The following is a 279,535-nucleotide window of genomic DNA, read 5'->3' as shown; positions in this document are numbered from 1 at the left end:
TTCTGCTTGATCTGACGGGAATTTTTTTTCATTTGAAATTGCCGTCAAACGGTGAAAAAAAAAAATGGGAGAAGGGAAGAGTGGTATGGAGGAGGGAAAGAGTGGTATCCCTTCCTGCTGCAGCTTCGATTGGGGCTCCCTTGGTCCAATTTTCGTCCATGGCATGGACGCAGCTCAGTTACATGTTTGGCAGCAACGCATCCAATCAGGCCAAAATAAGAACAAGACGAAGTTTTTGATCACGTTGACATTAAATTTGGCATTAAAAATGCACGGTCGCTTCCTTTGTCCAGGTCTGCTGAGCACTAGAATTCTATTCCTGGCCGCAGTGGCTGCTTTTCTGATGGAGGCGAAAAGCAAAAAACGCTCGTGTGTACAAGATTTCGGCGCACGTTAAAGATCCCCGGATGGGCGAAATTAATCCGGAGCACTCCACTACCGCGTGCCGCATCACCTGCGTTGCGTCGGCGCATTAAACCCTACAATCAGTCAATCAATCAATCAATCAATCAATCAATCAATCAATCAATCAATCAATCAATCAATCAATCAATCAATCAATCAATCAATCAATCAATCAATCAATCAATCAATCAATCAATCAATCAATCAATCAATCAATCAATCCCTTGCCCAAGTGCTCTCGCACCCTTTGCTAAGTCTGATTGAAAGAACCATCGAGCCATGGTCGTGGTGTCAGGGAATGAATCCAGGTCACTTCGCCTACCTTTCTAGCAGATATGCAAGAATAACAGGCTGTTTCATATGCATTCGTGGGAAGCTTTTAGAAGGCCCGAAGAAAGGGATACGATGTCACTTGGAAACAGAGAGGAAGAGCAGAAATGGTGGGACCACCTTTGTGCCTTTGAAAGGGTAAGAGAGTGCCACGAAAAGAAGTGCTCCCCCAACCTGCACGCTAGCACCGATCTTAAAAAAATTGGGCCCATCTCCCCACGAGGGGGACTCGAGTAAATGCGTCGCATAGGGGGTGGGTGTATTGCGTTAACGTTTAGTGTTTGGGGAGATGGTGGTAGTGAATGCGTTGTATCAGCAGCTTCTTGACGTAGTTTGAATGAGTCAAGGATATAAGGCGCGTTTGTAGCCTCCCATTTTGTGTCGGCTTTGTGGCGCAGTGGGTAGAGCACCATGTACATTGCGTTCCGCCCGCAGGGTCGAGGGATCGAAACCAGGCGCCGGATAGTATTTTTTTATATAGTGTAGGGGGAGGGGTGCGGACTACGACTACGGACGTCAACGCGGGTGACATCGTGAGTTACTGAAATGCTCTGCATTTAAAAAATGTGCGCCAATCCACCCAGTGAAGGTGGTTGGAAAGCGAAGCTGTAGACGACACCTACAACAGGTACCCGTGCGACGTCACTTGAATTCACACACGTGGCTCTACAAAGAGTGAAATCAGAGATAAGTGAAATGCACTTAACCCTACCCTTCATTACTTCAAAGGGATATTCTTTGCTAAAGTTAAATCAATGCATAATACAGGAATGGTTGTTGGTTGAGTTGTATTGGTAAAGCACATAAGTGGAAACTCTTTTTTTAATAAAATTAAAGCAAGATCAAACCTGATGTTAGACGATCTCACTTCTCCGTCTTTGCCGCCGACGACGCAGGTGACGAGATCAGCGGCAGAGACAGGGGAGAAGTGAGATGCCGTGCATTGGTATGAGTTTTCCTTAATTTTGACTGATTCTTAGCGCACGCACAATGCGCGCACAAGGCCGCTACTCGCGCCGTGGGTAGAGCGCACAGCGGCGCGAGAGGTCGCGTGACGCTATCCCGTGGAATTCAGCGAGAACGAAGGGGGTAAACGCGCAGATGTGCTCACTGAGTGCACCGTCTCCCCCGTCTCAGCGTGGGCTCGTAGCTCAGTCGGTAAGACAACAGGCTCTCGCTCCGTTTCTCCATTCGTTCCAGGTTCGATTCCTGGCGGTGCTAGTCACATCTTTTATTTGCGGGAGTTTCCCGTTGACAGCGAACTTAAAAACCGCATGCAACGTGACACAGCAAAAGAGTGGCGCCTTTGTTTGGAGCTATTCCACCCCTTCTTCACTGCTACACCCTGTCCTAAACCACCAGCGTGATCTTTAACAAGTAGAGTTTGTTAAATGTAAAGGACTTTTGGGTAGCCCTATCTGACGCGCAGTCAGCGTCGTACGCAGGGTGAACGACTGTGAGTCTTTCATGGAGCCCTGATAATGTGCTACCACCTGATTTTGTGTATTGCTTCCGATAAAGCCCATTATCAAAGATTTTGCTTGTTTCACCAGTCGACCACTACTGTGTGCACAAATGAATTAAGCAGCTCAGTGATGTTTCCTCTTAATTTTCGCACCTAACAAATGTATAACGGTGCGGAATCAATGCGAAAGAATGCACGTATTGCGAGTTTAAATTTGTGATCTCCTCAAACCGTTTCAATGATCAAAGAAAATGCCTGAGATTTGTAATTTCCCTTCAAAGTTTCCTGGCTGCGAGATTGGGCTGTCACTGTTTACTTAACGTGCATGTGTTTCAAGTGAGATGTCAACGTTGGAATTTTTAGTCCCGCTATGCAGGTTATCAAAGTTGCGGGTGTGTGTGACTACACAAAGTGTGCGACTGTCTGGAATCGACAACTGGCTACTCCTAGTACGGTCGAAGCCAGGAACTTGGCTAGGAGACGTTGATTACGTAAGTCTGACATTGCATTTGGTCGAGGACCTGTTCCTGTCAGCCCAACGTCTTGCGAATGACAATCCGCGCGTTAAGAACGTGCTACCTCCCGCAGTGTTCGGTATATTTTGATGTCCTGGTGTGAACTAATGAAGGTAAATGTAGCCGCCGTCCTGGGCAATTTGCACTCCGCGTGTATTAGCACATCTATTATCTCTGGATTGTGGAAATCACCCAATGGGATGCTCGAAACGGAAGCGCTGTCGATTATGTTTTCACGGTTTTGCAACGTCGGGTTGAAGTTTGAAAACGTAATGGGCAGACAACCGATTTTGAATTTCCCGCGTATTCCTTATGAGCTTTGTTAGCATGCCCAATGCAATGTCATGTTTAGACAGCTGAAAGCTGTGTTTGCTCATTGCGCACTTCTTTATCTTTAGTGCAGACAAAAATTTAATACGTTTATCTTGACCCGCTCAGAATACTACAGAGTAAGCATATGAAGAAACGTGTGGTCTTAAGTGCCTTTTTTAGAATCTTTAAGCCATTGTTTATGAGAATATAAATTGATCTTCGCAATCCTAAACTATAACAAATGTTAATTTGCTTCCAAGAAATCGAAATATTTTTCTTTGTGCTGCTGAGCAAGTTACCTAAGGCTTAGACACTTGCGTATGTGCGAGGGAAAAAATATAACGCGAAATTAATTTGCATAAAGCTGGTATTCCTGAATCACACGAACTTCACGTTATGGGGTTTTAAGAATGGTGTTCAGTTTGGGTGACGTCAGAAGCCAAGTTATGGAGATGTGCATATCTGTGGCATAGCCGTGGCGGTTTCGGAAACGTAGTTCCAATTCGTGGTGGTATTAGCAGTTATGTAAATGCGGATAGTACCAAGTGTTGCATGATTAAAAGAATGTGCAGTATTTTGATGAGACTACTTATCTATATGTGGTTTCAAGGCATCGCTCCTAATGCAGTGTCTCACTACTGGATAAAATGAAAAGGATTAGATATAGGCCTGTGATGCCCTTAGTAGATGTGGCAGACAACTACACACTGATTCACGCGAGAAAAGTTTGAGAAGACGACAAACATCGAAGCAGGCACAATAAATGTGTGTGGCAAAAATTATTCAATTCTTAGTTCGAGAAGTGCGCTTTTCTACACGGCGTCTGTTTCGGCGGGAACAATATGCTTTACCCTCTATTCAGGTGCTCAGCTGTACAGCTTGCCATAATATGGAACGGTGATCTCAAACGTCTGTGAATGCCTTGAGAGTGGCATCGATTGCAGAACGCTCAGTTTCCATTGCGGAAAAGTATTAATATTACAATTTTCACAGGAGTAAAAAGAAACAGTTTTCGGAAACTCACAATTACTGTCCTAAGAGGTCACGCCACTGCTGATAAAACTCGACACACACATTGACGCACTCTTTGGTGAGACAGACATGCCCCGTTAAACACTTCAGAGATTACGTCGTTTCCAAACTCTCACTAGTTACCTTAAAGCCCTACGGAGCTTCCAAAGAATGAGATTTGACCGTTACTGCATGTGTTAACGCTCACGCTCACTCTCCAGGTTTTTGTGGAGTTGTCGGTGGCGTAATCTGTTTTCTATCTGCTCAACAGGACGGCATTGTTGACGCGCGCTGCACAATTGATTTCATGTACATCAGCGTATTTACTGCAGATTACAGCAAAAACTTGCGTTATGATGTTTCGAGAGATACACTGTAAGATCTTGACTTGTGCAGTGCGACCCGCTAGGCCCGCTTCGCTCACTGTAGTAACATCGTTAATCAGCACTGCACAAAATCACCACAAACGAGACAAGTGCAGCAAAAGTTATAAGACCGTTTATGGCAGTATGTTTCCATTTCACTAAACCACTGTACCACTGCGAGCGACTTGCCTTGGTCTTGTTGGGGTGCTACAAAAGTGATGTGCCAAACCATTTATGTACCCACAGAAGCCTCCTGCACGCACTGTAATGATGAACTTTGTTTCAGTGTGCGGAAATGTCCACGCACGTGAATAAAAACACTCATTTGATGTTTCTCGGGCTTATTTTTTTTTTCCTTGCTTTGACGCACTGGCAAAACCTGCGTGTGTATGAAAACGGAAATGGGGATTAAAACGAGGGGACGTTCGCTGCTGGGCTAATTGGTGAATTTTACGAAATGATTTCTATTTACACGAAACGGGTATAGCCGAAAATTTGAGGAACACATCAAGGGGTTTGAAACAAAAATTTGGCTCTTCTTTCGCTTAAATGTGTACTTGAAGAAAAACTTTTGTGTAAAGGTTACGACGTGGTTGCCATGCGCAGTTTAAAATAATCTCAAACTGCAAAGACTGAGATGAAGAAAATGACCATTTAAACTAACATTTTAATGCCGCAATATGATGATGATCATCATTATCATCGTCACTATCGTCATATAACATACCTTTCACTTCGTATCGCACCCACATTTCAGAGCCCCCCTGTTATGAAAAAGGGGTGGCTCAGCACCCTCGCCTTTCATGATTAGACACTTGTTATGTCTCCAAAATTAAAAAAAGAAAGTGGCTGGAGATACTTAAACCGTGAAGCTCAAATCGATTGTGTCATTTTGCCTGAGCTCACGTCTCGTCTGCCAAGCCTCTCTAATTGCTGTTTCTGTAATGGGGAGTAAATGATTTTCTTTTGACAATTTTTTTTTACAGTGTCCTCTTTAGTAGGGCATCTCGAGTGACAGGCAGAGGATACGGTTGCTCCTCAGTTAAAAAAAAAACAAGTATTATCCCTATTACAGTGTTATAGAACACTGCAGCCTTATTTATTAAAGCGAAGCTTCAGTTTCCTCCCTGATGCCGTTGGATGCGCCCTGCAGGAAAGCCAACTTTCTTCGATGATGATAATGAATGATGGCGGGGGAAGTGATGGAAGAAAACGCTTCCCGGGGTCGGAATCGAACGTGGTTCTCTTGCTCTATGAAGCCGGCGTCTATCCGATTGCTTCCTTTCGACATGGTCGCAGCGAACGTCAAGCAGCAGGTATTGATTCGCGCCGCGCACCCCAAACCCAAACGTTAGGCCTACGGAGTGCACATGTACCGTGATTTGCACTACGTATCCTAGAAAAGTGACGCTAACCTCCAGAGTAGCCCATACTCCCAGTTTGGGATTGTCCAACCAAAGAATCCATCACGAGAAAGGTACACGTTCAACCATCGTCGTCGTTAGGCGGAGGGTTGCATGATTTTTACGATCTGTAAGGTGTCAAAAAAAAACGCAGTTTACTTAAACAGCCCTTTATTAAAGATTTTATTGGAAAAGGCCGGTACGAGCTGTGTGGAAAATTATTTATACGCCGAAAGAGAATGCATGCGTGTTTCTGGTTCCAAAGAGGTAATCATCATCGTCACCATATGCCTTCCCAAAAACACAGGACCCTCTTAAAAAAGACCAACACCTCACATGGGACTAAACTAAACACCCACGAAGCACAAACGCTGAGAAGGATACGAACGAACACATTTCCCACACAAATCCGGGTTGACGCTTGAGTTTCCCGGCAGATTTGGTGAAGATCGACTGCTTTAAATGTAACGAAAAAGTCACCGTCTTCCACATTGCATGGAACTGCCCAGTTGTTTGGGAGACTGAGAATACATGTCATTCTTTAGAAGCATGGGAGGCGACCCTGGCCAGAGAGGCCTTGGAAGACCAGCGCAAAATGATCGACAGGGCCGGTTCACAAGCTTCTGGGTTCCTGTAAAGAGGACTCCACCCAAGGTTCTCTCTTGGGTGAGTCCCAAACTCAATAAAGTTTCACTGAACTTAACTGAAAGCACTCCTGAGGCCTCTGTTGTTGAGTAATTATATTTTGGCTTCGTCCGATTCGGAGAGCTACTGCGTGGCCTTGCTGGCTCTGAAGGGCCCCGGCAGGTTGGGGGTGGGCGAGGGCTCGCGGGGGGACAAGAGTTGCATGCGTTTGACCAGGACGTTCGAGGACGAGCCGAGTCTGCGCCCGGTGCTCGAGTTGCACGTAGGCAGAAAAAGCTCGGGATCCTGAAGCACGGCGGCCCCCACGCAGTCGCTCATGAGGTTCACGCTGCTGCAGGCGCGATCCAGGAGCCAGTGCAGCATGGCGATGTAGCCGATGTTGTCGGACGGCAGGCCGATCACCGACAGCAGCAGCGACACGTGCGCCGTGGCTGCGGGGAGAAGGACATCGGCGAGACTTTTTTGGCGGCTAGCTCAGCTCACCGTAGCAACGCCCCGTGTATGAACCAATGGACCGTTTTCCAGAACCGCTCTGCGCATGCGCTACTCTCGCTCCCAGCGACCGATCCGCCATTACTGGGGGGCAAAATGTAAACAAAACGACGCCATATTGGATTAGCCAGTTGCGAACGCCGAGCCAACTCAGTGCTGCTCCGTTTTCTGAGCCCTGAAAGCGGCCCACAGGTAGACGCTACGGCTGCCATCGAAAAATTTCTCTACCACCAAAACCATGCTTGGCGCCTGGGACGGCCTCCTCAATTGCGCAGGGCAGGCGGAAAAAAATGGGGCGTGTTCTTTTATAATCCCCCTCGGGTATAGTTCCCACCTTTCACCGCCGCTAGTTTGTGGCGCTGCGGACCAACCCTCGCCGGTTGACCTACAGCACGAGCGGGGTAGAGCGGCGGCGCGCGCGCATTTGCCACTGCCCTAGCCCTGCCGTGGCTACACGTGATACCTGACCGTGCAAATTTACATGTGCGCCATTAAAATAGGCGACTCCTTCCCCCTTCTGACTTTTCGGTCTAATAGGGTCAAACAGCCTAACATTATCACTCGGAAGCGCCTAATCAAAAAATTGAAAGAAACATTTTAACTCGGGGCACATGAAGAAAAATATGCGAGGCCTTCATATCTTATCAGCGACTGTATTATATGAAAATGGTGAGGCAGGCAATAAACGCGGCATTTTCCGTGACTGAAATATCAGTTCTTATTTTTCCTTTCGGATGATGCCTTGGTTTGCACACGCACAGGGCAGGACCAGTGACGCGAATGATTTCCCGCCGAGGGAGATACGGTTATCGCTTAGCTAAACGTGTTTCTGCTGCTCACGCTCCGGTCTGGCTGAGCGGACCGCTGCCAGCGAGAGCACTGTCAAAAACATACAGCTAAAACTCTTAATCATGCAACTGAAGTGCACAACGAGTCTTCTTTTTGGTGAGATATAGCAGCGAAGGCATTTATTGGTACCGGTGATATTCCGCGGCAGATGCAAAACACGTGCGGCAAGCGTTGTCGGCTCGCTCGGCCAGAGGCGATGCGATAAGAAAAAAGAGGGTTGGGAGGGTAGAGGGTTGGTTCGAAGCGCCCTCACTCTGTCAAGAATCTGCTGTATCGTTTCCTTGTTGGGTGCGCAGGCCGTATGAAAGTGCGCGCTCGCCGCTCCTCCAGTCGCTCCAGTCCGGCCGTGATCCCCCAAGTGTGGTTCGGGCGCCCGCCGAAAGAAGGCCACGCTACTGGAAAAAGGTCTATTGGCGCACAAAATCTCCCGCTTTCTTTTGTCCATGCCATAGAGTTTCTTAGTAAGTATACTAGAGAGGAAACTGCGCCTGGTAAGCCATGTCTTCGTGGGGGTTCATTGGAAGATCCCCCTTTTTGGCTTGGGCTTAGCATGAAAATTGGATTTTTAAGCGGTTTGTGTGATTTGCTTTCTTCACTATAAATTAACACGTTTACGAGCTACAAGGAAGCCGAAATCCTGCCTGTTCTGCGGTAGCCGTGTTCGGTGAAACAGCAGGCAGTACGTGATCGCACCTAACGTTGGTCATTCCGCAGTCGAAGGACGTATGACTGAGCGGGTAATATGCCGCCGCGAAATTTGTAGCCGACGAAAAGAAGAAACGAAACGTATTTCGACGAAGACAAGATACGACAGATACGGGCGCTTGTATGCGTCCTATCTTGTCATCGTCCAGGACTGTTTAACGCCACGTTATCTTTTTTTCTTGTTAAACTAGCGGCCGGTCGGTGCACCTGTTCACCACGAAGGCAAAGTTTTCATAGGCACGCTCAAAAAACTTTCAAAACTCTTCAAGCAACTTGTTATTTGCCATAATGGTAAAATTAATAAAATCAGAGTCTCTAATGAGCCCCCCCCCCCCCCCCCCTAAATATTAGCAATGTTCGTAACTACAACCTTGGCCTTCGGAATCTCACGCACAACCGTTCCGGCAAAAATACGCTTTACTTCCTTTTTCCTTAGTTTAAAACAGCCTGTTTTTATTTTCTACAAACATAATTGCACACTATCCTTCGCGTTTTTGTGACACTTTGTTTAAATTTGCGGTCACTAAAACGTTTCAATTCAAGCTAATGATGAAACTAAGGCGAGCGCGATGTATAATGGCGGTCCACGACGACACAGACGGCCTTGACGTGAGCCGCATAGACGCTAGCGCCAGATCCCTCTCTAGTGTATATTGTAAGAAACTCTATGGTCCGTGCCTCCCCGCGTATCTGATGTTAAGCGAAGCTTCTACGGCTAGTACACGGTATTTTATGGCATCTGCGCGCAAAAAAATTGCGATGCGGGAAAGCCAGCATACAATGACCAACTTATCGTCAAAGCAAACGCACATCACCGCACGCGTCCGAGCAAAAACTCTTCCCTAAAAAGCGAAAGAGTCAACAAAAACGAATGTCGCCGCGCATAGGAGCTGTGCGTCTCCGTGAATGTGTGATGTAGCGCGTGACGTAGTGCGCACCTGATAAGGCTACCAAGCGCGCGGCGTAAGAAATCGGATGTTCCGGTACGAGCGTGCGCGGTCAGAACCAAAGTCGCGCGTCGTTGAAATCATGGTTTGGACCACAAGCTTAAAGGGACTCTGCAACACTTTCGATAAACGCTTTCGCTCTCTCCTTCACGTATGGAAGCACTGCGAAAGCTACAGCTATCACCAGCACGGAGCGGCACTGCGTGATTTGCTCGTCGCGCCAGATACCCCTTCCGTTTCTGCTTTGTTTTTGTGGCTTTATTTTTAAAGTTGCTATCGAAAAGCGTTCACTGTTGCAACTGAAGGAAAATCGGCCAACAGTCGCTACATGACCTAAGGGACGTAATTCGGGCCGTTGAAGAACGTCAGCACCGGGAAAGACAGAAAAATTGTTTAAGCGAGTTTCCAAGTTATCTAATCTGATGGGTATAGAGCAGTAATTTTTGGCTGAGGTACTTTGCGACCCCCAAATCTAAGCACTGGGTGTGTTGGGTGACCACGTTCTGCAAGCATTTAAGATTTCAAAAAAGTTGAAAAAAAGTGTTGCAGGGTCCCTTTAAACGTCTCATCCATTGGACATGAGTTTGGAGTGGATCAGGACCATTTTGGAGTTGATCAGGAACAATTTGGAGTGGATCAGGAACAGCACCATTTTCAATATCGATGGAGTCAAGACACAAGTTTGTGCGTGTATGTATGTAGGGATGATCGCTGTGCGCCAAAAGCTTCGCTTGTCATCCACTTTTGCAGGGCCCGAAGGGCGAGTTCATCTTAAAAGCGCAGCTGTTATACGTCGAGCCTTTTCGTGCGTCTGCTGTAGGTCATGCGTCACGCAGCGGTAGGAGCAGGTTCCCAGACTTTCATCTCCGGCGGTTCAAAGACCCGTCCACAGTGGGCGCAGTGGTCTCGCAGGGGCGGGTTCCTCTCTCTCCCGCAAAGTGAGGGAGCCTCGCGCCGCTGTCCTTTAATTAACTGCCCATTTCTATGCGCCAACCGAACAATAGGTGATCGGTAAAAAATTAGCAGCGGCTTAGCTCTGCTATGCCAGGATATGCGTATCGTGAGCTAAAGTTCAGTTGGTTATTCTTAGCTTTTCTGGTTGTCTAGGATTAGCTTGATTGCCATGCTTACTGCTGCTAAAACAATTTCCAATTCAATCCAATCCAGTCCAGTCACTGCTCCTCGCGCATGCGCAGCACGGCTCTGCAGCAGCAACGCGAAACGGCTATCAAGCGGCTCCGGCGCACCGTCAGACTTGGCTAGTGCTCAACGGAGGCGCGCAGCTGGGCACGCGCCGGCGCCAGTGCGTCTGCCGCGGCTATGACGTCACTCGTCTGGAATGCGCAGACCGGCGCATGCGCAGACCCAATTCTCTACACACCCGTACTCCAATTGGATTGGATTTCCAAACCAATCCAATACAATCCAATTTAATCCAATCCAAATTCAATCAAATCCAATCCAATGCTCCCTGCGCTTGCGCAGCGCGGCCCTTCAAGGTCCACGTGAAACTGCTCAACCTCGGCCTGTGTAGCTTACGTTGCAAAAGCGCAAATTCTCAAGGGTACATTGTCTGCTCCCACGGAGCCCCGCCACTTCCGGTTAGAGAGCCCTCCTGGCCACCCATACACCGCCGGCTTTCACGCGCGTGCGTGCGTGTTGTTTATCTGTTTCCACCGAAAAAAAAAACGCTCATGCATCGCGCATTCAATGAATAACGATTAATCCTACTGGGGGCTTCTCTGAAAGGTACGCACTCTCTGAAAAATAAACAACATGCACACACGCGCCTGAAAGCCGCGGGCGTACGGGAGGGAAGGAGAAATCTCGAACCGGAAGTGGCGGTAGCAGATGACGTATACCCATGAGCCTTTGCGCGTTTTACTGGTCAACTATTTGCGCGGCGACGACGCTACCATTCTTGGGGGAACGCCCATTTACGTTCGAGCAGACAGAAGAAAACCACAGCTCCGCCATTTCAGCTGATTTCACACTGGGTAGCACTGGGTTTAATTTTTTTTAGGAGATCATTGCTTACAACGTGCATCTAGCCCACGAAGCACCAACTATCGGGCCACAAGGCACTACGTGGGAATCTCTCCACTTTGCATTATGGTGATTTTCTTTAAAGTGACCATCAAATTTGTTTAATGTTGTACCTGATAGAAATACACCAAAAGGGATCCTGTGACGTTACTCAAGCAAAGAAACAGGGCCCATACTTCAAAGAACGCCGAGAAAAAAACAGCTCATGTGCAAACGCCTCTGCGTAAAGTAGAACTACTGTGTTGGAATATTTCCTAATGATTTCTCTGCGTGTTTTCGTACAGCTTTGGACCTCAGAAGAACAGTAATGCGAAATTACGCTAATACTGCAACTATTTATTAATTTACAGGCACGATAATAAATTAAGCCATTAGGCACGTAATTTTTTTCTTTCTTTTAAAAAATAATTTTTTTCTTTTTGTCGTACAATTTATGACATCCTGATCTTACAGAAAATATATAAACCTGGTAATACAAGTCTTTACAGATTTATAGACATTTTGACAAGCCGGAATTTCCGTTTCCTTTCCTGCCCTGTCGTCATATGCTGTGTCCACTGAAGCTTCTTGTGTTTCATATTGTCCAACCTCGCGAATACTTAACATTGGTGATGTTAGCGTCACTAAATAAAGGCTTTTAGAGTATGGGCACTCTTTTTTCTCATTGTTATGTGCCGCCAGGATTTTCATTGGTCGGTCGGCACCACGTGCTATTTGTTTACACATGGGCGCAACCATTTTGTTTCTGGGCGCCTCTCCTCTGCTCTCTCTCTCTCCTTCTCTCTCTCTCTCTCTCTCTCTCTCTCTCTCTCTCTCTCTCTCTCTCTCTCTCTCTCTCTCTCTCTCTCTCTCTCTCTCTCTCTCTCTCTCTCTCTCTCTCTCATTTTCTCTCTGCTGAGCGGACGCTAGAGCGGCGGTCACACTCTGCCCGTCACAACCGGAGGTGGTTTTGCCGGGAGAGATGGCAATACTGCAAGCCAGAAACAAAATGGCCCCCAGACGCTTCCGGGTGCACGAAGTGACGGTACTCTTAAGCGTAGCTTATTTAGTGACGCTAGGTGGTGTCTATCGCAAGAGGCACCCTCGAACAACCCCCGCACAGAAAACTAGCAGTTTTAATTTTCTTAGCGATAGAGAATATTATTTGTCGTGTCGTCAAAAGACGACGCCAGGGCCGAAAGGGTTAAAACAGTCAGAATGGCAGGTCAAACAGCGGAAGTTCCGAAAGCACACGTAAACATAGAAGTAACGATGCGTACTGCTGTTGGTACTGCGCGCACTATGCTCGGTTTAGCTGCACTGCACTGCGGGGCTTTGGGGTTGTCTCAGACGACAGTGGCTGATTGACGCAAGCAACGGTATCTTACGTGGCCATATTTGTCGAGCGAGCACCATGTCTCACGAAACGATTATTTTCTCCCTGAACAAAAACAAACCAGGTTTAAATACGGTCAGAAACAAACCAAAGACAAAACGGCTTCCTGCAGCATGGTGGCGCCATCTAGGTTCACTAACGGTAAACAAGGCTTCGGAATCGGCTGCAGAGCGCTCAGTATGTCATTGCAGACCAAAAAAAGATGATTTAGCGGGGAAATCAAAATATCAACTTACATTGATTAATTCCTCAGTGAATTAAACATCGTTTGCATCCGGACAAGCGCGGGGGGCACTATAGAACACGAAATCTTTCTAATAAACCAAACTTGTATTTTGTCTTCATGGCCCCTTTAAATTGTCGTCACGCACCAGCGAATCTCGGATGAATGCCGAGCAGGCTGAGCGAAGTGAACGCGCAGGCGACGAGCAACACGAGCAGGGAGGTGAAGTTCAGGGTGGCGCCCTGAAGCTGGGCGCAGAACAGCGTGGTCACCATGTTGTACAGGGCCGTGCCGTCCCGGTTCATGATGGCGCCCAGGGGAAGCACGAGCCGCACGGTGGCCGGGTCGAGGCCCACCCTCCTCTCGAGCGTCGCCATGGCGACCGAAATGGCCGCGCTGGACCCGGACACCCCGAACGCGATGGACAGCGGGTACAGGAGGTTGAAGAAGAAGTGGCACGCTTGGCGACGAACCTGCGAGCGGTGGACGGGTTTGCGTCAAGCGCCGTAGGTCGGGGAAATTTCTTGCCCCATTTCGCGGTTTAAGCAGCCGCCATTTTCAAGCTGTTACGTAACATTACGTCACTTTTACGCAGGCTGAAGTTGCCAAGGTGTGACGTAATCGTTCCCGCCAACTGTTTATATTACGTCACGCCTTCGTAGCCAATCACAGAGAGGGCGTGTATTGCAAGCAGCATCGTTGTTGAATAGCAAAGACAGGCCTACGTTGTCATGTCCGGTGCATTTAGTCTAGTTTTTTATTGCCGGCCAAGAATTATGCGCTTGCAGTAAAGAGAAATAAGGCAAACGTTTGAGCTGGTGCCCGTAAACGTCATAAAATGTCAGAAAGACGAAGGGACGCACAACCGCTTCGTCAACCGGAAGCACGTGACCGAAATTGGAAGCCAATCAGACAAGACTTCAGGCAAATTACCACTTCCCTTGGAATTTGTGCAGTCGAGAATATGGCCCCAAGTCTGAATCCATACGTGGCGGGCCAAAAAGAATGTTGGCAACCATGGCAGTAAGCCGTGGGGCAAGATACTTTTAACTGCACGAGAGATAAAAAGAGGCACTTAAAAACTTGTCCCTGTCTAACACAACAATAATGTGCCGCCTTTACTATTCCTTCATGCGGTTTTTGAATCGTGCGTTAAAACCGATGTAATTGTTTGGACGCGTGCGGTAGTGTCACGTTTAAACACTAGATGGCGCCACCTTTCAGACTTCAGAAAGCTTAAAGTTAAATTAAAACTAAAACTATTTTCGTCTGTTTATTTATACATTGCTAGCTTGCGGTTAACCGAGTGCATAAAACGCTAGCGTTCATATGAGCAAGAGGACATGCACTTCACAAAAATCGGTTGTCTGTCCCTCTTCAGGAATATTGACACAAAATTTTCGTGTTACGTTTTCTTCGCGGTTATGGGTGCCTAAATCATAGAATGGCACATCAGACGGTCGATCGCCGTGAGTGGGTGAGAGAGATAGAGAGAGAACCTTATTATCTAAACAGCCCTTCTCCGGGCCAGCGTGCCACAGTCTCTTCATTAGAAGGCGGCCGGTAAATAGTTATTTAGAGCCTCGTTTATTTGTGTCAGTCTCGGTTTCGACAAAAGAAACACCGAGGCGGCCGCCATGACAGGAGGGCGCTCGTGACGTCGCCGTTCTTGTCGCACCCCTGCCGGTCTAGAGGCGCGACCAGACCGGCTGCGGTCTCCACCATCTCCACGCGTCCGGGCAGCATGACGCCACTCTCAAAACCGTGATGTGTAGCCCACGCTTGAGCAGCGTGCGCCAACCGCGGTCAGAGCGTTGGCCACGTCACGGGGGCCCTCACGTAGGCAGTTTGGAGCAAGGAGGAGCAGATGGTGTCATGCTGATGCCGATGCCGAAAGTGTATTCGTTCTGAGCTTTCTTGTGTACGCAAAGATTAAAATGGATTTAAAATGTGTTATACTGAACGGCTATTGTTGCGACGTGCTGGGAGATATCTCCATATACAAAGGAAGCACCTCAAAAGAATTACACCATCTTCCCGTAGGGGAGAGAGAGAGAGAGGAAAACTTTATTGAGCAGTTATATGCGTGGGGATGGCTTCTTAGTCCAGAAGTCCAAGCGTTGTCTTCGCACGTACCGCCCTCTCCGTCAGCATGACCTGGTCGGCGAGGTGTGCGCTGGACAGCGCTGTCTCCTAAGGTCCCTTACTGTCTCCCACTGCTCGAGGTTGGGGCTAGGGAAAGGGGGTGGCAAGTCCGGGTTTTGGCTACATTCCCAGACTACGTGGTATAGGGAGCCTGATTTTCCACAGAACTTGCATTCAGGTGGATGCTGATTGTGGAATTGCATATGGAGCCGGACTGGGTGAGGGTACGTGTTTGTTTGAAGTAAGCGAAGTGTCGAGCCTTGTTTTTTACTTAATTGTGGGTGAGGTGGTGGATAGACTCTACGTTCTAGCCGGTAATGCTGGGTAATGTTACGGTAAGTCACAACAGGGGTGGGGTGCAGGTTCTCCTTCCAGGGCCTGGTGGGCGAGTGCGCAGGCCGTCGCGTGGGCGAATTCGTTGCCCGCGAGGGAGGAATGTGCCGGCGCCCAGACTATCGTGACGTGCCGTTTCGGGGGGTTTGTGCTCAGGATGCGGTATGCTGCGGGGGTCACCGATCCAAAAGTAAAACTTCTGCAGGCCTGCTGCGAGTCAGAAATTATCGTTGTTGCCTTGGTCTGGGTTATGGCAAGCGCTATGGCCACTTCTTCTGCTTCTTGAGGGGTAGTTTTGGGGATGGTTGCGCTGGTGAGGCATTTGTCTCTCGATGTTACTACTGCCACCATTGCTCCCTTATGGTTACTGCTTGCTGCGTCGGTGTAAACCGTCCCTTCGTCTTTACCGTAAATTTTCTCTAGAGCTTCGGCCCTGGCCTGTCTTCTGCCTGCATGATGTTCCGGGTGCATATTGCGGGGAATTGGTTTAATGTGTATGTGCTGCCTCATATCTGGCGCAAGAGGTCGGGGTTGTAGCTGTCCTTGAGGCGTCCCTTGAAGTTTTGTCAAGAGCTTTCTGCCTGCAAGTGTGAGTTCGAGTCTTAATTTTTGGCTGGAGAGGTGTCCTTCGATTAATTCTGATGCAGTGTTGTGGATGCCTAATTTGAGTAGTCGAGCAGTCGAAGCGCTCGTGGGGATACCCAGTGCTTGTTTGTAGGCTTTCCGTATAATGACGTTGAGCTGCTCCTCCTCAGTTTTGGTCAGAGTTACGTACGGGGCCACGTAGATAATGCGCGATAGAATGAAGGCCTGGACCAATCTGGTGGTGTCTTCCTCTTTCATCCCTCTTTGTCTGTTCGGCACCCTGCGTAACATCTGGGTGACCTGTTCGGCGGTAGTCTTTAGTTTCTGAATCAGTTCGTTGGAACCTTGAGTAGTATGCGAAGCAGCCATGGGGTCGACTGAAGTTCCCATCAGTTTTCAGTTCGTCGTTTCCGTTGACGTTCAGCTTTGCGTGCCTTCGTTGTATCAGTGGCTTCTTGACGTAGTTTGAATGAGTGAAGGACATAAGGCGCGTTCGTAGCACATGCTCCCGTCTCGGTTTGTAGCGCAGTGGGAAGAGCGCCACGTACCTCCCGTTGTGGCCAGAGAGTCGTGGGATCGAAACCGGGCGCCGCCTAACTATTTCTTTTTATAGTGGACTGCGCTGACGTCAGCTAAACGCTGACGGGGCTGAAGAGGCGCGCATGCGCAGTAGAGTGTGGACGGCGGACAACGATAACGAGGGATTGAGGGACACAGCCCCGAGCATGAGATGCTTCGCATCTAAAACAGACTGTGCTCACTTTAACGGGGACAAGAACACACGGAGACAGAACAAGCGGCTATGCGCTTTAAGAGGCCATAAAGGGGCCATGCGCTCTTGTTGTCTTCATGTGTTCTTGTCCCCGTTAATTTGTGCGCAGTTTGTTTTTTGAGATGCATCATTACCAACTCGCCCAACTTTCGACCATTTTACAAAGGAAGCGTTTTACTTAGTTGTTTCGGCTATGAAATTTCGTGACAGTAATCCTTTAAAGAGGCCACGAAGACCAAATACAACTCGGGTTAGTTAGAAAGAACCGTATCCTTTGGCAACTAAACCTTTCAAATTTCCCGCTTTAGTGACGTGATATGGGCAGCACCTAAGACATAGTTATAGATGTGTTAACCGAATGTTGCAATCCAACTGATACCCCGAACGAAATTAGAGAGCACATTACAATCGCCGAGTCATGCTTCTTGGCGCTGGCTGGCTGCGGAGTCGCCTCGGCATCATCCGTTTTCTTGAATATCTCCAATATTTTTTTGCAGTTTGCGATAACATTTCTCCCGTTGTTATCTGGACAAAGCAGCATTTTTCATGAACGGAACTTGTATTTTGGCTTTGTGGCACCTTTAACTAACCAGGGGGAATGAAATCTCCACACACAGGCGTTCTCGCTTTTCGCTTCCATCAGAAGTGCAACCACCGAGTCCGGTATCGAACCCGCGTCCTTAGGCTCAGCAGCAAAACGCCTTGGCCAACGAGCCTCCGTGGCGGGACTTCTGTCTTTTAACCGGGCTGTAGAGTGGAAACGGACCAGTTCGTGCAGATGCATACCCGAAAACCAAAGAGCGAACTTAGGGACACCGGAACAGAATGACACCAATGCTTGCTATTAACCGAATCCCGTAACAAGAAAATGATCAAGAAATTGAAAAAAAAAAAGTTGATAAAGCGCGTTGTTGTTCCCTTTCTCTTTCCCTGCCAAGGTAGCGCTTTGGGTTTTGAGTGTGCTTCGATCTGCGTTTTACGTTTGGGTGTCACTCGAACGCGGCGATCTAACACGTCATATTTCCCGCCAAAACGTAGTGTATATTGTCGTATAGCGCAAACACATTTTTCGTTTGGGTCAACTTGCGGGATAGTGGGGACACTTGGGGTTACTGGTGTTCTGCCCTTTGTTCATGTCTAAGTTGGCGCTTCTGTTTTCGAGTGGGCTTTTAACCGTCTGTCGAGTTTTCTTGCCGGTCGGATGCGACGATCTTGCATGTTTTTTTTTTTTTTTTTTTTTTTTTTGCGCCAAAACGCGAGTATTTAGTCCCTTATCAAGCGCTTAGAGTGGCTATTGACGTTTTAGCATGGTTGGAAACTATGGGCTGCAACAGAGGCCGAACAGCCTTTAGTAGTTGATCAAAGACTGTGGCAGAACTCAAAGTTAACCACTAGATGTCGCTAGGTGTAACAGAAGGTGCTCCGCCTGCACTGGCTTCGAAACGGAATATAGAACTACTGGGGTTCCAATCAACCTGATTGATTGATTGATTGATTGATTGATTGATTGATTGATTGATTGATTGATTGATTGATTGATTGATTGATTGATTGATTGATTGATTGATTGATTGATTGATACAAACAACACATTGCTTGTTCACATGTGGGTTCAACTTGCGGGAGGGCGGGGGGGAGAGGGGGGTTGGAGCGCGGCAAGCCCACGCACCCGGGTCAAGTAGAGCGCGGGCAGGACCAGGAACGAGTGCACCCCGAGGCCCAGGAACACGGTGAAGGCGTACTGGCCCAGGTGCCAGACGACGGTGGAGAAGTCGCTGAAGCGCATCGTGTCGGTCGCGATGAGGAAGCAGATGCCCACGGGCGAGTACCACAGCGCCAGGTCGGCCATGCGCATGAACTTGTCGCTGAGCACGCGACACAGCCGCAGGACCATGTTGACGCCCTCGTTGGTGACCGCCGTCGTGGCGGCGTCCGTGCCCTCGCCGGGCAGGTACGGGCTTAGCGAGACCCGCGACAACGCGAAGCCGACGAGCAACGCGAAGACCACGAGCCCTGGCATGTTGGCCTGCATCAGGCGCCCCTTGACCGGGTCCTCGTCGCTGGCTGCGGGTTGTGCGCGCGCATCTTAATCTCTGGGTTCTTTCTGCTGCAATTTCATTAATCAGTGGCGCTAGCGCCAATTTAGTAAGGCGAAGCTTTCTACGTCTCACTGATTGGCGCTTCCTACGCCTCACTGATTGGCGCTAGCGCCACTGATGATGTTGATAAAAACAATCATCATCATTACTGGCGCTAGCGCCAATTTATTAAAGCGAAGCTTCCTACAGCTCACTGATAGCGACGGTTCGTGAACAAAACACACTGCAAGAAAGCCAACTTTGCCCCATGGGTTTCAGAAAGCGATGATGATGATTATGATAAGGGAAGGCGCATCAGATGCCTCAAGACAAAAATGCTTCCCATGGTCGGAATAAAACCTGGCTCCCTCGCGTTCAGAAGACGACGTTCTATCAAATCACGAAATTCCGACACGGTCGAAGCAGTTTGGATTTAAAGCGAAGCTTCCTTAATTGGTTTCACTGATAGAGAACACACCGCTGCCAGAACGCTGTGAACCCCTACAACCCCAACGACAGCAAACGAATCCCTCACGAAACAGCTTATCGTTTCAACCATTGTTGTCGCTAGACGAAAAAGTGTTCAATTTTTTTTTTTTTGCGTAGTAGGCAGGATGATCATACTGCGCAGTGCGCATGCGCAGCTCTCTTTCCAGTACATAAAACTAAAGACTTGTTGTTAATGCTAAAAAAGTGAGACGTCTCTTAGGTTGTGTGCGGTGGAAGCAGTCATTTTATTATTGGGCTGCGCTAGCTCTCGTTTCACTCTTTGTAAAGCCACGTGTGTGAATTCAAACGACGTCGCATGGGCAGTTGTTGTGGGTGTCGTTTAAAGGTTTGCTTTCCAAGCACCTTCACAGTGGGGATTGGAGCCAATTTTTTTATAAGGGCGTTGTTTCGCATGCAGAACGCATATACCTGCGTGTAACGGTGAAAGAAAAATTTGGGGACTCTTTTAGACGTTTAGTGTAATTATTCGATAAAAGGTGGTGCCTGTAGGGTGACGGCTTTCACCGCTTTCGAACTAGGTAGAACCGTCCCTTAATAGGATACTGCAAATGAGGGTTTCGGATCCAACACTAGTGGCGTGACCAAACTTGGCCTAAAATTTGAAACTCTCGGGCTATTAGTCGTATACCGTGATGGCCCATAATCTTGGGGGGGGGGGGAGCACCAATATCAATGGTACGAAAAACCTTGCGAAGAACATTATAAATCTAGCGTTATCTGGCGTAACAGTCATGTGGGAGTCCCAAGTAGCTAGACACGTATCGGAACAACAGATGAAATAATGTACAGCCGCCGCTACGAAGCTTCAGGGAATGAATTTCGGCGTTTTAGACGGTTGTAAAAGGAGTAAAAGGCCAAATAAAAATTTGTAAGACCCCGACTCTGGACATAGCATTTTCTTTCGAAGTGCCTAGGTTTTACTTGATTTCAGATGAATCGCCGAACACAACCCTTGCTGCTTTGTGGAGCACTCAGTGATGACATTAGGATGTAACCAAAATTATCTGACTAGATTTAGAGGGAATACCCAAGGTGGACTAAAGTTTTGTGAAGGAAAATTGACATCCACCTAGAATCCAGCCGTATGGCTACAAAGCAAAACTATACGATTTTCTTAGCAACTTCAAAGTTGAAGAAAAGTTCTGTACCAGGGCAAATTCTTATTCAACTGAGAAATTTCTGAGATAGCTGCATAGCTTTCCCTTGTGCGTGCGGTTTCATTTTAGGTGGATGGAAATTTTCCTCCACAGAACTTTATAACATTTTGGGTATTCCCTATAAAATATTTCTGGACCAGGACGAATTCTTATTCAACTGCGAAATTTCTGAGAAAGCTGCATAGCATTCCCTTCTACGTACGGTTTCATTCTAGCTGGATGTAAAGTTTCCGTCACAGAATAAATTAGGCCAATAGTGCGGGTTCACTATTGAATGTGTGGTGGCTGTTATGATCACCGCATGTTACATTCAATATAGCTACGATGTCGCCACAACTTAATCGAGAAAAACTAGAAACGACTTACCTGTTCCCCCTCCTGATCCCGTTGCCGGCCGGTCGAAATCGAATTTCTTGCTAACGTTAGGGACCAAAGGATTGATTGACTGCGTCTGCGAAAGCACATTCCCCAAAAAAGCCTAGTTTAGATATTTACCCCGGGCGTTTTTCGGCGCCCAAGAACGGCGAAGGTGCAAAAAAACTGTGGTTGATTCCTCTGTTATAGGAATCGGTAAGGCACGAAAGTGAAATGTGCAGCAAAATCTGCAGCTGAGCATGATTTGCGGGTCGGCGGCTGTCTTGTGGGTGTGCTTGGTGAGAGACGTCCTGCTGGCGGGTCGCTTCGGCAAAGGTGTACTAGAGTCATTTCCATGACGGATATGACGTCAGTAAAATCTTGGTGTATCCCGGCATAAATCACTTTCGTGTTGAGATATAAAACATCAAAACTAACAACCTTAAGTATAAAGTATACTCTTTCGTAGTAAAGGTTGCTTTCCCGCAAGAAGACACTGTGTGCAGGGGTTCACCCTTTACAGGCCGCTTGCTTCGTTATACTGGCGTCATTTCCGTGACGGATATGGCGTTAAATGTTTGTGTAGCCAGGCATAAGACATATTCGTGTTAAAATAACACAGACACCCAGGCTCATTTAATTTACCTTCAAGGAGAGCGCTAGTTGCGGTGACCACAATAAGGGAAATTGGTCGCTTTTACAACCATCGTGTCGGGTGGCGTCGTTGTCCTATATTGCTAATATCTGAACGTGTCCGTGGTGATGGACTAAGATGCTTGCTTGGCATGCACAACGATCTTCGCTTTATGAACCTCGTGAGCGAAGGTCGCTGTATGGGAGCTGTTGACGAATTTTAGTAGGTCTCCTAATGCAGGTGATTGACGGCCGAATGGCTTAGCACTTTCAAAGCTGCCACCAAATACCAACCTGAAACTATTTGAGTACGGCTTTTTGCGATTACCGCGTCCGTCATCAGTGGCTACTCAGACGAGAGCGAGCCACCAAATGTAATGGAGAAGCACTAGAGACACTGTCTCCTCGCCTTGTGTAAAGCAGGCACCAACTGTCCGACGCCTCTGCAGGATTTAACTGTTGCTCACCGTGTAGATGAAGGCTTCCACAAAGTTGTCCGGTAATATGTTCCTGCAGCGGGAACGGAATTCAAAAATGAATAGTGAGAAGCGTCAGTTCCATACCCCAAATTCTGCCGCCCCCATACGTTTTCTTGCCAACCTGCAAGAGATACCGCAAGAGCTAGGTTTTAGCTGCAGGAAGTCTTAATAAAATAACGCCAGAATTTGGGTGGGAAGAGATGTATTCTGAAAGCACAGGCTCGGAGCAGTTGAGTGAGTGGGAGATGTCTTCATAGCCTGATGGTGATCACACCTTCTTTGTCCAGCGGGAAGGATTGCTCAGACATAATCCATTCAAGAAGCCTTCTTTTCAGGAATGAACTTGTTCGAAATCGATTCTGGTGAAGTGGCCTCGACCCGCACCAAGCTCCAACTGACACTGAAAGGGCATGGCCGCACCTGACGATGTCGAGCATCGCGTCGATGCCCACGACGGCGCTGTGCTTGGGGTAGTAGGGCAGCGGCTTGGCGCCCACCCCGGGCTTGAACAGCAGGGTGAGCAGCATGCCGGTGAGGGTGGCGGCCAGCGTGGTGAGCAAGAAGTATGCGACCGTGCGCAGCGCCAGCCATGCGCTCTTGGCCGGCGGCCGTCCGCCCACTGCGCTGATAATGCTCGTCATGGTCAGCGGAATCACCAGGCACCGCAGCACGCGCGTGAACAGCTCGCCCGGGAAGCGGAGCAGGCTCATCTGCGCGAGGAGTGATTGATTGGTTGATCAGTGATTGCTTGCTTGCTTGATTGATTGTTTGTTTGATTGGTTAATTTATTGATTGATAAGTGATTACTTGAGTGGTTTGTTTGTTGATGCACTGACTGGTTGATTGTTTAGTTGATCGGCTTAGTGATAGATTTGGTTGTTTGCTTGGTTGAGTGATTGGTTGATCTATTGATTGATAGATTAATTGTTGGATCGGTTGATTGATTGAACAGTGATTGCTTGGTGATTGGTTTGTTGAGGCATTGACTGATTGATTGGTTGGTTGAACGGTTGATTGATAGATGCGGATGGTTGCTTGGTTGAATGATTTGTTGATTCATTGATTAATTATTTGATTGAGTGATTGACTGATTGATTGATTGATTGGTTGTTTGGTTGAGTGGTTGGTTGGATGATTTGTTAATTGAGTGATAGGTTGAATGACTGATCTGTTGATTGATTTATTGATTGAGAGTTTAGTTGGTTCATTGAGTGGTCGGCTTGTTGGTTGGTTGATTTGTTGATTAATTGATTGATTGATTGATTGATTGATTGATTGATTGATTGGTTAACTCATTGATTCGTTGGGTGCGTAATTCGTTGATTCGTTGGTTGAGTGATTGATTGGTTGGGTGATTGTATTTTTAGTATAGTGTCAGTCCCGCTGAGGGATTACTGCAGGCGTTGAGCCACATATTGAAACATTACACAGGCCTCGTAAAACACGTCTCAAAACACTGATAACCTTCTGATGGAGGCGAAAAGCAAAAACGCCCGTGTGTTCGAGATTTCGGCGCACGTTAAAGATCCCCAGGTGGTCAAAATTAATCCGGAGCCATCCACTACGGCGCGCCTCATCGCCTACGTTGCGTCGGCGAGTTAAACACCACAATCAAATCAAAACACTGATTTCCTCCCTACAATCCTTATAGGCCTCTGAGCCAGCCCTCTTTTTAATAAAGTTACATAGATATTGACATGCACTTCTTGATGTTTCGATTACTTCCGAGTTGTCGGTGGCGAAAGTGGAGATAGGGTTGGTATGAAAGAATGAGGAGTGGAGGAGAAGCTCGCGAGGGAGGGCGACGAGACCCTCTCGTGTACTTATGATCCACCAATGAATCTAATTTTTTGCCTTGCTCTCATTGAAATCCTGTTTCGGGCTCTGAAACAAGCCTGCAATGTGAACATTTGTTATACATACTTCAACTTTCATCATACAGGGAAGATGCGTCATCCGATGCAGCTGGGCCAACGCATCACTCCAGAGAAGTCATACTTGTAGGCACGCAAGGCGGATCATAGAGGTGTGACGACTGACCTGTCGTTCGGTAAACTTCTCGTGGTTAAAAAGGCCCCCGATGGTGAAGCCAGCCACTATGGAGAGTAAGACCGCCAGGAGCAGGAGGTTCTTCTGTAGTATGTCGTAGAAAGTCGAACGCTTCTCGATCTCCTGCGCCCGGGGCAAGTCTTCGGTCAATCTTCAGGTGTCCTTGTTGAGCGTCGTATGGTCGCCCGCATCAGCGTATTCTTTATACGTAAAAGAGAGCGCGTTGTACGTGCCATGACATGTCCTACGTTCGTCCTTGGCAGGATGTATAACGTACGCAAGGAGAGTACGACGAAGGGGGCAAGTAGGAAGATATTCGCTATAACATGGACGTGTGGAAGTCGGCTTAAAGGGACCCTGCAACACTTTCGATAAGCGCTTTCACTCTTTCCTTCGCGTCTGGAACCACTGCGAAAGCCATAGTTATCGCCAGCACGGAGCAGAACTTCGTGATTTGCTCATCGCACGAGATACGCCTTTTGTTTCTGGTCTGTTTTTGTGGCTTTTTTTTTAAGTTGTTATCGAAGGTCGTTCGTTGCTCCTACTGAAGGAAAACCGGCCAACAGCCGCTACATGTTCGTCGTGGCCGTCGAAGAACGTCACGACCGGGAAAGAGAGAAAAATCTTTTGAGCGAGTTTACAAGTTACCTGATGGGCATAGACAACGCCGCCTGTATTAACATTGCCTGACGCGTCGCGCTCTTTTCAATGGGAAGGGTGGCGCTATGTGGCGCGTGCCGGCGGACATTTCGCCTTACGTCACTGCTCGCGAGTCGCGAACGCTGCACCCACTTCTACGACGTGTGTCTGTCAGCTTGCCTGTTGGGCTTCAAGGGCCGTTTCGCTTACATCTTAGCCGTGACGGGGCGCTAGTTCTGTGGCGCACTGGGGATCTCGTTCACCGTGTCGCTCGCTTCATACTTGCTGCATTTTTCCAAAGATAAAGACGGAGGCGGACTGAAATAGTCTAAGAACATACTGATTGTCGGGTAGACGTATAGCTAACAGAAAAACGATATTTTCGGATGGGGCAGCCATTATTTTACTGATATTTTTCTTTCTGGAGTATTTAGAGAAGAAAGAATTGCGTGCACGTTTTTGTTCAGGCGCTTACTTCTATGATTACTTTCCAATAATATCACGTGCTTGTAAACTTCAGAAAATTATAGGAAACAAAAGGATAAGCAGCTGTGATCCCGCCACGCTGTCCGGGCGCTTCTACAGTATAGTCCTCAATTTTAGAAGTGCGTACCGATGCGGAGTGCGAACAGGGGGGTCAAAACAATACCTAAATGCGGAGGGGATAGAGGGGGGATGCCCCACTCAGAAAATATCAGGGCCTGTGATCCGAGTAGATAAGCGCGCAAAGCCGGCATCAGCCTGCGGCAGCGCAAGGGATTTTGCTTCGTGACAAAGGAAGTTTTATCAGTGACAGACCAAGACAGACAGGCATGGTGAAAAACAAGAAGGCGTAGGAGCGCCGCCTCGGGAACGCTAAACAAACTTTCCACTATTTTGCATAGTTTCCGAGAAGCGGCGCTGGCTGGCGGACACGAAAGCACGCTGGTAGGCTACGGAGCGGGGAAGGGTAGGAGAGAGCAACAGGAGAGTGGCTGTTTGGCCATTTTTCGCTCACGCGTTAGGCACTGTTTATACAGGCGGCGTTGGCATAGAGCAGTATTTTTTGGCTGAGGTACTTTGCGACCACGTAATATAAGTACTGGGTGTGTTGGGTGACTACCTTCTGCAAACATTTAGGATTTCAAAAAAAGTTGAAAAAAGTGTTGGAGGGTCCCTTTAAGCAGCCATGCCTAATCTCACCAAGAAAAACGTATGTAGTTGTTCCGCTCCTGCCTGTACAAAAAAAAAAAAAAAAGGTGGAAGGAAACGAGGACAAAAATTATTCAAGGGAGGGAAGAACAAAACAAATAAGAAAAAAATGCGCAGAAATTTTGAGAATTCTTCACAAATGCGCAAGCTTTCTTACGCAGCTTGTCGTCACTGTGAGTTTCTAATAGCGGGATTTTTACGACTAAAAAAATAACGTCGGATTATTTTATTTTTTTAGTTTCATTTTGTTTCTTTTCGCCAATAAAGTACGCTTGCACTTCGATCAAGTGCCCTAACTTCGCCAGGGATGTTAAGAAGGTAAAGACCAGGGGCGGTATTCTCGTGTCTGTCCGTTTTGAAAACGTCTGTTTTAGTGTTTATTGTTCCGCCAGCGAACCAACAACAAGGCGACGAAAAATCGTCTGCTCCAAATCGTCTGCTCCGAGAAGCCGCGACTCATCAGAGCTCTTCGATATATCCAGTAACCCTGGCGACTCATAGCTTCGTTAGAGTGTACACTACACTCTAGCTCCGTCGTGCTTGCATGGCGTCGCATCCGGGTGTTCGCTCTTAGCCAATCAGGGTTGCTCAAAACGGACTCTTTTGAAACGGACACAAAATGGACAAAACACGAGAATACCGCCCTAGGATCAGGTTAGAGTTCCTGCGAGTAGCTTAGTTGAGGCCGCCCTGTGAAACCGCGCGCGGGCGGGGTTCTCACCTGCTCTGTGATGACGATGGGGGCAGCGGCGGTGGCGGCGCTGCGGGTGCTGCCTTTCCGCGCTTTCCCAGCCGCCTCATCCTTGGACGTCGACAGCAGGCGCCCAGCCGGCGTCTTCAGTGACTTCCAGTACAACGACCTCCTACGGGCTGCCTGCGCCTGTCGTGAGCCCGCGCCGGGACATGCCGTTCCTCTTCGTATATGATGCAGAATTAGAAGCACCCAGTGCTTTCTACTGGTTCGCTTTCACTTACACTAGCGATATTTTTTTCACCAACTGCTAAATAAGAACCACCCTTTGAACTGCGTGACTTTCAACAAGCCGAGTATTACGAGAGCTGTGCACATAAATTATCTTTATATAACAAACTGATAACTTTATTTGCGTTTGTATTGTAAAATTGCAACCATTGGCCGAACGGCATTACATAGGGGAGTGCACTCCCCTCTGTAATGCTGTCCGGCCCTGAGGGTAAATAAATAAATAAATAAATAAATAAATAAATAAATAAATAAATAAATAAATAAATAAATAAATAAATAAATAAATAAATAAATAAATAAATAAATAAATAAATAAATAAATAAATAAATAAATAAATAAATAAATAAATAAATAAATAAATAAATAAATAAATAAATAAATAAATAAATAAATAAATAAATAAATAAATAAATAAATAAATAAATAAATAAATAAATAAATAAATAAATAAATAAATAAATAAATAAATAAATAAATAAATAAATAAATAAATAAATAAATAAATAAATAAATAAATAAATAAATAAATAAATAAATAAATAAATAAATAAATAAATAAATAAATAAATAAATAAATAAATAAATAAATAAATAAATAAATAAATAAATAAATAAATAAATAAATAAATAAATAAATAAATAAATAAATAAATAAATAAATAAATAAATAAATAAATAAATAAATAAATAAATAAATAAATAAATAACAAAGCGATTTAGAGCAGTTAAAGGGAACTTGGTGACTTGGGCAAAGTTCCTGGGGTTCTGGTATGGCGAGTTACAATCAACCCCGACACGGTTGCTAATGTCAGCAGGGAACAACCCAAATAAGTGCCTAGGTGTCCCTTTGCAGCTATACGTATAAGAACAGTAAACATTACAGGCACGAACAAACCAATGGTATTCGCGCAAAATCAGAGGCTTGGAAGGGGCCGTACCTATCAGCCTTTGCTAGGGCAACAGCGTGCAATTTATTTTAACTGCGGAGCTGTTGTCGCTGGCCGTAATGTGTGGGGAGTGACGCGTAACGTGTTAAAAATACGAAAAAATGCAGAGCGCTGGTGAGCGCATGCCTCCTGGAGACCGCCCAGCGCCCTCGGCTCGCGCAGTGGCTTTAGCGCAAAAAAAAAAAAAAAAAAAAACTGGCGAAAAACCCCGAGGAGCGCCTCGCGTTGCCTAGCAACAACACCGCCACAGCTGGCGCAACACCTGCTACACGGATTCTCGACGCGACTTCAGGAACGTTGCGCATGCGTCGTGCACGTACGCGCCGCCGCTGCGCCCCAGTTATCTTCTAGCGCTACCGCGCATGTAATGCTTGGAATGAGGAACACGACGATATCGATGCATATGACGACGGAACATGTAAATAAACAATTTAAAACTTGTACACTGTACAAGTACAAAAACTTGTACTTGTTCAGGGCTTACGCAGAAAGAAATCCTGAATCTTCGCTATGGTTCAAGCCTTGCGCGACTTAGTGCAAGCTTAACCACTTTTCTGTAGCGTGAGCTACACTGGCCGAGGTTGAGCAGTTTAGCGTGGCTCCTGGAGAGCCGTGCTGCGCATGCGCGAGGAGCAGTGACGTCTCACGGCGCACAGATGGCGCGCCGGAGCCGCCGCCTCCACGACTGGATTCGATTGGATTAAATTGAATTGAACTGGATGGGATTGGATTAAATTGAACTGGAAATCATTTTAGCAGCAGTAAGCACGATAATCAGCTAATCCTAGACAAGCAGGAAACCTAAGAATAACCAGCTGAACCTTAGCTCACGGCGTCACGCTACGTATATCCTGGCATAGCCGAGCTAAGCCACTGCTAATTCTTTTTCTTCAGGATCATAATCGCAAGAAGAAAAAAAAATTAGCAGTGGCTTAGCTCGGCTATGCCAGGATATACGTAGCGTGACGCCGTGAGCTAAGGTTCAGCTGGTTATTCTTAGGTTTCCTGCTTGTCTAGGATTAGCTGATTATCGTGCTTACTGGGGTCTGATGCACTAGCAAGAGACCCCCGGTTGTTTTTTCTACATTTCAATAAACGTTGAAAAAAAAATTATTTGTTTGTAAATTGTGGTGTGTATTGCAGTTGCTGTACTGTTCTCGTGCAAGATGCATTGAGGATTTGCGGTTTTTGTGTGGAACTCAACATGGAAGAGCTGCAGCCGCACCAAGCTTAGAATGAATTTGCATGAGACTCAAACTGGTCCCGACGCGAAAATAAGAACAAGTAACAAGAAAGAAAAGTCATCAGGTGACATCAAACAGGACGGCACAGATGAGACTTGCAAATATTAACGAAGGAGTTTTAAGGGGGACTCGTCTTTTAACATTCCCATGCGACTTACTGCTTCATCACCCACGGGATTAAAAATCGTCGTGCACACATACGAAAAGTTTTACAAATACACAGAAATGCGTAAAACAGCCTAGTTTGCTTATTTTACGGATATGTAACTTCTTTACTGAAACAAAAAATAAAATTCTCGTAGGGTGGACCGCTAGCGTCGTCTCATGAAAACTAGATAAACTAAAATGCATTCCTTTTTAATTTTTATTTCAGAAAAGATGTGCTATATTTCTAAAATGAACAAACTAGACCGTTAGTAACATACCCATGGACTAGTAAAACTTTACTTATTAGTACATGATGCTTTTTAAGCCTGTAGGTCATAAACTAGTAAGTGCCATAGGAATGTGATCAGGTGGGTCCACTTTAAGCGTCCTATAGCCCTATAATCATAATCCTTAACGTTCACTGCCGGATAAATACCTCCTCCAACAGAGTACCAACCTCTCCAGTCCTTCGGCGCCTACATTTCTCGTATGGGCCCTGGTTTTCCGTTTTCCTCTTCCCGTCTCACTTCGTTCGCAGGTAGCCGACACCCATTTGTCCGCCTTCCACCATACATGCCAGGCTCAACTGCGCAAGTTTCTCGTAATTTGAGTTCGTAAGTTCGTAAGTTTCGTAAGTTCGTCCCCTATCCCTAAGCGCCGCTCCTATCATCCTCCTTTCCATGGCCCGTTGAGCGACGCTTTATTAGACCGACAACTTTACTACACCTTCTCCCAAGGTCATCCATCGCGTCGGAATGACCTTGAAACCCGGAGGGAAAGTGTGTAAGGTGTGACGCCAAGCCACGTGATTTCCTGCGGAAAGGCGTGGCCCAGCGCCGCTCATCCGGGGCCTCGCCCTAACGGTACTGCGTGAGTAGGCCAGCTTAAACGTCTGCTTTGCCGGCGCCCGGTCGCTCAGTGTCGCCATGGCTGGCGCGCCAGCTGGGCTGTCGTGTATTCGCTGCAACGCAAGCGACAGGCTGAATTCAATCAAAACCAAGCCAAACAGGCCTCTCGCACGTGATCAACAGGTTCAACCCGACCTATTTCTTTTGAGGAGATAAGCTCAGATTTTTGTTTCCGTAATGCTGTGACCCGAACAATCACTGGTTACGTTTCATTATTTCTAGCGGGATTAACGTTTTTCAAATGTAAATGGGCTTGAAATGAAGGAACAAAAGCGTACTTCTTTTGGCCGTCTTATCAAGTGCAAGTAACCAGTGTGCTTGCGCGTTGCCGCAGTCGCCGCAGAAAGATACGATGCAAGCAACGTACACGCTACGTCCTCGCCTCGAACCACAGGCAGATATTTACACGTTTTAACCGCGGAGCTTTTTTGTCCGACTGCTGAAAGTCGGGCGTCACGAAGTGATAGGAGCAGGTGATGATGATGATGATTTCCTGGCTCTCTAGCGGCCTCTATCGATGGGTGTTGAAACCGCTCGCGGCGGCGGGTTTCTCTCCCTCCCTCCTTCTAGGAGAGGGAAGGAGGGAGGCAGCCTCGCGCTGCTGACGTTTAGCTGCCGACTTTGCGTGAACCATAGAATTAGAGAGGCGACGTGGCTGCTGTTCTTGGGCGAGCGCCCGTCGACGTTCGAGCAGGCACAAGAGATCCACAGCTTCGCTGTTTCAGATGATTTCCCGCTGCGTGGCACTGGGTTCAATTCGTTTTATTAACATTTTAATATTTTAAATTTACCGCGTAGCGTAGCGCTCGCCATCTGTTGGAAGTTTCTGCAACAACACGCCTCCTGTAGGAGCCCATGTCATTTGTTATAAAACTGTGATTGACCGGTATCCTTCACACCTACCAGGTAATACTCCCCATGAGGAAGTAATCGTTTGATCCCACTATCTTGCTTCAATTTGTATCGGGATAGTTGTAATAATACATGAGTGCAAGCAGTTTTCCATAACCACACGCCTCCAGTAGGAGTCCATGTGTTGACAGTACGCCGGAGTTACTAATTCTGTACAGCTCCGCAGTGAATTATTTATGACAACAAAAAAAAAAAATGCTGCGTATCTCCTCCTTTCGTTGCAATGTCGACGCAAGACGACCGTCGACTGGCGCCTCTGGCAAGTAAATGCATCTATTCTCTTTCCCACTCACCTATCGTGCTGTTCCTGCCCCGGCTCGTTCCTTCCAAGATAACACGCTACAGGTTTGCTCAAGTCAATTTAAATTTACCGCGCTCCACTGCTCCAAGTCGGGTGCCTCGATGCCAGCGCTGCCGTACGGCGGATACGCGCGTGAATCGAGGCACCCTACTACAACATTTATAGAACCACGTTGCCCTACTCCGCGAGTGTTCCAAGCGGAACGCGAAACCTATCTACTGGAACCCTCCGCTGCTGTTGCCATTTGATTTTTTTTTTAATTCCGCCAGGTAGCGCGCGCAACAGCAGACGAGTGTTTTTGCAGTTGATGTAGTATTTTATTGCCATCGCAAAAAGCCGGCATCCCTAAATTTTTTATTAAAGCAACACTGCAAATATCACTCATGTGTTGATTTTCGGCGTTATATTTGCGTAATGTGTTGTTCATGTTCAACAATGTTGACAAGTATGAACATTAACACCGGACTTAGACGTTTGGATATGGCTGTGAATATATAAGACTATTGCGCAGCACCTTTTCAACTTTGGCCGGCTGGCTGAATCGAGCGACAGACAGACAGACGTACAGGCATACAGACCAGAATGTCCCCGTTCATGGAGCCCAAGAAAGACTACCGTCTTTAAAAATACCTCAACACGTGTTACACCCATCAGTGGAGTTATTATAGTGACCCACCCGGGCATCACCAGATGCCCGGGTGGGTCACTAGTGTAAAATATGTTTACCACATTAGTTTACACTAGTGGTAGTGTTACTACCACTAGTGCAAAATATGTTTGAGGATACCAGCCACCGAAGTCTGTCTGGTTCTCCTACGATTATAATCGCTTCACTTACTGGACAATTCCCGTTTTAGGCAAGGGCTCAATTGATTGGTAAATCAAATAACTAATCATTAATTGATCGATAACTATTTTTATTCATCATTACATAAATGAACGATTAAAAATATGTGCGATTGATTGATTGATTGATTGATTGATTGATTGATTGGTCGTTTGATTACTAGATAGATAGATAGATTTATTTATTTATTTATTTATTTATTTATTGATTGATTGATTGATTGATTGATTGATTGATTGATTGATTGATTGATTGATTGATTGATTGATTGATTGATTGATTGATTGATTGATTGATTGATTGATTGATTGATTGATTGATTGATTGATTGAAAAGGCAAGCTTGCACACACACCGCAAGCTTGTCCGTCGTCTTGGCGGTCGGGTCCAAGGACGCAACGGACGCATTTCTTCCAGGCCTTCTGAAGGGCCCGTCGTTTACCTGCAAGTGTTAAACCCATGACACTGAATGTAGCAGCCGGCCGCACTCATAGACAGCTCCCTCGTGCAAAATAAAATTATCTATCAAAGATCAGGGTGCAACTTTTCAATGCTGTTCGTTCGTTTAGCACGGTTCGTAATCGTCCGATGGAGTTCGTTTTAATTTTCGAAACAGGATAAGCTTGCCTCCACCCAACACCAGACACGCTGTGGAGCTATGGGGGGCAGCTCTGAGCACCTCCCGCTCTGGGGTTCAGAGGGACTTGAATCTTCGAGCCTGGAGAGGAGCGGAGGAGACCCTGGACGGAGGGGCCCGTTCGTAGCCAAATCTCAGCCACTCATTCCCCAATAAATGCTTCTCTCGGTCTCCCTCTCCAACCAGACAAGATAGTTGCCAACCGCGAAGCAATCACACGTTCGAATTGTTCTGGTTGCCATTTAAAGTGCCAAACGTGATTGGAGAAATCATCTGTTTCACATTTCTTTGGATAACACCAGTCGTACTTATGAGATTGCGGGTTACACTAGATATTCACACATGCATTTACCACGAGAGATAAAAATACAAACTTGCATAATCCAAGGAAACCAATCACCCCAACAAATCTGGACTAAGAAGTTGTGAGCTTTCGTGATATAATTGTCGGTAAACGGCATAGCTGGGAATGTATGTGCCCGTGAGTGTTGCAATGTAGACCTGGCATCGCCTCTTTCCAAGTGATTGATGAGGCGGGTTAAAGGCCGCTGTTCAACCGACTATTTTCTTTGCTTCCTCCGAGTCAAGGAAGTGCCTCAACTTATTCCCCGGCTTAACGGGAACACAGAGCACCGTGACAGCGGCTAACGGCGTCTGCTGTTTTAAGTCTGTTTCTTTCTTGTATATCTCTGTGCCATCAGTGTATGCTATGCGACCCCGAGTTCCATCGTACGAGCTCACAACTGGTTATGGTTACTTTAAACCTGCTGGGCCTTTGTTCCTGCGAACTTAAAAAAAAAAAAAAAAAAAAAAAACAGGCGTAACCCTCGCGTAGTCCGAGTAGACAGGTACCCCTTTAGGGATAACTCTGGGTATTGTCGCTTCACAAATAGAGGAATTAAATTTTGGCTCTGCTATCTTGGGGAGAAACATCAGCCCTAGATGCGGCCCACTTAAGCAAAAAAAAAAAAACGCCACTGCGTCTAAAACAGTTTAAGAGCCGTATCTGCAACGCCTAAGGGATCCGAAGTAAGCTTATTATCGCGGCCATCCCCTAAAACCCACTTCATTCGTGGGTAGGATAAAACACCGAAGCTCTGCGAGTACGGGCCGAGACAAAATATCTATTTACCTTGAATTCTTTGGTTCGTTTCGTAGCTCTTTCCATTATTCTTCCCGCAGTAGTAGTGGAACCGATCAGAAATGCTTGTTCTTCCCTCTCTTGATGATGATGATGATGATGGTCTCGATGGCTCGTACCCGCAAAAGGGGATTGGCCAGAGATAGGCCAAGGGGATAGGCCAGAGCTAAATTACTGATTGTACTTCGATTGGACTTTACTTTACTCGCGATCTGGGCTCGCGTGAGGGTGGCGTGGCGTTGTGAAGCACTCGGCTTACCGGCGTGTGGCGAAGCCCGCTGCGGAGAAGCTTCGGGAACACTCACGGTCTTCTGCACGGTCTGGCGGGCGTGCGCGCTCGCCAAGGGGTACAATGGGAGGAGTGACGCGGTGTACGTGGACGCTTCCAAACGCCGCGACAGGGAAGACACCTACGCCGTGGTGGCGATACGAGCCGCCACGGGAGAAGTACTGAGTGCGGGCAGCGTGCGAGCCAAGACCGCCAGACAGGCGGAGGAGGCGGCCATAGCGCTGGCCCTGCTTCACCCCGACACGCGAACGGTGTTCAGCGACTCGAAGTCGGCCATCGCCAATCTCGCCAGGGGTATGGTCTGCAAGACAACGATGCGAGTCCTCTCCGGCATCGGGGAAGGCGCGCGCAAGAACGCAACGACGACCGTGCGCTGGTTTCCGGCCCACATGGGTCGGGAGCTGCGAGGCGGCTACAGGAACGTCAACGAGGCAGCCGACGCTGCGGCCCGTGATCTCGCCGCGTGCCGGGCGGCGCCAGCGACGGACGCCGACGTCGACGAGGAGCCAAGCAACGACGAGGACGACAACGGCGCAGAGCCCCTGACCACATACGGTGCTACGCTGTGTTGGTATATATATAGGACAGAGAGGCAGGCCTATCCTCCGCCCCACCCGGGGCTCGCGAGGAGAGAGGCCGTGCTTCTACGACAACTGCAAACCGGGACGGTGCTTACGTCGGCGCTCGCGCGCCACGTGCGCCCGGACAAGTACGAGGACGAGGTGTGCAGCGTGTGTGCGCGTGTGAACGCAGACTTGGCCCACTTGATGTGGGGATGTGCGGACCACGACTCAAGTGCGGGGAGGCCGATCCTCCCACCGGACATTGCGGACTCAGTGCGCTCTTCGGGGCGAGAAGAGCAGCTAAGGGCCATCCAGCGGCTCGAGGCTGCACTGGACAGGCAAAGGCGAATGGGGAACCCGCACTCCCCTCGGCCTCCTCCTGCGGGAGCGAGGGCTAGGGGCGACAGCGGCGGCACTCCAAGTAGCCCGCGCCGACCAGACGCAGACCTCGGGGTCGGCCCGACGCCGCGGTGAGCGGTGAAGACTACGGGACGGTGAAGCCCTGCGTGGCCTGATCCGTCCCCGACTGCCGGTACCTCAATAAAGTCCTTTCTCGCTCTCTCTCTCTCGGTTGGACTTTACAAGATTAATTTATTCCCGGAGGAAGAAGGTCGTGAAACCTAAGTTCACTATTAATAAAACCATTATAATGATAAAACCAACTCAAGCCATCTGTAGCAGAAAGAGACAGCAGAAAGAAAGAGTTTCTCAAGGCAGCCTAAGATGACAAGTGTGAGAGAGAAAGTTTTGTGGATATCTTGTGTTTTGAAAGGGTGAGGGGGGACCCTTCTGCGTTTGCGCCGTTTAGGATGAAAAAGTATTTATGAGAGCTCTTTCAATAAAATTTTGTTGCACGTCCAGTGACACATGTCCATGTACCTAGTCTGTCCTGCTGTGTATGGTGTTTTTTTACTAGTTTTCCTGACCATCGTGAACCAATTAACAAGCCCGGACTTGCACTTTACACAAAGATAAGCTTGTAAACAATTTCGTATACCTTTGTAATTGTATTTTCAATTCATTCACAAATTGATTGCTGCAATATTTCATGGGGTAGCACATACACCATTCACGTTACTTCAGTCCAGACAATTCAAAATCAAGCAGTAAGAATTACCCCATCTAGCCCATTTCACACTAACGCTACGCCATTACTTCGCGAAAGTGACATATTAACGGTTACAGAACTTCTTTGATATTACCCTGGTATTTAAATGTATGGGATAACAAACAATCAACTACCACACTTTACTCCGATTCTTATTAACAGCAATGTCACGGGGTGTATGCTAAACAATAATTTTCTCTTACCACAAGCTCGCACTAGCTACTGCAAGCAGACCATTCATTTTTCTGGGATTTCTTTTTACGATGGTTTATCCCTCGACCTTAAAAGATCCCGTTCCCTGAATGAAATTAAAATGACGCTAAAGGATCATATCATGTCAACTAGCCCGCCCATTTCTCTATTCCTAATTGTTTATTGTTCGCTGGGAGTCGCTTTCTGTAATTACTTGTTTTTGCATTGCAAGTCCGTTTTTCTTGATTGTCGATTGTTTTCTGTGAGATTAAAGCGTACACTAAAGTTTTATTTCACAGTAATTGAAATTTAGGGAAGTTATATTTCTCTGCTATGTTTATTAAAACTACTCCCACTTTTACATGGTACACAAGGTCCCGTTGTAGTCAGTGACTATGGGACCTTTTTCCGTATACCTTGGAGATGTTATGCATATTTCGCAACAAATGAACTTTTCCCGAATTTCTGAATTTCTAAAGAAATTCGCGCAAAGAAAATTTCTCCAGGGGGAGCAATAACACAAGCACCGAACGTGGAATAAATTACGCTATTTATTCAGCAGTGATCATGATCGCAGGAAAATGTAGGTCACTATTGCTCTATGTACACGTGCGTTAGCTATCCGTACTGAGTCAACACAACTTGCTGCCTCTTATGGAAACAATTTACGACGAAGGGTGGGGACAAAAGGGTTTATAGGGTAACGTGGCGCACAAGAAAACAGAGGGCTCGGCGTCATTTTCTCGTAGCTAACTGTCGGCAGGTTTATCCTCTGATAAGACGACATTGTGGCGAGGAGACAGAACTCGCGTTATCTAAGAGCCACAAAAACACGCAACACCGTCAAACAGACATCACCCATCCTGCGCTGCAGGTTTTTTTGTTTGTGACGCGTCGTAAGCGGACCTTCGTATTAAACGAACCTCCCTTCTTTAATAACCAACAGTACCTTGAAAATTCACAACAGATATAACTTTAGGGGGAGGGAGAGAGGAGGGAAAGATCTTGAAATGTGCTAAGCTGTTCACTTTTTACAATATACAGTTCTACTTCAAGTCGGTCACATACTGTTGAGGGTGGTTTCGGGCCCAGTCCATGTCTAATTAGGCAGGGTGGCGTCAACGATTTAGACACCCTGCATTTAGACGATTTAGACACCCTATGTAAACGATTTAGCCACCAAATATATAAGTTTCGGTGTAACTTTCGACGACAGGAGTCTTAAACTTCTAGAAAAGATGAGGCAAACAGGTTTGCGACCGCTTCAGAAGCGCACTGAAGCTGCAGGCATTGATGTACGTAGAATTTTATTTCTGGGAGACGGGTCTGATTGGCTTGGATTGGATTGGATTGGATGTTATGTGCCGTACAGGACAGACAAGCTGCTCCAGTGCACCTTTCTACATTTCCCATCCATGCACACTGTGGGCGCATAAACATGTCCAAGTTGAGCGGAAAAAAGTAAGAAGCACAGCGTCCACAAATATCAGAAATAGATTCAACGCAACAAATCGAAACTTTGAGTTGCACCGAACGTACTCTACATAACGTTTCGATTGTCTCGGCCATGTTTGTTTTTCTTGAGGAAAATGTAAAAATGACTGATAGTTGTAGACAAAGCAGACCTCAAAGCCCAGTAAGCTTGGTGTGTCGCTTGTGACAGCAAAATAGTTATAGATAGTCGTGATTTGACGGTAGGCAGATTTAGTGATCTCCTTCATTCCACCGTCTCCTTTGCCTGCGTGCGCCACTCATCTCAGGCCTTGACTTCGGGAAGGGAGCTTCGGCGGGTTGGGCCCCCTAAAACCATGCCATAATACTGGAACGAGGAAAGACGAACAAAGTTCATGATAATTTGGCCAAATGCCAAACTAAACGCTATCGTGAGGCGGGCTCTGAGATTAACCGATCGTGCGGAGCAGCCTCGAAGGAGTTGCGCCAACTTGATGACAACGGTACAAAGACCCGAGGCGATCGGCTGCTGTTTCGACTGTGCTCCGCCTGCGGATATTGCGAGCCTGTTTCCCTAAACGAAGCCAAGCCAAGCATGCTAGCGTGTCTGGTACCGGCAGCCACGTTAGGTGACATTCGACAAGTCATTTTTTTGGCACGAGTCACAAAGGGCCAGCGTTATGACTCTGCTCGACTTGGCTTGTCTTGTGACGGTTTTTTGGTGGAACTCCTGGGAGGACGGTGCGGGGGCAGCAAGGGCAGACGTCGTCTACATGGACGTGATGACGGTGTCCTTGGAGCCTCGGCCGTCCGAAGTGAGCGGCTTCTGGAGATCCTTCAGGCTCAGCCGCTCGACGACACAGGCACCCACCGCGTCGCCTAAAACGTTGATAGCCGTGCGAAATCGGTCGCTGAAAAGAGACGGGGACAAAAATAAGGCGTTCGGCGTCAATGACAAGTTTCCGGTTTTGATAAAGAATTGTCTGAGAAGTCTAATGAAACTGAGATTACATCTTTGGGGTAACGGAACCATCGTGGGCAAGTTGACATTCCGTATATGCCCCACAGAAGTACTTTTTCGTAGGCAGAACACCGGGGCCGAAAATTCAACGCGTTCATTCACAGCCGCATTTGAAGCTGCCTTTGAGCAATCCTATTGGACCACTGGAAACTGAAAGTGAACGCAACGTTCAAGAAATCTCCTTCCTACCAATCTTTTATACGAGAGCAGGCAGCACAAATTGCATTGTGGTCCATAGTTTAGTCTTTAAATTATGCTTGACAGAGCTCATTGCCGAGTAATTTGTAAGTGCCAACAAATTCGCGCGGTCTGTCGAACTGGCATGACGATTTTATATCTTGTTCGTTCTGCACAGCACGTAACACAACCATGGGCATACACGGATTGCCGAAGTACATATCGCCTTGATTAGAGGATGCGTAGATGTTCAAGGTCGTTCGCAGCTCAATCACTCACTCCCTGCATTTACCTCAGGCAAAGGTAGCCGCGACCCAATAAACTTCTATTTAAGTAGGACGCAGGAGGTGCAGTCCATGTCAAAATTTTGTAGGCCACGCCAAGGGTTTCTGGGATACAAAAAAAATTCAAAGCAAAACCATAACGCTTACATGTGACCAAATTATTTTATGGTAGTAAGAAAGAAAGGCGTTTTTTGCTCTATCTTTTCGGCATAAAACGCGTCAGCCTCGCTTGTACTTTGAATTTTTCGTGGCCTATGCACTTTTGGCATGGCCTGGAAAATTTTGATAAAGACTGTACTTCCGAGTAAAAGCGTTTTCTCGCCATGCCCCTGAAAACACGAGCGCTCAGGCCTACCAACGAGTAAGAGTGTAATTTTAATCACATTTACCGTAAAGTAGAAAGCCTGATTTTTTATTAATACGCAAGAAAATATTGCTACATTAGGCGATAACATGTCAAAGCTGTTTGGAACACTCGGGCTGCATCATAATCATCATCATCAGCAGCATCCTACTCAGGTCCACTGCAGGACAAAGGCCTGTCCTATTGACCTCCAACCACTCCTGTGCTGCGCTGCTAGAGCCCACAGTTTACCCATGAATTTCATTATTTCATCCCTCCATCGGATTGATATCCTTCCCCTTCTTCTAGACACTTCTCTTGGTACCCCTCTGTTAGCCTAATTGTCCACCGGGTGTGTCGGTTCGTCTCACTACATGACCAGGCCAAGCCAATTTCGTTTTCTTTATTTGAATTATGATACATTCTACTCTACTTTCCTATCCCTGAGTGTTACTCCTAACATTATTCGTTCCATGGCCCGTTGAGCCGACATAAGTTTGCTTTCTAGCTGTTTAGTAACGGGCCAAGTTTCAGCTCCGTATGTCATAACCGGCAGTATGCACTCGTTGTATATTTTTCTTTTGAGTGACAGCGGTAGCTTACTTTTCATTATTTGGAAGTGCTTGCCGAGTACATATACCTATTCTGCACCGGATTTCTCTATCGTGGTTGGGGTCGGCACTAACCATCTGTCCGAAGTAGTTATAGTCTTTTACTTCCAGTGTTTCGTTCACTAAGCTGAAGAGGACGTTTTTGGATGCTTATTCCCCGTTACTTCAGATTTATTCGTATTCATTTTTATCCCCACGGCCGTGCTTTCTGATTGTTGTTCCTCAAGCATTGTTTGCAGGTGTCGTGCAGTCTCACCCAGCAAAACTATGTCGTCCGCAAACCTGAAATGGCTCACGTATTCCTCGTTTATCCTTAATCTTGCGTTTTCCCAGTCAAGCTTTCTAAATACCTCCTCCACACATGCTGTGACTAGTATTGGCGAGATGGTATATCCCTGTTTTACTCCCCTTCGGATCGGAGTTTTGTCGCTTTGCTTTTTGGAGGGTTATTCTGCCCGTGCATTCCTTATATGCCTTCTAGAAGTCTTATGTCGGTCTTCTCTATTCCATGGTCTTTTATTGCTTCTATCACGGCTGCGGTGAGTACGGAATCAAAGGGTTTCTCGTAGTCTATAAATGCCATGTAAAGGGGTTTAGTGTATTCTGGGGATTTTTGTATCACTATTCGAGCTGCTTTGATGCAAAATGAATCAATAAAATGAGAAATTGAGGATATGCACACTGCAGACTTTTTTCCCGTCTGTGCTCAAGTACCGCAGGCTTTCGGAGGATAAATTCATACTAATACTACGGATACACTAACAGTGTGGCTGTAAAGGGTGTCTGCTTACAGGAACCAGTCGACAACAATGATGAGCGCAATGTCGTCAGCGGGGAGTCCGACCGCGTTGAGGACCATCACCATGGTAACCAGGCCGGCTTGGGGGATTCCGGCGGCCCCGATGCTGGCCGCCGTGGCCGTGACACTGCGAGGAACCGCACATTTGTGAGTGGTACGGCGCTCTGGCATTGCAGCGATGGTGAAGATATAGGTTGTATTCACGGGCGAAGAACGCATGCAGGCAACCACGTCAGTGCGCCATCACTGGTTACGTTGCGCTCCGCGGGGTGGCGGTACTTGTCCGTGCTAAGCACATGATGTGTGTTGGATGTGTCTAGCCAACCGAACGCAAACTAATACCTCGACTCCAATGTGAGTGCGATTAATAGCGTCTCTGTTGACACCACCGTTGAGAATCGGGTTGAAACGTAGGAGACGACGCACGCCGACGTTGTTCTTTCTGCAGCGTGCGGGCGTCATGTCCGCGGTCGGTTTCTAGTGTCGCCAAGCGAAGAAATCGACCATTGATCTTTTCAGTGAATACCATCTATAGCTCCAGCTCACACTGGTTGTAGCATCGATAATGCTGATTATGTGACTATTACAACAAAAGGTCGATATGGCTCAAACTGTTAGAGGGAGGTCATAAGCTTCCTTTACATGGCTGCGACAGAGGCGCATCGCAGCGAGCTATCGCAACGGCGATGTCTGCTGGCACTCTGACTTCGCTGGGCCTTAATTCCTAACGAATTCTGCGTTTGCATGACGTGGACGCAGCAGAAAATGGGTTGGCTGCATTTCTGTGGCAGCCAGGTAACCGCTGTTATTGGGGAAGACCTCGCATAAAGACGCTAGCACTAATGTAGGTGGTGTAAAAAGGCGGAACACATGAGCATTTGCATCATCACGTCATATGGGGATAGTGCTCCCCAGCAAAATTGACTTGTACGTGGGTCGGAGCTCCTGTTAATCTCGTTACGTGATTCACTATAAAATTAGTTCATACTTGTTGACCTTCCGGTAGTGGTGGCTTGGTGGACAGAGCATTCGGCTTGCGAGATTTTGTAGTAACGTTTTTTTCATTAACCCGTGGTTCAAAACGTTCAAGCTTTTTTGCAGGCTATTATAAAATTAATCGAGTGACACACTTGCTGTGGGGTCTCATGTACGAAAACTCTTAACTTCTCAGTTTCGCTTTGGTTGTTTCGACAATCATAAAGCCACAAGCTGGACAGATGTGCTAAGATTTACACGTGAAAAGTAGTAGTGCGCTCGATATCACTAAGCCTCGTAGGCGGACGCTTGACATTACAGGATGCCTTCGGCAATGGCAAATAAAGTAATATACGCACATAAAAAAATATCAAACCACACACGTAAATTTATAACTTAACTACCATTCGTAATATCGTATAGAATCGGCCACATCATTTGAAATAAGACAGATTGATTACACTTCATCTAAGTACTCTTTACGACATAATTCAACGCGCCCAATTCTCAGAGGTACCCTTTTACATTTTTCTCCAAGCTCGTGGCTCTGCAAAAATCATGTTTTGAGTCTACTGAACGCTGCAGTAAGCAACAAACGAGCAGCCAGGGGACGCGCCAGCTGGATTGTATTGACTTGTATTGGATTGCATTTTGTTTCTAGCTGCGCAAATTTTTACCGCTCGCGCCCAAGGGCTACACGCTGCAATCTAAGGGGGGGGGGAGGAATCCAGGAAGACTCCCCCTTTACCTTCCTTATTTCACGAATCTGGGCAAAAAAAATTATTATCATCATCAGCGAGCGGACTATCTATCACCTACCGGGTTGTTGTTGTTGTTAAATCTTTCATTCAAAAAGGGAAGGCCGGAGGCCTTGGGCGGGAGTTGGGAGGGGGCTCGTATGAGTTAGTTGCCGCATGCTATTTCTTACCTGATGGCGATGACCTTGCCGGCGTCCAGAGACACCCTGCGTACTTGGGCGATGAAGATAGCGGCTACAGCCTCGTACAGCGCCGTGCCGTCCATGTTGATGGTGGCCCCGATGGGGATGCAGAAGCGGACCACCTTCGGGTCCACCTTCACCTTATCTTCTAGCGCCGATATCGTCACCGGCAGGGTGGCCGAGCTGTTCAAGGCGGGACCAGTGAGAGAGGACGTTCATAATTAAATTGACCATTGGTTGCCCTCTGTTGCTGGTATCGCCCCTCCAAAACTACGCTAAAGGATGACGTCTAACGTAAGCTAAGCTCCTATGACCGAATGCGCATAACTCTGGGCAATTAAACTATTATAATCACGGCAGTGCGATGATGAATACCTCTAACAACTCTTCGCAATGTTTTGATTGCTGCCAACTGGCCCCATTCTCGATTCTTGTGATACTCATTATCTATCAATCGCCAGCCCACAGGACGGATTTCTTAACGAGTTGAGTAGAAAAATTCCTCTAATTAATTCTGTTGTAGGTTGACATCAGTAGCAATTACTTGGTATCCATTTCTTGTTATTTTCTTTGAATTACATCGAATTACCAGAACTTTATCTTGTATTAACACATATGAATTACCGTGCAATTCAATTAAAGTTACTTGAGGTAACCCGGCATTGCCTGAAAATTTTTGGAGCGACTCGCATCCCCACGTTAGCGAGGACGGGAGAGTGGTGACCGTGACGATTGCCTGAATGTGAGTGCGTGCATGTGTGTTGTAAAAATTACGCGGGATGTTAACGTGAAGGCGGAAGCTTAGTTGTTTCTTCTGTAGTTTCATCCACTGTTGAGCTTTCTGTTGAGCTTTTCGACAGCGTCTCTCACAACTCAACGAGTCTCATGGACAGCACGCACCCTGCGAAGCTCGTTCCTCTTACTCGCCATCGCCAGGAACCCCTTGTTTGGCCACGTCCGTACCTCCGCCTCTTAAGGCGGCTGCTATTGCACTTGCGGCAGCAACCTGCCTCCGTCCGGCGCTGCTGTTTACTTTTCTCTGTGCGTGCTCTTCGGCTCACGCCTATTTTTGTACCGTAAATTTTCTGTACTTCACGAAGCGTTTCATGAAACAAATAAGGCTTTCCCCTAAGATAACCGCAACCATGGCACGCACAGCATGCGAGTGCACCCTGAGCGCTCAGCGCGGGGTACATTTTGTAATACACGGACCCAAATATGGTTTATGTATAAAAATATATTGCCACGGTGTGCCGGCAGAGTCTCGAAGAGACCTGTCTGTCTGTCAGCTATTGAAGCCAAGAAGTCTCAGCGTGGCGATCCCCTTAACCATGAAGATGAAGCTTGGCACGGCTTTAGCTCTAATGGATATCAGTGGTGGCCTGCCTTCTTCGTTGAAAAAAGCCGCAGGTTTTCCCGCTGTATCCTCGCCGTGTGACATCCACGGTTAGGTGCTCGGAGACGTTAACGGTCGCGACGCCAGAGATGCGTCCGGTGGCATCGCGCTTCGCGTGTGGGATGCCCCAACGGTGTCACGTGGTAGGCGATGACGTCGAAGGCAAGTTGTTGTGTCGTGGGCGACGGCGAGCGGCCTCGGCGGCGACGGGAGCGAAGGCTCAGCGCGCCGGGCCCACGCACAAGCCCAAGAAGAAAGAGTGCGGCCTGCTCGTACCAAGACCAAAACCCAAAGAGAACGTTTATTGTTCGACAAGACACCTAGACGCATACGCACGTGACCCGTCACGTGCGACCACAGCAACGACATCTAGTTACAATTAACACAACCAAGCGCCCACAGTGAGCGGGCGCTCCACTAGAGGGCGCCACTACACCACATCATCTTCCCGTGCAAAAGAAGTTCGCACACTCTGCGAAATACATACAGCATCTTAAATGCACACTGCACATCATTCTCCCGCGCTTTGAAGAATGTCTGCATCTTCCTTTCACTTGACTCACACAACAGGCTATCAGTCGCTCACGACAGTTCTATAAGTCCCAAAAAAAAAACCCGTCCAAAACACTTTCAATGATGATATACGATTCAACACAGACATGACACGTTCAACATGACGCAAAGCATGAACCGTACGTATACCCCTTACTGCACATATTCGCGAAGCCACTGAGGCTGCTTAGTCTTACGGCGCGGACGCGTAGACGTTGAACTTGCATTATTTGACGATCCAGAAACCCCCTCATTTTCCCTTGTGTTGTCTACATGGCTATTTGGATCTGTTTGTTCACTATTTTCTTCCTGACATTCTAATGGTTCCCGAGGGACAATGGATTCAGACCTTGCACTGGTAGAGACCTCCGACAGATCAGGGTCTGTCTGAACACTGGGGCTTGTCCCTTCTGACAACTGTAGACTAGGGGACTGACTGTCACAAATGTCCAAGTTAGACAAAGAGTACAAAAACTCTTTATGCCTCGACGAGATTTCAACATTGTCAAAGGAATACGGTGCTGAGCCAACCTCGATTCCCTTCGGAACGACTGTGAGTTTTGAAGCGTTCCAGATCTTTCCATCACTGAGCTTAAAGGTGAAAGGTGCAACCTGAGCTTGCACTGTCAACGGCTTACTATACTTCAGAAATCCTTGCTTACGGAATTTTACCTTCACGACATCTCCCACCTTTATGCGGGTCGGCTGCGCACCTTTCCTTCTGTCAAAGTACTGTTTAGCTTTATGCTGCTTCGTGAAGACCTGATTCCGAACATGAGGCAGGAAATTGTCCGATTCTGCTGCCTTTTTACGTATTCTGAAGTTGCTAATATCCACTTTGGAACGAGGCTGACGTAGAATGTGACGGAGCAAGACCGTTGCAAGACTTGAACAGGAGCTTGGAATGAGCCGCGGATGCCGATACGTTGTTTGGAAAAATTCCACAAGTTGACGGAAGCCTTGGACAGCGCATGCTGTTTACTGAAGTGACGCTTGAAATCTTCGACAGTCATCAACGACACGGATGCTCCGGTATCGACTAAGAGTTGCATGGTCACTCCGCTGACTTCGGCTTGAACGACTAAGTCCTTTCTTGGAGGATTGTTGACGCTGACTTCAGCTTGGACGACTAAGTCCTTTCTAGAAGAAGTGCTGACTGTTAAGACGGAAGATCTTGCGGGTGCGTTGATCTCCGTGGATGCTGGATGCTCTACAGGTTCCGGTGTCGAAGCGGATCCCGTAGCTTCCTTCGAAGAAACTCGATGCACTGGTGCCGGCTTACGGCACATCGATGCGAAATGTCCCCACTTATTACAAGAGTTGCAGCGCCGATTTCGGGCTGGACAATTTGGAAATGCTGAATTATGCCATTTATTTCCGCATCGCTCGCATAACTGAAGCTTGCCTGCAAACTTCTTCTGCTGAACTGTACCGCGGAACTCTACAGCTGACTGCGGATGGAAACGTCCATCTTGGAGGCCACCATCTTGCCTTCCCGAACCCGGTGGAATGACGTCACGGCCTCCCCGGCTGGCCAGGCCATCTTGAATTCCTGTGCCGCCATCTTGAGCGCGCCGGCCTCCCCGGCGGCCCATGCCATCTTGATTCTCCACGCCGCCATCTTGAGCGCGGCGGCTTCCCCGACTGTCATCTTCCGCGACGCCACCTTCTCCTCGTCGGCCTACCGCTTGTACTTGATGATGCGAACCGAAGGCTTGGTTCGCCAACGACAACGACTCAAAACTCCGACCAATCTCTTCAGCTTTCTCCAAAGACAACTTTTCGCCATGTGCGAGCAGCTTTTCTCTAACCTGGGGGTTAGACGTTCCATGTATGATTTGATCTCGGACGCGCTCCGCGTACGTCAGCCCGAACTTGCAACGTACGGCTTTCTCCTTTAGAGCGGTCACGTATTCTAAAAAACTTTCCCCCCGAAATTGACGACGGCTTGTGAACTCATGTCGTTCAACAAGCGTATTTGTGGACGCAGCGAAGAGCCGGTCCAACTGCTCCAAAAGTTGGTCGAATTTCGAAATGGCCGGAGCCGAGGATGCGGTCACACTACAGTCGGTCGCGGAGTCGGTCACGATAGGGCTGGTTACATTAGCGTCGGTCACGTTACTGGCGGCGTCCCTCCTTGCTTCGTCCTGCTCCGCCTCAGCAAAATACCTTCGTTGCCCCTCCCTACCCAAAACACTGACGAGCGCCGACGCGCGTCGTCCGTCACTCCAGTCGCTGCCGCCAGCCGCCTCGAGATGGGCCTGAAACAATTTTTTCCAGTTATGCCACGGAATCGGAGGCGGCCCCGGCAATTCGAGGAAAACGGGCAGGTTATCGAAGAGGCCCATGCTGCCAAGCAGGAAGGAGAGAGACGCAGGAGCAGAAGCAGAAGAACGAAGTAGGGCGAGGCCTAAACGACGGTTCGACAAGCGTCAGCACAAAGAACGCTAGGCCTCGCGACGCCAGACGCGCCGGACAGTCACACTCGAGCGAGGTCAAACGCACTCACGTTTTCATTCTGCCGGACCCGTCGACGATGTCGTCGCAGCAGAAGAAAAGCATCCCATCCTCGTCGCCAAAAAGATGTTGTGTCGTGGGCGACGGCGAGCGGCCTCGGCGGCGACGGGAGCGAAGGCTCAGCGCGCCGGGCCCACGCACAAGCCCAAGAAGAAAGAGTGCGGCCTGCTCGTACCAAGACCAAAACCCAAAGAGAACGTTTATTGTTCGACAAGACACCTAGACGCATACGCACGTGACCCGTCACGTGCGACCACAGCAACGACATCTAGTTACAATTAACACAACCAAGCGCCCACAGTGAGCGGGCGCTCCACTAGAGGGCGCCACTACACCACACAAGTGAGGGCCCAGTTCCGGTCGTTGGCTGGAAACGCGAGATAAGCCACCGAAGGCGCCTCCCTTCCAGTGCAGCTCGTGCAATCGTTCCATTTCGGACGAGACCTGGGAGTGTGACCGCAGCCCGCCATGTTGATTTTTGGCCTGGCCCGCAGACGACACTGTAAAGGCGACTGTCGTTGGGCGCTGGCTGCGTGGGAGCGATCGTCCTTGAACCTGGCGATTGTGCAAGTAGCCGTAATAGGGCGCCGTTCGGGGGTCACCACGTGCAACGCGGGGGCTCGCGACAATTTGGCGGGTATACTTTGAGCAGCATTCATTCTCATGTGAGCTTGGTGACGTGCAGAACTTCTACGCCGGAGTGGTTCCGGTATGAGGCTGTTCATTCCGACCAGGGCACCTCCAGTGGGATCCAGAATTACGCCATCGCGGCTTGCGCCGCCAGTCCTCAGGAACCCGTCGAGCCCGCCAGCCATACTAGCTCTGTGCCGACTTTCAAGGCGATGGGTGCTGTTACCCACGGCGTTCTCGAGCGCATGTTCCTGGCGTAACTCCTGCCATGGCGGGTTAGTGCGCCGTAAATGCAGATCCCGTGGGGCTGGATCGGGGTACCGCATATGGTCCAGAGTATGCCTGAACCCCCCTCGCGTAGCGTTGCTTCGCGGTTGTTGGTCGGTGGCCGGCGGCTGATGTGGGTAGCCGCGCCCGAGGTGGGAGCCTTGATCCGAACGGCTCGGTCGAGCAACCTGCATGGCTGGTGGAGCTTTCCTGTTCGAGGCCCGGGTGGGGAAGGAGTGCCGTGGTATCTTTCGACTGGGGCTCACACTGTGCTTCTGACCACAGTCACCACCCAAGGTATACCTGGCACGAGCGAGCGGTACCACAGTCTTGCAGGGTGTCTGCCTGGCGTGTCTCCCGGGGGGGATGACGTTAAAGATTTGTGTCGGAACGAATGAAGTCTAGCTGGGGTGGCCATGTATAGCCGCATCGCCTGCGCGCACTATTTCGAACTTCATCTCCTTCTTCTCGTAATCATCATCATCACCGTATACTGGGTCTGCCTTCCGTGACGGTTGCACCACAGAATACACTCCCTCCTGAGCAACCGTCCCTAAATGGACTCTCAGTCCGAACATTTCGAGAACAGAAGCTTCACGATTTAATAAGTATTGAGAGGCAATGCCCGGAGGGTTGACGGACGACGTTTATTTGGCGAGCGCTACCCTAGCCAGAAGAGAGCAAATCACGCTGATGATGATGGCGCGTAAGGAAAGATGAAGAATGGTGTGGTGGTGGTGGTGATGATGATGATGATGGCTAAACATGAAGGGGTGTTTACCAGTCACAATACTAAAAGTTTGAGTTTTGAAGAGTCATTAAAGATTTCGCACTCACAGTATGCACATATGATAATGGCGATAAGAGCGTGCACATTACTGGTCGGGGAGCATACCCCTCGATGCCCACACAGCATACGACCAAGATGATATCACATTCACACTTGTGTGCGTGTGTTCGTGCGCGTGTACGAGTGCGCACGTGCGCTGACAGTTCTCGGGGATTACGGTCAAGAGTATACAGCTTTCCCGCCAAACGTTTGGACAAATTTAGCACCCAAGGGCAGCAATGCCAGGCACAAACAAAAGCTTCGTTGTTCTCTCACCAGTACGACAGCACGCAAATTCTCCATTTAACCGAAAACCGAAGAGTCGGAGGAGGGCTCTGAGAAAGGGCTGGGCATCGCGCGCCAATAAATTGAGACAGCGCCCCGGAGGAGCATTGGCCGCTGCCGTAGGTCTTGACAGGTGAAGGTACCTATGGGAACGAACTGTGGTACCAGCACACCGCGAGCTAGCAGAACGCGGTCCGTAGGGAGCTGTCCTGGGGGCTAGTCAAGTAGGGACGGGCTAGTCCGCAAAGTTCACCACCGGAGTTCAACAACAGGAAAACAGACGGTGTCCAACTGGTCTTTCGCTTTCGCCTTATTAGAACGTTCTAAGCATCCACCGTAATTTTTCTGTGGCGGGAGTAAACGGGCCGGTTGCTGCCCAGAAGGCACCCAGCGTATGTACCTGGAGGCTGTTCCAAAGGCCGTGGCGATGGGCTGCAGCATGTCGACGAGGAAGCGGAAGGGCGGCTGGCGCATGACCATCCAGTAGAGGAGCGGGAGCACGACGAAGCCGTGCAGCAGCAGTCCCAGCAGCACGGTGAGTGTGTACAGGCCCACCTGGCCGGCCACCACCGAGAAGTCGCGCATCTCGAGAGTCTTGGACATCACCAGGAACATCACGCCGACGGGAGAGAACCTGCGCCGCCGCGAGCACGGGATCAGGAGAAGAGCCTGTAGGGATTGCCTTCTGGCAACGCTCAGAGATGAGATAATTCAGTGCCCTTCCACTATGAGAAGAAGTACGACAAGCGAAGCTGGGCGCAGTGAGAAGAGGGCACGAAACAAGACACGTTTTCTGGTGACCCGAGTGAGGACAGCCGTCAGTCGAAGACAAGGAATCTCGGTCTAGGGATGCCTTTCACTGGGCGAGGCCCATAACCTCAGCGTTTGCTTGACAAATAAAGATTTATTCTCTCTCTCTCTCTCTCTCTCTCTCTCTCTCTCTCTCTCTCTCTCTCTCTCTCTCTCTCTCTATCTATCTATCTATCTATCTATCTATCTATCTATCTATCTATCTATCTATCTATCTATCTATCTGTCTGTCTGTCTGTCTGTCTGTCTGTCTGTTTGTCTGTCTGTCTGTCTGTCTGTCTGTCTCTCTCTCTCACTTGTTTGTAATTTGCGATTGAGCATACTTCCTAGCTAATTAGCAGAATGAAACTGGGAAGAACCACGGTTTATTCTAGCGGACAAACTTGGGGTTGCCCGTTTCTCTACCGTATTAGCCCATGTATGGACAGTGGACGGGAATTCTAAAACGTTTTACAACTTCACTGTGCATTAACTATTTTGACAAGCAAATTCAAGTCGGCGTAATGATAGTTGTCTTAGCGGCCAATTGTCACATACGTCGTTCCCGGACAGTTTGCATAAAACAAGCGTTACAGCCGTTTCCTGCAACCATACTACCTCCGTAGTAGCGCGGCATATGGGGAGAATTTTCGAGCTGTTGAGTCAAGGCCATATTCCTTGGCCTTGATGTCAGTGTTTAACAGGACGGTTGCCTACGCTGGCCGAAAAGCATTGTTCTGTTTGCTAGAGAATTACTAAGTCGTGTTAAACGTCTCTCGCTGCCTACAAAAAGGATCGCTGTTGTAATCGCATTATCACAATACAACGTCCTCGGTCCATTTAGGGTGCTACATTTTTTCGCTTACTTTGAAAAAGCATGTCAACACCTTATTTATTAAATGCGCGAATGTATACCGCATGTCCAGATTCACGGATGTTCGGCTGATACAACCGCTGTAGCCCAATGCCTGCCGGCCAGCCTTACGCACTCCTTATCTCTCTCTCTTTCTCTGTCCCCATTTGTTCTCACCTATCCCCTTTCATTCGCCCTCTCCCCTTCCCCCGGACCTGCGTCAATAAAGCACTCACTCACTCACTCACTCACTCACTCACTCACTCACTCACTCACTCACTCACTCACTCACTCACTCACTCACTCACTCACTCACTCACTCACTCACTCACTCATTCACTCACTCACTCACTCACTTCACTGATGCTCCGACACTTTCCAAGGCTGTCGGCATACGCTTGCGCTACAGCGCTATGCCCCGCACTGTATAGTACTCACCAGACGACCAGCTTGGTGATAATCATCATGGCGTCCGAAAGGGAGGTGAACAGGTCGAGAAGCGGCTTGCCGCTCTCCCCCATCTTGCCGACCGTGGCTCCGAGGGCGATGCAGAACACGATCAGGCCCAGGATGTTGGTGCCGGGGTCTTGCACCGTCGTGTAGTCCCAGTCGCACATGGACGCTGGTAGTGCAGAGATGGAGAGAGATAAACTTCATTTTTTTTTTCCACTGGGAAGGACACGGACACTCTTTGTGAGAGCTCCATGCTATAGATTGAGAGTTCGAAGTTACATGCTATACAATCTCTCTACACGGCTTTGCATGTCATACAGTCCAGCCCGCTTATAACGAACACATCGGGAAACGGAAATCAGTTCGTTATATCCGTTTTTCGCTATATCTGAACGTAAAAATATCTGCACGAGCGGTAACGGGAAACGAAGATTTCTTCTTTGTAGCCGGGATTTCGTTAAACCTGGGTTTGCTATAATTGAGTAATTGAGCTGTACAGTATATGTACAACAGTGCAGGGAGAGCAAACACAATCTCCGCTTTTAAGGAAGCTCTGCTTATAAAGAAGTCAGCTTCTTGTCCCGTAGACTTGTTCACTGTATGTTTTTATAGAGACGCATATAATAATAATTTTTTACAGTTTGTAGTCGATACTACATAGTTTAGGTTTAGCTATTAAAAGTATTATTTTTTCACTCGGTGAGCAGCAAATTTGTCAGATCATGAACTTTCCCCTGAAACCCTTTTATTCTTCAGATGTAACCAAAAAAATGAAACTTACTGTTACTCGCGTTCCCTGGTGGCTTGAGGACGATGGTAGAAAACTGGGAAGAAAGAGGACAAATACCACTTAGAGGGTAAATAGAGGGTAAATAACCTAGTTAATAAATAATACCCCTGCAACACGGGCACTTTCAATCGCCATTGAAGGGAATCGCGATCGAGTTCTCGAGCGGGCTCGACACGCTGGGGCTTCTACACGGCCCGTTTCAATCGCGATCGAGAAGTTGCAGCGGTTGCACTCGTGTACGCCAGATGGCGCTAACAATGTACTTGCGGAATATTGGGCTTCCAGAACCCCTAAGATTGAAGGGTATCAGAGAGGAAGGTAACTTCAAGGCTGTCGAGGGGACGAAAAGAAGATTAGAATGCTGGTGGACGAAAAGCAGAGAGGGGAATATTGCCTAGGACAGTTACCAGCTGTAACAGGGGAAAAAAGTATTTCGGGCGTAATAAGCTTTAGTGCCTGCCCTAAGCAGCGCTAGTATTAAACCAAGAGTGTAAAACCTGGTTATATTAGTCCTTTTTGGTAAGATGGCATGTCATCACCCCGCTTCAAAGGAGAAACCAATAGCAATCATCATCATCATCGGCCATCATCTGGTAACTTCGCGCGGTCGTAGGTAAACGTAATTGTGTAAATGTTACCGCACGCTTATTTGGGTCAAGTTATTTGACACAATTTGTGGCGTTAGTTGAAGTTGTCACCTTCTGTGCCATTACTGAGCGGGGACGAGAGTATCGCCTCTTTCGTTCGATCGCGCTTGGAAGCCTCGATCGCGCTTGAGAAACCAGGATTGAGTTCGACGGGGATCGAGCTCGATCCTGATTGAAACTGCCGTGTAGAAGTGCCCGATCCGGATTGAGCTTGATCCGGATCGACTCAATCGCGATTGAAAGTGCCCGTGTGACAGGTGTATAACAGGGTATAACAGAGATATCAGGGTAATTACACCCTAGAACATATTTATCCTATTCATATTTATCTTTAGCCCCACGGTGAAACTCTCTGAGTGCAGTTCTTCAATCGTTTTTTGGAGTTGTTCTGTAGATTCGCTGAGCAAGACTATGTCGTCTGCAAACCTGAGATGGCTCAACTATTGCCAGTCTATCTGTAAACTGAAGTTTTCCCAGTCAAGCTTCCTGAATACACTCTCCAGACATGCCGTGGACAATTTTGCCGAGATAGTATCTCCATGTCGCACCCCCTTTCGAAACCTACCTTTGTCATACAATTCTGCGTTTTAATTCACTACTACGGTCTTTCCTTATGAACTACACACGGGTAATCAAAACTAGGTTCAGAAATAGGTATTTCTTGTAATAAAGCAAGAAAAGGGCGAGCTCTGGAAACAAGTACGAAGGGTGAAACAAACTCACCTGTGTGACGCAGGCTTCGATGACGTTAGGAGGAAATGCGTTTCTGAAAGAAAAAAGACCGAAAACATGAGCGCAAATGCAGTGGATTAATTTTCGTTCAATAAAAACAGAGGCAGCTTTGGTGTACAAATATTGCGCAATGATCACAATTATTGAGAATAAATTTTAGGGCCGTCTTTGGACACTTGTCCAATGTTATTCGTAACTATCCTTCAAGAAACATTCATCCATGAACTGTATGGCGGTACGCCAACTTTACCGCTAAGTCGAATCGCCTTGAAGTGATTCGTCCGCGAAATTGTTGTGCTGCGTGCAAGGCAAACGATGGGAATTACAGCCCAAAACTAGACAAACGACAAAAAAGGGAGGACACAGGGCTTGTCTGTGCCGTCCCCTTTTGGTCTTCCGTTTAGTTTTCCGTCGCTATCACAATGGATCCGTACCAACCAGCTCAACTCGCCACAGTGTGGCAAACCACCTGGCGGGTTTGTTAGCCCATCTGAAAAATGGCTGTGGCTTAGCTCAGCAAACTTTGGATATACAAAGCAAAAACTTGGCTTAGTCTGGTTGAGTCTTGGTTTAGCTCGGTTAACCTAAGATGTAGCTGTGCTGCCGACGACGGCTCAAAGCCGTTCGGTCTCGTGCAACGCTCACAGGGGGAGGCCCGGCCTCGCTTTCATTCACAGCGAACGCGGCGTTCCTCTTCGCCGGTGTAAGATGAGTCACGTAGCCCGAGAAAACCAAGATGCGCATGCGTGGGAGCCCGCGGGGTTGCTCGGCTCCCGATCAGCTGAGCAGCCGCAATCGCGGCGGCCACCGCCGCTAGCTGAGCAGAACGACTGAAAATGGGGCCTTGTGCGCAGCGCCGAAAGCGTGCCCGGCGAATCACGCGATGCGCTTCGAGGGGTGTGTCTGCGGTCAAAAGGTGAACTTGCGCATCCGCGGAGAAACCACTGGATGAAAGTATTAAAGCTTTGCTTTAAAAGTACGCTTAGGCGAGTTCCCCTTTGTGGGAGAAGACGGGGGGTGCCACTGAAAGGTCACTGAATGACCTGTGACAGGAAAAAAAAAAGTATTTTGTGCCTAAAGTTTTTTGTGCCTGCCCTAAGCAGCGTTAGTATTAAACCAAGAGTATAAAACATAGCTGTATTAGTTCTTTTTGGTAAGATGACACGTCATCACCCCGATACAAAGGGGAAACCAATAGCAATCATCATCGACGTCACTGTGCTCATGGTGCTACCTGACGAGGTCCATGAGTGTGTCGGCGGTGGTGACGAGGCGCGCCTTGGACGCCTTGGAGGCGGCCGTGTCGGTGTCGGTGGCGCCTGGCTGCATGCTGGTGACGAGCACGATGCCCAGCACGATGGCCAGGAAGGTGGTGCTGAAGTAGTAGACGACCGCGCGGAGGCCGATGCGGCCGGAGAGCCGGGCGTCCAGCGACCCGACGGCGGCCACCATGCTCGAGGTGATGAGGGGGAGGATGAGGCCGCGCAGCATCCGCAGGAAGATCTCGCCCGGGAAGTTGATGTACATGATCTGCCGCTTGCTGTACGGCCCTGCGTGGTTCAGGCGCAAGGCAGAGGCGAAAAAAAATGAAAAAATTAGAAATTGGTGTTTTGTAAGTAGACAGACAGGTTCATTGATTGATTGATTGATTGATTGATTGATTGATTGATTGATTGATTGATTGATTGATTGATTGATTGATTGATTGATTGATTGATTGATTGATTGATTGAAGGGCGGACATACGGACGGATGGATGGGCGGATGAAAGAGGGTTAGTGTTCTGACGCCGCAATGTCGCACTAGAAGTTTGCAGTACTCTGGCGCGTGTTTGATGGTTCATGTACTTGACAAACGGAACGAAGGACTAGAAAACACGAAAGACACGGAAAAGGAATGTGTCTATGGCTCTCGTGTTTGTGTGCGTGTCTTTCGTGTTTTCTAGTCCTTCGTTCCGTTTGTCAAGTACATGAACCATCAAACACGCGCCAGAGTACTGCAAACTTCTAGTGCGACATTGCGGCGCCAGAACACTAACCCTCTTTCATCCGCCCCTCCATCCATCCATCCATCCATCCATCCATCCATCCATCCATCCATCCATCCATCCATCCATCCATCCATCCATTCATGAAAGACACAAACACAAGGCTCGTCCGTGTCTTTCCTGCTTTCAAGTCCTTGGTACCTTTCGTTCCCGCTATTCGGTTTATGTTGCGCTACAAACAGCAATGGAGGCGCAACAAGCACCCACCTAGCGGCCTGAGGATGACCCCGAGCGCGATGCCCGCGAGCACTGCGACGATGGTGGCCACGGTGAGCCGGTTGTGACGCAGAAAGGTGACGCATGCGCCGTGCTGCGGCACCCCGCCCGCGGATTCGGTGTCCTCCTCGGCGGCGTCCAGCTCCTTGGAGGAGCCCTGGGGCAGCGCTGGAAGCGTGGGTGGCCGCTGCATGGCCGGAGGGGCAGCGTCCTCTGCCAGGTTGGTCGTTGACGTGGTCGAGCCGTCCGCCGTGCTCCGGTATATTCCCCCGCGGAACGACTGCGCACATGAAAGAGCCCTCGGGTAAACGCGCGTCACGTCCCTCCTAGTGTCCCTGTGCCAGCCGATTTCTAGAAGACTAACGATGAGTGACCTGTTAGGGCCCTGCTGTGTAACTCTAAGCGAGCTTCCCAAAATCTCGACTGACTTTCCTGCGAAATACAAGACTCGATCAGACTATTAGTGAGCTCACGGTCATCAATGTCATCATCATCACTTCATGAACTTAATTTCTCCTTATATATGGTATTCACTGAAAAGTTTAGCTGTCAATTTCTTCGCTTGGCAACACTGGAAACGGCCACGGACATGGCCGAAGCGCCACGGTCATGGCGGGGCTTGTGCCACTGCGCCCGCACGCCGCAGAAAAAATACACCGGCGTGCGTTGTTTGCTCCGTTTCAACTCGATTCTCAACGGTGGTGCCAGCAGAGATGTTATTAATCGCACTCCCATTGGTGTCGAGGCATCACTTTGAGTTCGGTGGGCTAAAGTTTGGAACAGCCAACACGCATCATGTACTAATTAGCACGGACAAGTACCCCCATCCCGCGGATCCCGACGTAACCAATGACGGCGCACTCACATGGTTGCCTGAATGCATGCCTCGCCAGTGAATACAACCTATACATCTGGTGTATCAAGCTAGGCGCCTTTGTGAGGCTGATCTCACCACTACCATTAAATACTCTCTCTCTCTCTCTCTCTCTCTCTCTCTCTCTCTCTCTCTCTCTCTCTCTCTCTCTCTCTCTCTCTCTCTCTCCCTCTCTCTCGCGATTAAAGGGGAACAGAACTTCAACAGCAAGCTCTCAAGGCGGACGATGAAGCCAAGATGGAAGATCGCCTATTCGAGATATGCGGCCATCTCGGCAAGATATGCCGCAAATCACAGGCCATAAAACCTGTTGGCGAAACTTTCAACAAGCAGAGTACATCCGATTTATACAGAACTCGGATGTGTGACAATACTTTGGAAATGTAACAGCATAAACAGCCCCTTGTCAATTACTCGCCTACTATGTGATTTTTCGTGCATTCAATTGCCGATTATATGAAGCTATTTTTCCGACACATTCAAATTCTATGTATTCGGGTTCGTTTGCAATGCGTAGAGCTAAAATGTTTATTAAAAACCGCATTTAATTAGTGATACGGCAGAAAGAGAGGGATATTGTTATGTTTCTGTAAGAAGGAATTAGATGACCAGATGAGATCAATAGGTTCGTAATCCTATTCAATTCAATCATTCATCCGAATATACATTTGTTGTTCGACTACTTATGTAGCCGAACAACGAATGTATGTTCAGAAATGGTGCTGGGAAATTTCTACGGGCAGCTTTTAAGACCCGCGTGAGCGCAAAACTGTCCTCTTTATGGTGTATGACGTCATAGACTGCTTAAGAACCAAATTTGTGAAAGGAGAAACAGGGGGAAAAGCGCGCTTCATTGATTTCTAAGAAAGTAAAAAACTTTTATCTTTGATCAAATGCTCCTTCTGGTGTCGTATACAAAGGATCAGTTAAATGCCACCCTTATTTCGGTTAGTGTTTCTTTCACAGTGATTTGCCAACGAAATTACGTACCTGGGGACGTGCAAGGTCAATCTCAGGTACCCTGCACTTCTACTTTTGGATAGGTACTTTAATATTTTTAATAAGACTGTAAGACTACTTTAATAACACTGTTATTATATTAGATTGACCTTTGCGGCAAATGTATCACTACCACGCAACACTAATCAAAAGTGTTCTCCATTTACAAAATGTTGTCAGAAAAAAAAAAAAAAAAAACGAAGCGTGGGCAGAAAAATGTGAAGGGGAGTGAGACACGTCGGATGATGTCGTCATTCTTTTCAAATGAAAACCACGTGACTCACTTGTGCAGACGTCCTCTCTTGGTTCTGCATGCAGCCATGGGCGTGTACTGCTTATTATATTTGCATATATGTATATACCCAGGCATTAAAAAACTTCCATTTTTGACTTGGTATCTTCGTGATCGCGTTTTGTTTCTTGCTGCCTACAAATAGAACGCTTGGCAGCCTTGTACACTTCAAGGAAAAATTTAACTCAATTTAAGTTGCAGCTTTATCTTACACTGTTACACCTTAGTTACACCTACGGTGCAAGTTACACCTGGGTTCCTTAGTTAGTTACACTTAGTTACACCTGGGGAATGAGGGGCCGAGTGTTGAAGAACCACGCGGTATTTTTTGCCGCCTGGGGTTCTGCCTCATGCGCTCAGATATTGCGCCGACAGATGTTCGCGTGATAAGCCTCCTCTCCACTATATTTACGTCTGCCCTTCCTTGTAACAACAAAAGCGCCGCATATACCAAACTCATCATTATGCAGCCTAACTAACCTGGATGTGTGTAATTTAAAAAAAAATTATAAGCAATTTTATGTAACTTTTACTCTAGCTCATTTGAATTTAACATAAATATGAAGTCATTTCGAGTAATTCGAAGTAAATTCCAGGTAATTCGGAGTACTACAAAGTAAGTCACGAGTAATTTCAAGAAATTATAACTAATGTCAACACGTTGCATTAAAGTCAAAGAATCTTCCAGCAAGGTTTAACTAGGTCATTTATTTGTTTTAGTAACTTATTTACAGTATATTGCGGTCTCACCATGCACCCAGGTGGGAACATGTTGATGCATATTACAGAAATAAAATAAACCAGAAAATAAAAAATATCGGTGCAACTAGGAACTTCGAGAAAATGGTCGAACGTAACCAGCGAAGAAAATAATTCACCTCATAAGAGATCTTATTGCACATGACATCTGGAGGAGGCCATTGAAACCTCGCAAGACAACTGCACGCGTTCAAAATAAATGTTTAAAATATTGAAATTAATTTCTAATAAATTCCAAGTAATTCTGACTGAATTATTAGTGAATTATTTTTTTAACAGCGAAGTTTCTGAGAAAGCTATACAGCTTTCCTTTGCAGCCGTACGTCTGCATTGTGGTGGATGTCAAACTTTCCTTCGTAGAAACTTACTCCACCTTGGGGGTTTCCCCTAAATCTGGTCGATTAATAAATTTTAAGTAAGTCCACATACTTCAAACAACTGCAAAAATAGTTGCTGCGAAATTTTAAGTTTCCTAATTAATTCCTAGCAATTTATAAGTAAACTAAAGTAACTAAGTAACTCCCAAGTAATTTCATTTAGATTTCCCTGAACACAAAGTATTTTTCAGAAATCACAAATATTTCAGCAAATTCCACGCAATGTTTACGAAAGACAACAATTTTAAGAATTCTGACGTTTTGGAAAAACCAGCGAAAAAAACACGAATACACAAGACAAAGAAAGTAAAACACACTTTCTTTGAATTGTGTCTTCGTGTTGTTCTTTTTCGTTGGTTTTTCCAAAATATCAGAATGCGGCAACTGGCCCAGCAAGTACACTTCTTAAGGATTCCCCGCAACCAAAAAAATGTAAGTAATGACAAAAATTTCATGTAAATTTAAATAATTCTGAGTAACTTGGAAAGGATTCCAGATTTAACCGAGTAAATAGTGATACAACGTACTCTTTTTTGTAAACTACAAGTAATTGCAAGTAACCGCGTACAATCATAACAAACTCCAATGACTCGAAGCAATTTCAAGTAATTCCAAGAAGTTACAAGTACTTACAGCTGGTTCCAAGTAACCACAAGTAATTCTGCGAATGTCTCTCTCAAGCCAACCAATTCCTTGCATGTAAAGACAATTGTTGCAAATAAATTCTGCTTGAAACTTTTTTCTATTTTCATTTCCGCCCATCTAAAATAGAGCCTGCGTGGCCTGGTAACGAACCCCCTACGTCCGACGTCGTTGTGTACGCCACCGCTGTGTGTAGAGTTTCGAATGACACTTTTCGGTACATTTCCATACACTTTAGATGACCTAATGACATTTTTTTTGCCACTGTGCACTATACGGCAACTTCGTAGGCACGAGTCATCTGCGAGCACTTTTTAAGGCCGCCAAGGCATTGTCAATATCGCGCCCGGGACAGCAAAAGCGTGCAACGCGACAAACAGCTTGCTGCTTTAACATTTCACCCCGAAACGTCGAGTGCAAAACCAAAGTTTACGTACCTGGAGTAAATATCAGCGCACTCGGCAACTAACCCAGCACGCGTGCGCGCTACGCGTTGAATGGGAGATTCCGCCTCTGCCCTCAAGGGGGCTCGGATTTAACGTTCTCTGTTTATATATCGGCAGTGAACGACGGACTTCCTGTCTTTGTTAGCGGCCCGAAAGGAACCACAGTTCCCACGTGATTCAAGTATCTCGTGTGCGTCAAGTATCTGGCGCCTGTGATTTCGCAAGAAGGGAGTTCCGCAGCCGAGGCCAACACATACCGTTCAGATATGAGATATATAGAAAGCGGCCGAAGCGGAGGGATTATTCGCTCACCTATGTTTTCTAGTTTACGTGATATTCGTCGCTTTACCGCCTTCACAGCTTCTTTTCACGCTGAAAAAAAAGTGAGGTCTGCGCTCTATCGACGCAAGAACGTGATTTCCCCACGGGGCCTAAATAAGGTGCAGCGTCGTCTTTTCATGGAACATAAACTAAAACGGCTTTCTTCGTCATCCAGGCCCTTCCGCAAAACTTGTACTCCAAAATACTTCTTTTTTTGTTTTGTTTTCAGGGTTTCATGACTGTCACGAAGCCTGCTATTTCTTCTGATGTTCTTTGATGTTCAAAACAGCAGTGTTCTTTAAAACACCGAACTATGTGCGTGATTCTTCAGTGACATTAAATCCTGTATCTGAATGACCTAATGGCAGTTTTCCAGTGCCCACATCATTCGTGACTCCCGCTGCGCGAGAAAGACATGTACTGAGCAAGAAACAACAGCAAAGAAGCAATTTTTTTTTGTAAGCTGGTTTGTTTTCCAGGAGATAACGTAAATCGGGGATGCCGGGCTTTTAACGCGAAGCTTTATAGGTCTTACTGATGGTGTGTGCAACACGAAAACGCCGAAGTGAAGAAAAAAAAAATACCTGACGATTATGATAGTCTCTAATGCGAAGTTTGTGCGCAGTGCGAACTGCAGTCTTCTCGGTCAAGGCGCATAGCTCCTGTGGCCCGCTCTACTCTGCCGTTATGTCGCAGCGCGTCGACGAAACCGAGCATGTTTTGTAAAGCGTGTTTGAACCTCCCGCCCAAATGCCACGTGGTTCGGATGAGCCACGCAATGAGGACGACGACGAAGGACCCCAAGGACGGATCAACGTGCAGCACGCAGAACTTGAACGAACCAGACGCTTGCTTTAGTGGATGTCTGGTTTTGCGTTTCCTTTCTCGGGCGCTACTAGACGCCGAGGGTGGTTTTCACACACATGGCCGGCGCTGGCTCGGCAACAGCCCTCCCCCTCGCACTTTCGGAGGAGCGTCTCACGCCGTCCCCCTCACAATTTCACGACACTCTCCTCCACCGTTTTAAATACAGAGCATTTCAGTAACTCACGATGTCACCCGCGTTGACGTCCGTCGTAGTCCGCACCGTCGTTGTCCGCACCCCTCCACACTATATAAAAAAAAATACTATCCGGCGCCTGGTTTCGATCCCTCGACCCTGCGGGGGGAACGCAATGTACATGGTGCTCTACCCACTGCGCCACAAAGCCGACACAGAATGGGAGGCTACGAACGCGCCTTATATCCTTGACTCGTTCAAGCTACGTCAAGAAGCTGCTGATACAACGCATTCGTACCACCAACTCCCCAAACACTAAACGTTAACGCAATACACCCACCCCCTATGCGACGCATTTACTCGAGTCCCCCTCGCGGGGAGATGGGACCGCCAAAAACAACGCGTTGTGGACTGCGCAGTAAAGTGCAGGCACGTGCGAGAACCGCTCGCGCTGTTCGTTCCAGGCAGGGGGCGCGCGAGCACTGCGAAGGCGGGAAATTTGAACTGCTTTGGACAAACCTCCGTTCAATTCATCAAGAGAGAAGTGAGACAGGGAGGCGAAGAGCGTGATGGGTAGTAGCAGTAAGCGGATAACGGTGCCACAGGCCGTTATGGCGAATCACTGCTCTGCATTTACGACAGCTTTCACGTTGAGTGAACCGGCTTTAATTTTTTTCTTTCAGTCTTCTTACATTTCTTCCCATCGTTCACTCGGTTACAACGCCGAGGCCATCGCCGCCTCAAAACCACAGTAGCGGCGGCCAAAGTGCTCCGCACTAAAACGCTTCCCGTGGCCGGAGTCCAACCCGAGTCCCTCGCGTTATGAAGCCGGAGCCTATGCGATGGCTCCATTTCGACGTGGCCGTAGCGGTTTGGAAGACGTGAGTGACGACCAAGGAATCCGTCGCGAGAAAGCGTCCCGTTCAACCATCGCGGTCGTTTGACGGAGGGATGCATGATATTTTGGTGCGTCCTAGTTGCTTACAGAGCACCGCGCGGCAACTCACAACTCGTAACAAGGGCGTGCGTATGTATGTCTGCGTGAATATTTTAACTGCTTTAGGTTTCTGTACGAGTAATCTTGATGCCTAAAAATCGTTTTTAGAGAGAGAGAGAGAGAGAGAGAGAGAGAGAGAGAGAGAGAGAGAGAGAGAGAGAGAGAGAGAGAGAGAGAGAATTTATTGAAAGCTGAAGAGGTCAGCCTAATTAATGGTAGGGCTTGCTACTCCAGATGGGGGTGAATACAGCGAGATGAAAGAGTGAAATAAAGGAAAAAAGGGAAATGGAGCGTGGGAAGCAAGAGCAAAACATCGCAATACTATATATCGGGATCCGATGGCGGTATACACAATGATACGTCATTTGGATAGTGTAGCGGGCATACGAGATATCGAGAACATCTTGTGCGTGCATGCTCCATCTGTTCCAGATGCAAAATCTAAGGGATCGCAAAAGTACGCAGACAATTTTGTGAATCCCGTCGTGACCGTTGGCGTCAACAGAAAACTCCCGCTAACAAATTGAAGAAACTACTGGCACCGCCAGGAATCGAACCTGGAACGAATATAGAAACGGAGCTAGAGCCCGTTGTTTTACCGATCGAGCTACCAGCGCGCGCGGAGAAGGGGGAGACAGACGGTGTACTCACCGAGGAGAGCTGCGGGTTTACCCCCTGCGTTCTCGCTAAATGGCGCGTGGCAGTTTTACTCGGCTGAGTAAATTTCCCTTTGTTCAGTATTTGACGTTTGTGACAGGAAATTTAAACTTAGGACTTCGAAGCCGCGATATTTTCAAAGTGTAAATGAGAAGCGCATTCTACTCTGTGCTGCTGTTGCGCTTAAATATAGGACATCGCCCAACACGCAGAAATGGTATCTAATTTATATCCTTTACCTGAAATTTTTGTCTACGCTGCGAGCTTTTCGTCTCACCCATTAGAAGCTGGAAGATGATTGCAGGAATATCGCTGATCAAGGTTTCGCGATGTACGGCACGTGGCACTTATTTGGCACAAAAACCTCGATGCGATAAACCGAGTATGAAAGCCTTGCCCTCCAGCTTATCCAGGAATGCCATGAAGGCACTCAATAAAGAGTGGTTCGAAGATTACATGTATTCGATCAAAGGAAACTCACTCTAAGCGGCGGAGGAGACTCCGTGAGCCACGCAGGCCACCCAACTTCGCGTCCACACTTCTTCCGTTGTCCTACAATTGTCGCCATGCGTTATCAACAAGTCCATGTAAGCCAATGATGGCATCATCTGATAGCGGTTCTTATATGCTGTATATAACTCATTCGCGCTGCCTAAGAGCTACCTCTTTTTTTATCGGGAAGCAATCGTTATCCACTTTGATGGATTTCGTTGAATGTCCTCGGGATAGATAGCGTAGAAAAGCAAGAGACGGGAAAATAAGTGAGACCTAGAAAAAATGCCCGCCAATCAACCCTGTGAAGGTGATTAGAAAGCGAAGCTGTAAACGACACCCGCAACGATTGCCCCTGCGACGTCCCTCGAATTAACACACGTGGCTCTGCAAAGACGGAAGCCAGAGACAACTGAAGTGTACTTACCCATACTTCAAATGTACTTAACCAGACTTATTACTTCAAATAGACGTTCTTTGCTAGGGTTAAATCAATGCATGATCTATGAACGGTGGTTGGCTCAGTTGTATTGGTAAAGTGCAAGAGCGGAAATTCTTTTTTTATATAAAATAACGAAGCTCAAAACCGCTGTTAGACTATCTAACTTCTCCGTCGCTGCCGCAGCCGACGGGGGCGACGAGGTAGGTGCCAAAGACGGCGGAGCAGTGAGATGTCATGAGTTGGTGTGAGCTTCCCTTAATTTTTACTAACTCCTAGCGCATGCGCGAGGCGCGCGCATGGCCGCTACACGTGCCGTGTGCGGAGCGCACAACGGAACGAGAGGTCGCGTGACGCTATCACGTGGCATTCAGATAGAACGCCGGGTGTTGTCGAGTAATTGATTGATTGTGGGGTTTAACGCGCCGACGCTACGCAGGCGATGAGGCGCGCCGTAGTGGAGGGCTCCGGATTAATTTAGACCACCTGGGGATCTTTAACGTGCGCCGAAATCTCGTACACACGGGCGTTTTTGCTTTTCGCCTCCATCAGAAAAGCGGCCGCCGCGGCCGGGAATCGAACCCGCGACCTCGTGCTCAGCAGCGCAACGCCTTAGCCACTGAGCCACCGCGGCGGGTTGTTGTCGAGTACATCGTCTGTCTCCTTTGACTCCGCGTAAGCTCGTAGCACGATCGGTAAGACAACGGGCTCTCGCTACGTTTCTCTATTCGTTCCAGGTTCGATTCCTGGCGGTGCCAGTAGTCTTTTATTTGTTCGCGGCAGTTTTCTGTTGACGCCAACGGTCGCTACAGCACCCTGCGTGGTAGAGGTAGAAAGCTTCAGTTTAAAAACGCACCCATGCACTCCGTGCTGACGAGTGACTAGCGAAGCTGTGACGCGTGGCCAATGACTTACGTATGACGCGTGACCTAAATTTCGAGGTAACGTGCGGCCGGTGTTTGCCATTGTAGCGCTTGGGATGCTCCGCCCGAACCGCCGCCTCCCCTACCCGCTGTTGTCGCTTGCGCGGAGCTTCACGCAGTAGCTCGCTGCTCACGCGCTCTTCTGCGAGAGAGACTATTTCGCTCACTCCGATGCGCCGTCCCCACTCACCAGTGTCGACAGATCGAGGGAGCAGCCACGTCATCCATAAACCCAGCCAACTCCCTCCCCTCTCTCCTAACTCCTCTCCAACAGCTGTTTTTTTTTTTTTTTCTCGCATGTGCTTGGGTTGAGCTGGAGAAGTTTTCTGCGTACACAGGACCGCCGGAGTTTCCTTTCGCCTATCCGTATAAAGCTTCGCTTTAGGAAGCTGCAGGGAGTACCTAAGCATATCCTTATGACATGGGAAACGTAGCGAAAGCGTGTGAGCGATTGAACTTGAAACGATGGAGACGTGTCCCCTCTCCTATCAGACGATGAGTTTCAAAACCTCAGGTGAAAACGACGCGCCTTAGGCCAGCTTGCGCCATCTAGTGAATGACCCGCGAGGGAGCCCACAACCCTCCCTTTTGTAGAGGCTACTTCGCTGACCACGCTTTGCATTTTCTTTTTAATGCACGTGCTATGGAACGTGTTCCCTGCACGAATGACGATTGAACATGCACGAAGTGTTCCCGCGGCAGGTGCTTTGAGGACGCCTTTTGCGGACGCCAACTGGGTGAATGCTTTCACGTTAATCACCACGTGACGATTGGGAGCAGCAAGGGAGAACAAGCGAGAGTGGGCATGGAGATAGAGAGGAGGAGGAAAATACCAAGGGGGAGGGTTTGGATTTTATTGGGAGGATTCGATCGACAAAGGGCAGGGTATCGAGATCCAGAAAAATCCAATTGCATACCTCAACCAGCCTAAATCTTCATCCCCAGAACGCAGCACCTACATCACCAGGTCGTACCACGAAACTCTCTACCATCGCTGGACTGTTCGCTGTAACTTCACCTTTTGACGCGAAGCCAAGTATTGCAGAAAGATAAGTAATGGGTGAGGCCGTATCTCTTCCCTGATATTCCTCGTTCTTGTTCCATTCATTCGTGAATAATAGGCTTTTTATCAACACGTTTTTCTCCGTTCGCTTCCTCATCTGTAGGCATTTCTATTTTTGGCTTTCTATCCCGGATGTCAGTCGTATCACAGGCCTGAACAGCTAGACAGCAAAATCTCCCGAAAAAACAAGCCATCTCCTTTATTTCGGGGCGAAACACGGTTTTTTTGCGTCATGTTCAAGAAAAGCATCACCTCCCGCTGATGCTTTTCTTGAACGGGAGCTGAAACGGGAGCTGATAGTCAGGAGACGCGGCGTTACTTTAACGAGAAACTGTCGTAAAGTTTCTGAGCGTTCTGAAAAACTGCGACGTACGGTTAGTATCGCAGGAAAAGAGCTGCTTCGCCTTCATACTATACTGGTTAGGAGACACTAGGGAGAATTTGGATTAACTGGGAGGAGAAGCCTTTGAATTAATCCGAACAGAAAAGGCTTCAAGCTGCCGCCTTAGGGCGGCTGCGAGAGTCGCGAGGTAGAAAAAAAATTTGGCCGAAACTTGCTATTGGGAAACTGCAATTTAGTGCATATAATTCATGGATTTTTCTGTAGATTTTGTGCTTATTTTTTAGATCCCCTCGAGCAGCGCTGGCTCACGGCCTCTCGGACTAAGGAGCTCGAAGGCACATGTCAATAGATGTTCAATAGATGTTAATCTTGTAAGGGTGCTGGATTAGATAGAAATTTTGCTGTTTGCTTAGTAATTATTCCCAGTTTTATATGCGTAGCATCCTTGCCTAGTACACCCAGAGCCAGGACCGTGTAACGCCCTGTATTTCCACTAAAATGCACAACCGTCGGAAGTAGCAACTTTATTCGTTGTAATAGCGTAAATGGAGATTATTAGTCGAACAGAAATTTTAAGAAGCAATAAAGTAAGAAGAATAGAAAAAGTAAAAATTTGCACAATAATTATCTGACAAAACAAAAATAGGCCTCTTATGCATCTCTTCCAAAAAACAGAGACTAAGCGAAAAAAGCTCGCAAAATAACGTTCGCATTACGAATAAAAAATAGCGAAAACGGATTAATTCTGCTCTACGTCTTGCATCTGTGGAAAAATACATAATTGGCGAAGTAGAGGCCCTTCAAAGCTATAATGGTATCAAGTTACATTATTAACAAGAAGAAACAAAAAAAAACTTAAAAACAATAAAATAGCCCAACTTCCTTGGGTTCTCATAGCCGAATCTTGCTGTAAAGATCTTACCCTCTAGACAAGCGGCATAAGAATGCGACCCATTAGCAGACAATTCCCCGAATTTCTCCAGATTTTCTTTTTCAAATATTGTGTGAATTTCTATACTTTTTTTTCAAAAAGGAGAGCTAAACCCACTCGCACCAGCAATCATCTATTTTCTTTTTTGAGTATTCACGCTTCATATATTACCGTTCATAATGGGTTTCTTAATTTTGAAATCTAGTTGTCTTAAAATGTATTTTATTTCTGTTTTCAAAATTTGTTTTGCCTGTGCGTGTGTGCGTGCGTGCGCTCGAACGCATTAGCGCAGAAACTGCGACGAGCCTGGCGGCGTTGTGGAAGAAGGATTTTCTCACGAGCGTTCGAGAAAACATATTTATTTTTCGCATTGGCCACGCACTCATCCCCTCTGCGGCTAAATAAAATCGCAAAGCAACAGCACTGGGCGAGCACAGCACAGGTGAATAGCTCGGAACTATATCGGACACGCAAACAAGGCAACCGAACGCAAGGAAAGTTGCTGATAGGCAAAGCGTACCCATTGTGCTCCCTCTTTCGCACAGATATGTTTTCGGCAGCACAAAAGCAGGAGCGACTCATTAGATAAGGCGGAATGGGACCGGTGGAAAAACACGCGGGTGTCATCGCGTAGTCTGCCGTGCGATAAATACGGGTGCCGTATTACTGGCTCACAGCAAGTTCGACCCCGAGCAGATAGCCAGGCGGTAAGAGGGCAATGAAGAGAACATACACGCTTCGATCATTGAAAAGACTGCTTTGCCAAGAAGAAGAAGAAGAAGAATATTGGAGGAGGAGGTAGCCTTTATTGTGGCAGGAAGACTCTACGTCAAGCGGAGGAAGTGGGAGTCGAAGGTGGAGGGTTTGTAACTTGGGACATCTTAAATGCGGACAGTTCGACCCAAAACAGCTTAGCTCCTTGAGAAGGCTGGAGAGGCCGCGTGGGGGGAGAAGAGCAGGCTCACGACTTTAAACTGCTCGCGCTAGACCGCGTTTTAGAGAAAAAATGTGCAATTAAAGCCAGCATGGAGTGTTCCGGTGTACGAGGGTCGATGTAAAAAGAGGTTGTATTTAGAGGACGATCGCGCGCCCTGGCGTGTGCCGTCTCGTTGCCATTACGATGGTTCTCGGAGACTTCCCCCATGTGTGCGGGGAACCACTGGAGTCGGGTTTGCGGTTCTAGTTCTTCGTGGACTTGGCGTTGGCTTAGGATTCGGGCCGCTCTCGGAGATATCCGACCTTTGGCGAAGTTCCTAATCGCTTGTCTGGAGTTGCATAGGACCGTTTTGCACGCCGAGTCCGTGAGGTCGAGGGCCACTGCTATTTCCTCCGCTTCTTCTGCTTGCTAACATGCCACGCTTGCTGATATCTTTGTCGCCTCGTCTGGATCGACGACCGTCACGGCAAATTGGGAACCTTTCTCGTACTCGGCGGCGTCCACAAATCGCGTAGCCAGATCATTGCCGTGGGCGTTCAGGAGAGCCTTGGCTCGGACCTTTCTTCTGCCTCGGTTGTAATCCGGATGAACGTTTCTGGGGATAGGGATCGACTCTAAGTAACTGCCGGATGGTGCCTGGGACGGTGACTTTATGTCCCTGCTGTTTGTGGTATCCGATGCCGAGGGTCTCGAGGACCCTACAACGAGGGTCTCGAGGACGACCTACAACGAAATCACCAAGGCCTTCCGCTTGGCCCGACGGACCTTCCCTCCGCCCAGCGACGAGCTGGACAGGTCACAGGCGGTCGCACTCAGGCAACTGCAGACGCACACGTACCCTCCTAGCCCGGCACACTATCACATAATGTATCCGGAAATTTACACGACCAACACATGTAAAGTCTGCCGCAAAGAGGTAGCCACCTTAACCCACATGCTCTGGAATTGTACCAAAGTTGTGCACGGTGCTAACTCCGGAAACCTCCCGCCGCGGCTGTCCGCTGCCTTGTGCAGCCCCAGCCTTGACGACCTACTCTGGGCAGTCCAGCAGGCCTGTGAGGCGGTGAACCGGCAGGACTTCGACGCTCCCAAACGGGCGAAGAGGACCAGCGGCGACGACCCCAAGCGGGTGACTTAGGCCCGGTCAGCGAAAGCTCTGCAGGCGATCAATAAAGTTTTTACCAACCAATTAGAGGACGCTTGAAGGTTCTGTAGCGCGCGAACTTCGGACAGTGCCACATTAGGTGCTGGAGATCGGCGGGTGTGGGGGAGGCGCTGAAGGGACATTGAGGTGGCAGAGACGAGATGCACCATTTACCGAAGGTCTCTGGCGTGAGGCTAGCATTGGCAAAATATTTGTTTATGAAAATTTCGGTTGATCTTGGGAGCAAGGGCCGAGCGAATAAAAAGCCCGTTGGAGTCGAGGCCTTGAGGCGGCCTTTTTTTTTTTTTGTAACGCGAAAGCTGTATCTCTGGTGGTAACGTCTCAGTAGTTGGAGGAGCCAAGTCGGGAAGCAGCTGAAAACTAGAGGTTATACACTCCCGTGCAGCCGTGTGGGCTGCCTGGTTCCCCGGTGATGACTCCTCGTGTCCAGGTGACCAGTCGATGCGAACATGAATGCCGCTAGATTTCAGGATGGAGATCTGAGGAATAATTTTGTTGGCAATGGTATTGGTCGACGAGGGGCATTTTAGAATCTGTAGGGCTTTGAAAGAGTCCGTCAGGATGCGTATCTGGGAAGGCACGGAGAAGTGATAGCCAACATGAGGTAGTCTATGGCTTGAATGGTCGGCGCGTCAAACTCCACAATCAATCAATCAATCAATCAATCAATCAATCAATCAATCAATCAATCAATCAATCAATCAATCAATCAAGTAATTGCACTGAGCACACCATCGCGGCTGCACCACCGATCTGGCGACGAGGATAGTGCAAGAAAAACAGCACTTGTTAGCATTGTTTTTTTGTTTGTTTTTTCGCTGAAAGCTACGCATTCACCAGCTGAAACAGTCCAGAAAATTGTCTACGCATTCTGAATTTTAAACTCTCAAAAGCACACCAAAGATGTTTATGCAACTAACGTTGTCCCCCCCCCCCCCCCCCCCCCCCCTTTTGGAATCTCTCAAACAAACTAAACAGCGAGTTATGAAATGAACCTCGTGATGTCGAGCAGATTTCCTAACTCCAATTCGCACTGACGCGACGGGCCTGTGGTGACGAAGAGCGCAGAGGCGGCGACGCCTCCTCACAAACAGCCAGCTCAAAATCAACAGCCAACAAATCCCCCGCGTCCTCCTTTACTCTTTTTATCTCACTTCTGAGTCACGTGCACAGAATGTGAGGTGCCATGTGCCTACGTCGCGGAATGGAGAGGGTGCGTTTTCTGACAAATCGCTAGTATTGTTCTGTGGATTTCTGGAGCTGCACATGTCGCGCTCGGAAGGGTTCAAGGATTCGCAGAGATCGACTGCGGCTGGTGCTCCTTGTGTCATATCCGTCGACGCTGCAGGTGCCAGCGGTTTTGCTTGTTTCCGAACGTTGACCCGAATAGAAGGAAGTGGCGCCCCATATCTTTGTTGAGGTCGCGCACGTATACCTCATCTGGGCTCAAGCAGTTAAACCTCGATTCGCGGAGTCCCCGAAGACCCCTTAATCATTTCATTAACCATTAGCACAGGAACTTCTTTAAATATATATATATATATATATATATATATATATATATATATATATATATATATATATATATATATATATATATATATATATATACACAAAGTAGAAGTACGCTCTTCGGAGACTTTATTTCCAACGTTTCGACCTGAGACAGGTCTTCCTCAGGAAGACCTGTCTCAGGAAGACCTGTCCTGAGGAAGACCTGTCTCAGGTCGAAACGTTGGAAATAAAGTCTCCGAAGAGCGTACTTCTACTTTGTGCGTATTCCTGCAGCAACTAAGGACTCCACTTCACGACTATATATATATATATATATATATATATATATAGTAAGGAAATGAGGGGCTCGTTGGGGAAATACAGAAACATAGGTCGGCAGTCTACAACGCCAAAGGAGGCATAGGGGTGTGCTTAGGCTCTATTTTTTTATTACGGTTAATGAAGTTAAGATTTTTTTTTAATATAAGGAAGAAAGAAAGAAAGAAAAACACGCGCCCAGAGTGGGGACCGAACCCACACCTTTCGATTAGATCTCGAATACCTTACCAATTCGAGGCATTCGAGATCTAATCGAAAGGTGTGGGTTCGGTCCCCACTCTGGGCGCGTGTTTTTCTTTCTTTCTTTCTTCCTTATATTTAAAAAAAAATCTTAACTTCATTAACCGTAATAAAAAAATAGAGCCTAAGCACACCCCTATGCCTCCTTTGGCGTTGTAGACTGCCGACCTATGTTTCTGTATATATATATATATATATATATATATATATATATATATATATATATATATATATATATATATATATATATATATATAGAGAGAGAGAGAGAGAGAGAGAGAGAGACTGACTTTATTGCAGCAGGAAGGCGCTAGGTGAAGTGGGGGAAGCGGGAGTAGGAGGTGGGGTGTTTGTGGCTGAGAAAAACATCCCCGGCTATCTCCACTAACGTGAAACTTGAGCAGGGGCGAAGCATGCAGTGTATAAGTGTATTCTTTGCGCCTTGGCGTTTTTTGCCAACGGAAATGAAACCGTTGAGGGGTAGAGGTATACAGCTTTGATGTAAAAGTCTCGTGTCTTTGAAGCACGAAGCTCTCTGGCCCGAGGCGTAAACGAGCGTCCCGGTGTTTTTTTTAGCACGCGTTACGAAACGCTGCAGCGCGAGACGTAAACAAATGTCCTGGGGTTTTTATAGTATGGGTTACGTTCTGACGCGAGGCGTAAACGAGTTTCCCGGTGTTTTAGTACCGTGACTTTATGAACGACGATTACGACGACGACGACGACGACAGGAGACGCCAGCAGTAAGGTATACGCGCATCATCTCCTTGAATCGGAAACTTCGAAAAACAGAGGAAGCATTACGCCTACGAAAAACGTGAGAGTCAATACGAAATTTCTCGTTAATTCATTCATTCATTCATTCTGTATCTCATTCCATAACTCTGTATTCATTCATTCATTCGTTCATTCATTCATTCATTCATTCATTCAGCTGTATTCACTTTTGTTTTACATAATTTTTTCTCTGGTCTGCCGAAGCACCGAATACTTGTTGGTTTTCCAGGCAGTTGGTGTAAACATACACAAAAGAGAATAAGCACACTCAAGTTTGAACATGACAAATACTTTTTGCTCGAATTCGAGAAATTCGCAGGAAGCAGGGTTCTTAAACTCGAGGTTTAACTGCGTGGGCTTTTTTATTAATTGTAGCGATTTTTAAGTTCAACGGATATATACTTATGCCCGCGTGCAAAACGTTGTGACCCGTACCAGTGCGAAGATCGTAACTGAAAGAACAAATAAACCCAAACGAAATGCTTCGTTGAATTGCAGTAAGCATTAACTCCACTGCAGGAGAGCATCAAAACAACGTCAAGTAGGAATTACTCACTGCTTAATCATTGTTTTTCTACGAGTTGACCCAATGCGCGGACGGCGTCCACTTGTTTCCGTTAAGCGGCGGTGCGGTATACATCTTCGCGACGGTTTAATTCGCGAAGGCTCAAGTGACAGGAGGCGTGTATGTTCGCGAATGTTTGTTTCCAACTCCGAAGCTCGGCAAATGTCAAACGGTGCACTTCGGAGGAAAGATTCAAACCTCCAACAGCGCGCCCAAAACATGACTCGAGCTAACTCTCAAAAAACAAAATTTCACGAAAGAAGTTTGATGAAGTGATTCTTCGAGAAAAAGGACAAACCCGAAAGGGTTGAAAAACCGCCCTTACATTTAAAAAAACTCTTTAAAACATTAAAGCGCTTCGATAATCTCGCATTAAATGATAAGAATACTAAGTAGCCATAACGAAGGCATTGTTTAAGTCGTTATCCTGTGATCCGTTCCTCTTTACCTGCTTTATCAGGAGAAAGACTCATGCTTCATCGTGAATGGATAGATAGGCTACGATCCCGCTCCAAATAACATATCCCGGCTACACAGGCTGGCAGTCCGAGTGGAAGGCGGCGCAAATAAATTTCGGTACACTCTCGGAACCAGGACTCTGACCTCGTTATGAGCGCTACTTCGCTTAAAGCGGGAATGAATTGCTATCCATGCACTGCACCTGACAACAATGGAACCCCAGATAAAACGAGAATTTGAATAAAGTGCTTTCGTTATCACAAGGCTTTTACTGTATTCGCGTTTATTACATTCATTTCTTCATGAATAACAAGTAAGAACAGTACTATTTGTTTCTCAAGTTCGAAAGGCGAATGGATCCAACTGCCGTATAGAAGCTCACTTAATATTCTCAGAACTTCCGTGTATCCTCCGTGATCGCGGTTGTACTCAGATATCACCAATCGGGAATACTCTAGGATTTCGAACCAAGTTGCTTGCTATTCGAAATACCGTCACAACAACGAATTCCGCTTGGTGTGCATTAATTCACATGATTTCGAGCTAAATGGCTTGCTATTCGAAATACCGTTAGAAGTGCGAATTCCATTTGTGGTGCATTAATTATAGAATAGCCGTTTTTTAACCTTAAAGACTTTAATGACAGTGTGAAAGTCTTTTATTACAGCATTCCCCGAATCTAAAGACTTTAATCTCAGTGTGAATGTCTTTTATTACAGCATTCCTCGAATTCGAAGCACCAGCGTTTCCTCTGTATGCGTATACCCAATAAATGTGCTACGGAGAGAGCTGTCGTACCGCAAACACAAAAATACTATTGAATTTGAGCATATTCAAAAATTAAGTGGAGTTCGCACAACAACTCGCAGAGAGACAGAATTTTAGTAAGTGGGGCGTAGGGCGCGTGGTATCAGTTGTACAATAAACGAATGACTGGGAGAATAACAATAAACGCCGGAATGAGATAAGAAAGCGCGAGAAAGCAGGTGAAAATAAAAATGGAGATAACAATTCTCAGCACCTGAGACACGAGAGGTTTTGACGCAAGATCGAAACACTGAACTTTCGCAAAAACTAAAACCGGAAGCAGTATATGCACGCTATCAAGCGTTTAATCATTTCTGAATTCACAGCTTCGCTCGGTGAGCAACTTAGGCCGCAGTTTCACACTATAAGGACCGAACACTAACAATTTTAAGCGGCCGCGGCTCATTCGCCTTGCTTTAATTCAAGCCGTATTCTTGCATGGGACGAGAAAAACTTACCCTAAAAAAAAGACGCCGAAAATCTTCGCCCTAACCCCATCTCAAAATTTATGTTAAAAACCATATTCAAAAGAATATAGGTAACTTCTCCGTTGCTTAAGACGAAAGACGTTTCGACTCGAGATCAAAGCCGTGACTTTTGTGAAACAGTAACACGTATGAGTATATGCACGTTATCAAACCGTTCACCATTGAGCAATTCCGGCCGCAGTGCCATGCAAGTTTTCTATAAGGACCATACACTCACAAGTCTAAGGATATCCGGCTTACCCGCGATGCTTCAATCTAAGCCGTATTTCGACGGAGGACGAGGACAACGTATCCTAAAAAAACGCTAAAAATACCTGTCCAAAACTTATCCCAAAAGTTATGATAAAAACCATATTCAGAAGGCTAAAGGTAACTTATTTAGCACTTGAGACGCAAGACGTTTCGAGTCGATACCAAAACCGCGAATTTCGTAAAAGAGTATACAAGTATCCGTGTATGAACGTTACCAAACCGTTCACTATTGAACAATTCGGCAGCGGTGTCAGGCAAGTATACTACGAAGACCAAACACTCACAAGTTTGAGCGTCCCTGGCTCATCCGCCATGCTTCAATCCAAGGCGTACTCCTAAGTTGGACGAAGAGCAGCCACCACGCAGAACGCTTCCGTATCAGGGCCGGAAAGGACACTGAAACCGGGGCCCGACCTGCTACCCACTGTCATCGGCTATCAACTCCGCGTACCGCAGCGCTGGCAACCAAAGTTGGGGGCGCGATTACGCCGGGACGACATGGCGGTGTCCGGGGCCTCACGACCTGTCGCGTTAACCTCGCCGGCTTATCTGCGGTGTCATACACGCGGCGAGAAACCCTCGCTCCGAGAACCTCGTCGTCGCCAGCCGTGTAACTCGCGTGCTCCTGCTCCTATTATGCTATCATGTATCTGCGCGCGTCGCTTTCAGGGACAAGACGGATGAGTGGATGGGCCCCGCCCCTGATTGTCTTCTCTTCGCCGGAACCACCAAGCGCGTTGATTTTTTTTTAAATTTTATTCTGCGCTGTAAACTCTTGACGACGACTGAAATGACACCTACTTACACACAAGGTGCCGATTAGCATACGTATGACTCTTCGCGGTTAGGTCTAAGAACTGAAGACAATAGAGAGCAATAGGTCTAAAAACTGAATGTTGTATTCGTATCTTGTATTCGTCAAAGTACCTTTTGTTTATTTTTTTCATCCGCTACATATTTCGCGGCGGCATATTACCCGCTCAGTAATACGTCCTTCGCCTGCGGTATGAGCAACGTTAAGTGCGATCATGCACTGCCTGTTGTTTCACCGAACACGGCTACCACAGAACAGGGAGGATTTCGGCTTCGTCGTAGCTCGTGGTCGTGTTAATGCATAGTGAAGAAAGCAAATCCCCAAGACCGCTTAAGAATCCAATTGTCATGCCAAGACCAAGCCAAAAAGAGGGGTCTTCCCATCAACCCCCACGACGACATGGATTACCAGGCGCAGTTTCCTCTCTAGTATACTTACTAAGAAACTCTATGCATTCGCCGGTCTGCGCATTCGAGAGGAGTGACGTCATAGCCGCGGCAGACGCACTGGCGCCGGCGCATTTCCAGCTGTGCGCCTCCGTTGCGCAGTAACCAAGTATGACGCTGCGCCGGAGCCGCTTGATAGCCGTTTCGCGTGGCTCCTGGAGAACCGTTCTGCACATGCGCGAGGAGCAGTGACTGGACTAGACTGGACTGGACTGCACTGGACTGGATTGGATTGGATTGGACTGGACTGGACTGGACTGGACTGGACTGGACTGGACTGGACTGGACTGGATTTGATTGGACTGCTGAACCTTTGACCACGCTACGTATATCCTGGCATAATTGATACCGGTATTTCACGGCGTTACTGTGTGAGAACACGCACTCGACGTCTGTGCTGCTGATGGGCATGGCCAGGGCCCAGAGACCAACAGCATTGAAGGCATGACCAACAATGACAGGTTGAATGAACTCTGCCTTTTCCTTGAAACAGTTTTCACCAATCGCATCTGTGAAATATAGCACATGTACCCAGAATGTTTCTCGACTTTTTGACGTGGGCCGCACTACAGTGAACTTGGCGAGCACTACAACAGCGATATGTTCACAAATACGGGAATAAGCCCCCTAAAGAAAAGCGACAAGCGGCTGAAAAAATCTACGAGTGATTCGATGGAAAACGAAGCCCAAATCCGTTTATAATAGACGAAACTGGCAACCCTGATAACCGGCTTTATTTCTGTGACGCAAACCAATGCCGCCATCCGTACAGCCGGATGGATACCGAAGCTTGTCCCACAGCGATGGAGAGGCAGAAAATCCGCCGAACAATGAAGAGGAAGCCTCGTCGGGAAAGCCGCGGTCGCGTCTGCCTGGTAACCGAAGCAGCGGAGGCGGTTTCGGGAGTTTGTGTTGCCCAGAGTACGGAGCCCCGGTATCAGCCCTCTCGTCTTACTGTCGCCAGGAAGGCATCGCTGGGACTTTCCGTAGACCACGTAAAGGGGTACGCCACGCACACATTTATCGCGGAAACTCGCATCCGGCAAAGCTGTATCCGCGTTTCTGGCGTTGTACGCGAACTTCGCTGGCATACGTTTTTGACAAGCGATTGACATGTCCACAATGTTCTTCGGAAGAACGCATTTAAAGCTGTTGGATTTCGGGGAAATCAAATTCATCGTCACCATCACCAGCCTATGTACGCCCACTGCAGGGCAGAGGCCTCTCCTATTAATCTCCAATTACATCGGTCCTGTGCCAACTGTGACCAATTTATCCCCGCAAACTTGATCTCATCTGCCCATCTAACTTTCTGCCGGCCCCTGCCACGCTTGCCTTCTCTAGGAATTCACTCTGTTACCCTTAATGACCAACGTTTATCTTGCCTTCGCATCATGCCCGGCCCACGTCTATTTCTTCTTCTTCATTTCTACTAATATGTCCTTAACACGTGTTTGTTCCCTGATTCACTTCTCTCTCTTCTTGTCCCTTAATGTTATACCTATCATCTTCCGTTCCATTGCTCGCTGAGTCGTCCTCAATTTAAGTTGAACCCTCTTAGTGAGCCTCCAAGTTTCTACCCCGAAGGTGAGTACCGGTAAGATGCAGCTGCCATACACTTTTTTCTTCAGGGACAATGGTAGGCTGCCATGCATTATCTGAGAATGCCTGCCGAATGCACTCCACCCCATTCTTATATTTCTAATTATCTCTGCCTCGTGGTTGGGATACGGGGTCACAACTTGCCCTAAGTAGATATATTTGGTTACTACTTCTACTGCCTCGCCACCTATCTCAAATCAATGTACTGTCCCGAGGTTATTGACCATTCCTATAGTTTTCTGTAGATTAATTTTCAGGCCCACTGTTCTCCTCTGTTTGTCCAGTGCGGTAAGCATGCTTTGCAATTCGTCTTCCGAGTTACTTAGCAAGGCAACGTCATCAGCAAATCTGAGGTTACTGAGGTATTCCCCACTAACCCTTACTCCCACCTGTTCCCAATCCAATGTTATGAATACTTCTTGTAAACATGCTGTGAATAACATTGGAGAGATTGTGTCTCCTTGTCTGACGCCCTTCTTTGTAGGTATTTATAGCCCTAGCCCTTGTGAAGACAGCTAGGAAGCCACTCTCCTAGCGCTGAAGACGCGGCTGTGAAAAAAAAAGAAAATCGGGACAGGCTATCGTATGCAATACAGGCACCCCACGGAAAAGAAACTAGACGTCATGACTGACATGTCACCGATCCAGCGTCTCCTCATAAAAATTCTTCCCAACCAAAATTATTTGATTTAAACTTACACAACGACAGGCGAGAAGCCAGGATCAGATTCCTTCGATTAAAGTACCTGAACCATACAGACACACTATACGCCGACGACGGAATATACGAAAGACTGAGGCAACAATTGTTGGAATGGACAATCCTGGTAACCGTTGTGACTTCATGACCCTACCTCTCACACACGAAACACACTCGATATTGGAGGCTACACGTGGTAATGCAGCAACCCCTTCCAAAAGATCTTCATAAAGAGTCATTGTTTAGTTACACGAGCAATCACTCCTCGCGCTGTCGAAATGGATGCTGCCAAAAATACGAGAGGCCGTTAAACAGGCAACACAATCGCATTGCATGTGCTTGAACACCTGCCGTGGTGAGTTTCTATGCTTCAATCCTGTGCTTTTTTTTCGCTGTTCTGTCGGCGGGCTTTATGTGTAGCGAACTTCCACCCAGCCTAAAGAGGCCATACAGACAAAATACAATTTGGGTTCATTAAAAAGACTCGTACCGACTCTAAGTGCAGGTGGTCAATTATCTTGAACAGGATGCGGAGGCTCCCATCATCTGCCAACGAATCCACCAACTCCACAGCAAATTGTCGCCAAATGTGCTTGTGTAATGGGTGCCTGGTCACACCAATATTGTGAAAAATGAACGATCTCACTTCCTGTCACATAACTGCCAGGCCCCATCATCCCCCACCCAGCTCCCAAGTGACCCATGGGCCACACGAATGGCTGCAAAGGAGGATCTTCGACGCCGAACGCGTACTCTTATCCCTCCGCGTTTGGTTCGTCCCCTCCATCTCAACCTTAAGAGGGTGGAGGAGGTAGTCTTACGAAGGATCCGACTGGCCGTTGCTCTTACTCCTGCCCGCATGAGTGAATGGAAAGGGGACTACCGAGGGCAAGTGAACTGTCCAACTTGCTCTGATGGAACGGCTCCAGCAGACCTTCCCATTTATTATGGATATGCCCTGGAACCAAGGACATTTGAAGGAAATGTCTGATGGCAGCAGGCCCAAATTCGCTCCAAGACACGCATTACCATCGGTGGCTCCACGGTCCTGCCTACCGTTCCTTGCTGGGCTATAGCCGGGAGGCTAACCTAGTTTCCTGGATATAGATCGAACTCGCTTAATGTCTTCTAAGCCTTGAGGCTATTGAATAAACGAAAGCACAGCAACAAAAAGACTGCCTTGCCGTGATAACAGTGATACCAGTTTTATTGGCGACATTCAAGGGAACACATGAATCAGTAACGACTCCCCAGCCACTAACCGGCAACTTTTTATGACGTCACAGAATCTTGTTTGTTCTATTGGCGGTCGCGGACCTCAAACATCGACAAGAAAACTCACTGGGCGATCGCAGGGGGGCCTATGTTGAGTTCTAACGTGCAGTTAACACACTGATAATTATGTTTTGAGTGCTTTCCCATATTACGTAACCGCTGCTCGTGCACGTCACTGTAGCGCGAAATTTGAAAAATTTGCTGTACGTCTCGCGTTTTGAGGGTTAAAGAAATGTCTTTCGTGTCTGGAATGGGAGGTACACTGAAGGCGAGTTCTTTCAAAACAAACACTGTTGTATTTTGTCTTTATGGCTCCTTTAACGCTTCGCCGACTCGCGCCATCGCGCGCGTGTTAACGTTACGACCACGCATAAAACTTCGTGGCTCCAGCGACAGTACTCTTTACGACGTCGCCTGCGCACTGGGCGACGTGAAGCGCTGTCTGTCGAGTACTGTCAAGCCACCCGAAGGACACCGTGCGAAAGACAGCGGGGCGTAGCCTCCAACCGCCGATGGCCACACGTACGTAGGGGCTTTTGAGCTGAGTACAGTGTATTAGCACCGTCGGAGGGGACACGGAAATAAATAAATGGGGTGGACTCTAGACTAGAACTGATTTTTACTAGAAAAACATGCAGGTTACCACACCGGCGCACGCCGATGTGGTAACACAAAGGAGCAGCGCAAAGGAACAGCACAAAAGCTGTTCCTGGGCACGTTAATGAACGATTGATTGATTGATTGATTGATTGATTGATTGATTGATTGATTGATTGATTGATTGATTGATTGATTGATTGATTGTTTGATTGATTGATTGATTGATTGATTGATTGATTGATTGATTTATTATACAGGGATAAATAAATACAGCTATAGGCAAATAATAAAGAAATAAATTAGTCAGTCAGAAAAAATTGCGCCTCCTGGAGATAACTCAGTCCCTGCATATATTCCCACGTTGGAACGTTCTGTTAATTTAGAACTTTTACAAGTCTCACTGTACGCTCAGCAAGAACGTATATTCGCTAATGCATATCATGGTATTCACGTCAAAAAAATATAATGCGCTTAGAAGACTCTCGCAAGCGGGGTGATTTCGCCTCCTATATTGTGGTGTCTTCGCTGTCTGTGGACGCAGCCCGAAGCCCGCGAGGTTTCCTCAAAGAAGTGGTTGACACAATTCGCTTCTTAGAGGCTCGGTTTAGCCTTGAGTACATATTTACTGCTACGCGCGAGTCTATTTCTGATGCCCTGGTTTCTGGGCTTTTTCCCACACCTTTATATCGTGTTCTGTACCTACAGTGTCCGTACCAGGATGTCCTCAATAGAGTGTGTAAAATGTGTGTTCCGCCAGGTGTTAAAACATTTTTCTTTAAATTACACACTGGCACGCTCCCTGTTAAAACTTGGATGGAAGATCGGGGTCTGTTTATAGCTTGGTCGACAGACTGTCGGCTCTGTACTCGACCAGAGACAATTGATCACTGCTTTGTAGACTGCAGAGATGCTGTCTTTTTCTGGGACATACTACAGCGAACGCTCAAAAAAGATGCATGGATATTACGCCTTTCTCTATCCGATTTTTGCCATTCGACTATCCTGGTGAGCCACCTTATGACATGTTCGTGTTAATTGGTTTGTACAGTCTGTGGCGATGCCGCTTATGTGATAGGCATGCTGAGCCACCAAGATCAACTAAGTCTTATTTCCGAGAAACTGTGGCATTTGTACATAGTGTGTATAGTTCGCTTGACCAACCACCTGACTGGTTCCCTCTTTTGAACGCTTGTGTGTGTTTGCCTGAATTTTGATGTATATCTGCTTCTCATAACTTCAGGGTATTCTTTTGTTTGCTTGTATTCCTCGTACTGCAACGTCTGAGCGTATTTTTCCATGTAATAAAGAAAAAAAAATCCACGTTAGTATAGTAGCCAGTATCCCCGCCTGTCACGAGGGAGACCGGGGTTCGATTTCCCGACGGGGAGTTTTTTTTTCTTCTTTTAGTGCTGCAGCGGAGTATTTTTTTTTCTTTTTTTAGTGCTGTAGCGTTTAATAATTGATGGTCTTTACCCGCCGCGGTGGCTCAGTGGCTAAGGCGTTGCGCTGCTGAGCACAAGGTCGCGGGTTCGATTCCCGGCCGCGGCGGCCGCTTTTCAGATGGAGGCGAGAAGCAAAAAAATTGCCCCCACCTCCCCGAAGGGAATCGTGAGGAAGTGCGAATGCATTTCTTGCGCCGAGAGTACACGGCGTAGTAATTCTGACATCGCCTTGAGAGGCGCCCAGCCAGCGAACGGTCTAAACTGGAGCAGAGCGAGCAGGAGACTGTAGCGAGAGAGCGCGCGCGAGCCGACCCACGGAGGTCTGGCGGTTTATCGCTGCGTATAAAGGGGGGTACGCCGCGCTGAGCGCGCCGAGCCAGGTGGCTGAGAGAGAAGGCGGGCGCGCGAGAGAGAGGGGTGCGCGCGCAGCTGCAGCCAGCGAGGAGAAAGGAGGAGCGAGCGAAGGGGGAGGGGGACGCGCGCAGCGGCGCACGGCAGCTGCCGGGAGAGGAGGTGATGCGTGACGTCACGGCGCGGGTGAGGAGAGGGATGCATGCGGCGCACACCGCCGCGCCGCGAGGGAGTGGTGAGGGCGTGGCGTCACGTGGTGAGTGACGTCACTGCGCCGTTGCTACCGACGCTCCTCTCCGCTCTGCGCCGTTGCTAGGGAGAGCAGGGCTGCGGACGCCGCCGCCGCCGGCGGTGGATGGTTTGGGGTCGCTTATAAAGTGCATCGCACTTAAAACGCCCGTGTGTACGAGATTTCGGCGCACGATAAAGATTCCCAGGTGGTCAAAATTAATCCGGAGCCCTCCACTACGGCGCGCCTCATCGCCTGCGTTGCGTCGGCGCGTTAAACCCCACAATCAAAAAATCAAAAAATAATTGATGGTCTTTGCGGTTTTCGTCCTCTTTCTCGCCAAGAAAAGATGAAAAAAAAAACAGAAGAAGAAGAGAAAAACCCATTAATTTTACAAGAACACGCGTTAATATCTGATTCAAAAACCTCACTTCTTTTCTTGGAAAAAAAAAACCACGTTTACAGGGTGTTGACACAGGCGTCGCCTTCTTCGCCAAAACGAAATGCCTCGAACGCTTCTCGTTGATCTGCGCAAAACATGCGTGTTTTCGTACGCTGGAGTGCACTTGCACCTGCGCCAATGGCCAGCCAAGTCCCTTCCTCCCAATACAGCCTCTACTGCTGAGCGATGCTCTCTAAATCTGTCGTTTAGACATCGCCCCGCTCTGTCCAACGCAACATTTACCGCAGGTCAGCGGGACGCGATACATTAGACCAATACAAGGACGCGAAGCGCGTGGCGTGCTTCTTTGAGAACTGGGGTCCTTTTGTTTCACAGTTCACTTCAGAACACATTTGCGCCAACATGGGGGAGCCGAGAACAAAACAAACAGCTCGCATTTCCCCGCCAGCTTTTCGGGGCGATGGGAGCTGGCGGATGTAAGGGACCACCACCCGCCTCACCTTTTTAAATAGCTGATTTCTCTGTTTCTGCCGCCTGTTATTTCGGCGAAAAGGCTCTTCGCCACAACCGCAGTGGTTTTTTCTGAGAATGTACTCAGCGTCCAATAATCCACTTTTTCGACTTTCCGTCCTTCGGATTCCCGGACTAGGGTTCCACTCCCACATTTGAGCTCAATAAAATGTTTTCTCTCTCTCTTTCGAGCAATACCTGTGAACAGTGATTGAATTAGCCGCGTGATACTGACAAGAGATGGTGGCACGACGATGGCCCGGACTAGGACTGTTTAGATAATAACGGTCTCTCTCTCTCTCTCTCTCTCTCTCTCTCTCTCTCTCTCTCTCTCTCTCTCTCTCTCTCTCTCTCATTGCCGCGTGACGACAACGAGGAATGCTACACCATGGTGTCCGCTATAATTGATGAGCTTGAACCAATATTTAAATTTTGTTAAATGTGGTTAAGTCCCAGTATTGTGAAGCCCATAACGTTCATTTGATTGATTGTAGGGTTTAACGCGCCGACGCAACGCAGGCGATGAGGCGCGCCGTAGTGGAGGGCTCCGGATTAATTTTGACCACCTGGGGATCTTTAACGTGCGCCGAAATCTCGTACACACGGGTATTTTTGCTTTTCGCCTCCATCAGAGAAGCGGCCACCGCGGCCGGGAATCGAACCCGCGACCTCGTGCTCAGCAGCGCAACGCCTTAGCCACTGAGCCACCGCGGCGGGTGAAGCCCATAACGTCGTTACTGCTCTGTCCATTCGCTCTTTATGCTTGAGCTCGTTAATAACATTATCACACTGCATATATTCTTCTTTTATCTGAAATCAGCTACTGGTTCGCCGAGTCTACATGAATACCAACGCAAGAAACATCTCAGCTGCAGGTTGTCACATTGCGTTTTTCCTTATATTTAAAATGTTTACTAACCATGTTGCTATAAATATATCGAAGTGAGGTTTAGAGTGCTGGAATAGAATGGTTGCTACGCTGCCGCTAGTAGGCACAGCGTGTACAGATATCTCTTGATGTAGTTACTCGCCTGTAATGTCTTCTTACGTAACTGAGTAGGCTCTCATCAGGTTTTCACGCACTGAAGCTACACCTCTGTTATGAGGTGCGACGTTGTTATGGGCTACGGAGTAATTTGGATTACCTGAGGATCTTTCAAGCTCGCCGCAATAAAAAGGGAAGAAGCGGTACGCCTTACGTTTTGTGTTTCTTACGGCCTGACCGGCTCGTGTATACGCTGTGACTGCGATGGTTTCGAGTCTCACGTTGCAGAACACGGCGCTCCGAACAGCGTGACGATGGTGGACCACCATAAGCGAGGTCGGTGAATTCAACCATGGACCACTCGTTACACGAAACGACCCTGGGACAACAAAAACGCGGACGACCCGAAGGTCTCACGCGTGTCCGCAATGCGTGCAACGCGTCGGATGCATCCGGTCTTCCTCAGGTCGCGCAGGCATAGTTGACGTTTCCGGCAGCCGTCCGAAATATACGTTGTCGATATCTGAGCGATATAGTTATATCAAAGACGGTAATCTTTCTCCACTTTTCTGTAAACGCGGAAAGTTTTTGTCTGTCTGTCTGTCTGTCTGTCTGTCTGTCTGTCTGTCTGTCTGTCTGTCTGTCTGTCTGTCTGTCTGTCTGTCTGTCTGTCTGTCTGTCTGTCTGTCTGTCTGTCTGTCTGTCTGTCTGTCTGTCTGTCTGTCTTATAGAGTGCTTGATCACGAGGTGTATGCACACAAGACCATTTTAAGCTGCGAAATCTAATCGCATGGCTAAAACATGCCCACATTGTTCAGCGCAAAGGAAACTTCGGGTATACTTGAGAAGACATATAGGTACACAACCGACAGTATAGGTTAGGAATATATAAGCTAGCTGGGTTTTTCGATGCAAATAAAAAAACCCAATGCTTTAAAAACTGTGTGGAAGAGAGGCGTGATGAAAGCAAACACAACCAAAACGACACCGGCTCGCACTTTTCCAAGCACAATAGAAACAAAAGTTCGCAACGGATAAGACGCAGGCAGTGCGAAGGCGGGCAGATTGAATTGAATTGAGGAAGCCTCCAGTCCATTTGTATTAGGAGAAGCCAGCAGGGAGGCGAAGCAGACCGTGAGAGGGGTAGGCGAAGAGAGGAGAGCGTGTTACGGGTTTAAACGGCCGAGGGATGTCGTCTTTCGACGTCATTTGCAGCGAAATCAGCAGATACGTAGCCTTTTTTTGGGTGCGGAGTACCTTAGGACCGCACAATGTCCGTCCGCGACCGTGCGCATAGCATTTACAATCGCAAGAAGTCACACAGGCACCTGCAGGATTCGAGCCTATGTCGGGTAGACCAGACAGAGTTAGTGTCAGTCGTCGTGCCCATTGGGCTACGACCGTGAGTTAGTACCCGAGAGTCAAACGGCCTACCCCCTCGCCTGTAACGGTGCGGAGTACCTTAGGACCTCGCAATGTCCGTCCGCGTCCATCCGCGCGCACACCACCGTCAAGCGAAAATCAAGCGAAATTCGATGTGAGCCGTGAGTTGCAGTTTCATTTAGGGAATAATCAAGCTGCAACTCACGGCTCAAATCGAATGACGGTCGGGGCGCAAATTGGATGTCACTTGGGGCGCAACTTGGATGTCATTTCGAGTCCCCCTACTCCGTCCCCTCGCCATCATCCACGGAGTGGAGATGCTGCCATTTTTTTCTCTCTGATTGGCTTCCAAACTTTGTGCTAGAACAATGGCTGTTTGAACTTAAAATCTGAGATTCCAGGAATAAAAAATTTCCCCGCATTTCCCCGAGGGGAAGAATGTGAAAGTGCGAATGCATGAGTTGAATTTGCGCGGTTCGGTAATGTTCGCGAAAGAGAGATCACACACACACACACACAACTACAAAGAAAGAAAGATGCATTTATTCACAGACACCTATTTGTGTTGTCGTTGTACTTGATTGCTAGAGCGGATCTCAGCTTTGAAATTTCGTGTCAGTACTCCTTTAAGCGGGTGCATTAGCCCTTCTCACGCCCGATTCCTGGCCAATCCCCCACGTGGGTATGTGCCATGCACAAACACCTATTTGTGTTGTCGTTGTACTTGATTGCTAGAGCGGATCTCAGCTTTGAAATTTCGTGTCAGTACTCCTTTAAGCGGGTGCATTAGCCCTTCTCACGCCCGATTCCTGGCCAATCCCCCACGTGGGTATGTGCCATGTCAGCGGCCAGGCAGCGCGCGCCCATCTCCCCCCGTTGCCAAGGAAGACGAGGAGATTCCTGGCCAATCCCCCACGTGGGTATGTGCCATGTCGCCCATCTCCCCCCGTTGCCAAGGAAGACGAGGAGCGCGCGCACCCGCAGCTGTTGCTATGTGGACGGACGGCGGTCAACGGAATTTAGGGTCGCTTATAAAGTGCATTCGCACTTAAAAAAGTGGATACAGAAACGTTCGCGCATAAATACACTCGGTGATAAACACTATCGATGGCTCAGGTTCTGGAAACACGGTGTCGTATCAAAAAACACTTTCGACTCTTCGCGAGGCTGTCGTTGTGTAACGATTACGTTATTTTCACCCTGAAGGCCTAACCAGACAAACACCAATTGCGCAGTTTTATACCTAGAAATAATAAAGAGAAAATAACAAAGAAAAAAAATACAGAAGAAAAAACGAAATAAAGAAATAATAATATAAAATTGTGATGCGGTGAACATTAATTATTGCTGTCAACATTGTCTCCCACCACAGAAAAGTCCTGTCGATGGGCTCTGTTATCTTCACGAAACATCGCCTTCGAAGTCGTTTTCCACTGTAAACGGAAATGGAGAACCTATTGACAGATAGCGTACAACCGCTGGTTAACTGCAGAGACGCTGCTTCACCTTTAATTACTAGTACTTCCGCGTGTTAAGGGCATACTAGTAGAAATTAGGAAGAAGAAATGGGCGTGGGCAGGGCATTTAATGCGAAGGCAAGATAACTGTTGGTCATTAAGGGTAACAGAGTGGATCCCTAGAGAAAACAAGCGTGGCAGGGGTCGGCAGAAAGTTAGATGAGCCGATGAGATCAAGAAGTTTGCGGGGATAAATTCGTCACAGTTTGCACAGGACCGGGATAATTGGAGATCCATGGGAGAGGACTCTGCCCTGCAGTGGGCGCAGAGAGAATGACCACGATGATGACGATGATGATGATTATGATTATTATGATGATGATGATGATGATGATGATGATGGTGGTGGTGGTGGTGGTGGTGGTGGTGGTGGTGGTGGTGGTGGTGGTGGTGGTGGTGGTGATGATGATGGTATTATGGTGATGATGATGCCTTACTTCCGTCCTCTTGTGCGGCGATTCATTTTCTAACAACGCCCAAGTAGAGCGTTGCGAGGTGTTGTCGCAAGGCGGAAGATTCGCTTGCAAATAAGGAAGAACACGCGAGGTTTCCGAGCCGCCGGGGAAGTTGCGCCAGTTTTATCTACCGTAGCCGCCGAAGGCCAAACATTGCGCTTTCGCGGCGCAAGCCGCAACGTCAAGTGGCTGTACGCTTCTGCGCCCATTCAGAGCCGTTGGAGGTCCTCCTTGTGCGCAACGCCGTAACCGGCGGGTTTTACCCGGCCCCGTCCCTCCGATCGCTGCACGCTTGCACCCTGTTTTTCAGTGGCGCGTGGCAAGGTACTTCGCGAAGACACACATCGCATACCATCGCGATAAAGGGCGTGTTTACGTGACGCCGCATACCAAGGTTGCCCGTCAATGCTGCTCAGGCATTATTGTGTATTTTAATCTGGTAAGGGTTGATAGCCTGCCTGATGCAAGCTGTTGAGTCTGCTTTTAGTAGTAGTAGTAAGTACTGTTGAATAAGGCGGACTTAGCCTTGCATAGCTGCCGGCAATTGCTCCGCCTAATCGACCCCAATACCATATCAAATCTCTCAAAGTCATAACACATCACTTAGTCCTAAAATAACAGACACGCAATGTCACCACACCTCACTTAGTCCTGTGGACTGCAAGAATCCGAGTAGGAGATGAGACACATCTCTTCGCACAATCCAGTGGTCCCTAGGAAAAATAATGTCCTCCGACGTAGCATGGGGCACTCCTAACTTCTGGAGATCACGAAAAAATTTCGTCCGCTCAGGGTTGGTTTTGGAGCAGTTCATAGTGAAGTGACCAATGTCACCAGTCACACTGCACGAGGGGCACAAAGGGGATGAAACTTTAGTCCACGTACCCCTTGGGATGTTTTAGAAGCGTAGCCCCTTGCTGGGTCTGTTGGCGTCTCCTGTCGTCATCGTCGTAATCGTCGTTCGTCTCATGTAGTCACAGTATTAAAACGCCGGGAAACTCGTTTACGCCTCGCGCTACAACGTAACGCGCACTAAAATTACACTGGGACACTCGCTTACGCCTCGCGCTGGAGCGCTTCGTAACGCGTACTAAAAAAAAAAAAGAACGGGACATTCATTTACGCCTCGCGCTAAAGAGCTTCGTGCTTCAAAGACAAGAGACTTTTATAACAGCAAAGCTCTACCTCCCAACGGTTTCATCTCCGTTGGCAAATACGCCAAAGCGACAAGAATACACTTATACACTGTATGCTTCGCCCCTCCTCAGGTTTCACGTTAGTGGAGATGGCCCGGGATTCTTTTTCTGGGAAATAAGCTGATTGATTGATTGATTGATTGATTGATTGATTGATTGATTGATTGATTGATTGATTGATTGATTGATTGATTGATTGATTGATTGATTGATAAAGACATCGCAACGAAAACTCGACCATCACGCAAATCTGATAACTTGGCCATTTCGTGCGCCTGTAGGAGAGCCTGCTCTGGCCCTACATCCCGAGACTAATTTACTGGCGATCTAGCAGAGTAAAGCCGTGTAAAAATTTTGTGGAAAAAAATGACAGATTTTTCGGGGTTTTGTTTAAAAGGATGCGAAGCATATATTGGACAAATCGACTAGGTCTTCATTCGTTTTGTGTCGTTTTAGATAAAGTGTCTTTGAAGTGCAGAGCACTTTACGCGCTCGCCTTGTCGTCGTAGCTCGCTCGCTGGACCGAAGTAGATCAACAGGACGTTCCGTCGTAGCCGCTGTCGTCGCGGTGTAATCCAGAGGCTTCGATAGCCAAGCGGTTTATATAGTCATAACCGTTTGAACCTCGTGAACCGCTGGCGTTTGTCATACATCTCCCCGTTGTTTAGAGCAAAGGAGACTGCAGGTACATTTCAGGCAAAATATTCGTAATCAACCGACGGCGCCCGCGTTCATTTAGTTAGGAACGCTCGTTGGATTGGTTTTTACCATAGTAAGCGACAAAAGTGGCCGCGCAAGTAAAAATGGAGCGTTCGAAGTGACGCAGAAAGGCTCCAGCCATGTAAGAAAAAAATGTCGCGTTCGAAATGACGCAGAAAGGCTCCAGCCGCGTAAGAAAAAAATGGCGCGTTGGAAATGACGCAGAAAGGCTCCAGCCACGCAAGAAAAAAATGGCGCGTTCGAAATGACGCAGAAAGGCTCCAGCCGCGCAAGAAAAAAAATTACGCGTTCGAAATGACGCAAAACAGCTCCAGCATAAGAAATTAAAGCAAGCACAAAAAGAACAGAACTCCCGCTGGCACAGTTTCAGGCAGGGGACGCGCGAGCACTGCGAAGGCGGGAAATTTGAAATGCAGCAGTGAGCGGATAACCGCGCTGCAGCCCATTATGGCGTATCACTACTCTGCACTTCCGGCAGCTTTCACATTGAGTACATATACCGTGGGCCTGTGGTGTACAGGTGTATGCCCTCTATGGCATGTACTCTATGCCCTACTTCCTGCACGCTTGTGCACGCTTCGTGCACTGCGCGCCCTGACTCAATAGCTCGAACTGCGCTGATGAGCAAATGCAAAGAAGGCCGGCATGCACCAAGAAAAAAAAAAAGCCCGTTTCAAGCCGTTGCAAAGGCATTTCTAGCGTAGTCAGTTAAAGAAAGTATTTCACAGCAATTTCATATTTTACCAATTTTACCATACTCTAGCAATTTTGCCACTCGTCTCGTAAGCGGGAGGTACCAGGTTCGAATCATGTGCTTCCGGATACGAACTGGTTCGTTAATGGGTACAAGCGCCCCATGCACTGGCTCGGCGGGTGATAAAAGGGCTTGGAACGCTCTACCACTGCGGGCTCCTGCTCCTCGTCATAAGGCCGCTGTGTGCTCGCATGTTGCTTGTGTTTTTGTTTATTCGGCTGTTCCTGGGCACGTTAACAAACGATTGATTGATTGATTGATTGATTGATTGATTGATTGATTGATTGATTGATTGATTGATTGATTGATTGATTGATTGATTGATTGATTGATTGATTGATTATACACGAATAAATAAGGAGAGCAATGGGCAAATCATTAATCTATATATCAGTCGTCAGTCAGTCAAAATTCCGCCTCATGCAGATAAATCAATCCCTATATACATACCCAAGTTTAAACGTTCTGTAAATTCAGAGCTTTTATAAGCCTCACTGCACGCTCAGCAAGAACGTATATTCGCTAATGCTTATCTTGGTATGCGCGCCAAAAAATATAGTTTGCGCTCAGAATGCTTCCGCAAGGCTGCCGGTTCGTCCCTCCTCGTTAGTATAGTGGTCAGTATCCCCGCCTGTCACGCGGGAGACCGGGGTTCGATTCCCCGACGGGGAGTGTTTTTTTTTTCTTTCTCTTTTTTTTTTTCTTTTTTTTGCAGCGTGTAAGAATTCATGTTCTCCGCGGTTTTCATCCTCTTGCTCGTAGTATAGCTGTTCCACTTCGGGGACTACTGACTCACGTCAGTGACTTCGCCCTTCCGTTCTGTGCAACTATTGCGAGGTGGTAGATGCGACAATCAGCGCAAACACGAGCAGATTAGGCCACGCGAGCCAGAACCCGGCTGTATATAGGCTAGCCTCCTCTCCATACTGCCGCCCTCCGTGCATCCCGAGCAGCTACTGCGCCCTCCATTGGCACAAGCAGTTGCCGCTCCGCCTAGCATGCGTATTTGCGTGCTATCTCTTGGCTATGTGCCACGCGATGTATTTGATTAAACCTCGTTTTTCTTGGAGATCAGTTACGTCATTTAAGATAGAATCAAGATCGCGGTAACGCACACCCGTGGGCTATTAAGCTTCGCTGCCTGCCATTTCTTGGCTGCTTCCCAAGCACTAGGGGTAGGGGTGGGAAAATAATTCTGCGATCGATAACATAGCCTCACGGTTCTGTGAAACGCATGAATGAGACTAGGTCACGTGGACTAAAGATAGAACCTTGTTTTCAACGGGCTAATGTAACAACAGCTATAGATACCACAGGGGCCATCACACAAAATCTAAAGAGCAAGCAGCACGTGGATTTCAAAGTGAAAGTTTTCTTACTAAAACCGATGGCGTTCCGTCAAAAAAAAAACTAATGCGATTCCCCACGGACCGGTTTGTCGATTGAAAAGCTCCGATAAGATCTCTGAGCACACAGCGCGTGTGTGAAACCGGGCTTTCATTGTGTCAAAAAGGTTACTTGAAAAATTACGCCCACCTCCCCTCGTGGGAACCCTGGTGTGATGCAACGCATCTCATGAGGGGTTCCATTGGCGTTTTCCATCGTATTGATTACGCTTATAGCAGGGATTCTCACTCGAAGGGGAGGTGGCGGCGGGCGACCGTCGACTGAGACCGCCGGAACGCGGCATGCCGCTTTATATTCACAGCGCCCGAAGAAGAGGAGAGCGCGGAGAGAGAGAGTACTGCACATGCGCAGCGCGCACAGCGCCGAGCGCAGCGCCGCCCACCGGCGCCTAGCAATGGAGTGAGAGCGCGCTGCGCCAACCCGCAGCTGTTTGGGAGAGAGTGTTCGCTATCGGAGAGAGGAGAGGAGGGGAGGCGCAGCTGTGCGGACAACGCCGGACAGACGCAGGAAGGACAGAGGGGCGAGCAAGAAATGCCTTGCATCTAAAACCCTGAAGAGGAACGGTTCTACATAAGACAACAGGCGCGCCTATCACGAAGAAGGAGTACGACCGTGTACATTTACATCGTTCGTAGACGCGTTTACTTATTGCGCGAGAAATTGCCGCATGGGTTCATTCTTCGCTTGCGATTTCTGTCGTTGGAGGTTCGACGATCGATTGAACGAACTTTCAGTGAAGGTTAGGCGCACTTTTAAATATCGCGCTACTCTCAAGTTTATTTAGGAATGAATGTTATTTTTTCTGCGATTGCTAACATAAACTGCCGGCTCTCTGGAACGCGAGAATGAGACTAGGTCTAGTGGACTAACCATAGAACCTTGCTTCCAAAACTGTTTATACGGTTGGAACACTTTATTATGGTTAGTTGAACTTACAAAGTTGGCGCTGATCTCACTGTACTGTCTTAATGTTGATGGTTTTTTGAAGTATTCATTATGGTTTACTATGTACATTTTTATGTGTTCTTGTGTATGTGTAAATGTATTACGAGTACATATTTGCATTTCACTTTGTGTTGTGCAAAAAACGGCTCGTTTCGGGCTATTCTGTCTGTCTTGAGGTTTTTTCCATATCTCCCTCTTCAAATGGATGAAAATTAAGGCATTATCATTATCATTAGCGGATAACGTACCAACACCTATATAGATACCGCGAAGGCTATCACACGAAATCAAGCAAACAGCACGGGGCTTTGGTCGGTGATATGAAAACAATTTTCCCGCCGGGAGTTTCACAACGGGAGAACCAAGAAAAAGGTTGCCTATAAAGCAGTAATCCAAAGGCCACCTTGCAACGCGCGCAAACAGCCCGACGATGGTAATCACACGGTTATACTAGCTGACACGAACCTTCTCCTACGTTTACTCTGCCAGGTGCTTTCTTGCACCCGACTGAGCGCGAGAATTCACTTGTCTAAGCGCTAAATAAGAAAAACTTCCTGCGCACATCGTTTAAAGCAGCAGCACGTTCTGCCTTCCTTCGTTTTCTTTTTTTCTGTCGGCGTAAAAAAAAATTACGATGTGCATATTTTCTGTTCCTTTTTGTGCGCGGCTACGGGGAAAAAGCTGCTCATGTAGGAATCCGATGTTTCTTCTGTGCGTTCAAGCCAGTCACGTTCTGCTAATCTGGCGCTTCTTTTATTGCATTTTTTTAGTTAGAAGAAATTTGAGCCCGTTTCCGCTGCTGCAGCCTCACGGCTCGTCTATCGTCTTGTCGAGCCGGCGGCGTTCCTCTAAAACAGTTGGCGAAACTTGCACAAGTCGCGCAAGGCTTGAACCACAGCGAAGCTGGAAAATTTCTTCTATGAAAGCACTGAAGGGCACACCACTGCGCATTGCATTAGGTTTGAAATTATTTATATGTTCTGTCGTCGCTTTTCACTGCGGTAGTAGTAGTCATCGTCATATCCATCTATATCGTCGTCTGTCTCAGGTATGACCGGCAGGCCCGAATAATTTTGTCCGCAGACATTCACATTTCTCCCAAAGTGGAACGCGTCAGCCCACGATAGAACCATGGCGGCAACTGGCTTCGCGAACTGGGCGTCTGTAGCGCCAGCTGTCTTGTGCTCCCCCCTTGAGGTGCAGATGCACGTGAACTGTTGCCTTCTATCAGCTTCTGTCAGTTATGATGGTGATGATGAGGAGGAGGAATAGCCGTGTTTATTCACCGATATTTCGAATAAAAGCAAAAATTCAAGAAATAGAAGAATATCACTGACTAGACCTTTTCTACGACCTAAGGGGTCATCTTCTCGGGGGTATAAATTCAAAAATTAAGGGAGGGGTCAATACATCCGGACCCCCCCTCTGGATCCACCAATGCATGCATGCATGCATGCATGCATGCATGCATACATACATACATACATACATACATACATACATACATACATACATACATACATACATACATACATACATACGTACGTACGTACATACATACGTACGTACGTACGTACGTACGTACGTGCATACATACATACATACATACATACATACATACATACATACATACATACATACATACATACATACATACATACATACATATGGGTGCCGTCATAAGTAATTGGAACAAAGATTTGTGAATATCACAAAATATTTGTCTTACTGGCTCTATGACAGCCATTGCCGGTTTAGATGAAGCTTTTGCTATTATGGAAGACTCTTTTAAACGCACACCAGTGCAGCCAGGCAGTTTCGGGAAGAAAAATATCCTGTAAATTTACGAGACGGTGTTCCAAATGCTTTTGACGGTCCCTGTATGTACTTACGCCCGTATGCAAAGCCCACAGTGGTATGGGAATCACTGCCTTGTATTTAGTGAGCCACGTGCAATATGGACTGTCTCGTAAATCTAAAACAGCTTCTGTATTTGATTGTCTTTGAGTTGTGGCTCAATGATATCGTTGTTCCTTCGACTGACACAAGTGTATCGCGAATGAAGCGGGGTTTTCCCGCTTAGGTATGCAGAACAACCCATCCACTATTGATTACATGCACGCGTTCAACAACTTAGAAGCGTGCCAGCACGTGCGAGCGGATATCGGATTGACAGATAACGAACCGTATTGTTCGATGGAGCCGCTCTTGTAGCAGGGCTGCAATAGAGCTTATCAATGCTGACGTCGGCATCGCCATAGACGTCATCACCGACGCGTTAATTTTAAGGCGCCATATAAACAAAATAGAAATGCTCAATTTGAAAGAACTTACACGGCTCAATTCCAAATACGAAAGTAGCTTTATAAAAAAAACACGGTCAAGAAAGTTTAAAGGGACGGACCACCGATTTTTGTCGCGTACATGTTCCCTAGCTCATATGAAAGCCGGCGTTTTATATAGCCTGGTAACCACAAACAATTTATAAACGAATTGGCGGAAATAATTTTAATTTGGCAGCAAACTTCCTGAAATCGGAAGGGTGGCGGTTCGTCGTGTAGAAACTTTACACTACAATATGTGTCCCGGTCATATGACCTGCAAACTTTCAGCTACTGAAACTGTTGAAACGTTGAATCACTTATTGAAAACCTTTTAACATAAGTATAAGTATAAGTTTAAATTGTATATTTTTAAACATTCTTTTGAAAATTTTTAAGACACGCTGCCCGCCGCCACTGAATTGCTCTCAGTGTGGCTAACTGAACCTCCATGCCCAGAATCAACGGCAGCGGTCAATAAGCAGACCCACTAGTGAAGGAACCTTGACGATTGTGCCTACGTCAGGGGCGTTTCTTCTGACCAAATATTCGCTTTCAGTTTTTGAAACGCCAACGGCAGTTTTAAAAAAAAAACGGTCGCGCCGGGGAGAATCGAACTGCCGACCTCCTCAACGTGAAGCCAGATTCTACCTGTCGCCCATCCCAACAGACGGCGCATTCATGCAAAAAAATAGACTGGTGAATTAAAAAACACATAAAGGAATGAGAAAGCCTGCGATTCCCAGTTTTTTTAGCTGGGGAGAAGTTTTTAAATATCGCTTTTCTTCTCGCATACAGGCAAAAGTATGTTGCCGAGCTACTGTATGTCGTGATTGCCAGCATTATTTTTGGGAGGACACATACGGCTCGTAGATATGAAAATTTCGATTTAAAAAGTTCTAGGGTGTTATCAGCAAAATTGTGTCGCGTTAAGGTGCTTTAAGGGATGCCCTTTCATTTGGGACAGAGAACATATACTCGACAAAAATCGGTTGTCTGTCCCTTTAAACAAATTCGAAATTTCGCGCTACAGAGTAGTAATATGTGCCGGAGGGACGTACTATGAGCCAGCACTAAAACAGTTATCCGTGCGTTGACTGCACGTTAACATTACGTTGAATATTTGGGTACACTGTTCTCGTTTTGGGGACCTAAACGTCGTTACATTGTTTTTATTTTGCAGGCGGTGTCGATTGTGAGTGATTCTAAGGGTTTAACGCGCCGACGCAACGCAGGCGATGAGGCGCGTCGTAGTGGAGGGCTCCGGATTAATTTCGACCACCGAAATCTTGTACACACGGGCGTTTTTTCTTGTCGCCTCCATCAGAAAAGCGGCCGCGCGCGGCCGGGAATCGAAGCCGCGAGTCGCGACCTCGTGCTCAGCAGCGCAACGTCTTAGCCACTGAGCCACCGCGGCGGGTTGTAGGCGGTGTCTTCGTCCTTTGTTCAGTGACCAGTCCCGACCAGACGGGCGTAACGAAGTAGTGTCGAAGCATAAATTAGTTTGTTATATCCGATATTCGTTGTAACCGTAGGGGTAAAAATTGGCATTAAGAAATTGTCAATCTGGCTAGAGCAAAAATTTCACATACAAAAACGCATCATTCGAGGCTTCGAACCCATTATAAACGAGGTAGTCGTTACCTGTGTCTTGTGGCATTTCAAATGAAATAAACCAGAACATGGGAACCTGAAATTAGAACAGAACAATGTCTGTTACACAAACCAGGGCTGCGTTGTTATTTATTTGAAGTTGGCTGTGATTTTCGTAAGGTGGCTTTTCACAGCACTGAGCAGGATGAAATTTTCCAGTGTCCACGCATGAAAGAGAGTTTCCTAGTTCCGCAGTTTTCGGGTGTTTCCAAGTAGCCGAATAGCCTTTCTCAAATATTTCTTCGTTATAGGTGATATCTGGCGCGGCTCTTGCGGTTTCTCTTCTGTTATAAAAATAAGCGTCATTGGTATAAAGCGTGACGAACAAAAATTTGTTTTTATTTTGTTATAACCGATAATTCGCTATATCGGTGTTCGTTATAACTATGTTCAACTGTATTTCACTTTAGCATACAAGAGATACAGTTGAACCTCGTTATAACGCACTCTGATCTAGCGAATTATCGGCTATAGCGAAGTAAATGCAAACTTTGGTTAATCACGCTTTATTTAAATGACACTTATTATTTTATAACGAAACTGAAACCATGAGAGCCACGCGCGATATCGGATATAACGAACAAGTACTTGACCAGGTGGCTGAGGAGCTACTTGGAAAAAAAATTCCGTCGTCCGAAACTGCAGAAGTTTAAAGGCCCTTTTGCCCGTGAACACTGTGAAATACTTAATCCTGCTCAGTGCTGTGAATAGCCACCACACAAAGACGACATCCATCCTCGAAAAAATAGGACTGCAGGCCTGTTTTGTCAAACGAACTTTGTTCTGTTGTAATTTCGCATTTCATGTTCTGGTTGTTTGAGCTTGAAATAAGGGTTATCTTGTTTATAGTGGGTTCGAAGATTAAAATATTTCATCAAGGATTTTTGCGGGGGCCAGATTACCGATTAAGGTTTGAACCTATCTTTATCTTAACTGTTACAACGAATATCGAATATAACGAACTAAATTACTGCCCCTAAACTACTTCGTTAGAACGAAGTTCGGCTGTACTACAAGGTTATCGGAACAAAGTAGTCTTCTCAGAAAACCGAACATATATTTTGTCTTCATGACCCGTTTAAGTAGCGTACTCTCGCACCAGCGAACACGGCCGCGGAAGTTAGAATAAGCTTCCCGGACGGACGAACGGCGATGGCCTGCCGCGCCGCGCCTACTTACGGAAACGACAGCAAACGTGAAATGTGCGGGGAAATACCCTGCGCGTCCCGTTTCCCCGTCGCTTCATATTGAATCCACCTTATATCGCAGTCGCAAGTGTTCCTTCTCGGTTGCTTGTCAGGCACGCAAGCATGCGGTTGCCGAACGTGTCAGACACGACGTCTGAGTGCGGGACGCTTGAACAGGAAAGACAGACCGTTCTCAAAGAGTGAAACTCTTTACACAATTGTTTCGCGTCGTTTCGTTTCGTTTCGTTTCATTTGTTTCCCGGATTGTTTCGTTTCATTGGGTACTGAACTGAACGTCTTGTCGTTTTCGGTGCTCAGCGGCGGACACGGAGAACGAAGTTGGGCCAGGTTTGGTTTTTGTGATTGAGAAATAAGTAGAGAACGTCAGAAGTGAGTTGAGAGGGCCGTAAAATGACGACACTTGTATCGATGGCGGGTGGTTGTCAGCGTTTACATTTTCTTCAATCTGATATCTTTTCAAGCGTTAACACTTGACGTTAGATGTTAGACGTTACGCGTTATTACACGTTACATGCAAGAAGAAGGCACCGTCACACGTAATCCGAGTAGTGACGCAAAACTGTGAATGGCCATTAGTGCTATTGATGCTACTGGTAGTTGAGCGACTTGAGCCGCTATCCAACTTTCGATAGTAGCATCGTTAGTGTAAGCTCAATATAACTACTTGTATACATTCCAGAAGAGTCGCGCGGTATCAGGCAAACGCGTGTTTTGAGCCGCGAGGCAGATAGTCTAAGAAAGGAGGTGATGTAGATGATGTACATGGACGCGGGATCGAATCCCGGCCGCGGCGGCCGCTTTTTTTATGGAGGCGAAAAGCGAAAACGCCCGTGTGTATACGAGATTTCGGCGCACGTTAGAGATCCCCACGTGGTCAAAATTAATCCGGAGCCCTCCACACAAGGCGCGCCTCATCGCCTGCGTTGCGTCGGCGCGTTAAACCCTACAATCAATCAATCAATTATGTACAGCAAACTGTCGTTACAATGAAGTCATCAGGCGAGAAAGCTGGCTTTTTTATAAGCAGTATTTCTTTTTAAAACCATTGATGATTCACTCTTCCAGCGCTGCAGTTAAAACCGCGAAAAACTTCGAATACAGCGATGATTCGCGTAAACCAATTTTTTTGTAGAGAGGCTGCGCTGAACTTTTGGAAGTACCAGTGAAGGGCTTCTAGCGGGAACGCAGTACGAGACGTTGCGTTAACAGCAATGCATCAATAAATATCGGGTCACTGACTCTTTCGCTGTGTCGTTGTAATGACGCAATAACTAAGGCGACACGCTGTGCCGACGCGGAGGAAATAGACTCAGTTTGAAGTCGAGTCGGGGTCATTTGCCGACTATCTCCCCCCGACCCCCGCTAACGCAAGGTTCGCAACAGGCTCGTTAGTAAACACAGGGGAAACGGTACCTTTTAAAGCCGAACTCTCTGAGGCTATTTTCTGGAAATTTCTGCGTCCGCGGTCAGAGTCGCGTCGACAAAGAATTTTGAATCTTGAATGAAAGCCAACTCTCTGGTGAAAGCGTGCTCTGCAGCTGTCGATTAATGTAGGTATCTTTAAAAAATCAGTAAAATCGACCGCTGGGGTGACTGTATCATTACACCGTGTTTCATTAACTTGTGATAATTAGTTAGTTCGCATGAAGTTGTAACCGTTACGGTATTACTATCTGCTGTGAACGCATGGCCATCTGCGGAGGGCATGTGGTCACAGAAAACGGATGTAACTCTTTTTAGCATAAAGTGTCCCGAAGCAAATTCTATGAGAACTAGCTGTTTATTTAGCGTACTTTCATTTAATTTGCATAATTAACTAGTTTACAGAGAAGTAGTAAACACAGTAGAATCTCGATAAACGGAATTGCCGCTTAAACGGAACAGTAGCCTGTAAGTTGGTAGGTTTTGTATTCCGATAACGTAAAAAAAACTCTCGGTAATCGGAACTAAAATTTACGCGTTACTGTGTAAACGGAACCAGAAATGAAACTTTCTTGTAATCAGCTTTTTACGATCCCGGCCGTGTCGTTTTTTGTTTTTTCTTCTTCCTCCATGTTTTTTTTTTTTTTTTAGCATCGTTGGCTTCGTAGGCCTCGTCTCGTTAGTGGTCAGCCGTGCTAGCGCAATGAATGCAACATCGCAGTTCTTGTTCCAGTCATTTGGTCTCGATTCAAGACACCGAGGTTACAGAGCTCAGCTCCTGCCACCTCGTTCGTGCCATCGTGGTGTTATTTGCGCTTAATTACCGCGTTTCCGTCTACTGAACTCGGTGGCTCGTAAGCACTCGCGAAGTTGGGGCCTCTAGCCTCCGCGAAGATACAGCTGCAAGGACTCAAACAAAAATAATTTATGCATTTTGTAGTGCACAGCGACTCATTGTCACCAAATCAACTGTGTGAATGCTGTGCCTAAGCCTCTTGTAGTTTTCTTGCTTTCTGAAAAACAATCAGCTACATTCACCTTCTAGTGCTAAGAGTTCCATGAAATGGTATTAAGAGAGTGTACGCACATAAATTTGCACTTTCACACATCTATTTCAGTAAACGAAACTCCTGTTAAACGGAACTAATTTTTTTCGGTCCCTTAATTGAAGTTCCGTTTATCGAGAGTCTACTATATACTGGAGAATTCGCATCAGCTGTCAATGGGCTTCCACTGGAGGAAGACGGACAGCCCTATCTTTGACCACAAAATAAAACCCCAGTGGAAGTATAGCTCAATCGCAAGTTACAAACAAACGACAAACATGTTTGTTTGTTTGTTTCAAGCGCTCGTTTTGGACTGCGCCCAGCTTCGCCGGTCGTCCTTTTTCACAGACTGGAAGGGTCAGTGAAATTTTATTCGTCGCACGTATACATTCAAAGCAGTGTAACATGCACCAAGTATTCCAAATTTTCATGCCCACAACATGCGGCTGAACAGACATCAGCGCTGTATCACTCTTGCACTTTACTGCTTTCTTTCGCGCTCTTTGGCGTGTTTAATCCAACCTTGTACCCACTTGGTAGGGGATATATTCCTGTTTGTGCTTTCAGAAGTGCCAAGGATTGCGTCTAGCGCGGACGCACTACGAGCCGCTACGTCTGCAGTATGCCGCAAGACGTGCCGGGTCGCTGACTCTTTGGTTGTGTCGCCGTATAGTGACGCAATGACAAGGACGACACGCTGCGCCAACCTCGAGGAAATATACTCAGTTTGAGGTCGAGTCGAGGTCGCGGGCCGACTAATGAGCGTGGGAAAGACAGCTTCCCGCTGACGCAAGCATCGCTGAACGCTCGTTGTTAACACCAAGGAAAGGGCGTTTTTCTTTTTTTCATTTACGGCGGGCAGACTTTGTATTTCTGCAGAGAAGTCTCACTTCAGAGATTACCCATGTGGGCGGCTTACGCCGTCAATTCGTTTTGATTCACCACCCGAAGGATAATTAGTAGTGCTAATGGTAGTGGTGGTGGTAGTAGAAGTAACGGCAGTATTAGGGGTGGTAGTGGTAGCAATAGTAGTGGTAATGGTAGGGGTGGTAGTAGTAGTAATGGTAGTGTTAGGGGTGGTAACAATAGTAGTGCTAATGGTAGTGGTGGTGGTAGTAGCAGTAACGGCAGTATTAGGTGTGGTAGTGATAGTAATGGTAGTAGTAGTATTAGTAGTAGTAGTAGTAGTAGTAGTAGTAGTACTAGTACTAGTAGTTGTAGTAGTAGTTGTAGTAGTAGTAGTAGTAGTGACGGTAGTATTGCGGGTGGTAGGGGTAGTAATGGTAGCAATAGTAGTAACAATTGTAGCTGTGGTGGTAATGGAAAGGGTGATGGTGGTGGTAGCAGTAGTAGTAGCAGTAGTAGTAGAACTTCTAATTTAATTCGAAAAGGAGGGCCCGTGCTCAGGTAAGGGGGGTTTAAGTGATTAGAAAAGAGGGGGAGGAGGATACATTCAGACAAGAAAATATAGACTGCTTTGGAGGGAGTTATTCATGGACACCGTGAAGAGATATTTTTTCATTCATGCTAGTTCAGTCTTGGACGTCTTAGCGAAGGACACAATGCAGATCCGCATTCTCATAGTCCTGCTATAGAGCTTTTGAGTGAACAAATTACTATTTCATGAAGTGCGTACGGATCCAGTACGTGGGGGTTTATGTGGGAACGATATCCATGCTCGTTAGAAGGGGGGGGGGGGGGGGTAGATAAATGGCAAAAGTAGGACTGCTCCAGGTGAGATGGCGGAGGGCTTTACAGTTATGGTGATAGGGGCAACGTGGAAGAACGCCGAGTGCGAATCATCTTCGAAGAGTTTTGGTGTGTAGGCTGCGTTGGTAAATAGTTTATTAAAGAACTTTAAAGTGCAAAGAAGACTGGGCCATTAGCCACATAATCAACAGGTAGAACAAGCGTGAAAAGCTGCACCAAGACTCTACCTAAGAGACCTCAGGTGATTCCTAAAACGACTGTTTGGTTTCTATGGCGCTCCGTGATAATGTTCTAACCACCTAGAGATGTAAGTTTCCGTAAAATTTTGAGGCACGTAAAAAAACACCGTTTTTTTTTCATTTTTTTTTTCAGAAAAATATTCAAAACTGAAAAAAAGACGATTCCGCACACATATCTAAAAAATTACGCATACTTCTTAAGGCGGAAGCCTTAAATGTCTCATGAAGCGCGAAAACTGACCGTAGTTGCTGGAGACTGCACGAATGAAACTAAATTACGGTCGCTGTAAAAGAAAATAAGTAAATACAATATACACTGAAACTTACTTGGGTCCGAATGGAATTTGAATCCGGGTCGCCAAAAGCGGCAGTCAAGTGTGGTGACTACGGCACTAACCCAGTAGCGTGCCGGGATGGAACAAGAATTTTCCGGATGCGTGCCGCTTGACAGATGAACATAACGGTACCGCAAATACGGATGCGGCAGTGAAGAAGACTTCGATAATCGCTGGCTTTCGCCTTCGGATCACTTAAGAGACTTAAGTGCCCGATGAATGTTTGGCGCCTACACTGAAAAGAATATAATTGTTTCATTCTGCATCCCAAAAGCCACAGCAGAGCTTCCGCTCTCATGATCTGCGCACGATTTCACGTCAAATCATTGGTTTCAGAAAACGTTTCGCTCTCTGCAGATTGGTCGCATCACAAAGACTTTCCCCGGAGAAGTTCTGTCTGTTCTTTTCCACATTACTTTGATTGCAAAAGGAACAAAACAAAAACCTGTTTTTTTCGAATGCTTTTTGTGTGTTTTTTTTTTTTCAACCCCTCACGTCTCTACCTCTACGCAGCTTCCCTCCTTTTAAAGGTGAAAAAACCAGCGAAAAGACGGAAGACGTAGAAGAGACGAGACAACACACACGCTGGGTGTGTTGTTTACAACACACACCCAGCGTGTGTGTTGTCTCGTCTCTTCTACGTCTTCCGTCTTTTCGCTGGTTTTTTTCACCTTCAAAATGTACCAACTGGCCCAGCAAGCTGCCCTCCTTTTAGTCATCCAAATATGCACACGTAGCAACAGTTTTAATTCATTCTGACGTATTTAAGCTCGGTTCACCCGCAGACGGAACCCGCGGAAATTTTTTTCACTATCTTTAACAGCTGTAATGATAAATGTTTACTTCAAACAGTAAAACGTTACAAGCTTGCTATTTCTCCGCGCAAGTTGTACGCTATCAGCCGTGGATAAACGCAAACACAAAGCAATTATGCGAGTTGGCTGCGAAATACCAGGTGGCCGGCTAGTTCCATGCATATTACGAACCCTAACCACCCCGACAGACGACCAAGCCCTCCAGTGTTCGCTATACCGAGTATTTCGAAGCAGCGGGAACCGACGAGCAGCTCTGGCGTCGGTTGCACTTAACTTTAGAAAGTCCGCACTGTCGGAGAGGTACATTGTTCGGCGCTCTTTTTCCTTTTCGAAGCAGGACAGCTGCGCGGAATGGCAGCCGTAGCAAAAAAAAAAAGTAAAACAAATAAAACAAAAACAACAATAAAACTAAAACGACAGCCGCTTGTCGCCCATCCATCATAGAAACGTTCACCTCGCATGACCCGGGAGCCGCGCTCTCTCCCAAATGTCTCTGGCCTGCCTGCGACAAAAACCAAACTAAACGCATCCACCGCAATCGGAGCTGTCAAAACTCCACCTTCTAGGAGTGAACTTCTGAGAGGTGTGCCGCCCAGCTGGCGGGCTACTACACCCTGCGCGGAGACTGCGCCGTATTCTTGGCTTTGGTCTGTTTTCCTTTTTTAAAGCGCAGCTTAATACGGCTAGGGTTCTGCGCATTTTTCCTGCGCTTGTGCGAAAATCATTGCGGTAAGGCCAACTTTACAGCGAAGGCTCGGGATAAAACGGCTGTAACTCTTGTTTCATCCAGACTTTCTCAAAAACATTTAAATGACAAATGGTCGCTACGGCCACTCTGTTATTACGACATCTTTCGTTTACTTTTTAATTGCTTAATTCACAGTAAACGTAACAGAGTTCCTGTCTGCTGTCAATGCGTGACCGTCTTCGGAGGGAGCGTGGTTGCAGAACACGACTGTTGCTATTGTTTCGTGAAAACTTTCTCAACAAAACTTATATGACAACGACCCGCTAACACGACTCTACCGTTACACTGAGTTTCATTTACTAACCATTACTAGTTAGCTGAAAGTGTAGTTGTAAACATTACTGAATGCCCGTCTGCTGGTTGAAATTCAGTAACGTTTACAACTTCGCTAATAACGGCAAGAAAATGAAACTCGGAGGAACGATAGAGTCACCCTAGAGCCCAATTGTCCTATAACTGTTTTCGGGAAAGTTTTGATAAAACAGGAGTTTTCCGATGCCGTTTTCAGCCGTTTTCTGATTAGCATTCGCGGTAAAGTTGGCTACGCCGCAAGACGTTTTTGCACACACGCAGGAAAAATGCGCGCAAAACCCAAGCCATAGAATACTCCACTTGAAAAAAAAAGAACTAAAGCGGTTTAACGCGCCGTGGCAACACGTGGGATATATGATGCGCGCCGCAGCTGAGGGCTTCAGATTAATTTTTACCGCCTGGTTATTTTAACGTGCACTGAAATTTCGGCACGCGGGTGTTTTCATTTTTCGTCTCTATCTAAAAAACGGTTGCTCCGGCCTGGATCGAAGCGGCGTCCAAGGGCTCAGCAGCACAACGCCTTAGCCACTAAGCCACCGCGGTAGTTAAAAATCTAGACAGAAATCTAGACAGAATCCTGCGGTGCGAGTATGCCGATCCCGCTTACGCGCAATCCCTATCCTCTCTGCTCGCCGCTTCGGAAACGATCCCTCCGGCCACTCCGTTCCCAGCGAGTAAGTATAGAGGGTGCGAAAACTGAAACCACGCTCGCGCGCCTTGGGAGCAGACGAAAATGTCATCAGAAGACAAACGCTTCCGGCACGAAAACGAGCTTACCGCGCTGCCGCCGACGTATAGGGAGAGGCTGAGTGTGATACGTACTCGTTGATAGGTCGGCTGTCGCAGCAGCAGCAGCAGCAGCACGCGGTCGGCTACGAGTCCATGCCGGCGGTCCCGTTGTCGGAATGCGACGACGCTTCCGTCGAACAAACGCCGCTCGACGGCCCAGAAACAGGAGCTGCGCTGAGCAGCACCTGACGCGCGGGGAAACCGGTCGGTCAGAGCGACGAGGGAGAGCCACGCGTGCGACTACCCTCGCTTCAGGAAGGCCTCCGCCGCGGGACTTGGCTGCACGCCGGCAACGCCGGACGCTGCTGTTTACGCGGCCGCAGCTGCTGGTCACGCACGCTCGTTATCCTAGCGCCGCGCGGTGCGAGCACGGAAGACCTCGCGGTCACCGGGATGGCCGGACTCGGATGACGACCCGCCGCGGTGGCTCAGTGGCTGGACGCGGGTTCGATTCCCGGTAGCGGCGGCGGCTTTTCTAATAAAGGCGAAAGGCGAAAACGCCCGTGTTTTCGAGATTTCGGCGCACGTTTAAGATCCCGAGGTGGTCAAAATTAATCCGGAGCCCTCCACTACGGCGCGCATCATCGCCTGTGTAGCGTCGGCGCGTTAAAACCCACAATCAATGAATCAGTCGGTGGCTCTACGGCGTCGCGTTACTAGGTCCAAGGATGCGGGTTCAATCCCGGCCGTGGCGGGGAAAAGCGAAAACGAGCGTGTGTCGAGATGCCGGCGCACGTTAAAGATGATAAGGGTAGTATTCTGGGCACGTTGGTATACTCTGTAATTATAAAAAAAATTGATCGCTCAACATAGAGGGATGCGGACGGAGTGGGGACGGGCACACACACACACAGCAATGTGTCTCTGTCTTGACTTCGTCCGTGTCCCCCTTTTTTGCGCATTTTTTTTCGTTGGAACTGCACTAACGATCCTTGCGCTGTCGAAATTAATCCAGAGCCCTCCACTACGGCGTGACTCGTAGGCCAGGAGTGGATTCGGCTTGTTAAACCCCCAAAATGGGAAAATTTGACTGGACAGGTGACGATCTGCGGAATGCCTAATTCTGGCTTGTTCCTGGTAAGACGGGCAATGAAGACATGATACAACTGCGTGTAATTTGAAGGAACTAACCTCGGGAACTTACTCGACTCCAAAACACTGAAAGGTCTTTTTCTTTTTTTTTTTCCGAGGAATGTTGCAAATTCCTTAAACCAACCATCAAGGTTCGTTGCTGTCAAGGTTGATGGTCATATCGGAATGCTTGATGTACGGGATAAACACTGAAGTGACACTGGAGGGTGCTGTCAGGGACGCTGCGCCGTGATGGCAAGCTTGACTGCTAAATTGATTATGGAAAGGAATTTTCCGAGTGACTGATGGTAGCAAGCCAAAATTCATTCGATAGCAAAGTGGTTGTAATATTAGAAACATAGCGGTGGCATTGAACGTTTCGAGAAAATTACACAAACTGCCGTTTTGAAAAGGCGTTGCGGAACTTTGCCTATTCCGTATAAGCTACTTTGATTAGCGCTTTTTGTTTTAGGCGAGAAATTGGACAGGCTGTATCGAAATGTACAGGGGTGGATTAAAAGAAATACGAACAACGGAGCGCACAGCCTCCGACGTATGCTGCACCGTCTGGCTGCAAAGTCAATAAACTGCGCGCATGCTCACTTCTTCAAGAGCGTTTGAGAGTGTGGCCCACATTTACGGGAAATGCTTCATCAAGAAGTGACACCGGTCGTTTACTTTGAGGGGCCTTTTCACGCTGCGTCGCCACTGAGCAGGATGACCGTTAAAGGGCATCATGCTAGCTGCAATCAGCCCGCTGCGGGCTTGGCTTCCGAATGTATATATAACAGGATGCTCAGTGGCGACAAAGCATAAGAAGATGCCTCAATATAAGTGACCGACGTCTGTTCTTTACCAAGCATTTCCCTTTACCAAACCAGCGTAGGACTTGTCGGCGCATGAAGTGTTGCGCTGTGAAAGCAACCAGTCTTCCTACCCAGCAAGGTGAAAAATCTCTCCCTTAGGGTAGTTTATAAAATACTCCCTCTTAGGGAGTAAACAAAACTCCGTATACGGAGTGCGCTAGAGGACAAACCATTTCCTCCCTATCCGGCGTATTTCCTCCCTCTCAGGGGAGTACGCTAGAGGACAAACCATTTCCTCCCTATCCGGCGTATTTCCTCCCTCTCAGGGGAGTAAACAAAACTCCGTATACGGAGTGCGCTAGAAGACACACCATTTCCTCCCTATCCGGCGTATTTCCTCCCTCTCAGGGGAGTACGCTAGAGGACAAACCATTTCCTCCCTATCCGGCGTATTTCCTCCCTCTCAGGGGAGTACGCTAGAGGACAAACCATTTCCTCCCTATCCGGCGTATTTCCTCCCTCTCAGGGGAGTAAACAAAACTCCGTATACGGAGTGCGCTAGAAGACACACCATTTCCTCCCTATCCGGCGTATTTCCTCCCTCTCAGGGGAGTACGCTAGAGGACAAACCATTTCCTCCCTATCCGGCGTATTTCCTCCCTCTCAGGGGAGTACGCTAGAGGACAAACCATTTCCTCCCTATCCGGCGTATTTCCTCCCTCTCAGGGGAGTAAACAAAACTCCGTATACGGAGTGCGCTAGAAGACACACCATTTCCTCCCTATCCGGCGTATTTCCTCCCTCTCAGGGGAGTACGCTAGAGGACAAACCATTTCCTCCCTATCCGGCGTATTTCCTCCCTCTCAGGGGAGTACGCTAGAGGACAAACCATTTCCTCCCTATCCGGCGTATTTCCTCCCTCTCAGGGGAGTAAACAAAACTCCGTATACGGAGTGCGCTAGAAGACACACCATTTCCTCCCTATCCGGCGTATTTCCTCCCTCTCAGGGGAGTACGCTAGAGGACAAACCATTTCCTCCCTATCCGGCGTATTTCCTCCCTCTCAGGGGAGTAAACAAAACTCCGTATACGGAGTGCGCTAGAAGACACACCATTTCCTCCCTATCCGGCGTATTTCCTCCCTCTCAGGGGAGTACGCTAGAGGACAAACCATTTCCTCCCTATCCGGCGTATTTCCTCCCTCTCAGGGGAGTACGCTAGAGGACAAACCATTTCCTCCCTATCCGGCGTATTTCCTCCCTCTCAGGGGAGTAAACAAAACTCCGTATACGGAGTGCGCTAGAGGACAAGCCATTTCCTCCCTATCCGGACTATTTCCGTTTAAAGTGCAGGGAAGATGGCACTGCACAAGTTTTCTTGAGACGGGTATACGTCTTGTTGAGTAGTAAACAAAAATGGCCGCAGTATCTGCTCACATCGTTGCAAATGTAGAAAGACGACAGTATTCTGCCGCTCCTGCGACATAAATCCGCTATTCTCTCGCCCGCCCAGCCATCACGCTCTTCCACTCCCGTTTCTCTCCCCCCCACAATAAACACGGAGGAGGCCTGATCGAGTCAATTCAATTTTGCCGCGTTCCACTGCTCGCGCGCCACCTACTGGGATATTTCGTAACTGTTGAACTTCGAACGCTGCCACAAGATCCAGGGTCGCGCGAGCTTTTTTTTTTTTTGTATTTTTGGGTCAAAATATTGTTTCTTATTCGCTATCGCTAATATCAAGCACACATTTGGTTTCAATTAAAATAATACGGGACAGAAGCTTGGAGGTTCATTAAAGGGTTCAATTTAAATTGGAGACGACTCAAAAAGGTAGTTCTGCCGGCTTAAATAATCTTGAAAGAAACACACACAGCGCGCAAAACAACAGGACGAAAGACGGAGGGATGTACAACACAAGCGCTGACTCTCAACTATTTTTTATTAGAAACCGAAAGAATATATACACGCAAGTGTGCACATGCGCAGAGGAACAACATACGATTAACTCGACACATCACACCGTAATGCCCTAAAAGATTAAATAACAAGCGCACATTCCAACTTAAAAGACGCACGTGGCGGGTAATTGACATTTCACGCAAGCATATGCCCAACTATCTTTGCTTCCTTTTCGTGGAGCTTGATGGAAGTCTGGCTGACGCAGTCATCTTGATAGAGGTTAATGTAGAAGGCCTCTACTATTTCCCGAACCTTCTGATTTCTGTGCTCGAATAGCACTTCGGTATCAGCGAAAAGTGGTTCACATCCACGCGTTTCACACTTTTTACAATGTGCGCGCAGATTTGCATACGTGCAGTTTTTCATTGTCCCTGCGTGCTCTCCTAGTCTGATATTCAGGCAACGCCCCGTCTGCCCCACATGCACTCTTTTGCAGGACAGCGGAATGCGGTGCACAACACCTAATTTGCAAGGCACAACGGCTCGCTTGTGATTGACACCGCACGTGTTCTGGCTGATACCAAGTGGATGACTCTTGTTCACCATGGAACAAAGCCTGCCTATTTTGTTCTTTGCCGAGAAGATAACCTCTACACCATATCTTGACCAGACATTTTTCAGCCCGTGTGCCAACTTGTGCGTGTAAGGCATGACGGCTCGTTTTTCCCCCGTTCTTTTTCCTTCTGTACCTCGTTTCTTCCGTGCTTAATCTCTCGGACTAATGTCTGACAGACTGAAATTATAACATGGTTTGGAAATTCTGCTGCCTGAAGGCGGCATACCTGATCACCAAAGCTTTTTTCCGCAGTATGGTGGCATGACTTTTTTAATGCTGATCCGAGGGTAGACATCGCGATGCCTCTTTTTACTATTTTCGAATGCCCAGACGCATAATTAAGAAGCGGTTTAGCCGACCTAAGATTGTACTTCCAGCATGTGTGGTTCTCTGCAAAATTTATGGCTAGATCTAGAAACTGTAAGCTACCTTCTGCGGGAAGCTCTTTGATGAACTTCAGTCCCATACTGTGGTTTTCAAACGCCTTTACGATACCTTCATATTTCATTGATGCTTCATTCCGGTGCACAAAAACCAAATAATCGTGTACGTATCTTGCGACAAGGACCACCATGCCTCCAAGCACCTTTTCCAGGTTAACATCAACTTTCCCTAGAAAAATGTTGCTAAGAGCTGGTGCAACCCTCGAACCAATACAGACGCCTGCATTTTGAAGGAGCACCTTTTGCTCCCATTTGATAAACGTCGATTGCAAATAAAACAACAACAGCTCCAAAAATCCTTCTACGGTCAGACCACAGTCATTTTGGAACCTTAACTCATCGTTGCTGTCTCTTATACATTCTTCTACGCACTTCATTAACTCGTTGTGGAAGGGAGTAGTACAAGTCCACTACATCAACACTGAAAGCTGTGCACCCCTCAAACTTTCCGAGCCGAATTTCTTAATTTAAAGGGGTCTTCAACTCTCAACCTTTCGAGCTGCTTCTGCAAAAACGTAGAAACCACTACCTGCCACGTTCCCCTCTCGGAAACTATAGTTCGAAAAGGTTGCTCCGGTTTGTGTGTCTTTATAGAAAAGAACACATCAAGGCATAGCCTTCCGCCTTTGTTACTAACCTAGACAAGCTATCCAAGTTCAGTTCCTTCAAAAGGCACATAGCCTTCTCCTTAACCCTTTTTTGGCTTTTCTTCCGCTGAGTGAAAATTCTTTGCCAGGGCTTCCGACGCCTTCTCTGCAAACTGGCCATCCGTCAACAGAACAAAAAAGCCTTCCTTGTCTGCAGTCATCAGTTTTAACTTATTTTCCCTTAAAGAATCGACAATGGGATGCAATCGCACACTCCTCCTAGCCTTCTCCTGAAGGTTCCGTAATATCACATCCGCACATTCCGAAACACACCGCGCCCGTTCATCGTCCGTTACAAGTTTTGAAACATTTCTCGCACAGGCTACCTTTTCGCGATGTCTACCCTCGGATCAGCATTAAAAAAGTCATGCCACCATACTGCGGAAAAAAAGCTTTGGTGATCAGGTAAGCCGCCTTCAGGCAGCAGAATTTCCAAACCATGTTATAATTTCAGTGTGTCAGACCTTAGTCCGAGAGATTAAGCACGGAAGAAACGAGGTACAGAAGGAAAAAGAACGGGGGAAAAAACGAGCCGTCATGCCTTATATGCACAAGTTGGCACACGGGCTGAAAAATGTCGGGTCAAGATATGGTGTAGAGGTTATCTTCTCGGCAAAGAACAAAATAGGCAGGCTTTGTTCCATGGTGAACAAGAGTCGTCCACTTGGTATCAGCCAGAACACGTGCGGTGTCAATCACAAGCGAGCCGTTGTGCCTTGCAAATTAGGTGTTGTGCACCGCATTCCGCTGTCCTGCAAAAGAGTGCATGTGGGGCAGACGGGGCGTTGCCTGAATATCAGACTAGGAGAGCACGCAGGGACAATGAAAAACTGCACGTATGCAAATCTGCGCGCACATTGTAAAAAAGTGTGAAACGCGTGGATGTGAACCACTTTTCGCTGATACCGAAGTGCTCTTCGAGCACAGAAATCAGAAGGTTCGGGAAATAGTAGAGGCCTTCTACATTAACCTCTATCAGGATGACTGCGTCAGCCAGACTTCCATCAAGCTCCACGAAAAGGAAGCAAAGATAGTTGGGCATATGCTTGCGTGAAATGTCAATTACCCGCCACGTGCGTCTTTTAAGTTGGAATGTGCGCTTGTTATTTAATCTTTTAGGGCATTACGGAGTGATGTGTCGATTTAATCGTATGTTGTTCCTCTGCGCATGTGCACACTTGCGTGTATATATTCTTTGGGTTTCTAATAAAAACTAGTTGAGAGTCAGCGCTTGTGTTGTACATCCCTCCGTCTTTCGTCCTGTTGTTTTGCGCGCTGTGTGTGTTTCTTTCAAGATGATTTACCAACTCGCCCAACTTTCGGTGTTACTTCGGCTTAAATAAAGTTTATTCAATCCAATCGAATCAGCGTACAATGGAACAATGTAACGGAAGATGATGGGTGTAACGTTGAGGGACAAGAAAAGAGCGGAGTGGGTCAGGGAACAAACGCGTATGAAGGACATACTAGTAGAAATTAAGAAGAAGAAATGGACGTGGGCTGGGCATGTAATGCGGAGGCAAGATAACCGTTGGTCATTAGGGGTAGCAGAGGGGATCCCTTGAGAAGGGAAGCGTGGCAGGGGGTGGCAGAAAGTTAGGAGGGCAGGTGAGATCAAGAAGTCTGAAGGGATAAATTTCTCGCAGTTAGCACAGGACCAGCATAATTGGAGATCTATGGGAGAGGCCTTTGCCCTGCAGTGGGCATAGACATGCTGATGATGATGCTGATGTCGATGATGATGATGGTGATGGTGATGATGAAAAGATTACGGCGAATACCAGTTGTGCAGTCATATTTTGCCGCAAATATGGCTAATGTTTTATTTTTGCTCAACAATGTTGACAGTTAAGTATGAATTATGTGAGAAGATTTATGGTTCGGGAAAGTTTTGTTTATATACACTTCTCGTTGAAGAATTCGTTTAACTTTGCAGGATGGCTGAACCGCGGAACAGACGGACCAAAATTTTCTGGTTTAACTATCCCAAAAAAGACTACCATCTATAAAAGGGCCACTTTTTGTCGGCACAGCACTCGATTGGCAGCGGTGTGGCTCAGTGAATCGCAGAGTCTGGTCTACCAACCTTGTCGTCATTGAGGAGCTCGCAGCGGTCAACTCACGTGGAATGAGCTCATCTATTTATGCAGGCCATTGACACCGACTGAACGCTTCGTGTGCTGGGCATCTTTTCCAAGCAAAACGAAAGCGTTCTACGTCGTACCCCGCTTAAACGTGACCATCACAACCCCCTCCCCCCTTTTCTTTTAATCGGACAAGCTTACACTTTTTCGTGCCCGAAATTTCCAGTTCGCGAAGACTTCGAGCATGTTTTGAGTGTCATCTTTGCGTCTCCCCTCGAAAACCACGGTAAAAGATGTTCTTGAGCCGCGGACATCTTTTGACAAGGCTGGTCCGAGCCCACGTGCGCGTATGCTCCTATTTTTAGCCTGTGAACTTCACATCATCATTGTCGTCGTCGTCACCCTCATATCATAATCGTCATAATCATTATCACCACAGCCATCATAATAATCATCATCCTACCTCGCAAGACAGCCTGCACGGCTGTCCTCGTCAGCTAATCTCTTCCCGGAAGCGTGTGCCCAAACGCTTCGCTGCACAGAGCACCCACGTGATATGTGTAATGCCACTGCGCGCCATATTCTTTTGAGTGCCTGCTAAAACGAGCCCTCCGTTCGGGCTCTGTGGCCTCGATGTAGAATACTGAGTATTGGCGCTGACGGCTTGCGTTCCAGCCTCAGCAAGTCTATTTCAGTTTTTCTTTTTTGTTGCATAATTTTTTTTTAATTTAGTTTCGTTTTCTAAACTAAAACCTATGGATTGTTTTTGTTGATAATGGTGATTTTGTATGTTTTAGGTCGCTTTAGGTTTGGGGCGCAGCCGATGATTACGTTAAATTACCATTATCCATCGCGCGAACAGACATGTCACGTGGGTGCTCTGTGCAGCGAAGCGTCTGGAAATAAGCTCCCCGGAAAAGGTCAAGGAAGCGATTTTACAACAGCAGCATGAGTATGCTCTGGTCTAAAACTCTGCCTGAGAGCCCTCTCTAAAGCTTTCCTCCTGCGCAGTCCGCTGCTGCAGCCTCAACCACCGCATGCAAGTACCTCTACGAAAGCACGGATTCCTGGGAACCGATATCACTCTCCGGGTGGTCCGACACTTCCCGGAACTTGCCGTAGGTGATGCAATGAACAGAGACGGAAGTCTACACGGGTTACGAAGTCGACGGGGAATTTCGATCCTTGCGCAATATTGAGACGCTCTAGAGTCGGGTAAGCGATAAAATATTCCTACAGGCGCCTTGCCAATGGTTCCGTGGTGCCCTTTGCAGCTCGACAGCCCCCATGGATTCCCCTTAGAGGCATCACATGCCTAGCAATATCTGTGTACCAACCTCTGGTCTTGGCCGATCCCCTCCACCGCCCCGTTTCCCGCATTTGTGTTTAGCGCAGTGTTTGTTATACCTCTCGAACCTCCCCGTTTATATACCCGCCGCGGTGGCTCAGTGGCTAAGGCGTTGCGCTGCTGAGCACGAGGTCGCAGGTTCGATTCCCGGCCACGGCGGCCACTTTTCTGATGGAGGCGAAAAACAAAAACGCCCGTCTGTACCAGATTTCGGCGCACGTTAAAGATCCCCGGGTGGTCGAAATTAATCCGGAGCCCTCCACTACGGCGCGCCTCATCGCCTGCGTTGCGTCGGCGCGTTAAACCCTACAATCAATCATCATCCCCGTTTATATCACGGCTGCTTATTTTTGCAGTTTATTGTTGCATTCGAGGCAAATTATACCATGCTCAATTATTCTTCCTCCTCTTAGACCCCCTAAACTTCAAAAATTTATCATTAGTCAGTAAGTGGTTATTGTTACCTCCATAGTGATTATTACCGCTTCTGAACCACGCATGTAAAATTTTATCAAATTTGTAGACTCTTAAAAAAAGCAGTTTCTTTTCCATCTTTATTGTAATTGCGAAAAATAGTTAGGAAGAAAAGAACGCTCAAGCTCGAAGTCATTCAACAACCCACACATTTATTTATGTGGCCTTGAGAAATACCATTCCGATATTACCGCAATGACTAAGTCCCAGCAGTGCTCAAGGGGTGAGTGTCTAAGCAAGGAATTCCCTTCGAAGTTGTAACTCTGTCTGACGCATTGCATCAAAATTTGCAATGACAAAGTCCCAGCAGTGCTCTAGGGGTGAGTGTCTACTCAAGGAATTCCTTTCGAAGTTGTAATTCTGTCTGACGCATTGCGTCAACATTTGATTCGTTTTCGCTGGCTAGGCCCCCATTTTGCTGTGCAGCGGACGAAGCCGTCCTATGCTGTCCTGTCGTTAATGTGAGACCGCGCGTAAAGTTCAGAGCTCACGTACAGCTGGCCACCTTTTAAATAACATCGCGGGAGCGTCGACCAGCGGTATATCTTTGCCCTGTATCACGCTGCAAAGCGGCGAAATGGGCGAGCAGACGCATGCGTAGAATGATCCCAAATTATTTATCGTCTGCGAAGGAACAGCCTAGCAGACGGCGCTCGCAAACGTCGTCTGCTAGGCTGTTCCTTCGCAGACGATGCATACTTTTCGCTCATCAAAGAACGGTGACAGCTACTTCGCCTGCGCCTTTCTCCCCGTATTCTTTTCTTATTACTGAGAAAGCCTCACGTAGCCCCATTCTGCGAAAAAGCGTCGTCATTGTTGCTTCTGTCCGGTCAAGAAAATTGGTGTCACTGTAACGAGTGCTGGATAAAAACCGCAGGTTTGATCCGATGGAATTTGAGCCCGGATTTCAACAGCCGCGGAGTAGTATTCTACCAACTGTGCTGTTTTTTTCTTTAGTGCATGGAGAACTTGCCATAATTACAGACCACAAAAATTACCAGTCGTCCAAAAGATGCACATAACTGCAGCTAAGATAAGGCATCCGTCGAAACTCCGGCAAGCAGACACGCGAGTTCAACAGATGCAGCCACTCTGGTGGGTCACTTTGGCCGCACAAATGCTCCGCACCAACGCAGCCGGCTCCCGGAAATGGACCTCGCTGGGCGAGAGGGTTCCGCATGCCGGTTAGTCAAGCGACACTTCTACAAGCTAAACAATCCCATCACATTAAATAAGTGTAGGGCACTCTATTATATCTCGAAAAGGCAAGAATCACAATGCATAAAGGGGCAATGTCCATGCCATTTTTATCAGTTCTTTGCAAAACAAAAAAAGAAACGTTCTAGCTGACGAAATGGCAGCATCTCCACTCCGTGGATGATGGCGAGGATACTCGAAATGACATCCAAGTTGCGACCCGAGTGACATCCGATTTGCGCCCCGACCGTCATTCGATTTGAGCCGTCAGTTGCACCTTGAATATTCCCTAAATGAAACTGCAACTCACGGCTCAAATCGAATTTCGCTTGATTTTCGCTTGATGGTGGTGTGCGCACGAATGGACGCTGACGGGCATTGTGCGGTCCTAAGGTACTCCGCACCTAAAAAACACACCACAACTCTGCACAAAGCAAAGCAAGATGAATGGTTTCAGTCCGAGAACATAAGCGACAATTGTCGGACCAAGAAATAAACATGCCTTTTTATTTGTTTATTTAATTTTACACACTGCAGCCCAATAGGGCTATCGCAGGAGTGGGTATGTACATGGAGTGAAATAACACTATTCTGCACAGATCAATTCAGACAAAATTGACAACTCAATAGAACTCGCGCATGTTTCCCGAAAATGAGACACAGCAGGTAACAACAAGTACAGGAAAGATTGAATTATACAAAGATTCACGCAACACAATCAATTTAAATTACACAAAAATTTTCTAAAGGCGCAACTATGTTTTCGCTGGGGGTGTTGATGTATGCAGCTTAAAGAAAAACATTTTTTTTTTGCATTTGGCGGAGTACACGTATACGCATGACTTGCTGTAAAACACTGTCCTTATGCTATCCAATGTAAAACCGTTACTGGCTAGAAAGGGTAAACAGATATTGCACGGAAAATCTCGCAGTAAAAAAAGTAAGAAGTGTCAACCACTTTCTTTAAAAAGCCCCGTGGTGGCTAATAACTTCATTGGTGGAGACAAACATAAAAGGTGAATGAAAACTTTTTCGCTGTTGAATAACGTTTAGAAGTGGGTGATGCGTCAGTTTATAGAAGAAAAAACGAGACACAAGTTAGTGTACAAACAAATGCGTTAGCCCAGTACCCCCGACGCTAATGGAAGAAACAAATTATCCCTGGGCATAGGTTCCCATGAGAACCCCGCACAAAAGTCGCCAAAACTTTATGTAGAGCTTGAACTTTAAAACGCGCACAATGAAGTTCCTGCGACACATAAACAAGCTTTGCGGCAAGGATGACTTTACAGACATGCGCAAGCGCAAAAACAGGAGGTTCTCTCGAAAAACAAACTGCGCGCAAATTAACGGGGACAAAAACACATGACGACGGCACAAGCGCAGGTTCCCGCTCCATTCATGCCTGAGAAGCTCGCGTGACTTTTAGGGCGAAGCCCTATCGGAGCTTGGGTGGTCGGCGTCTCACGTCGTCATCGTAACCATCGTCTCATGTAGTAACGGTACTAAAACACCGGGGCGCTCGTTTACACCTCGCGCTAGAACATAACGCGTACTAAAAAAAAAAAAAAACACCGGCACACTCGTCGTTTACGCCTCGCGCTGAAACCCTTCGTAACGCGTACTAAAAAAACCCCGAGACACTCATTTACGCCTCGCGCTAAAGAGCTTCGTGCTTCAAAGGCAAGAGACTTTTACAGCAAAGCTGTATGCCTCTACTCCCCGATGGTTTCATCTCCGTTGGCAAAAACGCCAAGGCGCCAAGAATACACTTACACACTGCATGCTTCGCCCCTCCGCAGGTTTCACGTAAGTGGAGATGGCCCGAGATTTTTTTTTTTTTTTTTTGTAGTGCCAATGACCAATGCGGCCCAGTGTTACGTATTTGGTGCAAAGGCACACCTAGGTATCGAAATGCGGCACTGTCCCAGATAAAGCCAGCAAACATCGAGGGTTTCGTTTCCCATTCACCAAACCAAAGTCTCCCTTTTTAACACGAAAGTGTTTTATTGCGGGATTCACGAACATTTCACTTACGTCATATCCGTCCCGGAAGTGACGCCAGTACAACGAAGCAAGCGGCCTGTAAAAGATGCACCCCTGTACACGGGGTCTTCTTGCGGGGAAGCCAACTTTGGTACTAAAGAGTACCTTACTCTTAGGGTTATTCGTTTTCGGGTTTTATATTTTAACATGAAAGTGTTTTATGCCGGTATACACTAAGATTTTACTGAACTCATATCCGTCACGGTAATGACGCCAGTACACCTTTGCCGAAGCGACCCGCCAGCAGGACGTCGCTCGCCAAGCACACCCACAAGACAGCCGCCTAGTCGCAAATCGTGCTCAGCTGCAGATTTCGCTGCACATTTCACTTTCGTGTTTTACCGATTGCTATGACAGAGGAATCAACCACAGTTTTTCCCCATATTCACAGCCGCTCTCCGCCCGTTACCAGCGTAGAGAGAGAGAGAATCAACTTCACTGAGCTCGAAAATTTGATGGTGCGCCAGCGTAGCACAGAAGTTGTCATTCCTCTCTTGGCGCACATACACACCTGGGGGGATTCGCCAGGAATCTGTAGCTTTGCGAGACTGATGTGCCCGCTTCACAACATTCACATAACTGTGAATTTGAAACCCCGAATATTTAGAATTAGTGCGTTCCGCGTGCCACTTGAACGTGATGGCACGCGAGTAGAACAGGCGCAAGTCATCCGCCCAGAACCGTGATTCTATAGCTCAGCTGCGGCGTATGTCAGTCGGCTTGCTTAACGCAATTCGCGCCGCAATTAAAGCGCGGATACGAAAGCGAGGAAGAAGACGCAAACACGGAGTAGCATCATTCGGGGCGAAGGTGCTGGGTTTTAGCCGCGCAGATCTTTGCTGCGCCGTACACTTACTCATTTCGTAATCTGGCCGTCTCCCATGCCAGCCCCCGGATGGCCATGCCGGGCTTCCCTCAAGAAGATCCCAGCATTTGTGATCACTGCTATCAGTGCATTCTCGCCCACTGCCTCTCCTTCACCGCCTTCTCTTCTTGTTTCATTTCCTTACATGCTTTCCATGTCTTTATTTTCTCTTCTTCTTTACTTTTTCTGGTTTTGAATTCCCGAGCATATAGTTTCTCTCGGTTAGCGCCCCTTTCCTGGCCAATCCCCTTGAGTGGGTATGAGCCATACCTCTGGCATTTGTTTATTTTCTCTTACCCTCCCTCCATACTCCTTTCGTCCATCGTGACCAGTGGTCATCCTTTTTTCTAATAAAGGATCTATCTATCTATCTATCTATCTATCTATCTATCTATCTATCTATCTATCTATCTATCTATCTATCTATCTATCTATCTATCTATCTATCTATCTATCTATCTATCTATCTATCTATCTATCTATCTATCTATCTATCTATCTATCTATCTATCTATCTATCTATCTATCTATCTATCTATCTATCTATCTATCTATCTATCTATCTATCTCTGTCTCCCTATCTCTCTCCGTCTCTTTCATTATCTCTATATATTTCTTTCACTCTCTTTCTCTCTCTCCCTATCCTCTCTCTCTTTCTCTCTCTCTCTATCTCCTTCACTCTCTTTCTCTATCTCTCTCTCCCTATCCTCTCTATCTCTTTCACTCTCTCTATATATCTCCTTCACTCTCTTTCTCTCTCTCTCTCTCTCTCTCTCTCTCTCTCTCTCTCTCTCTCTCTCTCTCTCTCTCTCTCTCTCTCTCTCTCTCTCTCTCTCTCTCTCGCTCTTTCTATTTCTGTCTCCCTTGCACCACCACCACCAGAACAGGCCGTCGAAGTAATTCGCGTCAAAAGACAAGGAAACGAAAGCAAAAAAAAGAGAGAGACGGAACTGCGTTGCAACAGTAAAAAAGAAATACCGCCAGACTTTCGCCTTCTAAGCCCGTAAGAAGACTAAAGTACCCCGATGAACTTCTCACTGCTTTCTTTCTTCTTCGTCGTAACACAGGTAAGCGTGCACATTACGGCAATAAAAAAATAAGATAAAACTTATTTGTCCCCGCATGCGTGTATGCGCACGTGCTTGTCAGCGCGACAGCAGATATACGTGAGCCGAAAGCAAAGGGAAGGGACGTGAACTACTAAGTTCCACGCATAAACTTTTGAGCGCATTGTGGCTGCCACCGTTTTACAATACACACAGTCGGGTTATCTCATCGTCGCAACATATCTCGCTTAACACTGTTTCATAAACTGCACTGTCGTGTGTCCCTTCATAAAGACTTCATCTGTGAACCCACAGCCGTTTTTACACGTTAGAACCATTCATGCAAAGCCAACGCATTAATTCCGTACCCTTGCATTTGCCCAATCATTTTTACCTCGTACCGTAATAGACTGGAATAACCTACCAACGCACATTGTTACTAAACCAAATGCTATAAAATTTACTGATGTTTTGCGCAATAACATCAGCGTATAATATACAGTCATCATCATCACCATCATTACCAGCCTATCTACGCCCACTGCAGGGCAAAGGCCTCTCCCATTAATCTCAAATTATCCAGGTCCTGTGCTAACTGCGACCAATTTATCCCTGCAAAATTCTTGATCTCATCTGCCCATCTAACTCTCTGCCGCCCCCTGCCACACTTTCCTTCTCTAGGGATCCACTCTGTTACTTTTAATGGCCAACGGTTATCTTGGATTACATGCCCTGCCCACGCCCATTTCTTCTTCTTAATCTCTACTAATATGTCCTCCACACGCGTTTGTTCCCTGACCCACTCCGCTCTCTTCTTGTCCCTTCATGTTGCACCTATCATCTTCAATTCCATTGCTCGCTGAGTCGTCCTCAATTTAAGTTGAAACCTCTTGTGAGCCTCTCTAATTGAGTGTTTTAACACTCCGCCTGTTCCGTCGTTTACGTAGTTACCGTGCTGACCGGGGCCCGATTGCGCCTGCGCGCGCGCGCGGAAGGGCGAGGAGGCGCACCTCACCGTGACGAATGCACAAGCATGGCGACGGCCGGCCCGCGGAACAAATCCCCCCTACCGTAACGAAGGCACAAGTGCACGGACGGGTCCCGGTCAACACGGTAACCACGTACAACACGTAACATACGGAGTGTTAAAACTGAGAATGCCGGCCGAATCAACTCCACCTAATTCTTATCCTTCAGGTTATCTCTGCCCCATTCTACAGGGATAATATACAGTACAGAGATAATATACAGTAGACTCGCGATAACTCAAACTCGAAGAGACTCCGGGATTTTGTTTATATTATCAGAAGTTTGAATGATCAGAAGTTCTCAGAAATGCGGCTCAGGGCAACATGCCATCCTGTGTTGTAATGAGACATTCACATATGTTTAACTACACACACACACACACACACACACACACACACACACACACACACACACACACACACACACACACACACACACACACACACACACACACACACACACACACGCACGCACGCACACACGCACACGCACACACGCACACGCACACACACACACACACGCCCACACACACACACGCACACACACACACGCCCCCCCCACACACACAAAGGGAATAAAGGCAACAGGGGGTGAAGAGCTAACGTTACCTTCCGCATCTGCAGCGTATTAGGAATATGATATCATAATATTAGGAATATGATAACAGCCAAATAAAAGGTCATGTAAAGACTAAATATATACACACGTGGGTTATACACAAGGTATTGACATACACACGCCCTCACACACACACACACACATACACACACACGCACACACACACACACACACACACACACACGCACACACACACACACACACACACACACACACACACGAACGCACGCACACGCGCTACTGAAGTAAGTGCTATTCACACTGAAAAAAGAAAACGAATGGATGACTGGTTTGTCTGTGCTTGAGAGTTCAAAACAAAGTTTTTGACGCCAGTTAGGGCAGCCAGTTCATTGCTTTGACACGTGTAAGCAGATAATCGGCTTTCGACTGTTAGTGATATAAGGATGCGTGCAGCTGGAAGTGGCAAATGCAGCAGATATTTTTTCCGCACGGACAGGCAAAAAGTACGAATTGACTGAATTTGCGTAATGAAGAAGTTTGAATTAGGCGGCTTTAAAATGTATCGAAAACACGGCGGGCCAACCAAAAGTTATAAATTTGTTTGAATTAACCGAAATTTTGAATTATCCGAGTTTGAATTATCGTGAGTCTACTGCGTATCATTTCACTGCCTCCTTTTCCTCAGTTCTTGCATTGGTAAATGATGTCTCGATGACGCCGTGCATCTCCGTGTTCTTCGTTTGAATAACTGTTATTATTGCTATTTTGTACTTTTTCTCGTTGCTTACGCTGATGCAACATAATTTATTTTTTGTCATTTTAATTCTTGTTGTGTTATGTTTGCACTTTTTGTGACACGACACGAATGTAACTCCTTACCACATGTAATCCCCTTCCCGGAGGTGTGTTTCCAAACGCTTCGCTACACAGATCACCCACGTGACAGGTCTGTTTGTGTGACGCAGAACGGTAATTAAATGTCATTGGCTGCTCCCCAACCTGAAGCGATCCAAAACATACCAAGTCCCTATTATTAACAAAAAAATGCGTAAATTTGTGTTTAGAAAAAATTTTCTAGAAAAATAAGGTAAGCAACGAAAAAAAAAAAAACTAAGAGATAGGCCTGCTGGGGCTCGAACCCAAGACGGCAGCGCCAGTACTCGGTACTCTACATTGGAGCCACAGAGCGCGAAAGGTAGGGGCATTTTAGCAGGCGCGCAAAAGAATAGCGCGCGCAGTGACATCGCACATGTCACGTGGGTGCTCTGTGCAGTGAAGCGTTTGGAAACAAGCTTCTCCGGAGGGCCTTAAGGAATTTTGAGAAATAAATAAAAGTTTATTTCATTGCACAAATCGCCACTACACGACTGCACAGTCGCAGTCCGCCATCGCAGGTGCACGAACGTACATGGCCTCAATCCGTCACGACCATGATTATAAGTTAAAGGGACCCTGCAACACTTTTTTCAACATTTTTTTGAAATCCTAAATGCTTGCAGAACGCAGTCACCCAGCACACCCAGTACTTAGATTGATGGGTCCTTAGCCAAAAATTGCTGCTCTATGCCCATCAGATGACTTGTAAACTCGCTCAAAAGATTGTTCTCTTTTTTTCGGTCTTGACGTTCTTCGACGGCTCGAATTACGTCACTGAGGCCATGTAGCGGCTGTTGGCCAGTTTTCCTTCGGTTTGCAGCAATGAACGCTTTTCGATAGCAACTTCAAAAAATCCACAAAAAACAAAGCAGAAATGAAACACGTATCTGGTGCGACCAGCAAATCACGCAGTGCCGCTCCGTGCTGGCGATAACTACAGCCTTCGCAGTGGTTCCAGACGAGAAGGACAGAGTGAAACCGCTTATCGAAAGTGTTGCAGGGTCCCTTTAATAATAGGAAGTGTTTCAAAAATTGTTTTGTTGCTTTACTTTTTCAATGCAGTAAACCCGCATCGTGGCTATATTGCTTTATTCAAAATCTCGCTGTATTCGACGCGTTTTATGGCCTCCACTGCAGCGTATGGAAAGCACATAAAACCCGCTTTAAACGAAGTATCGCTTATAATGAAGCCGGTTCGCTTGTCTAAAGGCCTTCGTTATGACGATTGTTTACTCTATTTGTAGATTTAGCACACGAAAAAGACACTGACAGAGAAGAGGACAAGGGCTAACTCACAGACCCAGGTGGCAATCAGGGTCACTAGAAGGGAAGGATTGGAGATTCAACACTGAAAAGGTCCATGTGATGTATAAATTACTTCTATTCCAGAAAAACGTCCTTAAAGGGACACTTAAGTAATTTGTAAACACTGTAAACCAAAACCGAACTTGTAAACCGTAACCGAAACTGGTTTAAACTCCAATCTTGTGCATCGTCCAATCACATCGCAACTTGAATGCGCGTCGTTGCTGTTAGTTGTTGCGGCCGCCGCAAATGTCGCGTGGTATTTTATTCTTATTTCAGGTTTCATAAATTAGATACTGCTTCGTCAATCGGATAAACGCTGAAGTGTGTTAACATGAGCCAGTTTACGCAATGCAAACAAAAACAGAAGCTTGACAAATTCATGTCCCTTTAAGCCTAAATCTTGTATTTTTATTTTGTAGACTAGAGTCTGCCGCGCGAGCGATAGAGAGAGAGAGAGAGAGCTTATACGCGAGCGAACTTGAATAATGTCTTTCCGGTGATCTGTTGCGAGTTTCTCGTTATCTCAGTACTTCGCCCCGATGTCTGGTTTCCCCGATCAGAAAGAACCCTTTCGGCGGCAACAAGATGGCGTCGCACTCACCCGTCTCCATGAGCGAGCCCTGGGCAGAAACGGAATCTCCTCGGGATCGAGCAGCCTCCGCGGACGGTTCTCCGGGTCCATGCGCAAGTAGCTAGGACTCGTCGGCCGCCGGGGGTCGAAACTCGACAGGTGCGTCTCCGAACTCATCTTCAAGCCCACACAAGCCCGGTTACGCTACACGCTTTTTCGAGTCTCCTTTACTGTTTTTCTTTTTGCGGACAGTTCTTTTTACGGACAGTTCTTCGTTCTTTCACACAAGGTCAGAGACGGCTTCTGATTCCAAAGACCACTGTGCTAGCGATTTTATCCTAAACTGCGCAGATGTGGAGGAAATTCAAGATGGATTCGCGGAGGAAGTGCTTGGTTCTTCGGCTTCACAAATAACGTTAACCGGGAGGCGGTTATTCGCTGGTCGATACCAGATCTTTCATGTGGTAACTCCTGGTTTCACCGGCGAAGAATGCGCCTCTAGTCACATGCTCGGTTCATCTGCGCGTTCAAGAATTCCGGTTCTTTAACTAGGCTTACTGTAGGCGCTAAGGTCACGCTAAATTAGCACCCGGAAACACTAGTTACAAAGAAAAGAGGTGGACTCTTGCGCGCAAACTCCGGCCGTCTCGTGTAGGTTAGAGGCGCGACCCAAATCGGGCTTCCGCGGCAACGCGCTTCAACCGGTGACTCCCCTCCACTACCTCCGCCTTTTGATTGGACAGTAGATGCCACGTGACCCTTCCGCGGAGCCATAGTATTGGCGGAGGAGCTAAAGTTAAGCTGGGGCGGATTCTATAGTGAACGGCGTACACGCACTCGCGGGACGTTCGTGAACCCGAAATAGTCCCCATGGCTTCGCTTTCATACCTTTGAGTTTCCCTTTTCACTCTCTGCCTGCCACGGTTCGCGGACTGGGGGCGGTGGGAACGAGCGCAGCCGCCTGGCGCTTGCGTGCCGCTGGCGTTGCGATCCGTTTCTAGCAGCCGCGCTCCGGGGCATTTCTATGCCATAAGGTCATCCCGACATGCCGACTGTCTGCGCGCCCTCTTACAGTGAAACTCTCATATCCTCGCATCTTGATCATCTTCTCCAATACACACCTTCCTCCTTTTACTTCAAGGGGCCATGCAGACATGACAGACGTTGTTTTTTTATTCGAAAGATTTCGTGTTTTATAGCGCCCCCAGCACTTTTCCGGCAGGAAACGATGCTTTATTCACCGAGAAATTAATCAATCCAAGTTGAAACTTTGATTCTCCCGCCAAATCGTGCGTTTTCAGGACGACTGCAATGACATCACAAGAACAGGTCTTCAAGCTAAACCTAGTGTGCTGCGGAGCCTAGTTTACCGTTAGACAACCTTGATGGCGCCACCATACCGCGGCGGGCCGTTTTCTGCCTTTGCTTTCTTTTCGGCCGTATTTGTACGCTTGGCTTGTTTTTGTTAAGGTACAAAATAATCGCTTCGTGAAACATGGTGTTCGCTCGATATGGACATGTAAGACACCGCCGCTTACGCCTATCGGCCAGTGTCGTCTGAGACAACCCCAAAGCCTCGTAGTCTGTGGAGCTAAAACAAGCATAGTGCGCGCAGTACCAACAGCAGTACGAATCGGCACTTCTATGTTTACGTGTGCTTTCGTAATTTCCACTGTTTACCCCACCATTCTTACTGCTATAAAAAGAATGTGCCCTAAATTTAAGCGCATGTAGCTCGTTCGGCAAGATTATAAGCCCTGCCTAATTTGCGTTTGCTTTTGGCGGCCTCAGCCAATCGCAGAGCTGGGCGCGTATGACATCATAGGTTCTGTTGCGGAAAATGAGCTAGTGGTTCGCATGCCCATTTCCTTTTTTTTTCCTATTATATAGCTTATTTGAGCAAAGTTTACGTTCAAGTGCTGTCAGTATGATTGTAACGAGGCAACTTTCGAATAAACCAAATTTGGGTTTTGTCTGCATGGCCCCTTTAAAAGGGCCGTGAATGCAAAATACAAGTTTAGTTCATTAAAGAGACTGTTTTGTCCCGATTACAATGATACCATTTTTATCGCAAACTTCCAAAACATAATGAAGATATTAAAGAAATCGTGTGTAGCAGTGGCGACTCCCTAGCCACATTCCGGTTACTTTCTATGACGTCACGGAATCTTGTTTATGTCATTGGCGGCCGCCCAGCAATTTCATCGCTAATACACATCACTGGACGATTGTAGTGGCGCCCCCTAGTTCCATTTCATCGCATATCATTTGAATCATAACGTGCAGTTAGCACACTGAAAATCATGCATTTAGGGCTGGCCCACATGACGTCACCCCTCCCCATAACACGTCACTGTGGCGCGAAATTTTAAAGCTTTTTATATTTCTTTGGTTTTTTCGGTTAACAAACGTCTTTCGTGACCGGAATGGAACTGAGTGAGGTACTAAAGCTTAGATGTTTCAAATTAAATGAAGTTGTATTTGGCTTTATGCCCCATTAAAGGGGCCCTAAATAGGCTTCCGAAGGTCGCCATTTCAATCGCGCAATCGCTAGAGTACCCCTTCACGACAGCGTGTACCAAATATTACACCTCTGCGTAAAGCAGGGGCCGCACAAACACGAAAAAAAGATTTCACTTTCTCTCCTGGCTCACCAACCATACCTTGCCGCCACACTTGCGCGCTCTGACGCAGTTCTTTCCCGCTCTGACGCGCCTCTATGACGCACGAGACACTGCCCAGTGCGGCGCCGCGAACGCGAACCACAGCGACAGCGCTCACCGTGCAACCGGAATCTGGTGGGCGGAGCATGTGCGTCGAGTGCTAAAAAAAAAAAAGCGCGCGCAGGGCTTGGCGCAGCCAATGACTGCACGTACATCAAGGAGGGTGATGGATTGCCCTGTTTCTCTCGGTGGTCTTGCGCCGGGTCGATGACGTCGCGGCTTCCACAGTGCTTCGGAGGAGCTACTAGAGAAGGAGAGCCCCAGGCCTTATGGGTGGCCCCTTTTAATGAGCGATAACTCGGCTAATACTTAACGAATTTAAACAATTTTTGCGGGATGACGTTCCTTGGATAGTACTCCAGTGACTGCGCACGCAAAATCGTAACATTTGGCAGCCTATTTAGGGCCCCTTTAAGGTTCGTGCTGTATGCTAGACATTGCGTTAGTACATAGCACCTGGGGATTGAGGTAATCATCTAGAGAGTGAAGTCGTAGGTGGGGTCGACTTGGTGGAAGCACTGCTCCCGTTGTAGGTAGGTAGGTAGGCAGGTAGGTGGGTAGGTGGGTAGGTAGGCAGGTAGGTGGGTAGGTAGGTTGGCAGGCGGGCAGGCGGGCAGGCGGGTAGGTAGGTAGGTAGGTAGGTAGGTAGGTAGGTAGGTAGGTAGGTAGGTAGGTAGGTACAGAGAGAGAGAGAGAGAGAGAGAGAGAGAGAGAGAGAGAGAGAGAGAGAGAGAGAGAGAGAGAGAGAGAGAGAGAGAGAGATATGCAGGGAGGGAGGGAGGGAGGGAGGGAGGGAGGGAGGGAGGGAGGGAGCGAAAATTGTAGAAACTCGCAAGTGAGAACTGGTGGATACATGCGTAAGCCACTCTGTTTTATACCGAGTTCATATAAAGTCGGCGTTATTACTATACACAAAAGCACCGCTGAGAAAACATTTTTGTAGGCGCAATGTAAGCAGTTTTATGTCAAAGGAGGAAGACCCAAGGGCTTTCGGTTAGTTCCTACGGTATTAACTGAACTAAACTCCGGGTACGTAAAGGGAATTGCTGGTAAGGAATTTTAAGGGGCATAATGAGGAGCCTCATTTGAATGCAAGAAGGACCCGGGGCTTTTTATTAAACATTTGCGTATGATCCTTGAGTATCCCTATACAACCGGCTAGTCTAAAGTCGACTTCACTGCTGTACACAAATGCATTGCTGCAAAGACGTTTTAGGTGCAGCATAACGAATCTCATATGAAATTATGACAGCCCACCTCCTTTTATCAAATAACTCCGTAAGGCTCCATGTGACCATCAAAAAAATAAATACGAAAGGAGGGCGTATCCTGCGTTCTTTCGTATTTATGCATTGAAGAAAGAAAATGACCTATCCTGCCGTCCAGGATGCCCTAACATCTAGGCGAAACAGCGCAAATAAAACACAAAGACAGAGCAAGGACGACAAGGACTGCGGTGAGTTCCTGTCACGCAGTCCCTGTCGCGCAGCCCTTGTCAGCGCCGTCTTTGTCGCAGCGCAGTCATTGCCGTTCCTGCTCTTTCTTTGTCTTTTTTGCGCTTTTTTGCCTAGATTATTTACCAAGGCGCCCAGTTTCCCACGTGAATCCGTAACACCTTTCCGCACCAGGCCGAACTCCGCTTGCCTCACCCAACGCAGTACTTCCCGCCGTGCGAATTCTGCGCGGCCCGGTCGCCCTGCACCACATGGAATGGGAATGTTCGGCAAGCCCTGCACCCTTCCCGTGGGCAGTTGGAGGCCCAGACTCCCAGCTTCGGCTGGTGGAAAGGGCCGTGGCAGCAGGAGTCTCTTGGAGCCCTGCACTGAGGACTACACCCCACATTATGATGCTCGTAATAAATTTTGTTTAATCTCTCTCTCTCTCTCTCTCTCTCTCTCTCTCTCTCTCTCTCTCTCTCTCTCTCTCTCTCTCTCTCTCTCTCTCTCTCTCTCTCTCTCTCTCTCTCTCTCTCTCTCTCTCTCTCTCTCTCTCTCTCACGGATCTCTACGCGCCGAACCTGAACCTTTTTAAAGTCCGTTTCACCATTACACACCAATGCATTGTTAGAAAGACAGTTTTTGTGGCAATAATATAAAATTTACCATCCCTCCTTAAACAAAGTTAAGAGAAGCACGAAAGCTAAAGTTGCGTCCAACGAGCGCCCAACTGCCGGCACAAATAAAGTTCGTTCCAATCCATTCCAAATCCAACCTTCGCTGAAAGTGCGCCCAATTTTCTTTCCTCCATGGTCCAATCGATCGCCAAACCTTCAACGTAGATTAATATCTTTCAACGTCTCAATATCTTTCGATATGTTTCAAACCTTCAACGTCTGTATATTAATATGTTTGTATCGTTTTTTTATGAAATAATCTTTCACTTTCACATTCTTTCCCCTTCTCGACCCAAATCGTAAATGAAGAACAAACCCATGCAACAAACCCAAGCGACCTAAATGTGCATCCGATACGTGTTTTAGGAGATAAAAGTATGCTATTGTATGTACGTCATCTTCACGATCGATGCGTCTATTATTTTACCTAGAACCGCTCCTTTTTCGTGATTTTTAGGTAACCGTTTTTACCCAATGTTAGCCCGCGTTTCACGCATGCGCCGTGTGTCCGGAGATCTTATCAGACATTTTCGGTCGACAACCGGTCTACGGGGAAATGCATTAGTTTGGTGATAGGACGCCATCGGTACAACAAAGAATGCATTCGCTTTAATAAATATTCTCCCCGCGGACCTCTGATGTAGGAAGCGTTCCCTGTCTCTAAGTGTTACTCCAATCATTGTTCGTTCCATATGGCCCGTTGAGCCGACCTAAGTTCGCTTTTAAATTGTTTAGTGAGGCGCCAAGTTTAAGCTCCATATTTCATCACCGGAAGGACGCATTGGTTGTATATTCTCCTTTCCAGTGGTAGAGGTAGCTTTGCTGAGCACGAGGTCGCGGGTTCGATTCCCGGCCGCGGCGGCCGCTTTTTTGATGGAGGCGAAAAGCAAAAACGCCCGTGTGTACGAGATTTCGGCGCACGTTAAAGATCCCCAGGTGGTCAAAATTAATCCGGAGCCCTCCACTACGGCGCGCCTCATCGCCTGCGTTGCGTCGGCGCGTTAAACCCTGCAATCAATCAATAGAGGTAGCTTGCTTTTCATTATTTGGGAACGTTTTACCGAGTGCATCCCCGCCCGTACGTCTTCTGCGCCGGATTTCTTTCTCGTGGTTGGGGTCAGCACAGACGACACGGCCGAGGTAGTTATAATCGTCTAGTACTTGGTCTAGTGTTTCGTTACATATGTGCTGAACAGGGCGCTTTCGGTGTATTTGCCTTAAATGTAAAAAGAAGGAGTAGAGGATCGAAAACGGAAAGAGAAAGACAACCCTGGATGTAGTGGGGTCATTCCACGCCAAATGTCCCAGCAGGTCTGGCACTCGCCCTCTCCTATTTTTTTGAAAAAAAAAAATCGTAGTTTATTACCGCGTTCCAGAAAAGCCCTGATTGTAATATTGCGCGCAATTTTTTTTTTTTACTCCACGCGACAGCCCTTTAAAGATACGGCGCTTGTGAAAGCTGAATCAACTTTGTAAATTTATTTAAAGCATTCTGATATGGAAAGGTGAAACTCTGGTCTTGGAACATGTGTTTCCTGGTATCTACGGGCAATTGAAATTAAATGTCATTAAAAGGTGTTTTATTCTTGTTTTTGCTCCAGAATCTCGGCGTGCCCGCAATGAGCAGTGGTGTCTGTGTTGTTGGCAGTGAAGCAGCCATAGGAGGCAACGTACAACAAACGCGTGAGAACCAAACTTCAATTTTTTTTTCTCGCTTTAGACAAAACTTACTATTCTTATTCTTTGTGACATAAAAGTCAAACATACAGTCTACTCAATGAGCTACCCCGCGTATTTTTACTCGGATTCATTCCGACATCGCGACATTTGTGTCTGAATCTGCGACAAAAGGGCGGTTTTGCAGATTTACGAATTTATTTTGCAAGCACAGCTTTACCTGACTGCTCTGAAATATTTTTATAATTAAGTACATCAACCAGTCTCACTTCAACAATTGTTCGGGTCGCTGCACATTCTGGAAGAATTTTTGTGTGAATTGTTGAACTTACCCTATTTTAGCGTCGTTCTTTTAGCAAAACCAAGAATAAAGTACTGTTTAATAACATTTAATTTTAATTGCCCGTAGAGACCAGGAAACACATGTTTTACGACCAGAGTTGCATCTTTCCATCTTTTCCAGAATGTTTTAAATGAATTTACAAAGTTGACGCAGTTTTCACAAGCAGGGTTGTAAAAAGAATTGTAAAAAAAAAGTTGTCGCGGGAAGTAAAAAAAAAAAAATCGAGCCAGGGCGTCTTCTGGAACTCGGTAATAACGAATTGTTTCATGAAAAATTGGAGATGGTCGAACGCCGGACCTGGGACATATGGCATGGAATGACCCAGTGCTAGAGTAGGCCGATAAATGCAAATCCGTACTCAGTCCCGTGCCTGCCTGCCATTCAGGGAGAAAGATGGAATTAAAAAAAAATAAATTGGGGGAGGGTGTCTGAGGGGAGACGTCCCACATAAGAACGCAACGTAGGTACGATAGGTGCTTTCGAGGACGCGACGAACGCGCGATCTCTCCAAGTAGAAGCGCAAGTTTTATCTAGCGAAGTCGCGGCGTCCGTTACGCCAAGTGTCAATGCCCGCCGCGGACCCCGTTGCCGCTGCGGCCAAAGTCTGCCTTCGTCCACTTCAAATCTGGCAACAGAGAAAGACTGCCGCTTGAGTCTTCGGTGCATTTTAGTGGGGCGGATGGTGGTGACGGTTAGTGCGGGCTCCCCCCCACGCTTCCGCGCTTGTGTGGTTAGCGCGGCTGGCGTTGCTGGCGTCGGGGGCACGCGGGGTTAGAACTACGGGGCGCTCGGCGTCGGGCACCTCAGGGCCCTGTTCACGACGGAGTCTGAGTGACCACCGTAAGCCATGCTGTTATCGCAGCGGCTGTAAAGATCTTCCCGACGTGTGGTGTTATCGGGTGAGTGCTGCTATAACATCGCTTTGTCGGCGCGACGCGCTACTGTGGTCGGCGACGAAGCTTGGGGAGAACCCTGCAAAGGGGGTTCCGCAGCACGTGTTCGAACCGCAGCTAGCTGGGCGCGCTGCCCCCACGCATTTCGTTGTGTGTGTAAGAAAAAAAAGCGTCTTGTCGAAATGACTGCGAACACTTGCTCACTGCCTCATACGAAGTCTTTCCTCGTAGTTAGCCGAGTTTCAGCAAAAATTGCGGGTTGAAACGGCAGCATTTGTTTATGTAACACGTCGAACAGCTTGGTCTGCTTCGTAAGGTCCCCACAATTTCCGCAGTTTACCTGCAGTCTCTTCCTGTACTTACGGCAGCCCAAAGTACTACGCTAGACGCGTTTTCGGACTGCGCTATCTCCCGCGTTCAGGTCCTAAGAATAGCGGCGTTACGCCGCCGAAGTGTTTTTTTTTTTTTCGTTGCTTTGAGGCGCCGCCGCTGACGGCGGTGTCTGGCAAAGCTTTTGTTTGACGCGTCTTCCGAAAGAAACGAGACGAACGGCGGCGGCAGCGCGCATTCGAACATTCTTTTCCGCGGGAATGACGACTTATTGTTGCCGTCGGTACGAACTGCGGGAAGCCGTGTCTTTTTTCTGCATGGATTGCCACCTCTTTCCACTATGCTCATAATATGCTTTGTTCGAAATCGTTCTTTAAATGTCATGTTTGCTTGCGAAACGAAGCCCGGTGTAACGTTTATCGGACAAAACGAAAGTCGTTGGAAGCTTGAAGTTTCTGTCCATTATATGATAAATCGTAACACACACACACATACAAAATAGAAGCTATGTGGCGATGAGCTACCAGTAGGGATGGGTCTATATTGAAGTTAATAGGGCGGCATAAAGGACTGCATTGGGCCTTATGTTGGGCAATTCTCGCATTTGACGAGGCCCGGAAGAATGAAAAAAAAAAAAAAAAACAAAAAAAAACAGGAGGGGTGCATATTGAGTCCCAAGGGAGAACGGGCAATTGAGGCTCTCTTTTTGGTTGGTTTGGAGGCTGGTTTTGCTCCCTGACGTCAGAATAAAGTTGAAATACGGTGCGGCTGTTTATTGGAATGTTTATTTTTAGGTCTTTATATTAAGTGACACCAAACAGCTGAATAGATGGCTTTTACCTATTGCAAATATGGGCTCTAATCACCTTCGATAAGGTAGCTAAGAGCGTTTTGTGCGTTTACCAGCAGTAGTGCTCGGAAGACTTTCTTTAAATGCCGGGACGTTCCTAGGCCACTATATGTCAGTGTGGACTCATGCACAGCTTTTGTCACAGTTCCTGTTCTCAAGGAGGGAAACAGTTAAAGGAGAGTTTAAGTGGTATGCTTGATAAAAATTGCCCCATTCTACGAGTCAAATAACAAGAGGTGCCATTCCGACATTCAGTACAAAACTGCTCAAAAACTGGTTCTCATTTTGTTCACTGTTTGAGATGGTAATGTTACAGGTGCAGAGGTTGTGGATTTCATTCTCTTTCTCATGCTATGTCTTATACCCATGCCACATGTACACGAAAAATTACATTAAGTGCTTAATGTCTAAGTTTTAATGCCACTAATTCGCTGCTACATGCAAAAATCTAATGCCATTAGCCCTAATGTGATGTTTGGTTTAACGAGTTACCCACAACTCATTCGCCTTCATGAACGCCTTAAATACGCCTACTCTCGAACGCGATGAGCACCAAATGAAACCAATGAAACTTTCAGCGCCAGAGTGTTGACGCAGCAACACAGCTGAACTTCGAAATAACACGATTTTTCGTGCACTCTTGGTCGCGAAGTTCTGAAGAAGACGAAGTTCACTAAAACAGCGGCCAAAGTCGAAACACTGTGTTACTCGTCGTTTTTAATATTGCGGATTTGGCTACCTCTGGCAGGTGGCGGCAGCTGCTGAAGCCACCTTTAAAAATGGCTCCCACCATTTTTTAGCAAGCACTATTTCTCATAACATTTTCTTTCACAAAAACACTTTTAACCCTTGTAAGACGTTTTTCTCTACGTTAAAAACTTCTAAAATATGAGTGAATCTCTCTCTGTTTCGTTTTGGTCATTATCACCATCATGCCTAACACATCTAGTGCCTGTGCATTTGCATGTGTAGCACGGCCCGCCCAAATAATGTCATGCGGTATCTTAAGGCCTTAAACACTTAATGTCATTTTTTGTGTACGTGTGGCATGAGTATAACAATGTGGAGGGCAAAAGGGCATCGAAAAAGAGATGCATCATGAGAATATACATAGTAATGTTCTTAAGTAGTGGTGTTTATCATGCCTTAAGATAGCTAGGAAAAATACGGTGACAGTTCAGAAAGCAGCATGGATGCCTAACAAAGATTACCGCTGAAATAGGACGATTAATATGGTAATCATTTTTGTTTGCCATGCCTGAAGGCCTTTATAGCGCACACCAAACTATCCTAGTTTTGAGCTTGTAAAAATGAATGCAGTTTCTGTTGGCTTATTCCCCCAAGCCAGCATTTACTTTGCTTTATCAAGTTTTAAAGCTGCAGCTGCAAGGCTGAGTGACAGCTACAACTGCTGCACACGATTTTTCCTGCCCAGAAACACTGCAAGCAGTGAAATGCATTTTGTGAGGCTTGTGTGCGGCTTGCAGCAGTATAAAAACAATTGAGTTGTAGTATGATATTGCAGCACTTATAGCTGCGTTGTGCTCTTGTACATTAATTTAAAGCTGGTTGGCCGATTTTCACTAGTTAGTTGGACTGACGCTCATCTTAAGGCGTTGTTTCGGGCCGAATCTTTGTGTTTACACACGCTGTGTCTGTTGTAGCTGCATCTATTTCTTTTGAGCGCAAATCCCTTTTTTTCGGCCCACTGTTTCTGACTACACTAGCCTTTACTGTAATAGCAAGCGGCTTTCAGGTTGTCTGAGATAGCTTCCATACTCTTGACCTCTTTTTTTTTATTATTACGTCGAGAAGAAAGTGAGTCCGCATAGATTACATTTAGACTGCCTATTCACAAAAGATCAGACTAGAGTTGCGCTCACTTTTGTAGTTTCTGTGTATTCGTACGTAGAATTCACGGGACGTCAATGTCGCCAGCAGAGCAGGATACTGTGGCGCTGATTTTGTGATAACGGCAGGCCTACCAATGGTGCTGTAGGAAAGCCTTGAACCCAGGTAACCTGTGATGGGCTGAAAAGTGAAGTAAGAGGTGTTAAAAGTATGTATTGTGGATGTATTGCTAATCCCCTGTCACAGCCATGCGTGATACTAATGCTTGCGGGAACACAACTAAGTCGAAGCAGCAACAAAGATGGTGTGTGAATGTTTCGTGGCCGCTGAGAAAGGGCCTTATAAATGGGGAAAAAATACTTTATGGCGCAAATAAAAAGTAAATACAATGGCGGCCATATTGTTTCCACTCCATGGTTAAAAACATGCACTTGGGGTCCTCCTCCAAGTCATTATCCATATAGTATGCATATGTTGTGGGGAATTTAGAAATGGCTTTGGATAAATGTTTCTTCAAATGTCATTGCTGAAATTGTAGTGGATTGAATGCCTAGTTCCTGAAAGATTGGTCACTCCTACTTTTTGGGATTTTGTGCTTTGCGTTATGTTATGGGGAACCCTGAAATAGTGTTTGACCACAAGTTGTAGTAGACAGAATTTTTTTTTTGTAGGCCTGCTTTTACGCTTCACTACTAATTTTGGCGAAGTTATTGTTACCGCACTTGTTTTGAAGCACCGGAGGGGGTCTGTATTTTTTTTAGTGTAACACTTGGAGCGCGTGTGTAGAAAATATTGGACCAAGATATGTCGCTACACAAAATTATCTCCCCATATCTGCCTCTGTGCAACTTTTGGAGTACCGTCTCTCGTAGAGATATGCCCTGATGCTCACGGGTCCTGGCTTATCGTTGTGTCACTGTATGAGTACCCTTCTTATCTGCTGGCCTTGACATCGGTTGAACTGGGGGCCTTACGTCATGTAGTAAGAGAAATTCGCTCCTTTACGAGGTTTTCTTTATCACTGCAGGACTCTTTATCTATCACTTCAGGCAGAGAAGTAAGACACAACTGAGCTTACTGATCCTTTGGAGTTACAACTGTGAGGCTGATATACTGTGCATTGGTCTTATGAAATTGATGGCTTAACCTCACAGTGTTGTGGCTAATAACATTGTAATAAGGCTGTAGTCATCTTTGCACTCCGAAGGCAAAAATTTCTTTTGAACATCTTTCACTGTACGTTGGCTGTGTCAGGTTGGTCTATGGAAGCGTAAGTATGTGTTCTTTGCACCAAGTTTAATGCGTCTTATAAGCGGTGCCTTGCTTTTGTGTCATCCGTGCTGAGTTCTCTCTTCCTTGCAGACGTAGCCGCGCTGGCCCTGACCTTTGACCCGGCCGTGGTTTGACCCCGAGCCGACATGGGGGAGAGGGGCAACGAATTCCCGCTGCGTCCACTGGACGAGAACCAGGTTCTTATCGTGGCACCAGCGCAGGCACCGACCGTTCGTCAGGGCTCTCGCATGTAAGTTCAAGTCGGGCCTCTCGTCTGGCCGCGTCGGAACTTGTTACAGTGCGTTACGCTGTGGCTTGTTTAATTTTTTTAGGGTTTGTGTCTTGGTTACATCCGTGCTACACGAGCGTTTTGTAGGCCTTTGAGTCGAATGTCATTTGACTCAAATGCCACCTTTGAGCTGCTACGTGACGTTTTTCAAATGCCTTCGGTTGAAATTCTATTTAAGTCGAGGGAGCACCACCACCAACCTTTGGGGTTCTTAAAGGAGCCATAAAGAGAAAATGCAAGTTGGTTTTATTCGAAAGATTTCGTGTTTTATAGTGCCCCCAGCGCTTGTCCGGATACAAATGATGCTTTATTCACTGAGAAATTAAACAATTTAGGTGAAAATTTTGATTTTCCCGCTCAATCGTGCGTTTTCGTGGTCCCAAGTGACATCACTGAAACCGACCGCTCTGCAGCCTAGAGTACCTTCATTCACGCATCCGCCGTACAGGGTAGAGACACGTATACGCTGGCGCCGCCATTTTCGGTTGCTCGCTCGCCGCCGAAGCAAGTCATTGTGTCAAAACCGCGCTAAAATTATCGCCGCAACGCGGTTTACTGAAGAAGTTTGAATTATATTGTCTGTTTCGCGTTGCTAGGTCTCGTGGGAAATGAAAAGAATAACGCGTTGAGCCCGTTGGCCCCATTGCGGCAGCACGGGACCGTTCAAAGGTTGTCTCCACCCTGTACAGCGGTGTTGGTTTGTTCCCGCGTTTCTTTACGTTCCGTAACCTAGATGGCGCCACCATACCGTGGCAAGCGTTTGGTTTGTTTTTGCCCGCATTTAAACCTGGCTTGTTTTTGTTCTGGGAGAAAATATTCGTTCCCTGAAACAGTGCTCGCTCGACAAATGGGGTCACGTAAGACACCGTTGCTTGCGTCAATCGGCCAGTGTCGTCTGAGACAACCCCAAGCCCCGTAGTGCTGTGCAGCTAAACCAAAGCATGCTGTGCGCAGTACGAACAGCAGAACGCATCAGTACTTCTATGTTTACATGTGCTTTCGTAACTTCCACTGTTTGTCCCATCATTCCTATTGCTTTGTAAAGAATGTGCCCTAAATTTAAGCGCAAATCGCTCGTTCGTCTAGTTTGTAAGCTCTACCTAATTTGCGTCTGCTTCTGCCAGCCTCCGCCAATCGCAGAGCTTAGCCCATGTGACATCACAGGTTCTGTTGCGGGAAATGAGCTGGTGGGTCGCATGACCATTCCCGTTTTTCCTAATTATGTAGCTTATTTGAGCGAAGTTTACGTTAAAAGTGGTGTCAGTATGATTCTAACGAGACAATCTTTTGAATGAACCAAACTTGTGTTTTCTCTTCATGGCTCCTTTAAAGGCCTTTGAAATGCAAACGGTAGTTCTCTCAGACGAAGTTTCTGCATGCCGTAATTACAAAATTATTTACGAGGAAAACTTGATGTTTAAAGTGCACGATCTTCATACTTTTTCCACTTGTTTTTGTTTTCTATTACCCACTCTACGATTGCAATAAGGTAACTTGTTACTCTCAAGACCGGTGGCACGAAAAAAGAAAAAAATAACTGGCTAGCTATCTGTTAGTACATGTTTTGTGTGGACTTGTAGATTGTTATCAATTTGACCCCTAATCATTGTTTTTTTCTCCATTTTAACTTCATTTTAGTCAAGAATGAAGCAGGGCAGCAGTGGGGACAGCAAAACATGGCGGGTGGACGTGGGAACTTTCAACTGCCTTTGCGAATTGTCGTGTAGATCTGCGGAACACCTTCCACTTCAAATGGCATTTGAAATTTCAAAGGCCATTCGACTCAGATGTCTTTTCGAACGCTCGTGTAGCGCAGGTATTAAATGGGTATCCCCACTAGTTAATTAGTGAGCCATTTATTGTCGATGGTTCAGTTGAACAGTTTCACTGGTTAAGTGTTGAGACTGTTTGAAAATGTTGCCCAGTGGTAGCTGGTTGGTTGATGACCCTGCGGTATTGTTCACAAGGTGCAAAAAAGGTGTTAACAAGCGAGAGACTGGTTTGATGCCCACTGAAAAAGTTGCCAGGTGTCTGTTAATTTCAGAGATGCTGAGCTTTTACTTGCGAAAACTTTGCAGAGTTGGCGCGCAGGGAGATTTTAAGAACTGCTTTCATGGCCGTTGAGCGCTGCAGTCTGAAAACTCCTTGACTCTGGTTTGCAGACCCGTGAGCGAGAGGGGCGAGGAGATCAATGGCTTCCCGGCGGTCAAAACCAGCCCCAAGGATTCCTACAATCTGCTGTACCTCATCCTGCTTGTGCATGGAATTGGCACTCTCATGCCCTGGAATATGTTCATCAACGCCAAGGCGGTGAGTTTCGGTCAGGGCGCAGAACGTCTTCCTGGCCCCCAACTGAAGAAACCTGTCTGTTGAGAATGACACATCCTCCTCCTCCTCCTCCTCCTCCTCCTCCTCCTCCTCCTCCTCCTCATCATCATCATCATCAACAACAACAACAACAACAACAACAACAACATCGTCGCCATCTTCATCACAATCTTTCTGGCACCAAACTAAAGAAATCTGTCTGTTGATGATGACACATCATCGTTTTCATTGTTGTCATAATCATCATCATTATCACTACCACCACCACACGTCCTAATATAACCATGGGATGGCTCAGTAACAGAAGCAGCGGGCTTAGGTTATGTCTGTGTGCATGCTTGCACATGCAGGAGTACACCTGTCACAATATGTTCTTATGAACTTTTTTTAGAAAGAGGAGTTAACACTGAATTTTGTGGCTGAACTTGTTGGTGGGGTGTTGTGCGGCCACTGTCATCCACAGAAAAATAAATGTGAGCACAAAACTGTTTGTCGCTACTTTTCAGTTCTGCCAATTTGCCAAAAAAATGAGTTTTCTGTATTAATTTTCTTTTCAGTCTACAGGTCCCAAAGAATATACGTGCAATATTTTATGGCTGTACCATAAGTATTTACAGAGCTGTCACACTTTGAAGTCACCTAATTGACCATTTTTGCCAGTGTTTCCAAACTTCGGGCCTTGTTTTCTCAGAACCAATTTATTTTTCCTGCGAGCTTAACTGTCTGGTACAATATCTTGGGATATAGTGGTCAAATCTGCATTATTCTTGCTGCAATTGAAAGCTTATGAGCTGAACAGTGCAATAAAACCACAAGAAACCAGAATTTCATTATGCGAGCACAAAATTTTATGCCGTGCGTTTTTCGAAAACGTTGGTGACTGATGACCTGAAATTTAATAAGCTTGCAGTGTTTGCGGAAACAATGCTAAAGTTGCTTCTGTGATATAGTTGCACTCCCTGTGTTCCTTTTAGAGCACAAAGGGATAAAAAGTATTCGAGCATTTCCGTAGGTAGATAATAAAAAAATTGCCGAAAATGCAACATAACATGTTGCACAACTCTGCTTTTACACCGCATAGATGAAAACTGACTGCATATTTATGTTCGGAGTGCCAAAATACACTTCATGTGCAAGTCTCAAGCACCCAGGTTAAAAAATAACAAAAACATCCTCAAGACCAGTCTCCCCCCTTCATTATAAAAGAAGAGGAGAAGTGACTTTAGGGAGGTGCAAGATGACTGCCACTGCTTTACCAAATGCCCACATTGCTGTCGCTGCTACCTTGGGCAATTGCGATTGCGGCTTCGGTGCCATTTCCCCCTATATCTTGGACAAAATGCTGATAAGAATTTCTGGAATAGTATTTTATTGGTCCCCATTTCGTGGGAATCTCGTCAATTGGGACGTGTCTCTTTCTGCTGCAGTACTTTCAAGACTACAAGCTGAGGCCGGAGCCCAACAGCACGTACAACTCGACCGAGCTGCAGATGTACCGGGACGATTTCATGGGCTACATCACCCTGGCCTCCCAGGTGCCAAATTTGATGTGCAACTTCCTCAACCTCTTCCTTCAGTTTGGGTAAGCTAGAATTTGATCTTATTTCCGAAATAGGTACGGGATAGATACAGGAGGAGGGCTGAAGGTTTATAGCGTAAAGCAGTGGAAAAGATGGTGCTGCTGCACGACGTAGTGCAGGACGCACTATATATATTGAGTCAGTGCTGTAGGAATTTCCTATCTAGTACAGCATAGGCTGCCAAGATGTCACCCACGGGTTCAAGCGGGCCAAGCTGTCAGGCAGGGGTGTCCCTCATCCCGCGTGGGCAGTCAATTCGTGAAGATGATGTGGCACCTTAGAACTCTCTTTATTGCATGGGTTTCCACGATACAATCACAGCTCTGCTAAAACACACCTAGCGTTGGGGCAAGAACGGGGGTACCTGGCACCCGCCGCGGTGGCTCAGTGGCTAAGGCGTTGTGATGCTGAGCACAAGGACGCGGGTTCGATTCCCGGCTGCGGTGGCCGCTTTTCTGACGGAGGTGAAAAGCAAAAACGCCTGTGTGTACAAGATTTCGGCACACTTTAAAGATCCCCAGGTGGTCAAGATTAATCCGGAGCCCTCCACTACGGCGCGCCTCATCGCCTGTGTTGCGTCGGAGTGCTGAACCCTACAATCAATCAATGGGGGTACCTGGTGGCCGTATGTGGCAAGCCACAGAGCCCAATTATGTTGTGCAAGGAATAGGTTCTTTTTTTTTTTTTTTGAACGGCACAAGTCGTTGAAGCACTAAGGGTGGTCGACTCTGGAGAAGGCTGGGGTGGACCAACAGACTCGCCGGGCTACCAATAACCACTCGAATCACCTGCGCAAGCAGGGATCGTGAAGTCGGAGGGCGCGTGCAAAACCGACTCCCTGTACGCGCCAATCTTATGCAAGCGGGAATACAGCGGCCGCTTCAAGTGCAAGCTGCAAAGTGAGCTATTTCCTTGGGCAACCCAGGCGTGTGTTCGCAAACTTTTTCCCCACAGCAGGGCCACTACGTTGCACCCCCACGTGGCCTATGGACCCCGTACCCCCTTTGACGAAGAGGGTACCGAAGCTATGCGTGCGCACGGAATTGGAACAGTCCACATTTATGTCCCCACAGTATGAATTAGCAAAACCTAGTGTGTTCATAGCCACATCTGTGAGGGGTAGCTTTGGCGTGCATGGTGGTTGTGTTGTTAGTGACAGCAGCGTCGTAGCGGCATAACGGGATGAACATTGCAGTTTGAGCCATTAAAGGGGAACTGAAAGAAGACAAAATAATACACGTTTGTTCAGCTTAAAAGAACTAGCCTTGGCTAACTGACTCAGCTTCCTTCCAGCCACAAAAGAGGTCTTTTGATACGAAAAAAGTGTGATGTTCTTTGATGCGGAAAAAATGTGACAAATATTGAAAAACTTTCAAGGTTTGCACTACAGAGACGTGTTATGTGCAGCAGTGACATCATATTGGTCAGCATTAAAAACGCAGTGAAGTGTGTTAACTGCACATTGGCATTGGAGTGATGTGATAAAATGGAACCACAGGCCCCACTACAATCTCCCAATAATGTTTTTGGTGGTTAGATTTGGTCAGTGGCCATAATCGCACAAACAAGACTCTGTGATGTCATATAGACAAATTGCTGGGAAGTGGCGGGGGAGTCACCACTGACTCATGTGTTTTCTTTAATTTCTCAATCATTTGTTTGACTTCTGTGATAAAATCGGTATCATTGATATCAGGGCAAAGCAACCATATTAATGAACCAGGCTTTTATATTGTCTTTGTGGCCCCTTTAAGGGGGGAACATGGCTCTTAAGACAGCTTCTTTTAATTTAAAGTAAACTCTGTGAAAATTGTCAGTCTTGCAGCTTTTTTCCCACTGATTTCAAATATGGCATTATTTTTTGAGTCAGTCAATTTGTTCCAGAGATAATTAGAGATAATTAGCCATTTTTGGAGGAACAATAGACAAAACGGTGTTGGTCATGAAACTGCAATCTTTGTATTTTCCAATACTATGAACCCTGGTGACTGCAATTAGAGAATCGGTTTTTTGATGCACCGCTTGGAACCAATTTTACAGCTCATTAAACTTCGGTGGCACCAGTGGCAAGGAACCACTTCGAATGGTCCCCTTTGTGTAAGGAGTGGGCTTACCGTATTTACTTGAATCTACATCAGCCTCAGTTCGAGGACCACACTTCATAGTCGAACGCCTGAAAAGGGAAGTGAAACTTTGGCCAGTGCAAGTCCACCAGCAGTCTTGAAAATGCTAAAGGCATTTATTATGAATATGCAACACTTGTTGTGATTGGCGCCAGGTGTCCTCTCACTATCCCCGTTCTTTGTGCAACCTTTGCGTCTATGCCAAAGTACTGCCCTGTTTAAAGATTTCCTTAATTTCCTTAATTGGTGCACTTCGCGAGACCGCTGAAGTTGCCTGCACTGTCAACACCACAGCCCAAACATGGTGCATGGTCAGAAACACTAACAGCGGAAAATAGTGGCTGTAGCACTGCCTTTTGATGACACTTTGAGGTTGCACTAGCAATCGTTATCTCCCTAGTTCATTTGATCTCTCTTTTTTTTTTTTTTTTTTTTTTTTACTTCAACGTATCAACTTAAGCCGGCCTACGATTTTCAGGTGTGAAATTATTGTCAAACTATATTCGAATTAACTGCAGCAAAAGGGAAATTTAGGCCAGTTGGTTTTGGAATGATGATATAACAGCGCAGGGAACGAGACAAGGAGCAGAGAGAGACGGGACAGCTCTCGTCTTGTGTCTTTCTGGTCCTCGTCTCGTTCCCTGCGCTGTTGTATCATCATTCGAATAGGCACATGCTTGTGGTGTTTGGCGTTTCTTTTTCTCCTCTTTTTGCATTGTGGTTGTGGTTTCCTGCAGGGACAAGAGCCTCACGCCACGAATTGTGGTCAGCATCCTGGTCGAAGCGGCAGTGTTCATAGCGACGGTAGTGCTGGCCATGGTGGACTCCTCTTCGTGTAAGCGACCCCCTGCGTGTCGCTGTTTTGCGAGCGAATAATGGGACAGTTTTATATTTTATCAGTGCACGGGGGCAATGACAGAATGGTTGCTTGAGAGTCGATTGGTAAAAAGAGACACAAAAAAAGAGGGGGGGGGGGGCACTGTATTTGTTTAACTTTGCAGCTGCGCTGTCTGTGGAGCCATCTTTATTGACAGCAAAGTGTACAGTAATGGGCGAATGAAATGTGATTACGAAAATATGAATCAGAACACGCAAAGAACGCGGTTTCTTTCCATGCAAGTCAAACTGATGCTTGGCTTAATTACAGTAACAAAGTTGGGAAGTGTGACTTTCCGAATATAGCAGCAGCGCGCCGTTATTTGACCTTCACGAACAGTATTTTTCAGTTTTGCGTGTTCTGGTATATATTTTCGTGCTCACATTTCGTGTGTCCGTGACTGTACATAATATGTAGTGGCTTAATAAAGAAAAGTACCAATTTCTTGTGGCCTCAGTTACAAGAATAAAAATTTTGTCCTGAAAGGTTGCATAGGCGTGATAAACAATATAAGTGATGCCAGGGTAACAATGAATATGCAAGAGTGTGGACTTCTGCAGTGCGCATTGCCACAGACACTGTTATCTCCGGTGCATGTCGTGCATGCAGCTAGTAGTGAAAGAGTGAATTGATCGATCAATCAATCGATCAATCAATCAATCAATCAATCAATCAATCAATCAATCAATCAATCAATCGCACAGGCTGCAAGCACTAGTGGGGTCAACCACAGTCAGTCTGTGCCTGTGCTCTTCATCCTGTGTGCATACTCTGAAGTGTACCTAAGTGCTTCACACCCACAACAGAGGAGCACATAGCCACAGTGGGGTGTTAGACAATGCTTTGTAAGCAGGAATATTTCAACATCTTGAAGTGCAGAGGTGCGAACAAACACCACAATACCTCTGCACACTTAAAGATAAATGGAAATTTGGCCGTGCTATTATAAGTTGCTCGCCAGATTTTGAGAGGGCAACTGTCTTGAAGCATTTAACAGTCTTTAACAGAAGCATTTAATAGCATTTAACACTCTTGAAACAGTCTTTGAAGCATTTAAAGTGTTGTCAAAAGCAGAAGGAGATTGCATTAGCGTCCCTTCAATCAGGCTCTCTACGCATGAAATATGTTTCACGCATAAGGAATAGATACCATGTCACGTCTTGCGTTTATCAATAAGTTGTATTTTTTAGTGTGTGTTCTTTTTAGGTTTTTTATACATAACCCCCCTTCTCGTGATAATAATCAGTTGTTAGTTTGTGCCTCACCTCATCTGTTCATGTGTTTTTTCTATTTGTTGCACATTTTCGTGTTGAGCAGCGCGCTTCGGAATCTTAAAGGAGTACTGACACGAAATTTCTCGCTTTCAGGTTTTATGCTGTAAAGAATACCTATTGGCCCAGTAATTACGAAAAGCGAACCGAAAGCCGTCAGCCGCCAGCCGCCAGCATAGAATTAATTATAGCACGTTTATTGCAACCAGTTTCAAATTCGGTCGCCGCGCGGGAAAATGGCCGTTCGAAGGCCAGTCTGCAAGCGGGCCAGCCTTACGTCACGGTCTCACCCGTCACGTCAGGAACGTTCGCTGCATCGTCTGCTACGATTGCACATGGTCTGCACTCGCCCGCGCAGTCGACATGTCGTCTGAATCGTCAGACTCGGATGAGTCGCTGCCACCCGACAGACAGAACAACTTTATTTGGCGAGGCGATTAGGCCGGCGATGTCTTCGTCTTCGCCGTCGTCCGTTTTTTAATATCACTGCGGCTCAAACCGGCGCAGACCGTGATAGCAACAGCTTGTCACCACTCTTATAATCAATCTGATCGCGAAAAAGAAGTTCCACATGCGAGAAAGTAGATGTTAGTGTGGTGAAAAATTGTGCTAGGAGTTGTTATCAGCGCTGAATTTAAAAGCGGCGTTCAGATATATGCCGCGATGGTAAGCCTACGCTGGCCGGCAGCGGAAGTTCGGCGCTGTGACCCAGCACTGCCGTCACCGCGGTGCGGCAAGCGGCCGAAAGATGCCGCCACCTGCGCGCTAGAATCAAAATAGGCCACGGCAGATATCTTGATCACCGATCACTGAAACGGGAATTATCGCCAAAATAAAGCTCTATATGCGAAAAGGGGATGATAGTGGATTGAAAAGTTGTGTATGGGATGGTCATTCGCAGTTGTACAGATACCGGCGATCAAATATTCGCCACGATACTAAGCCTAAAGTTCGCAACACCCAAGCTGAACCGAGCAACACCGAGCCCGCTGGCTTGGGCGACAGTTCTTGTGGCCACCGCCGCGCACGAACTCAGTCCATGTTTAGCACTGCATGTCGTCGCGTGGAAAATAATGCATCTTGGCGTTGTATTCGATTTGCTCGGAGAGGCTTCCACGAGCAGTACTTCGCATTCCGCGAGCTTGCCATAGCACAACTTAAGCAAGCTCGGCGACGCGCACCGCCGCGTCGCCGCAGTGCGCGTCGGCATCGCGCACCGCACGGTGCTGGCACCGAGCACTTTTCGGCACCAGTGCAAGGCTACACCATGCGCCGGCCACGAACTGAAGAGCAAAGACGTTGAACACGCAAAATGCGCAAAGTTTACAAGCATTGCTCACACAGCTACACCCACGTCTCCTGCCCAAACGAATACCAGCGACAACAGCAGCGCAGGATATCGTTTCCGGTTCCGAAAATGACTATATGACGTCATCCTGAACCGGCCAGACACGCCGGCCGATATTTCGTCACGCCGAAAGCGATTTTGCTAGTGCTGCCAATTTGCGGAAGCTCGCGGCCGGGACAATCAAACTCGATTTTAGATGTGATTGCGGCCTCGGATCGCTGCAAAAATTTCTGTGAGGCATCTGTACAAACTACTGAAGCCAATTATATCATTTTTTAGGCGTCAAAATTTGGTGTCAGTACTCCTTTAAGATGTTAAAATACGACCAACTAACCTTCTTCCAAGCCTTGCAGGAATGTTTGTTGCTTTTGCACGATATTCTCTGGTTGGAAGAGCCAAGCCATCTGTCAATTTTTGTTTTTGAATAATGAGTGGCAGCAGCTGTCCCTGTCTGTATCCACTGTTTTCTTAGAAAGAACAATATGTTGAAGCTGCACAAACGCTCCCTGCCTCCTGCGAGAGTAAAACCTGTTGTTCCTTTTCAGGGCAAATTACATTTTTCTACACAACCATGGGCCTTGTGGTTGTTCTTAACAGTAAGTAGCTGCGGGCTTTTACTTCATTCATTATGTCTCATTAAAATTGCTGGCGCTACTACCTTGGGGACAGGGAAATACTTCTCGTTGTCCCTTGAGCAGGCTGGAGCTAAGTTTGTAGAACATTTCTACGTTGGTGTCCTCTTGGATGCTGCCTTGCTATGGTTGAGGCATATTTTAGTAGTCATGGGTTCAATTGCCGAGTGAGATGGCTGTATTTCCGATTAAGTCAGGAATAAAAGTGCCCTATGTACAGACCAGCTAAATGTGACATAGTTTTAGGCAGTAATGTCGTCAAAATTATGACTCTATCCTTGAACATGAGTATCAGGTTTGATGTGCTTGGAAGTTATACCCCTAGGTTTAACCACGTTACAAGGCCCTGGCTCTGAACAGGTCTCGTATAAAGCTATGAATACCAATGAGCCTTTGAGGTCATACTGAGTGCAACTCTACGAGTTGTTCGACTGAGGAAAGGAAATGAAGGCTGTGCATATTAATCTGGAGACATCATCAAGGCTACACTTAAAGTGTTATGACCATTAGTTATTCCTTGAGGTGGAAAAAGATGCATTCAAGTGACAAAGGGGGTGTAAGGTGGTAGAGCAGAGTAAAACAAGGAATTAAACCGGCGTACCATATTTTCGCGCATATAACCCGCACCAAAAATGTGAAAATTTCAGTGTCAAAGTAGGGCTGCGGATAATACGCGGGGTTTTTCCTTTAGTGCAGCTTCATGGCAGTGCGCGTTGTGCCGTGAAGCTCCTATGCAGTAACACTTACTAAGCCTTCCATGGCAGTGATTACGCAAAACATACCAGGACAAGGAAGAAAAAAACAAGAACGAGCACTCTAATAACTGAATTTTATTAGTGAATTGTGACTTTCGCCTTGCAGTCAGTGTCTTCTACTTGCTAAATATACTCAGTGATGCTACCGCTGCGCCAATTGCGCCAAACTGCGCCCAAGTGCTCTCGCTGCTACATCCTGTTACATTTCCTCTAATTTTGGTGATCCTGCGCCCAACCTGCGCCCAAGGGTGTACGCCGACTAACGAAACTAACTACCGTATAATGCGGAATATAGGTCGAGATTTTTTACAGAAAAATTTGCCGAAAAGTCACCCTTCGACCTATATTGCAGTCATTGGCAGTTGTCATCTGGCGACCGGGCAGCCCATCGAGCCCATCCAAACCCCAAAGGCACCATCGCCACCACCATCAATCGGACGCGACGCCATCTTTGTTTTGTTGCTTCTATCGCTGTCGGCGAATGTGCGCGCGCTATTTTCTTCTTGCTCAATATGAGTTTAGGCACTTGGTGCCAATTCACAGCAGCATTTAAAAGAAAAGTTGGGGATTTTCCAAGGCCAATGACGTGTCTGCCTTGCGCCAGTTCGGTGTCACCAAAAGAAGTGTTGCTAGCGGCGTTAGCTGAAGAGGCAGCTCTCGGTATGCAACGCTCGGAAGGCCTCGTTTCATGGGCGCTGCTCTGTGCACCTGTGCTGCTGTACAAAGGGGCAAATTTTGTTCGCTAGCGTCGTGCGATGTCTCTACAAATGGATACCCCAAGATGTTTGCTGACCGCCTTCAAAGACTGGCTGTCGCCCCGGTCTGCACACGAGTGTCCCATGCTTTGCGCTCGCTTCACGATGACATGGTCTTGCGAGTGTTTAAGAAGTGCTGCATAAGCAATTCCCTGGACTGCAGCGAGGACGACCTGCTGTGTGGGCGACAGCGAGCCAGAAGCAGTCGTCCGACAATACTTCAGACAGTTTTAAATGAGTAATCTGAGACGAAACAAGTTATAGTCTCAATAAAACATAATTGGTACCCAATTATTTTTTTTTTTGCATTTTTCGGCTACAAGGTAAGGGGGTCGACCTATATTCCGCCTCGACCTATATTCCGCATTATACGGTACTTGACGTTCCCCATTGAAAGCGACATCGCGGTGCACCTGTTTTCAGGACGCAATCCGAGCCAAGCCAAGGCAAACTGGTCCTTGTTGCGATAACGGCGATGATGCGTTTTGCGGCTGGCGCCTCGTAGGCGTTGTGAAATCTCCCCCTCTACCCGAGACTTGATTACGTGCAAAGCGCTTCGCACCTATTGGGCTCGCGAGACCGGCTGCCGCTGTCACGACTGTCCGCCTTGCGGTCTTCGAGCCGCGATATGCGTCGTGATATGCGTGCCGTACTCGTGAAGCTCGGCAACAACGTCAGGCGTTGTGAAATTGCCGTACTCGCTCGCCAACGCGCCCCGACAGCGTACGCGTCGACCGGGTGCCTGCGGAGTTGTGCTGGAAGAAAGGCAGGCAAGAGATGAGGACGCAGGAGCTGTAGTTACAGTGGAATCTGGATGATACTATTCTGGGTGATACGAATTTCGGGATGATACGAATTTCTGATTAGTCCCGGTCAAATTGCACTGTTTGAAATGGGAAAAATTTCGGCTCTTACGAACGGAGCTGCGGTGCCCGCTGGATAAGAACGAGTCGGCGAGGCGCCCGACTGCCGATCAAGCAAGCTACGGCGACGTACGGGCTCTCTGCCTCTTTGTCGCTCTTTCTCTAGGAATGGCCAAGCTGTTAGCTGTTTTCTGCTCGCGAAAACGCGCCGCGCACTCCACAGGCACGCTGGTGCCGCCGCGAAACCACCCGCACGCTGCGCGGGGCGCGGTTGGCCGCAGCAGCATGGCGGTGGTTTTGGTCGCGAAGTGGGGCGGACGCTCAAGAGACCGCTTCTAACCGCTCTTCAAAATGCCGCTCAAAGCACACACGAAGTTTCTTGTGCGGTAAATGTGCTAATAATGTGAGCGAAAGCAGTGCTATAAAACATCATCCGCGCCGCTAGTGGAAGCGCCCATGAAATATCGGTCGGGGTGCTAAGCCTAAACATTGGCAAAGCCAGCCGGCTGTCTCGAGCGCTTCGTAACTGCCGCCATGAAGCGCACGCCTTCCCATTGGCGCGAGTCGTCAGGCTCCTCCCACTGCCACGGTTGTCGCGCGTAATTTTCTGACCGCGGGCGCCGAATCGCCGGCGCTGGCGTGAAAATATTGCGCGCACAACGCCGACGCGCACGAATCACGTGCAAACACGCTCCTGTAGTGAGTAAGCTTGGGCACCGCAAGTGAGGAGATGAAAGTCCAGAAAGGACTGCTTGGCGACATGGAGGTTAAAAAAAGCAGAAAAACGTCACTGATTTTGTCACGCGAAAGTAAGAAAAAAAAAAATAACCGAAAACTTGTTTCAGTGCTTCATTTTTTGGTTTGTGTTGTTCACACGAATTTCGGATGATACGAATATTTTTCGCGGTGCCGTGAAATTCATATCATCGAGATTTAACTGTAGACAGATGAGAACTTGCAAAGTGCAGGGGGGAGAAACTAGTATGCAAGGGCAGGAAACGGTGACATAGTTCGGGCTGCGCGCTGGCGAACAAGTACAGCAATTTCAGGATGCCTGACGTTTCCGAGCTTAACGAGTATGGCACGCATATGATGACGCCCGTCTTAGATTTCACGTAGAGTTCACAGAGGCATAGAATTCACATACGGGGAAATTGAAGGTGAAATGAGTGCATGTGACCTCGCAGGAAATTAACATAATCTCGGGGTGGGGGGGGACTAGTGGGCTGCCTTGTCATTAACGGAGGCGTTTTGGTTGCTTGCAGCAAACATGTCCTGAAGGGGCAAGATTCAGCCTGGTGCTGCATGTTGGTTGCCAGAAATGGCTGCTCGCTGCCTTTGTAAACAATAGTGCTGCTATCGGTGGCTTGTCGTTTTAGACCCTTACGGTGGAAGCGCTGACGCTGCTAAATAGTGATTCATGTGCAACACGGGGAGGAGTGTGATGTTCAAGTATGCAGTCAAAGCCGTGGCGCTACTGATGTTATTGGTCAATGCTCCCACGGTCGCCTTTCAGTAGTGCTCGATTTTACATAGCATGTTTGTTGTGACGAGCAATTTTTAGTTTGTTTTTAGTTTGTTCATAGTAAATCTTCTATTGTGTAAAAATGAGAGCTTGTTTTTTCTTTAATTTTTGTTATGCGGGCCGCTGGACAAAGTTCAATGCAGACATTTTTCAGGAGACTGATAAAAATGGGGACAAAATATCCATCTTCTGGGTTCTTTTATTTTTTTGTTATCATTGAAGGGCATGCTTTTAGCGATTATCTATCATGAATGCAATACGTGTCTTAAAATTGCCTCTATCAACACCTGCTCCTAAAGCTGGTTTTGCTGCTCCGAAACGCATTTTTGCCTGCTCCAAAAGCTGCTCCAAAGCGGCCTAAGCCAATAGCATCACTGTATACACTTTTTCTGTCTACAGAGCATGTGATGTGTTGCTTGAGCAGTAACTTTCCTGTATCAAATGTGCGGGCGGTACGTGAGGATTTTTTTTTTTTCTTATCCGGTGGGCTGAAAGTGGTGGTGCGGATTGTACACAGGGACGGTGAAAGTGCAAAAGTACAGTACCTTCTCTTTCAAATGTCAGTACGTCAAATGTAAGCTCCGGGGCGCGAAGCAAATTTATGGTTCGGAATTTGCATTTTCAGTGCGATAAAAGTTCACAAGTGCAGTGCGTTCGCTTTGTAAAATTATGAAGTCCACAGGGGGCGAATGCAGTTTCAGTTTCGTGCATTTGATGAGACGGGAATGAGGCATAGCTCTTTTCTTGGGGTGTAAGAGGTGGTGACGCAGAAAGTGAACCGAGTCGAACTGGCTCGAACGGGTAGTTCATTAGTTATATAAAAGAGGCACCCTATTGGGTGGCCTCCATAACTTTTGCAGGTTCGGTGTGTTAAGACAGATATGGTTTTCTTTTTTTTTTCCAATTCTTGAGCTTGGGCGTCTTTGGTGATGTGGCACCAATTTCCAATTTTCATTTTTGGACGCGTCTTCCGGTTTTCACATTTAATGCCACTTGCCGTGCCTCCTCTGCAGTGGCCAATGGCGTGTACCAGAACAGTATCTACGGAGTGGCGGCCCGGTTGCCAGGCAAATACTCAAACGCTGTGGTCCTTGGCTCCGTAAGTAGTGAACAGTTGATCCATGTCTGTTCGAAGAAGCTGCGAAAAGCATGTTTCTCATTTTTAAGTGTTTTGAGACGTTTTGACATGTCCTTTTTCTAAACTTGATGGTGCTGCTTATAGCAAGCTTTTAAATGGCATTTTTTTTAATTTCTAGCACCCCTCTGGTTTCTAAGCTCCCTCTGTCTCCCAGTTATAGGGGGAAAAAAATTGTTGGAAAGTCACTCAGCAAGTATAGAGATATTTCAGCATGTCTAAACACCTTTACAAAAAGCCTGAAGAGTGCGCTTGAAAAAAATTAAGTGCACTCTTCAGTAAGTTTCTAATGCATATCAAGGGGGAACTACCTTGTAAGCAGGAGCCAGCTTGTAGGAAGGCAGCGGTGCAGTGGGCTGTGTTTGTGCCTTATTTGCCCTGTACGTACTCTTAACTTGGAAGCAAGGATAAGCTTGCATCAAATTCTCTGGATGAAGTCCTTGCCAGAAATGCACACAAAGTGAGACTTAAAGGGAAAATTTATTGAATTGTTTCACTCAAGGCCTCTGTCGAATTTGCAGTTGGTGGAGCTTTCATTTTTTATTTCTTCCTGCTCTCAATTTCAGAACATCAGCGGCACTGTGACGTCTCTGCTGAACATATTTACAATAGCAGGTAAGGAACAGCATCCTTGATTTTGATATTGCAACTTTTTTTGTCGCTGTCATGTAAGCAAGCAAGGATTGAACAGGATTTGTTGTTGAGGCGGTTTATCCTGAGTATTAAAACTGACAGGGCTGAAATACAAGGACTTAAACTCAAACTGAGGAAAAGTTGATGACTTTTAATCTGGACCATGCTGTGCAACTGCTGAAGTACCTGCCCATTGCTACCAGGTGGATTGTCAATGAATGCACAAAATTCTGGTGGCCTAGGGTCACGTCTTTTTAAACTGAAGGGCAATAAAGAAATGGAGGGGGGGGGGCAGACCGGGAAGTAGCTGACGTTCCGAAGCTTAACTGAGATACACCTGGTATCTCCACAGGTCTAAGTTATCTCTATGCAGAACTTATACAATGCTTGATGCATATGCCTGCAATTTGAAGTTCAGAGCACTTTCGGGGCTCGCCTTGTGGTCGTAGCTTGCTCGCTAGACCCAAATTGAGCCACACGGCGTTTCGTTGTCGCGGCGTAACCCTGAGGCTTCGAAAGCCGAGCGGTTTATATAGTTGTAAGTGTTCGCAACTCGTGAACCGCTGCCGCTTTTCATACATCTGCGCATTGTTTAGCGCAAAGAAAACTTGAGGTACATTTGAGGCAAATTATACGTAATTAACTGCCATCGCCCGCATTCATGTAGTGAGGAACGCTTGTTGGGTTGGTTTTTACGATAGTAAGCGAAAAAAAGTGGCAGTGCAACGCCAGCACGTGCGGGAGGAAAAGCAAGCACAAAAAGGACAGAGCTCCCGCTGGCGCAGTTTCAGGCAGGGGGCGTGCGAGCGCTGCGAAGGCGGGAAATTTGAATTGCATTGGGTGGTAGCAGTAAGCGGATAACGGCGCCACAGCCCATGATGGCGAATCACTGCTCTGCACTTCCGACAGCTTTCACATTGAGTGGAGCGGCTTTAATTTTTTCTACCTCCTATGACCGTGTCACACCTCCAAGGCCTCTGCATGCGTAAATTTGCCCGTGGCGAAGTTTCATCTCGTAAGCAGTGGCGAGGGAAGTTGACGGTGCCTCCCGTTGTGGTGTTCCCTTTCAGCGTCGCCCAACGCTCGCACCGCAGCCATCTATTACTTCCTCTCGGCTCTGTTGGTGTTGCTCCTGGGCCTCGACACCTACTTTGCCCTGCCTCTGCTGGTAAGCCCTTGGCGATGCCTCCGTAGTTTGGCTCCAGCAAATGTACATGTGTTGTCGTGCTAGTACGTGCCATTACGTGCGGACGTAATTACAGATAATCGCACTTCTGGTCATGCATATAATTATGTACATGCATAATTACATAGACAGTTCTGTATGTTTGCGATTACGTAAAAAACGACATGCATATTACCTGAAATAATTGCGTACCGGCGTAATTGTTTTCTGTGTTTGTGTCGATACAGAAAGCAACAACCAAGCTCTTTCCTTATTTCAGTGGTTTGTGAGCCCCTAAGGTGCTTGCTTCATCATGTATAGATTTGTTCGTTTTCTGGTAAAACCCGATTTTACCTGAATTTTACACCCCGAACATGTTTCAGGAGAATCATAGTTAGACCCGACTTCTCCCTGAATGGACCTTTTAATAAAGTAGCGATCTGCACAATCGTGCGCTGACGGTCCGCCCTTCTTAACTAGTACTTGCTGGAAGCAAGCCCCATGTACCCAGCTTTCGAACTCATTGAGTGTTGGCATGACTCTGCCGCTCGTTACCTCGGGCTGCTAAATGCGGCACTGACATTGTTGTGCCTAGCTAATGGAAGCTGTGATATCGAGAGAACTTTCCTCCAACTGAGATACATTCAACAATTGAACAGGTCTCGAATGGAGACAGACATGTTGGGCATACACATGATAGTGTATGTGAACAAGTATGTATGTGTGAAAAGCCAATGACTGGCTTTTTGTGAATAAAATTAGTCTTCGGTACCTGTAAACGACCATCTTTCAGCGACATCGCCTCTGTGCCGTCCCATAAGAGCGCGCTCACGTGGTGATCATCACGTGGGGCAGTTATGTGAAGTCGTGACATGGCATCGGCGTCCGGTAGCTTGTCACCTGGTCTGTGAGCAATGTCAAATGCGAACTGCTGCAGTTCACTGACCCACCTGGCCAGCCGCCCTTTTGGATGGGACAAATTCAGCATATGGGTCAAGGCTTGATTGTCTGTGAATAATCTGAAGCGTCGGCCCTCCAAGTACGTTCGGAAGTAACATAGCGCCATCACTACCACCAGGGCCTCTTTTTCGGTCGTAGAATAATTAATCTCTGCCTTGGTAAATGTGTAAGAATAATAACCAATGGCCCTGAGCAGTCTTTCCGGTGATTCCTTGTCATCTCTTTGGTACAAAATCGCCCCGGCTCCGTAATGCGATGCATCTGTGGTCAGTTCAAACGGTTTGGTGAAATCTGGGAGCCTGTACTTTGAGGCGAATGGTGTTCCGGTTTTCAGTAGACTGCGTTTTTCGCAGAGAGGCTGTGCCCTTTGTGAAGGTGGCGTTGTGGATTGCGCTTTCTTTGGCAGCGTTGCTACAGGCATCACCAGCGGCTAGCTGCATTGGCCTCTGCGCCCACTAGCAGGACCCCACGTTCTCGGAGGCCTCCATACTGGCTGGTGTTCAAGCAGGTACGTCCTTCACTTGGGGCCCAGATTGGAGAACGTGCTTGGCATCTGATGGCAGCGATGCCACAGTGAACATCACCTATTCGTTTGATTTAGAGAGCAGCACAGAAAAACAAATACAGTCGATCCCGCATATATCGAACCCAGATATATCAAATTATTGGATTTATCGTACAGTGCAAACATCCCCTTGGAAATCCTATGCAAAAGAAAATATTTTATATATTGAATTATCGATATATCGAACTATTTTGCGATTCCCTTAGAGTTCGATATATCTAGGATCGATTGTCCAGTCAAACCTCGATGTAATGAAGTCGGTAAAATTCATAATTGACTTCGTTACATTGAATGTTCACCACATTGAAATTCGCGGTTAGAATGAAGTGTTAACTGTGTGAAGTGGTTCCTGCAAACGAAAACATGGCGCGCATACACAACTGGTGCACTGTTACTGTTTTCGTTGGAGCTTAATCGTGTACGTGGGCATCAGCGTGAACCGCATGGAGTGTTTTCTGCATGCAAAAATGCGCCTCGCAAGCCACAGGTGCACTGACGCAGCCGCGGAGACCACCCGCGAGATGCGGGTAGCTCCAGCGACCGCTTCTAACTGCTCGCTGAAACACAACCTGAGGGGCAAACGAAGATGTTCATTGGGGGGGGGGAGAAGCTGATAATATAGGAGAAATTTGCACATTTAAACGTCATAAGCACGGCTTAGGAAAGTGCCCATCAAATATCCCCCGTGGTGGTAAACCTAATTGTTTCTGGTGGAGCCAGCCGGCACCCCCGAGCGCTTCGAAGCTCCCACCATGAGACGTCGCCACCTCATTGGCGCAAGTCGACAGGCTCCTCCCACTCCCGTGGTGGCGCGAGTCGCTTTCTGGCTAAGGCAGAAGCCACCGCCAAGACCTCATTTCAACAAGGTCTCGGCGGTTGCTTCGAGACCTCGTTATCGAGACCTCATTTCAACGCTTGCGTCTCCCAAAATCTACTTCTACAACCAAAATTTCGTGTCTAGTTGTCATTGAAACTTTGTTACATTGAAATTTCAGGAAACGGGTCTTCATTACACAGAGGGTGCGAATACATTGTGTGCATACACTTGAAGTTAAAAATTCCTTGGTTCGATGCATCGAGGGTTTCATTACAATGAAGTTCGTTATATTGAGGTTTGGGTGTACACAAGAAAGGAAGCGGGTAGGCCACTGTAGACAGGTCACCATCGTCCTGTCTACTTCTTTTCTTGTGTATTTGTCTTCTGTGCTGTCCCTCAAGATGTCAGTTCTTATTCAGAACAGCGCTAATATTTAGAACTTGGTGTTTACATACCTGCCAGGTTTCCCGAATTTTCCGGGAGACTCCCGAATTTTCATGGTTTTGTACAATTGTACGACCGAAACAAAAATCTCCCGAAAACGCACCCGTCTTTGGCCAAATCTTTTTCCCAGTGTGGCCACAATGTGAGGGAGGTATACCTGACAATACAACGCAACACCAATTGGCATCATTATCAGTGAAGTTCTTAAGGGGACGCGGCTTTCAACTTCGGAAAAATGACCAAAACATCGTTTTTTTGAAACCCACATATTCGGCTTCTATGTTTCCTATTCTGTGCGCCTGCAAAGTTTTTACGCTGAAAAGCATCGCAAAGTGGCATAAAAAATACTTTTGTCAGGCGCGGTGACAAACTATCAGCGCAAAAGGGCGAAAAAACGGCAATTTTCGGAGCGCTCTATCTCCGCAACGGTGCCACCGGGCGCGGCCATTTTGATATGGTTAGATCGGCCGAGCGATCGTCTTTCCGGTTCCGCTCGTCTCTTTTATCTTCGTTCATTCACAAACGCACAAACGGCAGAAAAGAAACGACGCACAAACGAAGCTAGAAATAGATGCTGAAGCGCTATTGGTCCTCCGGTCGGGGCGCAGAACGATGACCCTGCTGATTGGATGTCGCGGGCGCAACGCAAGATGGCGGCCGCCTGAGCTGCGTAGCGAACGGGTTGAGTTCATTTTCGCCGCTTCGCTCGGCCGAGTTTCTGTTCAATCTGTGGTATTCAACACGGACGTTATCGCGATGGGAATGCCAGAGATAACGAGCCAGATTACGGGAAGTTGTGTGGCTCGAAAGGCGGACGTCATCGAACGCTTCGTGGTGCGCGTGACTCTACCATCGCCAGACCCCGGAGGGTGACGCGGTGTGCGCGCTTGCGATAGCGGTTCGTGAAGTGAACTTTTAGTCGGATTTGCGATGTTTACACGCTTAGTTATTGCTGTGTTTTGACTGTGGGCTCGCTAGCCTTGGGAAAGAAACGGTCGACGCGTGAAACGCTGCGGTGCGCACAGCATAGCCGACGCGCATTGGAGCATCACATGACTGGGCAACCGGTTACGATTGAACGCCAGTAGTTGTAATTAATGCCTGCGACATTAGATTTAATCTTAAAAGCAACCTGACAAGCCATATCAGGTATAATCAAAGTTCGATATGTCGCGGTAAGCGTGCGCTGCGATGCGCGCGAGCCATATCGCCTTTCTTGCGCAACATTTCCCGTGCACTTGTAATTTTCATGCAAACAGGTTTGAGTTAGTAATATAGGAATAAAAATATGCTCTCTGCGTTAAAAATGTACGTTACTGTGGCAGCATTTAACAGTGATTTTTTTAGGGAAATTATTGATACCATTGCTTAGGGCATACTGGCTGTGCTGCGAGAAATATTGGGTGCCTTGAATGTCCAAAGTAGTAAAAAAATATGCTCTTGCATTGAAGTTGGGAGTTATGCAGAATACTCTACCAAGCTTCAAAGTAGCTCATTTTCATCCTTGTGGTATGCAAACTTTTGGCAATGAACACCTGCACGTATGAGTACTAAGTGGCTGTGCCAGGCAAGATAAAACATAAAAAAAAGCCAAAAATGTTCAAATTTAAGTAAAAAAAAATGCTTAACCTGTTGCCATGGTGACAACACTGCAAAAGGAGGTTGTCCAGTGCGATACAGCCAACCAGCTAACCTACTTTGCCTTGAAAGCCCATTGAAACCCATCTCCCCCTCCATTTGGTCTGCAAAGGGGGGTATGTACTCTTCACGGAGGAGCTGAAAATGATGTTTTCTGGAAAGAGAAAGGCTGTAAAAGGCACTCCAATTTCAAGGCAAGGCCTTCGAGAAGCCCCATGTTCAAAAGGACATGAAAGGCTACAACCGTGACGACTTTTGATATGTGAAACCTATGTTGCAACTTCGGAAGCCGTTTTCTCAAAACAGTTTTTTTTGCCACCTGTGTCGCTTGTACCAGGGATTTCTTCGTGACCGCTGGGTCTATTTTAATTCCGTTTCTTGCATTACATTCCTTGATGAACTGTTCAGGTCGTGACACTCTTCGTTTTCCAGATTTGTTTTTTTGATTTATTTATTCAAATAATCGTTCACAGTTGACATGCCTGTTGCACATTAACCTCTAAAAAAATGAAAACTAAAATACATTGTGTTGTAAAAAAAAAATTATAAAACTGTCACGACCTCGTCCATTCATTTGGGAATGCAAAGCACTTCAAACAAGTTTTCTATCGTGTTTTATAAGCTGCTCAAGCTCGGTACAAGCGGAACAGAAAGAAAATTTAATACATAAAAAAGTTTTCAAAATATTACTTTGAAATTTTTATGGTGTTATCACAGAAGCATTTCCAGTTGCTGTGCCAATTTTCATCAAAATCCACGAAGAAATAAAAAAGTTGATTTTGAAAGCCACGTCCCCCCTTAAAAAGCGTAGTCGGCCATGTGTAGATGGTGACCCTGTTCGACCCATTGTTAGTTTACTGTTTATAGAAACGCAGCGCCACCGCCGCCGCTTTCATTTATTTACACATGAGCACGGCCGTTCTGGACGGCGGTTCTGAAGATTTAGCAAGTCTCCAGTGGTGTAGCTTGTTGTTAGCTTAGACGAAACAACAAAACAGTTCAGTTCCTGCTGTTTTGTATTGCACTTGCAGTACTATTTCCAGGACTTTCTGAAAAGGGCGGTGTCAGCCACGTCGAACATTTGAGTGGTCTAGCTTCTTGGTAGTTTGTACGAAGAAACAGTTCATTTCCTGCTACGTGTTAAGCAAATAAAAAAAATGTGTGTTAAGTTACCCATTCTGTTGTAGCTACTACCCCCCCCCCCCCCCAGTAAGATTTCCCTAATGCCATCCCGGCAAGCCTGGCAGGTATGTGTTTATAACGGTGTACTTGGTATTTAGAACGGTGTACCTGCTGCTGTGGCTCAGTGGCTAAGGCTGAGTCCAAGGATGTCAGTTCAATCTCAGCATCGGCAGCCATTCTCCTGATGGAGGCGAAAAACGAAAACGTTCGTGTGTGGAGGTTTTGGCAGACGTTGAAGATCCCTAGATGGTCCAAATTAATCTGGACCCCTCCACTGAGGTGTTCCTCATAACCCTTCTGTAGCTTTAACACGTGAAACACTAAGAAATTTTTTGAACTTGCATACTTGTGCAACTGCAAGGTATACGTGAATTCAAAGTAGCTGTCAGAACGCTTCTGGAAGTTAGGAACAAATGTGGGCAATACCTGTCCTACCAATGGTGTGCAGACTGATCAGTGGGCTCTAAGGTAGCTTGGAAACTGAGAGCGATGAAACGAGGAATGGTCACCTACTCGTTGAATTCAGTGGACCTCATACGGATTTGAATTTATATATTTATTTATTTATTTATTTATTTATTTGAAGTGCTCACCAACAGCGCAAGGGCCTTCTCGGATGATGCATTGGGTGCATGAAAAATAAGGCATAGAGAAGACAACATATAGGCTATAAAGACAACATTAGGCTATGCATGTGGGTACGCGAGTTATTTTGGCTGTGGATGGTGAGTAAGTCTAAAAGCTTTCGCAAGTAAGGGCTGATTGATTAGAGCAAGCAGTTGTTCTATCGACTCATATCCTGTATACTCTGAACATGTGCAAAAATGTTTCGAAACAGCGTGGTCCTCTTTGTGCAACCAAAAAGAATACTTACTCTGTTCTAACTGACCGCAAAGCAGGACTTGCGTTTTGGTATTTAGACAATGTACAGGACCGTGTTAATGCTGCTGACAGTGGAATGGGAACCTTTTGAAATTTTTGCAAATGTGGTAATGTTGCTGCATTTTGTTAATGAGAGCGAAAGCCCTGCTATTCAATTCCCGCAAGGTTGTTCATCGCGTTTCAATGACTTTGAGCTCGCTTTTCTGGTGGAGGCAAAAAGCGAAAACGCTTGTGTGTTCGAGATTTCGGCGCACGTTAACGATCTCCAGGTGGTCAGAATTCATTCGGAGCCCTTAGCTAGGGTGCACCTCATCGCCTGTGTAGCGCCGACGCGTTCAACCCCACAATCAATCAATCAATGACTTTGAGCTGCCGGAGCACAAGTGTAGCAGGTGCGACGTCATGACACATGATTTGCTGCGTAGAGGTGTCACAGCTACGCTCTCTTTGAGCCTTACAGCTGCAGTAACATGTTACCAGGCGAGGGTTTAATGGCTGCTGTGCCGCCGTTCGGTCGCTCAGTATTGCCATGGGTGGTGCTTAACGCGCCAACGCAACACAGGCCATGAGGTGTGCCGTAGTGGAGGGCTCCGGATTAATTTTTGACCACCTGGGGATTTTTGCCGTGTGCTGAAATCTCGTACAAATGGGCGTTATTGCTTTTCACCTCCACCAGAAAAGCGGCCTCCAAGGCCGGGAATCGAACCCGTGTCCTCGTGCTCAGCAGCACGGCGCCTTAGCCACTGAGCCACCGCGGCGGTTGGTTGTCTGTGTGTTTGCTTCAGTGTTAACGTGACCCTTCTTTGTAATGTGGTTATAGGTTGATTTTCACTTTCAAATTAGGCTATGCATGCTGGCACCCAGTGTCTGCATATTTAATAGTGCACCTACAAATGTGGAAAGGTTTTTGCGTTGTTATTGTTACGTGATGCCTTACGCTCTTTTTAAAGGGGCCATGAAGGCAAAATACGAGTTTGTATTATTCGAAAGATTTCGTGTTCTATAGTGCCCCCAGCGCTTGTCCGGAAGCAAACGATGCTTTATTCACTGCAAAATTAATCAATTTAAGCTAAGATTTTGATTCTCGCTCCAAAACATGTTTGAACGACGTTTGCAATGACATCATAAGAACAGGCCTTTCAGCTAGACTTGGTGTGGAGCGGAGACTTGCTTACTGTTGGTCAACCTAGATGGCGCCACCACACCGCGGCAAGCTGTTTTCTGCCTTTGGTTTGTTTGTGGCCGTCTTTAAACCTGGCTTGATTTTGTTCATGGAGAAAATAATCGTTTCGTGATACATGGTGCTCGCTCGACATAGATGTTCACGTTAGACACCGTCGCTTGCATCAATCGCACAATGTCGTCTGAGACGACCCCAAAGCCCCGCAGTGCTGTGCATCTAAACGAAGCATAATGCGCGTAGTACCAACAGCAGTACGCATCGGTACTCCTATGTTTACGTGTGCTTTCGTAACTTCCACTGTTTGTCCCACCATTCTTACCGATATAAAAGGAATGTGCCCTAAATTTGAAAATAGCTCATTCGGCAAGCTTATACGTTCTGCCTCATTTGCGTTTGCCTTTTCCGTCTCCGCCAATCGCAGGGCTGGCTGGTGTGATATTAGTTTCTGTTGCGGGAAATGAGCTAGTGGGTCGCATGGCCATTTTCTTTTTTTTAATTATACAGCTTATCTGAGGGAAGTTTACAAAAAAGTAGTGTCAGCATCACTCTAACAAAGCAATCTTCTGAATGAACCAAACTTGCATTATCTCTTCATGGCCCTTTTAATTAAGGTGCTGATTGTAAATCATCGGCTCTTGGTGGATATCTGACATGTGCTTTTTCTTCTCTCCTGAGTTGTCGCATTGTGCCTGGATGCATCACTGCAAAGTCGTTACGGAAGCCCTTTATGTCCTTGCCTTGCAGGTGTGGCCCCAGTGCCTTAACGTATTCCTGATCTTCTTTGTCACGCTGGCGGCATTCCCGGCGGTCACATCCGACATTAAGCGCCTCGACGTAGGGTTCCCACTGGAGGGTATGTCGGCTCTGGGAAGTCCCCTAAATCCTTCCTTCTAGCTCACGCCCTTAATAGCTTAGGCTTTAAAATACAGTAGACTGCGGTTAGGACGACCTCAGTAAGAAGAACAACAGTTCAACTCTCTTGTAATGTCCACAACGCAAAAAACCTCTGCTTAAGACAAATTTCTGGTAATACGAACACATTTCCATGGTCTTTTCTAATTCGTCTTCATGGGAGTCTACTGTGCTTGCATTGTGGTATTGTGATAACAGCTCGATTGCAGCTGCAGTATTGCATGTGCCATGAATGGCATGTTCACCATTACGTTAATGGGAAGGCACTGTGCTAGGCTAAGCTCATACATAGAAGTAGACTAGCCGAAAATTCTTGCTTTATTGCAGTGCTTGTGCAAAGCGTATTGCAAAGTGTATTGCTTTGCAATGCCAGATGCGTATTGTCGCTTGCGGTGATGTGCATGGCATACTAGTTATCTGAGCACACTATGACGTGGCACATGTCTGTCCATACCCTTATGTGGGAGCTTGAACTGCCACATAGAGCGGGCTGTACGAAGCCATCTCTGATTGTACCTGCAACCTTTCTTTGTTCCCGCAGAGAAGTACTTCACGGCCACGGTTTGTTTCCTGGGCTTCAACCTGTTTGCCATGCTTGGAAATGTCCTGCCCATATGGGTCCGATGGGTGAGCGCCTCTTTTGGGAAGGCTGGTTTATGACCTTTCAACGTTTCATTCTTTGCATGCCTGTCTTAGGTGGACCGTTCTGTTGCCCGCCCCTGTGGTGGCTACCCCGTGTGTAGCTTTTGAACGCCGCACGGCCCTAAATTGAACGTTTATTTTAGTATGAGGCCTGGTATTTTGAGCAAGGGTTAGCCCGTGTGTACAAACATCTCTACGCATTGCCGGGACCCGTTTCCCGGGACCCGTTTCACCTCGGCCTGCTTTTAGTGAGGAGTGGAGTGTTGGCAGAATCACAATCTGGCACCTTGTAACACTGGGGCATGTGTTGGCCAGCAAAGGACATGCTGACGTCTTTCTTTTGGAATGGGATCATGGCCGCTCTCCCAACTTGATCCCATTTTTGTCCGATCATGATCTCAGTTTCAACATGGTCCCATCCTGGTCTCATCATGATCCTGTGATATGATCACACTCTGACTACAGGTTTTCCCGCTTAATTTAACCCATTCGCCATACAGTTTAATCCAGGTGCCAGCGAATTTAATCCGGACGCCGTGTATTTTAATCCAGGTGCCAGCGAATCGAATCCGAGTGCCAACCAATTTAATCCCTTCGCCAACCAAATTAATCCAGCTATCAGAAGAATGTCAGGTGTGTTTTGTGCGAAAGTAGGTGCAGCTTTGCGAACTCTGTTGGCGTGCTGTGGTGAAAACGGGGTTTTTCTTGATCCATTATGTGCAAAATATCATGTGCGCAGCTTAATGCGCATTCACTAACACACGCAGACCAGGAGAGCGGTGTCGTTTGATCTATTGGTGCCGTGCGCTGATCGTCTGCGAGATTGACAGTAATATCGTCTGCTGGCATATTGTCGTGCCAACAGAATTGCCAGCATATTGTTACGCGAGCAGACAACACTTCCGTCTCCAGCAGGCGATAATTTGGACGATCTCGCAGACGATATTATAATTTGGAAATAATTCTTAACTCTTTCGTTACCGCGGGAAATTGACCAATTTTGAAGGGTCTAACAAAACATTTTTTTTGTGCTATACATATTGGTTAGGCACACATTGCAGTGACATACAATGCAGATTATTCCACGCGCTTTCCAACGACACCAGTTCTATTAATGTTTTCCTAAATAATGATTCCGAAAAAAATTATCGAATTCGAAATTTTTGTCCGCGCGTCGAAGAAAAAAGAAAAAAGTAAGTTGTGTATAATAAACCACGTGTAGTAGAAAAAATTTAGAATATACATTTTGTAGGTAGACATTTCAAAAACCCGTCCTAGAAAAAAAAATTGAGTTGCGCAGTACAATTTGTCAGATATAAAAGAAAATGTTAGCCCACGTGGTGCCCGTGCCATGTGGTGAAGCCCAACCTCTATTTCAAGTTTTGCTATTTTGGATAGTTCTCTAGAAGAAATCTGATGGTTTGACATTATTAAAGGCCCAAATTAGCCTCCACGTGATGTAAAAACACCTTGTCAATGATTATGACCGGCACAATATTGAAGGCAAGCAAGCGATGTGAAAAAATCCGCTTGGAGTTGAGAACCAAACTCTTTGGTGGATGCTTGTTGACGTTCTGATGATCGCTCATCAGTCAGAACTTTCATTTGCGTTTTATTATCATGTTCTGACTCACTATGGTAGCCCTGCTTCCAGGAATAAGGCACGATGCGCTAGAATCATGCCCAGCAAGCTTTCACCAAGCCGCCGTCAGGCTGTTAAGCGAGTTCAGCACCTCGAGCCTACTACATTGCAGCGCCACCTAACAATTTCAAAAGAAACAAATACAAGCCTGTTGGAGACTTTGTCAGAATAAACAGTACTACTAAGAAGCGACACTAGACTTCTGGAAATACCCTCGTATGAAACCGAAACTGGCCGGTGAACAGCTGGCGGTTTTCAAGGCCAATTGGAAGCGCTCTCCTCGTCTGAACTGATATCCGACGACTTGGTGTTATCGTTTGACTTTCAGCGGAAGCTGTTATCGCAGAAGCAAGGCGTAGATAAAGTGGAAGCGCGAGCGGCATGCTTGTTTTGAGGAGCAGTAGCGGGCAACGGAGGCGCCATGGCAAATGAGCTTGTAGTTGGGTAACTGCGTAGTAGCGCCAAATATGAATTTCGCAATGCGAAAACGAAAACGAAACTGCTGGAAACTGGTTGAAAACGTCAGGCACACTTGCTAGACATGCGGGGGACCATCAGAAATAAGCTTTGGGAGAATAAAGCTGCCCTTTGTACGAACCAAAGATCATTAGTGAATAGCTGGGGCCATTTTCAAGTAATTATCACCTATCAACGCTGTCGGATTACAAAGCTGACCCCATTATTTGGTATTTGACTTGCCAGGAGCCTTTTGACAAAAAAAATATTATGGTAATGCAGCCTAACCACGACCTGCATCCTTTTTTCTCAAGTGCAGCAGCCACGCCCCCTTCGTCAAAAACATGCGCACCTCAGCTCGCAAAAAACGCCGCCAAAAATCTCAATGTCGCCGGAGCGGGAAAATTTAAACTGATTCTAAAAGGGCAGTGCCTAGACTAATCACTGGCTGCATTACGTGTACGAGAAACGACTACAACATGTCAAAATAGGCAATATAAATCATCGATCATCGGTGATCGATTTGAATAGGCGTGGTAACGAAAGAGTTAATGCTGCAGAAAAGCATTCATTTTAATTGAAAATCAGAATGCAAAGGGCATTTAATCAAAGGAGCTGCTTCTGAAGGCATTGTTACGCGAAGAGCAGACGATGCTTCTGGCGTTTGTTATCAACGGCGCTCTCACAGACGATCAGCTCACAGCACGTGGCACCGACAGTCTGGGCATGTTAGTAAATGTGTATTAAGCTGTGCACATATGATATTTTGCACATAATGGACCAAGAAGCACCACGTTTTCGCCACACCACGCCAACAATGTCCGCAAAGCTGCGCCTAATTTTGCGCAAAACACCCCTGAACATTCTTCTGGTAGCTGGTTGATTTGGTTGGCGAAGGGATTAAATTGGTTGGCCCTTAGATTAATTTCGCTGGCACCTGGATTAAGTTACTTGGCATCTGGATTAGTTACATGGCGTTTGGATTACATTGTATGGCAATTGGATTAAATTGAGTTGGAAAGCCTGTACTTTTGCCAAGTCAGAAGCAGACCTTACAGAGAAAGTACACCCTCCCCCCTTCCTGTGGCAGCCCGGCCCCCGGTTCCTGTGGGTGGCAGTGGTGGCTCGGCTGGTGTTCTTGCCGCTGTTCCTGCTGTGCAACTACCTGCCGGAGGACCGCAAGCTGCAGGTGTGGGTGACCAGCGACTGGGGGTTCGTGGCCGCCATGATCCTCTTTGCCTGGTCCAGCGGCTACCTCAGCAGCCTGGCCATGATGTACGCCCCCAGGGGCACCGCCAGCCCCGAGCACGCCCCCATCGCCGGCATGATGGCCGCCTTCTTCCTCGTCCTCGGGCTGGTCGTCGGGGGCAACACGGCCTTCCTGGCACCGCGCATCGTCAAGGGCCAGTGGTTCTGAGGACACGGCTTGGCTCGGATTCGGACGACCGTGGCAAACTTCTAATCCCACACTTGTCCAATTGCAGCAGGGCCGGGACAAAATTAGTTCCGTTCGTCGGCAACATGGCCTCCCAGGCGCCATGCATCGTCAAGGCCGATGGTGCTGAGGACACGGCTTGGCTCAGATTCGTACGACTGTGGCAAACTTCTTATTCCACACTTGTGCGATTGCAGCAGGGCCGGGACAAAATTAGTTCCGTTCGTCGACAACATGGCCTTCCCGGCGCCATGCATCGTCAAGGCCAGTGGTTCTGAGGGCTGAAGTTTGGATTGTCTCGGATTCGTACGGTCGCGGCCGACTTGTCCCAGACTTGTATCCAATTGCGGCAGGTACGAAATTAGTTTTGTTTGTTGACGACACGGCCTTCCTGGCGCTGCACATCGTCAAGGGCCAATGGTTCCGAGCGCAAAGTGCTGGCTTGACTTGGATTCGTGAGATTGTGACAGGCTTTATACCTCACTTGTTCGATTGCTTCAGGTATGAAATTAGTTTTGTTCGTTGACGGTGATTGCGCCGGTGATTGCGCTCCTGTGAGCCTAGATTTTGGTCGGGCCTTGTTGGGGGGGGGCTTTGCCTCGTTAACGGAGAGTGCCTCTAAGCTCTGAAAGGCTTGTTCCGAGCTTTAACCTGTTGCGACGGCCACTTGAAGTCTTTCCTCATACTTGTGAGATTGTGACAGGTGCGAAATTGTTGAGATTAGTTCTATTCATTGGTTTGTGTGGTTGCATTGGCAACCGCAGTCCCGCGAGATCTGTGTTGGGAGCGTTGCATTTGTCACGCCTTCCAGGTGTTATGGGACGTTAAGGGCTCTAAGTGCTTAAAGGTGGCTCGTTGCGATGGGTGCGAGATTTGCGAGATTAGTTTCAGTGGTCGACTGTTAGCAGTTGCATTCACTGTTGCGATTGTGTGGGAATCGCACTACGAATGCAGCTTTTGTTTAGACCTTTCTGGTGCTGCGTGTTTTTTGATAAGTGGCTGTAAGTGCTTGGTGGCCGTCTCCTAGCCTTGTCCATTGTGATGGGTATGAGATTGAGAGATTAGTTGTGTACAGTGGTTGGGCAGGGGGTAACGATCGTGTGTGGGAAGCGCAGCTTCTGTCACTTTTGAGCTGAGGTTTGGAAAATCTGAAAGCTCTGTGCTCGAAAGGCAGCCAAGAATGTCGTGGCCTTTGTCACTAGGCCCAGGAAGAAGCGCTGCATGTGTGAAAGGTTATGTAAGCAACATGCTGCGCTGATTGGGGTGGGAAGTGTTGGCTGTATATATATATATTTACGATAACTCCGTTACTATAATTCAGGCAGGAAGACGGGCAGTTTGAAACTTTGGCATTGCGATCGGAGCTTTTGGGAGGGAGGAGGCTACTTCATCAGTCTCTCTGTTTGCTTCTGGCAATAGTAGAGAGGGTTGCAATGATAAATTCAACGTTTTATTTTTTCTCTTTTCTCTTTGCTCGAGCATTTGCTCGAGCATTTCGAAAAGCCGGCACATATCCGCATATCCACGGTTACTTTGCTGAAACATTAATTAGGCGATGTGGCTGGTCTACACACCAATTACGGGTTTGCAAAGGGCAATGCCGCATCGTAGTGGCCTTGTCCTTGCTGTAAGGACAGGTCTTGATACAACCTGCTCATACTTGCGGCGTGTGCGACCTAAAGGTGCCTGCCGCAAAAGCGTCATTGGCTTTCTCAGGTAAATTCATTATTATAGTCAGGCCAGATTGTGGGAGGAATCGGGTTTATCTTCACGGATGTGTGTTGAGGTGTTGCGCACTCTACACTTGGGCTGGCTCATGCAAATGCAAGCGCTTGTCGACATTGAGGGCAAGCCCTTGGAGTTTTGAAGTCAGTGTTGCAGAGTACAAAATGTGAGATGTGTAGATGAACCAGACACATACAGGCCTTTTTACAAAACATAGAGCCTCTGTTACGTTTTACGAGTTTGTGGGTATCGTGCCGCAAACAGTACGATCCTTTATTGGGTCTACTTGCTTGCCTGGCCTTTTCCGATAAAAAGATGAACACTGCCAGGTACCAAAATTTATTTCCGTTTTTATTTTTTTCATCATATTGTAGCACTATTTTGGTAGTTGGCAAGTTGTAACATATGAAATGCCACTGAGGCTAGAATGCCACTGTGGTGAACATTTTAAATGTTGCATAATATAATGGCCGGTGCTTATGAAGAGGTGAAATTTCTTGAATAATGTTTTAGCTGAAGCATTGGCCTCCATCAGATCAGCTGTGTATATGCAATGGCTGTGATGACCTTGGCACTGAGACTTCAGGCAAAGGCTTAACATACGTTTGCTCACTGTAATTGAAATGTGGGCATTGCTGTCGCACGAAATAAGACATGTTGCTCCCTAAAAAAATTATTTTGTATTGTTGTTTAGAGCCAAGTAAATACAGGTAGAATACTTAATAAAATGTGGAAATCGCGCATATTGTAGCGCACTATTTTTTTCTAGTGCTTTCGAGCATTTTAGTTGCTTGGCTTTCGCACAGGCAATTGTTGGGACACATTCGCACAGTTTTGCGAGGTTCCGTTTTTGGCGGGTATATTGTGTGCCGCTCACTAGTTGAATTTACGAAGCTTATCACCCAAAGACTAGAAGCTGTCGTGTCTGCACAAATTTCGTGTAGTGACTCGAGGCACTGAAAGGGAGAGAATTCTGTGCAGTGTTTCAGCCATGAATTCGCACCATCTGGCCCATATTTCCATTCCAAAAGCTGCTTTTTGAACGAGAGCAATTTTTGACGGAGAACGTTCTTCGCTGCTCATTACTGTGTTCATGAAAGAGGTAAATGATTTTTGTACCGCTTTTTCTTTTTTCATTTTTGAAATAACTTGCATTTAATGTTATTGGCAGTAATACGTATACCTTTCCTTGCATGCGCGAGAGCTATACACCATCCTTATCTAATCACCATATTGCTTGGTTAGTGAAATATTTTGCTTTTACCTCAGGTATGTAGTCGCTCTTTTGATGGAAAATTTTAGTCATAACGACAGCATGTTTGTAAAACGAGAACCTGTCTGCTGCATTTGACGGCGGGAATGATCTCTCGAGGCCACGAAGTCTGGGATTGTGCAAAGTCTAGCGTTACGGTCTGTGGCTCAATCTTAGTGCTTGTCAGCTCTTCATTTCCGCGGACTGTTGCACCCTGCCTGACAGCGCTTGGTCCTTACGGTCTGTTCATTTTTTTTTCCTCCCCGCGCTTGTCATTTACGAGGGCTTTGTTAGGGCTGTTGCCGTAAGAAGCAAGTACAAAGATGGTAGTTACCAGGCCCCCATGTGTTCGAAGGTCGTGCGTTGCCAGAGTGGACTGTTCGTGTTGCGGTTGCAAGTTGGTTCCTGTTCTTTCCTGTTCGTGGACAGTTGGTTTAAAACGAAGCGGTGCGTGATGTTGTCGGAGTGAAGATTTGATTTGTACACTGTAACACCACAGCTAGAACTGTGGGAAAGAGTTTTGATGTAACAGACAAAACCGAGATATCTTTTTTTTTTTTTATTGCTACAGTGGACTGACTTGTTTGGATGCTCTTTCTCTCTCTCTTTTTTTTTAGGGTCTAAAAACATTACTGGAGTGTTTTTTTTTTTTTTTTTGTCATTTCAGGCGTTTGCTGTCCTATTGCCCCCTCGTTTCTTGTCACCTGGAGATTGTCATACATTGCTATCTGGCTGAGCGAGTGCAGAGATAGTTTGAAGGGAAATCGGATAGCTTTGAATGTGAATGCTTGTTGGCATGTCAAGTCAAACAAGCGATCTTGATGCTTTGTGTGGCCAATGCAAACAGGCGATTGCACGTAACAGTCCAGTCACTGTTTTTTTACAGCAATTGTTGCACTAACCTTCGTGTCTCCTCGACAAGGTGTTCATTCCTGCAAAAGTGTTTTTGTTTTTGCAAAAATGTTCCTATCGGCTTGAAATTGTCAAAAGCAACTTTGCCAACAGGGGTAATTGGCACGTTGCTTTTGTCTTCAGTCAGCGGCATTTTTGCTGGCTAGAAAGTGCGCCCAGAGGACGTTGGCGCATAGATTAACTAACTAAACTATGGCGTCCGGTTCTTCATTCTTCACAACATCGAAACGGTGACCGACTGACAAACTGGCTTGACTAAAAATTGCACCTTTTGCGTTGCAGTAACATAAAGAAAACTAATTTTTGATTCCCAGCGCAGTTGCAATTGCAATTGCAATGTAGTGCAGCAGTCTGTTCCCTCCATTGCGAGGCGGTGTCCAATGCTTTTTCTCTAATTTGTGCATGCACATTAGCGTTTATTTTAGTCTATGTTGCACACGTATTTCGCTGTTTGTGGCTGTTAACGAAACTTTTAATGTTCCTTATCAGTTTTGGGATAGCAGTAACCGTTTTGTTCTGTTGGGTAACACCTGGTGCAAACCGCTTTTGGCCGACAGTGGTAAAATTGGAATCTAAACCGAGCATCGGGTTTAAAATTGATGTATCACATTGCGAAAATAGTCGATCATGAAGACCTTCTTGGTTGCGCTGCACGTGTTTTGAGTGGATGTTGTGTGGGCTGCGCGTGGCGTATTATTGGACTGTGCGTTTGGCATAAGTGGCTGGTTCTGAAGTGTTGTTGACGTGGCACCGTTGCGTCGGATGTTGCTGAAAAAGTGCTGACGCGAAGCAGTTGCACTGTAATTTCAAGGTACGGGCGGTTAGTAATGGATCAAACTAGTTTTTTTACTCAAGCATGCAATCTTTTTCTCTGCCTTTTGGGCATGTTCACTAAATTCTCTGCGGCATTTTTGTTTAGGACTGTTCATGTGGGATTTTTCGTTTGGGTATTGAGGAGTGTTTCTTATCACCATAGAATATTTTTCTAGTGTCGAGCATTTTTGTTCGTGTATTGATTTTTTTTAATACGAACTGACGAAAGGAATTTGGTTTATATTTTAGGGGGCATGTTTTTTTTGTTTGTTTGTTTGCGTGTGAAAAAAGTTCATATTTTTGCGAACAAAATTGTCATGCCAGATTTTTCATTTCCCATGAAGCATGGCCAAATAACCTCTTTAGCGTATGCCAGCTACTCAGAAGCTATGGGTCCCAGCTATGGGTCATAGTTTTTTCATATTAATTATTTGCCATCATTTTGGTACATGTTCCTTTTTGAGCACTTCAAAATCCCTCTTCCCTGCGCTGCTGTAAGTTTAGAAGGCTGCGTTTTACTACCAAGACTAACAAAAATATAAGTTCATGTGGTTTTTCTCCTCTCGTTGACGTTATGACTTTGCAAGAGGCATTCATTCAGAGGAAGGGGGTTGGAAAGGGCAGTTTATTATGATGCTACTTTTATTTATTATCTTTGGGCCTGGCGGAAGGCTTCGGTGTACAGCATTGGCTGTGATGATGTCACCTTGTGAAACACATCTTTGTGTGTTCAGGGATGATAAAAAAATAAGCCATGCAGGTGGTAAAGCATTTATATTCCTTGTTTCTCGTTTATTTCTTTCTTTCATTTTGGTTTCAAGGTACTAGCCACTGAAAGCTGCTCTGTTTTTGCTGTAATGGCCATGTTTTTTTGTCCGAGAGTCAGCCGACGACAAAACGCCGCTCTCTCCACTTTTGGCTTCCTCCCGCGTGAAATAATAACGGTGACAGTGTTGTGTTCACACATAAGTGCTGTTTCGTTTTTGATGCATTGCACAACAACGAAGTTGCACTGGCGTGCAGTACGATGAGTCTGTTTGGTTGGTGTCTCGTACGAAGATGTATTTTTGTATTCTTGCCGTTCATCGTAGCGCATTTCTTTGTGACACTGTTTAACGTCGTGTTGTGTGTAAGTTGGCTGCACCTGTTTTCTACCGTGCCGCTTCACTGTGTGGGAACACCGTCGCAAGCGCATAAAAGGTTGCTGCAAAGTAGTGGTTAAACCTGGCGCTTCATGCTCTCTGTCAGTCATTTTTTGCTTTTATTCTACGTCTTAGGACGTCCAAAATGAAAAAAAAAAAAAAGAAAGAAGATGGTCATTGTAACTTTCTTACTGTCATATTTTGACTTAAGGTATTGCACTTTCTTAATAAAACCCATTTGTGCACTGGGAAAATTTGGAGCAATAGTGTATTTCTTTTTAAAGGGACCCTGCAACAGGGCTGACTAGAGCACTGCACGGGCCTGGGATGATTTGAAAGCCCGGGCCTGGCCCAAACTGCTGGCTGGGCCTGGCCATCCAAACCGTTTATTGCCGGGCCCGGGCTGGGATTGGGCTTGAATTCATGGCCGTGGTAGTTAATATTTCCGATGTGAAGTCCATTAGAAAAGAGCATTAACAGTGCATAGAAAAGAGCATTAAAAGGAATGTTCCGGGTTTATTTCAACGTGCTTCTTGATGTTAGTTGTACGCATTGTTTTAAAAACGTGTTTTGCTAGGTCTGATAGTAACTGTATTGTAATTTTAGTGGCGGTCCATAACCTGCATCAATATTTTATATTTTGGAATTCTATGACATACCAAAGATACGATTAGAGTGAATGCTGTAGCGGGGAATGGATTATGCAAACAACCTGGAGCTCGGCACCTAGGTCGATGTGCATGTGTGTTTTGCATGGCGTACCTATCAAAATGCGGTTGCCTTGGCTGGGAATTAAACTCTTGTGCTATAGAAACACCTGCTGCAGGTAAAACATTTCAATGCACATACATACTCGTGCATGGAAATGTGGCACCGAAAATTTCAGCATACAACCATGCGGCCAAGAATCTGGTCGTCAAAGGTGATGGTGTCTCTGATGTAAGAATACGAGCTATATTAGGCCAATGTGACGTGAACTGAAGACAGTGGAAGCTGAAGTATGTGCACTACTTAACCCTATGTTTTTGCACTTCAATCCATGACGGGCTGTACAGACAGGACGCTCCGTCAGATTGCTCACTACAAAGAGACTTGACTAAATATAATAAACTCTAAAGGAGACTGTCGGTGCACAGGTGGCCGGTTGACAAAGGGTTTGTTCACGGTAAGGGCATCACTCCAGAATGGCTGAGCAGAGGTTCAAGCAAGCTCGGTTCTCGCTGAGAGTTCTTGCTGATGCTTCCTCTGGACACCAATGCACCACATTCCACATGGGCAGGTAGCGCTTTGACTGGTTTTAGCTTCACACGTGCTTGTTGTGTGCATCAGCACATGCTTCAGCACAAGCTTGTAGCACAGCGTGTGCTGATATAAAGTTTATTTGCCCATTTATTACATGGGAAGGGCTGAGGAAAAAAGCTGCTACAGCAGCTTGACAGGCCGAGTAGCCCCTTGGGTATGTGGCAGCAGTCGGCAGAAGTTGCAGGCAACTGCAGCAACATTGCTACACACACGCATACGAAAAGAAAGAGTGCGTGACGGCACATACAATTTCCGGATAACAAACTCCATACAGTTCAACTTCATCAACAGCGCAGTACATAGCAGCCCAGAAAAAAGAAAGAAAATGGAAACAAATATCCGCAAGAAACAAAGCTGGCTTGACAGGCTGTGTTGGTAATAGAGGTCGTATACGGAAAAATAAACAACCCTAGACACCCTTATCTATCCCCTGAGCGGCCTGTGTCGCGCCCAATCTGGAACAGCATGATTTAAGGTGCCACACCTACAATTTGTAAAGTATAATAACAACAAAAAAATATGTATGTAAAGAGGTGAGAAGAAAGACTGATCAGAACTAACATGGGCATGTATTATCAACATTTCGTGCATGAAATTTATTTCTTTCGCGACCGCGAAAAAATAGCCGATTTTGAGTGCTCCCAGAAAACTCTTTTTTCTCTTGAGCTACTGGACACATTTAGCATTGCGATGCATGAAACTGTAGCTTATAGATTTCTCTTTCAAACACATAACAGCAGTTTTGTGAAAGGTGTAATTATTAATTGAGAGATTACTGTACAACGAAACAAAAATGCGCAAACAAAGTACACACAAAACAACTGCGATTTCACTGTGCTAAAAAAAATATTTTAGGAATTCTGAGATATACGTAGGGTTGTTCGTTTTCGGGTTTTGTGTTTTTTTTTAATCGGGTGCTATTTTTCGAGTTAATAACTGTGGAGGAATGGTGTTTTCTCAAAGCTATACGGAAGTTCGCGTTTTTCGGGTTAAATCTACAGATGTAAGACTGTATCACGATCTTCTTAAAGGTGTAGTGACACGAAATTTCGAAGCTGAGATAACTATGTAAAATGCTTCCTTTTTATCAGGAGATATCTCCCAGCAAGTTTCAACAGTAGCCGTTCAGTGTAACATATTTTAAATCCATTTTAATCTCTGTCCGCACTAGAAACCCCAGAGCGGGCCAGCATGACATCATCTGTTACTAGCCGCAAACTGCCGACGTCGGGGCTCCCGCGACGTAGCCGATGCGCTGCTACACCGTGTGTACACGTCATGGTTTTGGCACTGACGTCATGCTGCCCGGGCGCGGTGCGACAAGAATGGTGACGTCAGGTGCTACCTCCTGTCATGCCGGCCGCTCGGTGTTCGTTTTGTCGAAACCGAAACTGACACGCAAAAACGAAGCCGTAAATGCCGTCACGCTGCGATGGACCATATCTAATGTGCCATTCTATGACCCGTGGGCTAATAGGCACCCATAGAAGCGAAAAAAAAAAAAAACGTATCAGGGAAATTTTATGTCAGTACTCCTTTAACTCTGACGCGTTAAAATTGGTGTTTATTTCAAGCCAGTGACGGGGGACATCAGGGTTTTGTAGAAAATGCCCTCCGAAATTCGGCATTTGTTTGGATGTTTGGAAATAGATCATAATGACAGTAAAGATAGTTGGTAACTTCTAAGAAAAGAAACATTTTATTCACAAAAAGCTGGTTATGATTTTTCTATCATTCTTGTTTACAAACATTATCATATGCCGGCGCAACATGTCGGTCTTAATATGAGACCTGTACGTCTGGTCACTGAACGTATCCTATAGCTAGGAGGAAGTTCCCTAGACAACACAGCTTATATTAGCTAGTCGCAACAATGTCAGCGAAAGCATATTTGCCAGCCTGAGGTAGCGAGCGCGGTACCAATACTCGATGAGTTCGGCAGCTGTGTTTTTTGGGGCTTGCTATTATACGCGCAATCGCTGTTTGAGAACGCCGGATAGTCAGCGCGCGATTGTGCAAATCGCTGGTTTGAGAAGGTCAGTTCGGGGAGAAATTTGGTTTAAACCGATTCTCCCGAAACACGTTCGGGGTGCAATCGGGTTTTACCCGAAAACGATCTAACAACCTTAGATATACGAAATCTTATATGATTCAATATATATATCAACGCTGTACGTGCACCAAGTTGTGTATTTTTGCGGGCCCTCCAACCCCACGGCCCTGACGGCTGGGTTACTCCGCGAAGCCACTCGAGAGTCAGCTGGTTGGTCGATCTCTCTAAAATATGCATCCAAGCATGCTTGTTTGTGTTCTCACACAAAATCCTTATCGCTGCGGCGGTAAAAAACAAGAAAAAAGAATGAGCGCTCTTGAGAAGTAGTGCGCATCGCTCCGCAGCGCTAATTTAACACGAACGCAGGCTTTCTTGAAGGTGATAACGCGATACGGCGCGGTACAATTGGCAAAATATCGATTGATTGATTGTGGGGTTTAACGCGCCGACGCAACGCAGGCGATGAGGCGCGCCGTAGTGGAGGGCTCCGGATTAATTTTGACCACCTGGGGATCTTCATCGTGCGCCGAAATCTCGTACACACGGGCGTTTTTGCTTTTCGCCTCCATCAGAAAAGCGGCCGCCGCGGCCGGGAATCGAACCCGCGACCTCGTGCTCAGCAGCGCAACGCCTTAGCCACTGAGCCACCGCGGCGGGTAATTGGCAAAATATCCCCGCCGCACATTGTCCATACCGTAAACATGAAAGTGATACCGCAGTCGTCAGATGGGCAAGTTAATTGTTTATAAATACAGCGTCAAGTCAACAACGAACCTTCCCTGGCTACCTCCGTAGTGTGAGGCTGTCGAATGGGAGAGTCTTCATCAGAACTAAAATCTCAAGAATCCACATCGTTGCTGGAGAACGCCACTGCTGCTGGGGTAAAAAAAAAAAAAATCAGCAGTAGCTGTAGCCGAAGACCCTGAAACAGCTCTTCGTCTTTGCACAGCGCGCAGTAAAGGACGCCTGTTTCGCCCAACTCGCCGCTATGCCGCTACCTTGGGTTCAAATTTCACTCGCTAAGGCCACACCACGTGGGCCCGCCTTATCACTCCCGACACTGCGACGCCGTCTACCCACTAAAAGGTAAACAAACGGCAGCGAAATTGGGAAAAAAAAAAAAAAATGTTTCCAATGAACACGTCCGAATAGTGCCGACTTTACTTTTTGCCGGAGGTTTGAAAATCATCGTTCACCCGTGGACGATGGCCTATAGCGTTGTCACGAAAGAGTTAACTTATAAAAAAAAAGTATTACATTGTGTCTTCGTAGCGTATCTTAAAAGTGAGAAATATTTGCCACAACTGACTTGGGCCGTCTGAACCGCGCAGATGGTCGCAGACGATAAATGTTTCGTAGCCTTTTGCTACAAAAGAGCAAGGAAAATGGAAAATAATTTATTTCTTAAAACTAATAATGAGACGAGTAAAACCTGCCTTCGCGGGGTATTTCAACGGTCGAAAGTATTTTTCAACAGCTGAACAGCTGTCTGGGTTGGCCTGTCAGAAACGCAGACTATCGCACACGATGAACGTTTCGTAGAAATGCTACAATAAAAAACTATTGATAATATATTTTTAAAAATAATAATGGCACTAATAAAATGTGTCTGCGTGGGATCAAAAGTAACAGCTGAACAGCTAGGTGGTTCGGCCCGTCGAAGCGCAGATGTTCGCAGACGACGCACGTTTTGTGGACCTTGTGCTACAAAAAAAGGATTTTTTTCTTCAAATAATATTGAAACTAATGCAGTGTGTCTTCGTGTGGTATTTCTAAAGTAAAAAAATTACACCATCTTCCCACGTGGGAACCCTGAGGGGATGCAAAGCCGTGCAATCTGGATCGGCTACTCGCCGCTGGCGTTTCAAAACGCCTCCTCGTTCTCGAAGCGAGGAATCCGCTGCTCGACGCTGCCGTTTACGTTCGGCGTCGCGAGCTCTCCTCTGTGCAGCCTTGTCTTCGGAGGTGCTCGCGGTTCTGACAGTGTGCTGGCTGGCGCTAGTTGAAGGTGTGCCAGCCAGTTCGCTGACGGAATCGTTGGCGTCCATTTCCAGTCATCGGACGGCGCAGTACCGAAGAGGCAACTGAGCGGAGCGCGGACCGGGTTTATTTGCAGAGCAGAGGGAGTGGAGAGGAGGAGCAGCGCGCCTTGCGTTAGCGCGCAGGTGGTGTGGAGAGGAGAAGGGGAGAGAGTGGCGTTATCACAGGTGGTGTGGAGAGAGGAGAGGTGCGGACGCCGGACGACGGAGGGTCGACTGAGATATGCTTTGCATCTAAAAGTATTTTATAACAGCTGATTAGCTAGCTATAGCTTGACCCGTCGAAGCGCAGACGATTGTAGACGATCTTAGACGATGAACGTTCCGCGAACTTCCTGAAGAAAAAAAGAAAACGCAGGATAGTTTATTTCGTTAAAATAACAAGAAAACGGACAAAATCATATCCGTGGCGTATATCGAAAGGGGAAAGTATTCTCAAACAAATGGCTTGGCCCGTAAAAACGTATTCATCCCATAATTTACACGGTGACGCGCTGTTGCAGGATCACTTTTCAATTTTATTTTGTGAGAAACCCTATGACCGCATCGTGAAGTCAGCATCCCATGATAATGCCAAGAGTCCACGTTAAACGCAGGCCATTGATTGCTACTTTGTTCTGTGTTGTAATGGTTGGCCACGCCCCAAGCCTTGCTTCGCCACGGCCGGACTGGAGGAGCGGCGAGCGCGCCCGCCGCTCCTCCAGCCCGGCCGTGGCTTCGCTTGTTCCGGCGGAGATCAGTTGCGATACGAAGCTTTGTGCTGGTGCAGTTGTATTACAGCGCAGTTTCTGCCAGTAACGGCGCGCAAACGATGACACTGCCGCCACGAAGATACGTGTGGCCTTCGCGCTCAGACTTGCCCATTTGAAGATAAGCGTAACGTCGTCATGGCAACGAAGCACCGACGATCGGGTATTCATGTCATTGCCGCATCCGGCGACGTCGGCACCTAGAAACCATGCCGCTGTTTCGGGCTTGCGGAGTGTTCCGGGATTGGGAAATGTTAGCGCCACTAGATCTGGGGCGGTATTCTCGAGTTTTGTCCCTTTTGCGTCCCTTTCAAAAGTGTCCCTTTTGGCGAGTCGTGATTGGTTAAAAGCCAACAACCGGAAGTGACGTAACGCAAACGCGGCAAACCTACTGCCAACCTTTCTCCATGCTGCCAAGGTGCACCTCTTAACCGGAAGTTACGTCACGATAAAAGGGACGCAAAAGGGACGTTTTCAAAAGGGACAGTTACGAGAATACCGCCCCAGGTTGTGGCTCTAGGAAATGTCGTGGAAAACGCATTCAGTGACTCCGCTCTTGAATGCGACGATTGAGGACGCGCAAATTGTTGTGGGTCGAAATACTTCTTTATGTTTGCTGTGGACTGATGTGCAACGGGATTCTTATTCAAGTTTCCGGCGACAAAAACTAAGGCGGAGTGCGAGTGTGAATCTGCGGTGAGTCATCTGTTTGCAGAGCAAAGTTTGAAGGTGAGCAAACGGAAATCTTTAGTGTTTTCCCGTTGGCATGAAAACATAAATTCGCGGCTTTGCCGAAACTGTGGCTTAATTTTGCTGTGGTCGCACAGCAGCCTGTCGGAGCTACCGCGAAGCTACCGCGCATGCGCGCTGTAGTGAATAATTTTCAACGACGCGAGTCGTGCCATTAAGACGTTCACAGGGGGTCAAATTTAATCCGGAGCCCTCCACTATGGCGCGCCTCATCGCCTGCGTTGCATCGGCGCGTTAAAACCGCAGGGCAAACTTTCGAATTAAAAAAAAAAAAACCTGCAGCCAATGAAATCAGACTTGTGTAATTAGAGAACCCTAATTGTGCGTTTGCAGTTAAGTTATGCTTTTCACGGAGAGAATTCATTCGAATTCGTGATACCTTTTCAAGACCCTTTGAAAATACCGGGAGGGCACAAACACAGCGCTGTGTTTGTGCCCTCTTATTTTCGTCTCGTGTTTGCGCTGTTACTATGCATCTGGAGAGCTGAGGTTCTGAGCGCTGTAGCTCTGCACACAATTACAATTTCTAAAGTCTAATAATCAATACCGGATGGACTGATGATCTTCTACAATTTCCTCATTACAACTAATTGTCTAACTACAATAATTAAAGCACGAGGTCGCGGGTTCGATTCCCGGCCGCGGCGGCCGCTTTTCTGATGGAGGCGAAAAGCAAAAAAAAAAAAAAAAAACGCCCGTGTGTACGAGATTTCGGCGCACGATAAAGATCCCCAGGTGGTCAAAATTAATCCGGAGCCCTCCACTACGGCGCGCCTCATCGCCTGCGTTGCGTCGGCGATGAGGCGCGCAACCCCACAATCAATCAATCAACTACAATAATTAAAAAGGTAATTAACAGGTTATAGTTAATCATTCCCCTAAAGCACTTGGAACTTGTTTTAGAGCGCCCGCCACGGCCCCGGATCACTTGGCGCAGGAAAAACAATTTTACCTCCGAAAGGCAACCTTTTTTCATTACTTTGTCTTCTCCGAAACACCCTGTATATCTACTGAACACGGGGAAGATTGAAATTTATTTATTTATTTATTTATTTATTTATTTATTTATTTATTTATTTATTTATTTATTTGTTCGTTTGTTTGTTGTTTTATTTATTTATTAAGAAAATACTGCAGCCCAAGAATGGTCCGAGCAGGAATGGGTGTTATACAAGACAAAGAAAAATGACCAAAAAGTTTTGGATTCGAGTTCGTGCATTTACCGTACAGCGTAATATAAAATCACGCTACTGTTTGGTTCCGCTAAATGCTAAGCAAATAGGTGCGAATAACAGGAGTGACAGTGCGAACAACAGGAGTGACCGGTGGCAGCCCTAATTCGGACGACTTGACGTCAACCGGCTTAGACAGAACGCGGTTGACAGGTTGGGATGTCACGTTTAGACGGGCGTCCTCTTAGTCACCTTAGCATACTAAAGGTGGTCCTAGTAACAGAGTTGGGGCCTTGCTAAAACACAACTAGCAATTAGGCGAGCAGTTAAGTGCGTTCCCGATAGATGGCGTCTGCTTTGCTAAGTGGCGAGAATGCGGATATGTGTCACGTCATAGTAACTAGAAAAGGAAAAAAAAAGACGCAAAGGTAAAGGGCGGTGAGATAATAAGAGGACGCGTTGTGCTCAACATTTTTGTGTCTTTTCTCAAGGACGTTTCCCAGATGCGGCCAAAGTGTACTATATAGTTCTGACCCTGCTTTTAGAACAGAAGGTAGACTTCCCTACATCTTTCAATGTCATTCATCGCGTCGCAATGACCTTCAATTGCCAAACAGCAAGCTTGGACTGGCTTGCTCGGAGCTTAACCGCAGTGGTACCACGTGACCAAGCTAGGGGAAACGACTGATTGGCCTGCGCCTCGTCGCCCGCCGGCGGCTGGGCCGTCGGTGTCTGGGGCGGTTCACCGGAAGCGAACCACGTGACTAGGCAGGGATATGTAACCACTGATATACAAAAAAAAATACACCATCTTTCCGTAGGGGAACCCTGAGTAGTATGCGAAGCAGCCATGGGGTCGATTCAAGTGCCCATTAGTTTCCAGTTCGTCGTTTCCGTTAGGTTGAGGTACGTAGCTACCGTTATATTTACCGTTTGGTTTCCATGGTCACTACCAAACTTTTTACTTACCAGAACTACGAAATTGGAAATTGCGTTGACCTCATGGCTGCTTCGCATGCTACTCAGGGTTCCCCTACGGGAAGATGGTGTCATTTTATTGGAGGAAGGGGGTGTTAGAGTGGAGACGCATTAAATAGAGAGAGAGAGAGAGATAGAGAGAGAGACGTTGTAGGTGGTATGCGTTTATCTTTACTTAAGCATTATCATCACCATGTTCAACGTAGGTGACGTCGAGCTGTGGTTGGCGTTCCGCTTTGATTATGACCGCCTTATGCTCTGTGAAATGTAAAGTCAAGGGCTGTTGTAGTAGGTGAACCCTAAAGTTGCTGAAGATGAGGTCGCTGCACGTCCCCCGGATGGTTGTGGGCTGCTTGTAATCACGGCCCGCCGAAACCCGCCGACGCAAGCCGCCGCCGACGACGATGAAACGTCGAAGGCGCGTGAAGCGTGCTCGTCTCGTGCCGGCCCATTCGGGGCAAGCTGAGCAGTCAGGCCTAGCTTCTGTGTCACACTGATGGGGCTATATGAGGCAAGCGCAAGGGTACCCCCTGCCCGTAAAATCAATTTGGTGGCCCTCACCTGTTGGTCCTTGGCGACGGGATGGTGCCATCCGTTTTCGTCCAGTCGGTAGTACCTTTTTGGGGCCATGGCAGTCCTCGATCGGGTTGGCGTGGTCGGCGCTGCCTTGGTCGGGTCGGCGTCACGGAGGTTGACCGAATGGCCTTCCAACGTGCAGGGTCGAAAATTGGCTTTAAAAATCCAACTTTTCGGCGAAACCAGAAAATTTTGCTGTCATCTTGTTCAGGAAGGTGTCCTGAGTCTTCTGGTGCCGATGGTTTTGGCTGATGGTCAAAATGTCTGGGCGATTTCGGTGGATAAAGACGGAGCGATGTGAAGACGCGTCCAGCGCTCCGAGCAAAGAAATTTGTTAGAGGTGCCCTGAACTGAGGGTACCTGACCCGGCTGGTAGTTTCGCAATAAAGCTTTATTCATTCATTCATTCGTGCCGGCCCAGGAAGACACCGGCAACACTGTCGCTCCAGGAGCAAGGGGAAGCGTGATCATCTCCTGCCGGCCCAGGAAGACACCGGCAACACTGTCGCTCCAGGAGCCCTTAAAGGGCAAGACACCACCGGGCGTTCAGCAAGCCGATCATGCGCAGTGGGGGTGTGGACGCCGCACGGCGGAGGGAGGGACATAGCCCCGACCATGAGATACTTCGCATCTAAAACACTGACCTGACTGATGGCGCGCTAGCTGGGAGCTTTGCGCGTGCCCAATTTCATCCAATCCAATCCAATCCAATTTAATGTATCTACTAATCCTTTAGATACGGCTATACGGGAGAATGCGAAATCTCACGCAAAGAACTGTCACGAAACACTGTGTCCATAGCCTTTCGTTCCTCTCGTGATAGCTAGATTTAGAAGTGTTAAAACTAAGCAACTTCTTCAACAGCGAAGCTGTTAGCCTGTAGTTCATGTATTTTGGCGTCCGTATGCGAGCAAAATCCCACAGGGTTACATGCCCGCACGGCATCCATTTATGCACATTCGCGTCGTAGCAAGTTAAGGTCCGTGAATTGACGCACGGGCATGTAATTTGCGATTCACAATTTTGAGTAATTTCACCTTTGTTTGGCTCAAAACTTCTCCAACCTGACACCTTTGTCTGAACGCAAGGTCATGGTTAGGCGCTTTAAGCGATGCAACGTCAGCTTTCAACGCTCAACTTTATTTCATTACTCATTTTGTAGTTTTGAATGCTTCTCACAAAGACTAGGAAGCGTGACACGAAGACCAGGGAGAGTCGATAAGTTTCATTGTTCAACAACAAAATTTGGCGCGACATTCTTTCTATGCCTTGCAGACTTTCTATGGCGGTCGGGATTGTCGAGAGCCGTAAGTACTGCAACATTAAATTTTCTACGAAGAATCGAGGCCCCTCTTTGTAGGAACACATCGACCAACGGAAAAGATTTCTAAATCAAGAAAATTTATTTTTCTCAGCCGCCACATCACAGTTGGGCGGCACGGGGGGCCGACTTCGGCTAGTGCGGTTTCTGTACGGCGCCACGATGCTTCGGTTCGGTGGGACTAACCACCCGGGAGCCGGCAGGAGTCCCCTGGCGGGAGCCGACAGCTACGACGCGGTAGCCGAGCTGTTGGAAGCCCACCTCCTGGAGCCTCTCGTGGTACAGCGTGCGGTATTTGGGGTCGTAGGGACCCCAGTCCATCTCTGGCGCCGTGGCCTTCTGCCAGCTGAAGCCGCACTCGGCGAGCCTAACCACCGCGATGATGAGCAGGGGCGCCAGCCCCACCAGGGCCAGCCCCCAGCCGAAGAAGTCGGCCCACAGCGGCAGAATGTACTCGCCCACGCTGCTCCGGGGGAAGGTGTACAGGGTGTACACCAGGAGGGCGGTGAGCGTGACCGGGGCGAGGTACTTGAGCGTGATGACCACGAAGTAGCCGGGGCAGGCGCCCGTCATGAAGGTGATGTCGAAGCAGAAGCGCCTGGTGCCGTACACCCAACCCACGATGATGGTCTCGGCCAGGCAAGTGAAGAGCACGATCAGGGCGCCCAGGTAGTTGTCCAGGATTGTCAGCACGTACAGCCCGGCCTGCGCAGTTGGTGAGACCATGGCTGAGGATCAAAGTCCACGTGCTGGAGAAATTGCCAACCAGTAGGTCGTAGTTACCGCGTTCTCGAAAAGTGTGGTAGCAGGTTTGCTTTCATCTGGCCTTTCTTCGAAACCGGTTTTCATTTACAGTTGAAGAAACTGGTTGTCGCCGACCAAAGGTTTAGTTAAAAGGCTAAAAAGACGCTTCGGCTTCCATATGGAAGCCTTGTTCACTGCGCGGAAAGGCGCGAAGCTCGAAGCTTTTAAGAAGTGCGTCGAAGTAATCGCCTCAGGCATCTTGCATACGTAGGCGGGAGATTGCCTACATTGTGGTTGCCTACAAGATTGCCTACATTGCCTACACAACATAGGCTGGGACGAAGAGTCAGTTATCGCCAGAGAAAGGAAATGGCTGTCACGCCGATATCTTGAGTCCCTGATGATTCAAACTACGGAAAAACCCTGAACCACAATGTAGGCAATCTCCCGCCTACGTATGCAAGATGCGAACTTAAAAGCTTCGAGCCTTTACGCGCAGTTAACAAGGCTTCCGTACGGAAGCCGAAACGTCGTTTGGTCGGCGATAACCAGTCTCTTCAACTATGAATCGTTCACCCGACCAGACGATGTTTCGTCAAACCTTAGATTTCGGTTTTAATTTAGGCACGTCTTGATGAGTAGGTTTTGCTGCAATAAACGAATTCTATCGGGGGAAGCCAAAAGTACAAAGACCAAGCAGCTGTATGGTGTCCTGAAAACTATACACTGAGCCACTTTAAAGGTGGCTTCTCTATACTACATAACCGCGTTTTTGGAAGACGTTTCCTGAGGCAAGCATTTTCTGCATCCAATTAAAAATGGCAGTGTATAAAACATATAGGCACAGTTTTTAAGGCGCAGCCCTTTTACGGCCGTTGTAGCGTCTTGTAGCGAGTTGTAGCGACCGCAGTCTGCTGGTAGCGGGGCCGGTCGCCTTCGCTTCGTCGAGCCAGGACTAGGGGAGAGCTTAGAGCAAACTCAACAGGTTTATTTACATTTTTACAGTGAGTTGTCGAGATGAAGACAGAAGACAGCTCTTGGCGGGCCGCAGCACGCCCTTTTTGTTGACCCCCGATCCCTAGTTCCCTAGGTTAGGGACCCCATACAAAACAATGCGGACCAATGGTGATGTGTACGTTCCTCGCTGTGAAGCACCGCCCTCGGGTAGGGACACGCCTTTCAGGTATGTCGGCAGATGCACAGCACACGCACACACACACACCCTTGCCACTCCTCAGGACCCGCGCGGGCGCCGCGTATTCTTTTGGTGTCTGCCGCGCGCTGCGTTCCCAGGGAGCCTAACAGCACAGATTAACAAGGTTCGTGGAATCACTCCGGGAAGGGTTAATGGCTTGACCATTGCCACTGCCTTCTTCGCTGTGCTGCCGCCGCCACGGGGTCCCATTGTCCGGTCGTCGCCGTCTGGGCTTTCACGCGCACACGCGTTCAGTTGCTCAGGCCGGGGGAATACCGGCGGCTCCTTAATCCCTTTTGGGGCAACAACACTCAACGCCGCTCAAAAGCCGCTGCCAATCAGTGGCCGCCGCGGCGTCGTGTCGACCTCCTTTCGTTTCCGTCGACAAGCGGTGGGGTGGTCGACCGGCGGGCGACTGACCCGCGCAAACATGGCGCCAGTGAGTCATAACACCGTCTCTGGGCTGAGCCGATTTGTCGGCGTAACCGAGTGAGCGATGAGAAGAGTGGAACAAAAGGCGAACGATGAAAGAAAGCAAAGGAGGAGAGTGTCCCGAAATCGGGAGGGAAGGGCGGTTCATCGTGGCGGCTCGAGCCAGCGCTATCGGAAAGTGTGCGGTCGGGGAAGGGAGGGGGTAGTATGCTGCACCCACTCCGTGGCTGCACCGAACGAGGCTCTCCAAGCGCGACGCTTGGCGAAAGCGTGAGGGGGGCGTGCGCGTGACTATGATGTGCGTTCGCTCAGGGTGCATTCCATGGCCCCTTCCTGAGAAGCACTTCGCGCCGCCGACGCTGAGGCTCATCATCGCTGCCGTCGAGAGAACCCACGAGTGAGTGCTGGCTTAGCGCAGTGGTGCTGCGCCCAAATATCGCATTAGGGAGTATCGTAATCGCCAGCCGTCGTCTTTAAATACATAACTCATCTTACAGGTGAAGTTTAAAGAATAGGATTACTCCCTTTTTTACACCGTGATCATGTTTCACTACAATGGTGCCACTGGTGTCAGCGAGTTTTTGGCTGGCGTTAGGACAACGCGCATTCATTTTACTCTGTTAGAGAAAGGAAAGTCGAGTGTAACATGTTTTCGACGGCAAAAATGAAGACAGCAAGGCTAACAGGTTTTAAAGGTGGTGTTTCAGATAAACTTCTCCCCCCCCCCCCCCCCTCATTTCGGCTGCTAATGCTGCTGAAACGTTCTATCACGTCTCGTTCATATTGCGGCTCGTTAGAGTCTCAAGTCGGCAATAACGTTACATTCTTATTCGACGTTCCAAGTCTAGAATAGCTAGCAAGTAGAAAGTTGTTCACATGTCCAGCAAATGCGGATATCTCATGGGGATTGGGAATAACTGCTCCGAAGTTCTTCACTTTTTTTGTAGCGTTCTTTTCCACACTTATCTGCAAGGTTAAGCTTTGATTAGTGTACAGTATCTCGTTTGGCGACACTTCTAAAAGCCAGAGGGGTAAAAGCATTCTTGACAAACTGAGAGTTTTTAAAGTAAATTATTTATCAGTGCAACGGCTCGGAGTGCGCGAAATATCGTCTTTTTTTTCCAAAACGGCTTTGCGGATTACCTTTACCGTGCGCCCGAAGTCCGAAATGGCTCACTATGCACAAAGCAAAGATGAATACCTCTGCTAAGATTTTCGAAATTCCCGCCCGTACGCACCTGCGTGGTCAGCGCGAGGCCAATGAGGAAGCAGGACGAGCAGTACATGAGCGCCGTCAGCGTGCGCCTGGTGGACATGGTGGGGAAGAGGTCTTGTATGGAGTTGACAAGGAACTCGGTGTTCCCCATCTGCGAGTCGATGCCCAGGAAGATGAGCATGGCGAAGAAGAGCACGGACCACATGTTTGGGAACGGGATCAGCGCCAGGGCGTCCGGGTATGTGACGAAGGCCAGCCCGGGGCCGGCGCTGACCACGTCCGAGATGGGGATGTCCAGCGTGTGGGCCATGTTTCCGAGCACCGAGAAGACGACCAGGGAGGAGAAGGCGCTGGTGATGAAGTCCACCAGGCAGATGAACTTGGCGCTGGAGCCGATGTCGTGGCGAAACGGCTGGTAGCCCCCGTACACCAGCAGGCCCCCCGTGCCGATGCTGAGCGAATAGAAGGTCTGCTCCGTGGCCGCTCGCCAGACGTCCGGGGAGAAGATGGTGTCCCAGCGGGGCCACAGCAGGTACCGCAGGCCGATGCTCGCCCCGGGAAGAGTGACGCCTCGGATGAACAACACGGTGAGGATGATGTACGGGGCCGTCGCCGTCACCAGCACAACCTTGCCGACCACCTGCGTCCGTCAAGGAAGGGCGGGGGAGAACCAGCAAGGTCGGTGACACCGACATCGGTGTACAGCGCACACCCCTTGGCTCTCAACGTAAAGGAGGAGCTTTTTTTCGAAATGAGTCAGATCCACCTTAACAGAATTGCGGAAACAAGCAAAAATTTGCGATCGGGTCTAAATGCAACGCTGTCTAAGCTATTACTGGCTGCAATAAAAGAAAAAAGACATACTTTGGGCACAGTCGAAACGAGCCCCTAACTGTGTAGAATTAAGATCTAAATTCAGGCAGTCCAGAAATTGTGTAAATGCTATGATCCGCTTGGCCGAACGAAAACACTTCAGAAAGATTTTCGGACGCCCGTTCAGACAGCAGGGAAACCTGGTCGTTGCTGAACTGTCTGAGAGGTAGCAGTAAACATAATGATGACGACTTTATATCCACGCACTTTTCCTCACCCGGGCAAACTTCCGCAGATAAATTTAACAAGTATTAGAACAATTCCTTATAGCCTGAAACCCAAGAAATTGCCGGGCATAGACAATATTTCTATCAATCATCTGCGCAGAAATTTTGCTACCATTAAGCACGTTTTGTCAACCCTACTCAATGCTGTTATTGTCAGTGGCGTCATCCCCATTAATATGAAAACCGCTGTAGTGCGTCCACTGTTCAAAGCCGGCGCGCGCAACAAAATTGATAACTATCGGCCCATTTCTGTATTATCATGCATAGGTTAACTGTTGGAAAGCCATGTGTTGCGAACCATGACAAGTTTTCTGGAGGTGAATGACATACTTTCATCCAGCCAATGTGGGTTCATTCGGGGTAGGGGCAACCAAGTGCTTCTTGAAAAAATTTCTTCTATGCTCAATTCGACTATTGAGCACAGTCAGGTTGCGTGCGCGCTATTTTCAGATCTAAGTAAGGCATTCGACAGCGTATGTCATAAGCTGCTATTAAACAAACTTTCGTTGCTGGGGTTTCGCGGTCCTTTTCTATTGCTATTAGAAAATTCGCATGACAGGCGGCAGTGCGTTAAGATTCGTCGAACCTACAGTGATTTCACCACGATCACAGCGGGTGTTCCACAAGGCTCTATTTTGGGTCCTCTATTATTTAATATCTACGTCAATGATCTTTGCTCGCATATAGCCCTTCCCTTGTTCCAATATGCAGATGACACTATAATTTTATCAGTTGCTTCAAATTATTCTGATGTGATGTCGCCTTTACAAGCAACTGTCACAAAAGCCATCGATTGGTTTGCGGCTAAGGTGATCACAGTTAATACTTAGAAAACTCCCCTTATTTGTTTTCACAGTCCATTAAGGAAAATTAATCTTGCTTGCTCTTTCCTTCTACACGCATCTGTTTCCCATGCAATTGCACTCCAATAAATTGTACACCTACTGTAAAATATCGTGGCGTACATTTTGATAGTGATTTATCATGGAATACGCACCTCGCCTATGTTTTCCGGAAGCTTCGACCTGTGTCATGCCTGCTGTATAATATCAGATATTTGATGCCGATGTCAGTACGAAAAACTGTTGTTCATGGTTTAGCCTATAGTGTGCTTCGTTATGGTGTCAGGGTTTGTGGGTTTTGTGCCTCACGATGGAAAAATAGGATTGATTCTATTTTGAGTTAACTACTGCGTAACGTGGCGTACGACCTGGGCCTTGCCAGGGATGTTAGCATATTTGCCATGTTATCTATGCCAGACTTCGACTCGCTATTGCTACAAACCATTGTATTGAAGCATTACTGGAGGAGTAGTTTTAAAACGCCGTACATTCCGACGCGCTCCCTCCGCCCTAAGGAACCGTATCTGATACGTAGTTGCGCCACGAGATACGGGAAAAGAAGTCGAATTTGTTATGTGACACATGCCTTCAATCAACTTCCTCCAAGCTACCTCTCTTTTCAATCTAATTATAAACTAAGGAAAGCATTAAAGGGAAGCTGAAGCGCTTTCCAAAAAAATTGAGTTAGATTAACAGTTATATAGTTTCTTGCGCGCTGATTCTGAATATCACATTGAAATTTATCGTACATGAGTCCAAGTGGCATTTATCTTGCAAAAAGCGCGGCCCCGTTTGAAAGACGCGCGTTTTTCGTCTTTTGACGCCCCTGATTGGTTGCGCCCGTCGTGACGTCAAAGGAGGACACCCTTCGGCCGCGCGGGTTGTCGGAAGCATTGCGAACGATCGCACGGTTGCCTTTGCGGCAATTTAGCTTGCAGTTTAATTTTCGCACATGACTGGAAGTTTGTTTTATAATTTCCCGTGCTGTTGGTTCAATTATGTTGGAGCTTAAATTTGCTTTACACGACAGAGAACCCCAAAGCAGTGACTGTGACGTCGACTAGTGGGTTCCATCAAAATATTTTTGAATTAGGCAACCAGCATAGGGGGATTTTATACCTTATGTTTATATTAGGTACTGCCTTAACTGTTTCTTATTATACACAAAACTATTTATGCCGAAGATTAATGGGCGTTTTATGAACAATCTACCAGCGAAAAGCACGTACGTGCACTGCGCGAAAAAATAGCGTTCATGCGCTGTAAACGTACATGCGAGACACATCTTGCCGGTACACGCATAAACCAACAAGCAGACTCTGCTTCCGCATTTCCTTTGTTCGTTGTCGCCCACGCCAGCCCCGTTACTCATCCCCGTACACAGACCCACACGCGCGCGCCATTTCGGTAGCGGCGCTACGGCGCCTCCGCGATTGCTAGCTGCACTTCGATGAGTGGCGTCTTACTACTTCACATGCATTTATTCTGAAAACACTGCAGCATACTAGTGCCTGCTCAGCTTTATTGGCTCTAGTAGGGCTTGATTTTCGCTTGTGCGTTGCGCATTCTGCTACAATATTACGGCCACCTCGTTACCAGTCGGACAAGGCAGTTACGTTGTAGTTACGTTACTTTAGGTAACAATCACCAAACGTTTGTGATAATGAATCATTGGCCTGTTTCAGCATTTCTAGATTTAAGCATTTACCGCGCTAGTCGGACAGAGGCCGTATATTTACTCTTCGCTCCTAATTTTTTTATTATCATCATTATATATATCACCGACTATCACTGGAGCACTCTTGAGGTTCAGTGACAACAAGTGCTTGCCAGGTTATAATATGCAGCTACACGGAATCTTGGGCAAAAAATTAGGCCCCCGCAGTCAACACGAATTATGGCACGGTGGTGGTTCGGAGTGGTGTTTTTTTTTAAATTCCTGACAAACATCACCTTATCGTGACATGTATACTTGCAAAATAAGTAATCTGGTTGTCTTGGTTCTTTTACTGTGTAGGAATACTGTTTCCTCTTAGCCGGGAGAGAACTTCTATCAGGATTGGCCCCTTGTTTTAGTTTCGCCAAAAAATTGTTTTTTTGAACACTGTTCTGAGCCCATAGGGAAAGAAAACCGACGCGTTTAACGAAACAAGTATTTCCTGATCAAATGTGACTTGGTTTCTGGAATGGAACGAAACATCCCCGGCCAAAGTACAGCAGTATTCCCCATCCTTCCTAAATCTAAAATCTAATGTGAACATTCACGTCCGTCGCATCAAAAAAAAAAAAAAAAAACCGCAATGGAGCGGTTTACAAAGTATTTAACGTAGTGTAGTATATTCTCTGTCATCAAGCACATCCACCTTGGCGTGGCATTATTCTGCTTAGGAATACGGCATGATAACGTATGCCTCGTTTGGCGTTCGCGCATACTTTTTGAACACGAAAATTGTACAAATGAGTGCTATCAACCACAACAACAACAAGTATCATTCACAAGGAAACACGGCGAAAAGAGCATGACCGAGGCGGCCGATCCGGCCGGAAGTCCAAGTATGACGTTTTTCAGCCGGTTTTCGCCCGCGCTCTTCGGTCTTCCGGCATCGCGCGGCGAGATGGGGGCGGGGCATCGGGCCACTTTTGTTTGCTCATTGCGCCGCTTCTATTGCATGTATTGCGAAAATATTTCGTACACATGAACTATTCAATGTGTACTTGCTGCTAGTCAACTTTTCTTTTAATTGTAAAACCGCTTCACCTTCCCTTTAAGGCATATTGTATAAGTGCTTTCAGTATTCTGGGCATGTTTACCCCATTGCCTGTACAATAAACAGTGTTCTCTTTGTTTGTGAGCTAGCTACAAATTTCTGTTATATAATTTCTCTTTATTTAGCATGTTTGTCCGCTCTGCCAGGCACTGCCGTTCAAGTCCTATGAGGCTTTGGTAGGCCTGACTTCTGTACAGTTTCTCTTTCCGTTGAAAATAAATTATTATTTCTGCATCTTTCACCGTACAGCGTGACATAGTTCCATCCTCATACTCTACCCCTCACCGTTATTGCTTTAGGCGGGGTGACTATGTAGGTTTATACCATTATCTTTCCTCTGGCGATTGGTGCCCTTTCTTGATTCACTCTGATGTTGACGCGCAACTGCTTCACTGAAATTGTAAAGAATGGTATGAACCGGTTTATCCCAAAGAGCAAAAATTCGCAGAAATTTCCTTTTTGGTTCTCCAAGGAACGTGACTCTGGCCTCGATAAGTGGAAGGAAGAGTTTCGAATTCACCGTTAAACGTGTAAAAAGCTCTATAAAAAGACTATAGTTCCTACCTTGAGTCCGTAGAGATTAGTGCAACGTGTGACCCTTCAAAATCCTGGCAGTTCATTCGTTCCCACTCAAATAACGCAGATGATCGCATTCGTTTAGTTGATTCTTCCGGGGCTGAGGTAACTGATGTAGCCAATTCCTTCGCGCGTCACTTTGGTAGCACTTTCGCACCTCCCAGAGACAATGAGACATCTTGATTTATCGACAGCGTGCGTGCGGCAAGTTCAGTTCTTGATGAGAAGCTTGTATTTGAAAGCCACAAGCCCATGAAACCTTCTTTGTCGTCTGGCCCAGATGGCATTCCTGCGGCCATACTTAAAACTTTTAAAGATATTCTAGTTCCTGTTCTAACATCTGTATTTAATAACTGCTTAACTACTAACACATTTCCAGCTACATGGAAAATTTCTAGAATATATCCTATCTTTAAGTCAGGCAACCGCACAGATCCAACGAACTACCGGCCGGTTTCAATCCTGTGTGCCGCGTCGAAACTTGAGTCCTCGCTACGTGCGTAAAAAATGCGTTGTTACCCGATCAGCATGGCTTTATAACTGGGCGGTCAACGACAACTAACCTTACCTGCTTTATGACGCATGCATCCAAAGCAGTCACAGACCGAGGCCAGATTGACGCAGTGTACTGTGATCTAAGTAAGGCTTTTGATCTTGTTACTCATTCACTGTTGCTGAAAAAACTGTTGCTCTGTGGCGTCAATGCTCCGCTAGTTGCCTTACTAGGCAGCTATCTTCTTAACAGACGCTGTTATGTCAGTGTAAATGGCCAATGATCTGTCGACTACATTCGTACCAGCGGCGTACCTCAGGCGTCCGTGTTGGGCCCTCTTCTGTTCTCTCTTTTCATTAACGACGTATCTACCTCTATTAAGAGCTCGTTTTTCCTTTTTGTATGCTGACGATATAAAGGTTTACAAAATAATTAATTGCCCAGAGGACTGCCTCGCCCTTCAACATGACATCTCATCTTTCGCGCGCTGGTGTGCTGAGCAGGGATTAATTCTTAACTCTAATAAAACCAAAGTTATCACCTACATCCGCAAAACACATCCTTTCCCATTCTCTTACGCGCATAATAATGGTCGTCTGTCAAAAGTTTCCGAGGTTAGAGACCTTGGAGTGCTGTTCGACAGTTCCCTCAGTTTCACTCCCCATATACGACAGATGGTCGGGCGGGCCCTCCACTCTCTGGGTGTGGTGTGCAGGTTTACAAGAGATTTCACTTCTGTTCCTATTTTAAAGCTTCATTCATCAGTTTGCCTCCCCAAATTAGAATACTCATCTGTTGTTTGGAATGGAACCTGCCAGTCCAACCACCAGTATCTTTAACGAGTGCAGAAAAAATTCCTGTCAATATATAAACAGCGGCCTGGACGCACTTCTGTTTCGTCCTCTAGTCAACATCAGCTACCTAAGCTTATTCCCTAGGCGTGATCGAGCTGATCTTTTTCTGCACAAGCTACTACACGGAGTCATTTTCTGCCCAGAACCTCTGTCCCAGCTTATGCTCCGAGTTCCCCAGAAGTGTACGCGATCGCGCTATCCATTCCATACTGGTGCAACTATTAGTCGTCACTCGCCTATCCACCGACTGCAAAGCCTGTACAACTTTATTGGGGACAAATTGGAAGTTTTTAATGCCTCCTTGGCCCAGTTTCGGGCAGGGCTGAGTAGTGCTGTTTGTAGCTAGCAGTATACGTCTTACTCCGTTCTCATAATCTTGCTATGTCACCTTCCTTTGTTTGCTCGTTACTGCATTTTATTCACCTTCTCGTTTGTATAGCTTTTATCCTTACCTCACTATCTTCTAATTGGCTGTATGTTCACTTAACTGGTACATTATTTGTGGCTAACTCTTCCGTCCATAGAGTGTGATATCACTGTTATTACCGTTCTTTGTGCTTCTATTAGTGTAGCGTACTTTTAGCGATACGTGTTGTATGTATCATGTTATTTTGTTTGTTTTTATGTTTATTAGTGTACCCTCACTAAGACATCACTGTCGTTCCTTGGCACTGAAAATAAAGTGATTGATTGATTGATTGATTGATTGATTGATTGATTGATTGATTGATTGATTGATTGATTGATTGATTGATTGATTGATTATATATGTTCTAAATGTCAGCTAGGGGAAGGTACCTTTGACAGCTCTGACAGAACTCATCTTTCTGAGCTATTCATGTAATCAGTCTGAACCAAGTTACACAAATGTCAAGTCTGATCTCGTAACAACTGTTTGTCCCGAACAAAACCATTGCGATTATTTAATGGGTGAAATTACAATACTTTTGCTGCATGCTCAATATTTATCAACTGTAAAGTGCATAAAACACATACCAAGTTTGTCAGCTTAGAGTTGTCGCTTAACGGGCTTGTGGAGTATATACTTTGTACTCCCATTATATCTATCCGTCAGTAACAGTCGTAATTATCTGCTTTCTTTCTTATAAAGACGCTAAGTAATGTCTTAGCTCCGAGCCGCTTAGTCAAGACCGTAATGTCAAGACCCAGAATTATCTAACCTCGCGCTGAACTCTAGCGTCCGTAAGGCGCCTCTTTCTCCAAGGGGTAAAAAGAGACATAGAAGAAAGAGCCTCGCCTTGATCCCCTTGAAGATGACGAGGAAGATGACGACCCAGCAGAGCGCGTAGCAGATGACCAGGTTTCTCTGGATGAAACCGACCTCGGCGAAGGACGGAGACGCGTGCAGCACGAAGCGGCTGTAGAAGGCCGCGGTGGACGAGATGTTGCCGCGCACGCAGCCGCCGAAGCGGCTCTCGTACTCCCTCACCGGGATGAGCACGCTCACGTTCTCGTAGCTGACCACGGCCGTCGGCTCGGAGCCGGTCGCGTTGGCGCCGCCGGCGAGCACGATGCTCTTGCTGATCAGCTCGCACACGCGACTCGAGCGGAGGCGCGCATAGCAGCCGTCCACAGGCACGCCCCACCACTCGAAGCAGTCGGTCCAGGGGAGCGGCGCCTTGAACGAGTGGAACAGGTACACCACCGAGTACGTGATGATCATCTGGTAGTAGATGGTGGTCACGAAGGCGCCCCACATCATGCCGAAGGCGTTGCCCTGCATCACGACGATCCCGCTTGGATTAGTACAATGGAAACGTGAGCGAAAACATTAGCGCTGGTAGAACATGCTCTACGGTGCGCCTCATCGCCTTTGTAGCGTCGACACGTTAAATCCCAGAATCAGTCATTCGATCGATAAATCGATAAATCAGGTCAATCAATCAAGAAGGTCGCTTGCCTGGAACATGGGCGAAATGCGGAAGGCTCCGAGCGGGCCGGAGCCGGAGAACTGTCCCAGCAAGAGCTCGAGGTAGTAGATGGGCCGTCCGATAAGGATGTTGATGAGCACGTAAGGGACGAGGAAGGCGGCGCCGCCGTTCTTGTACGCCACGTACGGGAACCGCCACAGGTTTCCCAGGCCGACCGAGTAGCCGATGCAGGAGCAGACGAACTCCAGCTGGCTCCCCCATTTATCCTTGGTGCTCATTGTGGCTCCGCTCGTCTCGTACCTGGGACGCAGAAGAACAGCTCGACCCGGTCACTAACGGCCCGTGGAATGCGTGCCAGCTAGAGCGCGCGGTACACGTGGCCGTCTTCGACCTCGTCGTCTTTTGCACTGATGGCGGTTGTTTTTGTTAAATCTTTTATTCAAAAAAGGAAGGTCGGAGGTCTTGTGGGGGAGTTGGGAGGGGAGGATTCTTGGTTGAAGAGGGCTCATATGAGCTCGTGGTCTTCGGGAGGCGGCATCAGTTTTTCACAGGACAATTGTAAGCATTGAATGATATTCACAGGACAATTGCAAGCATTTAATGATACATTCACTCGCGTAGCACATCGCTATATAACTCGCGCTAGACCGCTCTTGGTGGCGAACCGTATGATAAGGTTAATGGTGTGTTCATTTAATATGAGGGGATCGATATGGGTTGAGGGATCTTGGTTTGGGGAAGTGAAATTCCGGTATCGAGAGAATACGGGGCATATCCACAACAGGGGGTGCAAATCAGAATTGACGGCTTGCTGACAGTATGGACATTTCAGGTTGATGTGGGGGTAGTACCACTTACGAATTGCGCATGAGCGGCGACATCTAGAGTCGTACTAGCCAATAAAACTTGCAACAAGAACTCGTAAATGACCCTGAGGGGGTAATCCGCTCGCATATAAGCACAGGCGAGGCACTTTTTACGACGCAGAAAGTTAAATAAACATGGTAATAGTCTTTGTTCAGTGCCTAAACCGATTTAAAACGTGCCCAATCACCATAGCAACGTGTAGAATTGAATTTGGGAAATGTTTCACAAGAATTTTCTAAAATAAAAAAAGCTCGCTAACCCAGGCAGTAAGATTCAAAGCCCAGGGCTCTAGCTTGAAGCCACAGAGGCAATCTTTCTTTGGCAGCTTTTTATGCAACAGTTCTCATGAAAAGCTACACGGTTATATACCAGCCTATGAGGTAGAATCGCGGGTTTTGGTACGAACGCCCAGGTTTCCAGTCCTAATCACGCAGATATTGTTTTTTCTAAGACGTGTGATTTTTTATAGAAAAACTTTCTCAGCAGAATTTTGCGCATTCGTTTGTTAAATAAAATCTGTTGGGTATCTGTTAGGTGAGTGCAGAGGTGGGGCGTGGTGCAACAACACGTTTAATCGCACGGGCAGTGCCTGGCTTGTACCTATCTATCTTGAAACGGAATATCACCAGAAATTATGAATGAGATGCTAAATTGTTCTGCCCCGTATTTATAAATATTTCCTTAAAGGGAATCTTGGGCCGTTATTACTTCTGTAGGGATCGTTTGCTCCAGATAAGGATTACGTTGTAACAACATTTCGAAAGTGAAATATTAGTGAGTGGTAAATAAATGGTTACTATTCGACGACAGGATAAAGCACTAAGAAGAAAATGAATATTATGAGCAACAAGAGGGAAATTAGCGTGAGCAACAAGCGGCGGCACGCAAAGCCTTCTTTATTTCATTTGCAATTATCCCTATCATCAAACTCTGTTACGGCGGAACACTTTGTCTTCTTCGAAAGCGGCTCGTCATCATTGTCGTTTGTGGCTGGGACCGTTCGGGTTGCTCACAGAATAAACAGGCCAGCCGCTATCAACTGCTGTTTCTTTCACAGTAGGCTGTTAGAGGGTCGTCCGATGGTACTTTAAGCTCTATACTCACCAGGCTTTCAATGTAAGATAGCAACGTCTGGCGTTACTTCACCTTCCATTAACGTAACGTAACGTAAACTAGCCTAACATAACCTAACGAAAAAAACCTAGGACACCAAAAACACACCAAGACAGAAAAATTAGAAACATACCTTAAGATGTTTAGAAAATACAGGAGAGAATAGCCGGATCCTAGCCACCGCCCTCAGCAAGAGGAAGCCAAGACGGAACCTCTACACCAAAAGGACAGACGCTCTGTACTGTGTCAGGCCAGTGTTAAATATTCGAATGTCGTCAGACGGCACTGTATAGCCAGGGCTGTAGCGCTTAGCCGGAGGGCCGTCGGACTGCTCTCAATACCCTGCGCTCGCAATATTGCAAGTGTTGCTGCAACAAACAGGTGACGTCGAATCCTCAAAGAAGCCAGAATATTTGGAAAATAAATGAAGAACGTATTCATTTGGATAGCTGACAACGCAACAACATCGCGAAACGCTGCATTTGCGCTGCTGCCGCGGTCCTGGGTGGTGGTGGTAGTGGTAACATGCGTGTTTATTTACAGGGGTACAAAGACGCAATGTTGCGCTTTGACGAATTTTGGTGTGTAGGTTAAAGGAATTATGGGAATTGGGAAAAAGTAAAATCAGAATGGCTATAATGGGGTAGGAAGTTAAAGGAAGTCGTGGAGGCGGGATGTCTCGAGGTTGTTGTTTAATCTCTTATTCAGAAAGGGAAGGCCGAAGGCCTTGTGGGGGAGTAGGGAGGGGAGGATTCTTGGTTGAAGGGGGCTCATATGAGTTCGTGGTCTCCGGGGGGGCGGCATCAGTTTTTCACAGGACAATTGTAAGCATTGAAGGGTCCATTCACTGGCGTAGGCCATCGCTATGTAACTCGCGCTAGACCGCTCTTCGTGGCGAACCGTGTGATAAGGTTAATGGTGTGTTCATTTAATGTGAGGGGATCGATATGGGTTGAGGGATCTTGGTTTAAGGAAGTGAAATTCATGTATCGAGAGAATACGGGGCATATCCAGACCAGGTGGTGCAAATCAGCATTGACGGCTTGCTGACAATATGGACATTTCGGATCGATGGGGGGGTAGTACCGTTTGCGAATTGTTTCCGGTGAAAATGATGCACCTGTATAGAATTTCTTGATAAATATTTCTTGGGTTCTTGTAAGGGAAGGTCTGTTGGAAATGTGATTCCTCGGCGTAAGTTGCTTGAGTCGGAGTTTCTTTTCGTGTTTGTACCGGTGTATGCGGATGGCGGGGGGTACGCTGGTACTTTCGGTCGTGTCCAAGCATCCAGGAAGGTCTGAAGGCTGGGCGACGCAGGGTCAGCGGAGGAGAGAAAAGAGCAAGCCTCCTGCGCAGCTTCGTGGGCTGAAGTTTCATAGAGCGCTGTGTAGACGACGGCGTATTTGCGTTTCCTAGTCAGTACAGCCAGCCGTCACCTGAGCTTACTTATGGGGGTTATATCACAGCATAGACGTACCTAAAGCATACAAAACCACCCGAACTGAAATAAATAGCAGCCAAAACGGACCTGTTATGGTTGAAAACCACGGTGTGGAAAAATATTCAACAGGAATAGCCGAAACCGACCTAAAAGGGGAAAACCCGCGAAAACGTACAAGAAGCAGTAGCTGACACTGACCAAGAGGCAACGAAAATACCCGAAATTCCATTTATAATGCATAAAGATATGCCCTAAATATATTATATGCGTTATAACAAATGTTAATATTCAAATATGACAAACCCTTGAAAATGAAAAAAAGAAAGCGGTAACGGGATTTGAACCCGGGTTAGGACGTTTGCTTCGCAGGAGCTGAACTACTACGAAACCAAGCGGTTCTGTGCGATTAAATTGAGGGCCACATGCACGTGGACATAGCTTCAAACATGCCCCTAGATGGCGCCACGCGTCGCTTGGCTGTGCTGACTAGGAACGCGTTTCGCCCAAGTTCTTGTACCGCGGCCAATCCCTCATAGCAGCTTGAAGGCGCCATGTTGTAAGGGGGACGAAGAAGAGGACTGCGAGGCTTGGCTGCTCAGGTACGTTCGGTGTCGCGATAAAAAAACAATAACAAGGCCTAGAAGTGCGACCCACCCCCAGATATGTCGGCTTAGCGGCGAAGAGCCTACCGCGCTTGCTGTGCACATATTTTATTCACGTCCGGCGTCTCAGCTTGGTCTCTCACGAACCCCTAAGGGGAGGAGCTGGTCAATACGAGTCAATACGACATTTCGCCTAGAAAGAATTGTTTCGCAGAGTCGCCGGGTTCTCTGGGCATTTGTTTCCATCGTTTCTCCCGAAGTTCAACGAGGGAGAGAAATCGAAAAGTGAACGACCGGCTCGGATTACAGTGCTCTGGAGAAGGTTTTGTAGTAATTGGGTTAGGTAGTGTGTATTATCACCGCAACCATGACAATTATCGGCAGAGGAATTTCTCAAGGCAGTCGCCTCTTGATTGGCCAAGCACGCCACCCGGAGATTCTCTGGGACAAACATTCCCCAAAAACGCGTTCCTACACCTGCTCCCACGGCAGTGTGGTATAGCCCTTGCTTTTGAAACGAGAATGCTCAGGTTTAAGAAGTTTTATTTAGCTTTCGGAATTTTGTTCTTTTCGCTTCGAGATTTTGTTAATGATTTTTTTTTTCATTCTGATTATTGCTATTTCAAGAGACATACACACAGGTCTTCTAGAATGGGTTGGATTAGGTTTAATATAGGTTGTGTTCTGTGTCGTTGGGCTGGGTTAGGTTATGTTTGTTGCAGTTGGGCTGGATTTGGGTTGGTTATGATACGTTCGGTTAGGTTCGGCGAGGTTAGGTTATGTTATAACATTACGTTGGGAGGTAATGTTATAACATAACCTATAGGTTACGTTGGGAGGTAATATTATCCAGCGAATTTTAGACCAGCCAGCTTTTATGGAAACTCCCGTCAGAATTTCCCAGAGGTAATTCTCACGGCTGCCGCGACATTACACGTAGCGCTTGAGTTACGCAATACCATGTTTCTATCCTTGCTTTTCTGCAGTGTGTACTGAAGGCAACGAACAATGGTAAGAATAAGCGCTAGCCGTCTGATCACCCCGGCTTTCTTTGGTGCAAGTTATATCGCAGCTGACAGGCTCGGGGGGGGAAGAGGGATCACTCTGATAGGTGTGCGAATTTTTTAACCAGGCGAGGAATTTAATGCATAGAATTAACACATTTTCTATAGTCTCCACTGTATGGAATGCTGAGAGAAGTGGCGTAGCCAGGAGTTCTTTTTGGAGGCGTTATACCCGCCAGAAAAAAGAAAAAACAACAACAAAGAAACAAACAGAGAGGCCCTCAAGCAGTATTTTAGTGATATGTCTGCTATAGTAAATCTGAAAGGTAGGATTTTTCCTGCACTGTAATATCTACATAAAAATAACAGTGCACCTCGGAGAGCTGGGCTTGGTTCGTAAACAACATTTATAGCATTCTATCAAAGTAGCAGAAATGGGCGATGCAGAGTTGAGAAAATCTCGGGTGGTGTTCTGACAGCGATACGCCACCCCTGGCTATGCCCCTGGCTGAAATCGTTACCGGTGGTGTCGAATTAATCTTATCGGCACCACCGACAGTCCTCAGCTGCTTATTATTTTTTGCATTATGCCACAGACATTTGCTTTCAGTTCAGTTCAGAAGTTCTTCGAGGTAATAAATAACAACGTTGCTATAAACCAAAATATATAGCGCGCAATTCTTTACTTCAACTTTATACAGAATTTTCTGCTTTCCACAACGCTGAATAAAATATAATCATGGAGGGAATATGGGTTCAAAATTTGTGTTCTTTGCCAGGTCAATCAATCAATCAATCAATCAATCAATCAATCAATCAATCAATCAATCAATCAATCAATCAATCAATCAATCAATCAATCGAATCAACTTTATTAACGAAATATTTGCTCCATTTACAATCAGTGAACTTGTGCAGCGATAATACCCAATCAAAGAGGATACTACGGAAGTCGCCACTCACAGCAAGCACATCAGAAAAGCCACTCGCAAGAATTAACGTGTACATTGAAAGGAAGGGAAAGGATCAGTGTTAGCTATCCCAATTAGCTATCAGTTAACTACCAAATGTAATTTAACTACCAAATTTAATTTAACACAGAACCGCCACGCAGCTGCTCCAGAAAAACAATAAAAAAAATAAAACTATACGCAAAGAGTGGATCAATGCGCAATGCGCCATAATAAATTCAACCGAAGAAGTGTAATCTGTATGTTTAAGTTCAACTTAACACGCGTGAGCGTCTATAAATATCAAGATCACGATTCGCGCTCATTAAATGACGTGCATTCTAATACTTTGGAGTTGGAATTGCGATTTCTGGACTAAATTAATTTACACTGTAATAAAAAGTCGTGAGAGTTATGCTCGATATGTTTTGTATGTGGCAAACACAGTAAAGTTGTACGGTCGGCGAAATCGTGCCTCTCTGTAGTTAAAAAAATCTCATCTCGAGCCATTCTAAGATGCGTGCGCAATATGCCGGATTACGATTTTATGGAGTGGGTGCATCTTGTGTTTATTATAGACCTGAATTTAAAAAAAAAACACACACACAGAAAGACAAAACATGAATGCGCCAATCCTTCCTGTCCCCAGTCAAAATGTAAAAAGAAATTTTACAAGCGAATTTTATCCTGAAAGTGAATGTGAACAATAAGGAACCAAAATCCTCTTGTAAAAATGGCGCAGGTCACCTACGCAGCGGATATTCCATACAAGGACCTACAAGCGGTAAGTCGTTACCTAGGCTTCCCTGGAGCTGTAGATCACTCCTACGGTACCTGGTGTTAGTATTTATTGTTAAACACGTCTATTAAGACAAAGGGGATACGGAGGGGCAGAAAAAAGCGATAGAGCGGTGGGTGGCCACTTCAGTATAGCAGGCCGCACGCCTTTGCAGCCGTTTTTGCCTGAGAGATTAGTATACCAAATTTTTGTTTCCTAAACTTCGTCCCTCACTCAAGGGTAGTAACTTGGAACATTTGCTCCGCTGAGAACGAAGACGCGGGTTCGATTTCCGCCCGCGGCGGCCGCTTTTCTGGTTGAGGCGAAAAGCAAAAAAATCTCCCACCTCCCCTCGCGGGAACCCCTGTGTAGATGCGACGCATAGGGGGTTCCGTTGTTGTTTCCGTTAGGTTGATTCTCCCGTCGCGTGAAACGTGCCGTGAACCCCATGCCGCGGCTATGACGCAACGTGGCGCGGCTATGACGCAACACAATCCAACACAATCCACTTTAATTTAATCCAATCCAAATCCAAGCCAAGTCAAGCCAATCCAATCGAATCCAATCCAATGACCCTCGCGAGAGAGTGTTCGCTATCGGAGAGAGGGGGTGAGCGGCGGAGAGCGCAGATCGCGTGGCGAGGAGAATGGGGGAGGGGTGGGGACGGACAACAACAACGCCGTATGGAGGGACAAGGCGAGTGAATGAGATGCCGTCTCATCTACAATTAATGCCCTTCCCCTCTGTGAAGAAGGACGACGTGCAAAGTGGCACACCCTCCAAGGAATGCACGAAACAAAACACGTTTGTCTGTAATTCACGACTGAGCATGATTCCTAGGCAATTACCTGAATGAAATTTATAAAAGGCCGTAGCTTTACTCTAACCGACAAACTTACAGCTGTCTCTTTCCCTCCCGCGTCGTGGGCATCTTACTGGTTGTGTGACGCGCCAACCCAATCCACTCCACCACAGAGGACACCGGACCAGTCACATTCAGCTGTTTGACGGCCACGTTGAACCCCATGCCAACACAGCAGACAGGTCATCAGTAAGGGCATCAAACCTATATCTGGGCGGGCCCGCCCCTACCGCCCTCCTCTCCCAACCCGTGCACGCATAAACCGGCAACCGGTCATGAAAGGGTGCTTAGAAGTGAAAGATACTGTTGAACATGTCGCTGAAAGCCCTTTAAGCTGAACGAGTAATATTGGCCCACGTCGGCGTCTCAGGCGGGCCAGTTGGTGTTCATCCGGGAGGGATTCGCCGCTACACGACCAACTGAAACTTGAGGCGGCACAGTGACGGCGGCGGCAGCGGCTTTCCGTGCTTTTCGCGCCCATTCCCGCTTCTGTTCGGGCTGACGCCTCATAAGTTTCCGCTCTTCTCCCTCCAAGCGAGCGACATGCGTCCGTCCCATAGCGAGTTAACACCTCGAGGGTTTCGACCTCTATACTAGTGGACACAGACGAGGGTGTCCCTTTCGCTGCCCAGTCGTAGGAATCTCATTGTACAACACACCAACCCATACCCAAACCGCTCCATTACGGAGGACAGCTGAATGGGCGCATTGAGCCATGGGACTGCCACGTTTAAATATCCCGCCATCATAAGGGTTGTGTCATTGAAAGCAGCATTAGCCTTGATGTGCATGCATGCCTCCTCCCTTCACCCCCGATCCGTGAACGCCTAAACCGGCAATGGAGGATAGGCGACAAATTAGGCCGGAAATACACCGGCGAATGAAGAGAGAGCGACCAGGCTAAGATCTATTACTATTCTTCCGCCAGAAGAACTATGACCAGCTGATCAACGAGGGCCGCCGATGCGACAGTGTTGCTGCTCGGAATCATAGAGTTTCATGCGAATATATACTAGAGGGAAATCTGGCGCCACTGTCTAGAGGAGCCGCGCTTTGGCGAGCGTTCCGTCATGTACCGGGCAGGCACGTTCCACTTGTCCTTGGCATGGCTCATGAACAGGCTGGAAAGTTGGCTCTGGCTCCACAAAAGCAACGATATTACTGTAGAAGGTTCATCAAATTTGTTTTGTAATTATAAAATTTAACCTTAAAAAAGAATGATTTGTCAGTGATTATGTAGAAGCTTTATGCACGATGAACAAAAGCAAAATATTACCCTATTTTGTTGATTTTGGCTTCCAGACAAAAAAAGCCATATGGCTAGCTAAGCCAAGTAGGTATAGTTCCTATATTCTACACTCTAAGAAAAAAGGGTAGAAAAAAGGAGGAAATCGAGGGTTTTCTCCCCCGGACCAGCGAGATTCTCCCTTTAGCTAATTACACGTAGCGCCCTCTGTACGGCCTCCACGAAACACCGAAATGGGGGAGGAAATATTCTCCCCTGTCGTCTGCGATCTGTCGGCGCCGGCGCCGAAAACGAAACCGTTCATCGTTGCACCAGAGTCCGGTTGCACTGTGGCTTTCGCCGATCGGGCGCATACGACGACTATGACCAACACCTCCCCTGTGATGTGCTGCTTGCTTGTTTTCTCGCTGTCTTTCTTTTTATCATTACCATGTGCCCGCCACGCTAACGCACGGCTCGCCAGCCGTGTGTTTGAAGCACATTCTGAGGGCACCGCTGCATGTTTGCTGTGGGCGACTCGCCTGCGCCCTGTTCACCTGCGCCCTGTTCAACGTTACCACTGCATTTGCGGACGTTTTATACTGACGCCCAAGGGTAAAAGAGGTCAGCGGTGATAGCAAACTGCCCCTTTTTTCGTCAACGAGCACGGACCGCAGCATATTGACGCATCAGTTACCAACAACATGGAGGAAGAAAAAAGTTAGGAGACGGCATGACGTCACGCAGCTAGCCTTCGCAAGCCCAGCTCCGTTGAAGCCGCTCCCTCCGCCGTTTCTCCTTCTCAAGCCGCCGAAGTCAGCCCAGCACGTGACCTCCATGGTCGGGTGGGCCGGCGGCGGCGGCGGCGGTCTCTGACTCCGGCGCTTCTCTCGTGTTTGGTTGGCGGTAGCTTTTCCCCGTCCTTCCTGCATTTGTCTGCTCGGTGATCTCATGCCCGCGTGCGGGCAGGAGTGCCGCGTATGCCGTGGGAAAAAAAACCAGCATATATCAGGCTTCGCGACAACGGGCAGCAGAGTAGTTTCGAGCAGACGAAATTGAAGAGCTCGCGGCGGCGGCGCGATGGGGTCACGTGGTGCAGTGACGCCTGGGCCGACTTCGATTTTACTTTTTATGTATAGGCTTCACGTTTCTCCGGTAGCGCCGTCTCCTAACTTTTACTTCCTCCATGACCAACAACAAAAAGCCCCCATTCGGTAAAATTGGCTGAGTGGTTGCCAGACCAGCGGTGCGCTCTACGGTAAAATAGCGAAGGCGAGGCAATAAGTATCATTACCCAAACATACCTGCCGCACTGTTTCGTGAAACGTTTTTTCTTCTTTGAGCTATTTTACTGCTTCTTTTAAAACCTCAACTTAATAAAAGTTTGCAATTGCACGAGTTTTATTTGATGAAATAACAAAACCCACCTAAGGCTTACGCACTGCCGTGGGGTATCGAAACAAGCAACGATCTCACTGTTCCTACCTGCATTCTCGGCGGTCAGGATGATATATACTTTGTCGCCGTTTCAACGTTTAGTGGTTTAGTTGTGGCTTGTGATCATGCGGACATGTGAAAAGTGTACTATATGTTGTGGTGTATACGTGTATTATGCTTGCGATGTTGTGTGTTGCGTGTATTGTGCGTTGGCAGTGCCTTTAACCGAAGTGTATGTCGCTGTGTTGTGCTATGTTCCTTCCCAATATGTGCCCGCCTACATGCGGTCTCCTTGACGTTGGCTATAATTGTATACGTTATCCATAAAGGAAGGAAGGAATGAAACTTTATTAACGATACGGGGGGCTTGGTAGCCTAGTTGGGGAAGAGGGGAGAAGGGATAGGGAGTGGGGCGGCCGTCGGAGTCGTCCGGTCAGTTCTGCCGCTCGCACGAACTCCCACAAAGAAAGGATCGTGCTCGCGGCGTCCAAGTGAGGGGGCGGAGTTGTCCATTCTTCCAATGATGTAACGCCGGCGCCTTTGTGCCTGTTCCTCAGCGGTGAAAGGCCGGGGCAGTCCCACAGTAGGTGCCTTAACGTTGGAGAGGCACCGGTATTGCACGTGCAGCACGTCGCCGTGGCTGCCTGATCGCCCTCCTCGTTCTGATCGGTGATGTCCACTTGTGGGTCATAAAGGAAACTTCCAAGGAAACGCCTTGATGTAAGTGCTCACTGATGGTGATGCCTAGTAGCTGCCCTACCCACCCCTACTTTTAGGGGCGAAGCTCCTTAAGTCATGGGTCTGTCCATCCCTTGTGTCTCGTGGTACGTGACCGCCGCATGCTTTCGGAGATGTCGCAAAGTGGGCCGCGTTGCACGCGCAAGAACCGGCTGCAACCGGCAGCGCAAACTCGGCACCGGGAGCGCGAGCTTGTCTGTGTTCGCCCGTGCACTGCGAGGGGGAGATCACGCAAGAGATCACGCCACGAACGCAGGCAGTCGTTTTCGGAGATCGAACGAGACGCAAGGACCTTTGCTCGTTTCCTCTCGTCTTGTTCGGGCACAAGTTCGCCCTAAATAAAAGTTCTTTCTTTACCGTTGTGTCCCATCCTACGTGACAAATTGTGGTGGTGGTGCGGGGTAGTCCTCGATGGCGCGGGGTCTTTCACCAGGTCTGGGCCTGGGAGCATTGACTCCGAAAATAAAAGTTGATTTGTACAATGTACGCACACAGTCTTACGTCTTTCTTAATGATGTAATGGGCGAACTTTCACGGGAGAGTTACGGTTACCGATGATCTTCCCCTCTCGAGCTTCGCCCCACTTATCATCATTCATTCCGTGGATATGGCGTGATTTTTTTTTTTTTGCGTCATCTATCGGTCATTTTAAAACGTTTACGGTTGCTTTACTTCGAGCACGCCAGGGGGCGGGCATTGTCATCTCCTCGCTCGGACGGTTGCGATGGTTGCGACAGCGACGGATACGTTTTTCGTGTTGCCTGCATTGCCTTTGCGCTGAGATTGCAGACGATCCGCGTTTTGATGCGTCGGTTGTAGCAAGGTAAGACGACTAACAACAACTGGTTGTTCTCAAACGGCCGCACTGGATGCTTGTGATCTCGAGTGCGGTGAACGGCGGGGTTACGAGCCTTTCGGAAATAAAGGCGGCATTTCGGAAGCAATCGGTATGACTTCTGCTTTGTTTACTGCGGCGCGTTCGCTCTGAACGCGTAGGCGGGGCGCGCAGCGAGACGAATGCAAGAAGGCGCGTATACGATTGGCGACATCGCTTGCTAACCGCAGTTCTGGTGCTCGGTAGGTAATTTCTTTGTTATTTTAGCGTATTTTAAGCGCACACAACCACGGTAACCTACGTATTTGTACTTCCTCGATCCTCAAACCGATCAGCTCGCTAGGCCTTTTTTGCACGACAAGCCTTGCTTGGGTGACGCTGCCAGGGGAGGAACACTCCTTCATTAGCTCACGAAAGGGGGAAATCTTCCTCCACTCCTAGGGGTAGAAACGCGCTCCTCCCTCTTAAAGGGAGAATCTTTGTACCTCTTAGGGAGAAATATATGATACATTCCTGTTCCACCCTTAAGGGGGAGAAACTACCACACCCTTTTTTCAAGTAGGCGAGGAACGTCGCAAGCGGCAATGGCTCTGCCCACGGCGGCCCGTGACTGCCGCGACAGATTTCCTTATAGTATATGTTAGTATGAAACCCTATGCTCGGAATGGCTTTCAAGCTAAAGAATAATAATGTGCTCACGCCGGCCATGCAACGGGGCAAGTTGCTTTTAACCGGCAGGGGCGCGCAGCTAGTGAACGAGGTGGAATTCGAAGCGGCAACGGCCGCGGCTACACACTCGGCGGCGGTGGTTGCAACTGTTTTGGGTGACACAATTCGTGCTGGTGTTGATTTGATTCCCCGCAATCATTTGATAACGGCGCTACGGCCGCTGTCAGCGGACTGCGAAACTTGTGAAAGAGGTATCAGTGGTGGCGAGGGGAATAATTGTTGCGATAACCGTTTTAAATAGGGGTCGGTGGCGGCGAGGAGGAGCCCAGGAGAGGCCCCGAGTAAATCTGCTTCACGGGGATGAAATCTGGAAGGGGGGGGGGGGGGGTTAGGCATATACTGCTTTGCAGTAAAAGGCCTGTGTGCACGAGATTTCGGCGCACGTTAAAGATACCCAGGTGGTCAAAATGAATTCGGAGCCCTCCACAACGGCGCGCCTCATCGCCTGCTTTGCGCCGGCGCGTTAAAACCCCACAATCAATCAATCAATCAATCAATCAATCAATCAATCAATCAATCAATCAATCAATCAATCAATCAATCAATCAATCAATCAATCAATCAATCAATCAATCAATCAATCAATCAATCAATCAATCAATCAATCAATCAATCAATCAATCAATCAATCAATCAATCAATCAATCAATCAATCAATCAATCAATCAATCAATCAATCAATCAATCAATCAATCAATCAATCAATCAATCAATCAATCAATCAATCAATCAATCAATCAATCAATCAATCAATCAATCAATCAATCAATCAATCAATCAATCAATCAATCAATCAATCAATCAATCAATCAATCAATCAATCAATCAATCAATCAATCAATCAATCAATCAATCAATCAATCAATCAATCAATCAATCAATCAATCAATCAATCAATCAATCAATCAATCAATCAATCAATCAATCAATCAATCAATCAATCAATCAATCAATCAATCAATCAATCAATCAATCAATCAATCAATCAATCAATCAATCAATCAATCAATCAATCAATCAATCAATCAATCAATCAATCAATCAATCAATCAATCAATCAATCAATCAATCAATCAATCAATCAATCAATCAATCAATCAATCAATCAATCAATCAATCAATCAATCAATCAATCAATCAATCAATCAATCAATCAATCAATCAATCAATCAATCAATCAATCAATCAATCAATCAATCAATCAATCAATCAATCAATCAATCAATCAATCAATCAATCAATCAATCAATCAATCAATCAATCAATCAATCAATCAATCAATCAATCAATCAATCAATCAATCAATCAATCAATCAATCAATCAATCAATCAATCAATCAATCAATCAATCAATCAATCAATCAATCAATCAATCAATCAATCAATCAATCAATCAATCAATCAATCAATCAATCAATCAATCAATCAATCAATCAATCAATCAATCAATCAATCAATCAATCAATCAATCAATCAATCAATCAATCAATCAATCAATCAATCAATCAATCAATCAACTTTGGAACATTTACCTAGCTGTCAGACCATAAACCTCTTTTGTCTGACATCATGGACTGCTCGAAGCTGCTCCAAAGCACAACAGCATTTTATTTCCCCATAGAATTTATATTGCCAGAGCAGTTTGGACTGCCCGCGAACTGCTCTGGACAGACAAGGGAGAGAGAAAATTCAGTTTCGTATACGTTTAGAACGTCAATAGCTCCGGTAGTGTATCACTCCGCCGAAGCTACGGACCGGGATGTCAACATGCGCGAGCATTTTGAAAGGAAATTGCGCTTAATGCGTGACATCGTCTGCTTTTTCAACGGAAACGGCTCTTGTGACGTTCGAAATGCTTGCAGTAACGCACTTTCTCCGCCCCGCTGAGGAACAGCAGGATACGGCGATGAGGAGCACTTGCAACTTATGTTGTACTTGGTACTTAAGTTGTACTTGGATGTACTGAGTGTTGGTAACCTCCTCCACCCAGGCCGAAAGAAACGCCCGCCGCGACGCTGACGAGCCATGGTCTGCGGCAAGGCAACCTCCCGCCGTTACCGTCATGCGCTCCAGAACTGGCTCATCGATTTTTCCGGATGTGCTGCCTTCGTATACCGAGGAACCACCGACGGAGAACAGGGTGGGCCGCAGCCCCAGCATCGTCTTCGAGAGCATCTTCAACATCGCCATGTTCGTATCCGTCTTTAGCGGGATCAGCATCGGTTTCATGGTTCGTTACTTGTCCAACAAACCCTGGACGGCAAGGCAGGTAAGCACGCCTACCACAGGTGCCTCAGGGTTGTATACTATGGCCAATGCTTTTAAATCTGGCTATGAACAGAGTTTCTAGACCCATATCATTCATATTGCAGCGACAGCTCTCATTGCGGGCGTACCCGCCACGTGTGACAAATGCAATTCCGTTGAGGCCTGTAAAAGGTTGTTCACTGTGAGCATCTGCTTAACAAAAAACCAATTTTGTGAAGAGCACAATGGGTCTTATTGAAAACTAATTAGGAACCATTGTTAAGCGCGAAAAAAAAAAAAAATCAGTCGAAGAGGTGACCGACGAGGACAGGCGCTAAGGGCAAGTGCCTGTCCTTGTGCGAATTTTTTTTCGCGCTTAACTGTGGTTTTGTACGGAGTACCAACTAGCTCGAACCCATACGTTGTCAGTTAAAATCACCTACAGTGCCCAGGATATTGGCCTTGAGGCTGGTTGTAAAAAATAGCTGTTTTGTGCGATCGTTTGAAGACAACAACGCGCCTTGGTGCGAAAAGAAAATTTATGCTGAGACGTGAAGGTTCGCAAATTTGTGCGACAAGGTGCCTCTGGTATCAATTCGCTTTGTAGCTGAAATTCGCGCCGCGCGTTTAGCAGTGATAGTATAATGACTGCTGCGCCGCTAGGCGAGAGCAGAAGCGTCCGGGATGCCCAACAGCGGCTCTGCGCATGCGCAGACGTTGTCTATCAACGCGCTTTTTCCCTTTGTTGTATTAAGCTGTTCGCCGCTAGGCCAGAGAAGAAGCGTCGGGGATGCCCAACAGCGGCTCTGCGCATTATTAGGGAAGTCTGATAACCGCTAGTCTTGAACCGCTGGTCTTTGCACCCACCGCGGTGGCTCTGTGGCTAAGGCGTTTAACTACGGAGACGCAGACCGCAATGGCTGTTTTTCAGATGGAGGCTAAAATTGAAAACGCCTTTGTGTCGAGATTTCGCCGCACGTTAAAGGTCCCTTGGTGTTCAAAATTAATCCGGAGCGCTCAATTACGGCGTATTTGAAAAGCCCAGGCCCAGCATGGGCGCGCAAAACCACACCATCAATCAAACCAAGGCTTCCCCTTTACCTACACGTTCAAAACCCCTGACGTGTTAGCCATATAAAAGGCTCCCCCGTAAAGCTAATCTTCCGGGCTACACGTCGTTTTCACCTCCTGGCAATCAAAAGTCAAACACAGTAACTCTAGTTCAGAGGGATTTACCGCTATTTAGCATCAACTCGAAATGACGGATCTGGACGGCCTCCTCATTGAGCTAGTCCCAACTAAGAGAGACCTACCCGCCTTGTGTGTGCTGAACGTGTAGGTGGTCCCAGGAGCTTCCATCCTCCGATTACACGAGGTCGCGGGTTCGATTCCCGGCCGCGGCGGCCGCTTTTCTGATGGAGGCGAAAAGCAAAAACGCCCGTGTGTACGAGATTTCGGCGCACGTTAAAGATCCCCAGGTGGTCAAAATTAATCCGGAGCCCTCCACTACGGCGCGCCTCATCGCCTGCGTTGCGTCGGCGCGTTAAACCCTACAATCACTCAATCAACCATCCTCCGATTATAGCTGTAATTAATGAAACGTTACTTCAATGCCCACCACATGACCTGTGGTTAGAACGCCCGTGTGTACGAGATTTCGGCGCACGTTAAAGATCCCCAGGTGGTCAAAATTCATCCGGATAACTCCACTACGGCGCGCCTCATCGCCTGCGTTGCGTCGGCGCATTAAACCCTACAATCAACCAACAAACATAGCACGAAAAAAAGAACGCACCTCTGGAATCACGTCAAATCTGCCACTTAACGCCCTACACAGACCCAGCCACACCGAATCGAATAGAAAATAGTGTAGGCAGAGACACCTGTCGAGATCTAACATACGGAAGAAACCTAGTGTAATTTAAATGGGCTAACACCCTAGCAAACCTTGGCAGCGATCATTTTATTATGTCGATTGACGTTAGGCAAAACTAACCCAAATGCAAACAAAAGATAACCACTAAAATAGCCAAGTGGGACTTGTTTCGGGCCTTGAACAGACCACCCCTGACAAAATCGAACGACTGGACGAATGGATATTAGGACTCCAGCAGGAAGCAGAGTTAACCACTGCTTACGTACAAACTGGAGAGGACAATACCTTAGCAGACAACCACCCTCTACGGAGGCACATAAAAGTCTCGAAGAGCAGCGGTGTAAGCAAAGGCATAATCGCAAACTTAATCTCGAAATAGCCACCGTCGCTAAAGCTAGAACCACTAGATAAGCTACGCTTCTGAGTAGCGACGCTGACACACGCTATATATATTTCTAGGAACCATACACACGCGGACGAGTTGTAGCGGCCATTTTGTGCCTGTCGCCAGAGTGGCCAGCTTTATGCGCCCAATTGTCGCCGACCTTGACTGGCGGCATTTTTCCGGGCCCTGCTTGCAGCCATGACAGCTGTGATAATTTTTAGAGATAGCGCGACTGCGCCACCACCCTGCTCTCCGAAAATGAGGAATGATCGAAGTACGCTCGCATGCGGCAACACAGCGGCACCAAAACGTCTGCGCCCATGGGTGTACAGGCTTAAACAAATGTAATGTGGCGCGGTTGGGCCAACGGTCGCTGCCGGCGGCATAAAACAGTGAGAGAAAAGAGTGCCGATACTCTGAAAGCCTATCTAGTGGCTTTCAGAGTGGCTTTCAGAGTCTAAAGCCATTGAAGACTAGGCCCAAAAATCTCGCTAACAACAACGGGTCAATTGTGTGAGCAAATGAATGGAAAGCTCGGTTTAAAACACTCTTGGCATCTCCTAAGATATATTTTGGACTCTAATAACTGCAGATCGGCACAAAGAAAGGGCGTCCTCAGAATTATGCATGAAAATTTCCTTTCAGATGGTGTCTTCCTTCTAAAAGTTAGGCAGATATCTCACACAACTCCACGAACAGCACTCGGTAGCTACACGGGCGTCTCATACAACTCCACAAACAGCACTCCGTAACTATACGGGTGACTCCGATCCAGACGGATGAATCAATCAATCACAGAATCTGAAGTACGAGGTGCTCTCTAGAAACTCTGAACCTCATCTGCTGCAGCAGGAAGAGATGGTATTACTGTTAAAACTCCCAGAAATATGGATGTCAGTTTCGTAATAACGCTCACGAAATATATAGACAAGTGCTTGCACTTTGGCAACATTCTTGAATCCTGGAAGCACACCAAGGTCGTTGTTATCCCAAAACCAGGAAAAAAATTAGTTTGAGAAAATTTAAGGCCGATATCCCCCACTCCATGGGTTGTAAATTTAATGGAAGATGTCATGCGGGCCTGGCTTCAAGCCAGATTGGAATTTAGAAGACGGAAGTTTCGTTTTGCGTTTCTGGCAGGGTGGAATTACCGCTAAATAAGCCAATCAATAAATCAACATGAAACCTGGGCTACATGGTTTGCTAGCGCGCTCTTGACTAAACCACCCAACGAGGACGAGACAAGACGACGACGACAAACGTTTGTCGCCGTTTATTCTTGTCCCGGGCACATCGCGCTGTTTAAGTCAAGAAGAGCCACTCAACGCTTTCGCGTTAACCCTTTGATGCCGAAAACTTTAATTTTTTGCTTAAAATTGTGAACAGTTTTAAGGTTTAAACAAACTTCCAACATCACAAATATGAAGTCAGAAAAAATTTGGTTCATTAGAACGGACACACTGACCTACTGGGCACTGGCAAACACCGGCTCGCGTTGCCCATTGATCAGTTGAACAAGACAGTTACCTTGATCAGCATTACCGATGGCTCAAGTGAAGACAATAACACAAAGTTTGTATTTCTATCATTTGTATTAACAATGAAATTGCACACTTTCGCTCACGTGTCACCTGCCCATTGACACCCCTGGCTGGGTGCGAGTTGATGCGGATAAACAAGAGCTTTTTTTAGCACACGGAAGTACGTGCTGCCCTGTCTATTTTTAATTTTTTATGGTCCGGGAACCTTTGTCTGTCAACAGATGGTGTTAAATAGCGAAAAAAAACCTCACAAAGTGCGAGATAAAAAATATTGTTTGGGTTGTTGCTCCTGAGCACCATTGGGCATCAAATGGTAAAACTGTGGTTGATTCCTCTGTCACAGGAATCGGTAAAACACGAAATTGAAATGTGAATATGCAGCGAAGTCTGCAGCTGATCATGACTTGCTTGTCGGCGGCTGTCTTGTGGGTGTGCTTGGCGAGCGACGTCCTGCTGGCGGGCCGCTTCGGCAAAGGTGTACTGGCGCCGTGACGGATATAATGTCAGTGAAATCTTGGTGTATCCCGGCATAAAACACTTTTCTGTCAAAATATAAAAGCCTTAAACGAACAGCCCTGAGTATAACCAATTCTTTAGTGCTAAAGGTTGCTTCCCCGCAAGAAGACCCTGTGTGCAGGGGTTCACCCTTTACAGGCCGCTTGCTTCCTTGTACTGGCGTCACTTCTGTGACGGATATGACGTCAGTCAATTGTTGGTTGTATCCCGAAATAAGACACTTTCGTGTTAAAAATCACTTTTATCGATCTAGTCACCCGCAACGTCGTTTGGCAGTCTCGTTTTCCTTCCCGGCTGCCCCTCGCAGGTCATGTACCTGGCTTTCCCGGGCGAGCTTCTGAAGCGAATGCTCCGCGAGACGGTACTACCGCTCGGCGTGTCCAGCGTGGTCGCCGCCATGGGCTCGATGGAGCTCTCGCTGTCGCTTCGAGTGCTGCGCCGGGCGCTGGTGTACGCGCTGCTCGCGAAGCTCTCGGCGCTGGTGAGCGCCCTGTTGGTCGCGCTTACGGTGCAGCCAGGCCGCACCACCGTACCCGAGCCCATCCCGCCGAGGGCGCGGCTCTACGAGCCACTGAACAACGGCACGGCCGACATGATTTACGACGTCATCAGGTGACGCACCGCTGAGACGTTTGTTCGCGGAACGGCACCGTGGAAATCGTTCTGGAGCATGGTGTGCTTGCTGCGGCGCTGGGTAAAAAGAAAGATGCGATGTTCCCGAAAGTGCAGACTAAACCTCTTTCATTCGGCCAACGCCCTCAATCTTCAGGCAACGCAAAACGTCTCACTGGCCAGAGGTCGGTCCTGGCGACAGGGAAGGCTGATCGTTCGGGGGGAGAGCGAAGGGGCAGGACTCACTTCTAACAGCGGGTTAAGGTTGGTGAACAAACGTTCGTTATAGAGCAAATGGGTAAGAGGAGGGGACGTTCTGCTTCCTATGTCCAGGATACATTCATTGACTAGGTGGGAAGTGTCTTGTGGGGTAATACATTTTTGACAGATACGGGGGGGGGGGGGGGGGAGTTTAAGTGTAGGCGCAGTCTCGGGAGTCGTACGTGTACGGTTATTATAGGTACTTGTTTGTAGGCGGGTGAGTGTGTGTGCGCGCGCGTGTGCATGTGCCTGTGCGTGTGCGTGTGTGCGTGCGTGTGCCTGTGCGTGTGCGTGTGTGCACGTGCGCGTATGCATGTGCGTGTGTGTCTGCGCGTGTGCGTGTGTGCGTGTGCGGTCGCGTGCGTTTGTGTGTAAGAGAGAGAGAGGCAGAGAGAGGGAGACACATGGTAACACCTAAAGTTTGCCTATCACTTTCGTAAAACAACAAAAAAGGGGGCTTTGTCCGTTTACTTCCGGTACTGTCTTCTTATATTAGACGACATAATTAAGAAAACCAGAAATAAGTAGTCGGTGCTTCTGCATTTCTGATCCATCTAAACAGGGGCATATTTCCGGAAAACATCGTGGAGGCTTCTATGCACACGGTAAGATTTTTTTTTTTGCCAATTACTATAGTATACACGCTGAGAACGCTTATACGGCCGCTAAGATTACATGATCGTAATGACGCGTGATTAAAATATGTCTGATAGCTGAGCTGCCAGATAACCTCTCCCTGGTAACTTTGTTTCAGGATGCAATCACCGCAATGTCGTTTCCCAGTAAGTTGGAAGACGCTTGTCAATATTGTATTCATGTGTAGCATTCTTTGCCAAGTACTCCCACTTGGTGGAACATGCAGTCGTCCGCAGACAGCTTTACTTCCACGTCAACAACGTTTGTTAAATCATTTTTAATTGTACGATTAATCCTGGATGTAACGAACCTATATGTAACGAATACCCGGATTTAACGAAGTTTTAAATTCCCCATTGGCAGCCCTATTGAAACCCATGTATTTGCGACCTCTATGTAAAGAAGGCGCTGCGATGATTAACCTTGTTGTAACGAGTTTGCTTCTCAGATAAGCCGTTGTTTTTTGGCACTTTTCATGGAAAATTGGCTGGAGAAATTCACTAACTTAATGAACTCCGCCCTTGTGAGGGCAGTGTTGGTTAATACGCTAGGTCTGCCTGTCCTCGAGTAGTCGCGCGCGTCTCCATTGCGACCTGTGGTGTCGGCTTGTCGATGATAAGTTCTGCTGCCAGGAAACAAACAGTTTTGTCTTTTCAAAACAAGCTCGCATGCCGTCTCCGCCGGCGAGAACGAAGGACGTCGCCGCCCGGTACATTATCCCAACTAGCACCCTTTCAACCATTTTGAGGGGGGCAAAAAGCATCAAGTTCGCCAAAAGGCACCTTTTCAGCATGTCCTTGGAACGAGTTAAATTAGGCACCGAAAAGTGTCAAAACGCAAAAGCGATACATAAACTACGCCTGTTCGTACGGTGGTGAGTGCGCTGGCTTTTTTTTGGACTACCCAGTACATAGTGACTAAGTTCGTGTGAAAGCAGCAGGCGCAAATCACGCAGTTTTCCGCTGTGAAATATATCATTTAAGGGTGAGTTCACAATCACCTATGTATAGCATATTGGTTTCGTTTCTGCTCCATTCACCCATGCCTTAACTCAAAACCTGCATGTAACGAAAAATTGGGAATTTCTGTCAACTTCGTCATGTCCAGGTTCTCCTGCATTGTTGCAATAAATGTTAATGTGCGTACGCAGACACGACGGGCGTGCACGGCGAGGGCCCCTCGCGCATCGTGAACGACAGCGCGGGCATCCTGCTGTTCTGCGCGCTCCTGGGCGCCGTGCTGTCGGGCAACGAGGGCGGCGTGCTGCTGGGCTTCTTCATCGGCCTGAGCAACGCCATGATGCTCATCGCGCACCTCGTGCTCATCTACTCGCCCTTCGGCGTCTTCTTCCTCACCGTCGCCTACATCGTCGACATCGAAGACTTGTCGGTAGGCTCCAGTGCGCATGCGCGTTATTCTGCGCCCTGCGGCGATGGGTCGCAATGAACCGTCCAACGCCGAACTGCTGGTTTATTTATCTATTTCGAAATACTGCAGGCCAGAATGGCCCTGGCAGGAGGGGCAACAACAACAACAACAACAACAACAACAACAACAACAACAACAATGACGACGACGACGACGACAACAAAACACAACACTATCTGGAAAACAACATAAGGCAAAACAGCACACGCACAGTATTAATCACAAAGCCGAGCAGAATGCTTACGTCAATCATACCAGCACACTGATATGAAACAAGATATCATCACTGTATTACGTCAATACCATCGTTTCAACAAGAAAAGTGCTGCTCCGATTCTCTGGCGAAATTGATTTGATTAATTTGATTAATTGTAGGGTTGAACGCGCCGACGCAACGCAGGCGATGAGGCGCGCCGTAGTGGAGGACTCGGGAATAATTTTGACCACCTGGGGATCTTTAACGTGCGCCGAAATCTCGTACACACGGGCGTTTTTGCTTTTCGCCTCCATCAAAAAGGCTGCTCTGGCAAAATTGACAGCTGCTAGAATTGATGCAGGAAGTAAATTCCAGTGTCCTATGGTACGCAGAAAGAAGCTATCTTTAAATGAACTAGACCTTGCGAAAATAGGCTCTAAAGCATGCTGTCGTGGGTGACGCGTTCTTATCGTGGTTACTGGCTTGAGAAATGTAGGTATAGCCAATGAAACTTTTTCAGTCAATATATTGTGAAGAAGCAATACACGGTTTAGTTTCCTTGTTGTTTCTAGGGTGGGGATATTATTGTCGGTCATAAGCTGCGCGGGGGAGTCTTGTCGTCTATATTTGGCATAAATGAAACGAACGCATTTTCATTGGAGCGTCTCAAGTTGGTTGACATCTTTTTTTTAGTTTGCGGGTCCCGCACAACAGACGCATATTCAAGTTTTGACCTGATGAAAGTCTGATAGGCTAAGAGCTTAACATTAATCGGAGCATGCTAAGTGATACCACCTTTTGAAGCGAAAGCTTTCTATGTGGGGCCGATGGCGTCCGGTCAAAAAACTAATGCATGACCCCGTAGACCGGTTTGTAGACCGAAAAGCTCTGATGAGATCTCTAGACACACGGCGCGTGCTTGAAAAGGTGCTTCTATTGTGTGAAAACGGTTACTTGAAAAACGCGAAGGAGCAGTTCTAGATAGGACAATACACGCATAGATCATGAAGAAGAAGTGCAGTAGTATACCTTCTCCGCATAAACCACGTATCGGCGTATATTGAGATCGTTCCAAGGTGCATCTATTAGTGCGCGAAAAATCGTCGCGTTGGTTCGTTCTCCGCTCGCGATTCGGGTTCTTGAAGGTTTGACGGTCGAGTGGACGCACTTTCGGCGAATTTAGGACGCACTTTTAACGAAGGTTTTGACGCACTTTTGATGCGAGAAAGCATTTGCGCTTCTGTCGACTTTGTTTAGCCCGTCATATATATGACCACGCACTGATCATCCCTACAAGGTTAAAAGTTCCGCATTGCAATACAAATCTATTTTTGTGATTCCTTCATCCCGAAAACATCGAAACAATGGAACCACCTGCCAACCTCAAACGCCACAATCACCGATGCGCACGCATTTCGAACGGCCGCCGAACGCTACTTTCGTTCCCAATTAAACAGTTTTTTTCCCTTCTTATTATTTACACACGTGCATTGTATATTTATCGAACATGCATTCGGTCGTCCTATCTTTTATGCTGATTTCTTTTTGGTAGGTGGGTTTAGTGTGTTCGTATGTTCGTTTTGTATTTTCTTCTGCTTGTATTTTGGTCTTCTACGCTGATTTTATTGGGTAGGTGGTTTTCAATTGCACTGTATTAGTTCATATGCTCGCTTTGTATTTAATTCATTGTTTGAGCCTGTATATTGCTATTAGCTTTGTATAATTTCTGGAAACGTTATTATTTTCTATGTGTAAACGGCATTTCTAGTGTAACTTGACTAATATCCCCGTGTACAATTGTTTTGTACTATACTGGCAAACTTAACCACTCCCTTCTGTAACGCTCTCCTGGCATCGAAGGTTTTGAAATAAATAAATTAATTATTAAATAAAAGGTAAATATCTTTTTAAAGAAAGATACAGCAAGCCATCGCTGTGACGAAATCGCTTTATTAGAAGTGTTTCAGCATGCAGTGCATTCAGTGCAAAGCATCACTGCTTTTAATGAAGAATCGCTCATAACAAAGCAAGTTTTTTATCGCAAGAAATTTCTTTATAACGAGGTTTGGGGTATTTAGAAGGAGTCTCGTTTATTTTGGAACTCATGCGACAAAAGTCATGTTGCCAGTGAAGCTGTTTGTTCAGACGTATATCTTCGCGCATGCGCACTTCAACTGTTTTCTAAGCCCCTGGCGCTAGGAGAAGGAATAAGAGAAGGCAAACTGGGTGTGCAGATGGGCTGGGTTTAGATGGGGATTTAGGCGCTGTCTTCGCGTTCTTCATAGCCGCTGCTGCTGTTGGTGACCCCATTGACTTGGTTAGAAGGCCGATTGGTTAGGGAGCCGCAATAAGCGGTTCTTTACGTACGCGTTACCAGGAACGCTGTATCGGTATTTGTCAAAGTAATTTACATCAAAAGAGTCCAAGAAGGGGAAAGCTTTTCTTCGGCTTCTACAGCAAATTGTTTTGAGGAAGTATCCGTCGAACACCGATGTTCTAGGCACAGCTGTTTTCGTTCCTAGATCACCCGCATACACTTATTACCTATTAAGCATTGCTGCTTTTTATACACAGTTACTTAATCTCGGTATATCCAGTTCTTTCAGAACAGTAAATGTCCAGTCTTCATTGTTCAACTCGTGAAGTAAACGGGCTTTTAGTGCATACGGAAACAAGAGCAGGAGGTACCAGGAATGACGTCCGCGTGACGCGGCGTTGCTTGGTGCTGCAAGATTGTTGCTGGGGTTCCTTGTGAGGAAAATGCTCAGAAGGCCTTGTTTGGAGAAGGCCAGCAGAACAATGCCAACGGGGCGGGGAGCGAGTGTCGGAAGAGGAAACTGTTACCTGCTTCTTCATATTCGGTTCCACATTCGCCTTGTGGCAACGCCGCAATAAAAAAAATTCACGCACCTCGACAAAGTGAATCATGAAGAGTGGATGAAGCACTGGGGATCGTTCTTACCGTAAATCCCCCGTGGCATTTCCTACTCGCGCATGTAAACGAGTGGCAACGCGTGTGTACAGCATATACAATTCCAATCCAATCCGATGCAATTCAATTCAATTTAATCCAATCTAATCCAAATCCAATCCAATGCAATCTCATCGCGCATGCGCAAAGTGAATCTTGAAGAGCGGGTGAAGCACTGGGGATCATTCTTACCGCAAATCCCCCGTGGCATTTCCTACTCGCGCATGTAAACGAGTGGCAACGCGTGTGTACAGCATATACAATTCCAATCCAATCCAATCCGATGCAGTTCATTTTAATCCAATCTAATCCAAATACAATCCAATGCAATCTCATCGCGCATGCGCAACACTGTGTACACGGAAGCCAAGCCCCGGACAAAGCGAGGTCCTAAGGTGCTTGGCCCCTAAAAATGGCTACGGCTTAACTCAGCTAACCCTGGTATGCAAAGCGAAAGCTTGGCTTAGCCTTGTTATGTATTGGTTTCACTTGGTTCACCGTTGATTTAGATTTGATTATTATACTGTTTGTCCAAGGCCTGCCTTTTTCTGCGGTTGTAGTCCCGCTTCCGCCGTTTTCCCAGCCGAATGTCTCCCCAGGCGATATGTGTGCGTGGGTCAGACACCGCTTTCCCACTACGGCTCAAAGCCCCCATCTCCCGCGCAGCGCTCAAAGAAGACGGCCCAGACGCCTGGCCTCTCTCTCATTCATGATTAAGTTCGCATGCACGTAGCGAGCGAAGCAGCTGCAGAGAGCGCATGCGCCAAGCCGGAAGCGGCGATCGCTTCTGTCGGCGGAGCTTGGCCTGGCGAGTCACGTGATCCGTTGCCAAGGGCACGGCGCAGCTGCGGACAAATGAAGGTCAAATGTACCCCGATGGCGAAACCGGTCGAGGAGATCAGTGAAGCTTCGATTTAAAATGTTGACACGCTACGAACGCACGCCTAAAAGAAAAGGCGCGAAAGGTTTTGTTGCAGATATCCGCAGGAGTTAAAGTAAAACCGTTCGTTGATTTTGTTGTTGGCGTTGCAGAGGCTTCTGTCGCACATGGGCCGCTACCTGTTCACCGTCATGGCGGGACTAGCGCTGCACGCGGTGATCATTCTGCCGCTGCTATTCGTGGCGGCCACCAGGCGGAGCTACCGGGCGCTGCTGTCGAACGTGGCGCTGCCGCTCGTGGTGGCGTTCAGCACCACCTCGGGCATGGCAACCGTGCCGGCAACAATCGCCGTGCTTGAAGAGCGCCTACGCCTCGAACCACGAATAGGTGCGCGGAAGCAACGGTGCTGAGGAACAGCGCTCCGGCGCATGCGCTGGAGGCAATTTTAAAGAGTCTTTCTTCGGCTACTTACGCGCGAAAGCTTTGGTCTGTCTGTCTGTCTGTCTGTCTGTCTGTCTGTCTGTCTGTCTGTCTGTCTGTCTGTCTTTCAGAAAAACTGTGGTTGATTCCTCTGTCATAGGAATCGGTAAATTGCGAAAGTGAAACGTGCAGCGAAATCTGCGGCTGAGCATTATTCGCGGGTCGGCGGCTGTCTTGTGGGTGTGCTTGACGAGCGACACCCTGCCGGCACGTCGCTTCAGCAAAGGCGTACGGCGTCATTTCCGTGACGGATATGACGTCGGTCAAATCTTCGTCTATGCCTGCATAAAACACTTTTGGGTTAAAATATGAAACCCGAAAACAGACAACCCTAAGTATAACGTACTCTTTAGTACTGTAGGCTGCTTCCCCGCAAGAAGACCCTGTGTGCAGGGGTGCACCCTTTACAGGCCGCTTGCTTCGTTGTACTGGCGTCATTTCCGTGACGGATATGAAGTCATTGAAATCTTTGTGTATCCGGGAATAAAACACTCCCGTATTAAAAAGTATATTTGTCAATACACACAAAACCTTGCATACAAATACAGGACACGGAATATTCATGTGCAATGCTTCAAGTATATAAAGACTCTGACCGTGGTCAGCACAATCACGTGAAATGTGTACAGCAGAGAAAATGCCATTGTATAAATATACAACACATATATAGCTATAAACAAACAGAATTTGAATATATGTTAAAAATCCGAATCAGCCACGCCACACTGGTTTGAAAGTTAGGGCTACTCTCTCTTCGTGCACAGAAGCAAGAGATCATGACCACTGTCAGCGGAACTCCTCCTCTCTAAGGAAAAAAAAGCGCCTTCGACAGGCGAGACAGAACTTCCCATCGCGTGCGCCTTAGATTAGGCCACACAGTCCGACTACTCTGGCCACTCGCGACGGCTCTTCCTCGATTCTGTCATACGGTCTTATGTTACAGGCATTCTGAACCGGGAAGTGAATATAGGCAAAACTTTTCGAGTGAAAATTGTTTAGCCAAAAGAAAACTTTGGTAATATTTGAGTAAAAATATCTATACATAACTGATATTTTGCAGTGCCTTTCTCATTTAAAATAGACGTGTGCTTGATATTTGCGACAGCAAATGAAAACATACGCGTTGTAAACAATGTCTTGAGTCTTGGTCCAAAAACATGAATGCATTAGCGCCCAACCCAATGCCACATGGCCGCGTTCTAATGATAACGAAAGCGGCTAACAGTTGACGCGCGAGAACCTGAACGCGCGAAGAGTGAAGTGACGTGAGCGAACCTACACCATGTTTATAGTTAGAGGATTTGACTGATTGATTGATTGTAGGGTATACCGCGCCGGCGCAACGCAGGTGATGAGGCGCGCCGTAGTGCAGGGCTCCGGATTAACTGTGGCCACCCGGGGATCTTTAACGTGCGCGGAAATCTCGTAATCACGGGTGTTTTTGCTTTTCGCCTGCATCAGAAAAGCGGCCGCCGCGGCCGGGAATCGAACCCGCGACCTCGTGCTCAGCAGCACAATTATAGTTAGAGGAGCGAGATTGGAACAGAAGGGTGTGACAAGTCGGCGGGGAAAAGAAGAGTGGCGTTTCGGTGGCATTGTGTGAGATGGAAAAGAGATTCTAGGCCTGCACCAGTGACATTGTCGGCCATTTATTTTTCCCGTAAAGTACAAGTTGTATTCACTGGCGTGGCACGAATTCTGGCAACCATGCGCGTCGCCACCATGCGTTTTCCCGAGCGTCTATGTTGCCAAGGCGACGCCGCACTGGTTACGTCGGGCTCCACGAGATGGCAGCACTTGCCCATACTGGCGCTCGAAAAAGCACAGCACATGGCTACAGAGGGCTGTCCGATGTTCTAAACCATTCCCCACCAAACGCGAACTAATACCTCGACGCCAAATACTGTTACGCGCAGCACCATACGGTGTACTTATTTATTTTATTTCGTACATACCGCGGCCCACACTAGGTCCAAGTTGGAAGGGCATATGGTAGATATACAAGTGCAATTAAAACAACTCAAGTGCAGCGAGAAATGCATTAACTCTAACCCCGGTATTCAGAAATCAAACTTATCTTGTGCCTTCAGGACGCCTCTCGTAAGTGCCCGAAAAGGATCAGAATGAGAAAAGGCCGCAACGAGTTTCAGAAACCCTCCTTGAGGCGCCCGTATGCAAGGCGCCCTTTTCGGAGCACGCCAGGCTCCTGCGAACGAGGCTAGCACGCGACGGGCCAATTTGCGTACGGAGTGTGGGCGGGACTTCACTAGCCTCCCATTCTGTGTCGGCTTTGTGGCGCAGTGGGTAGAGCACCATGTACATGGCGTTCCGCCCGCAGGGTCGAGGGATCGAAACCAGGCGCCGGATAGTATTTTTTTTATAGTGTAGGGGGAGGGGTGCGGAGGACAACGACGGTGCGGACTACGACTACGGACGTCAACGCGGGTGACATCGTGAGTTACTGAAATGCTCTGCATTTAAAATTTCGGAGCCTACGTATGCGCACAACGGCGTGGCAGCGTGATGATGGACCGAGTCACGCGCGCATGCAAGTGAAAACCGATTGCCACACAAGGTCTGTCACCTGTTCGAGGACAAAAACAAATGCTGTTGCCGAAAATTTTGCCGCGCGGAAGCCAAACCTAAATGATTTGTTTGAACGTCGCTTGCGATTCGCCAGTGCTTGTGCCGGCGGTGCAGTGCGAGCATGGCACGGCTCGGGAGACTGCCTCGCATGCTGTAGCTGCTACGTGAGCGTGAAACATTTCCTCAAAACTTTCTTCAAAACCATTCTTTGGTTTTTGTGCTCGACCACAGTTTAAACGGCGCTTGGGGCGACATCCGGGGTCGTAGGCAACTGTGTCGTCGGCCTCTTGCGCACCGGGCCGCTTTCACTTGCAGTCGTGGTTTCATTCTTCGGGAACGCGAAGTGCTCGAGGGCTAGTAGAGCGCCCCCACATAATGGGAGTGCGATTCATAATCTGTTCACGCCACCGCCGATAATCGGGTTGAAACGCGGCAGGCAATGAACGCTGGTGTTTTTTTTCTACTGCGAGATTCGGGCGCAAAGCGCATGCGCAGGCACAGCGGGTGCGGTTAGGTCGTTTTTCAGTGTTGCTAAGAGAAAAGCCGCCGCCAAACTTTTCATTGAATACCATCTATAGACCATTTTAACTTCTTCGTAATTTTGGGCTGCCATTTTATCAGTGGGCTGTGCTAACGGTTTTATAATTGGCGCAGTCGACGGGAAGGTGTAACTGCGCATGCGCAACACAGCCCAGAACACGTCCTGATCTTAATGATGATTATCGGATGAAAAGATTTATACCTTTGTGGTGAAGTGTATTTCGTAAACTTTTCGTGAAACGTCCCAAGGGCTTTCTCCAGAGGCCACCTGCTGAAGGCACGGCGCTCAGAGGGAGCATTGAGTTATCGTCGTCCCCAAATTCTTATACAGTTAAACCTGGACGTAACGAACCTCTATGTAACGAATTCCTGGATTTAACGAAGTTTTTCAATTCCCCATTTCCACCTTCATTGAAGCCCGTGTGCTTGCGACTTCTATGTAACGAAGGAGTTGCGACGGTTAAGCTGGATGTAACGAATTCGCTACGCTGATGAGGCGAGGTTTTTTGCCCTTTTTCTGAAAAATCGGCTGGCGAAATGCAGTAATTTAGCGAATTCGGTCCGCACCGCAATCTCTCGTGCGTTTCCCCGTGTGAGTGCGGGGTCGGTTAGGTATCTGCTATGTTGTATCTGTTGTATGGGTTCGTGGATTATTTCTTGTGCTTGAATGCGAAAAGATTTGTTTTTTTACGACAAGCTCGCAATTTTAAATTACGCCCCCACCGGCGAGAAAGAAGAACATCACCATCCGGTACAGTGTCCCAGCTAGCATCCATTAAACAATTTTGACTGCAGAAAAGAGCATGAAGTTCGCGAAAAGGCTCCCTTTCAGCTTTAGTTTGGTTCTTGAAACGCGTTGAAGCACCGAAAAGTATCAACAAGCAAAAGTGATACTTAGTTACGTTAGTGAATTCGGGGGCCGTGTAGTAGCAGGAAGCGCAAATCACGCAGTTGTTCGGTGTGAAATAAACAAGGGTGAGTTCAGCATCACTGATGTCTCGCATATTGGTTTCGGTTCTGCTTCATTCCCGCGAGCTTTAACCTGCATGTAAACAAAACCTGCATGTAACGAAAAAAACGCGAATTTTTGTCAACTTCGTCCTATCCACGTTTAATTGTATTCGTATGAAAGGCAGTGCCTGAATCAATGGGCGCTTAGGGATGAAAGGTGACCTAGTCGTATGTTTAGAGTAATAGCTAGCATCCGCATAAATGGAATTGCTGTTCCAGAATCATTTGGTGTTTAAAAGGCAGGCTGTTTTCGGTTAGTCTTTCTACGTGTATTTCCTGCGCAGGAAGCTATCGCGTTGCCGGTTTGACACTCCAAGAATTTAAAATTACGTGATGCAAGAATTTATCTTAATAAAAGACTAGATAGGCTAGAAATCTCAACCCAATGGTTGGCTGGCGCTATTTATCAGATTTGCCCTTTTTGAACTTTGAGATCCAAATCGACAAAGGGGTTGCGGGAAGCTTTCTTTCACAAGAAAAATGTTCAAATTGAGGCTTATATGCACAGGAGTTACGCCGGGCTGCAAAGCGAGTCTTAGCCAAAGCCGAGGCCAACCGGTTGCCTTTAAGAGATACCGAGCTCTCGTACACGAAGGTGTAATTATTCTAAAGCCAAGCTTTAGTGTCCTCACTGATGCCGTTGTACGCTAATGCGCCGTGCACTAAAGCCAACTTTCTCTGACGATGGTGATGAATGATCGGGGGGAAGTTAAAGAGAAAAAATTAGCAGTGACTTAGCTAGGCTATGCCACTATACGTAGCGTGAGCTAAGGTTCACCAATCCAATCCAATCCAATCCAATCCAATCCAGCCCAGTCCAGTCCAGTCCAGTCACTGCTCCTCGCGCATGCGCAGCATGGCTCTCCAGGAGCCACACGAAACGGCTATCAAGCGGCTCCGGCGCAGCGTCAGGCTTGGCTACTGCGCAACGGAGGCGCACAGCTGGGCACGCGCCGGCGCCAGTGCGTCTGCTGCGGCGATGACCTCACTCCTCTGTAATGCACAGACCGGCGAATGTACAGACCCAATTCTCTACACACCCGTACTCCAATTGGATTGGATTTCCAATCCAATCCAATCCAATCGAAATCCAATCAAATCAAATCAAAGTCAATCCAATCCAATCCAATGCTCCTCGCACTTGCGCAGCACGGCCCTTCAGGGTCCACGCGAAACTGCTCAACCTCGGCCAGTGTAGTTTACACTACAAAACGCTTCCCGTGGCCGTAATCGAACCTGAGTCTCTGACGAATGAAGCCGGCGTATATCCGGTTGAGCCATTTCCTCATGGTCGAAGCGGACGCCAAGCAGCAGGTACCCGTTCGCGCCGTACACCGCAAACCCAAACGCAAGGCCTACGGAGTGCACACCCGAGTGTTGCTGTGGGTGTTCTCGAAAAGTGGTGCGTGCCTTTAGACGTTCTCGCAGTGTGGGATTGGACGGTCGAAGACTCCATCACGAGAAAGCTTCACGATTAACCATGGTCGTCGTTAGGTGGAGAGGTGCACGATTTTTTATTTGCAATAAAAAAATAGTCACCAGGCCCTGGAATCGAAGCCATGCAGCCGTCTTCGGTAACCACCACAGCAGATTTCGGTAACTTTTAAAGGCGACAGTCTTTCTTGGTCTACTTAAACGCAGAAATTTTGATCTGTCTGTCTGTCTGTCCGTCTGTCTGTCTGTCTGTGACTCGATTCAGCCAGCCGGCCAAAGTGAAACTGAATCTACGCTATAGTCAAGCGTCTAAGTCCGGTGTCAGTGTTCATACTTGTCAACACAGCTGAACAAGAACAAAACATTACGTGAACGCGACGCTAAAATCAATACATAAGTGATATTTGCAGTGTTCCTTTATTAAAAAATCCATGGATGCTTAGTTTTTGCGATATCAAATGCAGTACCACATCAACTGCAGAAAATTGTTTGCCCGCGTCACTATAGCTCCTGGCGGAATTTTACAAAATCAAACGACAACAGTAACGAGAGGTTCCACTAGATATGTTCCACGTTCCGCTTGGAATGCGCGTGGAGCAGGGAAACGTGGTCCTATGAACATTGTAATAGGGTGCCTCGAATCACGCGCGTCTCCGTCGTATGGCAGCGCTGGCATCGAGCCACCCGGCCTGGAGCAGTAGAACGCGGCAAATTTAAATTGACTTGAGCAGACCTCTAGCGTGTTATCTTGGGAGGGACGAGACGGGACAGGAACAGCGTGAGAGGTGAGCGGGAAAGAGAAGGGAGGCATTCACTTGCCAGGGGCGCCAGTCGACTATCGTCTTGCATCGACATTTGCGACGAAAGGAGCAAAGACGCGGCCATTTTTAAATGCAGAGCATTTCTTTAACTCACATGTAGCTTCCGCCGTGCGTCCGCAACAGCTCAGCGCGCAGGCGCGCCCTCTCCCCCACTTCTCCTCTCCCGCATCACGCTACCCTCCTCGCTCTCAACAACAGGTCCTCACCCTACACTATATAAAAAAATAATACTTACCGGCGCCTGGTTTCGATCCCACGACCCTGCGGGTGGAACGCAAGGTACATGGTGCTCTACCCACTGCGCCACAAAGCCGACACAGAATGGAGGGCTACGAACGCGCCTTATATCCTTGACTCATTCAAACTACGTCAAGAAGCTGCTGATACAACGCATTCACTACCTGTGGGCGGAACGCGAGGTACATGGTGCTCTTCCCACTGCGCCACAAAACCGACACAGAATGAAAGGTTACGAACGCGCCTTATATCCTTGACTCATTCAAACTACGTCAAGAAGCTGCTGATACAACGCATTCACTACCACCAACTCCCCAAACACTAAACGTTAACGCAATACACCCACCCCCTATGCGACGCATTTACTCGAGTTCCCCTCGCGGGGAGATGGGCCCTTTTTTTTTAAAAATCTTACAATGATTTTACTACGACCAGCCGGATTCCAGTTAGAGCTTAAGCATTACTTGAAAAGTATTAGTCGGATGGCGTTGTTTGCAACATTAGTTGGCGCTGTGCCGGACACTTTGTTCATCGAAGTGTAACGCTTGCATGCTGTATTAAAAGAAATCCAACATGTATTGACCATGGCAAAGAATGGAAGCGCTAACGCAAAAAGGACAAGCGTGTGGACATACACAGGGCGTTTGCGTGTGTCTACCCGACTGTCCTTGTGGTCTTAGCTCTTCCATTCTTTGATATGTTCTGCCAACAGGCCCAAACCTTGACCTTTTTACCCACGCGATGCAGTTCGTCTCCTGGTTCCCGTGGCCGCCGTGGTGGTCGTGGAGGGCACATCAATCTACGTCACCATAAGCGCCATGTTCTTCGCTCAGATGGATGTACCAAGCATGAATGTGCTCACGGTTTTGGTGACATGGTAAGCGTGCCTTCGTAGGGCACAACACTTATGAAACGCTCTAATTATGAGGCACTCCATGTATGAGGCGCTTCATTTATGGAGCCCTTCATTTGTGAGGCACTCTAATTACGAGGAACTAAATTTATGAGGCACTCTAATTATGAGGCACTTCATTTATGAGCCACTCCATTTATGAGGGACTGAAATTATGAGGCACTCCATTTTCGATGCACTCTAATTATAAGGCACTCACTCCATTTTTGAGGCGCTATGATTATGAGGCACTCTATTTATAAGGCACTCAAATGATGAGGCCCATCATTTGTGAGGCACTCTAATTATGAGGCACTCCATTTGAGAGGCACTAAATTTATGAGGCATTCTAAATATGGCACATTCCATTTATGAGGCACTCCATTTTTTAGGTACTCTAATTATGAGGAACTCACACCATTTATGAGGCACTCTGATTATGCGACCCTTAATGATGATCATGATTTAACAGCACAGGGAACGGAACGTGAAGCAGAAAGACACGAGATGAGCTCTGTCCCGGTTCTTTCTGGAGTGCAAATTATGAGACAACTGGCCCCAATTCCCCTTTTGCTGCACTTAATTGCGAGCTACTCCATTTATGAAGCACTCAAATTATGAGGCAATCCAATATGAGGCACTCCATTTATGAGCCACCCTATTTTTTGAGGCACTCTAACACTGGTATTCTGACTCATTTCTCCCCACGAACCTCAGTGGAGAAGATTCTTGAAATCGATTCCTCTCTTCAGCCTAGTCGAGGAAGCAAATGGAGTGGATGAGGCACTCAGAATACTACCCTAAGTATGAGGGACTCGCTTAATTTATGAGGCGCTCTAATTATGAGGCACTTAATTTATGGGCCACTCCATTTATGAGGGACTCAAATTATGAGACACTCTATTTATGAGCCAGTCTATTTTTTGAGGCACTCTAATTATAAGGCACTCATTTCAGTTATGAGGCACTCTTATTGTGAGGCACTTACTTATGAGCCACTCTATTTCTTGAGGCGCTCCATTTATGAGGCACTCACTGCATTTATGAGACTCTAATTAAGATGCACTTCATTTATGAGGCACTCTACTTATGAGTCACTCTATTTTTGCGGCACTCTAAATATGAGGCATTCACTCCATTTGTGAGACATTCTAATTACGAGGTACTGCATTTATGAGCCACTTCATTTATGAGGGACTCAAATTATGAGGCACTCCATTTATAAGCCACTCCATTTTTTGAGGCACTCAAATTATAAGGCATTCATTTCTTTTATGAGGCACTCCGACTGCGAGGCACTTTATTTATGAGCCACTCCATTTTTTGAGGCACTCTAACCCAGGTATTCCGAGTCCTTGCTCCACTCGAGCCTCCAGTGGAGGAGACCCTTGAAATCGATTTCCCCATCCATGAGCATTGCGTAATCCTCCCCTTAGCCGAGTGGAGGGAGCAAATCGAGTGGCGGAATCGCACAGAATACGACCCTAAACATGAGGCACTCACTCCCATTATGAGGCACTTCATTTATGAGCCACTCCATTTATGAGGGCACTCCAATCATGAGGCACTCACTTTATCTACGAGGCACTCCAATTGTGAGGCATTTTATTGATGAGCCCTTCCATTTTTAAGGCACTCTAATTCTGAGCAACTTACTGCATTTATGAGACACTCTAATTAGGAGGCAGTTCATTTATGAGCCACTCTAATTATGAGGGACTCCATTTATGAGGAACTCTAATTAGGAGACACTTAATTATGAGCCACTGCTTTTATGAAGTACTCAGATTATGAGGCACTCAAATTATGGGGCACTCCATTTATGAGCCACTCCATTTTTAGGGGCACTCTAATTATGAGGCACTCACTCCTTTTATGAGGCATTCTAATTTTGAGGCACTTCATTTATGAGGCACATCTGTTTCACAGTGGTGTCGGCACTGATCACGTCACGAACGATTTTTCCTACCGAGATTCTTTTACGTGAACACTTTCGGGGCATAGGTAAATTCAAATTCTGAGGGAGGAGTCTCCTAGAGCTTGTAATTTCAACAATGGTGGGAACGAACGGCAGGCGTTTGTATTGGCTTGCACGGCGCTTTGCTGTAGGCGGTTTAGGATAAGCTCGAACTGGGCACCTCATCCTCCCAACGCCGAAGCTAACGGAACAAAAATGGAAAAAAAAAAATTCTCTCTCGCTGCCTTTTCGTCGCTCTAAATTATGTCTATGCGTGTTTTAAGAAGGACGCCTACGCTTTTCCGTTTTTTTAGTTTAGTTTTTAGTTTTTCCTTATGCGTGCTTTGATACTAAACTCAACCTTTTCTAGCGGAAATAGGCCGTCTATATATTACAAGGCTTCAGACACTGCATATTTCACCAGTCGCGGTGGCTATAGCGTGTACAGCACGTGGACGCTTAAAGGGGCCATGAAGACAATATACAAGTTTGTTTTATCCGAAAGATTTCGTGTTCTATAGTGTCCCCAGCGCTAGTCCGGAAGCAGGCGATGTTTTGTTCACTGCGAAATAACCAAGTTAAGTTAAAAGTTTGATTCTCATGCCAAAAAGTGTGTTTCAACGACGTTTGCAATGACATCACAAGAACAGGTCTTTCAGCTAAACTTGGTTTGGAACGGAAACCTGTTTGTTAGTCAACCCAGATGGCGCCACCACACGCAGCAATCGGTTTTCTGCCTTGGGTTTGTTTGTGACCGTATTTAACCCTGGCTTGTTTTTGTTCATGGAGAAAATAATTGTTCGTGAGACATGGTGCTCGCTCGACAACTATGATCACGTAAGACACCGTCGCTTGCGTCAATCGCCCAGTGTCGTCTGAGACACCCCCAAAGCAGCGCAGTGCTGCGCATCTAAACCAAGCATAGTGCGCGCAGTACCAACAGCATTAAGCATTGGCGCTTCTATGTTTACGTGTGCTCTCGTAACTTCCACTGTTTTTCCCACCATTCTTACTGCAACAAAAAGAATGTGCCCCAAATTTAAGCGCAGATGAGATCGTTCGGCAAGCTTATAAGCTCTGCCTAATTTGCGTTTGCTTTTGCCGGCCTCCGCCAATCGCCGAGCTAGCTGGTATGACATCGTAGGCTCTGTTGCGAGAAATGAGCTAGTGGGTCGCATGGCCATTCCCTTTTTTCCTGATTATATAGCTTATTTGAGCAAAGTTTACGTTTAAAGTGGTGTCAGCATGATTCTAACGAGGCAATCTTTTGAATGAACCAAACTTAAATTTTGTCTTCATGGTCCTTTCATGCTTGGAAAACGTCCGTCATAATTATAGCTCAGGCGTTGAAAAAAACAAGCGCCGGCCTGTGGAGCACGGAGACGAATCACTGATGGGTCGGATTGAGCCGGAGCTCGCAAATGCAGCGTGCTTATAAATGTTCGAACGAGAACGTCGTTTCAGGTTACCCTGTGCCTGGACTACAATTTCTTCTTCTCCGAATGATAAAGCACTGCGTGAAGCGCATAGATTTGTTCGTTTCCGTGGCTATTTCGGCGTTCCCTTTAAAAGGTGAACCGTGTCAGGCACGTTCCGCGCGACATCAAACGATGTGCACTGGAGACGCGCAGAATCAGATTTCCTGTTCTTCCGAGTCCAGTTAGATCAATACCGGGTCCGTTTAGGAACTGTCGGAGAGAAAGGAAAAGTAGCAGCGCTCAGGATACTCTCTCCACAGCTCGACACGTGTATGTATATATATATATATATATATATATATATATATATATATATATATATATATATATATATATATATATATATATATATATATATATATTCAGCGCACGGCTGAGCCGGAAGTGGACGTAGAGGAGCCCGAATGGAGAGCATAAAAATGAACTAGACATCATACATAGCGATAACCCTGGCGTCGTGCAGGATGTGGAAGTGCTCGGGAGGGTGAGGTGTAGTGACCACGATGTGGTAAGATCTAGAATAAGACCAGATATGAGAAGGGACCATAACAAGCTAGTACGAAAGAAGCCGATCAATGAGCTTACCGCAAGACGGAAAGTTGAAGAATTCAGGATCGCGCTGCTGAGCCGATATTCAGCTCTAACCGAGGAAGCAGAGTTTACGACACCGGAAGCCAGCGACAATCTTACACGCATTATTGCGGGTTGGGCAGTAGAAGTCGGAGGTACGGTAGCTAGACAGGATACTGGTAATTTTTAGCTGAAGATGAAAGATGTAATTAGGAAATGGCAAAGCATGACAATCTCCATCCCAGCTGACAGAATAAAAGTAGCCGAGCTTTCGAAGTTAATCAATAAGCGTAAGACAGCTGATATACGGAAGTGTAATGTGGAGAGGAACGAGCATGCTGTAAAAAAATGGAGGCCGCCTGAAAGCAGTGAAGAGGCGTCTAGGCATGGGGAAAAATCAGATGTATGCACTTAAAGACAAGCGAGGCAATGTCATCACAAATAGGGAGAAAATAGCTATAGTATCTCAGGAGTTCTATAGAGATCTGCACAGTAGCCGCGACATGCAGGATAATACCGAACAAGGAAGTAGTTCAGAGGAGATAGACATCCAACCAATAACGACAGAAGTAAAGAAGGCTTTGAATCGGAAATGCAAGGGGGCAAAGTAGCTGGTGAAGATCAGGTAAAAGCAGACCTTCCTATTGATGGGAAGCAAATTGTACTTGAAAAACTAGCAAACCTGTATACGCAGTTCCTAATAACTGCGAGTGCACCCAATCTTGGAAGAACGCGAACATCACCCTAATTCATAAGAAAGGTGACATGGAGGACTCGAAAAATTACAGGCCGATCAGCTTACTGTCAGTCGTCTACAGGGTACTTACCAAGGTAATCACTAACAGAATTTTCGCCACCTTAGATTTCAGTCAACGTAATAAAAAAATAGGGTTTCGTAAAGCCTATTCAACAATGAACCATATTCACACAATCAGTCAGGTGATAGAGAAGTTTGCTGAGTGTACTGAACTCCTATATATAGCCTTCATAGATTGTGAGAAAACATTGAACCTGGTCGAATATATATATATATATATATATATAGTTAGGAGAAAAGGTTCCTGGCTATGAGGTTAGCTGTACGATAGAGAAGTCAAACTGAAAAACATAACAGCATTTATTCTAAGGTTTCGACCGGCGACCGGTCTTTTTCAAAGATCTTTGAAAAAGACTGGTCTCCGGTCAAAACGTTAGAATAAATGTTGTTATGCTTTTCAGTTTCACTTCTCTATCATATATATATATATAAGGTTAGTAGAGACAGACAAACGAGAAAGATGTATAAAATAGAAATCAGTTTACTGACGTTTCAGGGAGAGGACTCCCTTTCTTCAGAGTACCGGTCTCCCTGAAACGTCAGTAAACTTATTTCTGTTTCATACATCTTTCTCGTTTGTCTGTCTCTACTAACCTTATTTTTTTCGGGCTCTGTGTGAGTTTTTATCTTTTCAGATTATATATATATATATATATATATATATATATATATATATATATATATAGCGAATCAGAATAGAAAATGAGGGGCTCGTTGAAAATAAGACAGAAATAAGAATTGGCAGTCAAGAAGACCTCGGAAAGCAAAGGGGAGGATGTAGTGGCTCAAGATAAAGAATTTGGAAAATAAGAAAGTGAAGAAAAAATTCCCGCCAGGTCCCCTTCACCCCGAGTAGTCCGAGTGGCGCTGGCTACCACCCCCAAGCGCAGGAAACAAAAACACCTGAACATAAATACCCCAGAAAGTGGAGGCTAAAGTAGCCCCGCCGGTAGCGTAGTGGTCATCGCACCAGACCGGTATTTTGGAGGTCGTGGGTTCGGATCCCACCTGGCGGGCATTTTTTCTCCACTTTCTTATTTTCCAAATTCTTTATCTTGAGCCACTACATCCTCCCATTTGCTTTCCGAGGTCTTCTTGACTGCCAATTCTTATATATATATATATATATATATATATATATATATATATATATATATATATAGTTCTGCATTGTTGTTGCTACTTCTCCCTCTTGTTCACTTTCGCTAAGGGTTCTCCTTTCTTCACGAGGGTGAGAAGAAAAGGAGTCCCGCGTATGCAACGGGTGTACAGAAGTTTTATGTGTCATTCTTACAGAACCCCTGATGAAGCAAGTTCGACTTCGGAAACTGTTGGATACTAAATAATGAAATTGGACAATACGCTATCGCCTCCTTCACTATATATATATATATATATATATATATATATATATATATATATATATATACAGAAAGTGCAGCGAGTGCAAGTGAAACGTCTCAGTTACTGTAGTTGAGACGAGCAAAATAAGAGTTCACGATACATGTGCCGCTAGTTCCGGAGTTCCTGTTTCAATAGGTATTTTTTGAAGACTGTGTCCAGGCAAAATTTGTAATTGGGTTGTCATTCATACGTTATGCTATACACTGTATATGTATATACAGTAAAGAAAGCCAACAGGCAAGAATGCCACTAAGGACATACGGGAAGCAGTTCGATTTTTTCTTGCGCAAAGGCGGTAACTTGGGAGTGGTGGTAAAGGCAAAAAGGGGGACAATATAACTATTGGGGACAGAGTATAACCGTTAAGGACAGAAAATGGGGGACAGATAACCGCTGGTCATTAAGCGTAACAGAGTGGATCCTTATAGCAAGCAAGCGTGGCAGACGGCGGCAGAAAGTTAGATGGGCAGATGAGATCAAGTTTGCGGGGATAAATTGGTCGCAGTTAGCACAGGGCCGGGGTAATTGGAGATTAATGGGAGAAGCCTTTGCCCTGCAGTGGGCGTAGGCAGGCTGGTGATGATGATGATGTGCAATCTAAATGGGATTGGAACTCACAACCTTTCAACAATGCCCACAAGAGTGGCTAAACTCCCCTCCATTCCCTTGTGTATACGTCAGTGTAAGCGTGTGCATGTAAATGTTGCCTGCGTCTATCAATGGTAGCCAGCGTCACTCCGATTTGTCGGAGTAGCAGGTTCTGCATGCCTGTTGCATGGTTTGCGCGAATTACTGAAAACTGTCGAAACAAACCTACGTTCGCTTAAATAACGCTAAGGGCGCCTTTCAATGCACAGAGAGCGGTCATAAGAGCATGAGCGCGTAATCCGGGGCGCACAGTGAAGCCGCTGAAGGTGGATCCCAGATGAAGACATTTTTAAATTGATAATCACATCATCATCATTATACTCATAATAAGAATCATCATATTTAAGTATACTGTAGGCCTAAAGCCTATCCCATTGACCTCCAAGAGCTCATATATTTTGAGCTCCCGAGTCGAATATTTGCCTCCGAATTTGCTCGTTTCTTCTCTCCCTCGGGTTAATGGCCTTCCCACTTTTTAATTTTTGTTATTTCTTATTTTGTATTATTTTGTAGTACATTCGCCCTTTCCTATTTGATGATTTGCACCAAAGCCACTGTTGGGAATTCTTTCACGCAAATAGTGTTCATCCAGCAAATGGTGTAGGACGGATGGCTGTTGTAAAACTAAGACTGTGTGGTCACTACGCAGTATAAATTGAACAGCCAAATGTTACGGGCCGACTGCAGAAAGCTATTCGTGTGTAATTGATTGCCATTCACTCGTATTACATGTCGCTTGTTTACTTGATCTAATTTATTGTTTGTTGTAATTCATCGAGGGTCGCGTTAGAGTTCTTAACTTTGGGACCCTCGTCTGTATAATACTATTACTGTACTACTTTTTTGGAATAAATAATAAACTGACACTGAAACTGAAACTGAAACCCGGCGCTCGGGAACGCCAGTAAATCTTTCTCGATGCCTTGTTGCTGTCAGACACCAAGCTCGACTATGTTTAGGTGCCTCATGCGCATTCCCATGTGCCGGGAAAAAAAAATGGGGTGGGGACAAGCATAATTCACTCCTCAAAAATAAGCGTAGAGCTAATGAACATCCCCGCGCACATGCGCGAACTGACAGTAAACACTGTCCCACAGTCACGAGCGCCGCCCTTGCCCTTTCAGGGAAGCCGCCAAAAGTCGGGGGCATTTGGGGGAATAAAGACGGAAACACTGCTCAGAAACAAAATAGCCACCAAGTGCAGCGTATAGCTTATTTAGTGGCTCTAGTGTGCTCGTCATCCTGTATGTGACCGTTGGATGCCGTCATAGCTGGATGCCGTCAAAGGAAGGTTTAGATGAGATAGCACTACCGAGCGTGGCGGACGAGACTACACGCTGACATTCCATTAAACATTCGGCAAAAAAATGCTTTTCAAGGGGAAAAAATTGACGCAGCTTGCACTATTGATGCAAGGCACCGCTTGTGCAAGGCGCTAGTGTTTTCTTGGTGCAAGGCACCAGGAAAACAGCAGAGCTGGATGTCCCTCTGCCTTCGTCGAAGACCCGGCAGGGGCACCTCGCATGGATTTCCGAACTTGACTCTGAAAGTTCTTCGTGACTGGAAGGCCCGGATAGTTTTGTAGGAGGCTTTCACATCACTCTCAGTGTGGGCCGCGTTAGCACGCGGTAGAACACGCAGTAACCGGTTTCGCGAACTCGGCGTCTGTAGCGCGATCTCGGCGTCTGTAGCGCGAACTCGGCGTCTGTGCTTGCCACTTCAGGCGCGAACGCACGTAATCTGGCGAGCCGAACATCACGCGAGAGATCACGCCACGAACGCTCGGCAGAGTGTTCGAGAAGGTTGAGCTGGGTGACGCGAGGCGTTCCTCACGAGGCGCACGGTCGCGTGCGCTCGGTACTCTTAACACCGGAGGTGTTAAGAGTACCGAGTTAATCACAAAAAACCGCGTAATAGGTACTATAACCGTTTACTGCAATCTAAAGCATGCGTGTTAGAAAAAGCGCCCGACGTCATCCAGGCTTCCGCGTGGCGCTCGCAAAAAATACCAAGAAAACAGATCACGTGCGTCAGCGCCTCAGGGGGGGAGCACAAGACAACTCGCGCTACAGACGCCCAGTCCGCGAAGCCGGTTGCCGCTGGTTCTAGCGCGTGCTGACGCGTTCCCCTTTGGGAGAAATGTGAAAGCCGACGTACAAAATGATCCGGGCCAGCGAGTCATGCATGGGGAAGACGACGATATAGATTGATATGACGATGACTACTACTATCAGAGTAAAAGGGGACGACGGAACATGTAAATAAACAATTTCAAACCTAATGCAAAGCGGGGTGGTGTGTTTTTCAGTGCTTACATAGAAAGAAATTTTCCATCTTCGCTATGGTCCTAGCCTTGCGCGACGACTTCGTGCAAGCTTCGGCAATTTTTTTATTGTTTTTTTCGAGCTCCTTACAAGGCGCAAAGCCACGCGCAAGGCTAAACGACGCCGGGCGCTCCCCACTAGGCACACGATCACGTGCGCTCGGCTGGGCTGAATTTTCTGGTAACGCTCCATCGGTGAACTAAAAGATTAACCAGTACTGCTGTTAAAAAAATTTTCCTGGATGTTTTTAAATGAACAGTACGCGTTAACGCGTTGCTTCTTTTACGGGGTTTTTGTGGCTGACTGACAGGGCGGCGCTTGTGGCTCAGCCTTATTTTTTCTTTTTTTTTTTTTTTTTGTTTCAGCGTCCTTTCGATGTTGTGTAGCATGGCGACGCCATCCGTCGGGGGCCCTGGATATCTACGACTCTACCTCATCCGCAAGACTATGGGCTTGCCGACCGACAACGTCGGATTGTTGTTCCTCACTGACTGGATTGTGTGCGTGGTCCCGGTGGAAACGGTTTACCTACTAGTTTGTGCTTGTTGATGGAAAGACGGGGCGTGAATACCGTATTTTGGCGCGTATAACCCGCGCAAAAATGCGCGAATTTCAGCGGCTAAGTAGGAGTGCAGATAATACGCGGGTTTTTTTCTTTAGTGCAGCTTCACAGCAATGCGTGTTCTGCCCGGAAGCTCCTCCGCAGTAACACTGACTAAGCCTTCCATGGCAGCGATTGCGCAAAACATAGACGGACAAGGAAGAAAAACAAGGACGAAAACAAGAAAGAAAAACACAAACAACATGGATGGAACCGAAGCAGTGACACTGAGTGAATTGTGAGTTTCGCCTTGCAGTCAGTGTATTCTACTCGCTAAATATATGCTTTTTCTGTCTGCACTGCATGTGATGTGTTGCTTGAGGAGTAGCTTCGATGCAACCTTTCCTGTATCAAATGTGCGGGCAATACGCGAGGATTTTTTTTTCTTTCCCGGTGGGCTGAAAGTGAGGGTGTGGATTATATAGAGGGGTGGGTCATACGCGCGAAAATACGGTACTTTAATGCACTTGTGGCATTCGAGGTGCACGTTTACTGATTAGAGCATAGCTTCTCTATACCTGACTACATGCGTCCACCGAAAACCCTTCGCGCCCCCAAGTATGCTCATGCGAATTGAAGGCGAACTGAGCCTAGCGGTATTTATCAAGCACTTCTCCGCTGCTACATCGTGTTCGCGTCCCTTTCTTCGCCACTTTCTTCGTGTTTTGGCTCGAGTTACTTCTTCAGTAAGGCCAGCCACACTTCACGCGACGCCTTCCCCAGAATCGCATCTCTCCGTGGCTGGTGCGCCCCTGTTGTATTCAGGTGCCGTCACGCGTTCACATATCACGTGGCACACGCCCAGCTCATTCCTGCTTCCTGACTCGCAGTGTGTCAGAATTTGATGTGTAGCATGGGTTTAACGCGCCGACGCAACGCAGGCGATGAGGCGCGCCGCAGTGGAGGGCTCCGGATTAATTTTGAGTACCTGGGGATCTTTAACGTGCGCCGAAATCTCGTACACACGGGCGTTTTTGCTTTTCGCCTCCATCAGAAAAGCGGCCGCCGCGGCCGGGAATCAATCGCGTGACCTAGTGCTCAGGAGCACAACGCCTTAGCCACTGAGCCACCGCGGCGGATAGTGCGTCAAAATTTAGCGCACTCAAAGAAAATAATGAATGCATTAAAGGGACCCTGCAACCCTTTTTCCAACTTTTTTTTTTTTCGAAATCCTAAATGCTTGCGGAAGGTTTGCAACGAACACATCCAGTACTTAGAATAGGGAGTCGCAAGGTACCTCAGCCAGAAATTACTGCTGTATAGTAGAAGAGTTTGGTGTAGGGCCTGCTGGTACATACTTGGAAGAACGGTGGAACCCAGCCTTGAAGACGCGTACACGAGTAGGACAACACACACGCTGGGACTGGCAACAGTTTAATGAATACAATTTCGAAAGAAAATAAGGTCAGGGCATGCGCAGTGAAAACTTAAGTAAAAAGACCAGCTGAAGACACAATTCAATATCTCCTCTTTTTCAAATATTGGTCTTCTCTGCCTGGTACCGTTAGTAAGGCCACACTCACGCACTTATCAAAACCGTGCTCTCGCATTTGATGAGCTTCAATAAGCTCCCGGTCGTACTTTGTGGCTCCCCTGCCAATTATTTCTGTTTTGTCAAAGAAGGGGGTGCATCCACAAGCTCCACAATGGACAGTCAAGTTTTCCCGTCCGCCTGACGTGACCGAAGTTTCATGTTCTTTTAAACGACCATTCAGACAGCGCCCGTCTACCCTATATACGTTCCGTTCCGTTCCCTATTCCGTTCTTCTGCACCTGTCGTAAACTGTGGTTGAGTTTACAAATAAGCTGTATACAGTTATTATACAGAAAGCGTGGTTAAGTACATTTCACTCGTCTCTGGTGTCACTCTTTGTAGAGCGACGTGTGAGAATTCAAGTGACGTCGCATGGGTCATCGTTGTGGGTGTCGTTTACAGCTTCGCAGTCCAACCACCTTCACAGCATGAATTGGAGCCGCTGATACTGTTTTACTGCGAAGCAGTACACCTCTACAATCCACGCAAATTTTCTTGGCGATGCCAGCAGAAAATAATCATCATAAAGAAGGCAGGCACATACCTACCCAGGGGGACTGACCATACCGGTAACCATTACTGTTGCGTAAGCTACTCCGAGTGCAAAAGTACCCGAAAGCATAGAAATCACATAGTGCGCCACCACGCTTTCATATATAAAAAGGGAGCCCGGTACAGCCCCTCCTTCAGTTCATTCCAGGCTACCTTGAGTAGACCGCGGAAATTAAAGACGCCAAAACAGCCAGAACAACGACAACATAAAGCTGTCGCGAATGTCGTTGTGCAGTAATAGAAAGTGTGGCTAAGTACATCTTACTTGTCTCTGGCTTAACTCTTCGTAGAGCCACCTGTGAGAATCCCAAGTGACGTCGCATGGGTAGTCGTTGTGGGTGTCGTTTACAGCTTCGCATTCCAACCACCTTCACAGCGTGGATAGCAGCCACATTTTTTTAGTGCTGGCCGATTGTAGCGTGAGCTACACTGGCCGAGGTTGAGCAGTTTCGCGTGGCTCCTGGAGAGCCGTGCTGCGCATGCGCGAGGAGCAGTGACGTCTCACGGCGCACAGCTGGCGCGCCGGAGCCGCCGCCGCCGCCGCAACTGGATCGGATTGGATTGGATTGGATTGGATTGGATTGTAAATCGTTTTAGCAGCAGTAAGCATGATAATCAGCTAATCCGAGGCAAGCAGGAAACCTAAGAATAACCAGGTGAACCTTAGCTCACGCTTGGTATATCCTGGCATAGTCGAGCTAAGCCACTTCTAATTTTTTCGTATCACTTGTGCCCGTATTAAGTGACAGTAGCGAAGTTTGGAAGTCATTGCAATATTTCACCGCCGCGCAGGGATCGCTTCGCCGCGGCGGTGAACGTGCTGACTGGCGTGGTGGGAATCGAGATCGTCCAGGAGTACAGCGCGAACGACCTGATTATAAGGGACACTGCGCAGCTTCCTCGACCCGGGGCCCAAGCTGCCGGGCCGCCTTCTCCGTAGCACTCCTGAACCGAAAAACGCTGCCGTTTAGGAGGCGATGTATATTTAGAGAAGGTCAGCCTCTCCAATGAAAGTCTTTACTAGGTCATTTGATAAATATTGCGGAAAATAAATACAAAACTTCGAGGAAAATATTCCGAACTACTTTTATTGTCTTTAAGTAAAGCAGTTTTAACGACATGACAGGTAAATGTTATTTCGATCAAAAGATTTTCATCAAACGATAATTCCTTGAACTACGACTGACAGAACAAATGAGCAAACAGAGATACGAGCAGTGTTGGGTTTAGCGAGCCAACGAATTCGTGTAAGTGACAAAATCTTGTTGTGGCCGAGTTGGAGCATGGTGCTTGAGGGTAACAACGGCGCAAGAAAACGAGGGCGATAGAAGAAATACGTACAGAAACACAGTGCCGAAATTACCGGAACTGTATTGCCGTACGTGTTTCTTCTTTCGTCCTCGTTTTCCGTTGTCACCATCAAGCATCTTATAGCTTGCAGCACAATTCCTTGGTAGGTATATGCTGCTGGAAGATATTTTTGGCCGTTTAAAGAAGGTACAAAATGTTCATCTCGAGTTCGGCGCAGAGCGTCAATAAAATACGCGAAAGGGCATACCTCGGGCGACTAAAACGACATAAAGAATGCCTACGCATCCTTATTTTGGAAGAAATTACGGGGATTGCCAGGAGCATTTTAAGAATGTAAAGGCGAAAGCGTAGTTGGACTTTCTGATGTTCCGAATTGTCGAGTGGCATTTAGAGCTGCTCCAGCCTCATCTGCGGTGGCGTACTTTGACGGTCTTCCGCGCCTTCGACTCCGGCAGGGTGCGTCATTTATAGCGGTGCGGGCTGCAGGTCGGAGCCCACGCGGCGACGTATAGGCAGGAGGGGCGTTTTGGACACTTTACAGTCCACCGCACTTTATCACGACATTCTTCCGGTGCCACTGTTTCCCTTTCAAGGCTGCACTGTGTCGCCGCTTGTTAGAACCACGCTACAGTTCTTAGACTCGTTTTTGAAGCACGAAAGTGTTTTATTCCCGGATACACAAAGATTTCACTGACGTCATATCTGTCACGGAAGTGGCGCCAGTACAGCGGAGCAAGCGGCCTGTAAAGGGTGCACCCTTGCACACAGAGTCTGTTTGCGGGGAAGCAACCTTTAGTTCTAAATACGTTATACTTAGGTTTGTTCGTTTTCGGGTTTTATATTTTATCACGAAAGTGTTTTATGCCGCGATAACAGAATATTTCACTGATGTCATATCCGTCATGGAAATGACGCCACTACAGCTTTGCAGAAGCGATCCGGCAGCAGGACGTCGCTCTCCAAGAACGCCGACAAGACAGCCGCCTACCCATAAATCATACTGAGCTGCCGATTTAGCTGCAGATTTAACTTTGTGTTTTACCAATTCCTATTACAGAGGAGTCGTCTACAGTATTTTCATCGGCGCGCTCCGTCCTTCTGTGCAGTTCTACTTGCTGTATCTCACGCCTTCCATGTGAGGCTGTCGACCTAAAAAGTTTCCACATTTTTGCGATGCGGTTAACGTGCCCCTGTGGTTATAAAACCGCAAAGCAAACGTCCTGTCTCTCCGTCCCCCTACCATCGTAGTGCAACTGGCGTCAAAAGTTTGTAAGGTGATTCGAAAAATTAGTCCATTTTTTCTCCGCCGTCTGCTGGTTCAGCACTTTATTTCGTTTGCTGGGCGAAGCAACACCGTTCGGATCATCATCACCATACCCATAGCAGCAGCTTAGCCGCCAGGCAGCAGGTAAATTGGCTTCTATTGTCCAAATAGCATCGCGCATATTGTTGACGCCGGGTTTACATACGTGGGTAAAGCTACGTGCACATTAACGTCACCGTGCCGTGCCACGTGCCGCTTGCCGACGTCGGCAGTCGCTGGAAACTGTTTTGCGCCGAGAACGACGCGTTTTCCTTGCCACAGAGCGAATAGAACCGAGACCCATTTCTGCTTTTCCGCAGAGCACAAAGACCAATGAGGGATGGCTGTTGTGATGACGTGTGGTGACGTCTCGAGCCTGACGACTTGCGCCAATGGGGAGACGCGCTCCTCATGACGGGAGCTTCGAAGCGCTCGGGGCAGCAGGCTGGTACCGTCAGAGATGCTTAGGCTTGCCACCGCGGAAGATTATTTGATGGTCGCTTTCACAAGTGGCGCGAATCACGTTTTGTCCAGATTATATGGTACTTATATGGTCAGAAACTTCATTTGCGCCTCGCGATGCATTTGAACGAGCGGTTAGAAGCGATCGCAGGAGCTACCTGCACCACTTCACGGCCAGTGCCGACGCCATGCTGCCGCCGCCTGCAGAATTGGTGGATGATAGCGTATATGCGTTTCCTAGTCAGTACAGCCAGCCGTCAGCTCAGCTTGCTCACGGGGGTTATAGCACAGCATAAACGTACCTAAAGCATACAAAACCACCCGAAATGAAATAAATAACAGCCAAAAACGGACCTGCAATGGTTAAAAACCACGGTGTTGAAAAATATTCAACAGATATAGCCGAAACCGACCTAAAAGGGGGAAGCCTGCAAAGACGTACAAGAAGCAGTAGCTGAAAGTGACTAAAAGCAACGAAAATACCCGAAATCCCGTTTATAATGCATAAAGATGTCATAAATAGATTATATGCGTGACAAAAAATGTGTAATAATCACATACGACAAACCCTTGAAAATGAAAAAAAGCGGTAATGGGATTTGAACCCGGGTTAGAAAGTTGGCTTCGCAGGAGCGGAACTACTACACTACGAGACCAAGCGGTTTTGAGCGATTAAGTTGAGTGCCACATGCACGTGGACCTAGCATTAAACATGCCCCTAGATATAGCGCCATGCGTCGCTTGGCTGTGCTGACTAGGAAACGCCCGCGGCGCTTTACTCGGGAACAAGGTAAGAACGGCAATAGCTGTACGGTATCACTCCGCCCAAGCGACGGCCCGGATGTCAATGGGCGCGCGCGTTTTGAAAGGATATTGCTATAATTGCGTGATGTCTGCCTTTTCGCACGTAGTTTGTTGTCGTCGCTGCAGTAGTTTATAAGCTTATCAAGTCCGAAAAATCATGGAAACGACTCGTGCCATGTTCAAAATACTCCGAGTAACGCACTGCTAGCTAGCTTGCGCCGCGCGGAGTAACATCCGGCCGTGGTGTTGAGGCACAGCGCTAACTTCCGTTGCCGTTCTTAAGTTGTAACCGAGTATAGTGTGCACGTACCTTAAAGGTTGTCAACAAGTCAACAGAGGCATGGTTTTCCTTGTCTTGCCTATTAAATCCGCAGTAGCGTTTATTTCGCAACTTCTCGAACGGCGCCTCAGATGAGCCGAGTCGGAGGGGCGCCGGTCTTCTGACTGGATTGAAGCCCGTCGTTCGAGAGTACTGTGCGGCAGTCGCGGGGTGCGTGGCAGGAGGGCGTCGCCTTCAGATGTTTGTGGTGGAGCTGGAGGCCGAGGAGACGCCGCCCAGGCGCGGCTGGAAGCGGGAGGCGGCCTTGAAGAGCGCCAGCGCCATGAGGTCGTCGTGGATGAGCGCGTCCCAGGAGTCCGAAGCCTGCACCTCGGGCAGGTGCGCGTCGATGAAGCGCGCCGCGTCCCGGCTCAGGTCCTTGTCGCTGTGGCGCACGGCCAGCTCGAACACGCGCACGGCGTTGTCCGGCGCCAGGGCGTTGGACAGCTGCCGCGCGCACGCCTGCTTCACCGACGTCACGCCGTACTTGTCGGCCGCCACGTACAGGTCCACGGCGCCCTGTTGTGACGCCACGTGACACGCACACCGGAGGGGATATCAGGAAAGGAAGGAGAGAGAGAGAGAGAAGAAACTTTAGGCTGCGTCTAGAGTGCCATCCTATGGTACTATAAGCACTCCACTATATCGACGTCCACTTCAACATACCAAAAACCAACCCAAGCCATGAAAGTTCTAATTAAATGTTAAGGTAAAAAATTCCCCGCATTTCCCCGAGGGGAAGAATGTGAAAGTGCGAATGCACGAGTTGAGTTTGCGCGGTTCGGTAATGTTCGCGAAAGAGAGATCACACACACACACACACAACTACAAAGAAAGAAAGATGCATTTATTCACAGACACCTATTTGTGTTGTCGTTGTACTTGATTGCTAGAGCGGATCTCAGCTTTGAAATTTCGTGTCAGTACTCCTTTAAGCGGGTGCATTAGCCCTTCTCACGCCCGATTCATGGCCAATCCCCCACGTGGGTATGTGCCATGTCAGCGGCCAGGCAGCGCGCGCCCATCTCCCCCCGTTGCCAAGGAAGACGAGGAGATTCCTGGCCAATCCCCCACGTGGGTATGTGCCATGTCAGCGGCCAGGCTGCGCGCGCCCATCTCCACGTGCGCGGACATAGCTGGCGGACGCAGGTTCAGGGTCGCTTAAGAAGTGCATTAGCACTTAAAAAGTATCCAAGGCAAGAGCCGGTCTCGAACCATCGTCCTTGTGATCCGAGAAGCTAAGATGGGACCCTTACGACAGAGCGACAGGCGCTTGGGGCTGTGTTATTCCAGTCCTAAATATTCGAATGTGGGCCGACGGCACTGTTGAAAATAAAGAGAAGGAAGCGCGCCACCAGCGCAGCCAGCGGGAGCTCGCTCCACGAGCGCGGCTCACGCGGCAGTCGGTTTGCAGCCATGTTTGATAGCCGGACGTCTGGTTTCCTCGTTCCCTTTCGCTACAGGCACTCTAGCCGTGCCTGCTGCGCTGAGTTAGAGCGCCGTCGGACGGCGTTCTAGACACTGCGTAAACATTATTACGAGCACCATAATGTGGGGCGGGGTCATCAGTCCAGGTCTTCATTGGAAACCCCCGCTGCAAGAGCCCTTTCCACCAGCCCAGGAAGCACTGCTTTACGAAGAGCTAGGCCTAACACATGTTGGGCATACTGTCCCATCAGGTATACGGCCAGCTCGAAGCAACACCGATCGAGCTGTTTTGGGTGTTTTACATACGTCGGATTAAGAATAAAAAAAAATGTTGAAATTTTCAGCTAATCACAAAGGCGCCGATACTGCAGCCTATCTTTGTAGACAACGCACGTTATGGATTAGCGAAAAAACATTCAGGAACCAAAAAGATTTATTTCCTCTATGAGAGAAGAAACTTGTCTGGGCGCCATGATGGGGGCGGCCTGTACAAGAGTGGACTGCTACCTTTGGGACAGGGTAGAAAGTGTGGGCAGACCGAGAACCTGGTGGATGAATGAGCTAGGGAAGTCTGGGGAGAATACATTAGGGTAAGTAACGCAGAACCGGTTCTGCAGCGGATGTTAACGCGATGACGTGTGCAGGATAACGCGACGTATGAGTTTCGTACGTGGCTGATGCCGCTGAGGGTGCCGGCGTAGAGGAACTCCAGGAGCTGGCGCACGGCATCGAAGGAGAGGTCCTCGATGACGACGACCTTGTTGACGGCCTCGGTGGAGCCCCCCGAGAGCATGGCGGCGAATACGGGCGAGAGGCGGCCCAGCAGGTCTCCGTGGGCACGCAGCGTCTTGTTGCCCACTCGTATCTCGACATCGCCGAAGTTCGAGCTCTCCAGCAGGCCCGGCAGCTGGCCCAGCAGTGGGCTTCCCGGGCTCTCGTCCTGGCCGCCGCTACGGTCTGTCATATACTCGAACCTGGAGGGGCGAAAAAAGACAGAGCTCGAAAAGCTTTTAAAATGCCCAAGCATAAGTTTCCCTTTGGTCAAAAAACCCGGCCGCATCTTCCCACGGGGGGAACTCGAGTAAATGCGTCGCAGAGTGGTGGGGGTATCGCGCGAATGTTGCGTAATTGGGTATGGTTTGGGAATGCTTAATTGTTATTTCGTCTTTATTATTCTTATTTATTGAATGAAGGAGAAGCGAAGGCAAGGAGTGTAAAGTTAAAGTCTGTCTTTATTGCTTGGCGCTGTCAAGCAAAGCGTCAAGTCAAGCGAAAGCCAAGCAAAGACGCCCTTGACTGAATTCCGAGCGCGCGCTCCGCCGCTTATATACACACCGCCCGCGTTCGAGGGAGAGGAGTACGGGGGAGAGACGCGCATGCGCACACTTCCGTACACAAGCGCGCGAACTTTCCACGCACCCACCACGCCGTTATCACGTGTACACGCCCTGCCGCCGTTACTGTTGAGCGCGACGCAGCGCACGGGTAGCTACGACGCATGCGCGCACAGACGCGCTCCCCCCGCACCACCGCAGCTGTTGTGGAGAGCAAGGAGGGTACGGGGGAGAGACGCGCACCTGCGCCTCGATGCGACGCGCATGCGCAGTGAGCGTGTGGACGGCGCCGACAACATCGACGAGTGACATCGCGAGCCTAAGAAATGCTCCGCATTTAAAAGCCGGGGTTGTCGCCTGGTGCAAAATGATAGGTCCTTGTGAAGCGTTCCATAGCACAAAGCATTCCTCAGCACGAGGCGTTCATTAACCACAAAATGGTCCTCTGAGTGAGAAAGCTGAATTCGGCGTCGGCATCTGGGACAAAATTTGGGAAGCGTTCTATAGTACCAGGCGTTCCATAGCACGAGACGTTCCATAAAGCATGAAATGTCCCTCTGAGCGAGGAAGCCGAATTCAGCATCGGCATCTAGGGCAAAAGGACAGGTCCTAGGGAAGCGTTCCACGGCATTAGGCGTTCCATAGCACTACGTTTTCCCTCCTGAGAGAGAGAGAGAGAGAGAGAGAGAGAGAGAGAGAGAGAGAGAGAGAGAGAGAGAGAGAGAGAGAGATAGAAACACTTTATTGAGAATTCTGTGGTCTAAGGGTCTGTAGTGGCCCCCAGCTTGAGCCGAGTGGCGACTTCGGTAGCTCTGTTGACGACAGCGGTTTGCACATCTTGGTCTGAGCTCCCCAGCACCTTCTCCCACTGCTCTTCACAACTTATTGAAGGAAACGGGTCTTTAGGACATCCCCACAGGATGTGAGAAAGGGTGGCGAGGGCACCGCATGCAAGGCATTCTGGGGAGGGGTATAAAGAAGGGTGGATAAGGTTCAGTTTTGCGGTGTTAGGGAAGGTGTTCGTCTGCAGAAGACGCCACGCGTGTTCTTGGGAAAGGTCAAGTTGAATATGGGCGGGAGGGTATCTACGGCGGGAGAGGCGGTAATGGGTAGTAATTTCATTGTACGTGACTAGTCAGTCCCTGGAAGATCTGGCCCCGTGGTAGGGAACGTGTCTGGCCCCGGCTCGGATCGTAAGCCCTCGAGCCGCGTTGTGGGCAGCCTCATTTCCCTCGAGACCAGGGTGTGCCGAAGTCCAGATAAGCTCTACTGGGGAATTGGGTGGATTTTTTTGCAGAATTTTGAAGGGCAGCGTTGATATTATGCCGCTAGGGAAATTTTGAATGGCCGTTTTAGAATAAGAGATTATGATTGATGGGGTCGGCCTCATTGAGGTTGCTAACGCAATGGCCGCCTCCTCCGCCGTGGAAAGGGGGGGCGGGGGAGTTAACGGTCAGGGAGGTGAGTGGGGGGTTATCCGGGTCATTAATTACAGTGATGGCATAAGCACTGTAGTGCCTATATTCGGCAGCATCCACATATACCACATCGGGTCGGACCGGGGGACGTTTGCGTAGAGCTCGTACCCTTTGTTCTGTACGGCCCGCGTTGTGAATAGGATGCCTGTTGCGAGGGATAGGTCTGATGATGAGATTGGAGTGAGTGTCGCTAGAGAGGGGAGATTCTGCTTTCAGGTCGTCGAGAGTGGTTATTCCTAACTGTTTGCGAATGTAATGCCCAGTGGGAGTTTTCGATAGCCGGACCGCCCGATTGGATAAATGGGCTTCGATGAGCTCCTCTGCCGTGTTAAATCCCTCGAGTCTGGCAGTAGACGTATTAAGAGGGAGGTATACCCAGTCGAAAAACACAACAGGAATTTCTGTCGCACGACAGGTATTTCTGTTGGGACTACAGGATGGTCTGTCGTGCGACAGGAAGTTCTGTAGTACAACTACAGAAAATTTGTCGTACGACAGGCATTTCTGTCGCACGACAGGAATTTCTGTTGGGACTACAGGGTGGCCTGTCGTGCGACAGAAATTTCTGTAGTACAACTACAGAAAATCTGCCGTACGACAGGCATTTCTGTCGCACAACAGGAATTTCTGTTGGGAATGCAGGATGGTCTGTTGTGAGACAGGAATCTCTGCAGAATGATGACAGAATGTCTGTCGTACGACAGAAATTTATGTAGTACAACAGACATATCTATCATGCGACCGACATTCTGCAGTCCCCACTACAAAAACCTTTGTAATAGAACTACAAAATTTCTGTCGCATGAGACATTTCTGTTGTACTACAGTTTTTGTGCAACACCCTGTAGGCACTACGCAAACTTCTGTTGGCCCACAGACTGTCCTTCAGCCACTACATTCAGCATTCCGTAATTACCATTATTATCTGCCATGCGACAGATCATTTTGTAGTCCCTGCAGATTTTTATAGTGTGAAAGAGAAGTTTAAATCCATTGCGAAAGTGTCACATGGCAGACCGTTCAGTATTGCTACAAAACTTTTTGCTTACCCTGTCGGAAAACCCCGCGTTTTCCAGCAGTAGGAGAGCGATGGAATAGCCCGGAAAGAACGGAAGACATAGGAAAACGCCGCGCTGAACGACAGCAACGCGGGGAGGTTGCTGGAGAGCATCGAATAACATGGGGACATTGCCTTTGGGGACAGGGCTTTAGCCAATGCGAAGGGGATAGCACGAACGGGATAGTACGGGATGGTATGGTGCCGCTGCTTGGCTGGACACGGGAATGCCGCGCGCCGGTTAAGGGGTGGACTGGTTGTATTCCAGCGCCGCGATCGACGCAGATGCTCCGAAACTTGGTGTTTGCGGCCCGTGCGGTGCAGCAAAATCCCACTTTTTTAGCGTGCGGTGCACGGAAACAATGCTGCGTGCGAGTGACGGTCATCTCGTTCAATTGCATTGCAAGCGTCCGTTGTAATGAACGTTTGTTGCATTGCGGCCATTAGCATTCCGGCCGTGTTGGAAAAAACCTTCGCTACAAATTTGCAATTAACAACGCAACTTAGCACAAATCACACTAATGTTGGAGCATCTAAGCGTAGCCCCATAATAAAAAAAAGGGATACATAGAGAACTTCGGAAATTCCTCGGGTTCTTCGAGTGAATTGCAATTGCATATATTGTACTGTGGACAATGTTTGATAAAAGAATCAGGCAACAAGGGTAGCCCCTCGGCAAAACGGACGCATAAAAAACAAGCAAGATGTGCTTTTTGAAGACGTGGTGTAATAATTGCAGTGCACATTCTGACATGTATTTCTGGGTGTCTTTGAGAGCCCCATTGCTTCAATCTGCGTGCTGTTGTTTTGTTTTGTTTTTTTAGCGAGAAATTTGTTTATTTTAACGCGAAAGATGTGTCCAATCAAGCGAAATAGTTAAAATAAGATTTTAAAAACAGCGAACCAGTTGCCACTACCTGTGTGAAAAAAAAACAAGAAACGGCGCCAGTGAACTCGCTGCATTGCCGAGATGTGTTAAAAAAATAAATGTAGAAAGAAAGAAAACGCGCGCCTTCCCTCTAACCCGGTCCTCTGGAAGAAGTTCGGGGAAGCATCGTCACCACTGAAGGCATGTCGCGGCGCGACAGAACTCGCGGGACGGGGAGACCACAATACGAAGAATCGAGAGGGGTCAGGAGGGGTCGCGAAACAACTTCTCGTGATCGGCCGGTTCCCTCCTTACCCTTCCTTTGTTCCCTCCTGCTTTGTTCCTTCCTGCTTTTCGTCTCCCGGTCAAAATTTGCGGTGGCTGCGTGGCCCAGTGGCTCGTTCACATTTCACATCGGCGCTTTGCCTAGTTGAAGTTAGGCTTAACTTTTTTGTAAAAACGTGCATCTTATGTCTCCGCGGAGTGTCAGAAGCAACATTTGAAGCTTCGGAATCTGTGGTAAAAGCAAGATCAGTGGTCCGGATTTCAAGCATCTCGATGTGAGGACTCCTCCAGCGACGACTAACCGGGGTGCTTGGGATAATTGGCACTTTAATGTGAGTGAATGCGACGAATCTCGCAGGCAGCGCGATTTGGAATACATGTGATGTGCTTCGACAATCGACTGAACTTGCAACGATCCCTGCGTGACTTCGGCAGGTATCGTGTGTGCGTACTCTTCAAGATAGTGCAGCACCACAGAGACGTGCGCTTTTCGCCACAGGATACCCTTCCACGCCTTGCTGTGCGAATGCAACGGAACAAGGTTCACAAAGGCAAGCATTCCAGCTAAAGATTTACTTTCCATTTTAATTTTCTCACGTTCTCTCACGTTTTGCAGTGTAAAAGAAATATTTGTTCACTTGTGTTTTAATGGCCCTAACTAATATACGGAACGAATTTTCGAACGGTTATTGTCGAAGCTCGTTTATTATTTTTTTCTATCGGGGAGAATAAATTTGCTTTTATGAACAGGTTGATCGTCATTGACGGAACGCGATGATGGGACGCGATTTGGCCCTGCTTCCGAAGCACGGCCAAATCAGCTGAAAAGTGCCCAAATGAGTCTGGCTAAATTTTGTAGCGCTACTGAGGTTTCCCTGAAGGAATAACTTCTATATTTCTTGTTAACAGCTACGCGGGTTTGCAATTACACGGCTATTAAAAAAAAAAAAGCCAGAGCGCGAGCATCGGCCACGCTATTCGCTAGAGACGGCGTGGTCTCGGGCGTGTTCCAGCGTTACGTTCCAGCGGCTGCTGGATCCACGAGTTTCCGTGTCCGGCGTGTACCAGCGTCCAGGTTCCCGTGAATTTGCAGCAGGCGCAGTTTCGCATGACGTGCGGATGAAAGCTGTTTTGTACTCTAAGAAATAATAGTTCTGACCGTTTCCAAGTCAGCACGATCATGGAGCATACAAATAACGCGCCACATTTTGTTTTTATATTTGGCAATGAAATAAAAATTATTTGTTTGGTGTAACAGCAACATAAGAGGGCAGTAAAAGCCTCTCCATGACAAAAAGTGAAGCCCCGGTAGTGCCCAGGAACAGTGTTGTAAAAAGAGGAAAATAAAATGGATAAGCAAACTGCTTTTTGTTTCGGACTGTGATCAGGCATGTGCAGTCTGCGTAACATCAAACTTTTGTATTGCATGCATGAATGTACCACTAGTTGCATTGCTTAAATGCCTTTTGGTACAGCTTTCTGAAATCAGTTATTCACTGAAAACAATTTCAAGCTTGTACCAGAAAGGCAAGAATGACCCCAAATGCTTATGTTTGTTGGTCATATTTTTATTGAAATTGTTATGCATATCCTGCATACTTCAGGTAATTAATAGAAAAAACATCACGGGAAGTAAATTTCTTATGCCAAACTAGTTGAAATTGGAGACATGACAGGATTTACTACAGACTACAGAACAGGATTTACTTCAGACTACAGGGCAGGATTTACTACAGACTACAGGACAGGATTTACGACAGACTACAGGACAGGATTAACTACAGACTACAGGACAGGATTTACTACAGAATACAGAACAGGATTTACTACAGAATACAGGACAGGATTTACTACAGACTACAGGATGTCCCATTCCCTCACAGGATCATTCTGTCGTATTTTTCTGTTGTGTTTTTCGACTGGGATAAAGGGCAGCTTTGTACGCCCGGCGGTTGAGGCTGAAACGTTCCGTACGTACGCAAATTATGGGAATACGGAGTACTAACCGAGCCTGACACTTGCAATAAAAAAGGGATGTTTTTGAAAATCGAGCGCATGATCGTAGATTAGTGTATGACGTGAGAAAAAATTGACTCCGTATTTCCCCTCTACAAGACCGCCAGAAACGCAAAATATTTGTCCGTACGAATCCCGTATATGCGGATTATAAGGATTACAGACGGAGTACGATTTGGCGTTTTTTTATAGATAAAGACACAAAAACTGGGCCAAACTATCCTATTGTGCGAAATTATGCGATTCCGTGTTTTTGGAAGGAACATAGGCTTTAGTTACATTTCTAAGCGCCATACTCCGTATGAAATCCCTGTGTACGGAACGTTTCACTAGGGTTCTATAGCTCTAGCTCAGACACGGCTGTAGGGAGAGGTTGCTGTCGACGCCGGTACACCGCAGACAAAGGGGGCGGAAGAACGCAGCCGAACGAGCGAACAGACGAGCAGCGGAATTCGCTATCGACTACCCTCACAACACACAGCAGGAACAGGCAGCGGTGCAAAGCGTACAAGGCGACAGGTCGAAAGCATTCGAAAGCGTTGAGGCAGATCGCAAAGCAAAGCGTCTCAAGCGGAAAGATTACAAAGCCCTTCGCAAACGCGAGGTGAAAGACAGTTGTCTCAGGCGTAAAACTTGACATTCATGATGATGGTTGGATGTTAATGGCGCAAGGCCAACGGGGGCAAAGAGCACCAACTCAGATATGGACAGGCATGCTGTCATATCACAATCAATAAGACGGGCTTCGGTGTCCTCGGACTTCTTGTTTCGGGAATGGGTGCAGCCAGATGAAACCGACACAGCTTCGCTGGGTAATCGGCTGTCGTATGAGCGATTTGGCTTTTGAATTTTGGTTATGATATGGTAAAATTAACGGATTGATTTATAAGCCAGATATTTTCAAGTTGCTTCGCTTTTCAATTAGAGGTGTAATAAATAAGGAATTTAAGATCATTTTTAATGATGGAAGTAACATTTGGCCGCTTATCAGAAGACTTGTGGTCCCTTTCCACGCACAGGTGTGCGCGACTCATTTCTCTGTTCCGCAACAGGCAGGCGCTTCGCGCGCAATCACAGAACTGGCGGAAAAGGCAGGTAACACCTGATTCGTAACGATCCGAAACTCTACGAAGGTTATCTGTGATGCCTTATTGCCCAAATGCCATTGTGTGTGGTGCGTTTGGTCCCTTTTTGGAAGAAGAAATGACATAACTAAAGTACGGCAAGCAACATCCTCGCGAAAGTTGACATCTAAGGCCTATTCGCACGTGTTGTAGATGGGAAGAGTCGCATTTTGAAATTTGGCGTGCCGTGGTCACCTGGTGAAAAAAAAGGTGGGTCAGGTTTTTAACACTTGTAAGCCTAGTTATCACAAACGAAAGTTCTGATTGAGTTGGTTTTGGAAAGGATATGCCCACAGTGTTTCACGAAAGTTAGGTTACAGCTGCCACACTTCCGCACCGGCTGCGGCGCGCCATCCATAGCGTGACTGAGCGACCAAGCGCCAGCGAAGCAGTCATTAAACCATCGCCTAGTCACGTGGTACCGCAGCGGCGAGGCTCTGAGCAAGCGCAACTGCGACTCCTCCTCGCAGCGGATAACATCGCGTTACGTCACACCTGCCTCCCTTGCTCTCCGGCGGCCCAAGGTCATTGCGACGCGATGAATGACCTTGCAAGGCATGACGTAGTAGAGCTTTCGCTCTAAATAGAAAGCGCGCCTCCACGCCCCGCATCTGCTCTTTCTTAACTGGCTGATTGATTGATTGTAGGTTTTAAAGCGCCGACGCAACGCAGGCAATGAGGCGCGCCGTAGTGAGGGCTGCGGATTAATCTTGACCGCCTGGAGATCTTTAACATGCGCCGAAATCTCGTAGACACGGCCGTTTTTGCTTTTCGCATCCGTCAGAAAAGCGGCCGCCGCGGCCGGGAATCGAACCCGCGACCTCGTGATCAGCAGCGCATGCACGCCTTAACCACTGAGCCACCACGACTGGTTTCTTAACTGGCTCACCTGAAGAGCACGACGAGGGAAAAGCGGTCGCTGTCGTCACTGGCGCAAGCTGCCGCGGCCGCCACGGACACCGCACTGCTTTTCTTGCTGCCGCCGTATCCCAGGAGCGACTTCTTCTCACACGTGATGCGAGCCGCCGTTTTCGTGTTGCAGGTGATTTGGGCTATGTCCCGGCCCGTGGGATCCTTCAGGGCCAGCGAGTACGAGCCCTGCGAAGTGCGCGCATAGCGTGGTGAGTGGACAGGCAAAAAAAAAGTCCCGGGTTACTTTCGCTAACGTAAAACCTGAGGAGGGGCGAAGCATGCAGCGTGTAAGTGTATTCTTGGCGCCTTGGCGTTTTTGCCCATGCAGATATAGCCGTTGGGGAATAGAGGTATACAGCTTTGCTGTAAAAGTCTCTTGTTTTTGAAGCACGACGCTCGCGAAGCGAAAAATAGTGTCCCGGCGTTTTTTTCAGTACTCGTTACGAAGCACTCCAGCGTGAGGCGTAAACGAGGTTCGCGGTGTTTCTGCACTACTCGTTGCGAAGCTCTCTAGCGCGAGGGGTAAACAAGTGTCCCGTGTTTTTTAGTACGCGTTACCTCCTACTGCGAGGCGTAAACGACTTTCCTGGTGTTTTTAGTACTGTGACTACATGAGATGACGATTACGGCAACGACGACGACAGGAGACGCCAAAAGCCCCAGACCTTAAGGGGCTTTGGCCCTAAAATAAAAAAAAAGGCGTTAGAGATGATTTATGCTTGACCAAAAGTCTTTCTGAAACCTTCCCACCACGGTGGCTCAGTGGTTGTGGCGTTATGCTGCCATGCTCAAGGGTGCGGGTTCGCTCCCAGCCACGGCGACCATTTTTCTGATGGAGGAGAAAAGCGAAGACGCCCGTGTGTCGAGGTTTCGGCGCACGGTAAAGATCCCCAGGCGGACGAAGTTGTTCCGGAACCCTCCACTATGGCGCGCCTGGTAGCCCCGGTGTAGGCTTCGGCGCGTTAAGCGACTATTGTGAAATTACTTTTTTGAACCCTCGCATAATGATACGCCCTAGGTTGCGACTGTCAGAGGAGTTGTGTGGACGCAAAATCAGAACGAAGGCACAAAATTGTTTAATGCACCTTTATACAAGTAACTGCCATTCCCGTATTTAGTTCATGCACTTCGGGTGCCACAAGTTACTATGACTGAAGAGTCATATTTACTTTTAAGGGTTGGCGCTAAAAATTTCGCGGGCCTTATAACATTTAAATTTTTTTTTCCGAAAAGGAACGCTGAATGGCTGTCAGAATCTTTACACGTCCTTGTTAAGTCGTAGCACACCGCTAGAGTAGAACTATTTCAACAATAGAAATACGAAGTGCACTAAGAGCTATCGCCCAATTTTAGGAAAATACGCACTATGAAAACTGTTAGACATAATTTCTTTGCAGCATCTTTGGGCGTTTCGACAAATAGAAAGGTTTAAGAGAATGTAAATATGCAATGCGGCTGCCGCCATCGTCGAGCGGAGAAAACGTTCAGTAATTGCTGCTGTTTGCTACAAGATTGAAGACCGAAAGAACTGCCCCTGCTACCCATACCACACAGAGTCGCCATTTGAAACAAGACTAACAGAGCACTGTTAGCCTCGCTTGAAATGGTGGGTATGCCTGATGTGTAACAGAGGTTTAACTATTCGTTCTTCGATCATAATCTTATAGCATACAGCCGCCAGTACTGAACGCCTTAGTCTTGTTTTGAGACCACACCCAGTGCTTCGAGTAGTTTTTTTTATGACTGAGCGTGTGCGTAGCATCCCTCCAGGAAACCTCGAGCGAATTTCTTTCAACATTTTGAGATTACCGCCTTGTTACGTTTTAGCGCGATCAGGTTTGCGCCTGCCTGCGTGCACACGTCGAAACACACACTAACACCAAGTGAGGAGTGTCAGTCTTGCTTCGAGACTACCCGCAGTGTTCCGAGCAGCGTTTTCATGACAGAGCTTATGCTTGGTATCCTCCTCGCAAGCCCCAAGGGCATCTCTCTTAACATTTTGAAATTCCCGCCTTCGTGTGTCTTGGCGCGACAACTGTGGGCCTCCTCGATTTACCAGTCCTGGGGCGGTATTCTCGTGTTTCGTCCGTTTTGTGTCCTTTTCAAAAGTTTCCATTTTGAGCAAGCCCTGATTGGCTAAAAGCGAACACCTAGATGTGACGCCATGCAAGCACGGCGGAGCTATGAGCGGCGGCTTTTCGGAGCAGACGATTAGGAGCAGACGATTTTTCGTCGCCTTGTTGTTGATTCGCTGGCGCAACAATAAACCCATAGAAGGTAGTTTAAAATATGTTTAGTCGTTTAAAATGTGTTTAAAGGGCAGTTGCGCAAAAGTCAATCCAAAGCCTACCTACAACTAGAAGTACGTCACAATAAAACGGACGCAAAACGGACGTTTTTCAAAACGGACAAACACGAGAATACCGCCCCTGGACGATGAGTGGGCCGTCCGAGAACTGCGTTCGTACCGGGAGCACCATTGGAATACATAGGAAAATTGAGGGCCGGATCACGCCTCGGGCAGTTTACGGACGATCCGGGACTGATAATCGAGGGAAGTCTGTGTGGGCCCTTCCGCATACGTCGACAGGTGAGAAGGCGTGTGACTCTCCACAGGAGTACCTGCAGGGCGCTCTTGGTCTCGACGAAGCAGGAGGCCGTCTCGTAGCCGTAGTAGTCGACGTCGGTGGTGAGCCATATCTGGAAGCGGGGCTCGTCCCACTGGGCCGGGAACGGGGCGCTGCAAAGCGAGACCTTGTTGCGCAGCCGCAGCTTGCCGCAGTTGTGCACCGTCCAGGTGTGCGTGATGCTGTGCGAGTGAAGGTACGTCTCGCTAGACGTCGACGAAGACATGGCGGCACCCAGTCTGTCTGACCCCGAACTCGGCGGCTGCCGCCGCCGCTGCCGCTGTGCAACGTTGGACCCGCTCGTTGGCTGTCTCCTCCTCCTCCTCCTCAGCTCCGATTGGTGATGGTGACGTCACAGCGCGTGGGTGCTCGGGGAGATTGGCCGAGGCGGGAGCGAGACGAGATCTTGCGTTGTGGAAAACTACGTGCTGTTCGATCATTTTGGGGAAACTTATTTTCGGGATGATGAAAGTGCTTTTGAATACGAATTTTGGAGGTATCCCGTAAGGAACCCAGGAACAAGCGATTCACTTGACGCCTACCAGATGAACCAGGGAAGACTACGTAGCAAGCCAGTCATCTTAGCTCGGCTGACATCCTCAGCCCCTTTAAAGATCGTTCTCTTTCTCTCTCTCTAACCAAGAAAATTTTTAATGCATTTAGGCTTAAGTAAAAGTCTCAAAAATACCTTGTGGCGGTGGTCTAATCTACCGTTTTAGTCTGTGTAAAAAATGTAGCAGCGTTGCAGCAAAGACACGTAATCAGCTTTCTCCTCGCTTCCTAGGACGGTCTGAGCACAACTATTCGAAGTACCATCTTCCCGACAAGCTTGTGTAGACGTTGATGCTTCAAAATTTTAGGCTTGCTGAAAAAAAATTGTCCATTTAGGCTTCAGCACTTATTTTTATAGACGGCAACTAGCATCATCATCATCGTCGTCGTCGCCGCCGCCGTAATCATCATGATCTGAAGGCCTCTCCCGCAGATCATTACCCGCTCCTGTGTAGCGCTAAGCTGACGATGATGGAAGCACACAAATTACTGGCGCATACCGACATACCACACACAGAACAAGTCAAACATATTGAAAAGTCAGTAACGGACACTGCAAAAACCACAGAACCACGTTTTCACTGCTGTAAGACCAAAAATTGGTTTTACAGAAAGCCAAGCAACAAAAGTACTAGTCCTCACGCCGGTGCACGGTCAGCCGCTTGTACGGTTCTATCTGCTTCAAGAACTTCATGATTCAGGGATTCGCTCCGTCATAAGAAAATATTCCCGGCGGCAAAAAATATTTTTTACGCCCGCTGTCGCTTTTATTAGACGCTATGAACGACAACGTTTGATAGGGATGGGCTTTCCACCTCGCTGCATTCCGGGTGTAGTAGAACCTGCGCCGTGGCGGGGCGCGCCAGTCGCGGCCAGCGATCCATGCGTCCTCCTGGGTCGGCAGCTGCCCTTCTGGGCTGGGCCACCCTGTCTCTGGCGGCCGTGGTACCGGCGTCTGCGGCCGCCGCCGACGACTCCACCAGGTCCCGGTCTCCTCATCCTCTGGTGCTCACCAAGGATGGCCGCCTGCTGGGCGTTCGCACCTCCTTCGAGGGCCGCCCGCTGCACGCCTTCTACGGCGTGCCTTTCGCACGTCCCCCCGTAGGCCGCTACCGGTTCATGGCGCCCGTGGCGACCAACTCGTGGCGCCACATCCGCACCGCGCGCCAGTTCAAGGCGCCCTGCATGCAGAAGCTGGACGACGTGCACTACCCGATGCACCTGAAGATGCTGCAGAACGCGTCCGAGGACTGCCTCTACCTCAACGTGTGGACTCCCGTGGTGGAGAGGAGCAGGTACACGCCGCTGGTTCCCGTCGTCGTCATCCTGCACGGCGGAGGATTCAGCTTCGGCAACACGGGCTCCCTCCTGTACGACGGGTCGGCCCTGGCGGCCCAGGGCAACGTGACCGTGGTCTCGATGAACTTTCGCCTCGGTGTGTTCGGTTTCCTGGACGCGTCGAACAAGTACGCGCCGGGGAACATGGGGCTGATGGACCAGCGACTGGCGCTCGTCTGGGTCCGCCGCAACGCGCAGGCCTTTGGCGGCCACCCGGACAAAGTGAGTGAGTGAGGGCATAAGATGGTGTAAAATGTTTTTTTTTGTTGTTGCCTGTTACCTTGTAAGCATCAATATTTTATTTTATTTATTTTTATTTATTTATTGATACTGCAATCCCACATTGGGATTTTGGCAGGAGGGTACAAATGATGAGGAGATCACAAAAAAAGGCAAACAACAAATACATACCATACCCCGCGTGATGCCATACCATACCTGGTGATGCCATATGAGCATACCCCGCGTGATGCTTAATTGCCCAGTCTAAAATCACATCAGGAATACCACAAAAAACCTAACAAGGATTCCTGTCGTACGACAAAAAAACTGTTTTGAAAACAGAAGTCCTGTTGTTACGACAAAGTCATCTGTTGTTACGATACACATTTCTGTCGTAAGGACAGAGTCAATTTTCTCAACGACAAACATTCCTGTAGTCACAACAGAACTGCGATTTACGCCACTCTTCGCAATGGGCAATAAAATTCAAACCATTTGGAACTGCTGATGGAACATCAGGACCACGACAAGACAGGAATTCGGCCCGACGGAACATCAAAATCAGGACAGGAATACGACACAAGAGAGAACATCAGAATACCGACACGACAAGAATACGACAAGACGACAGTACGACAAACTACAGAAATTTTTCTTGTCGTCTTTTTCGACTGGTGCAAGTATTCTTATCGGACGTGCGACAACGCTCGGCTCTAGTTGTTCATTACTCATGCTGGCGCGGTAAGACTTTGGAGAGGTTGGGAACGCGGATCATATTATCGCAGCGAAGGGGGACATAACTAAGCTAGGCGAAACTAAGTAACTGTAGGATGAGCGAGACTAATCCGGCCTGAGGCAAAATTCGCCAACTTGGACAAATACGAGCCGAGCGTGATGAAGACATGATAAACAAAGTACCTCTAGCCACCTTTAACTGAAGCTTCAGGAAGAGAAGCTAAAATAAATCAACTCACATCTAAGATTAGTTAGGCCCAACGAAATCCACCTAAGATCAAGAAATGTCACGCCATCTAGCTTATATCATTAACAAGGGGAAAGTAAGTATTACGGAAGTTTAAAAGCTAGGCCATCTAACATGAGCTATTTTGACTAACTTGGACCACTTTACGGTGGATAACCGTAGCTAAGCTAGCTGACGTAGAAGGGTATGTGTTTCATTGCTTTGACACTGTAGCGCAGAGAACCTGGGACAAAAAACAAAACAAAAAAAAAACGAATAGGCACACACTGCGCTATGTGCGTCTACTCGTTTTTTTTTTTTTTTTGCCCCAGGTACTCTGCGCTACAGTTTCAAAGTTAAGAACCAACGGGGCAAAATTTCTCCTCTACTTAAGCACATGCGTTTACAAGGTGACGAAGTTCACTAGCTTATAGTCTTGGCACCGTGGGGCTGAACGAATCTACGCCGGGGGCTAAATTGCTGCGCACGCGCACTGCTGGTGACGCTGCTAGGCCTGAGCACGGGGGCCGTGTCGGCCGGCCTGCACATGGCTGCGCCACAGAGCCGCGGCCTGTTCCAGGCCGCCATCTTGGAAGGCGGCGGCCCGCTGTGCGACGCCTTCGTGCAGCCCGCTTGGCGAAGCCTTGAGCGGGGAAACCACCTGGCCTCCCTGCTTGGCTGCGCGCGCATGGGCGTCGACCTCAGAAGCGCGCCCGGAAAGGCGAGCACACCGTGTGTACTGCGTGCATACCATGCGTGAACTTTTGCTCTCGCATCGTCCCCTTTTGCGTGAAGAGCTGCAAATACTAAGTGCCCCTTGAGCCTTCCGGTATGTGTCACGCAGACACCTAAATCAGAGTTACTTGATATAGGAGTTGCGAAACTCCCCATAAGCCCCATGCATCAAAAAGTGGCCTGTGATTGGTCCACTGTTTTGGATTTTTTCCGTACAGTGGCTCCATCTGTTGGTGACAAAGTTAACTTACAACGTGGCTCGCCGCTCGACGACCTGGTCGAAAAATGATATTTGGGTGCTTACGTAGATTTGTTGTGCCGAAGTAGCCCAATGCGTTCAAACATTCAAGCGTTTTATATGCATTCGAAGCAAAAGTATAAAAGTTGCGACCGTGTGGCCAGCGATATGAGTCGTCGCCTGCGCATTGTCGTCGATCTGCTGAGCGTCATCTGCGGTCTTCTGCCGGCAAAAAGAGTGAAAATTTCGCTTTGAGGGTTTTACGTATGCTTGAAAGGATTATTTACGCGCTACTTGATCAGCTACTGGATTAAAGGGGCGCTGACCCAAATATTTTGCATCTTGTTTTTTTTTTGTTGCCATAAGTAGCTAGTGACCTACTTAGCACCTGTCGAAACCTCATTTGCTTCAGCGTGCGACGGTTGTTTAATTAGAGGCATTTTCAATGCGGCCAGTCGCAGTTTCGGTTTCAGCGGGTGCCGCGAAACGATGGATTTTGTGTGAACATAGCTGACCACATGACCGTCGGAGCAATATCACAGAGCAGAGCTGCCGTAGCACTGCCGAATCCGCGTCGCCGGCTGTTTCTGCGAATGCCCCCACGTACTGATCTCGTGAGCCGCTTAATTAAAAAGCGACTGTGGACGTGTGACGCACGCGCTGCGAGTGCAAATGCTGCCGCGGCTAGAGAACGACGCGCGACGCTCGAGACGGTGGGTGGGAAGGCGCGCTGGGAGCAGCCCGCTGGTCTGCCTACAGGTCCGCCTACAGATGTGTCCGGCTTAGCACTGCGGCGGATATTCGCTTGGCGATTTCGTGAGCGGTGCAGATGACAATTTTTAATGCAACCCGCCATCGCATGATTAACTCCTTTCTCATATAAATTTGTCATGGTTTGGACTTGGGTCCAATTTCGTGCAGCGGTAACAAGCTATCACTCGAACTACCTGCACAACTTCGCGGCCGTGGCCGCCGTCTGCACAGCGACCGTGCGGCTCGCTCAGTGGGCTTTTCGTGTCTCCGGCGCGTTTTCGCGTCCAATGTAAATAAAAAGTAATAAAAATAGAGTGCCTGGAATCGCTGTAGAACTTTGGTCGCGGCCAGCTGAAGCCGACGAAATCATGGCACCTCCGCCGCCAACGATCGGGCCGTTCGTTCTCGAGAGCAGAAGCTCCGCCCTCCGATTGGAGCGGCGGGCCGGCGAAAAACGCCGGCAGTGCGGAAGCGGCAAACACAAACTCGTGACGTGTTTGGATGTTGTTTATTTACAAAATGTCCACGGGATGTCGATTGCGCGCGGTCCTCTGCTGGCTGCTCGGTTGCGTTTCGAACACTTTAAAATTGATTTTAAATATGTTCTAGGCTGCATTCGCCGCTGATATTTTGCAGATGATGTATAGGTGTTCACACCAATCTATCTCCGAAGTTATCTCGCCTTCAAAATTTTGTGTCAGTACCCCTATAAGTTTGGCATTCGGTGGGCTGTAGGCAAAGCGACAACTGCAAATTTAGTACTTCAGGTCAGACCTATGTTGCGCCTCCGAGGCTCTTGCGCAGACGGAGGAACAAAGGTAACCATAAAAAACGGAGTTAAGAAAACAATGAATACCTTACAAAAGTACAAACATAAGGAATTGTGCCCCTTTAAAATAAAGTTTGACGTTTAATATCTAGCTTGCATAATTAGTGGGCTTTTTCGGTAGTGCTTGCGGTGGCCGCGGTGGCGCCACCGTACGCACGATCCACAATAGGGAGTGTCCAGGTGCGGGCCGTTTTTCGAGGCGGAGTTTCGCAACTGCCTACATCGAAGAGCTCTGACCTAAATGGCCTTGGTCCGGAGATGGGTATAGTGAGTGAGCCGGCGTGGCTGCAACGGCCCCAGGGGCAGAGCAAAGAGGGAGCTGCGGGCAGTTGTCGGAATCGGAGTGGCCAGGTAACGGGACAGGTCCGGAGATGGGTATAGTGAGTGAGCCGGCGTGGCTGCAACGGCCCCAGGGGCAGAGCAAAGAGGGAGCTGCGGGCAGTTGTCGGAATCGGAGTGGCCAGGTAACGGGACAGTTGTTAAAAGTGCTTATACATGGTTCCAGTGCTAAACTTCTCGAACGACTGCAGTACTCGCCATGAAGACAGAAGTAACACAGAATGACCCCGCGTGATGGAGTGTCCCGTCCCGTGGAGCCGAACGAATTGAAAAATGAACGCAGTGTTGTAGTCGTTGAAGGAGGAAAGTTCAAGGAAAGTACGTGATGGCATCACCAAGATGCCAGGACACCGTTTCGTCATCTGTCTAATGGTTACGAACATGGTTATGATTGTGCCCCCGGAATTTGGCATGGACGCGCATTTGAATGGTGCCCAGGCAAATCGCATCACGGACACATTCCTTTTTTTTCCTTAATTTACAAAAGCCTTCTATGCCTCACGAGTAAACAATCCGTCGTTGCCTTCATCAAATGGCTTAGAAAATTCACCTGCCGCGTGTCGCCACCCTATTAAAAAAAGTTAGAAACTAAAGTCCCTCTCCAGCAGAAAGGTGGTTGAAACGCGGAGATTTCTGCAATACAAATGCAAATTCCACAATACAATCAACCAACCTCTATATCCCTGACAATGCTGAGCTAACCGAATGTGATGTTACGATTTTGCGTCGATTAGTTTGTGATCGGGTCACCTGAATGCGCTGACTCGGTTAGCTCAGCATTGTCGTTGATTTGGGCCTCCTGTTGGTTAAGCGTGCGGCGTGATCAACCTTCCATCTGTTCTCCTCTAGAGAATGCGTTCGTCATAATCCTCGCTCATCGTATGACGCTACACTGCATTCGTCTAACACAATGCATCGTGTTGTACATGTAAAGCATCCCATTGTTTATAGGTGGTGTGTGGTTGAAGCGCCCTTTGTGAAAACCCATTTAATAAAGCTGGCTTTCCTTCCGTGCTATTTGGTGTAAATACATCGCCATCAGTGAGAAACGGAAAGCTTCGCTTAAAAAAAAACGCGACAGGAACGAAAAACGAGCGCGCAGCTCTCGTAGCTCCGTGGTGCGTGGTTTAAGCGGTAAGCACATGCAGCGACATCGACAAGCGACGCGAAAAACGTAACTCAATGGCTACAGCAAACAGATAGTGCGGGTACCCGTCGCGGTGGCTCAGTGGCTAAGGCGTTGCGCTGCTGAGCACGAGGTCGCGGGTTCGATTCTTGGCCGCGGCGGCCGTTTTTCTGATGGAGGCGAAAAGCAAAAACGCCCGTGTGTACGATATTTCGGCGCGCGTTAAAGATCCCCAGGTGGTCAAAATTAATCCCGAGCCCTCCACTACGGCGTGCCTCATCGCTTGCGTTGCGTCGGCGCGTTAAACCCTACAATCAAACCAAAATCAATCAGATAGTGCGGGCGACAGCGACGAGCGAAAAAACCTATGCGCTGTCGCGGGGGCCTACGTCGCTGTCGTTCTCTTGTGGGCTGCTTCTGGCCGGCCGAAAAAGCGAGCGACGGCGACGGCTCGTCGCTGTCGTCGCCGCAGGCGGCTTGTCTACTAATGTATTGCTCGTCGCCGTCGCCCACACTACCTGTTTGCTGTAGCCATTGAGTTACGCTTTTCGCGTCGTTCGTCGATGTCGCTGCATGTGCTTACCGCTTAAGAATCTGCTACGTGGTGTCTGCATCTCTTCCTCCGCTTTCCTCTCCACGTCTTTATGGAACTTTTTTCGAGTAGAGCTCTGCGCATGCGCTACCCTCTCTCCCAGCGACTGATCCGCCATTCTTAGGGGGGGGGGGGGGGGGGCAAAATGTAGACAAACCGACGTCATATTTAATTGGCCAGTTCCGAACGCCGAGCCAGCTAAATACAGCTCCGTTTTTTGAGCCATGAAAGGGACCGACAGGTAGGCGCAGTGTCGAAAAATTTTGCCACCGAAACCGTGCTTGGCGCCTTGGACGGCTTCCTCAACTGCGCAGGGCAGGCCGGAAAAAAAGGGGGCGCGTGTTCTTCTGTAAATCCCCAAGTGTGTTTCGGGCGGCCGCCGCAAGACGGCTATGCTACCGGAAAAAGGTCCATTGGCTACCAAACCACAAACCGATGGGAACTTCGTACTGATTAACGACGGACGTGCATTATAGCATGACACACAGGCGATGTAGCAGTAGCGAAGTCTCTCATAACTATCGCCATAGCAGGTCATAATGCGCCAGCGTTCCAAGCACGTGCCTAGACGATTTGCTTTTGACCGCCCGCTTGTGGCTTGCATACGCGCTCGCAGGTCCTGACTTGCCTGCGAAGCCGGCCGGCGCAAGACCTGCTGTGGGCGCAGGAGCGCGTCTCTTCCAGTTCGGTGAGCTCGTTTGTGGCCACGTACGGGAACACGTTCCTGCCCAAGTCCCCCTGGAAGACCAAGTACCAGCCCGTGCCGCTACTCATCGGCACATCGAGCAATGAGGGCAGCCCCTTCGTCGGACAGCGCAGTTTCGATCAGCCGCCAAGGTGCCCCGATCTCGCGCTCCGGTTGGGGCCGTTGTTTTGCACTGTATGCTCAGAAGATGTGTGTCCAAAACAAGCAGGTTATCACTGTTTTCTCAGATGGTGAAGACCATATTTATTTATTTATTTATTTATTTATTTATTTATTTATTTATTTATTTATTTATTTATTTATTTATTTATTTATTTATTTATTTATTTATTTATTTATTTATTTATTTATTTATTTATTTATTTATTTATTTATTTATTTATTTATTTATTTATTCATTCATTCATTCATTCATTCATTCATACTGTCGTAACAGGAAACACTGGTGAGTACGAACAGAAAAAAGAAAAACGGGCAATCACCAAGAGAGGCACGCAACAAAACAGTATTTGCAGTAGTTTAACTGTGACTAAAATAAAAATCAAGTACGCAGTCTAAAGTTTACTCATCTGCATTATTAACAACGTTGCGTGGTAAACGGTTGCATTGTTCTACAACATCCGGAAAAAATAACCACCGGAAGAGCCTTGAAAGAAGAGACCGCTACCGAGATGGAACGACAGGGTCTAATGACGGCCCCAATGCAACGGTAATATGATAAAGATCGTGCTTGCTATGCAGCGGTGGTGATTCTGACATTTAAACAATTATTGTGGAACCTGACCCATTAGAAGGTATATATAACAGAAATATAAAAAAAAATGAGGAAGGTTGTTCATAGGTTGCCAAACATAATCGAGAGGCGGCGCTGTCGCGACCGCAGGCCAGGCAACCGGACGGAGGTCTTGAAGCTTGTTACCGGACTGCTCGAGACGTACCAGATCCCGCTGCCACCAGGACGCCCGGCCATGGAGCCTTACCTGGACGAGGGCAAGAAAGGGGCCCAAGCAGTGCAGGACTTCCGGCGCCTCATCGCAGACGTCTTCGGAGACGCCGCACTCCTCTGCCCCTGCAGGTTTCCACCACTTCACACCGTTCCTTTACCGTTCTGGCTCTCTGGGGCAAAATTACGTTCATCAAAGTTGCCGTTTCCTAGAACTGACAGACAGCCGCAAGAACAAATAGATCACTTTGGGGTCAAATCGGTGATCATCTATCTAGTTGGCGTTAGTTGCGAGTCGGTGAAAAAACTGTGGTTTATTCCTCTGTTATAGGAATCGGTAAAACACGAAAGGGACGTGTGTAGCGAAATCTGCAGCTGAGCATGATTTGCGGGTCGGCGGCTGTCTTGTGGGTGGGCTTGGCGAGCGACGTCCTGCTGGCGGGTCGCTTCGGCAAAGGTGTACTGGCGTCATTTCCGTGACGGATATGAGGTCAGTGAAATCTTGGGGTATCGCGGCATAAAACACTTTCGTTTTAAAAATATAATACCCGAAAACGAACAACCCTGACTATAAGGTACCCTGCAGTACTAAGGTTGCTTCTCCCGGCAAGAACACACTGTGTGCAGGGTTGCATCCTTTACAGGCCGCTTGCTTCGTTTTACTGGCGCCATTTCCGTGACGGATATGACGTAAGTGAAATCTTCGTGAATCCCGAAAACACTTTCGTGTTAAAAAATTCTGCTTTAAGGATGACGGATCTCTTGTTTGGGCTATTTCTTGCTCTCGATGGTATGACGACTTAACCCACTTGCACATCTGCGAGTACTTATCGCTCTAACGGCGCGAAGTGCTTGCGGAAGAGGAGCAGTACAAGAAAACTTCTTAAGGCACATAAATTACGGCGGAGTATTAGCACACCTAAAAGAGTGAGGGTTCCGGCTAGTTGGTAATCCATAATACAGCGAAAAAGAAGAGAAAACTAACAAAGTAAATTTAGGGGCACAAAGTTAGCACGCTATCTTTCTCATCAAGCCCCTGAAATGATAATAGCGAGTAAAAGGGATTAATATTCAGAATGACGCTTAGTTATGGAACGTATGGCTGACAGATTTCCGTGACACGGTCGTCTGGCTTCTCCGACATTTTGTCACTCTACGCTCTCCGCAGTTCATCGCTCCGCTCGTCACACTTCTCGGCATTCTCATCGTTACACTCACATGTCGTCTCCGACGACGTGGTTCTGCCGCCGATAAATATTACCTGTCGATATTTTGAGCTTTACCGCTGCCTCAAGGAATGAGAAAAAGATAAAGGAGTCAATGCGTAGGAAAGCAGGTTTGCCTATATACGCGATAAATGCGAGCAAGAACCAATTATAAACGCCATGGAGCCGTTGTTGATGTAATGGGGGCTGATTTTAGCGAGGATCTCCAGTTACGAGGGCGCCCGGACCCATTCCTTGCCCCTGTATTTTCTTATCTGATTCGTATAGACCGTTTAATTATTTAAGCCTTGATAACTGCTTGGCATGCTCCGCAGTGAGCTGCACATGCGCAGTTCGATCACTCTGTCTACTGTTAAACCAAATTAAACCGACGAATTAAATCGACAATTAAGTAGCCAATTAAATCGACGATAGCTCATCCAATGACAAAATGGCTGCTCCCAGGTAGACAGTTACATTTTTAAAGCCTTAACATGTAGTCATGTTCTTGGCTGCGCATGCGTATTTCGATCGCCCTGTCCACTGCGACAATTTAATTGACATTAGTACAGTCCAATCACAAGATGGCGGGTCCCAGATAGCGTTTTTCCCTTTTTGAGGTCCTGATAACACCTTGCTCCGGACAAAGGACTGAGCATGCGCAGTTCTGTCATCCTATCGACGGCGCCAATTAACTCGACGATATTTCATTCCAGTGACAAAATGGCTGCTCCCAGGCGAAAATAGCTGAAAAGGTATATAGCGCATATAGAACCGCTCAGAACTATGAAGACCACAGCTGGTATAAGCACGTTGTCTAGAGCAGCTATAGTAGTTAAGCAACAAACCCTCGGGGTATAACTAAATCGCTTTGTCCGAAATCTTGTTCTATTTGAAGTGTTTTATGGTTCCCACTACAGTGCGTAAAGAACAACTCGTCCCTGCTTTTAACTAAATATGGCCTATTACGAAGCCAGTTTTCCGTCCAGATAACCTTGTTCTAACGACACTTTACTGCACTTAGTTTGGAGGGTGTACACATGAACGCGTGCGCGTGTGCGCAGGCGGTTCGCCGACATGCACGCGCAGTACACCCGGCAGCCCGTGTTCGTGTACAAGTTCTGCTACGCCACCACCTCGCTGAACGTGCCCGAGTGGATGGGCGTGCCGCACAGCTCCACCTTCTGGTACATGAGCGGCGTGCCCCTGCGCATGCCCGAACGCTTCTACGGGCTCGACAAGAAGCTAAGCCGGGACATCATCCGCCTCGTCTCTCATTTCGCCACCCACAGGTGAAGGACCACCCTCCTCCTCCTCTCTGGAAGGGGGTGACGGGGGTTCCCGTTTTGTTTAACAGCGAAGCGTTTGTAGGCATCTTCGTCCGTCTGCTGTAGGTCGCGCGTCACGCAGAGGTAGGACCAGCGTCACTAAATAAGCTACGCTTAAGAGTACCGCCACTTCGTGCACCCGGAAGCGTCTGGAGGCCATTTTGTTTCTGGCTTGCAGTGTTGTCATCTCTCCCAACGAAACCTCCGCCGGTTGTGACGGGCAGAGTGCGGCCGGCCGCTCTGGCGTCCGCGCAGCAGAGAGGGAGAGGGAGAGAGAAGAGGAGCCCAGAAACAAAATGGCGGCGCCCATTTGTAAACAAATATCACGGGTTGCCGACCGACCAATAAAAATACTGGCGGCACATAACAATGAGAGAAAAGAGTGCCGATACTAAGCCTTTATATAGCCTTTATGTAGTAACGCTAGGTAGGACCAGATTCCCACACTCGTAAGCGATCTCGCAGAAACCGGTTCCCATACACACCGGTAGAGGGCGCAGTAGTCTCGCAGTGGTAGCAGTGGTGGGTTTCTCTCCCTTCTGCTAGGGAAGGAAGAGACGAAGGAACCTCCCGCCGTTGACGTTTAGCTGCCGATTCGTTTGCGCGGCCACGACGCTGACGTTCTGGGAGGATTGGTTGAGTTGATCGATTATGAGGTTTAACGCGTCGACGCAACTTAGGTAATAGAGAGTTTTAGCAGTCCGTCTGTTCCGTCGTGTACGTAGTTACCGTGTTGACCGCGGGACTCGTCTGGGCACTTGTGCATTCGTCGCGGTAGGGGGATCAGTTCCGCGTGCCGGCCCTCGCCATGCCCGTGCATTCGCCCCGGTGGGGTGCGCTTCCTCGGCCTTCCGCGCACACATGCGCAGTCAGGTCCCGGTAATCACTACGTACACAACGGAACAGATGGACTGCTAAAACTCTCTACTGAGGCGCGCCGTAGTGGAGGGCTCCGGATTAATTTTGACCACCTGGCCGAAACCACGAACACACGGGCGTTTTCGCGTTTCGCCTCCACCAGAAAACTCTCTCGGAGGAGCGCCCGTTGACGTTCGAACCGACATTCGAAACAGCAGAGAAACACAGCTCTGGTGTTTCAGGTGGTTTCACATTGGGTGGAACTGGGTTGGGATGTTTAAATGTTTAATCCCAAATTGCAGCGGTCTTTTTATATTTAACCGTTACCACGGCGGTATTCATAGCCGTTTGTTGTATGCTCACTCTTTACGCATGAAGGCAATTTCAACACGTTCTGTTTCCGTGGCGACTTTGTATTATGATGCATGCTGCTTTTCCTTTGTAAGTAAATGTGTGTGCGCCACTATTAAGACGCGTGTTCACCGGTGTCGCAGCCTTGTGCGTCTACTTATAGGTGTGTGCGTGCGTGCGTCTGTGCGTGTATTGCTTGCGTACTAGGCAATTGCGTTTTCCCATGCTTTTTCTTGTGTACAGTACGTTGTATACATTTTCTTTTCATTTCTTTTTTTTTTTACTTCCCCGTGCACCCGCCCGGACGCTCTTAGATAGGTTTACAGACGATCGATCCATCGTTTGAATAACTGATTGACTGATGATTAAAAATATTAATAACGCTGCGCGACGACATGCAGCTGTATATCAACGCAATGCGGTGGGCCCCCTCACCAGAAGATTACAGTTAAACCTCGTTAATTCGAACTCGAAGGGGACCATAAAATTGTTCGAGTTAAGCGGAGTTCGAATTAGCGGGTGGGCGCTATAGAATGAATGGAAATCACGCCAGACTGCGCGGGCAGAACACAATGAAGCGTTATCGCGAATTAGGCGCTACTAGGCGTTTGTGGCGGTTGATTTCGTAAATAATGTTTCCTAAATAATAATGGAATGCGCCGGTGCACTGGCGCCGGTGGCGCGGCGCCCTGTGTAGAAGCGAAATAAGCTGTTGCAGGACCGTAGCGCGCGTGCCATGCTGTTGTTTTTCTGTTTCGTTGTTTTGCAGCTGTAGTAAATTTCGTCTGGGCTTGAATTTGCAACACATTGTAATCAATTTGCGCCGATTTCTGCGAGGAGCCATAGAAACCTGGGGATCATCGTTCGAATTAACCGTTCTGGATTCCAATTATCGGGAGATTTCCCCATTGAAATCTACAGGGCTGTGCTGGTTCAAGGGGGTGAGTTCGAATTAACCTAAAGTTCGAAATAAACCGAGTTAGAATTAACGAGCTTTTACTGTACTTGCATGATATCGCACGGTGATGTTAACTACAGTACTACCGCAGAACTCACGGTGACGCGAAGAGGCCACTGCTGTTACGGCTTTTCTAGTCTGCGGAAAAAGTCGGTGTTATGACTAGGAAGGGGGACAGAAGTACAAAAGAGCGAATAAAACGCCGTAACTGATTTCCACCGAGTCACGTCCCGACTTGCTCATAAACAGGGCGTCATAAGGACGCCCCGGGCGTGACATCGGACACGCAAGTTAAACACCGCCCTGGGTGACTGCATTTTTATCGCTTTCCTGCTGAAGGTCGTAAAAGGCGCTCTTCACTCTGATTCCATCCATGCGCCATGGGAAGTACCTTTTCCCAGAGCTGGCAACGCCGAGACTCGTGTTGCACACCCACGCGGTCATGCGACACGTTATTCCTACCTCGCGACAAGCCGACTTTTTTTTTATAACCGGGGCTGTGTAGTCAGAATGCTCAGCCACCGAGAGAAAGGGGGAATCCCCGGTGGAATCTTCTCTGTGCCGCGGTGCGTTCGCCGCTGCAGCAGTTCAATTTCTTCCTCGGTATATCTCGGTGCATACAGCTCCCTGTTGCTGCAATACGTGCCAGGCGTGTTCGCATTTCTTTTGGGGTGAATGACCTGGAAAAAGTTGCGGGCTACTCACGTGCATCAAGCTTGACTCAATCTACTGCTAACATTTTGTACCCTACTGCATTGGGGACAGCAAGATAAACAATTGTATGTACCACTGAACTTTCATCCGGCTTCCTTTGCCACCGAAATTCTAGGCAATACAGTAGGCTCTCGATAAACGGGACTTCAAGGGACCGAAAAAATTAGTTCCGTTTAAGAGGAGTTCCGTTTACTGAGATAGATGTGTGGAGGTGCAAATGTATGTGCGTACACACTCTTAGTACCATTTCATGGAACTTATACTGGAAGGTGAATGTAGCTGATAGTTTTTCAGAAAGCTAGAAAACTAGAAGAGGTTTAGGCACAGCATTCACATAGTTTTTTTGGCAACACTGAGTCGCTGTGCACTACAAAATGCATGGATTATTTTTGTTTGAGTCCTTGCAACTGCATCTTCACGGAGGCTGAAGGCCTCAACTTCGCGAGTTCTCACGAGCCACCGAATTTAGAAGACGGCAACGCGGTAACGAAGCACCAATAGCACCACGATGGCATGAACGAGGCGGTAGGAGCTGAGCCCTGTATCCTTGGCGTCTTGAATCGAGACTGAATGACTGGAACAAGGACTTTGATGTTGCATTCGTTGCGCTAACACGGCTGACCACTAACGAGACTAGGCTTACTAGGCCAACGAGTCTAAAAAAAAAAAAAACATGGAGGAAGAAAAAAAAAACGACACAAGCGGAACCATAAAAAGCTGGTCCTCATGCCAATGGGTTTCACAAGAAGTTCTATTTCTGGTTCCGTTTACACGGTGACGCAGAAATTTTAGTTCTGATTACCGAGAGTTTTTTTTTACTTATCTGACAAAATACAAAACCAACCAACTTACAGGCTACTGTTCCGTTTAAGCGATTTCCGTTTATCGAGATTCTACTGTATTTCGCAATTATTTAACAAGGAGGTAAGGAGATGCACTTTTAATATATCGTAACTTGACTTGAAGTGATTTTTCCCGTAAAGATAATAGAAGCCTATTGTTCGTTTTTCTGCGGTATAATACGAACCTATTCAGCTTACGGTCCAGCCCAAGCGAACGCTGCAGACGTTTTTCTGTAGCACAAGACGCTTCTAAAGTGCCGCACTAAGTAAAAGAAAATGCAGTATATATAATCTAACAACGAAGAAAATTTGCAAATAGCGCGTAGGAAGAAGATGAGTGAAAAGCCGGACACACGTGAAGAACAATGACGCCGTTTACTCACGTATCGGCAAGGGACTTGCCTTCATGAGCGTAAGATACAATCTGGCATTACACTTCTGCAAATACCCGCGGCACAAAGGGAGAGGCGCGCGGCGAGAGGGGAGGGGGTGTACACAGTAGGGATGTGCGCGCGGGGAAGCAAGAACACGGAAAAAGTACGCAAAACATCGACTCTAAAAAAAACTTTACCATCCGTCCCCCCCAAAAGTTGAGAGAAGCGCGAAAACCTTCAAAGACCCAGATCGCGAACAAAGAATGAACCCACGCGACAATTTTTCGCGCACTAAGTAAATGCACCTATCGATCTAAGTGTATACCGATACGTGGTTTATGAGGTAAAGATGTAATGTTGAACTCCCCCTTCACGATCGATGCGTGTATTGTCTTATCGAAAACCGTTCCTTTCTCACGATTTTCAAGTAACCCTTTAAAACCGTTCCTTTCTCACGTTTTTCAAGTAACCCTTTTGCCATAATGTCGGCGCTGTTTCACGCGCGCGCCGTATGCGCAGAGATCTTGTCAGAGCTTTTCGGTCGACCAACCGGTTTATGTGAAATGCGTTAGTTTTGGGGCAAAGCCCTTTGGCGGCCGTCTCTGGGCTGCGGCGCGTTGTCGGCGTAACCGAGTGAACGATGGCAAGACCGACGAGAGAAAGAAAAAGGGAACGATGAAAGAAGGCAGAGGAGGAGAGTGTGCGAAATTGGGAGGGGAGGGCGGTTCACCGTGGCGGCGCGAGCCAGCGCTCTCCGAAAGTTTGCGGTGGTGGAGGGGAGGGGGGAGTACGCTGTGCCCGCACGAGGCGCTCGACGGCGCGACGCTTGGCGAAAACGTGAGGGGGGCGTGCGCGTGACTATGATGTGCGTTCGCTGCTTTAGACGCAGTTCGCGGTCCCTTCCTGAGACGCACTTCGCGCCGCCGACGCAGAGGCTCATCATCGTCCGTAGAGAGAACCCACGAGTGAGTGCTACCTCAGCGCACTGCTGCTGCGCCCAAATTATGTAACAAGTTACAAATCACATATCGCAATCGCCATCCAGTTTTTGATAGGGCTCTATCGGTTCTAAGAAAGTTTTCGCTTCAATAGCAGTATTGAAAAATTTGCGCGCAGGACTCCTGGTTCATTCCTGGGTCAGCAGTGGTCGCCCCATGCGGTCGGATTGTCGTATACCATGCATCTGCACCCAAACCGCGCGGGTGTGCGAAACGACGAACGAGCTCGCTTCTGTACGTACTGGAACGACCGCAAACCGTGAGGGAGACACGGCCTGACTTCACCGCTTCGCCTGCTACCCCGCACTCGACGTGGTCGTCAAGACTTCTTCAGAGAGCGCAATTCCCGGGCAGCGAGAGCCTCGTCGAAGTCCCTCGGACTTTCGCATTCCTCTTATAACGAGAAAAAATCACCTTCTGGGTTCCGCGGCAGAGGGCTAAGGCTGCCAAGCCTGATGATACAAACCTCCTCTAAAGTCTACGGCTACCGCTTACGTGTAGATGAGATTAGATAGGGGCTAGATAGATGGGCGGGAAAAATTAATCATCGGCGTAAGGGACGTTGACTGCTTTGCAGGGACGTTTTGGGTGGGTCGTTATTGAACTAAAATTCGGTCGAGTCGCGCTTACTCGGCAGCCTACGATTTCCGTTTTGATGTTCCAAGGATTCAAATTTGTTAGCGAGAAGCGATGATCCCATACGAGAAATTATGAAATTCGATTCGCGGTTAAGTTGGCGGCATAAGTGCCGGTGTCACGTAATAAAATTTCAGAAAGCTATACGAAACATTAAGGTACGCTTTAGACATGACGTCAGATTTAAGAAGTTCTACATACACTGTTAGTGACGTATCTTGTGGGGCATTTTAATCTAAAACAATCGCATGCTCAGGAATGCTTAACAAAAACATTACAATTCGACTAATAAATATTTCTTCAGATACACAGTTCATGCACGCTCATGTGTTCATGCACGCATGAGGCCAACCTGATGACTTAATTCCTGCTTTTTATTGTATTCCGGGGTTCTACCGGGGACATACTTTTTCCTTTTTCAAGGGCTGTACTGCAAAATAAACAAGGCTGGCCCAACCTATTGCGATGAAATGCTGTATTCGTTATGAAAACTTTTTCTAAAGTGTCCTGAGCTGTCGTTTCTTGCATGAAAGTATGAATTTGTTCATGTGTTGCTTCAGGCGTAGTATATTTTGTTTCAGCGGTTTCATTTATCGAGGGCTTGCTGTACTTTTCATAACGTTCACTTTGAATTTAGTCATGTCCACCATTCTTGTCAGGAACCAATGACATTACACCAAAACGGAAACTGCAACAGGGACTGTCGTGTATGTCCCAGACGTTAGGCCTAACGTATACTCTCTAAGGTATTGCGTCATCAAATCCCCTGAATATTCTCCTCAACCTCAATAACGTTTAGCTGAACTGTGCTATAAAGCAGTGCCCGAATCTTTACAATGAGTGACGTAGCTTGAAACATCATCATTAAGCTTAAATTAGGGCTACCAAACGTTAAGCCTAAACTAGGGCTAATATGGGGCGGTGAGACAAGGCTACCGATATTCTGTTCAAAGACAGGTACATACGGGCGACTTCCGGTGCGATGACGACGACGACAACGATGATGCTAAAAAGGTTTGTCATCTCTCTTACAGAATTTAATTAAGCGTGTTGATATGCTTCGCCCTATGTACTGACAGGGCGTGGGAATAGCTAATTGTGTACAACTCCACGGCGAACTATGACAAGAAACGAATAATTCAATATGTATGATACCACCCGGACACAGCTAAGTGGTACTGCCAATCAGCTATGAGCGTCGTTTTGCCAGCACGCGATTTTTTCTCCTCTTCTTTACCTACTAGTCACCGTGCACAGTTTAAGTTTAGCCTCCATTTTGTATCAAATTAGCAGTCAATTTCCAGCTTCCCTTTGTTTGCCCGTAATGCGTGTTCCTTTGACGCCGGGATCGTTTCTCCACGTTTACCGTTCTGTTCTCGCTATTTTCCATTTTCCCATCATTTCTAAAGATGGGGATCAATACCTAGTAAATTGTTCCGCATTTCGAATCAATCTTTTTTTTCTGGTAACGTTGGAACCACTTGTCTGTTGTAACGTCCGGGGTTTCGGTTTCGGTTTCGTTGTCAGTGGATATAACACCAGGGGGCTAACTTGAGTGTATATATTTATTTATTAGTTATTTACACGCCGCGGTGGCTCAGTGGCTAAGGCGTTTCGCTGCTGAGCACGAGGTCGCGGGTTCGATTCCCGGCCGCGGCGGCCGCTTTTCTGATGGAGGCGAAAAGCAAAAACGCCTGTGTGTACGAGATTTCGGCGCATGTTAAAGATCCCAAGGTGGTCAAAATTAATCCGGAGCCCTCCACTACGGCGCGCCTCATCACCTGCGTTGTGTCGGCGCGTTAAACACCCACAATCAATCAATTTATTAGTTATGTATTTACAAGGTACTGCAGGCTTGAAGCCCAAGCAGGAGTGGTACAGGCAATAAAGAGAAAAAAAGAATAAAAAAGGCAATCAAGCCTAACGTCACACACATACCACAATGAATTAACGGGGTCTACATGAATTACATTTTTTAAGAAAAAAAATGGCGGGAAGAGGAACATGACACTGAAAGAAGCAATGCAACAACACAATTGAACAGTGGGGAAGATAACTGCAGGTCATTTTCACATCACCAGGAAACCATGCGCGTCAATAGAATCTGTCGACAGAAGGGCGGCAAACGGTAACTTGTTCCACTCACAGATCGTGCGTGGAAAAAAACGAAAATTTGAAAAGATTAGTTTTGATAAAATATGGAGTTAAAGCAAGGGCATGTACATGGCGACCACGCTGTGTTGCCAGGAGACTAATGTAGGGGCTGGGATCAAGTAAGAGCTTCCGCTTAATTAATTGATAAAGTAATTTTAGCCGAAGTGATTTACGCCGGGATTCTAATGTTGGGATACCATGTCTTTCCATCAGGGCAGAAACGAAGTCTGTTCGCCCGTACCTGCCATAAATAAAGTGGACGGCTCTTTGAATTCTCTCGAGGCAATCGATATTGGTTTTCGTGTGTCGATCCCAAATAATGAGAGCATATTCAAGTTTCGGTCTAATGATTGAGGTATAAGCTAAGCAGAGGGAGCGTCCTTGAGTTTGTGTCGTAATAAATAAAGTTTACGGAAAGCGGCAGCGCATATGTTAGTAATTTGAGAGTTCCAACTTAAGGTACTGGTTAATGTTACGCCGAGATATTTGTGTTCATCTACTTGCTTTAGTGGTTGGTCACAAGTACAATAAAAAATTTCCAGGGCGTGTTTCTTTCTAGTCATTCGGAGGTATACTGTTTTCTCATGGTTTAGTTGCATGTTAGAAGTTTTGCTCCGAGAAGCAACGTTTTCTAACGCCGAGTTTAACGCAAGTTGATCCTAGATGCCAATAATTTCATAAAAGGGTTCAGTCGTCTGCAAAAAGACGTATTTGGACAGGATTATTTATAACATTAACAATGTCGTTAAGAAAAATAAGAAAAAAAGTAGAGGCCCCAGCACACTTCCCTGCGGTACGCCGGAAGTAACGGGGGAGCGTCAGAAGTGCTTCCATTAATGTCGACATACTCTATACGGTTAGTTAAATAGGCAGTCACCCAAGAAACTATAAACTGTGGAAGCCCGATTTGAAGTAATTTTTCGATTAATTTGTCGTGTGGAACGCGATCGAATGCCTTACTGAAATCTGAGAGAATGAGGTCAACCTGTCCTCCCTTATCAAGAATTGAAGAAACGTGGTGAACAACTTTAAGCAATTGAGTGATGGTCGAGGATCCCTTGCGAAACCCGTGATGAAATGGAGAGAGGATTTGATGGGTACCTAAAAATTGCGCTATGAACGTAGCAACGACGTGCTCAAGTAACTTACAGGCAGACGATAACATAGATATGGGTCTGTAGCTAAAAATTAAGAGTGGGTCGCCTTTTTTGGGAATAGGTACGATACGGGCTATTTTAAAATCAGAAGGTAGAGTGGCCGAATGAAAAGAAGATTCAAAAATAAGGACAAGGAATTTC

The 279,535-nt window shown here is 47.4% G+C and overlaps 7 protein-coding genes, 1 long non-coding RNA gene and 1 other non-coding gene across 18 annotated transcripts; 4 read left to right on the top strand and 5 right to left on the bottom strand.

The window, feature by feature from the left end:
- Positions 1–6,574: 6,574 nt before the first annotated feature.
- LOC144161780 (excitatory amino acid transporter 1-like) lies at positions 6,575–24,586 on the bottom strand. The gene is made up of 7 exons (XM_077692380.1): positions 24,175–24,586; positions 22,555–22,844; positions 22,123–22,165; positions 21,035–21,119; positions 18,593–18,987; positions 13,237–13,561; positions 6,575–6,882 (listed from the first exon to the last, which is right to left on the bottom strand). The coding sequence occupies exons 2-7, from the start codon at positions 22,842–22,844 to the stop codon at positions 6,575–6,577; spliced, it is 1,446 nt and encodes a 481-aa protein (XP_077548506.1). The 5' UTR covers positions 24,175–24,586.
- A 12,181-nt stretch (positions 24,587–36,767) lies between these two features.
- LOC144163243 (excitatory amino acid transporter 3-like) lies at positions 36,768–124,348 on the bottom strand. 6 transcript variants are annotated; one of them, XM_077694115.1, is made up of 10 exons: positions 124,187–124,348; positions 55,831–56,119; positions 54,811–55,126; positions 53,568–53,610; positions 52,189–52,231; positions 51,393–51,576; positions 49,713–49,946; positions 42,825–43,019; positions 40,914–41,048; positions 36,768–38,597 (listed from the first exon to the last, which is right to left on the bottom strand). In XM_077694115.1, the coding sequence occupies exons 1-10, from the start codon at positions 124,331–124,333 to the stop codon at positions 38,456–38,458; spliced, it is 1,728 nt and encodes a 575-aa protein (XP_077550241.1). In that variant the 5' UTR covers positions 124,334–124,348; the 3' UTR covers positions 36,768–38,455. The 6 variants fall into 6 exon arrangements, with proteins under 6 accessions (XP_077550241.1, XP_077550244.1, XP_077550246.1 ...); XM_077694118.1 differs by lacking the exon at positions 124,187–124,348 and adding an exon at positions 105,283–105,542; XM_077694120.1 differs by lacking the exon at positions 124,187–124,348 and adding an exon at positions 105,238–105,255.
- Positions 44,513–49,699, bottom strand: LOC144163246 (uncharacterized). The gene is made up of 2 exons (XR_013320872.1): positions 47,294–49,699; positions 44,513–47,045 (listed from the first exon to the last, which is right to left on the bottom strand). It is a non-coding gene; the product is annotated as an uncharacterized LOC144163246 (long non-coding RNA).
- Trnad-guc (transfer RNA aspartic acid (anticodon GUC)) lies at positions 90,900–90,971 on the top strand. Its single transcript has one exon. It is a non-coding gene; the product is annotated as a tRNA-Asp (tRNA).
- A 7,314-nt stretch (positions 124,349–131,662) lies between the features above and the next one.
- On the top strand, positions 131,663–172,343 carry Ent2 (Equilibrative nucleoside transporter 2). The gene is made up of 13 exons (XM_077694114.1): positions 131,663–131,911; positions 136,299–136,458; positions 138,660–138,807; positions 140,253–140,407; positions 143,266–143,363; positions 146,570–146,620; positions 151,568–151,653; positions 152,256–152,304; positions 153,393–153,490; positions 154,854–154,955; positions 161,903–162,011; positions 162,612–162,697; positions 165,901–172,343. The coding sequence occupies exons 2-13, from the start codon at positions 136,355–136,357 to the stop codon at positions 166,225–166,227; spliced, it is 1,413 nt and encodes a 470-aa protein (XP_077550240.1). The 5' UTR covers positions 131,663–131,911; positions 136,299–136,354; the 3' UTR covers positions 166,228–172,343.
- Positions 172,344–178,713: 6,370 nt separating this feature from the next.
- On the top strand, positions 178,714–242,385 carry LOC144163240 (excitatory amino acid transporter 3-like). Of its 5 annotated transcripts, XM_077694108.1 has the most exons (11): positions 178,716–178,961; positions 201,861–201,902; positions 209,713–209,991; positions 214,595–214,899; positions 215,723–215,765; positions 215,915–215,942; positions 216,947–217,185; positions 221,424–221,658; positions 229,128–229,257; positions 238,836–238,970; positions 241,950–242,381. In XM_077694108.1, the coding sequence occupies exons 3-11, from the start codon at positions 209,785–209,787 to the stop codon at positions 242,095–242,097; spliced, it is 1,470 nt and encodes a 489-aa protein (XP_077550234.1). In that variant the 5' UTR covers positions 178,716–178,961; positions 201,861–201,902; positions 209,713–209,784; the 3' UTR covers positions 242,098–242,381. The 5 variants fall into 5 exon arrangements, with proteins under 5 accessions (XP_077550235.1, XP_077550236.1, XP_077550233.1 ...); XM_077694109.1 differs by lacking the exon at positions 221,424–221,658 and having other exon boundaries at positions 178,714–178,961; positions 214,564–214,899; positions 241,950–242,385; XM_077694111.1 differs by lacking the exon at positions 215,915–215,942 and having other exon boundaries at positions 178,860–178,961; positions 214,564–214,899; positions 241,950–242,384.
- On the bottom strand, positions 183,088–195,528 carry LOC144163241 (sodium-dependent proline transporter-like). Its single transcript, XM_077694113.1, has 4 exons — positions 195,171–195,528; positions 194,508–194,987; positions 186,639–187,256; positions 183,088–183,734 (listed from the first exon to the last, which is right to left on the bottom strand). Exons 1-4 carry the CDS (start codon positions 195,417–195,419, stop codon positions 183,165–183,167), a joined length of 1,917 nt encoding a protein of 638 aa, XP_077550239.1. The 5' UTR covers positions 195,420–195,528; the 3' UTR covers positions 183,088–183,164.
- A 3,028-nt stretch (positions 242,386–245,413) lies between the features above and the next one.
- LOC144162125 (speckle-type POZ protein-like) lies at positions 245,414–258,785 on the bottom strand. The gene is made up of 4 exons (XM_077692615.1): positions 258,481–258,785; positions 255,836–256,044; positions 247,455–247,758; positions 245,414–245,875 (listed from the first exon to the last, which is right to left on the bottom strand). Exons 1-4 carry the CDS (start codon positions 258,709–258,711, stop codon positions 245,552–245,554), a joined length of 1,068 nt encoding a protein of 355 aa, XP_077548741.1. The 5' UTR covers positions 258,712–258,785; the 3' UTR covers positions 245,414–245,551.
- Positions 258,786–259,919: 1,134 nt separating this feature from the next.
- On the top strand, positions 259,920–276,507 carry LOC144161779 (acetylcholinesterase-like). Its single transcript, XM_077692379.1, has 6 exons — positions 259,920–260,601; positions 262,071–262,279; positions 266,787–267,007; positions 267,760–267,951; positions 270,089–270,316; positions 275,566–276,507. The coding sequence occupies exons 1-6, from the start codon at positions 259,920–259,922 to the stop codon at positions 275,708–275,710; spliced, it is 1,677 nt and encodes a 558-aa protein (XP_077548505.1). The 3' UTR covers positions 275,711–276,507.
- The last annotated feature ends 3,028 nt before the right edge of the window (positions 276,508–279,535 follow it).

This window comes from Haemaphysalis longicornis, unplaced genomic scaffold, assembly GCF_048455015.1.
Source record: "Haemaphysalis longicornis isolate Haplotype H1 unplaced genomic scaffold, Haemaphysalis longicornis Haplotype H1 scaffold_12, whole genome shotgun sequence".
NCBI lineage: Eukaryota > Metazoa > Arthropoda > Arachnida > Ixodida > Ixodidae > Haemaphysalis > Haemaphysalis longicornis.
This window is presented reverse-complemented; position numbering and strand designations above follow the sequence as displayed.

What these genes read in the sequence shown, in the direction of transcription:
- LOC144161779 (XM_077692379.1), top strand. Translation starts at nt 259,920, where the DNA reads ATGCGTCCTCCTGGGTCGGCAGCTGCCCTTCTGGGCTGGGCCACCCTG. An exon ending in GCACTCCTCTGCCCCTGCAG is followed by an intron (nt 267,952 to 270,088) that starts GTTTCCACCACT and finishes GCGTGTGCGCAG; the next exon opens with GCGGTTCGCCGACATGCACG. An exon ending in TCTCATTTCGCCACCCACAG is followed by an intron (nt 270,317 to 275,565) that starts GTGAAGGACCAC and finishes ATTTGCGCGCAG; the next exon opens with GACTCCTGGTTCATTCCTGG.
- LOC144162125 (XM_077692615.1), bottom strand. Translation starts at nt 258,711, where the DNA reads ATGTCTTCGTCGACGTCTAGCGAGACGTACCTTCACTCGCACAGCATC. An exon ending in AGACCAAGAGCGCCCTGCAG is followed by an intron (nt 256,045 to 258,480) that starts GTACTCCTGTGG and finishes CGCACTTCGCAG; the next exon opens with GGCTCGTACTCGCTGGCCCT. An exon ending in CCCTCAGCGGCATCAGCCAC is followed by an intron (nt 245,876 to 247,454) that starts GTACGAAACTCA and finishes GCGTCACAACAG; the next exon opens with GGCGCCGTGGACCTGTACGT.
- Ent2 (XM_077694114.1), top strand. Translation starts at nt 136,355, where the DNA reads ATGGGGGAGAGGGGCAACGAATTCCCGCTGCGTCCACTGGACGAGAAC. An exon ending in ACGCTGTGGTCCTTGGCTCC is followed by an intron (nt 151,654 to 152,255) that starts GTAAGTAGTGAA and finishes TCTCAATTTCAG; the next exon opens with AACATCAGCGGCACTGTGAC. An exon ending in ACTTTGCCCTGCCTCTGCTG is followed by an intron (nt 153,491 to 154,853) that starts GTAAGCCCTTGG and finishes TTTCTTTGGCAG; the next exon opens with CGTTGCTACAGGCATCACCA.
- LOC144163243 (XM_077694115.1), bottom strand. Translation starts at nt 124,333, where the DNA reads ATGAGTTCGGAGACGCACCTGTCGAGTTTCGACCCCCGGCGGCCGACG. An exon ending in ACCAGGGAACGCGAGTAACA is followed by an intron (nt 51,577 to 52,188) that starts GTAAGTTTCATT and finishes CTGCACTACCAG; the next exon opens with CGTCCATGTGCGACTGGGAC. An exon ending in GGCAAGGTCATCGCCATCAG is followed by an intron (nt 41,049 to 42,824) that starts GTAAGAAATAGC and finishes GGTTCCTCGCAG; the next exon opens with TGTCACGGCCACGGCGGCCA.
- LOC144163241 (XM_077694113.1), bottom strand. Translation starts at nt 195,419, where the DNA reads ATGAGCACCAAGGATAAATGGGGGAGCCAGCTGGAGTTCGTCTGCTCC. An exon ending in GCATTTCGCCCATGTTCCAG is followed by an intron (nt 194,988 to 195,170) that starts GCAAGCGACCTT and finishes GTCGTGATGCAG; the next exon opens with GGCAACGCCTTCGGCATGAT. An exon ending in GCCTCGCGCTGACCACGCAG is followed by an intron (nt 183,735 to 186,638) that starts GTGCGTACGGGC and finishes CCAACTGCGCAG; the next exon opens with GCCGGGCTGTACGTGCTGAC.
- LOC144161780 (XM_077692380.1), bottom strand. Translation starts at nt 22,844, where the DNA reads ATGAGCCTGCTCCGCTTCCCGGGCGAGCTGTTCACGCGCGTGCTGCGG. An exon ending in GCGATGCTCGACATCGTCAG is followed by an intron (nt 22,166 to 22,554) that starts GTGCGGCCATGC and finishes TTCCCGCTGCAG; the next exon opens with GAACATATTACCGGACAACT. An exon ending in CATTCATCCGAGATTCGCTG is followed by an intron (nt 6,883 to 13,236) that starts GTGCGTGACGAC and finishes TTCTCCCCGCAG; the next exon opens with CCACGGCGCACGTGTCGCTG.
- LOC144163240 (XM_077694107.1), top strand. Translation starts at nt 209,785, where the DNA reads ATGCGCTCCAGAACTGGCTCATCGATTTTTCCGGATGTGCTGCCTTCG. An exon ending in ACGCCTCGAACCACGAATAG is followed by an intron (nt 221,659 to 229,127) that starts GTGCGCGGAAGC and finishes CACGCGATGCAG; the next exon opens with TTCGTCTCCTGGTTCCCGTG. An exon ending in CTCACGGTTTTGGTGACATG is followed by an intron (nt 229,258 to 238,835) that starts GTAAGCGTGCCT and finishes TTTTTGTTTCAG; the next exon opens with CGTCCTTTCGATGTTGTGTA.